At 42.3% G+C, this 288,358-nt stretch overlaps 5 protein-coding genes and 1 long non-coding RNA gene across 15 annotated transcripts in view; 2 read left to right on the forward strand and 4 right to left on the reverse strand.

Moving 5' to 3' along the window:
- Positions 1–42,540, reverse strand: part of atxn2 (ataxin 2) — a 115,555-nt gene extending 73,015 nt beyond the window's left edge. For 5 of the 6 annotated variants that reach the window (XM_070887868.1, XM_070887866.1, XM_070887864.1 and 2 more), the window contains exons 1-5: positions 42,165–42,540; positions 32,716–32,752; positions 27,100–27,159; positions 19,461–19,532; positions 17,536–17,695 (exon numbers count right to left, since the gene is read on the reverse strand). In XM_070887868.1, the coding sequence (XP_070743969.1) occupies positions 17,536–17,695; positions 19,461–19,532; positions 27,100–27,159; positions 32,716–32,752; positions 42,165–42,244 (409 nt within the window). In that variant the 5' untranslated portion in view covers positions 42,245–42,540. The remainder of the gene's footprint in view (positions 1–17,535; positions 17,696–19,460; positions 19,533–27,099; positions 27,160–32,715; positions 32,753–42,164) is intronic. The other variant, XM_070887867.1, reaches the window with a different exon arrangement.
- Positions 42,541–65,678: 23,138 nt separating this feature from the next.
- Positions 65,679–121,283, reverse strand: brap (BRCA1 associated protein). 3 transcript variants are annotated; one of them, XR_011594139.1, is made up of 13 exons: positions 120,986–121,283; positions 118,262–118,426; positions 114,347–114,578; positions 110,200–110,389; positions 109,963–110,076; positions 109,271–109,419; positions 106,741–106,816; positions 102,131–102,269; positions 95,771–95,880; positions 84,490–84,579; positions 82,637–82,740; positions 68,203–68,614; positions 65,679–66,751 (listed from the first exon to the last, which is right to left on the reverse strand). XR_011594139.1 is itself a non-coding variant. In XM_070887869.1 (12 exons), exons 1-12 carry the CDS (start codon positions 121,059–121,061, stop codon positions 68,263–68,265), a joined length of 1,797 nt encoding a protein of 598 aa, XP_070743970.1. In that variant the 5' UTR covers positions 121,062–121,283; the 3' UTR covers positions 65,679–68,262. The 3 variants fall into 3 exon arrangements, 2 of the variants coding, with proteins under 2 accessions (XP_070743970.1, XP_070743971.1); XM_070887869.1 differs by having other exon boundaries at positions 65,679–68,614; XM_070887870.1 differs by lacking the exon at positions 120,986–121,283 and adding an exon at positions 120,115–120,134 and having other exon boundaries at positions 65,679–68,614.
- Positions 121,284–121,338: 55 nt separating this feature from the next.
- LOC139268970 (uncharacterized) lies at positions 121,339–208,318 on the forward strand. Its single transcript, XR_011594140.1, has 3 exons — positions 121,339–121,598; positions 165,819–166,034; positions 208,191–208,318. It is a non-coding gene; the product is annotated as an uncharacterized lncRNA (long non-coding RNA).
- Positions 140,186–210,270, reverse strand: tbc1d10ab (TBC1 domain family, member 10Ab). The gene is made up of 9 exons (XM_070887871.1): positions 209,741–210,270; positions 188,379–188,478; positions 172,529–172,636; positions 166,476–166,582; positions 165,310–165,424; positions 157,791–157,856; positions 155,035–155,224; positions 152,591–152,745; positions 140,186–142,350 (listed from the first exon to the last, which is right to left on the reverse strand). The coding sequence occupies exons 1-9, from the start codon at positions 209,941–209,943 to the stop codon at positions 141,868–141,870; spliced, it is 1,527 nt and encodes a 508-aa protein (XP_070743972.1). The 5' UTR covers positions 209,944–210,270; the 3' UTR covers positions 140,186–141,867.
- Positions 210,271–223,118: 12,848 nt separating this feature from the next.
- On the reverse strand, positions 223,119–260,709 carry sf3a1 (splicing factor 3a, subunit 1). Its single transcript, XM_070887872.1, has 16 exons — positions 260,593–260,709; positions 258,655–258,767; positions 258,367–258,562; positions 256,931–257,188; positions 246,441–246,515; positions 244,359–244,509; positions 240,678–240,874; positions 236,368–236,485; positions 230,813–230,998; positions 229,850–229,971; positions 229,012–229,254; positions 227,767–227,974; positions 226,420–226,568; positions 224,697–224,798; positions 224,087–224,158; positions 223,119–223,649 (listed from the first exon to the last, which is right to left on the reverse strand). Exons 1-16 carry the CDS (start codon positions 260,644–260,646, stop codon positions 223,548–223,550), a joined length of 2,346 nt encoding a protein of 781 aa, XP_070743973.1. The 5' UTR covers positions 260,647–260,709; the 3' UTR covers positions 223,119–223,547.
- A 295-nt stretch (positions 260,710–261,004) lies between these two features.
- The window catches only part of ccdc157 (coiled-coil domain containing 157), a 57,624-nt gene continuing 30,270 nt past the window's right edge, over positions 261,005–288,358 (forward strand). For 2 of the 3 annotated variants that reach the window (XM_070887873.1, XM_070887874.1), the window contains exons 1-2: positions 261,005–261,055; positions 264,044–264,424. In XM_070887873.1, coding sequence (XP_070743974.1) covers positions 264,177–264,424 — 248 coding nt within the window. In that variant the 5' untranslated portion in view covers positions 261,005–261,055; positions 264,044–264,176. Of the gene's footprint in view, positions 261,056–264,043; positions 264,429–288,358 lie in introns of those variants that run through there. The other variant, XM_070887875.1, reaches the window with a different exon arrangement.

Below are 288,358 nucleotides of genomic sequence, written 5' to 3' on the forward strand. Positions count from 1 at the left end.
GAGACACACACACACACACAGAGAGACACAAAGACACACCTACCTCCCACGAGACACACACACCCCCCTACCCCCGAGACACACACACACATCCACCCCAAAAGAGACAGACATTCACCCAAAGACACATCCACCCCCCCCCCCCCCCACACACACATACGCAGAGAGAGAGAGGCGAGGCACGCAGAGAGAGAGGCACGCAGAGACACAGAGAGAGACACACACACACACACACACACACACACAGAGAGAGAGAGAGAGAGAGAGAGACAGACACACACAGAGAAAGAGACACACAAAGAGAGAGACACACAAAGAGAGAGACACACAAAGAGAGAGACACACAAAGAGAGAGACACACAAAGAGAGAGAGAGAGAGAGAGAGAGAGAGAGAAACACACACAAACCCACCCCCACGAGACACACAGACACAGCCCAACGAGACACAGACACCCACCCCCACGAGACATACACAGACACAGCCCCACGAGATACACACACACACACCCCAGCCCGAGACACACACACACACACACCCCCACAGCCCGAGACGCACACACACACCCCCAGCCCCACAAGACGCACACACATCAAGCCCCACGAGACGCACACACATCAAGCCCCACGAGATGCACACACACATCAAGCCGAGACCCCCCACACACCCCCACGAGACCCCCCACACACCCACACGATACCCCCCCACACGAGACCCCCCTCCCACGACACACATCCACCCCGAGACACACTCACCCACCCCCACCCCGAGACACACCCCCACGAGACACACACACACCCACCCACCCCCACGAGACACACACACCCGCCCACCTCCACACACCTCCACGAGACACACACACACCCGCCCACCTCCACGAGACACACACACACCCGCCCACCTCCACGAGACACACACCCCCACGAGACACACACACACCCACACCATCATCATCATAGGCAGTCCTTCGAAGCAAGGATGACTTGCTTCCACGCCAAAAAGGGATGAATTCACAGGTGTTTCAATGAAGGACCTAATATTCCAGATTCCGACCTACATCGTGAAGGGTGGAAGATGCCTGCGTGTGGATTTTTTTTAACGTGTGGTGGCCGTTGCGCACCAGCCACCAGACAGGCTCGACAGAGCTAGGTCTTGGTCCAGTGGCACTGATTATCCAAGACTAACTGAGATCAGCTCTGCTGCACAGATCGAGCGTGCACACATATCGCAGTGTGGGCTGGTCCATGCTGCCCCTGGGCCCTCGCCTCTCATGGGTCCCGATCACTTCCCTCTACGGACTCTTGCCGCTCCTTAGCCTCTCCTGCTGTGCCTGCCCGCACTGCAATCAGCGACCTGGCTTTGCAGCCGTTGCCCTCCTGCAGCAGCACGCGCTGCTCCCTGCAGTGGTATGCCGCCGTACACTGCTCCCTCCAATGGCCCCGGCCTGCTGATGGTCTTGCAGGCCGGGCCGCCGCACACACACACACACCCACCAGAGACACACACACACACACACCCCCAGAGAGACACACACCCACACAGACAGACCGCACTCCCCCCCCCCCCCCCCCCCCGAGACACACACAAAGCCACAGAGACACCGGCCCCCCCCCAGAGACACACATACAGCCAGCCAGCCCCCCCCCCCCCCCCAGAGACACACATAAAGATAGAGACACCACCCCCACCCCCCAAGAAACACACAAGAGAAAAACAAATACTATGTTTGGTGACTAAATGTTCCAACACTGCCTGTCTGCTGCTTATTTCTCTGCCAGAGGATCATGCAATAATTGCATGGATCAATCCAAAACTCAGCACTGTTGATCATTGGGTCTTTTTCATTCCTTGCATTTATCTGCAGTATGTCTTCTGCAGGACTGCTAAATTCCAATTAATAAACCAATAAGCTTTCTTCACATTACCATCTTAAAAAAAATCATGAGTTAAACAAGCAGAAAGGAATTATCACTATGAAAAATAGCTTCAAAACTCAGTCCAACCAGTTTCATGTTGCACATGCGGATTTGCACAATGTTAGGTGCTTCGCCCAAATATTATTTCCATTAAATTAATAGATATGTATTATTCTGTAAATTTTTCGGAACTATGACATTACTGTCGCACTACAGTGCTTAATGGAACACTACTGTTAACATAAACTGTAAAATCAAAGACGCAAAATAGGTTTTTTTTTTCAAGCCAGGGTGGGAGAGGTCGGGGGAAAAGATAACAATGCATCTTAAAATTGTTTCGCTGCAATATTCTGCACATGCCACAGTTCCAAACAAGTACTTTAAATATGCCCAGAATGCTTCTGCACTATATTTAGGATTCCATTTCTACCAACCATGCACAGTTAATATACTTGGAACATCGCTGCAGTGCCTCGGGGTAACTATTTTCAGCTGTTTCATTCATGACCCTTCCTCCATTAAGCAGTCTGTGCCGCATGCAGCAAGTCCAGAACATCAGCCAGGCTCGGGTGGACAAGTAGCATTCTTGCCACACAAGTGCCAGAAATTGACCATTTCCAATACGAGAATGTCTAACCACCTGTCCTTGACATTCAATGGATTTACCATTGTCAAATCCCCCATCATCATCATCATCCTGCAGGCTCACCATTGACCAGAAACTCTGGCATAAGCCAGAGGCATGATGGAATATTCTCCACTTGCCTGGATATGTGCAGCTGCAACACTCAAGTAACTTGACACCATCCAGGACTAAGCAGTCTGCTTGATAGGCACCTAATCCATTAGCTTAAACGTCCACTCCTTCCACCACTGGTGTACCATGACTTCAGCAGCACCTCCCAAACCTTCACCACCAGAAGGGCACGGCAGCAGGTGCATGGTCCCAAATTCCCTCCCCATCACACCATCCATTGTTGGATATATATCACCATTCCTTCATCGTAGCTAGGTCTAGATTCTGGATTTCCCTACTTAACAGCATTGTAGGAGTACCTTCACCACATGGACTGTAGCGGTTGAAAAGGCAGCCCATCACCAACTTCTCAATGACAACTAAGGTTGGGCAATAAATGCCAGTCCTGCCAGCAACATTCATACTCAGAAAATGATTTTTGTTTATTTAGACTAAAATGTTCAAAAATATGAAGTAGACCAGTCAAATGTTCAATATCAAATGAAGTTTGGCTTTTTAAAATACAATGGAGATTTTTAAAAGTGAATTAAAATATTCAGTCTGTAATTATTTTTTAAAGATCAGCCAATCCTCAAGTTCAAATGCATGTTGCAATCTTCAGAGTACTAAAAATACATTTTAAGAACTTGGAACATCCAACTGGTGACATTTACACATTTTTCTACAAAGAATCCCACATCTTTCAGCAGCAACAGCATGCTCTGATTCTGTGGGTGGCTATTTTTAAACTGGGGCTTGTTTATTTTCCATTTGTTGGAAAAGCAGGAATATCACAGCTGAAAAAATTCAGGAATCTAAGCCACACAATTAACTTGAATACAAATCACTATCATCAAATTTTCTATCCATTGACCATTAATGGGCAGAGACTCTGTCCCTGTGGACCAAAGCCATCCCAAGCCACTACTCTGCCAAGCCTCCAATATTACAAAACACTTGTATGGTCCTTTACAGTTATGAGTTTAATAGTTACTTTATATCCACTCTGCAATGAACTTTTAACAAAGGAAATAATTAATTGACTGAACTCGAATAATTTTACTTACTAATTATGGAACATAATATTTTAGATCTAGTATTGTGTAGTGAGACATAGTTAATTCATAACCTTGTAGTAAAGGAGTGATTTAGTTAAATCTTAAGTTGGCTACGGTAGATTGGAAAACTAGATTAAAAAAGAGAACGGTAGATATGCAATGGCAACTATTTAAATAAATAATTCATAATCCACACAAATATACATTCCCTTAAGGAATAAAAACTCCATGAGAAAAATGGTCAAACTGTGGCTAACAAGAGAAGTTAACATAGTATTAGGTTGAAGGAAGAGGTTTATAACGTTGCCAAAAAGTGTAGCAAGGCTGAGGATTGGGAGGATTTTAGAATTCAGCAAAGGATGACCAAGAAATTGATGAGAGGAAAAAATAGAATGAGAGTAAACTAGCAAGAGACAGATTGCAAAACCTTCTGTAGGTATCTAAAAGGAAGAGATAAGCAAAAGTAAACATGGGTCCCTTGCAAGCAGACAGGAGAAATAATAATGGGGAATAAGGAAATGGCAGAGACATTAAACAAATATTTTGCACCAGTCTTCACAAAAGACACAAAAAACATTCCGTAAATAGTGGTAGACCAAGCGTCTAATGAGAATGAGGAATTAAAGAAATTAGTATTAGTAAAGAAATAGTATTTGAAAAATTAATGGGACTAAAAGCTGACAAATTTCCTGGACCTGTTCCTAGGGCTTTAAAGGAGGTGCTCCAGAGATAGAAACATAGAAAATAGGTGCAGGAGTAGGCCATTCGGCCCTTCGAGCCTGCACCACCATTCAATAAGATCATGGCTGATCATTCACCTCAGTACCCCTTTCCTGCTTTCTCTCCATACCCCTTGATCCCTTTAGCCGTAAGGCCCATATCTAACTCCCTATATCCAACGAACTGGCATCAACAACTCTCTGCGGTACGGAATTCCACAGGTTAACCACTCTCTGAGTGAAGAAGTTTCTCCTCATCTCAGTCCTAAATGGCTTACCCCTTATCCTTAGACTATGTCCCCTAGTTCTGGACTTCCCCAACATTGAGAACATTATTCCTGCATCTTAACCTGTCCAGTCCTGTCAGAATTTTATATGTTTCTATGAGATCCCCTCTCATCTTTCTAAACTCCAGTGAATACAGGCCCAGTCGATCCAGTCTCTCCTCATATGTCAGTCCTGCCATCCCGGGAATCAGTCTGGTGAACCTTCGCTGCATTCCCTCAATAGCAAGAACGTCCTTCCTCAGATTAGGAGACCAAAACTGAACACAATATTCCAGGTGAGGCCTCACCAAGGCCCTGTACAACTGCAGTAAGACCTCCCTGCTCCTATACTCAAATCCCCTATCTCTGAAGGCCAACATACCATTTGCCTTCTTCACCACCTGCTGTACATGCATGCCAACTTTCAATGACTGATGTACTATGACACCCAGGTCTCGTTGCACCTCCCCTTTTCCTAATCGGCCATCATTCAGATAATATTCTGCCTTCGTGTTTTTGCCACCAAAGTGGATAACCTCACATTTATCCACATTATACTGCATCTGCCATGCGTTTGCCCACTCACCTAACCTGTCCAAATCACCCTGCAGCCTCTTATCGTCCTCCTCACAGCTCACACCGCCACCCAGCTTAGTGTTGTCTGCAAACTGGAGATATTACACTCAATTCCTTCATCCAAATCATTAATGTATATTGTAAATAGCTGGGCCCTGCGGCACCCCACGAGTCACTGCCTGCCATTCTGAAAAGGACCCATTTATCTCGACTCTCTGCTTCCTGTCTGCCAACCAATGTCCATGTCAGTACATTACCCCCAATACCATGTGCCTTAATTTTGCATACCAATCTCTGATGTGGGACCTTGTCAAAAGCCCCATATGGATGCATTGGTTTTGATGCTCCAAAATTTCCTAGATTTTAGAAATGTCCTGTGAATTGGAAGGTAGAAAATGTAGCACCGCTATTCAAGAGAGGAAGAGAAAACAGAGAACTTTCAGCCAGTTAGCCTGACATCAGTAGTAGGGTAAATGATAGAATCTATTAGGGATGTGGTAACAGGGCACTTAGAAAATCGTAATGGTCCTGATTTTACAGTGGATAATGATAGCAAACTGTCAGCTTTCGCCAGCATTACCCCTCTGAAACTGACCACAACTTCAGGATTTAGCGCATGCACATCCAAGCACAGAAATCCTGAAATTGCAGTCAGTTATTCACTGCTCGGTACAGTCTGGACCACCACAACCCATCCCCCTCACTGCTTCCATAGCCGACAATCAGTGGAACGAGCGAAAATCTGAGCACCTCCATGTTAATATCACTGTTAAATACCCCATTAATTGTTAAGCTTTGTTGGAATAGGTGTAACTAAGGTTTTAACAGCGTAACAACCGTTCTGGCCCTGAAAAATGATTTCTATATTTGTGGATCGTCAAATTTCTCCATTATGATAAAAAGCTTGTTCATGGTATTTAAGCTTCTACCAAACCCTAGTCCCAATCTTTATTTCGCTCTCTAACATTTTTTTAAAGTGAGGATTAAAAGCTGCTTTTCATTCCTGGTTTGCTGTCTGTGAGAGTTCTTCAATGTGATTTGCTACTTAGACAGCATGACTATAATAGCTGATCGCCAAAGGAATCCTCAATTCACAGCGCTACAATCAATTACACGTCGAGAAACCTCTGCTGCGATCTCTGTGGGCAGTTTTCTTTAAGGGCAGTGGTGATCGCCGACGCATCGCCGCTGACTGCAAATTACAGGCCATTATGATTGGGCAGTCAACACGGATTATGAAAAGAAAATCGTGTTCGACAAATCTGATGAGTTTTTTGAGGTTGTAACTAGCAGGGTAGATAATGGGGAACCAGTGGATGTAGTGTATTTGGATTTTCAAAAAGCATTTGATAATGTGCCACACAAGTAGGTTATCACAATAAATTAGAGTTCATGGGATTAGGAGTAAAATATTAGCATGGATCGAGGATTGGTTAACAAACAGAAATCAGTTGAAATAAATGGGTCATTTTCATTGGCAGGCTGTAACTAGTGGGCTACCGCAAGGATCAGTGCTTGGGCCTCACTGATTTATAATCTATCAATGACTTAGATGAGGGGACCAAGTGTAATGTATCTAAGTTTGCTGACAATACAAAGCTAGGTGGGAAATAAGTTCTGACGAGGCTACAAAGAAACTGCAAAGGGTTAAAAGTGTGTGGGCAAGAACATGGCAGATGGAATATAATGTGGAGAAATGTGAAGTTATCCACTTTGCTTGGAAAAATTGAAAAGCAGCTTTTTTTTTAAACTGCTGAGAGATTAGGAAATGTTTCAGGAGGGACCCAAGGGTCCTTGTACACAAATCACAAAGTTAACAAGCAGGTTCAGCAACCAAATGGAGGAAAGCAAATGGTATGTTAGCCTTTATTACAAAAGGATTGGAGTACAAGAGTAAAGTCTTACTTCAATTATATAGGGCCTTGGTGAAACCACTCCTGGAGTACTGTATATAATTTTAGTCTCCTTATCTAAGGAAGGATATACTTGGCCTTAGAGGGAGTGCAACAAAGTTTCACTAGACAGAGTCCTGGGATGGGGAGATTGTCCTATCAGGAGAGACTGAGTAGACTAGGTCTATATTCCCTCGGCGTTTAGAATGAGAGGTGATCTCATTGAAGTGTATAAAATTCTTAAGAGGCTTGACAGGGTAGATGCAGGGAGGATATTTTCCCTGGCTGGGGCGTCTAAAACTAGGGGTCAGAGTCTGAGAGTTAGGACTGAGATTAAGAGAAATTTCTTAAGGGTTGTGAATCTTTTGAATTCCCGACCCCAGAGGGCTGTGGATGCTCAGTTGTTGAGTATATCAAGACAAAGATCGATAGATATGGGTATAGTACAGGAAGGTGGAGTTGAGGTAGAAGGTCAGCTATGATCTTATTGAATGGCGGAGCAGGCACGAAGGGCCGACTCCTGATCAATGTTCCCTCTAATCTCTTTTTGTGCCGCATTTAAAAGCCAGAGAGCCAGCTGCACGGGAGCTCTACACAGCTGCGCAGTCACACACCTTAAAGGGAACATTTCATTACAGACTGCCAACAGGACACTGGCCATCTCAATTTCTCTGCTCCCTCATTCATTCCAACCTACCTCCCTTTGAACTCCGTTCGCTCAGATCCAACCCCAACTCATTAAACCTGCTGACAAGGGTGGCGCTGTTGTTGTTTGGCGAACCGACCTCTACCTTGTCATCATAGGCGGTCCCTCCTATTGAGGATGACTTGCTTCCATGCCAAAAAGGGATGAGTTCACAGGTGTTTCAATGAAGGACCTAATATTCCAGATCCCGAACTACATCTTGAACGGTGGAAGATGCCGGTGCGTGGATTTTTTTTAAACATGTGGTGGCCGTTGCAAACCAGCCACCACAAGGGCTTGACAGAACTAGGTCTTGGTCCAGTGGCAAAGGTTATCCAAGACTACTGGAGACGAGCTCTGCTGCCTTGTAGTGGCTCATCGGCAACTCTCTGACACTTCCTCCTATTTCCCCCTAGACCATGACCCCACCACTCAAAATCAAGCCATCATTTCCCAGACAGTTACTGATCTCATCTCCTCTGGAGATTTTCCCTCCACAGTCACCAACCTCATAGTTCTCCAACCCTGCACAGCTCGCTTCTATCTCCTTCCCAAGATCCACAAATAGGACTGCCCTGGTACAGTCATCGTTTCAGCCTGTTCTTACCCCACAGAACTTATTTCTTCCTATCTCGACTCACCAGCACCACTGGGACCCGCAACGTCGGAATCAAAACCATGGAAGGTGGAACCAGAACCTATGAAACTCTGATGCCCCTTAATGTGGGCTCATAAATATTAATTTGGAAGGTCTCTCCTGGCATGCAGGTACAGCAGGCGGTGAAGAAGGCAAATGGTATGTTGGCCTTCATAGCTAGGGGATTTGAGTATAGGAGCAGGGAGGTCTTACTGCAGTTGTACAGGGCCTTGGTGAGGCCTCACCTGGAACACTGTGTTCAGTTTTGGTCTCCTAATCTGAGGAAGGACGTTCTTGCTATTGAGAGAATGCAGCGAAGGTTCACCAGACTGATTCCCGGGATGGTGGGACTGACATATGAGGAGAGACTGGATCAACTGGGCCTTTATACACTGGAGTTTAGAAGGATGAGAGGAGATCGCATAGAAACTTACAAGATTCTGATGGGACTGCACAGGTTAGATGCGGGAAGAATGTTCCCGATGATAGGGAAGTCCAGAACCAGGGGACACAGTCTTAGGATAAGGGGTAAGCCATTTAGGACTGAGATGAGGGGAAACTTCTTCACTCAGAGAGTTGGTAACCTGTGGAATTCCCTACCGCAGAGAGTTGTTGATGCCAGTTCATTGGATATATTCAAGAGGGCGTTAGATATGGCCCTTACGGCTAAAGGGATCAAAGGGTATTGAGAGAAAGCAAGAAAGGGGTACTGAGGGGGAATGATCAGCCATGATCTTACTGAATGGTGGTACAGGCTCGAAGGGCCGAATGGCCTACTCCTGCACCTATTTTCTATGTTTCTATGACTCTTATTTTTTCTCCCCTTGTCCACTCTCTTCCCACCTACATCGCGACTCCTCCGACGCCCTCCATCACATTAACAGTTTCTAGGCCCCAACTGTCTCCTTTTCACCATAGATGTCCAATCCCTTTACCATCCCCCACTAGGATAGCCTGAAGGCGCTAACGCTTCTTTCTCAGCCAGTCCCCATCCACCTCCGCCTGGCTGAACTTGTTCTCATATTGAACAACTTCTCCTTTAACTCTACTCACTTTCTCTGAATTAAAGGTGTTACTATGGGAACCCGCATGGGCCCTAGCTATGCCTGCATTTTCATGGTATATGTGGAACATTCTTTGTTCCAGTACTACTCGAGACCCCTTCCTCACCTCTTTTTCCGGTACATTGATGACCATCGGTGCTCTCGCCCTGGAGTAGAAAATTTCATTCACTTTGCATCCAATTTCCACCCTTCCCTCACCTTCACATGGTCCATCTCCGACTCTTCCCTTTCCTTCCTCGACTTCAGTGTCTCCATTTCTGGGGATAGGCTATCGACCAGTATTCACTATAAACCCACTGACTCCCACAGCTACCTGGACTACTTCCTCCCACCCCACATCTGTAAGGACTCCATTCCAGTTTCTCCGTCTCCATCGTATCTACTCTGACGACGCCACCTTTCACACTAGTGCCTCCGACATGTCTTCTTTTTCCTCAACAGAGGATTCCTCTCCACCGTGGTTAACATGGCCCTCGACGGTGCTCGTTCTATTTCCCGCACCTCTGCTCTTACCCCTTCCCCTTCCTCTCAGAACCACTACAGGGTTCCCCTTGTCCTCACCTTTCACTCCACCAGCCTCCACGTTCAATGAATCATCCTCTGCCATTTCCGCCACCTCCAGCGTGATCCCACCACCAATCACATCTTCCCCTCCCCTCTTCTCTCAGCATTCCGAAGGGACTGCTCCCTCCACAACAGCTGGTCCATTCCGCAGTCACCGCCAGTACCCCTTCTCCTTCCCACGGCACCTTTCCATGCAAGCGCAAGAGATGCAACACCTGCCCTTTTACCTCCTCCCTTCCTGCTATCGAGGGCCTCAAATACTCGTTCCAGGTGAAACAGCGATTTACTTCTACTTCTTTCAATTTAGTGTACTGTAGTCGCTGCTCACGATGGGGTCTTCTCTACATTGGGGAAACCAAACGCAGATTGGGTGACTGCTTTATGGAGCACCTTCGTTCAGTCCGTAAGCGTGATCTTGAGCTTCCAGTCGCCAGTCACTTTAATTCGACCCCCACTCTGACCTCTCCCGTCCTCGGCCTACTACACTGTCCCACTGAAGCTCAACACGAGCTCGAGGAACAGCACCTCATCTTTCGTTTAGGCACTTTACAACCTTCGGGACTCAACATCGAGTTCAACAATTTCAGATAGCCTTGCCCATTTTTGGCTCCCTTCCCTTCCCTCCACACCGCCCCCCACCCCCCCCCCCCCCCCCCCACCGATCTTATGTTTTTTTCTCTTTGTCTTTAATGGCAGCTGATCATTATTCCACCATTCATACCCTATTCTAGACTTTTTTCTAACTTCCATCACCATTTCAATTCGGCCCATCATCCCTTTTATCTCTCTTGCCTTCCACCCTATCAAAGACCTTCCCTTTTGTTCTTTCTTCCCCTCCCCCTTTCAGTACTCCTTAAGAATCTGTTCTTTTCGAACATTCACCAGTTCTGACGAAGTGTCATCAACCTGAAACGTTAACTCTGTTTTTCTCTCCACAGATGCTACCTGACCCGCTGAGATTTCCAGCATTTTCTGTTTTTATTTCAGGTTCTAGCATCTGCAGTATTTTGCTTTTGTGTTAAAGGGAACATTGTTCCTGATCCTATTTCTTATGTTCTAATGTTCTTATCTAAACCTCAATGGGATTTTACCACAGCAGACGTAAATCATGCATAAGATTTAAGTTATGACCCATTTACATGACATTATGAAATTTGTTTGTACACATTTCTATTAAAACTGTTATAGACCTGCAAGAATTAAAATGTTACATCAGAGATATGATTATCGCCATAACAAACATCCAGCCCTTTTTAAAGCCCAAATACTTGTTGTACCTGAGTTTCACTATATTTTCACTAAAAATGTAAACAGACAATACACTATTACTGTACAATTGCCAGCACTATGTCAAAATAAACTTTCCTGTAAAGGTATTTTAATTACAATGCTTTTATGTTACCAATTTACAGATACTCAAGTGATTCATGTCATAATTTGGATAGCAAATGCTAAATCATCTATATAACTATTTCAAAAGTAGATGACTTGCAGGTGTTACTATGATTTCACTGTTCAGTAATAGTTCCACTTTTCTTCTGATCAGGCCCACATCACTGCTGAATCCTCTGCCATCCCCAATGACGAGCTCAATTAGCCCAACATATCCCTAATAGGCCTGCAATTCAGCTAATCGCCAAAACCTTTGCATCATCTCAAATCTTAAATGGCGTCTCCTCACCGCAGGCTCTTTGACCACTATTCCATGTCTTTTGTAACTACCTGCAATAATTTATACTATATACCAGTACCATACTTTACATCACTCTTGCTTCTGGACCAACTTTATTTCAGCTTAGAAAGTTGCTAATTCCAAGAAAGGTCGTCCCTCTTACCCTTCAAAGTATTTCCCTATACATCAGAACTACTTACAGTTCTTGCTTAATCCATTAGGGCTCTAGTAATCCCATGTTATGAATGCGCAGTCATTGAGTATATTCAAGACAGAGATCGATAGATATAGGGATAGTGCGGAAAGGTGGAGTTGAGGTAGAAGATCAGCCTTGGTCTTACTGAATGGCGGAGCAGCCTCAAAGGGCCTGCTCCTGATCACTGTTTCCTCTTTAAAAAAAATTATTGGGCCATGTGGCCCATTCTAAAAAACCACGTATGCGCGGTTTCTGCAATAAAAATCAAGTTGCATGTGAGCTTTAGACAGCTGCGGATCTCAAGGACTCTGTTCTTGAATCAGCTAACATTGTTTTGGATATACTGAAAATCTTGGGCTGGATCTAGCACCTTGCACTTCAGAACAATCATAAGAACTTCCACCAAAGCTATGTCCATGGCTATCTAGTTCTCTGTGTTGTAGTTGGTAATTCATCTGATCTCCCCCTCCCCCCCACCCCCCCACTTAACTGAGGGACTCCCTGGCATTCTGGCCTCTCCCATGCTCACTCTTCCTTCGTCACACCAGTGATCTACACTTATCATCCTTCACATCATGTACCTTCAATGCAAGACCGAATCACATTATCTTCTCCATACCACTCAAAGGAGCAATGAATATCTTGTATTTTAATCCTTCAAAAAGATTCTTATCTCTTGTAAGCTTAATGATCACCTTTTGGGATGTCAGTTGCAGCCATTAATCAACATTCTTGGTCTCACTATCTCCTCTGATATCAAATGCAACTTCCACAACTCCTCCATTGCTAAATCTGCCTCCAAGAAACTATGTAACTCATTTGACCCAAACTGCACTCCTCCTCTCAAGTTTTGACTCTTGATTAAGCCCTAGCCCAAGAATGGAATATGCTCCTCTATCTCAGGAGGCTTCAACGTCTCCCTCGCACTCCTGAAAAAGATAAGATAAGCAAATTATCTTTCACCTCTAGCCCTCCATTTTGTGTTTATACTAGCGTCCTTATCTGAATTTTACTGATATTCTTTCTATACACCAAATATGCTGTCTTACATCCTCATTGTGTTTAAATACTCATTGCAGAGTCTCCTAATGACCCAAAAATGTGAAACTTTTGATCTACCCCAGTCTTCCCTTCTTCCAATATTCAGGCTCTAAAAAAATGTAATTGTGGAATTACCTAATTACGACTTCAAAATTTAACAACTCTTCTCTTATGCTTCTCAATTTTTAGTTTGATAATCAATTAAATTGGTTTTTTTTTAAAAACACATACTTTTAGTAAAGCATCCAAAACATTGGGTCCTGCCTGTATGTTGAAACAACTTACATAAGGGGCCTTGTCATTTAAAGACATTTCAAGTAACTAATAACTTTTTCATTATTTTCTTCCTATTTAAATAATTTGTGATGTTCTCATTGCATGTCTGTTTGGGTGGGGGAGTGGGGGAGAAGAAAGAGAGAGACAATGAGGGAATGAGTTAATATACAGTTGAAATTGTATTACAGAACCGTATTGCTGACATTGGCCCAGAATTTCCTGCAACAGAGAGATTGTAAATTTTGCTGTGTAGCAGGTTTCTCTCGCTGTTGCGAATTTACTTCAGAATTTCCTGGATTTTTAATTTGAACAGACCACAGCAAGCATAGCAGTGAACCAGAAGCAGTGCAGCCAATGTATGCTAGTACCAGCCTTTAGTACTTGCAAGTGTTAACAGGACAGATATGTGTTCATTGATATTTTGAGTTTGCTTAGGAGCAGTGCGTCGCATGCTTCATCCTGTGATTTAACATGTCTGGCCATTGTGTGCTTGGAATATTGATTAGCCTATTTGAGAGGAACTTTTACTTTCCAAATTAAACAATTCTTTGATGTCAGGAAGAAACTAATTTTAGAACAGCATTCCAATAACACTTACAAGGAGCAGACCTTTTACAGCAAGTTGAGAGCATCCATATTATTTGGCTTGTACATGGAGCAATGTTCCTTATTTAAAACTACACAATAAAAGGTGGACAAACTTGACCTTTTTACCCCAGGACTGGATGTAAATTAATGCTGCAATGATTAGTACTTTTATTGTGCTGTTGATAATTGTTCACATTGTTGTTCTTCTGATAGCTCAAGTGAGACTCATCAGTCGGATCAATTTGAATTCGGCATATCGTTTATCATGTTTGTTTGCATGTCTTTTCATATGGATGAAATAAAGTTGTGACTAGAGGTGTGCGTGGGTGGGAGTGGGGGCATTTTAAGCCACAAAAGGAACATCTGATTTTAAATAGATAATTGTATTAAACTGTGGGCTTGCTCTCATAACATTAGATAAAGCAAACATTAATGTCCATAATTGCTCCTCTGAGCACACAATGAGCACTGTGTTCTATCTGCAGATGTAATGCTTCCGGCCCAAATGTTGTTGCTGAAGCCAATTATAAATAATTTATTTGGGCATTGGAAATATGTTTAAAGGAAACTGATCTTGGGAGGACATCACTATGGGCCCACCAGCACCATATTTTCAAGTCTAGGCAACAGCAGCGATAGAAGTTGTGTTAATTCAGGAAATTCACCATCGCCATTCATTTTAATGGGTGGGAGAGTGGAACTATAAGTAATTTATCACTGTTTTCAGTGAGGGTAATGGCGGAACGGGGCAAATTCCCAAGACATTATGGCGTGGTACAAGTCACTTATTCTATCACTTCCTCTTTCTTTTGCGCTGTACAATAGGCCTTACAATGTAGATGTGCCATTACAATGGCATAAGTTTCCAGGAAATTCTGGGCCATTAACTCAGCGCCCCATGAACACAATTGCACTGACTAAGAGTTCAATCTTACACTTGCATTTAATCCCAAAAATTGGTCCAAAGGACTAAATAGTTAAACAACTGGCTTTCAAGACAAGGATATGGCAAAATAAAGTGTGTATTATTGGACTTGCAGTTTAAACACCTTTAAACCCATTTCAGAGCAACGAACAAAATTAAAGCCAGTACCACTGGCAGATTTAATCACTGAATAACTTGCATTTTTTAAGAAGGTCGACCTGAAACGTTAACGGTTTCTCTCTCTCTCCACAGATGCTGCCTGACCTGCTGTGTATTTCCAGCATTTTCTGATTTTATTTCAGATTTCCAGCATCCACAGTATTTTGCTTTTGTATTAGAAATATTTTAAATGGATAAATAATTAAAATCTGATGTATTTTATCATTTGAAACAAGCTCAGCCATATCCAGTTTGGCATTGGCACAAGATTTCCCCGTGTGAACAACGGATATTAGCAAGACTGGGTTAGAAGAATAGTTGACCAAATTATATTCAAACAACCATGAAAAATATCTTCATAATCTCAATTTTAATTATGAAATAGCATACCAAAACTTGAGAAACTATTTTTGTTGAACTAAATTAGAAGTGGAAGTAAATGTAGACTTTTACAATTGGGCTGACCAAACTATGGTTTTGCAAGTTACATGCCATTCTTCTGTTCCTAAGCACAGCTCTTTCCCCTGTAGTCAATTACCTGGCATGTTGCTTTCCCTGTCGTAATAGTAATACATTGGAGAATTACTGTGGACAGCCCCAATTTATCTTCGAGTGGCTACCCAAGGACAACAAAGTGTGAAAATGATACATGCCCAAAAAGACAAGGAAACATGCAAATAAAATATCTTGCAAAAACAGGAACAAAGTTCAATTCCTGTCAACTGTCGCACTAAGTACCCATGCTCAGTGAAGTGCAGTCTTTCCAGGTACATAATATTTTTATATCCATATTGTCACTTAGAACCACAAACATTGGCAACATGAGAACATAACAAAATGCATCTTATCCCAGACTGAACTGACTGTGCATGCATATTGCAAGCATTTTCAGTGAGAGTACAAAGTATCAAGACTAAATAGCCTTATAAAGGGCTATTAGCCTTAGCCCACCTCTCAAACTGCTTAGTTACACAGGAATATAACAGGACGGATTGTAAAATTCCATGACTAAGATATAGTTATGGGATTTCAAGCAGATTGGCCGCACGACAAATAACTACTTCAGTCAGCAATCCATTACATGCTACAGTAAATTGGAATAATCACGTCCAGTATCAGAGTGGGGAAAGTTGGGGGGTGTCATCACTGGACCATGTACATATCACCCAACAGCCAGTTCAGAACAGCATGAACATAAGTATAGGAGAAGATTGACTGCCAGCTCCAGATGTGTGGCCAGTTTGGAGTCCAGAGTGGGAAACAATCCTGAGGGAGTCTTGCCACCTATAAAAATCATTGTGAACAATGTGGCCTGCAGTATTTCTTTATCTGAGGATTGAAGCAGCTTTTCTAAATCAGCTACAGTAAAGCTGAAACTTCCCATCCCAGAAAGCACTAGAAGTAGCTTCTTTTTAAAAAAAAAGTCAAAAAAGAGAGGGGGGGGGGGGAAAAGAGAAATTCTGTTTTAGGTGGGGGTTAAGGGATAAATATTGGCCGGACACTGGAGAACTTATAAGCTCTTTTTCCAAATAGTGCTGAGAGATCTTTTACCACCACCTCAGAGGACAGATGGTCCCTTGATTTAACATCTCATCCAAAAGAAATTACCTCCGGCAGTGCAGCACTCTCTCAATATTGCACTGAAATGCCAGCCTAGATTATGTGCTCAACTCTCTGGAGTGGGGCATGAACCCATGACATTCTGACTCAGAGGTGCGAGTGCTACCACTTAGCCAAGACTGACAATTATTGGGACAGCTGGAGGCAAATCCAATGAGGACAAATATCTCACCCAGATATGGCCCTGAGTTATTCTAGGAGCACAGAAATATCTGAAGAAACCATACCAAGATATGAACATAAAACCATTCAACCCATCCAACATGATCGTTCCACAGTCTACGCATGGCTACCTCAATCATTGATCAAGCCCTACCCAACACCCAAAGTCAAATTTATTAGCCATAAAACTTCTGTGGACAAAGGATAGTGTCCCGAGCAGTCGCACTATATGATAGTTCCATAGACAGGAGAAGCAGTGCATGAAGCTGTAACTGGTATTTGAGAGAGACTTAACATATAGAATATCAAGGTGCTGTTTTAGTAGTTTGAGATTTTGGTTGCAACATCTTAATCAATGCCTCGATCTCAAGGTATTAATTCTGTGAAAACAAAGCATGGTTTCAGATCAGCACCACTTGATTTAAAAAAATTAAATGCTCGGGATCTGGATGACATTGGCATGATCACATTTTATCATCCATCCCTAGTTGCCTTGAGAAAGTGACAGTGGGCCTCCTTGTTTCGCAGTGATATGTACTCCATGTGGTGAGTCCGTAATATACAACTGTATCATCTGTATTCATGAGCAGAATAATTCTGTATTTTGAGATATTTGTCAACATAGTTATCTTTTCCCCACAGCTCAAATGGAAGTTCGTGCTTAAATCAACATACTTCAGTTTTGATCTTTCCCAGCAACTTAACATTCTGTTAAACAAATCTTAATGATAAATATAAGTTGAACTTCAAATTATTTCTATGAAAAAAAGTTAAAAATTCAATACCTCTTCTTGCATAATTTAAGTCTACATCTTTAAAATGCAGCATTACGACATCTGCAGATTTAAAAATGATACTTTCAACAATATCTTCACGTTTTGGCCCCAGTTCCCGTGAGCTGGATTCAGTATTCTTTCGGTGAGCAGCATCAAGCACCAAGTCACACTGAAAAAAAATCAAACTATTAGGAATGTTGATAAGCAAGCAAAGCGCTTGACAAGCAACAGCACTGTATTGCTTTTTCCCTAAAGTATTACATTTATGGTGAAATTAAAACTTCAGAAAACAATAGTTATGCAGAATCGAGTGAATGATACAATGGGAAGTATGTATTGAGTCAGGTACAAATATGAAAATGTATTTTTAAAAATTAAAGCAAATTAATTTATGTAGCTATAATCGAAGTGCATTCATCCAGAGCAATCCCAACAACCCTCCAATGTAACATCCAATTGCTTCGTAAATGATTCCAGGATTTTTGCCTCCGCTGTTCTATATCTTGAAGTTTATTCCACATGTTGATGAATTCTTTGTGCTAAGAATTTCCTGATGCCAGTCTTAAAAGCACCTTCTCTAGTTTGAACCCGTGTTTCCTTCTGCTACTCCGACAGTTTAATTTAAAGTCATATTATGAGAGCATGGTAGGTGTGGGGATGAAACATACTTCCGACATTGTTTCAGGACCTATCTGGGTGCTACCGTCTTTACTTACGTTAGTCATCCTCGCACAATCACTAAATCTCTTCTGACACTGCATAGCTGTACGTGAAGTAGTGGAAGTGACACTGACTACAATTGCCACCTCCTTTCAGAATGCCTGCCCCACCTTCTCGTTAAGCTTTCTCTTCTCTGTCCCAAGGAGCTGATCCCTCCTCGTCATTATTTCCACCAACAGAATCTCCAGAGGCATCAGTGAAATTTGGGGTTGTTGCCACTGCTGCTGTACCAGAAGTGGCTCCTCCTTCCCAAAGGTTTGACTGCAGTTTAATCTGCTTTCTGGATTTCCACAAGTTGCCTACCCCTTTATGCAACAGAAGCAATTTATACATTGCACCCGCACAGATTTCTCTCCCTCTCAGTGGTAGTGATCTACTTAGGCGCAGGGATAGCCGCCCTGCTCATCATGTTGTCCCAACACCAGGAAAATCGGGCAGGGTTATCGCAGCAGGCAAAGTTTCTACCCTGCATACTTCTAGTGGGAAAAACACAACGCAGGAAATACAGTCTCCTACACAATTATTCTAAATTTGAAAAGTCTGCTGTAATGAATCAGCTGATAGACAAATAATGAATTCAACAATTTTGCTGACTTTTAGTGAATTTCTATATTTAAATGTCCCATTTCAGATCATTTTACTTTTCTTACTAAAAACTCATGTTATTTGTACCATAAACATCAATTTCACTGGTCACAAGATGTGAAATACTCCACTTCTGAAAGACACCAGAAACAACATTTGTAGTAGATAGATTTAAAACAACAGATGCTGAGATTTTAATCATCAACTATCTGTGATTGAGAATGTAATGATCCACTATTTGCAGAATTTCAAATTATAAATAGCACCCTCGCAAAACATTTAAAAGAAAAAAGTGCACTAAGATAGAACTAACGGTTTTGTTACAATTAACAGCTTGATGTACAAAGAATGAATTAAACAACAATTTAGTTTGTTGCTACAGAATCTGGCCATTTAGCATTCGGTGCATTATTAGAAATATACAAAAGTACTGTAGATAAACAAGGCAATACTGTTCGAATATCTGATTACTGACCACCTTAAAGCTACAATGAAAAAGTATCAAACTTATTGTAGACAAATGCTCAAAATGTCAGCATAATTTCTAATCATGAATTGGGCTACATTAAGCTATTTTGTCATATACTATATTTAATAATCTGAAAGATGGACAAACAACTCTTGCTTACCTTAGGGCTGTAGGTTTTAAAAACTCCTTCATATATTCCACCATTTTTCACTTTTAGTTCACATTTTGCACCCTGTAAGATTAAACGTTACATTATTTAACCACTGACAAGTCTAATTGAGTTATACCGTGGTAGTCAAAATTCTGCAGTTAGCCACAATTTTCTAAATTGCTGTTGAAATGGTTGTGAATACCATTAAAGTGATTATCAATGTCCAATTTCCGAGTACTATTCTTGAAGCAAGCTTTTTTTTAAACATAACCTGTTTTTTTAAAAAAAAACTTCCCCTCCCCAAAATCTTCAAATTGCTATGGCTGAAAGGACAAGAACAAAAAGGCCAGTGATAATTACAAAACAATTGAGGAGCTCAGATCATGACATATAAAATAGAAGAGGAAGATCATCCCAGGTTACAAGACTAGCAGAGTGAATAGAAATTTGTTTGTGCTACAGAATTAGTGGATAAGTACTAAGTTATACTTTGATTCGTTAGCGGTTAACACCATTAGTGGCTTTTTTCCCCGCGAGTGCTAACTGGAATGGTTTCATTGACAAGCTAACTGGGAAAGTACTGGTGGCTGGGTGCAATTTTTCGTTGTGTTTTGAAAGTGTTACCTGAGTTAGAATTGACTATTTCTTTCTGCCAACCATTGTTTGAGTAAATTTTAGACTGTACAAGCAAGGAGGTTATTGAGATGCCAGTGCAGAGCCGAGTGAGTAGAGGGAATTTGGCATAAGTTGCTGACTTGAAACCACTATCAGTTAATTGTGTTTCCAAGTCGACTGCGACCAATTATTATGGCAAGACAATGGAGTCTGGCATTGTGCAGAACTTGCATAATATTACATCTGTGGTTGACCTGGGCACGTGTCACCAAATGGATTTACTCAAGTTAGGCATTAGGACATCCAGGGTAGCAATCTCATTATTCCTGCTGCCACACTAGGCCAGTAATGGAGAAATACAGATGAATACATGGCCTGACCAAACAGTGAGAAAGGAAGAGGTTCTGATTTCTGGGGTATTGACACCAAGTTCTGGGACTACTGGAAGTTCTACAGATGAGACGAGCTTCACTTAAAGCAAACTGTGGGGGTGATTCAAACCAGTAACAGGTGGGCGGAGCCAATTATTAGAGCATATGGGAGGGGCCGAGAACAATACACAGGAAAAGTAGTGAAAAGTGAACTCGAGTCGGGGGATATGGAGAGATGTTCCTTCGAGCTAAAAGGAAAGAGATTAAGGAGAAAGATGAAGAAGGAAAAAAAAGAGAAACGGGTACAGAAGGTGTGAGGTTTGGAATATGTATTTCTAATGCTTTGAACATTTGCAAATAAAGTTGGCATTAATTAGAATGATGTTGCAGCCTTAATAAAATCTTTGCTTTAAGCAGGGCTAGACTGGGAACTAGATATGTATGGCTATATTTTTTTTAAACGAGACACAGAGATGACGGGGGATGCGTATGGTGGCCTTATTAAAAGGCACAATTACAGCCAGAGAAAGGCAACATATTAATGGTAGTGCAGAACATCTCCCAGGTAGAATCAATAAATAAGAAGGAATCTGTTGCAATTTTGGGAGTATATTATAATTAGGGATTATTAAAGTTTGTCTTTGAATCGAATTCCACTATAAATTCCCAGAGCTCTTCAGGTTGGTGGATTGATAAAGTCATTTCTTCCCCAAATTCTCCCTGGTCTTCAGGGTGAAAACCTGGCCTAAGGTTTGCATGAATCATATTACTGCCATCATCACGAATGTTGCACAATCGTAATTTGGTGCTGATGTCACTGGTATGATGCAGACACATTTTAGGGCCCAATCTTCAGTGCCAGATTCTTTCAAGGGAACCATGAGTGTAACACTTCAGTGCAGTACTGAGAGATTGATGTACAGTCGGGAGGTGCCGTCTTTCAGATGAGACGTTAAACCAAGGCCCTGTCTGCCCTATCAGGTGGACGTAATAGATCCCAGTCACTATTCAAAGAGCAGGGGAGTGCCCCCAGTGTCCTGGCCAATACTTATCCCTCGATCAATACAAAAAACAGTTGACCTGATCATTTATTTTGTTGACATTATGTGGAAATTGGTTGCTGCGTTTCCTACATTACAACTTCAAAAGTACTTCATTGGCTATAAAAAAGTGCTTTGGGACATCATGAAAGATGTTATATAAATACAAGATCTTTTATTCTATAAAACTTTCAAAAATTTTAACAAGAAATATCATCCTTGTGCAATTTCCCTCCTACCTACAAGGGAAATACATGCATTTGGCACAAAACCTGAACAAAAATAGTTGCCGTTTGTTATGCGAAAGCTTTCAAAAACTTATAGAACCGATAATTTTTAAGAGCATGCTTCTTCCCTTAAATGATGCATGATAAAATATAGACAATATAATACAGGAAAAAAAAACCTGAAAATATAAAAATAACCCAAAAATAGATTAGAAAGGCTAAGAGGGATTATGAAAGCAGACTGGCAAGAAGTCAACATAAAAGGAAATAACAAGGAATTTTTTCAACAGCAGTAAAAGACCAGTCAAAGAAGAGTTGAGGCACCGTTAAAAAGGCTAGCTTGTACTGGAGTGTGAGGGAATGGCCAATGCTAATTATGTCATAATATTCATTGAGAAGGTGATAAGGGAAGTGCAGTGGAAGTGGTGCCACCAACTTTCAGAAAGTCTTTGACAAGTTAGCATTTATCACAGTAGACTATTGAAGATGTTTACGGGTAGGGAATTAGAGAGGGTAGCAAATTGAATAAAATCGAATTCAATGTCAGTAATTGCGAGGTGGTACATTCTGGTCGAAAAAAAATAAATTTATTATACTGTAAATGGGGGAAACTTAGGTAATGTTGAAGAGCAGAGGGATTTGGGAGTTCCAGTCTACAAGACTTTAAAAGCAGCAGTTCAACTGGATACGGTCATTAAAAACAATACTGGGCTTTATTGCAAGGCGTATACAATATAAAAGTCGAGATGCAATGGTGAATCTATAAAACACCATGGCAAGACCTGCAGCTTTGGCCTCCACACTATAGGAATGATGTTGAGGCTTGCACAAGAGGGTGCAGCACAGAATCAACAGGATGCTACCTGATATGAGGAAATACAAATACTAAGAAAAACTGGGACTATTTTTTGTTAGAACAGAGGAGATTACCAGCTGATATATGAAAGGATGGGATAAAGTAGATAGTAACAGACGGTTTCTAATAATTGAGAGGTCTAAAACCAGGGAAAATAGATAGGTAATTAAGTGCAGAGATTTAGAACAAGGATCAGCAGAAACTTTTGATTTTACACAAAAGTGGTAAGGCAGTGCAATCCACTGCTGGAATTAGTGATTGAAGCAGAGACCGTGTCAACGTGCAAGAACAGATTACTGAAGAAAAGGTAAATAAAGAGATGGCGGGGGGGGGGAAAGAGAAGGAGGGAGGAGGAGATAGGGAGGGACAGGGCAGGCGCATGGAATTCGGAATACTGCTCATGTGGACGATAAACACCAACACAGGGCGTTTGGGTCAAAGGGGCTGTTTCTGGTTGTAAATTCTGTATAACTAGCAGAGACCTGCAAAACATTTGCAGTCAAATTAGTATCTTTATTGCAACAATACTTGTTTAGACTGTTATCATCTTCGTCTATAGAATCAACGTTTATGTCCTCCCCCTCTTGCTCTGTCATCCACCTTGTCCCGCCCTCCTCCACCACTTGCTTCTCTCGGCTCCGCAGCAACGCCCGGGGAAGCCCTGCCCCCCTTGGCCCCGTCACATCCACTGCCTCCTCCTCATTGGAGCAGACCCATTGCTCCCCACCCCGATTGGTTGCGAGGCTGGCCGGGCCCTGATCGCCCATTGGTCGGTGCAACTGTCACCAGCCCCGCCCCCACCCCAGGACAGACAAAAACTGATTATTATAGATTTTATCAATCTTTATAAAGGAAGGTGAAAGGAGTACCTGAAGAGGATGTGGAAAAGCCACTGTTGGAGATAAGTATTCAAAAGACAGTATTATAAAAAGATTATAGCTAAGTTACCAGGCCCAGATAATATGTGCCCAGAATGAAGAGGTGTTGGGAAAGGGACAGCAGAGGAGCCAGTATATTTTTGCAAAAGTCTGTGGAAACAGGAATTGTGCCAAGGTTCTGGAGAGTGACAAATGTTCCACCACTTTTCAAGAAAGGGGAATGGAATCAACTGAAAAGTTAATGGTCAGTTAATCTTACTTTTGTTGTGGATAAACTTCCATAAAATGGGATAAAATGATTTAAGACTTAGAAAAGCATGGGCTAATTAGAAACAATCAATATATATTTGTAACAGGCAGACCATGCTCAACTAACGTATCTGAATCTGTGAAAACCAAGGTATGAATAAAGGAAAGGAAATGCAATGGATGTTGTATATACAGATTTCAGAAGTTGTTTGATAAGTTGTTCATTATGCAAATTAAGGCATTATGGTATTAAAGGGACTGTAGATGACAAGGGAATAGAAAGCAAGGTAGAGTTAAATGGATAATTCAGTTTGGCGGGATGCAAGTAATGGCGTGCCTTAAAGATCTGTGCAGGAACCCCTCATCTATTTATGAAAATAATTTGGCCATAGGAACAAGGAGTGATATTGAAGTTTTCTGATTCTAAATTATGGGGCCTAGCAAACTGTGAGCAAAAATGAGCAGATAGGTGGCAGATGCAGTTCAGAGAAATGTAAAATGGCATATTTGGGAAGAAGAATAGAGAAAGGAAGCATACCCTAAATAGCAAGAATCAGATCTATAGTTGTAGATATGTAAATCTTTAAATGGTAGGAGTGAGTGCAAGTAGAACAGCCCTTAAAAAGGCAAATGGGATTCTGGGTTTATACATAGGGACATTGAATATAGAAGCAAGGAAATTATATTGAATTTATACAGCATATTGGTTTGATGGCAATTGGAGTACCTCATGCAATCTACATCGCTTTATAAAAAGGACACTAGAGCCACGAAAAGGATGCTGTATAAAAATTTACTAAAATTGTAACAGAATGAGAGGTTATAGCTATGAGGCGCAAATGTTTTTAAAATCAGAACAGAGAAGGATGGGTAGGGCTAATTTTAAAACTTCTGAAAGCTTTTGAGAGTGTAAAGGAAAATAACTTGCATATATATAGTGCTGTTTCATGTCCTCAAGATGACCCAAACAGAAAATGAATCAATGACCTGTTCATCTGTTTAATGGTGTTAGTTGAAGAAAGAATTTTGGCCAGACTCTCTGCTCTTCTTCGAATATTGCCATGGAATTGTTTACATCTACCAAAACTGGCGGACACAGTCTCAGTTTAACATCTCATCCAAACGAAAGCACTTCCACTAATGAAGCATTCAGTCAGTACTGCACTGATGTGATTACATGCTCAAGTCTGTAGTACGGCATAAATCCATAATATTCTCATTCAAGAGGAGAGTGCTACCAAGCTAACATATAATAGATAAATAGTACCACTGTTTGACAAATCAGTAACAAGGTTGCACTGATTAACTAGAACAATAAAGAGGAAGCTAAGAATCTGTTCACACCAAGTTACTGGAACATGGGAGGCTTTACAATATGCCAGAGGCTACGACAGTATTTGAATGAGAATTAATTTAAGTATTTGAAAAGAAAGAACATAACCGAATACAGAGAAAGGACAGGGAAATGGTATTAGAGTAGAAAGCTCCAGAGTTGGAACAAAACAGGCATGTGGGCCAAATGGCCTCTGCTGTGCTGCAGATTCTATGGTTTAGGGCAACATATTTTCAATGTAAAGTAATTGCTCCATGCGTATGGTATTATGGTAGTTATGTTACTGTGCTAGTAATCAGTGGCCTGGTCTAACAATCTAAAGAATGTTAATTAAAATCCCACCGTGGCAGCTTGAGAAATTGAATTATTTTTCAGAACGATACAGGGCCTTAGAGTGTTAAATTATGAGGACAAGTTGCATAAACTTGGTTTGTATTCCCTGGAGTATAGAAGATTGAGGGGTGATCTGAACGAGGTGTTTAAATGTTAAAAGGATTCAATAGGGTAGATATGGAGAAACTATTTCCTCTGGTGGGGGAGTCAAGAACAAGGGGACATGATCTTAAAATTAGAGCCATTCAGGAACAAAATCATGAAGCACATTTTCCACACAAAGGATAGTAGACATCTGGCATTATTTCCCCAAAAGGCTGGGACAATTGGAGCTTTCAAGACAGAGATCAATAGATTTTTGTACGGGAAGAGTATCAAGGGATATGAAGCTACAGCAGGTTAAATGTAGTTGAGGTGCAAATCAGTCATGATCTAATTGAATGGCGGAGCAGGCTCATGGGATTGAATGTTCCAATGTTCCCCATAAAGCTCAGCAGAAAAGCTCACCAAATGCATCTACTCAGAGACTACATAGTTACATTGATGTAAATCGAAAAGCAACTTTCTGCTTAACTGCAGAAACGTAGAATGAGCATTTTTCCAAATCTTGAAAGCCATGCCAGTCATTGAAATAAACCAAGGCTCAGGTACTATCTGGTCTTCAAGAACTGGCTGCGCATTTAGAACTATATAAATATCTGCTCTCAGGAAGAGATGTCTATCAGACAAACTATTTGAAGTGAAGGGAGAGGAAGAACATATATGATATGATGCCCCTCATATTCCCTTTAAATAATTTAGAACAGACATCTGAACCCAACTGAATTCCAACCGGGAAAGAACTTTCCAGTATTTACAAATCATGCAATTTCAATTTTATCTGCAAGTTTTTTGTGTTTTTTTTTGCAGTTACATAAAACTAACCATTGTCTATCAGTACTGCCAATGGAGCGCCATAGTTAGCACTAGATGACATCTATAGTGGAGGATTCATTGTGGTAATAGTTTTAAATATATTGATCATTATTCTTAAAAATTTACAAAGGAACCTAAATTACTTGGATTTCCATTATCCATATTCTTGATCTTGCAAATATTGCTGCAGATAATGAGAGACTGAGTTGGGCTGCCAGCAATTGTTTCTTCACTTGCCTCTCTTGTGCTGGAGCAATTAATCTATGAAGACTACTAGTCACCCCCACAAACGACTCAAACACCAGACCAGAGAGCAGCAGCCACAAATGTGACCCACACACGGTCATTAAGATCGGTTAGCAGGGGCCTCATGTTTGGGATTGGAGAGCATTTTTGGCCATCTTGTGTTTATGGCCGGTCTCGTGACTTGGGTTATATACAGCTGTAAAGGACAAACTGAGATGGGTGGAGGTAGAATGTTTAAAATTCACAAGGCAACAGTGTAATTTAGGGATATTGGTTTAGGGAGAGAATCCCTTTATTATGGCAAATTATTGAGGAACAATTGAGTCAGAAAGAAAAATTCTGATAGATTCCAAATGGTTTGTTTTACCAAAATAAAAACTTCAGCTTCTGTAATGTCCAATCGTACAACCTTCAACATCTTTGTAGTTTCATACAATTATTGAAATAGTTGCCACAATTACATAAAACTATTCCTGGGCTCACCCAGTAGTAATTAAGAAAATACTTTATATACAGTTTCTCGTGATCAATTATGTTGAGAATGTCAGAATGAAGTTTTTAAATTGTTCATGAATGTGTACTTACTACAACTGACGTAAGAATGTGGACCATACGCATGTTTGCATATATTCCATCATATGGAATCTGGGAAGAAAGAAAAATTAAGAAAAATTAGTTTACTACACTAATTGATAAAAGTAAATTATTTGTTTTGATCGAGCACAAGTGTACTTAAAAACTGTGTACAGTATTCACTAAACAAATCTTGTCTTTCTAACATACACCACTGCTATTTAACATAGCAAAAAGTAGGTCAAATAGACTAACAGCAGTGATCAGGCTGGTTAGAAGGCAAGGACGTGTACAGAAAACCCCACATGGTCCATATTCAGAGATGGGTGGAATAAAGAGAGAGCACAACCCACCACGTTTTACAGGCAAATTAGAGGCTTGTAATTATGAATCTGTACTAGTACGTTTGATCAAAAACGGGTCAAGATTGCCTGCCATGTGACCTTTTCGAAACAGAATCATCTTCAAATTTTAGCTAGTCTGTCAAATCCTTCCAATTCCCCTTCAAGTGCACATTTCAACGGTTACCACAAAACCAATACACTTTTCCCCATTCTAGTTGTAGGTGCACAACCCTGCAGGCAGGCAATAAGCCATGAAAGTTGAAAAAAATCCACAAAGACAGATTCTTTACCAACAGTTTCCATCTTTGTAGGATGCTCACGTTCTCATCTCAGAACAAACCATATGGGTGCAGTTTGATTTTTTTTTAAATCTCTAAAAAGGATTGCATATGAACCTAGATTTAATAATGATAGTCCAAATTAAAGAAGAACTGCAGTGGAGCTTTAATCCTTTTACCAGCAAAAATGTATCTTTGAACAAAACTTGCTCCAGTCAGTTAACTGTAGTCAACTCTCAAGCTTACTACAATCTCTAGTTATACCAAAAAATGTCTCTGGTCCCCGTGGAATCTATTATTCTCAATGGAGGAGTGCAAACGTTTAAAAGGGAAATGTACATAAGTGCTCGGCAGTGCCATGAGTTTTTTATAAGCTTTTATTTGTGCACATCACTTGAGAACAGAAAATGACTGCAACAGTAATCTGATTGGATGGTGAATTTGCTTATTCAGAGCTACATACCAATGGGACTATTATAGTTCTGCTTGCATCAGAACTTCTGTATTAAAACACTAATGTTCAGTGAACAAATGTAACTTCTATTCTGGTTCGCAAATGTTTCTTTGACTGGGGTGGGTGGAGTTTATTAATGGCTCAATTAGTCACATATATCCTCGGTAAACGCATCAGATAGATACATTAGGTTGGCATATTTTTTGCATGACAATTAAGGTCTCTCCCCACAAAATCACAATTGTGGTTCAAAAACAAATTGTGGCTACCTAATCAGCAATTTTAGACAGCAGCAGGGTACATAGGAAAGGAAGGCATCAGGGTCTGATCATGGCCTGATAAATGGGCAGGGATGAGGGATTAGGCTCACTGCCCTTGGGCTAAGGAGGAGAGAAAATAAGTTGCTACCTGCTCCTGATCACTATCCAACTATCAGGAGTCCTGATGGAAGAGAATGTATATGGATGTTGGGTGAGGAATGAGTTGGACTCGACGGTGATACTAATTCACAAACAACCTGCCAACACTCACGGTCTAGGCTCATAGATTAATAATGGTCACTTAGGAAATCCTGAGGGTAACTAGCACCTGTATCCCAACAAGAAGTCAACAGCATTAGGAGATGAGGGAGAAAATCACCCAGGAAAATAAAGCCAAATTGTGTTACTTGAAAAGCTTATGCACGTGTTGTAATAAAAATGCGTTGCATCTATACTTCTGATTTCACTCTGTACTTCATTTTAGAATATATCCACGTTTACAATTACTAGTTAAACCTCCTGTAACATTGCTCACAATGAGCCAGAAGATACATTGCTTTAGGCCTGCTAAGCTCAATCATCCCCACTATCAGCTGAGTCAGAGATTCCCCCCACTCCGGCAGGGTACCTTTATCTTGCTTGCTCCATTCCTACAATAGCAGGTTATTGTGAGTAATAATTCATCTGTCATTTGCACATATTCCACAAACATAACTGTTGTGGTTGGTAATGGCTCTCAACAATTGAGCCTTTGCAGTTTCAATCACTTCCATTGGTCTGTGCTACTTCAATAACTGCTCTACCTCTTCCTGTTACTTCACCTCTCTATGAAAATGCTATTAGATTGAACATCTATAATGATGCTGAATGCAGCTCCTACTGCAAAATTCTACAGCTCCACTGCCAAAAATTACACCACGTAATAAGGGCAGCAAAAGATTCACAACTCTGTCAATAATCAGCAGTCCTTCTTCAACGTGGGTTAAGATGCCACCACCTTCTCTAGGGAGACCAGTATGTACAGAGACAGTACCTGGCAGCGATAAACTGCAAACTATTTCAAAAGCACATCAACACAGTTGGTGTGGGGCACAGACTGCCTATGAGCCCAAGTGATCCCAACTTCCTTAATTTCTTCTTCACAAAGTGCAAGAGCAAGATACAAAATAATTTCTTAAAAATGGTTTTAAAAAAATCAAAAGATAAACCACTTTTTGTTGAACACTGGAGCCACACAACAACAGCTCAATAAATTGTACTCCCTCTCCTCCTCAGTAAGAAGCACTCTACAGCCTAGCTAAAATCAACAATTCTGCACTACAAGGCAGAAGGGATGCAAATCCATATCCCAGTGAAGCTTCAATTTGCGATGCTTCCCCTCACAATCAACTTGATCAACTTTTTTTCCTTCAGTTCTTAAAATTTCTAATTCACAAATTATGGCCAGTTTTCTTAAATTATTCCCTTTTCTCCCTCCTCCCACTACCTGCCAGTTCATCAGCTTTTGTAATCCAATTTAATGTAATCCTAAAGATTTCTCTGTTCCATATGCTTTCAATTTCCTCACATACTTGAAATTGAACACAAATAGTCCCCAGCAAACTGTCTTCTACATGTTCATCTATTATTAGCATCACTCCACGTGAAAGCTCATGGACTTAATAGAGGGCATACTGTAAAGTGCCACACAAAGCACATCACATTACTTGGATGGGAAAAGACAGTATATGATTCACCCATTTCAAATAAGACACCAAAAATTGCATAGCATGTCTTCTATTTAAACCTAGGATTGTTTTTGTTACTAGTTCTCTAACTCATGTAATAAATTCCGCAGAGCAACTTCAAAGCTAATGCAGCGTTGTGCAAATAATGAACCGTGGTCTCAATCCCAACATCCAGTACTTTTTATTCCAGCCCTCAAGATTTGCCTAGTGACAAATTCACGAGCTTCACTTCACACTTTACATTCATTTACTTACATGACTGTTTAATTACAAAGCTCAAACATTAGGAAACACAGTTAATTATTCTTAAAATGTCCTTCAAACACTGGTCCATGTACTGTACTGTATTTAAGGAGAGATTTAAATGCTGTGATGACACTATAATGGGAACAAAGTGAATTTTTTACTATATTGTGTCTGGACAACTTCCTCCAACCTAAAACTAATTTCAGTAAAATCTAAACTGGAAACAATATAATGAATATGTCCCATGACGGTCAGCAAAAACCTCTGCACCATTTCCCCAGTGGAATCTATGAGTAAAAATACTGCTTCATATTCTGATTTTGTCGAACCTTCTTACCGCAAAACTAAAGCTCATTAGTAATCAGTGGTTAATTGCGAGGTGCTAGAAAAATCTTCCATCAGATACTCCTCACTTCTACACATGATGTTGATACATTTTAAATCCCCAAATAATGGAGTCTGCTTTGACCTGCTGCATGGAGTCCCATATCCATTGCAGCACTTAGTCTAGGTTTCTACCTTGGTGTAATTTTATGATTGTCGGACAATCTATTTTTGATTAATTCCCCAAAGCATTCCTAAATAGTTTGTTTACAACCAAATTCATGACTTGACATTGGCTGATCATTCCTCCCAGAATTTTGACCAAATTGGCAATTTTGCACTGACAAATAAGTTTCTTAACAGCCACTTTAAATGTTGACAATAAGCATCCATCATAGAAAGAGAAAATTTACATAGCAACACACTAGACCTTCAATTTGAAGCAGTTCTTATTTTGTCCTGCATTAAATCCAGTCATGCAATCTTTTTCTGTACATGCCAGGTGCAATTTTATCCTTGGATAGTGTCCTTCTATATTACAAATGGTAGTGGCTTTCCCCCAGGGCTGCCAGCATAACAGTAAATATCTTAATTGCTGATTGTTCTAAATGAAATAGTAGAAGCTCCCTTTCCACTCACTATGGTGTTGCTAAGCATATACCACAGAGTTTTGTTTGCATTTTCCATTTGACCCCACATGCAATTATATTGTTTATGATGTACTGCTGATTCTGTACAAGCTTTGTTTGTATTCATCCGAAAAGCACTCACTGATTGCTTTACAGCATTGTATGGCAAAACCATTGCACATCATGAAACAGTACCCCATTCTTGGTTCACCTTGAACTCAAATATTTTTATTCTGTAGTTATGCTATGCTTTTTCTCAAATAACATCAACTGTCACTGCGCAGCCATTTGTCCATATTAGAAACAGGCTATTCAGCCTAACTGGTTTGTGTCGGTGCTAATGCTTCACACGAGCCTTCTCCCACCCCATCCAATCCTATCAGCATAGCTTTCTAGTCCTTTCTCCCTCATATGTTAATCTAGTTTCCCCATAAATGCATTTATTGTATTCACAACTACTCCTTGTGGTAGTGAGTTCCACATTCTAACCGCTCTCTGGGTAAAGAGATTTCTCCTGAATTCCCTACTGGAGTTATTAGTGACTTATCTTATATGTGTCCTCTAGTTGTGCTTCCCTTTTCTTCCCATAATAGTACTTCCAATAATATGAAACATCACATGGTACCCACTTTAATGTTCACTAGTATTTGCTTTATTATCTTACATAAAATTTCACTCTTTAATCATGTCAGCATCACTACTTGCGTATTCCAGTATGCCAAGTCTAAACTCTCACATAGGGTTGGCAAAAGGGTTGCCATCTTTTGCCAAGTCCAAAACTGAACAGGAGGCAAATTGGATAAGGGGCAGAGTGCAGCTGCTTGTATTGCGTTCTGATGTTTGCTTTGCTGATCAAAATTAATTGAAAGCTTTTAATACTTTGCATTACAAGCTACAAAGCAATGGAAAAAAATTATCAGTTTTAAAAATGATTTTTAGTTTGCTTTAAGCATTTCTCGGCTCCATTCTAAAGCTGGAAAGACAATTTTACTCACACGATGAACAACCTCTGCTGATTGTCATTGCACATACGCTTTGTATACTACTGGACACAATAAAATCTTGCTTCATAGTAAATTGATTTATCACGGCAAAAACCACACTTTTGATTCCAATTAGTTAGGTAACACACTTATTTTCTGGAAATATAATCTGAAGGGAATTAGCTCAGCATATCAAGCATGCTGCTGTGCAAATTACAATTGTGTAGATACAAGACTTCATAACAAATAGAATCAGTGAAAAATCAACTTAAATATTTTCTTTTAATCATGCACCTCATTAAAAATTTCCAATTATATTTAACGGCTAGCAAAAAATACAGTAAAATATACTAAAATGTTAGTATATAAAGCATTGTACTTACTGTAGACTGTGGAGGTCCTTTTCCACTGCTGCGTCCTCTGGAACAACATTATTACATTCACGTTAGCATCAAAAGCATTAGCAAGGCAGTATAATAATGATGATCTAAAATGTTTTCAAACCAGAACTGAATGAAAAGAAAACATTACCAAAGAAAATATCAGATCTTACTTTCACAACATGGAATATTTTACTCCAGGAAAAGGATTGTGCAAACACAATTTTAAATAATGCCACTGTATGCCCAGCTAATGACCAACACAAAGTCACTAGGTAGCAGTCTTATCTCAATCAGAAGGTTGTAAGTTCAAGTCCCACTCCAGGGACTGGAGCATAAAAATCTAGGCAGGCATGCCAGTGCAGTACTGAGGGAGTGCTGCACTGTCGGAGGTGCCATCTTTCCGATGAAACATTAAACCGCAGCTCCGTCTACTCTCTCGGGTGGACATAAAAGATCCTATGGCACTATTTTGAAGAAGAGTAGGGGAGTTATCCTCGGTGTCCTGGCCAATATTTATCCCTCAACCAACATCACTAAAACAGATTGTTTAGTCATTATCATATTGCTGTTTGTGGAAGCTTGCTGTGTGCAAATTGGCTGCCGCTTTTCCTACATTACAACTGTGAATACACTTCAAAAAAAAAGTACTTAATTGGCTGTAAAGTGCTTTTGGGTGTCAGGTGGTTGTGAAATGCCCCAGATAAACGCAAGTCTCTCTTTCTTTTTCATAAACCTGTAGTCACAAACAAGATGATATTCACAGCAGCAGCTGATTTCATTTACTTTTCTAGTTATTCGAGTTGAAGCCCGCTTGCTCTACCTTGCAAAATCCAGATAGAAAATAAACTGAACAATCTTCGTGCAACCACCTCTGAAATGCATTAGGTTACTTTTTAAAAATGATTTATTCACTGACTATCGGCATCGCTGGCAATATATTGCCCATTCGTAGTTGTTCTCGGGAAGGTGGTAGCGGACCTTCTTCTTGAACTGCTACCACGTGGTGATGGTACTCCCACAATGCTGTTAAGTACATAGTTCCAGGATTTTGACCCAGCGACGATGAAGGAACGGTAATTTGTCCAGATCGGGACGGTATTTTACTTGGAGGAGAACTTGGGAGGTGATGGTGCTCCCGTGAGTCTGCTGCCAATGTCCTTCTTGGTGGTGAAGGTTGCAGGTTTGGGAATGTGCTGCTGAAGAAGCCTTGGCGACTTGCTGCAGTGCATCTTGTATATTGTACACACTGCAGCCACGATACGCTGCTGATGGAGGGACCTGGTGGATAGCCTGCCAATCAAGCAGACTACTTTGTCCTGGATGGTATTTATCAAGTGTTGTTGCAGCTTTACTCATCCAGGCAACTGGAGAGTATTTCATCACTCTCCTGACTTGTACCTTGTAGATGTTGGAGAGGCTTTGTGTAGGCGGGTGGTGAGCAACTCACTTCAGTACACCCAGCCTCTAACCTGCTCTAGTGGCCATGGTATTTATGTGGTTGGTCCAATTGAGTTTACGGTTACTGGTGACCCCCAGGATGTTGGTGGGAGATTTGGCAATGGTAATGCCATTGAATGTCATGGGGAGGTTTTTAGGCTCTCTCTCTTGTTGGAGATGGTCATTTCTTGGCACTTGCGTGGTTCACTTAGCCACTTAGTCCACGTCTGGATGTCATCCAGGTCTTGCATGTGGACATAAGATTGCTTCATTATCTGAAGAATTGTGAATTTGACTGAACAGTGTGCAATCATCAGCAAACTGCCCCAGTCTGACCTTATGATGGAGGGCCTAAGATACTGCCATGAGGAACTCCTTCAGCAATGTCCTATGGCTGAGATGACTGGCCTCCAACAACCATAACTATCTTACTTTGTGCCAGGTATGACTCCATCCAGTGGAGAGTTTCCCTCCCCCCCCCCCCCCCCCCCCCGATCCCCATTAACCTCACTTTTACTTTGGCTCCAAATGACACACTCAGCTGAATGCTGCCTTAATGTCAAGGGCAGTCACTCTCCCCTCACCTCTGAAATTTAGCCTCTATCCATGCTTGGACGAAGGCTGTAATGAGATCACATCAGAGTGGTCCTGGCAGGACCCAAACTGATATTTCTATAAATACTGGTATTTACAGAATGATGCATTAAGCCAATGCAATAACAAAGAAATTATTGTACATTACTTGCTGAGAAATCTTCTAGAATTTTTTGAGGATGTAACTAGTAGAGTGGACAAGGGAGAACCAGTGGATGTGGTGTATTTGGACTTTCAAAAGGCTTTTGACAAGGTCCCACACAAGAGATTGGTGTGCAAAATTAAAGCACATGGTATTGGGCGTAATGCATTGACGTGACTGGAGAACTGGTTGGCAGACAGGTAGCAAAGAGTAGGAATAAACGGGTCCTTTTCAGAATGGCAGGCAGTGATTAGTGGGGTACCGCAAGGTTCAATTCTGGGACCCCAGCTATTTACAATATACATTAATAATTTAGACAAAGGAATTGAATGCAATATCTCCAAGTTTGCAGAGGACACTAAACTGGATGGCAGTGTGAGCTGTGAGGAGGATGCCAAGAGGCTGCAGGGTGACTTGGACAGGTGAGTGTGTGGGCAAATGCATGGCAGACACAGTATAATGTAGATAAATGTGATGTTATCCACTTTGGTGGCAAAAACAGGAAGGCAGAATATTATCTGAATGGTGACAGATTAGGAAAAGGGGAGGTGCAACGAGACCTGGGTGTCATGGTACATCAGTCATTGAAAGTTGGCATGCAGGTACAGCAGGCGGTGAAGGCGGCAAATGGCATGTTGGCCTTCATAGCGAGAGGATTTGAGTATAGGAGCAGGGAGGTCTTGCTGCAGTTGTGCAGGGCCTTGGTGAGGGCATACCTTGAATATTGTGTACATTTTTGGTCTCCTAATCTGAGGAAGGACATTCTTGCTATTGAGGGAGTGTAGCGAAGGTTCACCAGGCTGATTCCCAGGATGGCCCCACATTTATGCCCCCCTTCCCAAACATTGCTGTTTTCTACCCTCCCATATTTCCTGAATGAGAGAGGAAATCAAACTGCACCTCATGGAAATATGTTTCACTATATCGGTCATTTTAATGTTAAAATCTAACCGATTTGATGAATGATCCTGTGCAATAAACAGCTGCATAAGTTTAAATAAATTAAATGACATATGAAGAAAGATTGGATCAACGAGGCTTATATTCACTGGAATTTAGAAGAATGAGAGGGGACCTCATAGAAACACAAAATTCTGACGGGATTGGACAGGTTAGATGCAGGAAGAATGTTCCCGATGTTGGGGAAGTCCAGAACCAGGGGTCACAGTCTAAGGATAAGGGGTAAGCCATTTAGGACCGAGATGAGGAGAAACTTCTTCACTCAGAGAGTGGTGAACCTGTGGAATTCTCTACCACAGGAAGTTGTAGAGGCTACTTCATTAGATATATTCAAAAGGGAGTTAGATGTGGTCCTTACGGCTAAAGGGATCAAGATGTATGGAGAGAAAGCAGGAATGGGGTACTGAAGTTGCATGATCAGCCATGATCATATTGAATGGTGGTGCAGGCTCGAAGGGCCGAATGGCCTACTCCTGCACCTATTTTCTATGTTTCTATGTTACCCATAAGCAAATGATTTTTAAATCTGCTCAGGTGATTGTTCTGGTGCTATTTAAAATATATATAGTGTAACACAGGTATGATCCCCAAAAGTGCCAAGAATTCAGTATCAGCTACCCTGTAAAAAGAGTTACCAAGCAGAACTCAAGTATTTCCCCAAACGTAAAAGAAGTGTAGCGTGTCATCCACATGCTGTTCTTATGCAGACTTAACCAAGCAATTGATAATACTCTAACATTTCTATACAATAGTTCACAATTTCATATATGTGCATTATTTAAAAGCAGGGGTTATGGGCATGTTGAAAAAAACTTGTATGAATACACTTTGCTTTTAAAAACGCAACTTTTAAACAACTTTTTTCCAGCTTTTGTTGATAAATGCTCAAAATCCCCAAATGTGCTAAGTTTTACTTGCTTTTGAATGCCTGGAACTAAAATTCCGGTCAGAGGATTCCTTTGGATGAACACCTCCAACCCAAAATACTTCAATATTTAAAAGCATTTAATAAGATGCCTATTAGTGTCCTTATGCATTAAAAAAAATGCTTAATTTTAAGAGCCTCCTCGAAGGCCCGCAAACGGGTGCAATTAGCGGAAATTTGCCATGGTTATTAATTCAATCTGGTGGCGTGGCCAGTTCCAGTGCAATGTTTTTACAAACTTAATTTGCACTGGATGTAATTTGCGCTTGAAATTCCTCAATCTGTTGGGCTAGTTTGGTCCATTTCAGGCGAACTGCACTGAAAAAGCCAGCACACAACCTAGTGGAACCTCCAGGCCACACTCATTTCTAGATTCCTATTTAATTTTTTTTTTTTAAACTCAGACTGCCCAGAATAGCACCATCTGAAACAGCTGCTAGATTGTCTCATGTTGGGGTAGAAAGGGGAAGAATTACTTTGATTGATTTGCACTAACTCTGGTTTGACTGAGGTTTATCCTTTGAAAGTGAATATGCCGTTCCCTTGTAATTTTTTGTGTTGAAATCCCAAGTATTCTGAAACTAGTGCCACTGAACAGTTCGTAAATTTAGCAAATACTGGTTAGAGCTAAGCTCAATCAGAGGGAACAAATTCCCTACAAAATGTAAGACTTAATGGATATATTAAAGCTTTTTTAAAAAAGACTTGCATTTATATAGCGCCTTTCACAACCAGTGGACATCCCAAAGTACTTTACAGCGAATGAAATACTTTTGGAATGTATTCACTGTTGTAATGTGGGAAACGCGGCAGCCAAGTTGCACGCAGCAAGCTCCCACAAACAGCAATGTGATAATGACCATCCAAAGGAATCCTCCGACCGGAAGATCGGAGATGAGGAGAAATGTCTTCACTCAAAGGGTCGTGAATCTTTTGAATTCTCTACCCCAGAGGGCTGTGGATGCTCAGCATTGAGTCTATTCAAGACAAAGATCGATAGAATTTTGGATATTAAGGGAATCCAAGATTATGGTGAAGATGGAGTTGAGGTAGATCAGTCATGATCTTATTGAATAGCGGAGCAGGCTCAAAGGGCAGAATGGCCTATTCCTGCTCCTATTTTTATGTTCTGATGAAGGGTCATCGACCTGAAACGTAAACTCTTTCTCTCTCCACAGATGCTGCCTGACCTGCTGAGTATTTCCAGCATTTTCTGCACTTTACAACTAATTAAGTACTTTCGAAGTGTAGTCACTGCTGTGATGTAGGAAATTAATTAATTACCTCTACTCAGGAGGTTGCATACTATACAAATATTGTACAATACAGACAATTCATAGAATTGTTTATGTTCAAAAATTTGAAAAGGGAGTAAATAAAATAGAAGTGTACATTTTCCACACTTCTAAAGAAACATAACCCAAGCAGCAGCTCTACAATAGAAAAATGTTCACTGCACTGATTGAAAAACTAATTAAAGTGAAGCACTTCCACGTTCCTAATGTGTGGCCAGTAGTAAAAGGTCCCCAACTGCAGCACATATTCATAAAATAGCCCGCGTTTTGTTTGCTTACTATCAAATGCTGAATTAATCAAAAGCAAATTATTTGCTAAATGGAGAGAGATTACAAAGTGCTACGGTATAGAGGGATGTGGAGGTCCTTGTGCATGAAACTCAAAAAGCTAACATGCAGGTGCAGCAAGTAATCAGGAAGGCAAATGGAATGTTGGCCTTTATTGCAAGGGGGATGGAGTATAAAAGCAGGTAAGTCCTGCTACAACTGTACAGGGTATTGGTGAGACCATGCCTACAGTACTGCGTACAGTTTTGGTCTCCTTATTGAAAGAGGGATATACTTATCGGAGGCAGTTCAGAGAAGGTTCACGAGGTTGATTCCTGAGATGAAAGGGTTGTCTTAAAAAAGGTTGAGCCTACACTCAATGGAATTTAGAAGAATGAAAGGTGATCTTATTGAAACGTATGAGATTATGAGGGGAATTGACAGGGTAAATGCAGAAAGGATGTTTCCCCTCGTGGGGGAAGCTAGAACTAGGGGGCATAGTTTCAGAATATGCGGGTCGCCCATTTAAAACAGAGATGAGGAGGAATTTCTTCTCTCAGAGGGTTGTGAATCTTTGGAATTCTCTACCCCAGAGAGCTGTGAAGGCTGGGTCATTGAATATATTTAAGGTGAGAGAGACAGATTTTTGAATGAACAGGGAGCTATGGGGAGCAGGCAGGGAAGTGGAGTGGAAGCCAAGATCAGATAAGCCATGATCTTATTGAATGGCGGAGCAGGCTCGAGGGGCCAAATGGCCTACTCCTGCTCCTATTTCTTATGAATAACTAAGGGAATACGTTATTCTTGGATCAGGTATTCTATAAAACTACAGTAAATTAAACAGTTACTTGTGCACACCTAACTCAAACAAAAAATGTGCAAGGGACTGTACGGCAAAGTGGATTACTACACTGTCCTTTCACCCACGTTTCAGTTCAACTCAGGCAAATAGGTTAAAGCCTCCTCTTTGCCTGCTGTCTGAAAGGGCCAACATGAACTGAGCTTGCACATTCTCAACCCAATTTCTAATGAGCAGAGTCATCGGAATGAGGTTACAGCAATATGGAAAAAAAAATAATGTTTTTTTTAAGGGTACAAGAGGAAGAGGACTGCATGGAAATTAACAAAACATTGCTTTTCCTCTGGCTGTGCCATGTGTGACCCGAGAAACCAAAATGGAAAAATAAGTGTAGCAGTGTTGACTACAATGGTAACGCTCTCACTTCTCAGACAGTAGATCATGAGTTCAAGCCCGACTTCCTGGGTACGGTAGCACAATGGTTATGTTACTGGTGTAGTAATCCAGAGGCCTGGACTAATGATCTGGAGACGGGAGTTCAAATCCCACCACTGCAGCTGTGGAATTTAAATTCAGTTAATTAAATAAAATCTGGAATAAAAAAAGCTAGTAAAACTATCGGATTGTCGTAAAACCCCATCTGGTTCCCTAATGTCCTTGAGGGAAGGAAATCTGCCACCCATACCTGGTCTGGCCTATGTGACTCCAGATCCACAGCAATGTGATTGACTCTAAACTTCCCTCTGAAATGGTAGCTCACCAACAATCTCAAGGACAATTAGAGGTGGACAATAAATGCTGGCCCTGTCGGCGATGCCCACATCCCATGAACGAATATAACAAAATATGACCACAATTACTGAATGTGCTGAACTGTTGCATGTGCTTCTTTCATGGCATGTTAAACTGAAACACCTCTGTTCCCTCAGGTAGATCTAAAAGATCCCTTGACATTCTATGAAGAGGATGAACATGGAAGTTCTCCCAGTGTCCTGGACAATATTTATCTTTCAACCACCATCACAAACAGATTAATCTTGCTTTTGTGTGTGCACAAATTGGTTGCCATATTTGCTTACAATAATGACTACAATTCAAAAATATTGTATTTCTTTGGCTGTGAAGTACATTGGGACATCCTGAGATCCTGAAAAGCATTTTATAAATGCAAGTTCTTTCTTAATTCACTTGTTCCTGCTGATCACAAAAGTTCCAAAGCATAAAATTATATAAACACTTATTTACCAAGTGTTTATCGAGACAGCACTTCCAACTTAAATATGAGGTCAAGGGCTTAGTTTTCAATCTAAGCCATCGAGATGATCAGAGGCATACAAGATCAAGCAAATCACACACAGGAGACCTGCAGATGGAGCCAGAATTGTACACTAGTGTTAAATCAGGCACCCATTTATGCTGCCATGTAATCAATACTAAACTGTGTACATATAGAAGAAAAACTATTATACCACTAAGAGTCATTGCAAAGTTCACCTTGGTTAAGGGTCCCATTCAGGGTTAAATTCAGACTTTTGAAATTTTGTGAAAACAATACTAGAGATCTTCCAATAAAATTATTTAAAGCTGAACTATTTATATTATATCCTGAAAAGTCAGATGGTGTGTTTTTCAACAGCACAGATGAAAAGATTTTGGGTGAAAGTCTTACGAAGCAATCCTTACACTTGTTGTGACAGGTATAACTGAAAACCCATTCTCCCTGACATGGTCAGATCATGTTCATAAAAGCAATGAATGGACACAGTAGAATGCCAAGCACTAAAGACAGTGAAATGGTTTTAAAAACTCATATACATACACAAACTGATCAATATCTAAAAAGTAACTGCAAATCTAACCCAACACATTTGCAATCGTCTGTTTGGGGGAGGGGAGCGCACCATTCCAGACCACATGGGTAGAACACCATCACAGCTGTAATGAAATAAAATACTTGCAACTTTCACACCAAACATTTTTAAGCACTTAATACAATAACCATTTTTTGATGTGCAGTGACTTATTTAGGCCAATGTGCTATGTAATTGCAGACAAAACTTTGGCAAAGTTAATTTTAAACCAGTTTAAGCACTTACTAAAAAGGAAACCAAAACCAACTTAAACAGGATTTAAAGTGCCATGTCACTAACTCTATTGCAACATAAAGTCTGAAGCATATGCATGAAATTATTTTTCAGAACATTATAAAAGTTTATCTGTGGCAGATTTAATTTTACAATGTTCTGGAAAATGCTCATACTGTATACACTGTACAATGTCACAAAATGTACAGCACAAATCCATTGCAACCAGGAACAAAATAAAAAGTTTAATTTCCTTGTTTAGGCACAGCAGTTAAACTCACTGAAGTTAATAAACTAGAGACACTAGAATAGATTTAGATCTTTATGTAAAACAGTATTCAGATTGTTGCCTTGCATAATGTTATTCTGCTTTGCATGTCATGTTATAACTTCATTGTTGAAGCTTTACTGTAAACTACTTCGAAATTTCCAGTGGTATGATCTTGGTTTTAAGTAAAAACAGTACAATTATTCTTCAAAATGTTATCTTACATCATTTAAACCTAGAGCAATCGTGTATTGTTGTTATTTTTTGCGATTGAAGCAAATTAATTTAATAAAGGTTTTAGAAACTTTGAACAGAGCCTGCTGTATATCTCGTTATGGGTTTCTCTAAAGGAATGGATCCAAAACATCCTCGCGCTGTATTTAATCTACATCTCTTGAATATATATATATTTTTTAAACAGATATTTATTTGCCCTTTGGCATGCCGGGCCGAGTTCATGTACGCACGTAGACCACATCCCCATTAGGCATCGGCCCCCTGGAAGGTTAGGCCCGAGCGCTAGGCCTGAACAAAGTTTCTGCGTTGCTGGCGGACGCCGGCCCGGCATGTTGAAGGGTAAACCCGGGGCCCTGGTGGCCGGCGATGACAGGAAAGCCTGGGGATAAAGCTGGAGTGTTTAGAGAGCGAGGGGAGGGTGTGTGTGCGTGTGTTTATTACCTGCCGCCAGACTGTCTTCCTCCTCCTCCGGTAGCGCCGACGCCGCCGAGCTTTCGGCTGTTGGGCTGTTTCATGGACATGGTGGTGGTGGTGGTGATGATGCCGCCGCTCGAGTCACTTCAGATCGCCTAACAACACGGTCCACAGCCCGGCATCCACAGCACTGCTTAAACCCGGGGGTGGGGGAATTGGTTCGCAGACAGACGAGGAATGCGCTGCCTGGCTGCTTGCCCGCTGTGTGTGTGTATAGGCCGGTGGTGGGTTGTTGTTGTTGTTGTTGTTGCCGCCGCGGTGCCCGTTGCTATCGCAAAGCTTCGCTTCAGCCGCCACCACAACACGGCGAGAGAGAGAGATAGCGAGAGCGAGAGAGAAACAGGATCCGGTCCGCCTGCGCGCGCACCCGCCGCTCCACTGGCGCATTGACACACCGTGGCTGTGGGAGAGAGTCCCCCACCCCACACACACACCCCCCTTAAAAATACAGGATTGGCTTCCATGACGACCAGCAGTTCGCCCTCTCTACACCCCCCCATCACCCCGCTCCCCCGACGGTTCATGATTTACCGATGGGATTCCTGCTTTTTCATTCCGCCTCTAGGCCATTTTTTTCACCTTTGACCTCACGCCGGAGGGTGGGGGCGGAGGTTTATTTGGATTGTGAGGGAGTGCGGCAGTGGCACGTGAGGGAATGCGCTTTGCCCGGATTGCTGCACAGAGCCGCTGGAACCATGGCCAGCAAAAAAACCCTGAGCTTATCAGGGGCAAAGCAGCAGTGTGAACACACAACATTTCTGCCCAGTGCATAAATGGAGTCCTTTTGCACCAGTTAATAGTCTGTAGAACTCTGACCACTTTCATATTGTGAATAATATAACTTCCCAGCCCATTTCTTAAGAGTTGTTGCTATTTTCCATAGTCGTAACTGAGTGACCTCTAGATTGAGATTAGACTTTGCACGTAGGCTGAAATTTTTTGTTGTGGTTTTTTTAAGGCCTTTTGTGAATTGCCACAAGGAAAAGTATTCAAACAAGTGTCTAACATTTTTGTACATGTTCATGTCCACAATCAAGAAAAAAATAGCGCATATTTAAACGTTATAATTAAAGTCTGGCATCTAGAGCACCCCAGCTTTACTTGTGTATGCCACACCCAAGGGTGTCTAGCATTGAAGGATTTCTCACACTTTAATAATTGGCTTAAGTAACCATTATCTGTTTAGTTCATGGTGCTGATTGTTGCCATTAGAAAGGTTTTGAAATGGGCGACAGGGTGATGTCATCAAAACCCAGGTCGGCGTTTGGAGCGTGGGCAGGAACATCGGCAGGGCCCAGGTACAGCAGAGGAGTGGGAAAGTCAGGGCGGATGAGCGGTGAGAGATCATGGAGGTGCAGCGAATGTTTTTGTGGTGGAGAAGCAGCGAGAGATCGTGATGGAGGAACAGTGAGAGATTGTGGTGGAGTTGCGGTGAATGTTTGTGGCGGAGAAGCGGCGAGAGATCATGGCAGAGGAACAGTGAGAGATCGTGGCAGAGGTGCGTCAAATGAGCATACGGGGCCCAGAACAGCCGAGGGCCCAGGGGCAGCACAGGTCAGCCCACACTGCGATATGTGCGCACACTAGGTCTGTGCAGCAGAGCTGGTCTCCAGTCATCCTGGTTAACCCTTGCCACTGGATAAAGGCCTAGCTCTGTCGAGCCCGTGTGGTGGCTGATGTGCAACGCAACAGTCATCACATGTGAAAAAAATCCTCGCACAGGCATCTTCCATCCCTTCGATTGGAGTTCAGGACTGGAATATCGGGTCCTTCATTGAAACATCTGTGAACCCATGTGGAAGCAAGTCATCCTCGTCCGAGGGACTGCCTATGATGATTAGAAAGGTTACAATGAACTTAGTTCGCGCATAATCACCCAATCAAATTGGTCCATTTTAACTCCCAATTAAAAAAAATGTTCTCAGTACATTGATGATTCTGGCAAGGCTGCATTTATTGTCCATCCCTCGTCCCCTGAGAAGGCGGTGGCAGGCCTTCCATCCAACTGAATGGCTTGCAAGGCCACTTCAAGAAACATAGACATAGAAACATAGAAAATAGGTGCAGGAGTAGGCCATTCGGCCCTTCGAGCCTGCACCACCCTTCAATAAGATCATGACTGATGCTTCACCTCAGTACCCCTTTCCTGCTTTCTCTCCATACCCCTTGATTCCTTTAGCTGTAAGGGCCATATCTAACTCCCTCTTGAATATATCCAATGAACTGGCATCAACAACTCTCTGCGGTAGGGAATTCCACAGGTTACCAACTCTCTGAGTGAAGAAGTTTCTCCTCATCTCAGTCCTAAATGGCCTACCCCTTATCCTAAGACTGTGTCCCCTGGTTCTGGACTTCCCCAACATCAGAAACATTCTTTCTGCATCTAACCTGTCCAGTCCCATCAGAATTTTTATATGTTTCTATTAAATTTCCTCTCATGCTTCTAAACTCCAGTGAATAAAGGCCCAGTCGATCCAGTCTTTCCTCATATGTCAGTCCTGCCATCACGGGAATCATTCTGGTGAACCTTTGCTGCACTCCCTCAATAGCAAGAACGTCCTTCCTCAGATTAGGAGACCAAGCTGAACACAATATTCCAGGTGAGGCCTCACCAAGGCCCTGTATAACTGCAGTAAGACCTCCCTGCTCCTATACTCAAATCCCCTAGCTATGAAGGCCAACATACCATTTGGCTTCTTCACCGCCTGCTGTACCTGCATGTCAACTTTCAATGACTGATGTACCATGACACCCAGGTCTTGTTGCACCTCCCCTTTTCCTAATCTGCCGCCATTCAGATAATATTCTGCCTTCGTGTTTTTGCCCCCAAAGTGGATAACCTCACATTTATCCACATTATACTGCATCTGCCATGCTTTTGCCCACTCACCTAACCTGTCCAAGTCACACTGCAACCTCTTAGCGTCCTCCTCACAGCTCACACCGCCACCCAGTTTAGTGTCATCTGCAAACTGGAGATATTACACTCAATTCCGTCATCTAAATCATTAATGTATATTGTAAATAGCTGGGGTCCCAGCACTGAGCCCTGCGGCACCCCACTAGTCACTGCCTGCCATTCTGAAAAGGACCCGTTTGTCCCGACTCTCTGCTTCCTGTCTGCCAACTAGTTCTCTATCCACGTCAGTACATTACCCCCAATCCCATGTGCTTTAACTTTGCACACCAATCTCGTGTGGGACCTTGTCAAAAGCCTGTTGAAAGTCCAAATACAACACATCCGCTGGTTCTCCCTTGTCCACTCTACTAGTTACACCCTCAAAAATTTCCAGAAGATTTGTCAAGCATGATTTCCCTTTCATAAATCCATGCTGACTTGGACTGATCCTGTACTGCTTTCCAAATGCGCTTCTATTTCATCTTTAATAATTGATTCCAACATTTTCCCCGCTACTGATGTCAGGCTAACCAGTCTATAATTCCATGTTTTCTCTCTCCTTTTTTAAAAAGTGGTGTTACATTAGCTACCCACCAATCCACAGAGACTGATCCAGAGTCGATAGACTGTTGGAAAATGATCACCAATGCATCCACTATTTCTAGGGGCGTATCTTTAAGTACTCTGGGATGCAGACTATCAGGCCCCGGGGATTTATCGGCCGTCAATCCCATGAATTTCCCTAACACAATTTCCCGCCTAATAAGGATATCCTTCAGTTCCTCCTTCTCACTAGACCCTCGGTCCCCTTGTACTTACGGAAGGCTATTTGTGTCTTCCTTCGTGAAGACAGAACCAAAATATTTAGAAACATAGAAAATAGGTGCAGGAGTAGGCCATTCGGCCCTTCGAGCCTGCACCGCCATTCAATGAGTTCATGGCTGAACATGCAACTTCAGTACCCCATTCCTGCTTTCTCGCCATATCCCTTGATCCCTCTAATAGTAAGGACTACATCTAACTCCTTTTTGAATATATTTAGTGAATTGGCCTCAACAACTTCCTGTGGTAGAGAATTCCACAGGTTCACCACTCTCTGGGTGAAGAAGTTTCTCCTCATCTCGGTCCTAAATGGCTTGCCCCTTAGGCTGTGACCCCTGGTTCTGGACTTTCCCAACATTGGGAACATTTTTCCTGCATCTAACCTGTCTAAACCCATCAGAATTTTAAACGTTTCTATGAGATCCCCTCTCATTCTTCTGAGCTCCAGTGAATACAAGCCCAGTTGATCCAGTCTTTCTTGATATGTCAGTCCCGCCATCCCGGGAATCAGTCTGGTGAAACTTTGCTGCACTCCCTCAATAGCAAGAATGTCCTTCCTCAAGTTAGGAGACCAAAACTGTACACAATATTCCAGGTGTGGCCTCACCAAGGCCCTGTAGAACTGTAGTAACACCTCCCTGCCCCTGTACTCCAATCCCCTCGCTATGAAGGCCAACATGCCATTTGCTTTCTTAACCACCTGCTGTACCTGCATGCCAACCTTCAATGACTGATGTACCATGACACCCAGGTCTCGTTGCACCTCCCCTTTTCCTAATCTGTCACCATTCAGATAATAGTCTGTCTCTCTGTTTTTACCACCAAAGTGGATAACCTCACATTTATCCACATTATACTTCATCTGCCATGCATTTGCCCACTCACCTAACCTATCCAAGTCACTCTGCAGCCTCATAACATCCTCCTCGCAGCTCACACTGCCACCCAACTGAGTGTCATCCGCAAATTTGGAGATACTACATTTAATCCCCTCGTCTAAATCATTAATGTACAATGTAAACAGCTGGGGCCCCAGCACAGAACCTTGCGGTACCCCACTAGTCACTGCCTGCCATTCTGAAAAGTACCCATTTACTCCTACTCTTTGCTTCCTGTCTGCCAGCCAGTTCTCAATCCACATCAGCACACAACCCCTAATCCCATGTGCTTTAACTTTGCACATTAATCTCTTGTGTGGGACCTTGTCGAAGGCCTTCTGAAAGTCCAAATACACTGCATCAACTGATTCTTCCTTGTCCACTCTACTAGAAACATCCTCAAAAAATTCCAGAAGATTTGTCAAGCATGATTTCCCTTTCACAAATCCATGTTGACTTGGACCTATCATGTCACCTCTTTCCAAATGCTCGCACAGGCATCTTCCACCCCTTCGATTGGAGTTCAGGACTGGAATATCGGGTCCTTCATTGAAACATCTGTGAACCCATATGGAAGCAAGTCATCCTCTTTCGAGGGACCGCCTATGATGATTAGAAAGGTTATAATGAACTCAATTCACGCATAGTCACCCAATCAAATTGGTCCATTTTAACTCCCAATTAAAAAAAAATTTTCTCAGGACATTGATGATTCTGGCAAGGCTGCATTTATTGTCCATCCCTCGTCCCCTGCGAAGGCGGTGGCAGGCCTTCCATCCAACTGAATGGCTTGCAAGGCCACTTCAAGAAACATAGACATAGAAACATAGAAAATAGGTGCAGGAGTAGGCCATTCGGCCCTTCGAGCCTGTACCACCCTTCAATAAGATCATGACTGATGCTTCACCTCAGTACCCCTTTCCTGCTTTCTCTCCATACCCCTTGATTCCTTTAGCCATAAGGGATACTATATCTGCCATTTCTTTGTTCCCCATTATAAATTCACCTGATTCTGACTGCAAGGGACCTATGTTTGTCTTCATTAATCTTTTTCTCTTTACATATCTATAGAAACTTTTACAGTCAGTTTTTATGTTCCAATCAGCTTCCTCTCATACTCTTTTTTTCCCCCTCCTAATTAAACCCTTTGTCCTCCTCTGCTGAATTCTAAATTTTTCCGAGTCCTCAGGTTTGCTGCTTTTTCTGGCCAATTTATATGCCTCTTCCTTGGATTTAACACTATCCTTAATTTCCCTTGTTAGCCACAGTTGAGCCACCTTCCCCGTTTTATTTTTACTCCAAACAGGGATGTACAATTGTTGAAGCTCATCCATGCGATCCTTAAATGTTTGCCATTGCCTATGAGGGGACCTCATAGAAACATTTAAAATTCTGACGGGGTTAGACAGGTTAGATGCAGGAAGAATGTTCCCAATGTTGGGGAAGTCTAGAACCAGAGGTCACAGTCTAAGGATAAGGGGTAAGCCATTTAGGACCGAGATGCGGAGGAACTTCTTCACCCAGAGAGTGGTGAACCTGTGGAATTCTCTACCACAGAAAGTTGTTGAGGCCAATTCACTAAATATATTCAAAAAGGAGTTAGAGGAGGTCCTTATTACTAGGGGGATCAAGGGGTATGGCGAGAAAGCAGGAATGGGGTACTGAAGTTGAATGTTCAGCCATGAACTCATTGAATGGCGGTGCAGGCTAGAAGGGCCGAATGGCCTACTCCTGCACCTATTTTCTATGTTTCTATCCACCATCAACCATTTAAGTATCATTTGCCAGTCTATTCTAGCCAATTCACGTCTCATACCATCGAAGTTATCTTTCCATAAGTTCAGGACCCTAGTCTCTGAATTAACTGTGTCACTCTCCATCTTAATAAAGAATTTTACCATATTATGGTCACACTTCCCCAAGGGGCCTCGCAGACCAAGATTGCTAATTAGTCCTTTCTCAGTACACATCACCCAGTCTCGGATGGCCAGCCCTCTAGTTGGGTCCTCGACATATTGGTCTAGAAAACCATCCCTAATACACTCCAGGAAATCCTCCTCCACCGTATTGATACCAGTTTGGTTAGCCCAATCTATATGTAGATTAAAGTCGCCCATGATAACTGCTGTACCTTTATTGCACACCTCCCTAATTTCTTGTTTGATGCTGTCCCCAACCTCATTACTACTGTTTGGTGGTCTGTACACAACTCCCACCAGCGTTTTCTGCCTCTTGGTATTTCGCAGCTCCACCCATACAGATTCCACATCACCCAAGTTAATGTCCTTCCTTACTATTGTGTTAATTTTCTTTTTAACCAGCAATGCTACTCCACCTCCTTTTCGTTCCTGTTTATCCTTCCTGAATGCTGAATACCCCTGAATGTTGAGTTCCCAGCCTTGGTCACCCAGGAGCCATGTCTCCGTGATGCCAATTATATCATATTCATTAATTGCTGCCTGTGCAGTTAATTCATCCATCTTATTACGAATACTCCTCACATTGAGGCACAGAGCCTTAAGGCTTGTCTTTTTAACACACTTTGCTCTTTTAGAGTTTTGCTGTAATATGGACATAAAGAGTCCATTACATAGAAATGTACAGCACGAAAGGAGACCCATCGTGTCCATGCTGGCTGACAAAGAGCTATCCAGCCTAAACCCACTTTCCAGCACTTAGTCCGTAGCCTAAACATAGTTTTGGTTAAAGTCATGTGTAGGCCAGGTGGAGTAGATGATTGATGTCCTTCTGGGGAGGGAACCTATGAAACACCAGTTGTGTTGTTACTACAATCTAGCAGCTATCATAGCATTTTATCTTACTGCTAACCATAAATTACAGTTTAATTGAATTCAGTTTCACACTTGCCACTGTGGGTTTGAATTTATGATTTCTGGATTGCTGGTCCAGAGTTTTCAGTCTGGACCCAGCAACAACCACGGAATGAATTAATCAAATCACTTAAAGTTCTTTTCACAATTTCTTTTAGCAGCTATATTGTTTCCTCAACCAGCTAACTATAGACACTTAAAAATAAAATGTTTAACCAAATAATTACATAAAAACTGAAATAATTTACAACCAATAGAATTACAGAAACATTATAAATATTTGAACTTACCCAGAAAATTGCTGTTGCAAATCTGTACCATATGGCTTTGTCCAGTCATACTCCAGTCCCGCTCTGACCTTTTTTTATTACATTGATGACTGTCACTGCTACCTGTCCTCGCCCAAATCTAGAATATTTATTTAATTTTCTTTCAAATTTTCACCCCTCCCTTACCTTTATGTGGTCCAACTCTGGCTTTGCTCTTTCTTTCCTGGACTCCTCTCTCTCTCTGGGGATGGCCAACAATTATAAACTCATCAATTTCCAGAACTACCTGGATCATAGTTCCTCCCACTCCACTTGTATAAGCACTCCATTCCCTTCCTCCAGTTTCTCTGTCTCTATCGCATCTGCTCCAGTGATGCTACATTCTACATTCTACACCAGAGTTTCAGAAATGGCCACCTGTTTCCTCAGTTGAGGATTCCTTGCACTTCCACTCTTGTAGACAGGACGCTTGACCAGGATGTCCCATTTCCCATGCTTCTGCCCTCATCCCTTCCCCCACCACACAGAACCATGAAAGGGACACCTTTTCCTCATCTTCCACTACACCACCTTCTGCATTCACTAGATCATCTTCCACCATTTCCAGCACTTCCAACATAATCCCACCATCAAGCACATCTTCCCTTCTTCTATCCTCTTTCCGAATCGACCAATCCCTCTGTCATGTATTCAACTGTCATTGTATAAACTGACCTAAGTTGTACACTGTGAGAACACTGACCACTAGGTGGTGAACTTGTGGGAGACACTCCTAATCTGGACTTTCAGGTATAAAAGGGGAAGCTCCACCCATCTTCTCCACTTCAGTGCTGGCAAATAAAGGTTACTTGTCAGAGAGTGACCTTCTCTCTAGTATGGGCCTCATGTGCATTTGTACTGTATAGTAAGGACATATTATTGGCGACGAGAAACTGGGATTTAAACCACGCGAGCATGGCCACTAGCAGCACAGACGAGAGGCACTGTGTTGGTGATGATTGGGACGATTTTATTGAGAGACTACAGCAAAGTTTCGTCACTAAGGAATGGCTGGGACAGGATTTGGCCGACAAACGCAGGGCTCATCTCCTGACGGTTTGTGGATCCAGGATGTACTGCCTGATGAAGGACCTTCTAGCACCAGAGAAGCTGGTGGACAAGACGTTCGAAGAGCTCAGTAAGTTGATCGGGGAACACTTTAAACCGGCGAGCAGCATGCACATGGCGAGACTCTGATTTTACACGCACCGGTGGCGAGAAGGGCAAAGCGTTCCAGACTTCGTGGCAGACCTCCGGCGACTGGCGAGCCTATATAAGTTCCCAGATGCATGCAGAGCGGAGATGCTGTGAGACTTTTTCATTGAGGGCATCGGGCATGCTGGGGTTTCCAGGAACTGATTGAGACCAAAGACTTGACCCTGGAAACGGTGGCTTTGATGGCCCAGACATTTATCTCAGGGGAGGAAGAGACCAGAATAATGTTTGACAAAAATCTTGGTTTAAATGCAACAAATGGACAGGGAGTCAACATTGTTAACGCGGCACACAGTTCTCCAGGCAGACAGGGGCAATCGGACATGCTCGAGCATGTAGTCGAACCCATAGGGGGAATTCAACAGAGACAATGGCTAGCTGAACGGCAATTCATGCCATCGCAAGGGACAATGCGGCCAGTAATGGGGCCATCAACACCTGTCAATGGTGCGTTTAAGGACATATGTGGAGCACATATACAGTTCATACACCAGGACGCCACCGATAATGATGAAAGTGCTCCTCAATGGCATCCCAGTATCAATGGAGTTAGACACGGGGGACAGCCAGTTCCTGATGAGTATCAAACAGTTCGACAAGTTGTGGGCATCCAATGCCAGGAGGCCAAAATTATTGCCAATTGACGCACAGCTACGGACATATACAAAGGAGATCATTCTGGTGCTTGGCAGTGCCATGGTAGTCGTGACCTACAAAGGTTCGGAGAACAGGTTGCCACTCTGGATTATCCGGGGGACGGTCCCGCACTACTGGAGAGGAGTTGGCTTGCTGTCATGAACTGGAAATGGGGCGATGTCAATGCAATTTCTTCTGTGAAGCGAATATCATGCTCACAGGTCCTGGACAAGTTTGACTCACTATTTCAACCCGGCATCGGCACTTTCATGGGGGCCAAGGTAGTGATTCACATAAAACCAGACGCCAGGCCAGTACACCACAAGGCCAGAGCGGTGCCGTACATGATGCGGGAAAAGATAAAAGGCGAATTGGACCATCTGCTGAGGGAAGGCATCATCTCGCCATTGAATTCAGTGACTGGGCGAGCCCGATTGTGCCGGTGCTCAAGACGGATGGGTCGGTCAGGATATGTGGTGATTACAAGGCCACCATCAATCAGGTGTCACTCCAAGACCAGTACCCACTACCGAGAGCGGAGGACCTCTTTGCAACGCTATCCGGTGGCAAACTGTTTTCAAAATTGGACCTGACCTCAGCTTACATGACCCAGGAGCTGGTGAGTGAGTCGAAGAAGCTGACCACCATCACGACACACAAGGGGTTGTTTGAGTACAACAGATGTCCGTTCGGGATTCGCTCGGCCGCCGCGATCTTTCAACGAAACATGGAAAGTCTCCTCAAGTCGATTCCAAGGACGGTGGTTTTTCAAGACGACATCCTCATCACGGGTTGTGATACTGAAGAACACCTCCACAACGTGGAGGAGGTGCTGCGCAGACTGGACCGGGTAGGTCTGCGACGGAAGAAGGCGAAGTGCGTCTTCTTAGCTCCAGAAGTAGAATCCCTGGGGATGAGGGTAGCAGCAGACGGGATCAGACCTACCGCGTCCAAAACGGAAGCGATCCAGAGAGCACCCAGACCCCGTAACACGACAGAGCTGCGTTCGTTCCTGGGGCTCCTGAACTATTTTGGGAACTTTCTTCTCAAATTGAGCACGCTGTTAGAGCCGCTACACGTGCTCCTACGCAAAGGTCGCGAATGGGTCTGGGGGGACAGCCAGGAAAGGGTTTTTGATACAGCACGCAATTTGTTATGCTCCAACAATCTGTTAACGCTATATGACCCATGTAAGAAACTTGTTTTAACGTGCGATGCGTCGTCCTATGGGGTCGGGTGTGTGTTGCAGCATGTGAATGCCCATGGTCAGTTACAGCCGGTAGTTTATGCCTCCAGAAGTCAGTCCCAGGCAGAAAGGGGCTATGGGATGGTAGAAAAGGAAGTGCTTGCATGTGTACATGCAGTAAAAAAAATGCACCAGTACCCGTTTGGCAGGAAATTTGAGCTGGAGACAGATCACAAACCCCTAACGTCCCTTTTGGCCGACAACAAGGCCATAAATGCAAATGCGTCGGCCCGCATACAGAGGTGGGCACTCACATTAGCCGCCTATGACTATACAATTCGGCACAGGCACTGAAAACTGCGCCAATGCACTCAGCAGGCTCCCACTAGCCACCACCGAGGGGGCAACCGAGCATGCTGCCGAGATGGTCATGGCTGTTGAAGCTTTCAAAAATGAAGGCTCACCCGTGACAGTCCATCAGATCAAAGTCTGGACAAATAGAGATCCGCTACTGTCTTCAGTCAAGAAATGTGTCCTGAATGGGGACTGGGCAGCCACGTACGGGGCATGCCCTAAGGAATTTAAACCATTTCACAGGCGCAAGGATGAACTCTCGATTCAGGCCGATTGCCTACTAAGGGGAAACCGAGTAGTCATGCCCCAGATGGGCAGAGAGTCGTTCATCCGAGAACTCCACAATGAGCACCCGGGCATTGTCATGATGAAGGCAATTGCCAGGTCACACGTTTGGTGGCCAGTGATAAATGCAGACCTGGAACTTTGTGTTCGCAGGTGCAACACGTGTGCCCAGCTCGGAAGCCTCCCTTAGCCCCTGGTCCTGGCTCACCAAGCCATGGTGACTCATCCATGTGGACTACGCAGATCCTTTCATGGGTAAAATGTTTTTGGTTGTAGTAGACGCCTACTCCAAATGGATCGAGTGCGGCATTCTCAATTCAAGCACATCCTCTGCCACGATAGAAAGTCTATCGGCAATGTTCGCCACCCATCATCTACCTGACGTCTTGGTCAGCGACAATGGCTCGTGCTTTACAAGCATTGAATTCCAGGACTTCATGGCAGGAAATGGTATCAACCATGTCAGAACGGCACCGTTCAAGCCGATCTCAAACGGCCAGGCAGAACAAGCAGTGCAGATAATCAAACAGGGGATGCTCAGAATCCAAGGGGGTTCCCTACAAAGGCGCTTATCACGCCTCCTGTTGGCCAATAGATCCCGACCACACTCGCTCACAGGGGTTCCACCCGCAGAGCTGCTAATGAAAAGAACACTCAAAACCAGGTTAGCCCTTATACACCCCACCATGAAAGAAATTGTTGAGAGCAGGCGCCGGTCACAATGTGACTACCATGACGGGAATGAGAGGGCGCGATGTATTGATGTCAATGACCCTGTCTTTGTCCTCAACTACGCTGCAGGGCCCAAATGGCTCGCAGGCACTGTGATTGCAAAGAGGGGAATAGGATTCTGGTAGTTAAACTTACCAATGGACAAATCTGCCGCAAACACGTGGATCAAACAAAAAGGAGGTTCAGCAACCCCATAGAAGAAGCAGAGGAAGAACACATTGTAGAGTTCACTCCACCACAGGTGACCGAACACCGGAACTAAGTGGAGGAGAGCCCAGTCAATGTGGGCAGTCTGGACAGGCCTGAGGCACCACAAACAGCAGACACTCAGGCCAGCGCCCAACAACCGGAGCCCCAACTCAGGCACTCTACAAGAGAGCGTAAACCACCAGAGAGACTTAACCTGTGATCTCAATAAGACTTTGAGGGAGGAGGTAATGTCATGTATTCAACTGTCATTGTAATCCATGTATAAACTGACCTAAGTTGTACACCGTGAGAACACTGACCACTAGGTGGTGAACTTGTGGGAGACACTCCTAACCTGGGCTTGCAGGTATAAAAGGGGAAGCTCCACCCATCTTCTTGACTTCAGTGCTGGCAAATAAAGGTTACTAGTCACAGAGTGACCTTCTCTCTAGTATGGGCCTCGTGTGCATTTGTACTGTATAGTAAGGACATATTACCCTCCATAACACCCTGGTTCATTCTTCTAGCATCCTTAACAAATAGCGCTCAATCCCTGGAATTTTCCCATTCACTTCCTCTCGCACCACTCTCCAGTGCTCCTAACATTCCTTCCAGATGAGAAACAATTTATGTATACTTCGTCCAACCTAGAATGTATTGTTCTGGTACTGTTTCCTCTACACAGATTAGGTGACCAATTTACCGAACACATCCATTGTATGTGCAAATACAACTCTGAACTCCCTGTTGCTTGCCACTTTACTTCCCCTTCTCACTTCCATTCTGGCCTCTCTGTCTTTCCTTCAGTTGGGAAGCTCAACACAAGCTTAAGAAACAGCAATATATTTTTCTGCCAGGCATTTTGCTGTCCTCTACCCTTAATATTGATGTTAATAACTTCAAACCTTAACTATAGCTCTCACTTTTTCTTCAGCAGGAAATGCTGGCAATGTGGGATGGATATGCCAACAGTTCGGGTGATGGGTGAAAGAACGGATTGACGCTTGTGGAAGGAAACCTCCATCGGAACACAGTGCTGGCAAGGTGCCCTGTACTCCTAGTGTCAATTTGCTACTTTCTTCTAATAGACATCTCGGCTGTTAGAGCCTATGCAGTTTTGTCTTCTTCCATTTCTACCTGCCTCATCCCCTGTTTTTTCAGCTATTCACACATGTCCTATATCTCTTACTTCTTTGATTTCTCTCATCATTCCTCCTATTGTCTCGCACTGATGCAGTATCACTTCTCATATACGCCTCATCGGGAGAAGCAGCGAGTAAGCCAGAGGGGTAATTGGGCTCTGCTGCTTTCAGTGCCACTCAATCATTAGGATTTTTGGATCAGCAATTCAGGATCAGCGAGAAACCATCAGCGGCAGGTTTGGGCCATAAAAGGAGCGCCGAGCGGTGGCCCCTGGACAGCGTGGCGGCGTGCCGCTATAAGGTACAGCGCGAGCTGGTGTAGGAGGGCAACGGCAGCGAAGAGTGAAGTCAGCAAGGTCCAGGTCAGTGATTGGAGCGTGGGCAGATGCAGCAGGAACAGCGAGATCGGGGCGAAGGAGCTGTGAGGCATTGTAGCGGGATGTGATCGGGGCCCAGGGGAGGCGTGAGTTCGGGGCCAGAGGCCCAAGGGCAGCACGGGCCAGCCCCACCACAATATGTGTGTGCACTAGGTCCGTGCAGCAGAGCAGGTCTCCAGTTGTCTTGGGTAACCCTTGCCACTGGACCACGACCTAGCTCTGTCAAGCCCGTGTGGTGGCTGGTGTGCAACGGCCACCATACGTTAAAAAAAATCCACGCACAGGCATCTTCCACCCTTGAGGATGTAGTTCGGGTTCTTCATTCGAAACACCTGTGAACTCATTCTTTTTTTTGGCGTGGAAGCAAGTCATCCTCGTTTCGAGGGATTGCCTATGATAATGATGATCACTTCTGGCAATTAACCATCTTCTGTTTTCCACTTAAGTTATTTACAGATCTTTTTCTTTTTGTGTGTGTTGTATGGTTTTACCCTACCCTTTGCTCTATTGCTTTTTAAATGCTGATCACCTATAATTTCTTATAGTTTTGACAAAGGATCCATACTCAAATGTTAACACCTTCTCCAAATATGCTGCTGAGTGTTTCCAGTATTTTCTGTTTTTGTTTCAGATTTCTTGCTTTTTTGGTTTTCTTTTGGCAACCAGAGACGAGCAAGGATTTCCTCCTGTTAATTAAAACTATAATTCCAAAATAAATGTTAATAGTTATGCAGTGGTTGAGTGTCAATGTTTTTTTTATGATTATGGCCTGAAGATATTAAAATATTCAAAGTCTGAGACTTTTACATTTGCAATACCTGTGTTATACACATATTTTACAACATATATAAAAAATTCAGAAAACAAAATGAAAGAATGAAAGTGCTCCACACTGAGATAGAAAATGATTCAGGAGCACTGCAAGTAAAATAAAAATGAATAACCCACCTTTCTTAATTTTCTGCATTTACTTAGGAAGAGCTTGTGTATATCAAGTTGGGGTACAGGCTAGAGCAATTCTGCTCAACTGTATACTGACTGCTCTTTGCAGTTAAATCAAATTAAGATTTATGGCGTGCATCAGCCAAAACAAGTTGTTTTAAACTAGACCATATAATGGCTGCTGCTTATAGGAACAGGTCTTCATGCTAGTTGTAGTTTTAGGATCTATTTTATTTGCTGCTATGATAACCCATCAACCAATGACCCATCTTTTGCGATAGATTAACCTAACTGCATAATGATTCAAACAACTAGAAACATTTACATGTCTACATATTACAGTTCACTGGATGTCAGCCCTGCCTCAGTGGTAGCACGCCCGCCTCTGAATCAGAAGGTTGTGGGTTGAGCAGGGATTTGAGCACATAATGTAGGCTCACACTCCAGCACAGTACTGAGGGAGAGCTGCACTAGTGGAGATGCCATCTTTTGGATGATACATTAAGCTGAGGCCCCGTCTGCCTTCTCAGGTGGACATAAAAGATCCCATGACACTATTCTAAGATCAGGGGAGTTCTCCCTGGTATCCTGGCCAATACCAATTCCTCAACCAACATTATTAAAACAGATTCTCTGCTAATTATCCCATTGCTGTTTGTGGGATCTTGTGTGCAAATTGATTGTTGCATTTCCTGCATTCCAACAGCGACTACACTTTAAAAAGTAATTAATTGGCTGTAAAGCCCTTTGGGACATCCTGAGATCCTGAAAGGCTTTATATAAATGCAGTTCTTTCATTCTGTATGCAAATAATGGAACTAGTGATCTTTTTCAAATTTCTGTACATCCAAATAAAAGAAAGGCAATGGAATTTCTTGGGCGAATAGAATTCATGCAGCATCTCAAACAAATATTTTGGATGTGGTCTAAAAATTCTGCTGACCTTGCAATAGGAATGTTTGGGTCTGGCTCCATGGGTAAATGTTCCATTTGGCGTTGACTTGCACCATACAAACCAGAAAGATCCCACATTTAATTCAGAGCCTGGGTTGAGTTAATTCATCTGAGGAACAATGGTGGTGGGCATTATAATTAGCCTCGGCATCCCCAGGCTAGGGATGGGAAGCAAAAATAAAACTCAGTCTAGGTGTCTACTCCTGATTGGTATCTAATGATCATATGGAATTATATATGTGGATGTCAGGTAAGATTGGGCTGAGCTGTGATTTCCCAACAGTTGAATAGATAGCCAGCACTCAAACTTGCTGGGTTCAGAAATTAAGAATAGACACCATGGTGAGGTATTAGAAGGCTGCCAATGTCCTTGCAACCATACCCCACCCAGCTCAAGTGCCACCTTTAGGAAAAGAGAGAAAATCATGGTATAAAATAGTTGAGGAAACCAGCGTCTAAGGTAAATCAATTAATTCAGATTATTAACTAACATTGATGTCTGAAAATAAAGATTCTGATATTTTAATTGGGCTCATAGAGGTTAAAGGGTTTTATGTTCAGTTTGAACCCTAAAGCCATGAGTTTAAGATGTGGACTAGTCTTCCAAGATCACTTTTGACTTCAGGCACCAAGGCATATATCCTCCAGTAAGACCTATTCTTAAACCGGTATGAAAGCTTATATGACCATTGTATACATCCTGAAGGTTCAAAAAAAAAGTTTCTGGAAATGCCAAAGTGGTGTTTTACGTCCAGATGGCAAATATCTTCAACTCAGATCATTTGTTGTTGATTTTCCTTGAGTGCAAATTTTAAGCATTTCCTTTAATAATTAAGCCATAAATCTGAAGTTACTAGTTATGGTAGAAAAGTTCCTTCAGGTAAGAGTTAGATCACCAGGAGAACAAGCAGAATATCAAGAGAATTACTTGAAAAGTTATTTGGTTTTACCAACTTCAGTGGAAGTGTATATATTAAGAGCAAGTGGATAACTAAAGAAAGGGTAGGGGCTATTAGAGACTATGAGGGTAATCTGTGTGTGGAGGCGGAAGATGTGGCTATGGTTCTTAATGAATACTTTGCATCTGTTTTCACAAAAGAGAAGTGCGATGCAGACACTGCTATCAAGAAAGAGTGTGAAATATTAGATGAAATAAACATAGTGAGAGTGGAGGTATTAAGGGGTTTAGCAGTTTGAAAGTGGATAAGTCCCAAGGCCCAGATGAAATGTATCCCAGGCTGTTAATCAATGCAAAAGAGGAAATAACAGAGGCTTTGACCATCATTTTCCAATCCTCTCTGGCTTCAGGTGTGGTGCCAGAGGACTAGAGGACTGCCAATGTGGTGCCTTTGTTTAAGAAGGGAGAAAGATAGAGACCGAGTAATTACAGGCCAGTCAATATAACCTCAGTGGTGGGAAAATTATTGGAAAAAATCCTGAAGGACAGGATAAATCTTCATTTAGAAATACACGGATTAATCAAGGACAATCAGTACGGATTTCTTAAGGGAAGGTCGTGTCTGACTAACTTGATTGAATTTTTCAAGGAGGTAACCACGGCAGTACGTATGATGATGTAGTGCGTATTGATTTTAGCAAAGCATTCGATAAGGTCCCACATGGCAGACTGGTCATGAAAATAAAAGCCTATGGGATCCAGGGCAAAGTGGAAGGTTGAATCCAAAATTGGCTCAGAGGCAGGAAGCAAAGGTTAATCGTTGATGAGTGTTTTTGTGACTAGAAGGATGCTCCCAGTGGAGTTCCGCAGGGCTTAGTACTAGAGCCCTTGCTTTTTGCGATATATATCAATGATATGATCAAGAAGTTTGCAGATGATAGTAAAATCGGCTGTGTGATTGATAATGAAGAAGAAAGCTGTGGACTGCAGAAGGATATCAATCAACTGGTCAGGTGGGCAGAACAGTGGCAAATGGAATTTAATCCGGAGAAGTGTGAGGTAATGCATTTGGGGAGGGCGAACAAGGAAAGAGAATACATGTTAAATGGTAGGATACTGAGAAGTGTAGAAGAACAAAGGGACCTTGGAGTGCATGTCCACAGATCCCCGAAGGTAGCAAGCCAGTTGGATAAGGTGGTCAAGAAGGCAGATGGAATGCTTGCCTTTATGAGCCGAGGCATAAAATACAAGAGCAGAAGGGTTATGCTTGAAATGTATAAAACACTAGTTAGGCCACAGCTGGAGTACTGCTTGCAGTTCTGGTCAACGCATTACAGGAAGGATGTGATTGCACTGGAGAGGGTACAGAGGAGATTTACAAGGATGTTGCTGGGAGTGGAGAATCTTAGCTATGAGGACAGACTGGATAGGCTGGGTTTGTTTTCCTTGGAACAGATCAGGCTGAGGGGAGACCTCATTGAGGTGTATAAAATTATTCACATGCCTGACACGAGATTCCCAAAGCAAGTGCTCTACTCTGAACTCCTTCATGGAAAATGAACCAAGGTGGGCAGAGGAAATGTTTCAAGGACACCCTCAAAGCCTCCTTGATAAAGTGCAGCATCCCCACCAAGTTCCTGGCCAAAGACCGCCCTAAGTGGAGAAAGTAAGCCATTTAGGACCGAGATGAGGAGAAACTTCTTCACCCAGAGAGTGGTGAACCTGTGGAATTCTCTACCACAGAAAGTAGTTGAGGCCAATTCACTAAATATATTCAAAAGGGAGTTAGATGAAGTCCTTACTACTCGGGGGATCAAGGGTTATGGCGAGAAAGCAGGAAGGGGGTACTGAAGTTTCATGTTCAGCCATGAACTCATTGAATGGCGGTGCAGGCTAGAAGGGCTGAATGGCCTGCTCCTGCACCTATTTTCTATGTTTCTATGTTTCTATCCGAGAGGGCACTGAGCAGCTCGAGTCTCATCGCCGAGAGCATGCAGAAAGCAAGCGCAGGCAGCGGAAAGAGTGTGCAGCAAACCAGTCCCACCCACCCTTTCCCTCAACGACTGTCTGTCCCACCTGTGACAGGGACTGTAATTCTCATATTGGACTGCTCATTTTTAGAGTGGAAGCAAGTCTTCCTCAATTCCGAGGGACTGCCAATGATGATGTATAAAATTATGAGGGGCCTAGATATAGTGGATAGAAAGACCTATTTCCCTTAGCAGAGGGGGTCAACAACCGGGGGGCATAAATTTAAAGTAATTGGTAGCAGGTATAGAGGGGATTTGAGGGGAAATTTCTTCACGCAGAATGTTGTGGGGGTCTAGAACTCTCTGCCTGAAAGGGTGGTAGAGGCAGACACCCTCACATTTAAAAAGTACTTGGATGTGCACTTGAAGTGCCGTAACCTGGAAAGTGGGATTAGGCTAGATAGCCGCTTGTTGGCCGGCATGGACACGATGGGCTGAAATGGCCTCCTTCCGTGTGGTAAACCTCTATGATTCTGTGTGTTTCATAAAAATACTCCATTTGCCATATCCTAGTTTAAGAGTGTAACACAGAAGGGAGCTGTGGGTTGGTACACACATCCCAAAAATATGAAAGACACAGAATTGGGGCATAGCTGTAACCACAAACATTATCCATTAATCTCTTGCAGTGTTCCCAGATAAGCCTGATACATGATTTCTAATTTTCATTGTGGCTCCATTCTGATGTGGTGGAATTCCTGTTCATACTTCAAAGCAGCACTCCACTTTGGCCCAATTTAGATGCTGGAAATGCTCGAGTAATTTGGGGACTTTTAACCAGAAAAATGTGAGCTGCTCAAAGAAGAAAATAAATGCGACACTCCCTTCTCCCTTATATGTACATCTAGCTGCTTCTTAAATGGATCTAACCTATTCGCCTTAACTACTCCATGTGGTAGCGAGTTCCACCTTCTCACCACTCTCTGGGTAAAGAAGTTTCTTCTGAGTTCACTATTTGATTTCTTAATGACTATCTTATATTGATAGCCTCTAGTTATGCTCTTTCTCACACCTGAAAACACTCTGTCAAAAACTCATACTACTCTATCAAAAGCTCATAATTTTAAAGACCTATATTAGGTCACGCCTCAGCCTTCCAAGACCCAGCGTGTCCATCGTTTCCTGATAATTATAACCTCAGTTCTGATATCATCCTTGTAAATCTTTTTTGCAGCCTCTCCGGTGCCTCTATATCCTTTTTATAAGACGGTGACCAGACTGTCCACAGCACTCGAAGTGTGGTCGAATCCAGGTTCGATGCAAGTTTAGCATAACTTCTCTACTTTTCAACTCTATCCCTCTAGAAATAAACCCCAGTGCTTGGTTTGCTTTTTTAATGGCCTTATTAACCTACCTTGCTACTTTTAGCGATGTGTATTTTACTTCCAGATCCCTTTGCTCCTCTACCCCATTTAGATTCTTATTTTCCAAGCAATGTGACCTCCTTACTTTTCTTACCAAAATGAAATACTCCCATTTATTTATGTTGAAAGTTATTTGCCAATAATATGCCCATTCTGCAAGTTTATTAATGTCTTTTTGTAAGTTGTTGCAGTCCTCCTTAGTATCCGCCTAATTTGGTGTCATCTGCAAATTTAGCAATTGTGTTCTTGATTCCAAAGTTTAAATCATTAATATAAATTATGAAAAACAGTGGTCCCAGCAATAATCCTTGTGGGATCCCACTTTCCATCTCCTGCCACTCTGACTATCTACCCTTTACCCTACTCTCTGCTTTCTGTCTTGCAGCCAGCTAGCTATTCATTGTTATTTATCCCAACTCCACATGCTCTGACCTTATTCATTAGTCTATTATGTAGTACCTTATCAAAGGTCTTTTGGAAATCTAGATATATTACATCTACTGCATTACCCTTGTCTACTCTCTCTGTTACCTCTTCAAAGAATTCATTGAGGTTGGTCAAGCAAGACTTTCACTTTTGAAATCTATGCTGACTATTATATTTTTGGTTTCTCGATGTTTTTCTATTTTCTCCTTTAGTTGGGATTCCATTATCTTTCTTACCACTGATGTTAAGCTCTTCCCTTTATCTTTTTAAATCTTCAACTTTAGAAAATTGTCTCTCACTTCTATGAACTGTTTTTCTCCTGTACTTTTTAACATTTGCCATAACTTGTAGAATGTATTTGTTTTCATTCTTGAAATATTTTTTTCTTTTGTTTCACCAGTCAGACAGCACATCCAAGAATTGGTAAAACTCCTCGGTAAGGCCAGGATAATGAGATGCCAACTCACTATACTCTACTTATATTTACATAGGTACATTAACTTGTGAATGCTTTGGGGAAAGTATAAATCTTTTAAGTTGCTCTTTGGGAAATGTAATCCATATATGAATAAAAGTTACAACATTCTGCATTTAAAAAAAAAACAGCCATTTGATCTACTCGTATCGATGCCTGGTTGTTTTATAACTTGGGTTCTCGGTTACTGACCATGGGTTAGAAGCAAACAAAAATGTACTTTTGCAGTGGAGAATTCATAATCCATAGCAATTTAAATAAATATAAGTACTTTGATTTGGAGGAATGTGTGATACTAATGGAAGGACATAAAATATTTTCATCTGCTAGTTGAGTTTTATTTCATAATGGAAATTTCTTATTGCTGAACTGCCTCAAAGAATTAAATCAATGGATTAAGAATTTCTTTGAGGTCCCTTCTTGTTAAATTGAAACAAACCATTTAGCTCCATCTGCAATGAAATAAGTATTTTTTCAAAAATTAGTTAACACTGGAAAATTGAACAGATTTATGAAATGGGTCAGACTTTGTTAACTTGAAATAATATGCAAGCATATTCAACAACAACTTGCATTTCTATAGTGCCTTTAATGTGATAAAACATCCCAACGCGCTGCACAGGTGTGTTATCAAAAAAAGAATTGACATTGAGCCACAGAGAGATATCAGAATAGATAACCAAAAAGCTTGGTCAAAGAGGTAGGTTTTAAAGAGCGTCCTAAAGGAGGAGAAAGGTAGAGAGGCGGAGGTTTAGGGAGACAATTCCAGAGCTTAGATCCTAGGCAGCTGAAGACAATTGTGAGCAATTAAATCGGGGATGCACAAGAGGTCAGAATTGGAGAAGCGCAGAAATCGAGGGGTATAAGGCTGGAGGAGGTTAGAGATTGGGGGGGGGGGGAGAAGGAAGAGGCCTTGGAGGGATTTGAAAACAAGGATGAGAATTTAAAAATCGAGGCATTGTTTAATCGGGAGCCAAATGCAAGTCAGCAGTGATGGGCGAATGGGACGGTGAGAGTTAAGATATGGGCAGTAGAGTTTTGGATGAGTTCAAGTTTATGGAGGGTGGAAGATGGGAAGCTGGCCAGGAGAGCATTGGAATAGTCAAGTCTAGAAGTAATAAAGATATGGATGAGAATTTCAGCAGCAGATGAGTGGAGCAGGGGTGGAGTTGGGCAAAGTTACGTTTCCATTCAGCTTCTTGTGATTGTACATTCACTGGTTATTTCCCGGCGGAAGCCAAGTTTCCAACTGGTTGCATGCCCCATCATGGTGAGAATCTGACAGTCTGATTTATTTTGGACTTATTTATAACACTTGCCGGCCAAGTAGCTACATTATGAGGGAAGGAACAATAATGATTAAGATAAATTAAAAATTAAGATATGGAAATTTTCAAGGACCTGTGCTTATTTTCCCTCTAGAAATATTGACACATGCCAAACGCAATTTGCAGATTTTCCCTCCCTGACCAAGTTCGCTCCTTGTAAAACGATCCCAGTGGTTCTCATGGAAATTTCAAGGGCAAGACTGTTTTGGGTGGTAAATTTGATTTTTTTCGACAGCGTGTCGGGAATCTGCCATCAACCCGCTGCAAGGCACCTTTCCCAATGGTGTCTGTGATCTTGGATCGGACCCGACGAGGCGGGAGACCCATTTTAAGCAATTATTGGCTTGTTGACAGACCCTTAATAATGGCTTTAACTTTACCTTTTAACTTTAACTGTTCGCCCATAGATCTGTGCTGCTCATGAAACATGTCTGTTAACCCGAGGTGGAATTGAATTAGCCGATTAGTTGACAGCTTGAAATGTACTATAAAGGCTCCCACATCATAGCTGTTCAACTTTCCAAGCACAGAAGCTATTGCTTTCTGCATTTGGAACACGGCTTTATGCAGGCTGCAAATGTGCAACCAGGCTATCTTGGTCTCCTGGGACGATCTTTTCTGCCCATCGGAAGTGAAGAGGACCTCTCTGCATGCTCGGATAAGCATATGGAGGGAATCATGGGAGAACCTGGGTGCAGCTCTGCACCTCTGAGCAATGATTGTCAGCATTTGCTGTAGAACACTGACAACACAAACGTCAAAAGGTGGCCATGGTCCTTTTAAAGAAACCGGCTTAAAAGCATCATGAATGACGTCACCAGACCCGTTCTATCTAATTGGGCTGGGAAAACCGTTGGAAAAGCTTAACAAGCCCCATTGAGGCAAGTTCATTTTAGGCAGCAGGATGGAAGCAGCAGCGGAGTCACGACCCGACACTGGCCGTACCGGACCTGCCGAGGTGAGCAAAATCTCGGCTAATGAGACAGGATTGGATTTGGCTGAGATTCTGCCCTCAGTTGAATAGCTTGCTGGTACTCACCACGAAGACTACCTTATGAACAATGGCCATTTGGCTGAGGTACCAGAGGGAAGGTAATGCTTGTGGTACGGTATCTTAGCATGAGTTAGGTCCTTTCGGAAGGTGGAAAAAGGAATTTAGCTGAATGGAGTGGGACGAGGGTAGCACGGAAGACAACAGAACAAAGGTAAATGTTTTCTGTGGAACTATTTTTATTCTGTTAAAACAATCCTATGATATTTTTTCACAACTAGGGCTGCAACAAAGTCTTGAAACACAGAGCTCTGGTTTGTTCCATTCTGATTAGACAAAAGTCAAAAGTTATGTTTGTACTGCCCGAGTCACACTTATGACAGTGCTATTGCTCAGTCTATTGAAATTAGGTAGGACGGACCAAATTAGACACTATGTAAAATTAAAATACAGTGATCCAGCTTGAAGAGTTTCACGCCAAATGCATCATTTTGTACTTCAAGGTTCAACAGCCCTCAAAAGAGAGAGAGTGCATTAAATGCTATTTACAAAATGGTTATATTACTACCTCCATTAGAGGTAACATGGTTTGGCTGTAGATAATAATTTACACCAGTATGTTTTACTTCAGAAACATTTGTCACAAAACACCTACAAAAACTATTTTAATAAAATTGCCTTTTTGCGCGTGTGGTTAAACATGGGGAGTATTAGTGGTCCCCAAGGACAAGTAACAGACATTTTGTGCAGAAAAAAAGTATACTTCAATTAACCTGCTTGGCAATTCATTCAACATCTATCAATCTACAGCTGTCTAACATCAGCCATCATCCATAATATTTAACCACTATAATAAGATTTACCCAGGAAACAGGGAAAGTAAATTTGCATCTTTAGATTTCTTTATAACCTGCGAGATGCTAACAAGTAGTAAATTAAAGTTCATTCAAAAATGTACACGAATTCAAAAAGTTTCCTTTCTCTTTAAATTAAATTTCATAATATATTAATATCAGTTTTTTTTCTAAGTTTGATTGTTTACAGCAACCACAGAATCACATCTGTCTCTGGCATTAAGTGTTCTAAGCTTCTTGCTAAGTACTGCAACCATTGGATAATATATTTACTGCTGACTCGACCACAACTGAGAGAATTGGTAGAACCTTAAGTAGCTTAGGTGGTTTGATAATCGACCAAGTTCCTTTCCATTCTTAGTTACTTAGACGTAGCGATTGTTGCCATTCTGTATTTGCATAGGGTTCTGCTCAGAAAATCTGCCAAAAAAAAACTCCCTAAAAACAAAAATTACATGAAAAATACAGATGTTAGCTGCAAGTCAGTCAGAAAGAACAAAATCATGTGACTTAGAAATAAAATCGCTTACAAACCAAGGGCAGAATACTACGGGATAATTTTTTCCCCCACAGTATGGAAGAAATTGGAGTGCTATAGTTGCAATGGTCTTTGATATAAGTGAAGCAACACCTGGAGACACTAGTGAGATACTCCGTTTATTCTTTGGGTATGTGATTTATGATCAACCACAGCCCATTTTTATTTCTGGGATATTCCACACTGCTCATTTTTTACAAGTGAAGTATCAATCCTGCCAACAGTTTAATTTACCAGTCACATCAGTGGAAAAATGTGGTTTTACTGTCACAAAACCTGGCTGTAAAAGTCAGTGCATGTACAGAAATGGTTTTGTCAGATTTCTTTCAAGAATACCTTAATTTTTATATTCTAAAGTTAAAAGCTTAGAATAAGTTAATTTGATGGACCCCATCCTTTCAATTAACTGCAATTGTCAGTTCAGTAAACTTAATACACATTTACATTTTTTTTTTTATATAGACATCTATCTACTTTTTTTTGTTCTTTTCACAAGAATCTTAATTTTTTTCCTTAATGTCAACATTTATCACTTTCAGGTCAGGTGTGTCACTTTAAATGTAGGCCACAACACCACTATAACATTTCCATTATCCACATCACCCATCTTATGAATGAAATTCGCAATTAATGTTGAATTATGGACAATTTTCTCCTGTGGATTTGAATTTAAACTGCCCAGATTCATTTCAGTTAGGTATCCAACAGCTGAGAGAGATTAGCATGTCATTAGTCTGGCTATAATTATACTGAGATTCCAGATGAAAGCAGTGCTCTAACCCACTACATTACCTGGTCCACAAAAAAAATCTTCCAATAAACTTGTGCAGAAACACTTGATTAAAATGTTCTTTTAAATTCACACGGTGTCCTACAATGTTCCAGGTGTGCATACTGTGCAGGTTTGAATGACTGTAGTGTCAACTATATTGCTACTCCCATTTAAACCATGTAGCCTATAATCCAAATAGCGTGTGTAAGTGCTGGATTGCCAGTCTAATGAGTATGCTTGTGAATTTCAAGCAAGTTGAAAAATATGAAAATGGATAATTTTAATGTTAATGTGCATGAATAGATTACTGTGAATTATTCATCGTGTTAGAGTAGTTTTGAGATGTCCTGCACATTTGACAAATGTGTACGGCAAACCTTTTTCCAATTACTTGGAATCATACACTTAAGCTATAATACCAGCAAATACAAATCAATAATGTTGTATTAAATAATTTTTCTGCACAATGCAGAATATAGCCCAACTGCCCCCAAAAAACTGGCAATTCTTGAATATAGAATCAAAGATAACACAAGTATGGTAGTGGTCAGCACTGAAAATAAGCAAATATACACACACCTCCCAGGAGGTTTTTTGTTTTTGTTTTTTTTTTCCTCTTTCAAAAATGAAAAAGCTCAACTATTTGCTCCTTTTGCCTCTTCCCCTCCTCGAGGTCTGTTTGGTTATGGCTCCAGGTGACGGTGCAGCAGATGCAATATTTATCTGTCCCTCCTGAATCTCCTGCCGAGTGTCTGCTGGCATTTGATTGATTTTCTGCTGAGCCTCCAAGTAGAACATGACATCTCGCAACTGCTCCTGCACCTCTGTAATCTGCCGGTCCTTCTCATCGCACGTGTCCTTCAGCCTCTTCTCCTCTTCCTTCAGCTTGGCTTGCAGCTGGATCTGATTAGATCGCAGGCACTTGTTCATTTCTTGCTCCTCTTTCAGTTCAGTGCCTAGTTTCAAAACTCTGTTGTTCAATTGAGAACACCTAGCAGCAGGACATGAAGAGAGACATCTTTAAAAACAATACTGGGACATCCCAACTGAAATTCTACAAGAGCTGAATGCTCGTTTATTTGTAGGTTTTGGTTCTCAACTGTGCAATGCATCTCAATCCCCAGTCCCATCTGCATCTGGCATAGGAAAATGCATTAAAAAAAAATGAGGGTTTAATCATAGTGGCATTCTCTTTCGATCTTATACAATAGTAGTTTCCTATTGTAAATATTTCTTGTAATGGAAATGTACAACCAGAAAGAGAGTAAACATCTTTGAACAAGAAGTTTCTGCCCACAAAGATTATAACCGAGAATTTATGGTCAGATTAAATTATGTGGGACATGCAATATGGATGCACAATAAATTTAGACCTACCATGTCCAGCACCAGAAACATTATACAACTGAATAAAACTTAATACAGCCCTAATACAGCAAGCGATCAGGAAGGCCAATGGAATCTTGGCCTTTATTGCAAAGGGGATGGAGTGAAAAAGCAGGGAAGTCTTGCTACAGTTAAACAGGGTATTGGTGAGGCCACACCTGGAATACTGCGTGTAGTTTTGGTTTCCATATTTACGAAAGGATAAGAACATAAGAATTAGGAACAGGAGTAGGCCATCTAGCCCCTCAAGCCTGCTCTGCCATTCAATAAGATCATGGCTGATCTGGCCGTGGACTCAGCTCCACTTACCCGCCCTCTCCCCGTAACCCTTAATTCCCCTATTGGTTAAAAAGCTATCTATCTGTGACTTGAATACATTCAATGAGCTAGCCTCAACTGCTTCCTTGGGCAGAGAATTCCACAGATTCACAACCCTCTGGGAGAAGAAATTCCTTCTCATCTCGGTTTTAAATTGGCTCCCCCGTATTTTGAGGCTGTGCCCCCTAATTCTAGCCTCCCCTACCAGTGGAAACAACCTCTCTGCCTCTATCTTGTCTATCCCTTTCATGATTTTAAATGTTTCTATAAGATCACCCCTCATCCTTCTGAACTCCAACGGGTAAAGACCCAGTCTACTCAATCTATCATCATAAGGTAACCCCGTCATCTCCGGAATCAGCCTAGTGAATCGTCTCTGTACCCCCTCCAAAGCTAGTATATCCTTCCTTAAGTAAGGTGACCAAAACTGCACGCAGTACTCCAGGTGCAGCCTCACCAATACCTTATACAGTTGCAGCATGACCTCCCTGCTTTTGTACTCCATGCCTCTCGCAATGAAGGCCAACATTCCATTCGCTTTCCTGATTACCTGCTGCACCTGCAAACTAACTTTTTGGGATTCATGCACAAGAGTTTCATGCACAAGGACCCCCAGGTCCCTCTGCACCTCAGCATGTTGTAATTTCTCCCCATTCAAATAATATTCCCTTTTACTGTTTTTTTTTCCCCCCCGAGGTGGATGACCTCACACTTTCCGACATTGTATTCCATCTGTCAAACCTTCGCCTATTCACTTAACCTATCCAAATCTCTGAGCCTCTCTGTGTCCTCTACACAACCCGCTTTCCCACTAATCTTAGTGCCATCTGCAAATTTTGTTACACTACACTCTGTCCCCTTTTCCAGGTCATCTATGTATATTGTAAACAGTTGTGGTCCCAGAACCGATCCCTGTGGCACACCACTAACCACCGATTTCCAACCCGACTCTCTGCTTTCTGTTCGCCAGCCAATTCTCTATCCATGCTAATACATTTCCTCTGACTCCGCGTACCTCTATCTTCAGTAGTAACCTTTTGTGTGGCACCTTATCGAATGCCTTTTGGAAATCTAAATACACCACATCCATCGGTACACCTCTATCCACCATGCTCGTTATATCCTCAAAGAATTCTAGTAAATTAGTTAAACATGATTTCCCCTTCATGAATCCATGCTGCGTCTGCTTGATTGCACTATTCCTATCTAGATGTCCCGCTATTTCTTCCTTAATGCTAGTTTCAAGCATTTTCCCCACTACAGATGTTAAACTAACTGGCCTATAGTTACCTGCCTTTTGTCTGCCCCCTTTTTTTTTTTAAACAGAGGCGTTACATTAGCTGCTTTCCAATCCGCTGGTACCTCCCCAGAGTCCAGAGAATTTTGGTAGATTATAACGAATGCATCTGCTATAACTTCCGCCATCTCTTTTAATACCCTGGGATGCATTTCATCAGGACCAGGGGACTTGTCTACCTTGAGTCCCATTCGCCTGTCCAGCACTACCTCCCTAGTGATAGTGATTGTCTCAAAGTCCCCCCCTTCCCACATTCCCGTGACCAGCAATTTTTGGCAAGGTTTTTGTGTCTTCCACTGTGAAGACCGAAGCAAAATAATTGTTTACGGTCTCAGCCATTTCCACATTTCCTATTATTAAATCCCCCTTCTCATCTTCTAAGGGACCAACATTTACTTTAGTCACTCTTTTCCGTTTTATATATCTGTAAAAGCTTTTACTATCTGTTTTTATGTTTTGCGCAAGTTTACCTTCGAAATCTATCTTTCCTTTCTTTATTGCTTTTTTAGTCACTTGCTTTTATATACTTGCTTTGGAGGCCAGTTCAGAGAAGGTTCACAAGGTTGATTCCAGAGATGAGGGGTTTGACTTATGAGGAAAGTTTGAGTAGGTTGGACCTCTACTCATTGGAATTCAGAAGAATGAGAGGTGATCTTATCGAAATAGAAATATAGAAAAACATAGAAAATAGGTGCAGGAGTAGGCCATTCAGCCCTTCGAGCCTGCACCGCCATTCAATAGGTTCATGGCTGAACATGCAACTTCAGTACCCCATTTCTGCTTTCTCGCCATACCCCTTGATCCCCCTAGTAGTAAGGACTACATCCAACTCCTTTTTGAATATATTTAATGAATTGGCCTCAACAATTTTCTGTGGTAGAGAATTCCACAGGTTCACCACTCTCTGGGTGAAGAAGTTTCTCCTCATCTCGGTCCTAAATGGCTTACCCCTTATCCTTAGATTAAAACAAATTTGAAAAGAGTTGCATAAATGTGTAGTAGGAAGTTAGAGTTATTTCTAAATGGAATTAAAATGGTACATAATGAGATAGGGAAATGGAATAAGTACGTATCTGGCAATTGTCTGATCAGAGATAAATGGACCCTTTTCATTCCTAGATCCTTTGTTCTTGGAATACAGGATTGGATTAACTGAAATTATTCCAGCCTAAAGCTGAGAACAACAGGAAGAACTAGAATGGTCTCGTCACAATGATATCTCCATGAAAAAAAAAGCTTTTCCAAACTAGCTTTTACCCACTGGATCATCATCAAATTCTGCATTAACAAGTTACATGGTTTATCATTCGTATTCCTGATTACCCGTTTTCTATATGCAACATCTCTACCAAACAACTTCTTGTTAAATTACCATTGGTTTTATAACCTTTTTCAAGCTGCTCAACTTTTAAGTTTTTCACAAAACCTTCAACTCTTTGTCCTTTCTTCAACTACAGTCCTCAATTCTCTCGCACACCAACTACTGACCTTCAATTTCACATATCACTGGAAATAAATAGACTTGCCAAGTAGTCACAGCTCTGCAGGATTCTCAGATGTCATCTATATTTTTTGTCCTTTAAACTCCCCCACTCCTACCTCTGGTCACATGCATCCTCCTTCAGTCAGGAGGGTGGAACAGATTTCTCTGCAACTATCAATACCGGCTTCAAATTCCCAACACAATATGACGTTTTTGGAGGAGTGGGGGAAGGAGATTTGAGACCTAAAGCCCCACTGAGTACTCCATTTGGAGGCTTTGGCAAGAATTGCCAGAGCCACCATAAGAGGACAAGTTCAAATTTCAGTTTAGGCTGAAAGCTAAAACTTCAAGTCTAATGCACTCGTTGCTACTGTTTGCAACTATCAACTCTAGGTGAAAATCTTCACTCCTGTTAAAATTGGGAATCATTAGCGCAACAGTATTTTGTTATGAGACTAATACTTAATATGGTGGTTGCAAAGATTTTATAACTTCAGGAGTAACAGATTATTATTTTAATACTAGAGCTACTAGGTTATGCTGGTAAGGTTAGATGAAGAGGGGTGGGAGGAGGCTCTTGGAGTATAAACACCAGCATAGACCTATTGGGCCAAATGACCAGTTTCTGTGCTGTATATTCTATGTAATCCTCAAGGAGTCACTGCAGACTACAGGGCACCGCATATTTAAGGTTCAACGAGTCAAACATCCATGGGGGTTGAGACCAAGTGCACGCTTCAGGCGAAGCAATGTCAGAGGGCAGGGGATAATTGGATCAGGATGTAGACAGAATGTTGTCTTCAGTTTTAAGTTATATACTCTGTCATTAACTTTAAGTTTCCATTGCACGTTCAACTTAAAAATGACAACATAGCAATAACACACTGGAAGGAGTGAACAGTTTGGAGGATCAGGGAGCTGAAAATGCTTGGGATGCAATGCCAGGATTGCACCTGCCAATACTCTTGAGCTCCAACTCCATTGGAGTTTGCAGGGTCAGCAAAAGGTGCCTTAAGAGCATGTGCAACTAGGCACAGGCACCACTACAGGCACAACTTTGGCACCCGCCTGCCCCATTCAGCCACAAACTCTGGTGCTCGCCCAGCATCGGGCACCCCTCCCAACCCAGGCCACATTCTCTTTAGCTCCCTGTAGAAGTTTTTAATTATCTTACTTTTCTCAAGAGGTGCAGCCCCTTTCCCTGGGGGCCTATATTTTTCCATTTAGAGGCTGACATAGCTGAACTCACTCGATGTGCTGGGCTCCACAGAAAGACTGGGTCCTGACTTAGCAAACAGAACAGGAACTCCCAACCCAAGGAATCCCCATCTCCAATGACATTTTCCTCGTTAGGGGGCAGGCAGAGGTTCCATGCAAGCCAAAAACTTCCAGTGTCTCTTCCATTTTCCAGGGGAACCACCAGCCTTCTGCCTAAGTTGAGGTGAAGATCAGCAGAACTCCCCCAAAGAATTTCAGCCACCTGAAGTCTTGTTTCTAAAATTTGAACCTTTCCAACTTTTATATAAAGTTACAATAACTTGCATTTATATAGCACCTTTAACATATTAAAACATCACAAGGCGCTTCGCAGGAGGGCAATAAGACAAAATTTTACACGGATACAAAAATGGATACAGAAGGACAGGTGACTAAAAGCTTAGTCAAAGAGGTAGGTTTTGAGGAGCGTCTTAGAGGAAAGAAGTGGAAAGGTTTAGGGAGAGAATTCCAGAGTATAGGCATAGACGGCTGAAGGCATGGCTGACTATGGTAAGGCGAAGGAAGTGGGGAATGAAATGTATAAGATTGTGAGGGGGATTGACAAGGTGGATGCCGAGAGGATGTTTCAGCTGATAGGGGAGGCTAGAACTAGAGGGCATAATCTTAGAATAAGGGGCCGCCCATTTAAAACTGAGATGAAGAGAAATTTCTTCTCTCAGAGGGGGTTGTAAATCTGTGGAATTCGCTGCCTCAGAGAGCTGTGGAAGCTGGGACATTGAATAAATTTAAGACAGAAATAGACAGTTTCTTGAACGATAAGGGAATAAGGGGTAATGGGGAGTGGGCAGGGAAGTGGACCAGAGTCCATGATCGGATCAGCCATGATCGTATTAAATGGCGGCGCAGGGTCGAGGGGCCGTATGGCCTTCTCTTGCTCCTATTTCTTATGTGCTTATTAAACAACACAACAATTTTAGCCAAGGATTGTATTTGAGACTTAATCCTCTAAATTCGCTACTGTATTGTATTAATTCTACACTACTGTTACAAATGAATACTTAAGGACCCTGCCCCACTTGTGTGTGCATCTGGTAATATTTAAGAGGTTAAATACCATTTTAAACTGCTTGAACAGTTTGTGACTAGCACAATATTTCTGAAAAATAAGCACTGCCAAAACAACAGAACTTTGACTTGGATGATCAGTAGGTCGATAGGCTGCAGTTACACAACTCATTTTATACCAGTTGCAATGTCAATAAAAGTTGCTACTACTATGCGCAGTAGTGCCGAAATTTGTCAATCGGCCCAGCCTCTCTCTCTTCCCACAGACGCCGCGTTGACGCGCTCTCCTCCTCCCCCCACCGTTCATTTGCAGCCCAGCCCCTCTCTCTCCCCGTGGTATACAGATGCCAGTTGAATCCCAATGCCGATCGCTTCCACCCCTAGCCCAGGCCAAGTGGCGCCTCGGTGCGTGTTGTCGTGCCGCACCTAGCCCAGGCCGAGTGGCCTCCCGCACAGGTCACCGAGCCCAGCCTTTCCTCTCCCTCCCTCCCGATGCCGTGGAGCCCAGCCAACTCCTCTCTCTCCCTCCTTCCCTCCACCCCCCCACCCCACCAAACCATTCCTCTCCCTGCCTTTCCTCTCCCTCCCTCCACCGCTCCGATGCATCTTTGCCGACCGCCCCTATCCCACGCCGAATGGCCTTCCATACAGGCCGGCACGCTGCCTTCCCCTGCCCAAGGTAGGATTTACTCCAAATATTTAAATTGTTAATCAATTGTTTACCTGAGTTCTTTATTTTTATTTAGTTATTTTAACTTTTATTTGGAATGTTTGTTGCTTGGGTGCAGGTCCTTACTTACATGCGCCGATTTCTTAACTGCCGCAATGTTTTTCCGAGCTGGCCACATATGCGGACCTAAGTCGATTTGGTGAAAGTGTTAGCTGGCTAAAGTGGCATAAATGGCCAAAACTGATCTAAGTGTCTGGGAATGCCCCCCCTTTGGAAAAAAAAACTAAAAAAAAAAATTGTACCTAACTAAGTTACTCTGAAGCACGTTTATTGGGGGAAATGTTTTTTTTTTTTAAAAACTTACTCCAAAAAAATTGATGCAAGTCATGGCTAAAATTGGGCCCATAGAATGGTTACAACATGGAAGGCGGCCATTCGGCCCATCGAGCCCATTCCAACTCTCAGCTAGTCCCACTCCCCTGCCCTTTCCCTGTAGCCGTGCAATTTTTTTTTCTTCAGATACTTATCCAACTCCCTTTTGAAAGATAAAATTGAGTCTGCCTCCTCCATCCTTTCAGGCAGTGCATTCCAGATCTTAACCACTTGCGCAAAAAAGTTGGGTTCTTTTGCCAATCACCTTAAATCGGTGTCCTCTGGTTCTTGCCCCTTCTGCCAATGGGAACAATTTCTCTTATCTACCCTGTTCAGACCCTTCATGATTTTGAAAATCTCCATCAAATCTTCTCTGCTTCAAAAAGAACAACCCCAGCTTCTTCAGTCTATCAGTCCCTCATTCCTGGAATTGTTGTTGTAAATCTTTTCTGCACCTTCTCGAAGGCCTTCACATCCTTCCTAAAGTGTGGTGCCCAGAATTGGACACAATACTCCAATTGGGGCCGAACCTGTGTTTTATACAGGTTCATCATAATTTCCACACTTTTGTACTCTGTACCTCCATTTATGAAGCCCAGGATCCCATAAGCCTTTTTAACTGCTTTCTCAACCTGCCCTACCATCTTCAACGCTTTATGCACATATACCCTCTCTGTTCGTGCACTCCCTTTAGGATTGCACCTTTTAGTTTATATATCCTCTCCTCATTCTTCCTATCAAAATGCATCACTTCACACTTTTCTGCATTAAACTTCATCTGCCATGTGTTCGCCACCAGCCTGTCTATGTCTTCCTGAAGTCTATCTCTCGCCTCCTCACTGTTCAGTATACTTTCAAGTCTTGTGTCATCTGCAAACTCTGAAATTGTGCCCTGTACACCCACGTCCAAGTCATTAATATACATCCGAGAACCAACCCCTGAGGATCACCTCTGTATACCTTCCTCCAGTCTGAAAAACAACTGTTCACCACTACTCTCTGTTTCCTGTAACTTAGCCAATTTTGTATCCAGGCTGCCACTGTCCCTTTTATTCCATAAGCTTCAATTTTGCTGGCAAGCCTATTATGGGCACTTTGTCAAACGCCTTTTGGAAATCCATGTATACTACATCAACTGCATTAGCCTCATCGACCCTCTCTGTTACTGCATCATAAAACTCAAATCAAGTTGGTTAAACACGATTTATCTTTAATGATTCGTGCTGGCTTTCCTTAATTGATCCACACCTATCCAAGTGACTGTTAATTTTGTCAGTGATTACCATTTCTAAAAGTTTCCCCATTACTAAGGTCAAACTGACTGGCCTGCAGTGCTGGGTTTACCTTTACTTCTTTTTTTGAACAATGGTGTAATATTTGCAATTCTTCAGTCCTCTGGCACCACCTCCGTATCTATGAAGGATTGGAATATTATGGCCAGTGCCTGCGCAATTTCCACCCTCAATTCCCTCAGCATCTAAAGATGCATCCCATCCACTCCTGCTGATTTATCTACTTTAAGTACAGCCAACCTTTCTAATACCTCTTTATCAATTTGTATCCGATCAAGTGTCTCCACTACCTCCTCCTTCACTATGTCTATTGCAGCATCCTTTTCCTTGGTAAAGTACTCATTTAGTACCTCAGCCATACCCTCTGCCTCCATTCATCGGTCTCCTTTTTGGTCCTTAATCGGTCCCACCCCTTCTCTTACTACCCTTTTACTATTTATATGCCTGTAGACTACTTTGGGATTACCCTTTATGTTAGCTGCCATTCTATTCTCATACCCTCTCTTTGCCCCTCTTATTTTCATTTTCACTTCTCCTCTGACCTATATATATATATATATATATATATAAATACATAGATATATATATAAAAAATATATATGCAACCTGATATGTCATACATGCTCTTTTTCTGCTTCAACATATTTTCTATCTGTTTCATCAACCAGGGAGCTCTGACTTTAGTTGCCCTACCTTTCCCCATCGTGGGAATGTACGTCAACTGTACCGGAACTATTTCCTCTTTAAAGGCAGCCCATTGTTCCACAACAGTTTTGCCTGCCAATCTTTGATTTCTGTTTACCTGGGCCAGATCCATTCTCAGCCTAGTGAAATTGGCCTTCCCCCAGTTAAACATTTTTACTCTAGATTGCTCCATATTCTTTTTATTGCTAATCTAAATCTTATGATACGCTGATCACTTGACTTACCTCATTCCCCGGAACCAGATCCAGCAATGCCTCCTCCCATACTGATCAAGAAAGCTCTTCTGAACACACTTCAAAAATTCTTCCCCTTCTCTGCCCTTTGCACTATTATGGTCCCAGGATAGTTGAAGTCCCCCATTATTACTACTCAAGAGTTCTTGCACCTCTCTAATGTCTCTGCAAATATGCTCCTCCATATCTTTCCCACTATTTGGTAGTTAATAGAATAAACCTAGTAGTATAATGGCACCTCTATTATTTATCTCTACCCATATAGGGCCCAAGTTTCGGGACGTGCCTAGAACGGCGCAGCCCTGACCTGGACGCCCGTTTTTCGCGCACAAAGTGCGCCTAAAAAAAAACGTACAGATTCTCCGGCTCCCTGCTGGTCCTCTGGATCCGGGCGCGGCGCAGCACGAGCAGTAGGGGGACGAGCCAGGTCCCTGCGCTGAAAACAGTGCCGGGACCTCTGCACATGCGCGCTACAGTGGGTGCGCATCTGCAGTAGCTCCAGGCGCCCAAAACTGTGTGGGAGGGGCCCGAAGCACGCAGCCCCTAGCCCTGGCCGAATGGCCTCATTGGGGCTGTGTGCATAAGGCTGCCTCCCACGCCCAGTTCCTACTTCCTCCCGACCCGACTCGACTTCCGCTTCCCCCCCCCCAACTGGACAGGACCTGACCTCGACCCGACTCCCGCTTCCCCCTCCCCCCGACCCGACCCGCGCTCCCCTCGACCCAACCCGCGCTCCCGACCCCGACCCAACGCCACCTACCTGTAAATCTGCTGCTGGGGACGGGCCCTGCCTGAAGTCTTGGGCCCGGCCCGTTCAGCCTCCCTCCCCCTTCTCTCCCCCCCCCCCCTCTTCTCCTCCCCCCCCTTTTCCCCTTCTCCTCCTCCTCCCCTTCTCCTCCTCCTCCCCCCCTTCCCCTTCTCCTCCTCCCCCCTTCCCCTCCTCCTCCTCCCCCCCTTCCCCTCCTCCTCCTCCCCCCCTTCCCCTCCTCCTCCTCCCCCCCCTTCCCTTCCCCTTCTCCTCCCCCCCCTTCCCTTCCCCTTCTCCTCCCCCCCTTCCCCTTCTCCTCCTCCTCTCCCCCCCTTCCCCTTCTCCTCCTCCTCCTCCTCCTCCCCCCCTTCCCCTTCTCCTCCTCCTCCTCCTCCTCCCCCCTTCCCCTTCTCCTCCTCCTCCCCTCCTCCCCCCCTTCCCCTCCTCCTCCTCCTCCTCCCCCTCCACCCTTCCCCTTCCCCTCCTCCCCCCCCCACCTCCCTCCCCTCCCCCTGCCCCCCCCTCCCTCCCCTCCCCCTGCCCCCCCCTCCCTCCCCTCCCCCTGCCCCCCCTCTCCCCTCGCTGTCAGAAACACAGGCACTGACAGACAAGAGAGTGAGAGACACACACAGACAGACAGAGAGATAGAGACACTGACAGAGACACACTGAGGGGGGCATCCCAGCACGCTGTTGGAGGGCTCCCGGTGTTGGTCGGTAAGTAGAAAATGTTTTATTTATTGATTTAAAAAAAAATTATTTCTTATTAATTTTTTTGATTGATTTATTGGTTGATTTATTGATGTTTTTATCATTTATTATTGATGTTGGCTCTTTATTTGTAAAACTGAAGTATTTAATGTTTGTAAACTTCCTTTTAAACCCCCCCCCCCATTCCCTACGTCTGATTTGTAACCTACGCCTGATTTTCTAAAGTGTAGACAAGGTTTTTTCGAGCGTACAAAAATCTTCACTTACTCCATTCTAAGTTAGTTTGGAGTAAGTTTTCACTGCCGAAACTTTGAAAACAGGCGTAAGTGGCCGGACACGCCCCCTTTTGAAAAAAAAATTCTGTTCCAAAGTGAAACTGTTCTAATTGACTAGAACTGGAGCAAACTAAATGCCGAGAATTTGACTTTCTAAGATACTCCGTTCTACACCAGTTGCTCCAAAAAATCAGGAGCAACTGAGGCCGAAACTTGGGCCCATAGATTCTGTCCTTGACCCCTCCAGGACATCCTCCCTTTCCAGCATTGTAACATTCTCCTTAACCAACACTGCCACACCACCTCCTATCTTTCCTGAACACCTTATAACCAGGAATATTTAATACCCAATCCTGTCCTTTTTTGAGCCAGGTTTCAGTTAATGCCACATCATCATATTCCCATGTGGCTATTTGTGCCTGCAGCTCACTTACCTTGTTTACTACACTTCGAGCGTCCACATACATACACTGTAAACCCATCTTAGATCATCCTGTATTCTCTTAGTTGGACCCCACATAATACCTTACTATTTCTTACTTTAGTGCTCCCTGCCTCTCCCAATCCTTTGAGCACTTCATTTCCCCTTTCTAATGTTACATCATGGTGCCCATCCCCCCTGCCAAATGATTTTAAACTCTCCCCAACTGCACTAGAAAACCTCCCTGCAAGGATACTGGTTCTGGCCCTGTTGAGGTGCAACCCGTCTGGCCTGCACAGGTCGCACCTCCCCCAGAACCAGTCCCAATGCCCCAGGAATCTGAAGCCCTCCCTTCTGCACCATCTCTCCAGCCACACATCTGCTCTATCCCCCTATTTCTATACTCACTTGCGCAGCACTTGAGAGTAATCCAGAGATTACTACCTTTGAGGTCCTGCTTTTTCATTTTCTTAGCTCCCTAAAATCTGCCTGCAGGACCTTTTCCCACCTATGTCGTTGGTACCAATATGGACCACGACCTCTGGCTGTTCACCCTCCCCCTCTCAATGTTCTGCAGACGCTCAGTGACATCCTTGACCCTGGCACCAGGGGGGTAACATACCGTAGAAACGCCTGTCTGCTTCCCTAACTATCGAATCCCCTACCACTATTGCTCTTCCACTCTTCTTCCTCCCCCCATGCAGCTGAGCCACCCGTGGTGCCATGGACTTGGCTCTGGCTGTACTCCCCAGAGGAACCATCGGCCACACCAGTACTCAGAACAGAATACTGGTTGAAGAGAGAGAGATGTACTCATGCCACTCCTGCACTACCTGCTTGGTTCTCCTTTTCAGTCTGGCGATCACCCATTCCCTCTCGTACCGCACACTCCTTATCTGTGGGATGACCTCCTCCTGAAACGTGCTATCCACAAAGCTAGACAGCATTGCGGATGTACCGCAGTGATGCTAGCTGCTGATCGAGCTCCAAAACCTGGAGCTTGAGCTCCTCCAGCTGAAGACACTTTCTGCACACGTAGTTGTCCAGGACACGGGAAGTGTCCTGGATTTCCCAAACGGCACAGGATGTGCACTCCACTGGACCGAGCTGCCCTACCATGCCTTTATTTATCCAATTATTAATTAACTTTACAGAAACTTAAGCCTAGGATGTATCCAATTCAAGTTATTAATATAGTATAGTACGAGTTACTAATTTATCATAGTATTAACAGTTAATATAATTTAGTATTAACAGTTATTAATTTAATATAATATTAACAGTTACTAATCTCCAAGCTTCTGCTTTATTACTAGCCAGCTATTTAATCCTGGTTCCTAACTTGTATAACTACTGCATATTCAAATCTAAACTTAACCAGTTTTAAGAAAAAAAGTGTTTGTTTTATAGAATCATAAAACTAGCAAAGTGGAAACACAGCTTTCATTTGTAAAATCTGAAGAAAAAGTGTAGGAAGTTCTGGTAAAACCACTCAAACAGGCAAGTACTCAAAAGGCATGCAAACTAAAAGGACGCAATTTTAAAAAAATGTAGGGAAGGGCTAGTATAAATATTTTAGCATAAAATAAACATTCATATTTTAGGATTTGTATAGCACTTTAAAAGTTTTTATTGTACAAAATATTTTGCCATGTGCAAATTCTCATGTATGAGAACCTGTTAGTCGTGCATATAAAGTATCTTTTGATATGAAGGGACATACAAATCTCTTAGAAAGTTCTGAATCAAGTCTAACTTTACAAACACGAGTTGGAGTTTACAGTAATTTAAACAGAGTTTAGAAATCATGCCTCCAGAGCAAGTCAAAAGGAGAGACGGTTTCCACCCCCTTCCCCCCCACAACATACAGGCTAGAACAGCTCGTTACTAGCTGCAAGAAGGTGCATCTTCCCAAAGCCATACCACACAATACTTTATCAAATATTTTGTACAAATGAAAACTTTTAAAGTGCTATACCAGTCCTAAAATATGAATGTTTATTTTATGCTAAAATATTTGAACTAGCCCTGCCCTACATATCCTAAAACAATATGTGGGATTATATTCCCATCAAAATGAGTATGATCAAATTCCACTTAGAACTTCAATACCAAACAATTCCTTCCTCTCCTCAAACCACATCCCAGGAAGTGATTGCAGACTGGCAAGTGGTCCACCCACAGACCCACAAGGACAATCTTGCTTCTAATAAGCAGGATCACAGGAACCCTGCCCCCAGGAACCTCCCCCACCACATGGCTGAACTGCAATAATGATCATCTAAAATCCTGTAACAGGAGATTATTCTCAATTAAACTACTACAATGGATCATATTTTAAGAATAAATTGAATTGATGGGCTTGTGATGCCGTGTGTCAGCACTGCTAATTTCTGGGGAAAATCAAAAAGTAAATGTGAAAGAATTTATTTTTAAAAGCAAGATAATTGGCCTCAGTATCCTTACCGTGGGGATGGGAGAAGAAAAAATAAATTAATTATTTTTTCTCTTGATTGCTATCCAGTAACCCATGCAGGAAAGCAATGATGTGTGGATGTCAGATAAGGACAGGATCAGTTATAATATCCCTGTCACACTCACCAACTCGGTTCATAAATACTACAATAACCACTTGGGTGTCTGGATTCTTGGTTGAGACACCACCTTAAGGAGAACAGAGCATGCAAGGGAAGAAACTTGAGAAACGGGAAGTAGAAGCTACCACATCACCTTTAGAAAACACCGTAGCCCCACTTAAAATGCAGTTTACTTTTCTGTAATTTATGGGGCTGGCGGAACATTTGTTGCAAAATGGCTTACTTTCTCTCGAGAGCTTGTTTGTCTTTCATCAGTTCGCTTAGCTTCTGCTCCAGACTGTCACACTTTTCAATGGTTTCTTTGAATTTTGTTTTCATATTGTTAATCTGGAAAGATGAAATAGAGTAAGATCAAGTTTAGAAAACATCACTGAAAATAATTTACCAGTGCTGTAATTTAGATCATTTTTCATTCAGCTACACCTAGTCTCAGAGTTTACCACATTTTTAGCAGAAAGTACTTTTTTGGTTTGAATCATTCTGTGCTTCATTGAATTTTTAGTTGCACTACATTTGTTAGATGTCCTTAAAAATAATGATCTGAAGGTTGTAAAAAAAAACAGAATGCACTGGAAATACACTGCAGGTTTGTCCGCATTTGAAGACAGGATACCGTTTTAAAAAAATGTTGTACTGTACTTCCAACATTTTCCATTTCAAATTCAGATTTCCAGCATTTCAATGAGTCCCTACTGCCGATGTACAGCAGCTTTTTAGCACCAGACTATGTAAAGTTTTTGCCTGCATATAATGATATAAATACCTATGTACGAAAGCAAAATACCGCAGATGCTGGGAATCTGAAATAAAACAGTAAATGCTGAAAGTACTCAGCAGGTCAGGCATCAGCCGTGGAGAGAGAAACAGAGTTGACGTTTCAGATCGATGAACTGAAAATCTGATTCAGATGAAGCCTGTCCCATCTGTGCAACTTTCACTTGCCTGGGAACCTGTTTCTATGTTTCTTCACTTCCATATCTCTCTCGCTCTTCCCCTTCTATTGTCCCACGTCACTTCTTTCTCTCACATCCTTCATTTCTCCCTTTCTTGCTCTTCGGATTCGCCTCTCGCTCCCTTTAACTCTCATCAGACTCGGAAGGACTCTGGTTTGGCAGGCTAGGAAGGACTTAAGTTGGGTGGGTAAGTGAGCAGACAGGCTGAGAAAGACTTAGACTGGGCAGCAAACAGGTAGGTGAGCAGGAATCATTTGGGGTGGGCGGACCATGAAGCACTTGAGATGGTAGAAGGGGTGGGGTGTGGGCAAGTGACTGGGCTGGGAACCACTTGGGGCAGATGGATCACAAGCCACTTGGAGTGGGTGGGCAAACAACCATTAGCTTGTGAAATAACATCGACCTGAAACGTTAACTCTGTTACTCTCTCCACCGATGCTGCCTGATCTGCTGAGTATCCATACTTTGAAGAGACATTTAACCACATCTGCTTGTTCAGGTTGATGTTAAATATTCCATGATACTGTTCATATCAGCAGGGATTTCTCCTGATATCCTCATTCCTACCTCCAAAATCCACCAAGGAGAGATTAAATCAGCATTCCATTGGATGTTTATGGAACCTTAGCAGATGTAAGCTGGCCACTTCATTTGCCTATGTAACTGTCACTGTACTTCAGAAGTATTTCATTCTATTCAAAGTGCTTTGAGACATTTCTGAAGTTTGTATTGAAATAAAAGCTTCTCACATGATTTGCCTATTGCAAACTGTATGCCCCTTAACTTTTTCTTCCTATTACAATCTGCAAGCTTTTCAAATCTTGACTTACTTCATTTTTCTGCTACTGTTTTCAAACTTGGTGTCATGCATGATGGGCCTTCAGCCCATTTTCCTAGGGTTTTCAATTGTAAAAAGATCCATTCCAGTGTCAGAATCCCAGTAAGTGAAAAAAAGCTTGCCAGTTTAATGGGGGGGCGGGGAAGAGCGATAGGTGTGAACTAACCAGGCAGAGGTCGAGATTAATCAAACACATCTCCTGGTGTGATCAACTATGGAAAAGCACTCTATTGGGCAAGAATGGCAAGGGAGAAAAATAAAGAATCACCAACAAAAGCAACTTGCCTCTTCTGCTGCATCCTTCTCTAAGTGCACTATCTTGTTTTCCCAGTAGATGCGTTGAGATTCTAGCTGACTGGTCAGGAGGTATGAATACTGTTAAGAAAAAGTTTACAAAATCTATTAAATCATTTTAATAAAACTGGTTCACACAAAACATGAAACATGAAACATGCTTAAGCAAAGTGCAATGCTATATAAAGTTGAACATAGATTTCCATATAAAAAAAGTTCCTATCACTGAAAATCAAAATAATATTTAAGTTTGTTATTAAGTTTCTGCTTTAAGATATTGTCCTTTGCCCCACAATTAGATTGCCATGTGCTGTTTCTGAAGCAAGTTGAAAAGTAGCCATTATTGCTCTTGATCCAACTGCTGCATAGTGTCTCAGAGCAGGCTGGGATCTGTCTACTTTCTACAAGGCACTTCATCTTAGTGAGACCAGGAATGCAGACTCTTATCATTTCAGTCCTTGGTACAGCACTTTGGAGCTCCAATTTGGTACACCACTAAACTCCTGCCCACAACAATTTGTTTTTTGAACCATAATTTTACATTATAACAAAGAAAGATCCAATTTACTGTCCCTCCTTTGCATACTACAACATGTATAGGACATACATGGTTGCAAATTCACTATTAGATACTATATTTAAATCATAGAATCAAATACATTTATGGCACAGAAGGAAGCTATTTGGCCCATTGTGTCTGTGCCGGCTGAAAGAAAGCTATCCAGCTGAATACCACTTTCCAGCTCTTAGTCCATAGCCCTGTAGGTTACAGCACTTCAAGTGCATATCCAAGTACTTTTTAAATGCGATGAGGGATTTTGCCTCTACCTCCCTTTAAAGCAGGGAGTTCCAGACATCCCTCCACCCCTAAGCACCCTCTGGGTGAAAAAAAGAGATTTACATCCTCGTAAATCTCTTCTGTACCCTCTCCAATGTAATCACATCTTTCTTGTAATTTGGTGACCAGAACTGTACTCAGTACTCTAGCTGTGGCCTAACTAGTGTTTTATACAGTTCAAGCATAACCTCTCTGCTCCGATATTCTATGCCTCAGCTAATGAAGGAAAGTATCCCGTGTGCCTTCTTAACCACCTTACCTACCTGTCCTGCTACCTTCAGGGATCATTGGACATGCACTCCATGGTCTCTCACTTCTCAAATCCTACCAGTTATTGTGTATTCCCTTGCCTTGTTGACATTCCCCAATTGCATTACTTCACACTTATCCACAATGAATTCAATTTGCCACTTTTCTGCCCACCTGACCAGTCCATTCAAATCCCTCTGCAGTCTACTGCTTTATTCCTCACTATCAACCACACGGCCAATTTTCTTATCTCCAAACTTCTTAATTATGTCCACTACATTGAAGTCTAAATCATTGATATATTCCACAAAAACACCCATCGACCATTACCCTTTGCTTCCTGCCACTGAGGCAATTTTGGATCCAACTTGCCACTTTTCCATGCGCTTTTACTTTTCTGATCAGTCTGCTATGTGGGACCTTATCAACAGTCTGGCAAAAATCCATTTAAAATCAGTTCTCATGATGATGCAGTAGGTGTGTGATATAAAACTGTTAAAGTGGCAAGGTTCCAAATTTAATTGAAGACCTGTACAGAGGTAGCCAATCTGATCAGAAGTGGTACTTTGAGAGTCCTGTAATTGGCCTCAGTAACACGGAGAGGGGCTGGGGAAAGGGAAGTTTCCTGCCCCAGATCACGATGCAGTAACCTTTGTATGTGTATATAATCATAGGGCAAAAATAGGATTAGGCTCAACCGAGATGCTCCTCCCTCCAATAATAATTCACTAACATTCACTAATTCAGGTTCATGCATGAAGAGCATTAAAGCCAGGTTCCAAACTGCTACGGTTTTCTCTGGAACTACACTGGAGCAGGAGTTGTCAGTTTCAGAAGCGATGGGGTTAAAGGGAGGAAACAAACAAAAGTATCAATGTACTTCCAATTAGCCAAAATGTTTGCTATTATTTTTAAATGTTTAACGTGAAGATAGTACTTAGCTAAGCACTTAATCCCCAGAGAATTAACGCACTACCTAAACTGTCAATTAAACTGCTATCAAGACATTATATTTTATTTTATTTGTTTATAATTTTCCCTCTTCCTGTCTTCAAGGCAGACTGAATGCCAGCAACCTTTCCCAGGTGGCGATTCTTCATCTGTGAGTCTAGACAGTGAGTGTCAGCAGACTACTAAATCATGGGCAACATTACATCATCAGCTGAACCGAGTCCTGTCCTCGTGCCCACACATGGACACCTTTCCAGGATAAGTTGTTAGATAGTGATTGGAATGTGGACTTTGGCTGATTACATAGGGATAAACCAGGGATTGAACCTGGAATACTCCCAAGAGCTCAATACAATTCTAGGTAGTGCACTTACCCACTCAGCCATTGGGAGAGACCTGATAACAGACAATGCTTACACTACCAAAACCACAAAGCAAAACACCTTGTACTGCTGCAAGTACGATCACGCGAGTGCAACTGCTGCATAACAAGACTGAAGTAAATTATTAACATAAATCAGAGTGGAGTGAGTTCAAGGCTGTAACTCAATCTTTAGATTCAGAAAATATTTCCCCATAGTTGAGCACAGTGTCTAAGAAACCTGCCTCCAAATGCATCACAGCATAAAACTCAGTCCCCGGTGAGCTGCATTCAGTAAGTAATCTCACATCTGAAGCAGGAAAAAACATCTTTATTCTAAATACATTAGTACAGTAGATCACAAAACCAAAAGTAAGTAAGTTTTGCCATTTGAACAGCTCTACTATGTTGAGCAGTTTACAACAGAAACAAAGGCCACTTGGTTTGGGTTTTGGACAGGTGTCTAGATTAATTTAAATTAAAATAAATTGATTAACCCTTTTCCCAGGAGGTTTTTTTTTTAAAAACAGCTTTAACGATTTCCAGTGTCCACAGTATAGACACCAATTAATTTTAAACACCAAGGCAACCACTTTAACCCTTGGCATTAAGATTAGGCATTGATTGTTCACTATTTCACCAGAGATGTTCATTTCCAGACAACAGCCTTCTGGCTTGAAAGACAACTTGTACAACTTGCGCAGTTTAAAAAAAAACACATTTTTGTTCTGAAGCTTCCATCACGAGAGAAGCACCATATGTTAAAAGTTAATTCACCGGATGTGGGAATCGCTGGCAATGCCAGTATTTATTGCCAACCCTAATTGCCCTAGAGAAGGTGTTGGTAACCATGCCAGTTAATGTAAGAAAAACCATTGCACTAATAGTATGAGAGAGCAGGAGGATCTGCAACCGGCAGCCGATATCGTTGTTCCCCCCTGCCTTTACTTTCAATGCTGCCACTATTTACAATGACAGGGAAGGAACACTGTTCACTAGCATTGGCTTTTTCAAACTTGTAAAAAATGTAAATTGTCAAAAATGTGAAGTTCCAAAAACTCACAATAACAGCAAAACTGCACTGTTTATAATGGCAAATCAGATCCAAGTTATGAATTACTTGGATCCTGTTTGCTTCTATCAATGGGTTTTAAAATATACATTTATAGGAAACTACTATCTCTTGCTTTTCACCATCAACTTTCCTTCAGCTGGGAGAAGTGGGTGGGGAGAATCAAAGCCTACTCAGTGGAAAAACACCAATGCCACTGCTGCTTGCTAACAATTTGTCAGTTCCAAGTATTCACAAGCTGGTCCATTTAGTGGCTCAATTACTACTAGTCAATGCTCACTCAAACAGTGGTAAACAAGTCCCAGCAACAAATCTACAGGCAGCAGGTTATCAGCATGCGTCCTTTAAATAAATATTTTTGTGTTCAACACTTTCTTGCATTTAAACATATATGTGTTACACTGCAGTGTGGCCAGAATAATTTCACCATGTCACATTCCACTTTCCTGCAGGGAAGGCAGAGGAAACAAAGGCTAGAAAATAGACAAGGCAGTTTGGCAATGCAAAATGGTATATACTTCAGTGCAAGGAGACTAGGAAATAATGCGGATAAGCTAAGGGCACAGACAGACAGGTGGAATTTATGACATTATAGCCATTACTGAGACATGGTTGAAAGAAGGGCAGGAATGGCAGCTCAACATTCCTGGGTACAGGGTTTTCAGACGAGATTGAGAGGGGGTTAAAAGGAGGGGGGTCGCAGTATTGATTAAAGAAACAATTACAGCTGTGAGGAAGGATGATATGTTAGAAGGATCATCAAATGAGGCCATGTGGGTTGAACTAAAGAACAAAAAAATGGCAATCACACTGCTAGGAGTGTACTATAAACCTCCAAACAGTCAGAGGGAGATAGAAGAGCAAATTTGTCGGCAAATTTCTGACAAGTGCAAAAACAATAGGGCAGTAATAGAAACATAGAAAATAGGAGCAGTAGTAGGCCATTTGGTCCTTCGAGCCTGCACCACCATTCAATATGATTATGGCTGATCCTCTATCTCAACACCATATTCCCGTTTTCTCCCCATACCCCTTGATGCCTTGTGTCTAGAAATCTATCTATCTCCTTCTTAAATATATTCAGTGACTTGGCCTCCACAGCCTTCTGTGATAGAGAATTCCACAGGTTCACCACCCTCTGAGTGAAGACATTTCTTCTCATCTCAGTCCTAAATTTCCTACACTGTATCCTGAGACTGTGACCTCTTGTTCTAGACGTCTCAGCCGAGGGAAACATCCTCCCCGCATCCAGTCTGTCCAACCCCATCAGAATTTTATACATTTCAATGAGATCTCCTCTCATTCTTCTAAGCTCTAGTCAACCCAATCTATCCTCATACGACAATCCTGCCATCCCAGGAATCAGTCTGGTGAATCTTCGCTGCACTCCCTTCTATGGCAAGTATATCCTTTCTTAGGTAAGGAGACCAAAACTACACACAATACTCCAGGTGTGGTCTCACCAAGGCCCTGTATAACTGTAGTAAAACATCCTTGCTCCTGTACTCAAATCCTCTTGCAATGAAGGCCAACATACCATTTGCCTTCCTAACTGCTTGCTGCACCTGCATGTTTGCTTTCAATGACTGGTATACAAGGATACCCAGGTCCCTTTGTACATCGACATTTCCCAAACTATCACTATTTAAATAATACTTTTTCTTTATGTTTTTTCTACCAAAATGGATAACTTCACATTTATCCACGTTATACTGCATCAGCCATGTGTTTGCCCACTCACTCAACCTATCTAAATCGCCTTGCAGCGTCTTTGCATCCTCCTCACAACCCGACCTAGTTTTGTGTTGTCAGCAAACTTGGAAATATTACATTTGGTTCCCTCATCCAAATCATTTATATATATTGTGAATAGCTGGGGCCTAAGCACTGATCTCTGTGGGACCCCACCAGTCACCCCAAAAAAGACCCATTTATTCCTACTCTCTGTTCCCTGTCAGTTAACCAATTTTCAATCCATGCCAGTATATTACCCCCAATCCTATGTGCTTTAATTTTCCACACTAACCTCTTATGAGGGACTTTATCAAAGGCCTTCTGAAAATCCAAATATCCTGCATCCACTGGTTCTCCCTTATCTATTCGATCAGTTACATCCTCTAAAAACTCCTGTAGGTTTGTCAAACACAATTTTCCTTTCATAAATCCATGTTGACTTTGTCTAATCCCGTTGATATTATCTAAGTGTCCCGTTATCACATCCTTTATAATATACTCTAGCATTTTCCATAGTACTGATGTTAGGCTAACTGGTCTGTAGTTACCGGTTTTCTCTCTCCCTCCTTTTTTAAAAAATAGTAGGGTTGCATTTGCCACCCTCCAATCTGCAGGAACTATTCCATAATCTATAGAATTTTGGAAGATGACAACCAATGCATCCACTATTTCCATGGCTACCTCTTTTAGTACTCTGGGATGCAGATTATCAGGCCCTGGGGATTTAATTGGCTTTCAGTCCCATTAGTTTCTCCAGCACTATTTTCTTACTAATAATCATTTCCTTTAATTCCTCTTGCTCACTAGACCCTTGGTTCCCTAGCATTTCTGGGACGTTATTTGTGTCCTCTTCCGTGAAGACAGAACCGAAGTATTTATTTAATTATTCTGCCATTTCCTTGTTCCCCATTATAAATTCTCCCATTTCTGATTATAAAGGACCTACATTTGTTTTCACTAATCTTTTTCTTTTTACATACTTGTAGAAACTTTTGCAGTCGGTTTTTATGTTCCTTGCAAGTTTATTCTCATACTCTGTTTCCCCTCTTAATCAATCTCTTGGTCCTTTTTTGCTGAATTCTAAACTGCTCCCAATCCTCAGGCTTGCTACTTTTTCTGGCAACTTTGTAGTGGAGGATTTCAATTACCCTAATAATGGGCTCAATTTTCCCTAGTGGTGTGCGCCATTTTTTTTGGAGCAGGCTGCTATTTTTGGCCTAAGTTGAAAAACTAGAGTTTCCCCAATCAATTTACACTAGCGTAACTCAGTTCGTTATGTTTTTTTTTAGGTCAGTTTTTTTTTTCAGCCAAAGTGGGTGTAACCAGCCACCTGCACCAATTCTGGTCATTTATGGAAGTTTGGCTTGCTGTGTGTTACGCTGGCCTAAGCAGAACTGGAGTATGTGGCCTCTACAGAAAATCCTTGCGGAGAGTTAAATAAATTGGTGCAAGTAAGGAAATTGATGCAGCAGGTGCCCGGACACACAGTAAAAGAATTGAAAAACATATAGCAGCAACTTATCTCCAACCCCGCCTGAAGGCTGTCCGGTCCCATTATAGGTCCCCATTCTCCCGGTCCGGGGAGAGGGAGGGAGAGAGAGAGAGAGAGCGAGAGGGAGACACGGGAATTGCAGAATGGGACCGAAAATTGGACCGGATCGGGAGACTGGGGATCGAGAATGGGACTGGACCGGCAAACCCTTCGGGCGGGGTTGGAGGTAAGTTGGCGCTATGTGTTTTTCAATTATTTTTTTATGTTGGGAGCTGGCTGTATGCTTCACTTTGCAGCCTCAGTTCACATTGTGTCCCTGGTTACCATGGCAGTCCGATCTTTTTGGCGCAGATCAAGGTTCCACCCCCAAAACTAAAGGACAGGATAGGTCACGCCAAAATAAAGAAATCCAACGGGCAAACTTAGAACATTATATTTTGGCGTACTTGGGCCCCACCCCCCAAAAAAAAAAATCCAGTGTAACTCTTCAAGTACGCCAAAAAAAAACTTTGGGAAAAATTGAGCCCATATCAGTATAATAGGGTACATAGGGCACAGAATTCCTAAATTGCATTTTGGAGAACTTTTTTAGCCAATACGTAGCAAGCCCAACAAGAGGGGGGACAGTTCTGGATTTAGTGTTAAGGTATGAAGCTGGGCAGGTGGAAGGAGTATGAGTGGGAGAGCATTTTTGTGGTAGTGATCATAATTCAGTTAGTTTTAGCATAATTATGGATAAGGACAAAGAAAAAACAGGAGCAAGGGTTCTAAATTGGGGGATGGCCAATTTTACTAGTTTGAGAAGTGATTTAGCAAAAGTGGACTGGAATCAGTTACTTGAAGGTAAATCAGTGCCAGGGCAGTGAGAGCGTTGAAGAGGGAGGTAACATGGAATTCAGGGTAAACATGTTCCCACAAAGAAAAAGGATAGAACTGCCAAATTTAGAGCTCCCTGGATGACATGGTGCATACAGGGTAAGATAATGCAAAAAGGAAGCCTATATCTGATATTGTGAGCTCAATACTGCAGAAAGCCGAGAAGAATATAGAAAGTGCAGGGGTGAAATTAGGAAAGCAAAAAGAGGGCATGAAAAAATACTGGCAAGTAGAATGAAAGAAAACTAAAAGATGTTTTACAATTACATAAAGAGCAAGATAACTAAGGAAAGAGTAGGGCCTATTAGGGACCAAAATGGTGATTTGCGTGTGGAGGCGGAGAGTGTGGGTAAGGTACTAAATGAATACTTTGCGGCTGTCTTCCCAAAAGAGGGGGATGATGCTGAGGAGGAAGATAGTGAAATATTGGACTGGACAAACATAGTAAGAGAGGAAGTATTAAGGGGTTTAGCATCCTTGAAAGTAGATAAATCGCCAGGACTGGATGAAATATATCCGAGGCTATTAAAAGAAGCAAGGGGGGAAATTGCGGAGGCTCCGACCATCATTTTTCAATCCTCCCTGGCTACAGTTGTGCCAGAGGATTGGAGAACTCCTAGTGTTATACCATTGTTCAAAAAAGGGATAAACCGAGCAATTATAGGCCAGTTAGTTTAACCTCGGTGGTGGGCAAATTACTGGAATCAATTATGAGGGACAGTATAAGCCTTCATTTAGAAAGACACAGATTAATCAAGGACAGTCAGCATGGATTTGTTAAGGGAAGGTCGTGTCTGACTAATTTGTTTTAGAGTTCTTCGAGGAGGGAACAAGGAGGGCCGATGGGGGCAGTGCATTTGATGTAGTTAACATGGATTTTAGTAAGGCTTTTGACAAAGTCCCACATGGTAGGCTGATCAAAAATGTAAAATCCCATTTGATCCAAGGGAGTGTGGCAAATTGGATCCAAAATTGGCTCACTGGCAGGAAGCAAAGGTTAATGGTTGAGGGGAGTTTTTGTGACTAGAAGGCTGTTTCCAGTGTAGTTCCACAGGGCTCAGTACTCGGTCCCTTACTTTTTGTTGTATATATTAATGATTTAGATTTAAATGTAGGGGGAATAATAAAGACATTTGCAGATGATACAAAAATTGGCTGTGTGGTTCACAGTGAAGAGGAACGCTCTAGACGCAGGAAGATATCGATGAACTAGTCAGTTGGGCAGAAAAGTCGCAAATGGAATTCAATCAGGAAAATTTTGGGAGTGGCAACAAGGCAAGGGAATACACAATAAATGGAAGGATACTGAGAGATGTGGAGGAACAGAGGGACTTTAGAGTGTACATCCACAGATCCTTAAAGGTAGCAGGACAGGTTGATAAGGTGGTTAAAAAGGCATACGGAATGCTTTACTTTATTAGCCGAGGCAGAGAGTACAAGAGCAGGGGAGTTATGCTAGAATTGTATACATAGAAACATAGAAACATAGAAAATAGGTGCAGGAGCAGGCCATTCAGCCCTTCTAGCCTGCACCGCCATTCAATGAGTTCATGGCCGAACATGAAACTTCAGTACCCACTTCCTGCTTTCACGCCATACCCCTTGATCCACCGAGTAGTAAGGACTTCATCTAACTCCCTTTTGAATATATTTAGTGAATTGGCCTCAACTACTTCCTGTGGTAGAGAATTCCACAGGTTCACCACTCTCTGGGTGAAGAAGTTTCTCCTTATCTCGGTCCTAAATGGCTTACCCCTTATCCTTAGACTGTGACCCCTGGTTCTGGACTTCCCCAACATTGGGAACATTCTTCCTGCATCCAACCTGTCCAAACCCGTCAGAATTTTAAACGTTTCTATGAGGTCCCCTCTCACTCTTCTGAACTCCAGTGAATACAAGCCCAGTTGATCCAGTCTTTCTTGATAGGTCAGTCCCACCATCCCGGGAATCAGTCTGGTGAATCTTCGCTGCACTCCCTCAATAGCAAGAATGTCCTTCCTCAAGTTAGGAGACCAAAACTGTACACAATACTCCAGGTGTGGCCTCACCAAGGCCCTGTACAACTGTAGCAACACCTCCCTGCCCCTGTACTCAAATCCCCTTGCTATGAAGGCCAACATACCATTTGCTTTCTTAACCGCCTGCTGTACCTGCATGCCAACCTTCAATGACTGATGTACCATGACACCCAGGTCTCGTTGCACCTTCCCTTTTCCTAATCTGTCACCATTCAGATAATAGTCTGTCTCTCTGTTTTTACCACCAAAGTGGATAACCTCACATTTATCCACATTATACTTCATCTGCCACGCATTTGCCCACTCACCTAACCTATCCAAGTCACTCTGTAGCCTCATAGCATCCTCCTCGCAGCTCACACTGCCACCCAACTTAGTGTCATCCGCAAATTTGGAGATACTACATTTAATCCCCTCGTCTAAATCATTAATGTACAATGTAAACAGCTGGGGCCCCAGCACAGAACCCTGCGGTACCCCACTAGTCACTGCCTGCCATTCCGAAAAGTACCCATTTACTCCTACTCTTTGCTTCCTGTCTGACAACCAGTTCTCAATCCACGTCAGCACACTACCCCCAATCCCATGTGCTTTAACTTTGCACATTAATCTCCTGTGTGGGACCTTGTCGAAAGCCTTCTGAAAGTCCAAATATACCACATCAACTGGTACTCCTTTGTCCACTTTATTGGAAACATCCTCAAAAAATTCTAGAAGATTTGTCAAGCATGATCTCCCTTTCACAAATCCATGCTGACTTGGACCTATCATGTCACCATTTTCCAAATGCGCTGCTATGACATCCTTAATAATTGATTCCATCATTTTACCCACTACTGAGGTCAGGCTGACCGGTCTATAATTCCCTGCTTTCTCTCTCCCTCCTTTTTTAAACACTAGTTAGGCCACAGCTTGAGTACTGCATGCAGTTCTGGTCACCATATTACAGGAAGGATGTGATTACACTAGAAAGGATGCAAAGGAGATTTACGAAGATGTTGCCAGGACTGGAAAATTTTAGCTAAGAGGAAGGATTGGATAGGCAGGGATTGTTTTCTTTGGAACAGAGGAGGCTGAGGGGAGATTTAATTGAGGTGTATAAAATTATGAGGGGCCTAGATAGAGTGAATAGGAAGGACCTATTTCCCTTAGCAGAGGGGTCAATAACCAGGGGGCACAGATTTAAAGTAGTTGATAGAAGGATTAGAGGGGAGATGAGGAAACATTTCTTCACCCAGAGGGTGGTGGGAGTCTGGAATTCACGGCCTGAAAGGTGGTGGAGGCAGAAACCCTCATCACATTTAAAAGTCACTTGGATATGCACATAAAGAGCTGTAATCTACAGGGCTACGGACCTAGTGCTGGAAGGTGGGATTAGGCTAGGTGGCTCTTTTTCGACCGGCACGGACACAATGGGTCGAATGGTCCCCTTTCTGTGTCATTATTTTTCTATGATTCTAACAGCAGGAGCGGAATCTCTTACAAGTACATTTTCCACAGGACCAAAACAATGCCTATGGAAGTCTGCAGCCAGGACACTCCATTATCACAGTTGGAGGAAACAGCACAATAGTGGAAGGCAGTGGTAGACACGAGTGTTGGGGGTAGAAGAAGGTGTTGAGAAAATATCAGAAAACAAAAAGCTTATGAGCAAGTACCTGTACTTGAAAAGTCCACTCACCTCTAACTGAAGGGCATCAATTTTTTCATCCTGACAAGTGTCACCCTCACACTCATACTGGACAATCTTTCCATCTGTTTTACTGGCCACCAAGCGATGAACATAGTTATCTGGAAAAACCAAAACACATCAAAATAATGAAGAGCTTGAAGACTGAGTTGTTGTCCAACAAATATAAAATGCATTGCCAATTGTTAGTCTCTTGATATTTTATATTTGCATTCATTGACAACTAGTTTTGTTGTTCACCTAAACGTTGATTGTATCTACCAACATCCTAATCTAAAAGCAACTTACCATATTTAAAATATAAAAATGGAACATTTCCTGGATTAATCAAAATTAGTATTGCAGATGAAAAAGAAAAGACTTGGATTTATATAGCGCCTTTCATGACCACCGGACATCTCAAAGTGCTTTACAGCCAATGAAGTACTTTTGGAGTGTAGTCAGTTGCAATGCAGAGAAAGCGGCAGCAAACTCCCACAAACAACAATGTGATAATGACCAGATAATCTGTTTTTTTGTTGTGTTGATTGAGGGACAGATATGGCCAGGATACCAGGGATAATGCCCCCTGCTCTTCTTCGAAATAGTGCCTCTTTTACGTCCACTTGAGACCTCTTGAAATCTACATTATTTGCTTTATAAACCTTTGAAAATGTACATAGGGGCCTCAGTTTAACGTCTCATCCGAAAGACGGCACCTCCGACAGTGCAGCACTGACACAAAACTTGGCAGTATAGTGAACAGTGAGGAGGATAGTGATAGACTTCAAGAGGACATAGACAGGCTGGTGGAATGGGCAGATACGTGGCAGATGAAATTTAACACAGAAAAGTACAAAGTGATACATTTTGGTAGGAAGGAGCGGCAATATAAATATAAAAAGGTATAATTCTAAAGGGGGTGCAAGAAAAGAGACAGATCGTTGAAGGCGGTAGGGTAGGTTGAGAAAGTTGTTAAAATGCTTACGGGATCCTGGACTTCATAAATAGAAGCATATAGTACAAAAGAAATGAGGTTGTGATGAACCTTTATAAAACACTGGTCCGATCTCAACTGGAGTATCGTGTCCAATTCTGGGCACCGCACTTTAGGAAAGATGTAAAAGCCTTAGGGAGTGTGTAGAAAAGATTTACAAGAATAGTTCCAAGGATGAAGGACTTCAGTTACATGGATAGACTGGAGAAGCTGGGGTTGTTCTCCTTAGAGCAGAGAAGCTTGAGAGGAGATTTGATAGGATAGAGATGTTCAAAATCATGAGGGGTCTAGACGGAGTAGATGGAGAGAAACTGTTCCCAGTGGCGGAAGGATCAAGAAGCAGACAACACAGATTTAAGGTGGTTGGCAGAAGAACCAAAGGTGACATGAGCAAAATCATTTTTACGCAGCGAGTGGTTAGGATCTGGAATGCACTGCCTAAAAGGGTGATGGAGGCAGACTCAATCGTGGTTTTCAAAGGGGAATTGGATAAGTACCTGAAGGAAAATAATGGGGAAAGGGTGGGGGAGTGGGACTAGCCTAAGTGCTCTTGCAGAGCATGGGCTCGACAGACCAAATGGCCTCGTTCTGTGCTGTAACCATTCTATGATTCTATTTCGTCTGAAGCCCCTCCCACACCCCCCTCAAAAAGAATTTATCCTCATTAAGTAGAAATCTGTCACAGGAAATATTTTTGAAATATGAACTATTTTAACATTTTTTTTTAAAGTTCCTTCAGCTAATTTAACCAGCAAATTGAGAGGCAAAGCATTATTGTCCATCACATACTTAAATTGGTCTAGAAACAGACTATCAGATGTGTGAGATCTGACAACACGCGATGTTCAAAGGGAGCCTCGACGCACACTCTCCACAGGAATCTCAATGTACCGCCAAAGCACAACCAACGTATCAGGGATGACGTGACTGGCTCCATTTGAGCACTGCCTTGAGACTCCTGATTCTGGATGTTGATTATTATTCCCTTTGAGAATTGGGAGTCTTAGTAACTCAGATTTGGGGGAAGTAACAATGTAAATATCTCCTTAATAATACTTCAAAGGTATCAGGCTACTTTAACTTTGTATGTTAATTATCACAAATGATTCTTAAAAACATCTGGAATTTGATCAATTTCAAATTTTTGAGCCAGTGGCCTTGCACAAGATAAATATTAGTAAATGTTAAACTGCAAGCAACATATTCCAGTATTACATCAAGTACCAATAGCTAACTCCATTATTCCCTCCATAAAACAGGAAGATATTCAGTTTTTAACACCACCGCTGCCCTGATCAGAGCATGAAATATCTTGTAGCTAATTGCTTGGCTGGGAGTTAATGTAATTTAACACAATGACTATTGGTTTCAGATATCCACAGCTGCCTGATTTGAATCCACAGCCAAAAGCATGTAGTACTCTTACTACTCGGGTACAAAGCATTAATCATTGCCTCTTCATCATAAGAATATCATAGGCAGTCCCTCGGAATGAAGGAAGTCTTGCTCTCACTCCTAAAGCGAGTCCTTTGGTGGCTGAACAGTCCAATACGAGAACCACAGACCCTGTCACAGGTGGGACTGATTTGTCGCACACTCCTTCCGCTGCCTGCGCCTGACCTCTTCATGCTCCTGGCGTTGAGATTCGAAGAGCTCAACGCTCTCCCGGATGCATTTTCTCCACCTAGGGCTGTCTTCGGCCAGTCTCGTATCTGGCATGCAAACTATGTGGCCTGTCCAGTGAAGCTGATCGAGTGTGGTCAATGCTTCAATGCTGGGGATGTTAGCCTGGGCGAGGATACTGATGTTGGTGTGCCTGTCCTCCCAGGGGATTTGCAGGATCTTGCGGAGACATCGTTGGTGATATATCTCCAGCGACTTGAGGGGTCTTCTGTACATCGCCCATGCCTCTGATCCATACAGGAGGGCGGGTATTACTACAGCCCTATAGACCATAAGCTTGGTGGTAGATTTGAGGGCCTGGTCTTCGAACATTCGTTTCCTTAGGCGGCCAAAGGCTGCACTGGAGGCGATGTTGAATCTCTGCATCAATGTCTGCCTTTGTTGATAAGAGGCTCCTGAGCTTTGGGAAGTGGTTCACGTTGTCGAGGGCCGCGTCGTGAATCTTGATGACTGGGGGGGCAGTGCTGTACGGCGAGGGCAGGCTGGTGGAGGACTTTTGTCTTATGGATGTTAAGCATAAGGCCCATGCTTTCATGTGCCTCGGTGAATATAATCGACTATATCCTGGAGTTCAGCCTCTGAATGTGCAGCTCAACGACAGAGGTTAGGGTGATCTTGGACCTGGCCTGGAGGTGTCGTAGGTTAAACAGCTTCCCACTGGTTTTGTAGTTTAGTTCCACTCCAGCGGGGAGCTTGTTGATTGTGAGGTGGAGCATGGCAGCGAGGAAGATTGAGAAGAGTTGGAGCGATGACGCAGCCCTGGTTGACCCCGGTCCGGACGTGGATTGGGTTTGTAATGGAATCGCTGGTAAGGATCACGGCCTGCATGTCGTCGTGAAGCAGGCGAAGGATGTTGACAAATTTTGGGGGGGCATCCAAAAACGGAGGACGCCGGTCCATAACCCTCATGGTTGACAGTGTCAAAGGCCTTTGTAAGATCGAAAAAGGCCATGTATAAGAGCTGGCGCTGCTCCCTGCATTTTTCCTGCAGCTGTCGCGCTGCAAAGATCATGTCCGTTGTGCCCCGTAGGGGACGAAATCCGCACGGTGATTCCGGGAGGAACTCCTCGGCCACAGGGAGAAGACGGTTGAGGAGAACTCGAGCGACAACCTTCCCAGTGGCTGATAGCTGGGAGATTCCCCTGTAGTTGCTGCAGTTGGACTTGTCCCCCTTTTTAAAGATGGTCACGATCACTGCATCTCTGATATCTCCCAGCATGCTCTCCTCCCTCCAAATGAGAGATGAGGTCATGTATCCGTGCCAACAGCGCCTTTCGCCATACTTTAGCACCTCAGCAGGAATTCTTGAGCTGTTTTATGGTTTTGCCTACCTCGTGCAGCATTGGGGTTTCACAGAGGTGGTGGCGGGTCGCATGCTGCGGGATGGAGCTGAGAACACTCGAGTCAAAGGCAGAGTCTCGAATGAGGAAATCTTCAAAGTGCTCCTTCCAGCGGGCCCTGACAGCCTCTGTTCAGTGTTTTCTCGTTCATGGCCAGGAATGGGGTGGGGCCTTGGGAGTTTGGACCGTAGGTGGCCTTGACTGCAATGAAGAATCCTCGCATATCGTGACTGTCGGCCAGTTGTTGTATCTCCTGTACTTTCTCCATCCACCACCTGTTCTTTAGGTCCTGTTTTTTTTGTTGGACTTCAGCCTTGAGCCGTCTAATGTTGCTTTGCAGCTCCAGAGTTGAGTTGTTGCTTGAGGCTCAGAAATGTTCTGCGCTTACGATCTATTAATTCTTGAATCTCCTGATCATTTTCATCAAACCAGTCCTGGTGTTTTCTGGTTGAGTAACCAAGTGTCTCTTTGACAGGCACTGGTTATGGAGACCTGGAGGGCAGACCAAGCGCTGTGGGCATTCAGCATCTCGGGGTCATCAAAGCACTCCAGATTAGCTGTGAGGCGCTGGCTGTCTAGGGCTCTCTTAGCTGGGTCTTTAAATGCCCCGGCATTAACTTTTTTACGGCACTGCTTCTGCTGTCCCCTCTGCTTTGGGGCTATGTTTATATTGATGATGGATCGGATTAGGCGATGGTCTGTCCAGCAGTCAACAGCTCCTGTCATGGCGTACATGCTTACGATCCCTGACCCGGACAATGACATAGTCGAGCAGATGCCAGCGTTTGGAGCGAGGGTGTTGCCGCGATGCCTTGTATTTGTCCCTCTGGTGGAACAGGGTGTTGGTGATGAGTTTGTGTTCTAGACATTTTGTCAGGAGTAGGGTACCGTTGGAGTTGGCTTTCCCTACCCCCTCTCTGTCAATCACGCCTCCCCAGAGGGCTGTGTCTTTGCCGACCCTGGCATTAAAGTCACCTAGGAGGATCAATTTGTCGTCCGTGGGAACGCGGGACAGGGATGTCTCGAGGTTGAAATAAAAACCCTCTTTAGCCTCATCCATTGCATCGAGTATTGGAGTGTACGAACTGATGACTGTGGCGCATTGGTTCCGGAATAGGGTAAGGCGAAGAGTCATGAGGTGTTCGTTAACCCCGCAGGGGGAGTCTTTGAGGCGGTCGACCAGTTCATTTTTGATGGCGAAGCAGACTCCATGAAGGCGGCGTTCTTCCTCTGGTTTTCCTTTCTAGAAAAAGTTGTAACCTCTACTTTGTTCCTTGAGCTGGCTATCCCTTGCCCGCTGAGTCTCGCTTAGGGTGGCGATGTCAATGTCAAAACGTCCAAGTTCCCGGGCAACTACGGCAGTGCGGCGTTCCGGCCTGTTGCTATTGGAATTGTCCATGAGGGTCTTCCGACGTTCCAAGTCCCGAACTTCATATTAGCGAAATGGAAGATGCCTGTGCGCGAGTTCTTTTAACGTGGGGTGGCCACTGCACACCGACAACCACACGGGCTTAGCCGAGCAAGATCTTGGTCCAGTGGCAAGGGGGTTCAAGACGACTGGAGACCAGGCACTGCTGTATAAGACTAATTGCCTACGGCGAGATGTTAGCTGCAAGCTCGGTGCCGAGTAGCGCCATTGATGGTAGATGGCCCGAGGCTTGGTTGGAGGGCAGGCATTAGGAGGGTCAGCTGTCCGCTGGGGTTCCGAGGGAGGTTTTGGAAAGTTTCTTCCAAGGTTAAAAATTTCCCCAAAGGCTTCCAAGTTGTTTTAAAAGTTTAAGAGTTTAAAAGTATTTCTGAATTATTTTTTAAAAAGTTACAGGTTGACTGAAAGTTTAATAAATAGATAAAATTGATAAGTCTAAAATGTAAATCAAGTTGTTTAAAAAGTTAGAAAAAAAAATAAAGTTCTCCAAGTTGATTAAAAATGTAAAAGTTGTCCCGAATTGTTTAAGAAGTTTAAAAAAAAATTGAGTCCCTTCGGCCGGTTCGACGCCGGCCCCGGGCAGAATGTTTCACAGTCGTTGCAGGAGATCCAGCCAGGAGGCCCAAGTCGCGAGACTGCAGTACAGGGGCTGGAATCACCACCACACCTGCTCTCTCCCCCAGCCCCTGCTCCTGGGCGGGGTCCGTCCTCCTCAATAGAAGCGGGCCGGTGCGGGGTCCCTTCGGCCCGGGATGGGTATGGCCTTCTGTGACTAGCAGCCCCGCCCTCATAAGAATATAACTCATTAATCATAAAAGTACTGAAGTTATTTCCATTTCAAAAATACATAGCTAGATCAATAACAATGATATGGCCCAGTGATTCAAAGACTCTGTGAAAGATGAGAACATTATTAGCATAGTTACCTCCTGCATAGTCCCAGACTCTATGATTGGTGAGCTGCATGGCATACGTGTGTTGCGTTTCTTCAAAGTGTTTATATGCATGACGACTGACGTATCGGCCACATCCTATGTGTCCGCATATCAAACAAATCCACAAGTTCTGTTTTTTTTTGGGGGGGGGAGGGGCAGGGGCGGGGGGAAAGAAAGAAATTGAAATTTAAAAAAAGTTACACTGAAGATGAATATCCTTGAATTCTTTCCACACATTTTCTGCAGTCAGCAGCAACATAGATATTAATGTTCGAATGAGCGAAAGAATCTTTTATCCAGTCCGTGGTGAGATGTTCCATTATTATGACATATTTTTAAAGACATTATGTTGTGTGTTATCATCCATGTTTACTGGTTGACCTTCCATACCTTTGCTCACAAACAGAAGTAAAAAAAACTCTTGCAAGTATATCTTTGTTAATCTCCCAATCTATTTTTCCTGTCTTTCATTATTTCCCCTTTCGCTCATTTACTTTGTCCTCTTCATTTTGTATCTGTTTGCCTCAATTTATTACTTTTTTTCTTTCTCTCCCATTTGATTGTCTCTTGTGCAGAGTTTCTGCTCTTCTGTATGTATCCCGCTATTTCTCTGTATATCTCACACACACACACACACACAATGCTTATACAGGTGCAGCGTCGAGAATCTGGAGTTCCAGAATCCGGGACGATCAGTGGCAGGGTCATCCGGAATACATAAAATGTTCCGGAATCTGGACCCGACGACCTCGAGGCCCCACTGCTGCCCTTACCTCAGGGCCTCCTCGCCGGCCCTGCCGACGACCTCCTTGGAGGGGCCCTCCCGAACACCACCTCGGCGGGGCCCCGCCCAATGCCAACAGTTCCTCGGCGGGGCCAGCCCGCCTGACAACCTCCTCGGCGGGGCCAGCCCGCCTGACAACCTCCTCGGCGGGGGCCGCCAAAACACCTCCTCGGCGGGGGCTCGCCCGACGACAACCTCCTCGGCGGGGGCCGTCAAAACACCTCCTCGGCGGGGCCGGCCCAATGACATCCTCCTCGGCGGGGCCGGCCCAATGACATCCTCCTCGGCGGGGCCAGACGGGCCAAACAACTCCTCAGCAGGAATCCCCTCCCCCCCCCCCCCCCCCGCCCCGCCCACCTTCTGACATTCCGAAATACGGAAATATCCGAACCTGGGCTCGGGTGTTTCCGGATTCGTGACGTCAGAAAGCAAATCGAAAGTCTGGAAAATTCCGAAATCCGGAATGGCCTCGGTCCCGAATTTTAGGCGCTGCACCGGTATATAAATGAATAGTGTGTAAAAGTAAATTGGGATCTAAGATGACTTATAATACATCATCTGCACAGGGAGATTTGGATTACCTGGCCTGATAAGATACAGGATATCACCACTGGATCAGTTTCAGACCAAAGATTCAAAAGCCAAAATGAACAGCAAACTCAGCAATGAACATCTCTGCTGTGTATCTCTGAAGTACCGAGATAGAACAGATTTAACCACATTGGTGAATCCTGATAAGCAAGGGCAAACAACAATGTGACAAGTCTTCACAAATCCTTTGTCTCAAAGAAAGTTAAACAGCAGTGACTGAAAATGAACCAGTAGATGATAGCCTACTGAAAAGAAAGAGACTGCGGACCCTCTAATGAACAAATGCAGCTTTACAAACCTGAATATCTTAACACTAAATTCAGAGCTCTTGACATAGCGTCTCCAACAAGTGCATAGAATTACATAGCGTTTACAGCACAGAAACAGGCCATTTGGCCCATGTCGGTGTTTATGCTCCACACGAGCCTCCTCTCACCCCTCTTCATCACACCCCTTCAACGAATGCTTCTATTCCTTTCACCCTCATGTGCTTATCTAGCTTCCCTTTAAATGCATCTATGCTCTTCACCTCAATCACTCCCTTTGATAGCAAGTTCCACATTCTCACCATTCTTTGGATAAAGAAGTTTCTCCTGAATTCCCTTCTGAATTTATCAGTGAGTATCTTATATTGATGGTCCCTAGTTCTGGTCTCATCTGCAAGTGGAGACATCTACCCTATCGAACCCCTTTCATAATTTTAAGGACTTTTATTAGAGAGGGGGGGAGGGGGAGAGGGAGAAACAGAGAGGGGGGGTGGAGTTTCACATTATCACCACTCTCTTTCTAAAATGACACTATAGCGAAGAATGCATCATGACATCTCTGCAAATATATATATTTTTTTAAATGTGCACAATACACCTCAACAATGTATCCCCACAAAATAAGCAGATTTTAAGTTTGATCCCTGAACTGAAAGCTTCCAGAACACTACCAGCTGATCGGATCTGTCAATCACCTTACTCTGCACCGCCCATTGCCGATCCCATTGGCTGGTACATTCGAAATGGATTACTTTTATATAACACGTGTGGTCTTAGAAACAAAATAATCTTGTTATTCCATGTACATAAGAGGACAGAATAACTCTGAACTATGCAGCATTATTTTTATGAAGGTAAGGGGGAATTCTTGTACAGTAGCGTATCTGCTTCTCTCCTTTTCCAATCAGAATACTTCAATAGGACGGAGCAAAATGAGGCTTTGTGGGTTATCCCCACTCCGAATGCCATGTGTGGTGTTTTAACGGTCTTGTTGAAAGGGTCAATAACAAAGACTGAAACAATCAAATGAAAGTTAGAAAACACTACAAAATAGTTTATATATACAAGCAATACAGAAATGGTTCATGAAATCGATAAGGTGAGGAATACAGTCCTTTGATCTCTGAGGCAGGGCTTGAATCCACTCCAAACAATCCAGCACAGAAGACAAAATAAAATAGCCTTCGGGATGAAAGTTTGTTCTCCCTGATGTGTCATGTGAAAGGAGCTTGGCCAGTCTCAAACCAGTGCCCTCTGGCAGGTGTCCACCAAACAGAGCTGGCCATAGTTCAGCTCAAATGACCAATCACACTCAGAAGGCCACAGGATAACGAGCGAGAGGAATGGAAAATGTTACATTTATGCAACAGGGGGTGCTCTGCTCGGGATGTGGCTATGGCACACTGCTGAGGCACAACAGACAGAGTTTCTCCGCAGCTACTGTAAGTGACCCACAAAGGCTTGACGAGACACTGGTGTCAAAAGTAGAAATATATTCCACTCTATATTCCATACAACACTCACCATGGCAAGCAATCCCCTTTAAAAATATATAGGGCCAAAAGTTCCAGCCTCGCCAGGTCCGTACGAAGTGCCAGGGCGAGATGCGTCTACACCGAAAACCGGCTTTTCCGATCAGTCAAGATTTCGCTTGACAGATCCTCCGCATCCCCGGGAAAAGGACATGCACATGGGAGAGATTGGGCTATTTGCCCAACTCATGCCCAGTGAATGTCCTTCAAATTTTTAAGCCTGGTAAAAGCAGGCGCATAGCTTACCTTTGCCAGCGTAAGAATTTTAAAATATATAAACATTAAATTTAATTATTCATTTTTATGTTTAAAAATCCTGTCCATTAAGGCAAGTTTATTTTTAACCCTATTAAAACACATTAAAAAAAATTCAAAAAATACTTTTCTGAAAAATTTAATTTAAATTAATTTTAAATGGGAGGTGTTTTTGTTATTTATTATGCTGTGTTTCTTGTTTTAGGAGGGTTTTCTCATTGACAGTAATGGGAACTCGTAAAAACGAAGATCCCATTTTTATCAATGAGAATGCTACCTAGTGATTGATAGTCCAGGCCCATGTGACTCCAGCATTTCTGTATATACAGGGAAGTCATCTCCCTGTAGGCTGCGCATCGAATGAAGGCCTCTGACTGCAATCGAAGGTGCCTCTGCGACCACCAGATATTTTTGTAAAAGCATTTCGGTCGGAGGCGTTCATCCAAAGGAAGCCTCCAACTGCAATTTCCTCCCCCACCCCCCAAAATGAATTAGTACCTTAAGGGCTAGAATTTGCACTGGTTCACCGCCCGGTTTCTCAATGGTATTGTCGGTTTTGGGCGCGATCCGGGCCAGCGAAAAATTCCCCAGGTGAGGCACGGCGACTGTTTCGAAGTCCTGCCGGCATGCACCGTCCTCAGATCGCCCTGGCGCGATTTTTGGCTGAACGGGGACCCGTAGGCAAGAATGAAAAAGGATCAGTGGAGCTGGGCAGTAGGTAAGTAGGTCTGCAAGAAAAAGGTAAGTGATTTTTTTTTTACTATTTATTTTCAAAATCTGTTGGGGTGATTTAATTTTAAAGTGTGTTGGGAATGTGATTTTGATTTTTTAAGTTAAGTTTTTTGAAAAAACCTTTTTATTCTTTTTCTTGTGTTAGGCCCAACCCGCAGCCACGGGGTAAATTTTTAATAGATTTTTTAATTTATCGCCCATTTTCTTTAGGGACTGCCCAATCTAGCCAAAATTGCACCTTTTCACCCAGATTGGGGGTGCAAGGCCCATAATTTTTACTGGGCTGATTTAAAAAATTTTTTAGGGGAAGTTCTCACCGACGATAATCTTCCCAGCGGTTTTTTGGCCAGCAATCGGGTGCTGGCGGGTTTGGGGGAAATTCTAGCCCTCAGTGTTTTAATCCCATTACAAAAGTGTCCTTTATTGTTCTTACTTATTTACCTCCTGGACTCCACACTCAAAACATTTGTTTTCTTCGACTGGCTCCGGGGTCTGACAGTATCTGCAAACTGGGCACCTAAGACAAAATAAAGCCATTCTTAGGTTATTAATTAACCCAGTATGTGACGAGTATCATTAAGTAAGCAAACTGCTCACTATCTTTTTTTAAACACGCAAGTTGCAGGAATATAGGATTAAAGTTGCAGGAATAAAGGTGCAAATGAATACATTTTTCTAATTTATAAAATATTTACATAATGGCAAATAACCAAGTCTTAATAGTAAAAACTAATGCTTGGAAAAGAACTTTAAATCAAGATGCCAAGTCATGAGGTAAAATTTGTTTATCTTGAACAAACCTTAAAAGGTACAACAGAGGACTGTGTGGTACAGTGAGCGAAAACACCCAAGTTTCCCAAATTAGTCCAAATTCAATGTAGTCATCTGATTTAACCTGGTGTGCTCTCTGTACAGTGTTTTTGTTTGCATTTTTATAGCTGCAGCATTACCCTACTAAGAGCCAACTATTGTACTAAATCCAACACAGATTTGCCAACAGAGTCTGGACTAAGGCATCAAGGTTCGTAAGCTATAAAGGTGCTCAGAGTAAGCAGCCTCGTGCACTTAGAATCATGGGGCCCAAGTTTCCGATATCCACTAGAACTGCGCACCTCCGAGAGGCCCGCCTATTTTGTGGAGTGAAAAGCGCGCCAAAAACTTACCTCGCGATTCTCCAAGTGCAGCAGGCCTGTTCAGCAGTCAGCGCGACGCAGCACAACAGCGGGTGCACGGAGCTACAGCCCTGGGCCAAAAAGAGTGCTGGCAGCTGCGCACGTGCGCAGTGGAGTCTGCACGCGTGCGCAGTAGCTCCTGGCCCCCAGATTCTGTGAGCGCGTGCTGCTGGCTGTGTGAGAGGGGCCCGAAGCACGCAGCCCCTAGCCCTGGCTGAATGGGCTCCTAGAGCGGGCAGAGTGTCGATTTCTAGCCTGCAGCATGCAGCCCCGAGCATTGGCCAGGCTCCCGAACGGGTAGGTGAGGTAGGAACTTTTTATTTTTTTATTGATTTATTGAATGATTTTTTATTTATTGATTTATTTATCATTTATTATTGATGATGGTTCTTTATTTTTAAAAGTGAAGTGTTTAATGCTTTGGAAAATCCCCCAACTTCCCTTTCCCCCCTATCTCTGGCTTACCTGTGCCTAATTCTAAAGTGTAAGCAAGGTTTTTCTGAGCGTATAAAAGTTGACACTTACTCTGTTCTAAGTTAGTTTGAAGTAATTTTTCAGTGCCTAATCTTGCAAAACAGGCATAAGTGGCTGATAACGCCCCCTTTTGAAAAAAAAAACGGAACTAAAACGAAACTAAACTAATTCACTAGAACTGGAGCAAACTAAATGTCGAGAATTGCAATTTCTAAGATACTCCAAACTAAACTAGTTGCTCCAAAAAATTAGGAGCAACTCCACCTGAAACTTGGGCCCTAAAATGGTCACAGCACAGGAGGCCATTCGGCCCGTCGAGCCCATGCCAGCTCTCTGCAAGAGCATTTCAGCTAGTCCCACTCCCCGCCCTTTCTCTATAGCCCTACAAAAGTTTTTCCTTCAGGTACTTATCGAATTCCCTTTTGAAAGCCACGACCGAGTCTGCCTCCACCAGCCTTTCAGGCAGCACATTCCAGATCCTAACCACCAGCTGAGTAAAAAAGTTTTTCCTCATGTCGCCTTTGGTTCTTTTGCCTTAAATTTGTGTCCTCTAGTTTGCAACCCTTTCACCAATAGGAACAGTTTATATCTCCACCCGAAGACTATGTCGGCCCCCTCCCCATCGCCTCCCCCATTCCCCCACCATCTCTAAAGGACCTACCCTGAGGATGGCCCAAAATGTAAATGCTCTTCCCTGACGATCAGCCTGGGGAGGTCCAGCAGATGTCTACAACTCAGCAGTCTCATGTAAACAAGGCCCGAGTTGCGGTGGCAAGATAAATTAAACTGGGATTGGTCTAGCATTTTCCTAGACATAAAAAAATCATGATGCTTCCCTTAACAGTTTCATGCTGCACCAAATAATGTACTACTGTTTTTCCCTCCATACTTTTATAACTTGTTCCATACATCGCACAATTCAGTTTCTCACCCGCTGAAATACTTCTAGACTTCACATGTATTTTTTTTAAAGCATCAATATCTGAATTGAAGTATATGTCAGCACTTAAAGTTGAAATGGAAGAACTTGCTTCATGTATCTGACAGAGCTTTTCCTTCCACAGATGAAACATTAATTCTAAGATTTTAAAGGCTGTGACTACCAAGGTATTTTTTTTGTTATGTAGGATTTTTGCAACGAGCAGAGTAAAATCTGAATACATTTTCAACAATGAAACTTTTAAATAACATCTCCACTGCCCCCCACCCTGTACATCAAATAACATCACACAGCAGCTATGCAGACAATGGGAGCTTCTACATGGAGATATTTTTATTCTGATAACTGTCCTGCATTTCCTCAGTTTAAATTCTGTGTGACTTACGTTGTGTCCTCCCAGTGTTGCAAGCAATGACTATGAAAGCTGTGATTACAGAGTATTGTTAGAACCCCATTTACAGATTCGTCCATTCTTTCCAGGCACACAATGCACGGTGGTAGTTCAGTTACACCCATTACAGGAAGACTGGCTCCCTAAAAAGAGAAAATATAAAATCAACATTTCTAGGGAAAACAGAAAATCAGACACTTGCAATCACACTGGGAGAAACAGAATGTTCTTCAAACAGAAAGAGCCCTTTTAAGATCGTAACTAGAATTCAGCTAAAGAGTTGCTGTCAAGTAAGCTCCACGGCAACTAAGACAATTCTATTTTTTCCAGTACAAATATTCCTCTTTTAACGCTATTATCACTTGTCTAGCTTCCTTCTTTAGTCAGGGTAGGGAGGAAGAGGATAGTCAAAGTCACAGATATTCCCACAGTTGCTCCATCAGTTCACTTCGATGGGGAGGGGGTTGATCTCGATTATTTTCCATTCCTTCGTTCATTCCCCATCCCTTACAGTGGGACAGGATGCTGACATCTGACGAAGCCTATCCATTGAACATTATAATTCAAGCAGACCAAATGACAGAATAAACTTATATTCTTCTGGTTAGGCATCCACAGCTGCTATTTAGCCACAGTATTTGACTATTACAATGCTGTCAATTTAATAAATATGATAGAATACCTACATCCTCAGATTTGATGACCTCTGCTCTTTCCACGTATACCAGCTGACAAACATCATCCTCAATAGAATTAAATTGCCGACCATTACAGGCAGTATAAAAGCCGTCTGCTTCCGCCTAAAAATGGGCAAAGGGAAGTAATAAGATTGCACTGGTCAATGCAGTATTATGTTTAAAACTTCTACAATCCCAAATGCACAATTCTGACCAGAATGGAAAAAAATCTATTTTATTTCTTACCTGAGAACAGAATTTGACAAGAACCATATATTGGTTTGGGGTGGAATCTCTTATTATTTTCATGTGTTCAATCGAATCATCAAATGGAGCAACAAACCTCATAAGATCATGGCTGGTCATAGTGGCTGGGACGGTAAGGATGCACAACATGGCACTGCGCCTCACATCTTCTTTTAAAGACGTCATCTTGCTATGGAAGAAAAGAAAATGACAATACTTCTCAACTCTCCTAGAAATTGCAAGACGATAATAGTGAATATGCACGACAACTAACGACAGATCAGCATTTAGTACCAACAGTTACAGAAACAGGATGCCAGTATATTCAAGATCTGGCATTAGTGAAAGAATTAATACTTTTGGTGCAAACAACAAAAGGCAACATATCCATTACCTGGATGATATGAGGTAAGTTGTTGGATAGTCTCCAGAGGTACATTCATTTTAAGTGAAAACATTATTAATATTCTAATTTCCTTTAAAAACTCAAATTAAAACTAAATAAAATGTATTGCACTAAACTGTACCGCTCAATATTCATTGGCTTTCCAGTAGCCAAGCACTATTTTGCTAAGCAACAAATAAGTTGCACGTGCATGAATTGCTACTCATTACCGTTTTAATCTAAAGGACAGTTTTTGTCACCTAACATGGGTAGATTTATAAAAAATAAAACATTGATAAACACATCAATAGATTTTGGAGGATATCAGCAGCAATATTATGATTTGTCTTTAATAATAAAAAGGTGAAAATAATTACAGCAATTATCACATGCACCTGCACAGTAACTTTTACTTTTTGTCAACCTGTCCCAATGCAGCACAGTTGGTAGTAAGGAGAAAATCAAACACCAATTCTTTTCCCCTACTTAATAACTCTTCAAACTGCTCCATGTAAATAGGCCGTTTCCATGAAAAAGCAAGAACACAGATGCTAAATTCAATGACGAATTCATACAATGAGGCAAGAGAGATTCAAAATTCATAAGTATGTAAGTATGAGTTATAACAGCTTTGATGTGGTGGCATGGTAGGACATTCAGCCTAAAGATTAAAAGATTACTTGACCTTTAAGTTAATACAAAAATAGTGAGCAATGTAATTTTTGTTAAAACAAGTGTATGGTTTGTTTGCCACTCGATTACAGTTTACTGATATGAAAAATGTAAATTCATACATTGAGAGAATTGCTATCACATAATACATTGGGATTTTATATATAGATGAAAACATGCAGAATCCTGAATGAAAATGTATAAAGCAACCAAAACAACAATATAAAACAAGGCAGCAGTTTGCCCAGAAAACTTTCACTACTTTAAAATCTGAAAACTGGAGGATTGTCATGGTGACCATTGCCACCTGATAGATGTCACCAGCCAACAAGTGAAGTACTTGCTATGCTTTCTTTTTACTATTTTTGCTCCATTTCTCCTTTCATTCTCTTGTTTGTTCCCTTCTAAAGTAACAGAAAATGCTATAAACACTAAACATCTCAAAAGGGAAATGATAAGGGCGGCATATGCTCATCTCTTATTCAGACATCTCCACTCAAACTATTAGGTTATTTTTATCTCTTTACTGATGCCAATGGACAGTGTGTATCTCAGGCATTTTGTGTTTTATTTCAGATTTCTAGCATTTGCAGTCTTTTTAAATCTCTACTGTTGCATCCCTTGTATTTTTTTTTGTGTTACTTGCTTTGTTTCCCTAATTTGTCTCTTCCCCATGACGTACAAAAGTTGAAAGCATCAGTTTTATGTTTCAGAGGGGGGGCCGTCTAACCACTGTGAGCGGCAAGAATGAAACTGTTCTACAAACCTATAGTATATGATCACTACAAGTTATAATGTAGATTTTTACAATGGGGTTTGCATAGCCCAGGGGGTTCACAAGGGGATCCCGAGGGGCCATGAGACCATCAGATTTTGGTTCACCTCGGGCAGGGCAGATTGCGTACCGGGTGCAGACTCTTGAGAATTTTGTATTCCTATTTTATTTCTTTGTCTTTGTTGACTTACTAGCACAACATTTCAGTTGCTGTATACTATAGTTCCTGTAATAACACTGTTTTTCATTGAATACCCGTCACTTAGTTTCAGAAAATAGAACTTTCGGATCTAGGCAATATTTAGGATCTAGGCAATATAGCACCACAGTGCTGGACACTCAATTAGGAGACCAGGGTTCAAATGAGAGTAGACCGAAGGCTGCACCTGCTCCTTCCCTATAGAGAAGAGGTTTCACCAGCTCAGTGATTTTGGTATGGGTCTCTTCCCACACTATGCAGATGAGCCACCTGGCAACTTGATTAACACGCAGTATTGATGGTCTTGACAGAAACATGCATGAACTAGACTCACTCCAAGTTCCCAATGAAGGACATGACAAGTGATGGGGAGCGAAGGTGTACAAAGCTACACCAGAGCCTCAACAATAGGCGTTGTTAATGAAAAAAAATTAGAATCACACATGCCTTCAAGATAAACTCTCTGATCCCGATCCAAGACAAAAGGCATTATTTAAAATGCAGGCAGATTAATTTTCTCTCGTCAGCACTTTCTGCACTCGGAACAGTCAAGCATTCAAATCAAGTGCGAGTCCACAGGATATGCTTGCAATCAGATACAGTTGCATTACCAAGTCTGAGAAAAATGTTAGCGTGTTTAAAAAAAAAACCTGATATACATACAATTTCTGCTTACAGCAGCATTTCAAAGTTGGACAGAAATCAAATGGATATTGACCCCCTCTCCTTCAAGTACAGTGGAACCAATCAGAGTTTTTAAAAAAAGCATGCAGTACCACCCCTACTATAACTGAATGATTTGCATAATATGAAAAGCAGTGCATTTATTTCTCATCCTTCAGCTTACAAGGACTGAAACTCACTTCACCAATAATGCAAATTGGTGCCTCCAGTTATAAAATGCTTACTTCTGGGTGGATTCCATTATCAGCTGCAGGTAGCAGTCTCTCTCAGGATCACAATCTTTTCATGAATTATGCAAATCAGTTTCAGGACAAGATTTGATGCTGAAACTGACGATACAATTCATCAACAGATTAGCATCCAGAGACTGGCACCTACAGATGAGCATCAGTTTACTGGTTTCTCCCTTTATCACCGAGCTGCTGATGGAGGATGTAGGCAGAACATTTAAAATTGTATTAATTACTTTCGGGTGTCGCTCCCCCGCCCATATCCACTGGAGCACACATTTGTAGGGGTGCCCCAGAGGCAACTTCCCCTGGGAAATATTGAATTTTAATTAAAATTGTGCATTCTGTTCACTTTAAACACTTTTAACTTCACAATTCATAAATTCTTACCTAAAAAAAACTATAGGAACTATGGGCCCAAGTTTCCACATGATTTGCGCCTGATTTTTTAGGAGCAACTGGTGGAGAACGGACTATCTTAGAAATCGCAGTTCTCCACATTTTGTTTTCTGCAGTTCTAGTCAGGTAGAACAGTTCTACTTTGGAACAGAATTTTTTCTTCAAAAGGGGGCGTGTCCGGCCACTGACGCCTGATTTCAAAGTTTCCACAGTGAAAACGTACTCCAAACTAAGTTAGAATGGAGCAATTGAAGATTTTTGTAGAACTGAAAAAACCTGTTCTACACATTAAAAAAACAGGCGCAGGTTACAAATTAGGCGTCCAGAACGAGGTGGGGGGGAGGGAAGTCATTAAATTCTATAATAAATCCTTATTTATACTTATACAAATAAATCCAACTTGAATAAACATTTATAAGCAAAGAAAAGATTAAATAAACCATCTTACTACCTGTGTGAAAGTGCTCCAGCGACAATGAATGGTGATCATGTCCAAGTATTTCTAAGTATGGTAATGACAAGTGCCCCATTCTCAAAGGAAGCCAAAGTTGTAAGACAGGAATGTCACCCAAGATGAATAAAAATCTGATAAGGTTTCATTTACTATGGTGAAAAATGAATACCCACATGTGTGTTTTCCCCCACACATGCGCATACATGCACCCATGCAAGCGTGAGGCGGGGGGGGGGGGGGGGGGGGGGGAGGAAAGTAGATTTATATTCTACAAATCCTAAAGCAAATTTTAAAGATTGAATGATTCTTCAAATACTAAGGTGCAACATGTTAAAAAAAGTTTTCTCACTCAGTTTTGTAGAGATGCATGATTCCATGTACTACTTCAACTGACGAATTCCCACTAAAGAAAGAAATTTGGTCAGGCAACTGCTTAGACGGCGAGTCTGGTGCATTCCCACTCTGATCCTTGGACACTTTACTATTGTCGTTTGGATCAGCAGTACTTGCTTTCTCCACAAAGTCGGTGCCACATGTTGTCTTTTGTTCAGATTTCAGTGAACAATCCACGGTGTCTTTGTCTGTAAAGAGATGCATTTAATATTAGGGTGATCACAGAAAAGCAGACAACTCAAAAAAAATATTTGCGATTAATGGGACAAGTTCACAATGATTTGATGAACATGGTTCTCAGATGTTTAATGAACAATGAGGAGCAAGTCAGCAGTCAGGTCAAGGTTAGCTAACCTTATGAATTATTTACGGAGTGACTATTTGTACTAACACTTTCTGTGCTTGCGTCCTCCCGACTCCGCCCAAAACCGGAGCCGGAAGTGGGGCCCCAAACACGTTGATTCTGAACTGACCACGTTGTCCAACTGAGCCACAAGCCGCTGAACCGCAAGCCGACGAGCCCCGACCCGCTGAGCATCCGACCGACCGGTGGGGGAGGGGGGGAAAAAGAGCAGGCGGGCGGTGGGGAGAAGAGAGCCGCAGCAGGCGGCAGAAAGAGAAGCAGCGGGCAGTTGGGAGAGAGGGAGACATGGGGGTGGGGGGGGGGAGGGGAAGTGGGAGGGGGGATTGGAGGGAAGAGAGGGAACTCAGGGATGACAGATCCCGTTCTCCTAACCCCCTTTACACCCACACCCAATTTCTCGGAAAGCTCAGTGCATGTGTTACAAGAATGGATGAAATCCAGAAGTCACGACATGGTCACTATTCACTTCATACCCAATAAACCTGTTAACAATCCATGACACCCACACAATGCCCTATCTATGGTGGGGTGGGCCGGGGGTAAGGTCATGCACTTGCGCTGGGACAGGGGACTTTGGCTGGGGGAGGCAGCACTTGCACTGGGGTAGGGGACTTTGGCTGGGGGAGGCAGCACTTGCGCTGGGGTTCGGCTGGAACTTGGTGGCTTTTGCTGGGTTGTTCGAGATCTGTCCTCACTGGCTTCTGAAGTCAGAATGGATCAAATTACAATTTGCAAAGTCAGTCAGAACTTAGGCTGGGCGGTTCCATTTACACATTCCAGAGAAACTTCAGGGTGTGGCTTATCCTCCAAGGGGTCCAATCAGCAATAATTCATGTGATAATGGAAAGCTAAGCAGAGAAACAGCGGCCATTTTATTATTACAAATAGACACATCAAATTATTTAAGTTCTAGGTGATTCTTTTAGCTTTCAATGCAAACAGATTTTCTGTTGCATCTGCAATTTGGGGGGATTTTCCTTCCATTCCCACATTCTTAATCAATTATTTCAGAAAAAAACAATCTGTAAAGGGATATAGACAGGCTATAGGTGGGCAAAAATTTAGTAGATGGAGTATAATGTGGGAAAATGTGAGGTTATCCACTTTGGCAGAAAAAATAGAAAGTAAATTATAATTTAAATGGAGAAAAATTGCCAAGTGCTGCAGTAGAGGGACCTGGGGGTCCTTGTGCATTGAACATAAAAAGTTAGTATCCAGGTACAGCAAGTAATCAGGAAGGCAAATGGAATATTGGCCTTTATTGCAAGGGGGATAGAGTATAAAAGCAGAGAAGTCCTGCTACAACTGTAGAGGGTATTGGTGAGGCCACACCTCGGTCTCCGTATATAAGGAAGGATTTACTTGCATTGAAGGCTGTTCAGAGAAGGTTCACTAGGTTGATTCCGGAGATGGGGGGGGGTTGTCTTAAGAAGATGGGTTGATTAAGTTGGGCCTATACTCATTGGAGTTCAGAAGAATGAGAGGCGATCTTATCGAAACATGTAAAATAATGAGGGGCTTGACAAGGTGGATGTAGAGAGGATATTTCCACTCATAGGGGAAACTAAAACTAGGGAGCATAATCTTAGACTAAGGGGCCGCCCATTTAAAACTGAGATGAGGAGGAATTTCTTCTCTCAGAGGGTTGTAAATCTGTGGAATTCTCTGCCCCAGAGAGCTGTGGAGGCTGGGTCATTGAATATATTTTAAGGCGGAGATAAAAACAGATTTTTGAGCGATAAGGGAATAAAGGGTTATGGGGAGCAGGCAGGGAAGTGGAACTGAGTCCATGATCAGATCAGCCATGATCTTATTAAAATGTCAGAGCAGGCTCGATGAGCCAAGTGGCCTACTCCTATTTCTTACGTTATGTAAGTGGGAACGATCATTAAAACTACCTTTCATTGTCCAAAGCACTTTGATTCAGACACCCCATCTGGATCAAACTGACATCTCCCAGCGCTGCTGTCCTGTGAATTTAACCCTCTGAAATTTAAGTTTAGCTCAGCGGTAGCATTTTTAACATACATTACACCAAGGTCCCCCATGACGGCATGGTCAGAAATCCCAAAAATTTATATAATTCACTGTAAAATATTTTTAGAAGTTTGAGAGACAAGATGAAGTGATATATTAATGCAAGACACGGTCTCTTTCAATGCTTTTGGAAGAGGGGAAGGGGGAAATTGGCAAGAGAAAACAAATGCCTTAAACTGAACATAATAGTCAGTAACCAAATTGTAATTCAGAAATCATGACTGGAGGATTGTCATAGGTTCTGAGGAAGTTCTGGATTTATTTCAGAGCTTTTGGAGTAGTGGGTTGTTATTCTGCAAAATAAAATCAATGTACAGCAGCACTGAATTTTATTTTAAATTTCTCCCTCCGCTCCCAAAGGCCTTGATTCGTAGCTGATCTTCCCTTTCCTAATGCAAGGGCACCAAGGCCAATTGAAGCACCCCTACTGCCATTCTAGCCAAGATTAGCTAACTCAGTAGAGCAGGGATTAAACTCAAGAGCTTCCTGGTCTGCAGGACTCAGCTACATATTAGATATACACACTGACTGAGCCACTGAAGGCGATAGGGCCACTGAATTTTACCTGCAGCTTCCTATCAAATGTTTAAAACACAAACCATTTATAAATAATCAATTTCTGTAGCGTTATGTCCTTTTTTTATTTCTCTAGAAGAACATCAGGAACCAATCTGATCCCAGATCTCTCCAATTCTTCCACCACTGCAGGAGGGAAACAATAACAGCCTCGACACTAGAGAGGGTACAGAGGAGATTTACGAGGATGTTGCCAGGACTGGAGAATTTTAGCTTTGAGGAAAGATTGGATAGGCTGGGGTTGTTTTATTTGGAACAGAGGAGGCTGAGGGGAGACTTGATTGAGGTATATAAAATTATGAGGGATAGAGTGGAGGCGAAGGACCTATTTTCCTTAGCCGAGGGGTCAACAACCAGGGGCCATAGATTTAGAAGTAATTGGTAGAAGGATTAGAGGGGAGTTGAAGAGAATTTTTTCACCCAGAGGGCGGTGGGGGTCTGGAGCTCACTGCCTGAAAGAGTGGTAGAGGCAGAAACCCTCATCACATTTAAAAAGTACTTGGATGTGCACCTAAAGTGCCGTAACCTGCAAGGCTATGGACCAAGAGCTCGGAAGTGGGATTAGACTGAATAGCTCTTTTTCGACTGGCGTAGACACAATGGACCAAATAGCCTCCTTCTGTGCTGTAAATTTCTATGATACAACTGTCTCTTCCCTATGGAAGAGATCTGACCTATGATCAGCAAAACAGCTGAGGGTAGAAATCAAACTGCTGTGGAACCATGCATGGATGCCTGAACACTGCAGCTATTTTTAATAGGCAGTCATAAAACAGTTTGAATTCCTATTAGGTGAATACACTTGACAAAAGGTTACATTTTGTTACAAATACTAGTAATGTGCTTAGCATGACTCCTCTGTATTCACACACAGTACCCTGTTACTTACTGTACCTTTGTTGGACGTTATAGTTTCAATTACCATGTCTCTCATCTCTCTACGACCAATGTGTTGATGCAAGATAGTGGATTTTTCTCCAGTTGTTTTACCCTCCAACAAGAGCTTTGCTGAACTGAGCAATTTCTGCTCTTTACTCTCATCGTCCGCCATATCGACAGCTACACAGGCAAAAGACAAAACAACAAAGTAGGCTATTACAGCAGGCTGATAATTTGTGCCTGTACATTTCCCATTCTCTATTAAACCAATGCATACAATAGTTGAAACAAAACACAAAGCAAAGTGTGTTGCTTTATTCTGGGGGCTTGTGATGTGAACTTCCCCCTCACCTTTCTCTCACCCCCACACAATAGAAGTCGGTAAACATGACTAGGTAGAAGTTTCCAGTAAGTACATTAAACAAATAGAATATGTAAACCTGAAGAATCACATGGGGCAGACCTCCAGCAGTTAGAGGAGCTGCTCTGCCAAGATCAAATTATCTCCTACAAATTTGTAGTTACCCTGTATATAAATCCACTTCTCCTAGGAACCCTAAAGTTTATTTTCAACATTATTATAAACCATGAGATATTTTGTTACTTTGTTCCTTAATCACTCAAATCTAATAAGGCTTTGGAAGCAGCCTTGACACCAGGCTTATTTAGCATATCAGTACTAACACCCCACAGGAAAAATCATACTTAAGCAATATGCTTTTATGTTGCTTATTATGTGATACTCTTAATTCATCACCTGAAATCACTTCCATAACCTAGTGTTATACAATTCAAAGTGCTCTCTCCATATACAACTCACATTCAGAAAGGCAAAATCTTTAGTTGAACTGCTGGGTGTTTTTTATTATCCAAGTGGGTGTAGTATGAAAATTTCACACGCCCCATTATGCTTTTCTGAAACCCAAGTGACAACACTGGCGAGGTAACAGTTTGATAATACAGTATGTGCTGGTCATGCATTTCCTAGTCATCCACTACAAATTCTTTCTTAATGAATTTGCTGTAAGGTTGTCACATTTTAATGCTTTGGCATGGGCAACATTATGTACCAACAAAAAGATGTAAATTGATTTTTCAGCATCGACACAGACGGCAGTTTCCGGCACAAAGACTCTAAAATCACCCCTTCAATGTCACATTATGTTCTGAAGAAAAGCAAACCAGTAAATTGCTTGGGTATGATTTCAAAGCAACAAACTTATCTCAGGGCTCAGATTATATTTGATTGTAGGGTCATGCTCTAATTTTGTGGCTTTCCATTGCACTGCCTGTACCAGTCAAATCATAAGGTGACCTAAGCCCAGGACTACACCAATGCAGCAGCACAAGCACTGTCTGCAGTAACAGACTTGGCATTTGCCCAGCACTTCCACAAAAAGGGGCACTGCTGGAACGCAGCATGAGCAAAATCACAATCATAAATCTGCATTCCCCACTCTGTGGTACAGGCTGCTGGCGCGCAAATGTATTTCCCCATTATGCCATTTTCCAGAGATTACAAGAACACAATTTTCCATCCATTCACAGTTAAAAGGAATGGAAATTATTAGCCCATAAATTGCTCAATCTTAGCTATCAGTACTTAGCTCATCAGAATGTCTCAGCTAAATTAGTACATGTATTTGCACACAGTTATCATTCTCTTATAATTGGGGCCGCTAACACTGCATAACTCCACAATCAAGAGTTTAGCATGTAAATTCTTTCCCATCACAGAAATGGCAGAATTGGGTGCAGGAGACATACAGGAGATGATCAGCTTTGCCAGTAAGCTTCTTAGTTATTATGGAAGTCTAGCACTCTTGCTCCTAGCCTTTTGTATTAGTTGACTTAAGAACAAACTGTACCTCACACCTCTTCTGGTGATGATCCAACTGCTCTCATATTCTGGGTGGCCTGACCCACCCTTCTGCTGCCAAGTGAATGGCAGTGGATAGCTGTGGGCTAGCTGCTGCTCCAGCCTCCTCCCTCTGCTATTTTAGTCTTCTCATATCCACTCTTTGTTAGTTCAGTACGTTTAACATCCAAGTACCTCTCTCTTAACTTGTGCTTTTGGAAACAAAAATCTTTAAATTGCTGTAGCCCTTTTAAGATACACAAATATGATTTGTGTCACTTAATAATGTGCTGCAGAGTCTAGATACATCTGTCTCAATCTAAATGATCTTACGGCCTTCAGGTGCCGCAGACTTGTCACGACCCTAATTATTGACTTTAAGAAAGGGAGAGAAGGGAGTTAAATTAAAGCTTCTGAACGGTGATTTTAAAAATAGTACATTACTTCAATGCACTGGTCCTGAGGGTACCGATTAGAACAATTTTATTCGCTTTTTCCTCCCCACCCAAACAAAACAAAAATTCTTTGGCTCCTATGCATCCATTTGATTCAGGATCTACACCTGGACAATGTTTATTTTCATTTTTTGGGGAGGAGAGGGTTAGTGTCACAGAATTTGATCTAACACAACCTGCAGCACAAAGTTCCCGAGCCGATTCTTTTAATGTACGAACATTCCTTAACTTTACAGAGACCCAATGGAGCAACAGCTGAGCAGCGAGGCCTGCGCTTTAAAGCCCCTCCCCGAGATCCTGCTCCATCATCAGCACCAGGCCGGGAATTCCTCATTCTCCTCGGGGACAAGTGACAACTGAGCAGGGACACGGTGCCGCGAGGGGGAAGGCCCCAAGAGCACGGTGCCCCTCGCCCCGGGGACTCACCGCAATACTCGAAACCCTCCGGATGGTGCGAATGGTTCGCCAGCTCCAGACGTACGGCGACCAGTGATACGCTCATATGTTAAACCCCACAGATCTGCTGACCGGGTTAAAAATAAATGTAAATAAAGAAAACGAACGAAAAGTGAGGGGGGTGTGGTGGTGTATGGGGGGGATCGGAAATCGCGGCCCGAAAATGAAGGGAGGGGTGGGGGGGGGAATTATTACAAAAAACAAAGATGCGGAGCCATCGAGCAGAGCTTCGGCACCAAACCCGTCGACTTCCGCCCAGCTCACCCCTGGCCTCTGTCCCCTGACCCCGGTGACGCAGCGCCCGTTAGTGCCGCCCACGGCAGCAGTTGGGAGTTTGAATAAATCCATCGGTGGCGGCAGCAGCAACCGCCGGCTCCACGCGCCGGGGAGGCGGGTCTGCGACTGCTCGGGGGCGGGGACAATCGTCACGCTGCCACTGCGCCCGCCGGTGGCCTGCTGAGGTATTGACATTTGAGAATGCCACTGGCGTAAATCCGGCGCAAAGCATACGGAAACCGCGCTGCAGCCTTTTCAAGAGACAGTCGAACCTGCGCACTTTCGATAGCAACTGGGGGACAACCAGGTAAGGAAGAGATGCCAGCGTTGTTTTTATTTCTGATTTTCAGCATCCACAGTAATTTTGCTTTTGTACTAAAGAAAAAAGACTTGCATTTATATATTAGTATTGGGCAGTCCCTCGTGTAGAGGATGACCTGCTTCCACACCAAAAAGGGATGAGTTCACAGGTGTTTCAATGAGGGACCTGACATTCTAGGTCCTGAACTACATGCTGAAGGGTGGAAGATGCCTGTGCATGAATTCTTTTAACGTGGGATGGCCGTTGCACAACAGCCACCACACGGACTTGACAGAGCTAGGTCTTGATTCAGTGGCAAGGGTTAACCAAGACAACTGGAGACCAGCTCTGCTGCACGGACCTAGTGCGCAGGCATGCTCCGATTATCCATAGATCGCAGTTGTAATGTCTGTAAGCTTATAATGTTTGTAGCTCCACACTGTGGATGTGGACGTATTGTGTACTGCAAGTGCAGGGTTAATAATAAACAGAACTAGGCATTTTTCCGGAGACTTCTGAGAGAGCTGCATGCCATGTTAGGAAGCTGTGTGTGCTGTGCTCTGTGAAGATATCACATTTGGCGACAGAAGATGGGATTTTTCGGATGATTTAAAGCTAAAATTTTGTTGGTGAAGGATTCAGCCAGCCGACAGAGAAACTTTGGAAGTTTCTATCTTTGGAAAAAAGCTACAAAATCCGAGGTAAAATACAGCACATGGTGTGAACAGCTAGAGATTAAAATGGCAGGTGTATTGGGACATTTGGGTGAATATAGACACGACCGGGAACGTTTTAAAGCGTATGTGGATTGGCTAGAATTGTATTTCATTGCAAATAACATAATCGAAGTTCCAGACAATGCAGTCCAGAACCGGGCTGTGTTGGAACGTAAGAAAGCGATCTTTTTATCGGAGGCAGGTCGGGCATTATGTGACACTCTTGTAAATCTGCTTGTGCCTGACGAGCCAAAAGACATAACGTTTAAAGAGATTTTACCGAGGCTGGAGCAGCACTATAACCCCAAACCGTTAGAAATTGCTGAAAGCTATCGTTTCAGGATTCGGAATCAAAAGACTGATGAAAGTATCAGTGATTACATCGTAGCATTAAAAAAGCTATTGATGCACTGTAATTTTGGAAACTTTCAAAACCAAGCATTATGGGATCGTTTTGTTTGTGGGGTGAAAAATGATGCGATCAGAAGGAACTTATTGATGACGGATGACTTGACTTTTGAGATTGTTTGTCCGACAGCGAGGTCGATGAGCGTGGCCGAACAATATTCCCGAGAATTAAATAATAATTACGGTCGTCAGTCAACCGAGGTAAATCACCTGCAGGTTCAAAGTAAAAGACGGGCATGGCCTAAAGTCTCAGAAACTGGAAATTCTAACAGAGCGTCGAAGTTGTGCTATAGGTGCCTGGGACAACACATTGCTCAAAGTTGTCCATACGTGAAGGCAGAGTGTTTCTTCTGCAGGAAGACTGGGCATCTTGCGAAGGCATGCCAACTGAAGGGTAAACCAGTTTTTAAAGCTATGAGTCCAGCGTTCAAAGCTATGAGTAGAAATCCAAAGAGACTACATAGCATGGAAGAACAACAACAGGACAAGGAGATGTTAGAGTCACATGTCATCAGGAGCACGAGGTTAATGGACAGCGATTCGGGAAGCATCAAAATCCACATAGATGTTGCGGGATTCAAGATACCAATGGAAATTGACACGGGTGCATCCGTGAGTGTAGTACCGGAGTCACTGTACCTCGACAAATTGCGTGATTTCCAACTGGAGAAATCCAAGATAGAGCTGTGAGGCTACTCGGGAGAGAAAATTCGTGTGGTAGTTCGTATCACCGTACCGGTGAAATATAAAGATCAATTTCAGAACTTGCCTCTAATAGTAGTGAAAGGAGATAGTCTGCCTTACTAGGAAGAAATTGGTTGAGCTCACCGAAGCTGGATTGGAGTAAGATTTTCTGTGTGGAAGCGAGATTTTCATCAACGGATGAGGTTATCAAGAAGTATCCGAAGGTGTTCTGTAAAACGGGCATTCTGATCCAAGGCTTAAAGGCGAGTGTCAGGGTACAGAAGGACGCTAGATCGGTTTACTACAAGCCACGTTCCGTACCATATGCACTCAAGGAGAAAGTTGAGCAAGAACTCAAAAGACTAGAGACTATAGACTAGAGACTAAGATAGATCGATGTAATTGGGCTACACCCATTGTTGTTGTACCTAAGTCCGATGGTAAGGTAAGATTGTGTGTTGATTATAAGGTAACCGTAAACCAGGTTCTAGAGGGTAATGTCCCCAATACATTGCTGAATATAGAAGATTTGTTCACAACACTGACAGGGGGTCAGATCTTCTCAAAACTGGATCTTACGAATGCCTACTTATAGCTTGAACTAGGTGAGGAGTCCAAGTCATGTTTGACTATAAATACTCATCTAGGCCTATATCAATTTAATAGGCTACCGTTTGGAGTGTCTTCCACCCCTGCCATATTCCTAGGGGTGATGAACCAGATTTTGCAAGGTATTGAAGGGGTAGTATGTTATTTGGATGACATACTAATTTCAGCACCAAATAGGCAAATTCATAATAACATATTGAATGAAGTCCTCAAACGGCTAGAGAAGCATAGAGTACGAGTGTGCTCGTAAGTGTGAGTTATTTAAAAACTCAGTGGAGTACTTAGGGTACAGAGTAAACAAAGATGGTTTACATCCAACCATGGAAAAATTGGATGCGATCAAAAATGCACCCACTCCCAGGAATGTCACTGAACTTTGTTCATTCTTGGGTCTTTTGAACTATTATGGGAAGCTCCTACCAAATTTGGCTACAGTATTACATCCACTGAATGAACTTTTGAAAAAACATCTCCATTGGAAGTGGTCAAAAGAATGCGATACAGCATTCAAGGAGTGTAAAAGCAAATTGGTAGAGAGCACCATGTTAGTTCACTATGACATATCTAAGGGGATTAAGCTAGCATGTGATGCCTCTCCGTATGGAGTTGGGGGCAGTAATCTCTCATGTATTAAGTAGTGGGGAGGAGAGACCACTTGCTTTTGCTTCACACACTCCCAGTGCCAGTGAGAGTAATTATGCGCAAATTGAAAGAGAAGCTTTGGCATTAATTTTTGGGGTAAAGAAGTTTCACAAATACTTGTATGGTCGTAAGTTTACCTTCGTTACAGACCATAAGCCCCTAACAGCAATCCTCCATCCAAAGTCCCCAGTTGCAACATTAGCTGCAGCCCGAATGCAGAGATGGGCTTTGATTTTGTCAGCATATACATATATTGAATACAGATGATCAGCTGATCACAGTAATGCTGATGCAATGTCTAGATTGCCTTCCCCTTCACAAGTTGCACTCGATAGGGAAGTGTTTTATTTTTCATACATTGATGAACTGCCAGTCACAGCTGAAGAGATTGGTAGAGCAACCAAACGTGACCCAGTGATGTCAAAGGTGTATGAGTATATTGCAAATGGATGGCCAAACCAGGTAACAGACAGAGATACACATACATTCTTCATTCGTAGGAATGAATTATCAGTAGATAAAGGTTGTATCATGTGGGGTGCAAGAGTGGTTATACCAAATAAATTCAGGTCCAAATTATTAAGTGACCCCCATGATCAGCACCTGGGAATGTGCTTGACCAAGAGTTTTGAAGGTGGGAATGATTCAATTATTTCTGACTCACCAGATCGTTTTGATATACCAGTAGAAAATCCTAAATCCAATGTGCTGGAAACAAATCCAGGAGAGAATCAGAATGAAAGTCTGAGTCCGAGCCAGGAAAACAAAGAGTCTGAAGTTAGAGTGAGTGCAAATGAAAATCAAGGAAATTCTGTGGGGGAAAACGTTCCTCAGGATGAGCCTCGAATGAGTTTAGATTCAACACCATGTTTGGAAGATTCTGTTCGAGAGCGAAGGTATCCTCTTCGAAACAGAAAACAAGTGGTAAAGTTAAATTTGTAAATATGGAAAAAAAAAGTGTACATCCTGTGTTATGTATAAACATGAAGGTTATGTATGATGTTTGTTATGATGGCTTCTTAATTAAGGAGGGAGAAGTGTAATGTCTGTAAGCTTGTAATGTTTGTAGCTCCACACTGTGGATGTGGACGTATTGTGTACTGCAAGTGCAGGGTTAATAATAAACAGAACTAAGCATTTTTCCGGAGACTTCCGAGAGAGCTGCCTACCATGTTAGGAAACTGTGCGTGCTGTGCTCTGTGAAGATATCACAACAGTGTGGGCTGGCCCGTGTTGCCCCTGGGCCCTCAGCTCTCCTGGGCCCCGATCACGATGCTCATGGGCCCCGATCTCTCAGTGCTCCTCCGCCTTGATCACGCAGGTGAAGTGGCCCCAGATGTTGGGGGAACCTTCTGCTGGCTGTGAGCCTGGAGTGGACCCCTAAGCCACGGGCGCGACATCTAGCCTGACATCTTCTCTAGTGCAATCACATCTTTCCTGTAATGTGGTGACCAGAACTGCAGGCAGTACTCCAGTTGTGGCCTAACTCGTGTTTTATACAGTTCAAGCATAACCTCCCTGCTCTTGAATTCTTGGGCCATTGGATAGCGAGTAGGAGCTACCCTTTACCATTTCATCCGCATGTTCAGCCATGAACTCATTGAATGGCGGTGCAGGCTCGAATGGCCTACTCCTGCACCTATTTTCTATGTTTCTAAGAAGGGCATGGAGCTCATAGAGTGACACTCAGCTCTTGTGGTGGGGGATGGTGAGGTCAGCAGCACATTGCGGCAGGTTAATGACTGAACACTTACACTGTCGCCGTAGCCTTCCTGTGAAGCACCACACAACCACAACCTTCCACCCCCTCTCCTTAATCCCAAAAGGATAGTGCTCACCCATTCTTAGAATGTACCCTCCTGCAGATCCACCACAGCAACTTGGGGGCAGAGAAGGAGGAAGCTAATGATGAGGAGCAGCCAGCAAAGAGATTATGATGATGATGCGAACCAGGCCACTCAAAAATCTCAAGGAACTTCCTGGATGTCCAGTGGCTGGAAGCCACAATCTTCAGATTTACAGGAAAGAGTAATACAATTGAGCCAAGGCTGACACCTAATGAAAGAAATGCACATATAGGCAACCAGGAGAAGCACAGTGTTAAGAAACTGTAGGTTGATTGTGTGCATTTTGAAATTCACTTCAATAAAATAAGAATGTGGACTGACATGGAACTGTTATAGATGGAGGTTAGAGTTATCGAGGAAAGGGTGCACTTAACGGTGTTAACGTTTTCACTCAGATGATAATGATTGGCACACTTATGTAGGGGCAAAGAGAGCTGATGTGCTCGCATGTTGTAGGATGGATAGTGGATTGAGGGAACGTCTCTTTATTGGTAGGTGACGGAGGAGGTGGTAAAGCTGGCGTGTCAAAGGTAGATGGTATTCCACAGAAGAGAAGACTTCATTGATGAAACTCTGATGCCTTTTGCAGCAAATGCTGCCTCGGTCTCCTTTCCTCCATCCTGTGCTGCTGCCCCATCTCCATGATAATGGCATATGATTTTTATTTGTAGTCCATCACTGAAATACATTATTTGATGATACATGTCATTGTAATATCGTATCTTTGCCAGAAGAGGTCACTGTTGCAGTATTGCTGGCCATCTCAATAAACAGTTATTTAATATAATGGTAGTATTGAAACACTGCTTATTTTTCATCGGGAAATATATTTGATCAATTTTATGACAATTTTCATGAATTCTTACCTTTAACCAAACCTGACTGCCCACCTGGGATGTTTTTTTTTCTATTTTTTCAGTGAGTATTTCCTTCCTTTTCTTGTTTGACCAGGCTGGTAAATCTGTTGTGCAGGAGCTCCATGTTTGAAGTGATGATGTCATGTGGTTAAATATTACATTTACATAGTGACATCATAATGTGACAAAATTATTGCATTTTGATTGGCTAAAGTTTTAACCTTCATTAAAAACTACCAAAATTTATCAATGATTTTACTTGGATCTCAGGCTCTACTTTTGTTGTGATTAGTTGACTTGAACATGGCAAAAACGTATACTGGCTTTTAATCATGGAAAGATGATCTTAAACTGGGAGCTGATATAAGAGTTGATCTCAAAAAGGTAATCTTACTGTAAGAATTATACTTATAAATAATTCTACGATTATTTTAATCCTCACCATTTTGCTGACTTGAATTAATCTATTTTCTTGAAAACACTGTGTCATCTCCCACCTCGACTACATAAATATACAGAAAATGGAAGGGAAAACATCCCATCAAACCTGTCCTATCCTGTTACGGTGCAACTAGAAATAGTGGATGCTTGGGTGATCATTTTCCAACAGTCTATCGACTCTGGATCAGTTCCTATGGACTGGAGGATAGCTAATGTAACACCACTTTTTAAAAAGGGAGGGAGAGAGAAAGCGGGTAATTATAGACCGGTTAGCCTGACATCAGTAGTGGGGAAAATGTTGGAATCAATTATTAAGGATTAAATAGCAGCGCATTTGGAAAGCAGTGACAGGATCGGTCCAAGTCAGCATGGATTTATGAAGGGGAAATCATCTTGACAAATCTGGAATTTTTTGAGGAAGTAACTAGTAGAGTGGACAAGGAAGAACCAGTGGATGTGGTGTTTTTGGACTTTCAAGTGGCTTTTGACAAGGTCCCACACAAGAGATCGGTGTGCAAAATTAAAGCACATGGTATTGGGGGTAATATCCTGACGTGGATAGAGAACTGGTTGGCAGACAGGAAGCAGAGAGTCGGGATAAACGGGTCCTTTTCAAAATGGCAGGCAGTGACTAGTGGAGTGCCGCAGGGCTCAGTGCTGGGACTCCAGCTATTTACAATATACATTGGATGAAGGAATTGAGTGTAATATCTCCCAAGTTTGCAGATGACACTAAACTGGGTGGCGGTCCGGTGAGCTGTGAGGGGGATGCTAGGAGGCTGCTGGGTGACTTGGACAGGTTAGGTGAGTGGGCAAATGCATGGCAGATGCAGTATAATGTGGATAAATGTGAGGTTATCCACTTTTGGGGCAAAAACGCGAAAACAGAATATTATCTGAATGGCGGCAGATTAGGAAAAGGGGAGGTACTACGAGACCTGGGTGTCATGGTACATCAGTCATTGAAAGTTGGCATGCAGGTACAGCAGGCGGTGAAGAAGCCAAATGGTATGTTAGCCTTCATAGCTAGGGGATTTGAGTATAGGAGCGGGGAGGTCCTACTGCTGTTGTACAGGGCCTTGGTGAGGCCTCACTTGGAATATTGTGTTCAGTTTTGGTCTCCTAATCTGAGGAAGGACGTTCTTGCTATTGAGGGAGTGCAGCGAAGGTTCACCAGACTGATTCCCAGGATGGCAGGACTGACATATGAGGAGAGACTGGATCAACTGGGCCTTTATACATTGGAGTTTAGAAGGATGAGAGGGGATCTCATAGAAACATAAGATTCTGACGGGACGGTACTGGTTAGATGCGGGTAGAATGTTCCCGATGTTGGGGAAGTCCTGAACCAGGGGACAGAGTCTTAGATAAGGGGTAGGCCATTTAAGACTGAGATGAGGAGAAACTTCTTCACTCAGAGAGTTGTCAACCTGTGGAATTCCCTGGTGCAGAGAGTTGTTGATGCCAGTTCATTGGATATATTCAAGAGGGAGTTAGATATGGCCCTTACAGCTAAGGGGATCAAGGGGTATGGAGAGAAAGCAGGAAAGGGGTACTGAAGGAATGATCAGCCATGATCTTATTGAATGGTGGTGCAGGCTTCTGCACCTATTTTCTATGTAACTCTCCCCACCCACTATCCATGTAGTTTCCTGGGAAAGTGAAAATAAAGCCTGTGGCCATTTTAAGAAAATCTCTTGTGAAATCCCTCTCTGCCTCCCGAAGGCAATCAAGTAAGGCTCCAGGAGACCGTGAAAACCCATTACTGATCATCATTTGAGCTTATAAATATTTACCATTTATAACTGCAAATGTCCTCTTCTCCTGGAAGCTCCCTTTTTAAAAAAGCCATTAAATCGATACCCAGCTCCTATTCCAGAGGGTAATGGCTCTCCGCAAAAAGAAATGCTTCCTGGCTTTGAACGCAATACTTTTTATGAGCATGTGCTGCAGTCCTATAATCCTGAACTCTAATAATTGATACAACTGGACTGCATCTAATTCTTTCATCATTTTAAAAACCTTAATCATGTCCTCTGTAAACCTGTATAAATAGCCCCAATTCTTAACATAAACATAAGAAATAAGAGTAGGCCATTTGACCCCTCGAGCCTGCTCCATCATTAAATAAGATCATGGCCGATCTGATCATGGACTCAGCTCCAACTTCCCTGCCCGCTCCCCATAACCCTTTATTCCCTTATTGCTCAAAAATCTGTCTATCTCTGCCTTAAATATATTCAATGACTCCGCCTCCACAGCTCTCGGGCAGAGAATTCCACAGATTTACAACCCTCAGAAGAAATTCCTCCTCAGCTCAGTTTTAAATGGGCGGCCCCTTATTCTGAGACTATGTCCCCTAGTTTTAGTTTCCCCATGAGTGGAAATATCCTCTCTGCATTCACCTTGTCGAGCCCCCTCATTTTCTTATATGTTTTGATAAGATCACCTCTCATTCTTCTGAACTCCAATGAGTATAGGCCAACCTACTCAACCTATCTTCATAAGTCAACCCCCTCATCTCCGGAATCAACCTAGTGAATGAACCTTCTCTGAACTGCCTTCAATGCAAGTATATCCTTCCTTAAATACGGAGACCAATACTGCTTGCAGTACTCTAGGTGTGGCCTCACCAATACCCTGTACAGTTGTACCAGGACTTCTCTGCTTTTATACACCATCCCCCTTGCAATAAAGGCCAACATTCCATTTGCCTTCCTGATTACTTGCTGTACCTGCATACTAACTTTTTGTGTTTCATGCACAAGGACCCCAAGTCCCTCTGTACTGCAGCACTTTGCAATTTTTCTCCATTTAAATTATAAATTGCTTTTCTATTTTTGCTGCCAAAGTGAATAACCTCACATTTTCCCACATTATACTCCGCCAAATTTTTGCCCACTCACTTAGCCTGTCTATATCCCATTGCAGATTTCTTGTGTCCTCAAAATTTGCTCTCCCACCCTTCTTTGTATTATGAGGAAAACTTGGCTATCTTGCTCTCAGTCCCTTCATCCAAGTCATTAATATAGATTGTAAATAGTTGAGGTCTCAGCACCGATCCCTGCGGCACCCCACTAGTTACTGTTTGCCAACCGGAAAATTATCCATTTATCTCGACTCTGTTTTCTGTTAGTTAGCCTAATGTATTACCCCCAATCCCGTGAACTTTTATCTTTTGCAGTAACCTTTTATGTGGCACCTTATCGAATGCCTTATGGAAATCCAAATACACCACATCCACTGGTTCCCCCTTATCCACCCTGCTCATTACATCCTCAAAGAACTCCTGCAAATTTGTCAAACATGATTTCCCTTTCATAAAACCATGTTGATTCTGCTTGATTAAATCATGCTTTTCCAAATGTCCTGCTACTGCTTCCTTAATAATGGGCTCCAGCATTTTCCCCAATGACAGATGTTAGGCTAATTGGTCTATAGTTTCCTGCGTTCTGTCTGCCTCTTTTTTTAAATAGGTGTGTTACATTTGCGATTTTCAAATCTGCTCGGACCTCCCCAGAATCCATGGAATTTGGTAGATTATAACCAATGCATCCACTATCTCTGCAGCCACTTCTTTTAAGACCCTAGGATGTAAGCCATCGGGTCCAGGGAACTTGTCCGCCTTTAGTCCTATTATTTTACCGAGTACTACTTCTTTAGTGATAGTGATTGTAAGTTTCTCCCTCCCTATAGCCCCTTGATTATCCACTATTGGGATATTTTTAGTGTCTTCTTGGAGCCTATCCTGGTAACTAATAGCCCTAAGCCGAGCTATCATTTGTCACCCACCCTGTACCTTCTCCAGAACCTAAGTATCCTGCATCCTTCCCCAAGTACAATGCCCTTTGTTTATAGTCAATAGTCCTTGCAATGTATCCTAGAGCCCCATTTGTCTTCTCTACCACCTCATACTGCTTGTGCATTTTAACAGTTTGTCAACTATTAATCCAGTTCTCTCTCAATCTATAATCTTTAATGCATAGCCCTGGATAGCATAAACATGCCCGGAGTTTCCCTACCCCAAATACATGATGCTGCACTTGTTCACATTAAAGGACGTCTGTGACACTTTGGCTGAATCAAACTTACATAAGTCGGCCTGCAAACCTATTAATTTGGTATAAATTACTTATCCCATGGATATTTTTCTGTTTGCAAATTTACAAATGATTGCTGTAATGCCTTCATCCAAATCATTAATGAAAATGTTGGGGAGCCAATTTATATTGACGGAATTGTGACATTGTCAGAGGATAATATTGGGAGGAAGCATCAGCATGTCAGAAACGTGCAACACATCCACTGTTTAAAAAGTTTCCTAGTTTCCAGGGACTTCCCTGGCAGCTCATTTGGGCAATGACAATATGTAACTGAGCTATGCAAGCCAGAAGGTCCCAGGTTCAATTCTCACTTTATGGTGAGCACTATAATTGACTACACCTGGGGGAAATAATTATCGAGTGACTCCCCCTGGAAAGTGCATGTGTTTGGAAGTTAGGTGAGGTCAGAATCCAAATAGATTGTGGGATATCCTATTGTGGACTAGCCTGCCAACACTTAGCATAGCTTATACGTGAACAGTCACAGAAGAGTGGACTCACCCCACTGAGGGAGGAGGTAAAAACAAATCTGGTTCCACTGATGGCTTAATGTGCAAATACTGAGCCATAGAGACAAGCAGTGCGTAGTTATGACAAGTAGACTGCACTGAGTTAGCATAGGAACAGGAGTGGGCCATTCAGACCATTGAGTTTGTTACACCATTAACCTGTACCTTTTTTTTTATCCATTTATCCATCTTTGCTCAATATCCCTGGATACTCTTACCAACAAAAGTATTCACTGCCTGTTGGGGTATAGAGTTCCAGATTTCCATTACCTTGTGTGGAAAAAGTGCTTCCTAATTTCACTCCTAAATAGCTTAGCTCTAACTTTAAGATCATGCCCCCTTGTTCTGAGTTCTCCCACCAGAGCAAATCGTTTCTCTGTATCTACCTTATTGAATCCCTTTATCATTTTAACAATCACAATTAGATCACCTTTTAAGTGTGTCCTTCTCAGAGTAAACAGCTGGAATGCGACATATGACCTCTGCTCCAGATGGGGTATGGGTGGTCAGATACAGAGGAAGGAAATCAGATTGGGCTCCTGCTCCTTTCCCAGAAGCCCTTTTTGGATAATGAATTTCAAATGAAGCTATGATTGGCTCAACAGTGGTACCCCTTCCATGGGTGAAAACCCCACTGACACTTGGCACCTGGGCTCTCACGGGAAGAATGGCTGTTTGAGTAGGATACCGAAGGATTGCTGGTTGCAGTCAGCACCTACAGGAGAGAAATTTGGTCAGGATTGGGCTTGAGGTGAAAGAGCACTGCTAGATATTCACATCAGTTAATTGCTATTGAAGTTCAAACAGTAATTAGAGAATGTGACGGTAAAGGTTACGGAGGTAATGATTCAATCCAATTATATGACTGTGAAACGATCACAGATTGGTGTTGAATATTAAATGCCAAAACGGCTTAATAAAATACCTCCCTCCCCAAAAAAGCATCCTTGAATATTCTTTATTGTTTTCTAGTTGCTGTGACTCCCTCGTGTTGACTGTTCCTCCCAGTGGTTTCTTTTGATGACATCACAGATTTAACATGACTAATAGGCTGGGAGTGAAGGATGAACACCCTTTCCTGTGAAATGGTTGCAAAACACAAATTAAACTAAAGGTTCTGAAAACTGAATTAAAAAAAATCTGTTTTTGTACTTTGATACGATTTTTTTTTAAGCGCCGTCTTCCGCAGCTTATTTTTAGTGCTTATTTATTTCTGCAGCAAGAATTTCTTAAATCAACCTGCTTTGATAAGCAGTTACTCGCAATGTTTTTCTGCTACAATGTTACCAAGGACTGGAACAAACTGGCGATAATGGAAACAGGTTTAAGGAAACTGATAACCAGGAAAAGACTTAGGAATGGATCACAATCTTAATGCCTATGTATCCTTTCAGATTGCTGATAGGGTCCAAATATCAACTTATCTTAAATAAGTGACTTATTTGACCTTTACGTCCAGTATTTTGAATTCTTAAAGATTCCCTTACTATCACTGAGCGACACATGTTATGAGTCAGTTAGTACAAGGTCAAATAAAAACAGTAGTGAAAGTCCCAGTGTTTGAATACTCAGAAGCTTAGGATCAGATTATCTGGTTCCATCAGCCTGCAAGGATGTGTGTAGCTACTATCACATTTTCTTTGGGTGGGGTGCTTATTATTCAATCCTCATCCATAGATCAACCACAGAGACAACATTTATGGTATTAACAAATTCAAAATGCCTTTCTCTCTCCCTTCATCTTAAATTATGCCCCAAGTCAGATAGTGCACCAGGAAATATTAAATTACCTGCCTGATGCACATCTTGACATAATGACTCATATGTAAAAGCTCCACATCAGGTATGTATTATTATCCTCAGATTATTGAGCAAACACAAACTGGATAGATTAAGGTTTAGGGAAACCTGGTCTGGAACATAATCACAGGTGTGGTGTGAAGTGAAGTGCGTCACAGACCATTCCTGTGTTCTTGATTGGTTGGTAAGTATTGGAACACAAAACCCCATTTTGTCTCTGGAATGTTTTAAAATGTTGCCATGGCATTTTGTTTTTGGCGACATTCAGTCATTAGGTGGGTTGCTGAATAATTTTATGTTAAGCGTTTTCTATTTCTGAAGAAGTTTGTCATCATGTGTTGATTATATAGTTAATGTTTTTTTGGTGATCCACTCGTGTATTCTTTACCAACTGTTCTCTATATACCTGCCCATCTGCCTATTTCTCTGTTTATCTGTTACCATTACCTTTGCATACTTCTCTGCCCATTTGCTCATCCACCAGCTTGATTTCCCAATGTATTCTTTTCACCCAGTCAATAGCCTTGTCCACCTAATTAACACACATCTACTACTTTTATTTCCATGTCTATCTGCCCTCATATCACGGACGATCTGGTTAATCATCTGTCTGAAATATTCAGTAATCACAGTTCATGTATATTTGTGTATTCCATGGCTGACTTTTTCCAAGTGCATTTCTCGGTGTTTTTGAATTGCATGTGCACACTAGCTAGTCTTCACGATTATGTGTCAAATAAAATACAACCAGGTATACTGGAAACTTCTATTGTAATAAGGCAATTAGGTGACTGAATTATTAGTGACAGTGATACAGTGTGTATGATTTATATTATATAGCTCCAATATTTTTGCCTTTCATTTTACCAGGTAATTATTCCAAATATTTCAGAGTAAAGACATTTTCCTAAATTCTGTTCTAAATTAACTTTTCATTCATTTTCATAGCTTTTAAATAATCTGTCCCATGATATATTTAATATACCCTTAATGAGGTCTTCCCTTTAACTAGCTTTTTATGGGGTTTAAACTACTAATCTTTCGTCAGTTTATCCCCTTTATTCTTGCTGCTATTTTCTAATGCAAATATATATTTTGTCAGCTGGTAACAACTGAACAAGGCATTCTAAATTTTATCGAATCAGTACATTTTAAAGCCTTAATATAACTGCTGTAGAATTTAGTTCAATTGTTCTGGGTATATACCCAAGGCACCATTAGCTTTAATTGCTTTGTGACAGTGTTTGAACATTGAGAGTGACGTGATTACTATTACTCATAGGACACTAAGTCACTGTGTTAATTCATTTCCATTCATTGTGTAGACTATTAAGACTCGATGGTCTAGAGTATAGACTTAATTATTACATACTTCATTTAAGATTTTAAACTGAGTACAGTATTGTCACGAGAGTTTGAATTTTCTCCTAGTAATTTTCTGCAATGATATTGATGCTATCAGCACACTATCTACATGGTCAGGAAGGCTAGCTATCCTTCGGTCAGTTGCCATAATTCTTTAAACAATATTTTTTTGGAGTCCTCCGTACACCAATTATTTTTATATGCCTGCCTAAATTTAAGCCATTATCCCCTCTACCTTCTTTAATCCAGCTTGACCTGAATACAGCACTTGGCCTGGACTTCATGTACAATGCCACAGGAGATTTGAGTGGTTATGTATTAAATTCAGTATGTGGTGTGCGCAAATGAAAACTCAAGTACCTATAGATCTTTTCAATGATGGCTATCAGGTTCCTAAAAATTACTTAATGCTTGCTGAAATTTTTTTCATCGTTTTTTTTCAGTAAGTGAAATTTCTAATGTCAAAACAAGGGGGCAAATTACAAAAGCTTCACTGGGTTAAAATTTACATAGTCTTTGTTTAAGGTTATAAGCTCATCTTGCGTTGCATTAAGTTGATAGGATTGGGGAAGGAAGACACTGAGGCCAGATAAGGAGAAATGAAAGACAGATGTTATTAATTCAATTTTTAAAAGTTGAATTTTGAAGCAAACTAGTTATCCACTTGTGGTTTGTTGACAAAATGAATCAGTGCTCATCACATACACCTGTGACATAGATTCCAATTTTGTTAGATCTCTTAATTTCCAATGAAATACGAACTCCGATGGTAGTTTTAACTTTTTAATCTTTCCAGAGAGCAACAAACTGCTTGGCTTCAAGCCAGGTCTTTGTTCTTACTGAGACACATGGTCAAAATAGCAGTACTTTATACCTGGATCAATTTACAGAAATGAAATGAACTCGCCTTCTTTGACCTTATTGGCTCAATTGAAAGTCTTTTAACGTTTTATTGGCTCGCTACCCAAGGTCCGAAAATGTCAAGTTGATTGATGAGTTAATGCAACATGCTGAGCAGCATGTAGTAGCTTTGACTTGGGGGTCTGTGAATTTTCAAAGCCTGTCTAAATGAGCCTGTTTGAATACTCTATCAAATTTCTAACACCTATGGGAGAGGCAGATTAAAGAGAGAAGGGTAGACAGCAACTTTCCTCATTTTAATTTAATTTTTTTTTAAATGTTGAATTTTGAAAGCCATGGAAACCTACGAGGGAGACCTATGAAGGGAATTAAGTATAAATGGCAAGGGCCAGGGTCTTTTACCTTTCATCACCTGCCTTGGGGGTGGGGGGGGGGGAATAGGAGCGAATGGAGAGGGACAGCAGAGCAAGTGAGGATACAGTAGTTAAGCAGAAAGAAGGTAGGAATAGTGATGGGTGAGAGAGATGCTAGGAAGGGGAGTATGTGAAGGGGTAGGGAATGCAATGGGAGCAATGGGTTGGGGGGAACCATGCGTGATTGGGGGAGGAGATGGAAAAGGAGCAGTTGAGGGCCATTTTGTCCACAATCATGTTCCAAATGTATCCTACAGGCTTTGACTTCTCCTTTCCCTGCCTTACCACACCCCAAAAACAAAAGAAGTTAATGGGAGAAAGTGAAGAGAAGCAGAAAAAGGGAAACTGCAATGGGAAGACATTAGTGACAGGTTAGTAAGTGACCACATTCTGACGTACTGTGTGCAGTGTCACAGGAGATGTACTACTTTAGTATATAAATGGTACACATACTTTCTCTTCCCTAGACAGTGGGAAGCATACTGCTACAAATTATTATCCTAGAATCAAGAACTTTGTATTGATAGAACAGTAAATGATGGCCGCCTCTTGCGAAGAACCATCCTGCTCTCCATGACTGGGACGGACACAATGGTTCTTTAAACAAGTTCAGTCAACCAAGAGTTGAGCTTGACCAGCTCATCACAGAAAATTAGCATAATAGTTGATTGCATGCAGGTTTTACATGTAGGTGCTGCAACATCATTGCTTGGATCAAACGTATAGCAGAATATAGGGTAATTATGAATCATGTTCTTTGCAGCTAGACTGGCCTGCAAAATTGCAACGGCACAACAGTCAATGAAATTGTCCATTTTAGATGAACCAGTTGTATTTACATAGTTAAACTCAAACTCATTCAGTTTTACTGCAATATAAATTAGCTAATTATATGTGGCTGCGCTATTTTGTGGAAGATCAGATTTTTGAAATTTAAATTATCGCCTTTCAAAAATTGAGTATTGTAGCCACTTTGTCAGTTTTTGTTAGTGCTGTTACAACAACCTCCCATTGGCAGAAACTCTATTTAATCTAATGGAATCCAACCCCGGAAATGGTACACTTCACAAATAAATCAAGCATCAAGTCCCACAGCACAATTTGTCTCAAAATAAACTGCAATAAATCATTTTGACATGTGTCAGGAAATGCTTTTTATGCCACCAAAATTTACCGGATATGGTTCTAGCTCATGAGCATTAGAGTGAAACAGCAGATTTAAGTAGCTTAAATCTCAGTAATGAATTCCTGATAATTACAAATCTCCTCCTAGAGCAGTACTTATGAAGTTTGATTTCATTAGTATCGATCATTTATTATTTTTCCTTATGGAACTCAGCATCTCAGGAGGCCATCAAATGGATAGCCAAACTAGACATCGCATTATAAGCTTCGAGTCATATGAAAGTAGTAGTATGGAACAGTAGTCAGGAAGTTATGCTAACCCTTTATAAAACATTAGTTCGGCTCCAGTTGGAGTACTGTGTCCCATTCTGGACACCACACTTTATGAAGAGGTACATTTGAGATTTACTGGAATGGTTCCAGGATTACAGTTATGTGGCTAGACTGGAGAAGCTGGGATTGTTCTCCTTAGAGCAGAGAAGGCCAAGAGGAGATTTGATGGCAGTGTTTAAAATCATGAAGGATTTAGATAGAGTAAAGAAAGAAAAACTTTCCAATGGCTGAAGGGTCGATAAACAGAGGACACAGATTTAAGGTGATTGGCAAAAGAACCAGAGGAAAGTAAGGAAAAACTTTACGCATCGAGTGGTTAGGATTTGGCAAGCACTTCCCTGATGGGGTGTTGGATACAAATTCAATAGCTTTCAAATGGGAATTACATAAATACTTGAAGGAGAAAAAAAATTGCAGGGATATGATGAAAGAGCAGGGTAAATGGGACTAACTGGATTGCTCTTTGGAAGAGCCGGCACAGTCTCGATGGGCTGACTGTCCTCCTCCTGTGCTGTATTATTCTGATTAGTTTACAAGTTTGGCAGTTTCCCCCCCCTCTCTTTTTCCACTTTGAGTATTGTACAATTGGTCACTTCACTTCTCCCTTAAAATGTACATCTCTTCCCATTTCTTTAGATTCCCTATATCATTTCCCAGCTGTGGGGAACCTGGTCCTTCCAACAATTCTAGTATGACCCGAGTGAATGGATGGGAAAACACATGCAACAGCAGGGTAGAGTGATTTTCTCCTTCCCAGATTGTGAGGAGTCTCTCTCTAAAATCTGTCCTATGGCACAGAATCATAAAATAGTGCAGTACAGGAGGTCATTTGGCCCATCAAGTTTGCGCCGGCTCTTTCAATGAGTAATCCAGTTAGTCCCATTCCCTGGCTCTTTCCCCTGCCATTTTTCTGGCCAAGAGGAGATTTGATGGCGGTGTTTAAAATCATGAAGGATTTAGATAGAGTAAAGAAAGAGAAACTTTCCAATGGTTGAAGGGTCGATAAACAGAGGACACAGATTTAAGGTGATTGGCAAAAGAACCAGAGGAAAATGAGGAAAAACTTTACGCATCGAATGGTTAGGATTTGTCTTTGGTTCTTTTGCCAATCACCTTAAATCTGTGTCTTCTGTTTATTGACCCTTCAGCCATTGGAAAGTTTCTCTTTCTTTACTCTATCTAAATACTTATTCAGTTCCCTTTTGAAAGCTACTATTGAATCAGTTTCCACACGGCAAGAGATAGAAACTTACTACTGCATTCTCCTAGGACAGTGTTTTGATCACTAATACAGTAGTAAGGACAGAGACCAATGTGGTTACAGAAGTAGAAATAGGTGGTCTTGGTGATTAACTGAGCTTCAAACTCTATCCAGTCTAAGATCAAACAGGTTGGGTTCACCAAACAGCTAGGAACATGAGTGGTATTGAGGCTAAAATGCAACATTTCTGGCAGGAGACAAACAGGATGGCTTTGGTTTTCCCATTGCTGAGATGAAGAAGTTCTGACTCATCTGATTTGATTTCAGACAGAACAGTGGGTAGTGGCAGAGGGGTAAGGCTGGGTGTTTTTGCACCTTTGTCTTAAAACATTGTTGGCACTACATTTTTTTCCTAATCATGCAGATGCATTGTGTGTGAAAATAGCTGCAGGTTTGCTGGATGTGATTGCTATGGTAATGGCAATATATCATTTTTACACCATGAAAAAAACTACTTAAAACATTCTACATCTTAGATGCTGGGCATTACAACTATAAGTGGTGTGTGTTACTAATGAAAGAAAACAAACAACTACAGCAAGCTCACCTCCTTGTCCCCAAGTTCACTAATCTATTGAGGATAACAACCTGGAGAAAAAAGAAAACTGAACAAAATAAATGCTTTCCAGAATATTTTATTGATTTCATTATGAATTCATAGTATAAGGAAGGTAAAATAAAGCCGTGTAGCTTAGAGGAACTCATGAATGCATGTAGCAGTTTGTAGGGAAGCACAGAAACAAATTAAATTGCGTTATGCTTGTGGTGCTTATATTACATGGCCACATAGAATTAAACAATATTCAACAAGCTCCAAGTATTTTTATGGTAGATGGCATGTAACAAAACAAACTGACACAAATAGTTTATGATTCTTCAAATACAAAAAAGTATATTGACTTAAAGCCAGGCCAGACAGTTTAACCTTATATTTGCACATGACTATATTTGGCGGTTTTAAGTCTCAAGGAATGTAGAGCAATAAAACTCAAAATTAGGGAATATATAGTATTGTGTTCTTATATTCTACATATAGGAAAGGAGAAAAGATTTTTCTTGATCAAGTAGGTTTACAATAGCACTTAAATACCTTAACAATTGTTGCAAATCCATTGTGCATTGGTAATTATGTAGAAAAATAGCTGGATTATACAAGAGCAGCAAACACCCATACTCTGGTCCGTCATCAGTTTATCAAGAGGATTCATAAAAACCCTCTTGTAAACCAGCTTCTTAAATTTACATTCCTCAAAATTAAGGAAAAAAAGTGCTAGAAAGTTCAATTAGAAAGTACATAGTTTTTGTAAGGTGTCGTGGTTAATTATCCTGCTCACTACTGCATATATGGCATTCTCAACATTGTATGGAAAACATTTATTAAAGTGGCATGTTTATACCCAGTCACAATTTCTTCTGCTCGCCTATTTTTTCTGTACATAGTAGAAATGTTACAAATAAATGAATATACACGTATGTGCACAAAGTGTTTTAATCTCTCAAACTTACGGCAATACCACCTCCATCCCGAGCCAGAAACCTAGTTTGTCTGAATGAACAGAAAAGGGTATTCTCCTCCTCTGCCCCCCTCCCCCCACATGCGCGCACACATGCAGTGTTAAATTAATTCAAATAATTGTAATTAACATCTGTGCTGAAGCTAGTCTGAACAAAAGCTCAACAATAAGTCTCTTCCTTCTTACTGGAATTCATTGTTACTTCAAAATGGAAATGGGAGCCGAGCAGTATCTGACCAAAGAATAATCAAGGAAAAAAGTCCTATAAATATCATTCATCTTCACTTCGAACAAAAACCAAGAGGAAATCTTTATAATACTACAGAAACTCCATACAAGACATTGCTGACTGGAAAAAAATATTGTAAAAATATTTACATTTCCCCCCCAAAAAAAACATGTGCTCTGCTGATGACAGCTAACAATTCATTCAATTAGAGTTTTAAGAGTTAAACATAAAACCACTAAAGGTGAACATATAAAGCAGATTCTTCCTAAATAGTTTCACGAGCTGATAAATTATGTTCCTGGTTTTGGCCAGTTCTTAGAATTGTTTAACCACACAAATCAAATAGTAGAAACAAAACGTGATACTTCAAAGTTTTTACTAACGCCTCATATTTAAAGACACTATGTTAAGCCATGAAAGGGTCACTATACCTGGTCAACGACATCAAGTATAAACATACAATACTAATGGCTCCATTTTGCCATCCAAAAGTCAGTTCACTTAAGGAATGATTCAAATGTCAAATGTTGCTTTCTCCGGGTACTGGAATGATTCATTTCATAAGTAGGTGTCCTGTTCAGTTCCCTCTGAGCTGAGACTCTGTTCAGACTGCTGCAATTGAGAGTCCTTTTTCAGCAATGATTGATTCAGCTCTTCTGCAATATCTGCCGGTTGGATAACACGTTGTTCATCTTTTAAAATTCTTTTGGTCTCATCAGGGGCACATCCATTTGCTATTGGTTCTACTTTTACCGTCTTTTTCTTTTCTTTCTTTTGTTCTTTTGCATTTTTCTTACCCTTTTTCTTCTTTGAATTGCTGCTTGAATCAGAAGATGGGGAGACAGGTGGGGAGTGTACCACTATGGAGGGCATCTGTACCAAGGCTTTATGAGAATGAGGCTCAGCCTCATTGATAGCTTTAGCACTATGCAATCGAGGAGGAGGCTGGTACTGGAGGTCACCATGTGTGTCCTTCCACTTCTTCAACTGAATTAAATGTTCTTTTTCAACCTCCCTTTCTGTGATAGGAAGTTCGATTATCTGTTTAAAAAAATACAGTAAAGGTATTTTATTCATAGTTGTATACCCTTTTTTTAAAAATTGACGAGTACTGCGAACAGTTCTTGTCTCCTCAGTCTTTCGGATGAGATGTTAAACCGAGGCCCCGTCTGCCCCCTCAGGTGTACGTAAAAGATCCCATGGCACTATTTCAGGGAAGAGCAGGGGTGTTCTGGCTAATATTTATCCCTCAATCAACTTCACTAAAACAGATTATCTGGTCATCATCACATTGATGTTTGTGGGACCTTACTGTGCGCAAATTGTTTGCCACGTTTCCTATATTACAAGTGACTACACTGTAAAGGCACTTTGGGATGTGCTGAAAGGCGCTACATAAATGCAAGTCTTTTCAGATTATAAAAAGGATGTGAAGGTGCAAAAAGGATTTCTTAGAATTATACCAGAACTGAGGGCTTATAGCTATCAGAAAAGATTATATAGACTGGGACTTTTTTTTTTCTAGAAAAAAAGAGAGAAAAAATTGAGGCCGCTAAGATTATGAAAGGGTAGATGTAGAGATGTTTCCACTTGTGGGAGAAACCAGAACTAGGAGCCAAAAATAAGTCACTAATCAAATAGGGAATTCAAGAGAAACTTCTTTACCCAGAGTGTGGTTAGAATGTGGAACTTACTACCACAAGGGACAGTTGAGGCGAGTAGCATAGATGCATTTAAGGGACAGCTAGATAACTATACGAGGGTAAAAAGAATTGAAGGATATGTTGATGGGATGAGATGAAGAAAAGTGAGAGAAGGCTCGTGTGGAGCATAAATACCAGTATGGACTGGAGCTGAACGGCCAGTTTCTGTGCTGTAAATACAATGTAATACTATGCAATTGATTGTCCTTATTTCACTTAAAAAAATGTTGATGCACAATGCACTAAAAGCCACTAATTTTTTTGTATGCTTTTTGTGGGTCCTAACCTATTTTTGTTGAACAAAGTAGTTGAAAATTTAAAATAGATTTGTCAGAAAATATTGCATTTTCAGGGTTGAAACGTGCTGCACCATTTAGTATTATAATCCTAGTATTACTGCCCCATTTTAAGTCATTTCTATCTGTAGATCATACAGCAACAACTCAATGGTCTATATTACCCCAACTACCATGCAAGCAGAAGGAAGATGCAATGGCATGGAAGGAGAGAAAGCTGGGCTGGGAGGTTGGGGGGGGGGGGGAAAAGAGAGGGTTCTATAAATGTCCAACAGGGGACAGCACAAATGTGCAAATTCTGTTTATTGGGGTTTACCACCACTCCTCAATGCATTAAGGCAAAATATAATCCTCAAACCTTAAAAATGTTAAAATACAAATCATGTAAAGTAACAGAAACAAAAAGTGGAGACAAGCTACTAGCAAAAACTATGCTGTTTCATGAAGTATTCCATCTCCTACAGAGTTGATCACTTTTTTTCCCCAACCACATCTTAGATTTCCATTAAAAGCTCCAGATGGCTGTGGTATGTGCTGGGAAGTAGCCAATATTACAGTACAGGCTCCAGACATTTCCATATTGTTATACTGTGTACTGGATAAAGATTATACCATGTACTAGATAAAGATTATGAACAAAGTAAAACAACTATTCTAATAACGGCTATACAACCAGTAGGTAATATGGACAACATTCATGCTGAAGTAATATTAAACCTCCTAAACTACTTTTTGTGGCACAAAAGATGCTGGAGCAGACTAGAACAGATGTGGTGCAAATTCATGAGGATAAATCTTTTACTGTAGCTCTCTAATCTGATAAGCTTTCAAAAGCAACTTATGTTGTTACCTCAGTGTTGGAAAGATTTAGTGCAGACTCATCAAAATATTAGCACATCAGAGCTCATGAAGTATTGGGAGTAAATAGTTGAGGCCACAATGGATTCACCAGATATGAAAATAATCACTTGGCCCATGCCTCGTCAGATTTCTGGGCGCTAAATGAGTATTCGGAGGATGAATTTCAAGTAATATCCCGAGCCGAATCATCCCTGGAAGTGCACTGGCTGCCAAATTGGAAGCCGGCAACTTCCGAGTGTCCAGGTCTCCCATCTGAAACAGGCCTTCGGCTCCTTAAATGTTGATCAGGGCACTAACACCTGTTTTAGGACACCACTTCCGAATTTGGCAGAAACTGGGCGCAACATGCGAGGCATTTCGCCGCTTTTATAGAAATTTGGAGTAAGTCTTCGAGCACATGTTCTGGGCATGTCACCCACTTCTGACAAGAAACCAATTTCTCAGCCAAAGTTTCCACCAGCCTTGGGTAAGGATTCAAAATCGAAAACACAAGGGGAGGTTCTGACTGATTTTATTTCAGTTTGAAGGAAGTTCCCCGAGTTCAATCTGGGAATCTGTCAAGACTCCCCAGATGTGTTAACATGATGGGGAGCTGTATGTGCGCTTCAGGAGGTTCCAACAGTTCCTCAATATTCTGAATTATCCTGCATTGAAAATGTGTCTAATTTTAAACACAAGAAAGAGAGAGTCTGTAGGATAAACTATTTCATGAATGCACAAACAAGTTTTATTTTAGATAAAAGCCAACCAACTGAACACTTGTGCACAAACCTATCTTCAACATTCATTTACTTAAAGTGTTTCAGATAATGACACTGGGAGCAACTCTGGTAACATGTCTGCAAATTGACTTTTGAAGGTTAAAACGTCTGGCTCCTTAGTGTTTTTCTTTATTATTTGTTCACAGGGTGTGGATGGCACTGGCAAGGCCAGCATTTATAGCCCATCCCTAATTGCTCTAGAGATAGTGGTGGTGAGTAGCCACCTTGAATCACTGCAATCCATGTGGTGAAGGTACTCCCACAGAGCTGTTAGGGAAGGAGTTCCAGGATTTTGACCCAGCGATACATTTCCAAGTCAGAACAGTGTGTGACTTGGAGGGGAACTTGCAGGTGGGTGCTGTTCCCATGCACCTGCTGACCTTGTCCTTCTAAGTGGTAGAATTCACGGGTTTGGGAGGTGCTATCGAAGAAGCCTTGGCGAGTTGCTGCAGTGCATCTTGTAGATGGTACATACTGCAGCCACGGTGCGCTGGTCGTGGAGGGAGTGAATGTTTAAGGTGGTGGATGGGGTGCCAATCAAGTGAGCTGCTTTGTCCTGGATGGTGTCCAGCTTCTTGTGTGTCGTTAGAGCTGCACTCATCCAGGCAAGTGGAGAGTGTTCCATCACATTCCTGACTTGTGCCTTGTAGATGGTGGAAAGGCTTTGGAGTCAGAAGGTGAGACACTCGCCGCCGAAAACCAGCCTCTGTCCAGCTCTTGTAGGCACAGTGTGTGTGTGGCTGGTCCAGTTAAGTTTGTGTGTGAAAGTGTGAGCTTGCATGATTAGGTGGATATGCATAACATCCCTGCAGATGGAAGTGCAGTCAGACACAAACATTGTTAAAAATAATCTTATTAATCAAGCTCTTCTATCATGACATCGATGTGACCCTACAATGACTTAACAAGGGTTTGTGTTTGCTCACCTGCCAGCATATCAAATTTGCCCAAGGGTTCTCTTAAAATGCTCTTCAAATAACATTTGGACCCCTCGTTGAAGGAATACTGTCAGAATAACTTTTTGCATCCTGGTCTGAATAGAAGTATCTCCACCTAGTTATAATGGCACCAAAATAACACCGACTAATTCTGAAGAGCACATTGGTAAGTTTGGAACCAAATCTTCCCCAAATCCACAGAATTGCTCAAACTTTAGGTTCAACTTTCCTTTCACGATTTCCATGGCGGTTTGTTTCTCCCCGCACCCCCATCCAAAACGAAGCCTGCATCGGTGAGATGGAACCCTTGAATGACCGTCACCCTTATGTTAAAAGCGACTGAACAACTTCTGCCCTAGATGAAGTCATTCCTTTCTAGTTCATTGATGGCACAACCAAGATCAGGAAAGCACTGTAGGGAATTATAGACATGATCCGTACAACTATGTTGTACAAGTTTACATGCTATTGGGATATGGCTGTGCCAGAGTACAGTTAACTGCAGTTTGAGACATATGTAGTTACACAATTATATGCATCAGGGTGAGGGATACTTGATGACTGGGCTTGAGTAAGACGGTGATGAGGGCATTGGAGAAGAGTTAAATGTTACAATACATCACAACAGCCAAGTATCCTCGTTGACATTGTGGGAACTGACTCAGCAAATAGCCCTATTTGAAAGAGACTGGGATGGGTGGGAAGTTGGCTCTTACTGGCAGATGTTTCGGATGCTTAGGGCACTTTTCTTGGATTGCGCCACATCAGAGATTGTGAGGAAAAAAAGATCCGTGGCAGAACTAACTCTGCCAGCACTTATCTGCCTGGATTGGGTAGAATTTTCTAAGTTTGTGTAGGGTAAGGCATGAGTGGCGGAGGATTCTGAGTGGCCCATCTGATGAGGAAGGTCTACTCTACTCAGTCAAAGGCTTTTTCAGGGCTAGCAATTCTGCTCTTGCATTTGTGCACAATATTGAACAGTCGTCTGGTGCTGTTTTCCAAGAGGCATTATTGGATTGACCCGCTTTCATCTGGGTGCATTAGACCGGAGGCAATTTAGTCTAACCTAGATCCAGGATCTTTGCCAGTCCTGTGTGATCACAAATAACGAGAGTAATGCTGCACAGGCATTGGAGCCCTTGCCTTTTTTTATGCATTTGATGGTGACCAATTTGAATATTTCTGGAACATAAGAAATAGGAGCAGGAGTAGGCCATTTGGCTCCTCGAGCCTGCTCTACCATTTAATATCATGGCTGATCTGATCATGGACTCAGCTCCACTTCACTGCCTGCTCCCCATAACCCTTTATTCCCTTATCGCTCAAAAATCTGTCCATCTCCACCTTAAATATATTCAATGACCCAGCTTCCACAGCTCTCTGAGGCAGATTTACAACCCTCAGGAGAAGAAATTCCTCCTCATCTCAGTTTTAAATGGGTGGCCCCTTATTCTGAGAATATGCCCCCTAGTTTTAGTTTTCCCTATGAGTGGAAATATCCTCACTGCATCCACCTTGTCAAGCCCCAGTATTGGGTGAAATAATTTTGTATTGTCAGTATCAGGGTCCGGTCAGAGGAGAGCACTTTGTAGAACTCAGCAGAGAAATCATCCAGTCCTGGTGCTTTGCTGAACTGCAGGCATGGCACAGGATGCTGGATTCCATAAGCAGAAATCGGAGCATCTAATGCTTGTGAAATTTCATCTGAGGTGAGGAAACTGGACATCCGACTGCATCTGCTTTGTTTCTTGCCGAGTGGTCTGTACCTCAAGAGATGTAGAGGGAGACAGTGCCTAGCAAACTCTTGTTTATCTCAGGGGGTTCACTGGTGGTTTTAGGATTGACACGATGGTTCTATTCCAAATTTGTTTGCATAGGATATATATGCTAGAGGTTTTGTTGGCTTGTCCCCCTGCTCAAAACTATTTAGCTTTGGCAAAGCAGGGTGTCCACTCAGCACCCTCAGAATAGGTTAGTAGCACCCACTGGCCTGATGGAGGCCTCTTTCAGCTTTGGCCATGCAGAACCTTTTATGCTGGGTTTCCAGTTCACCCACTCTGTTCCAGATCCCTCCAAGTTTGAAGCCACGTGCAAATTCTGGCTCTAGATTGAGTGGCCCCCTCAGACTGCTTTTGCACTTTCTATTGTACTGTTAAGGTGATGTCGGAGCTCTCGGTCTTGGGAGATAAACTGGGTAAGTGAAGTACGAATGGTGACTGTAAATTCATGGGTCTCCAACGAGAGAGGAGCTGAGTCAACAATGTCGTGGATAAGGGAGTAAGCTTGTCTAACATTAGCTGAATAGTGATAGATGCCATGTCGGAGATGGCAACAGCATCAATGGTTCAACTCTGCACTCAAACCAGATGGGGTTGTTTCAAACGGTAATCAAGACTCCAGTTGAAATTGTGTAAGTTGGAGTAAAAGGTGAAATCCTTCTCAAATAAATGAAAGGCCTGCCATACATCTACAGTGCCTAGATCCTCATAACTCTCATTCCTATATTACAACAGTGACTGCACTCCAAAAGTACTACATTGGCCGTAAAGCATTTGAGATGTCTGGTGGTCGTGAAAGGCACTATATAAATCCAAGTCTGTCTTTCTCATGGACCATCATGGCTGCCTGTCGAGGGCATTCAGGATTGGGAGGGAGCCTATCAAAACACATATAGGGCACAGTTGTGGGAAATATGGACAAGTGTGAAAGCACTTCCGTACAGTCTGTTGCACAGCATATTGGACCCACTGTTTGATGGATGAGTTTTATGATAATTGCAATTAACTTCACTCACTAGCAGTGATAAGTTGGACACCACAGATTTAATGACCACCATTCATTCGGTAAGAACTAGTAACTGACTGATCAAATGACTTTTAAACTTTTCGATCAAAATGATCAAATAAAGTTATGTTGCTGCTGGGATATAGTTGGGGGGGGGGGGGCAGGGAGGAGGGGTAGCTGTGCCCCTCATTATTGACCTGTTCTCTTTTTGGAGTTGGTAGGCCTCCTGTACTTTGCCAGCATTTTTTAATTTTAGTTTCAAACCTGACTCCCAGGTTTTGTGTTTTCAGCTCTCTATTTTGTGTCTTTTCCTTATGCCTCCCACTGCCCAGCTAATTCACACATCCTTTGGTTTCTTTCATTTCTTTAAATGATTCTTTCCATCACTTAACTAAGATGACGTTACAGCATTCAATAATCATGTCTCAGTTTGCCTCTATTTTTTCCTTACACCTCCCTTTCTCTGCTCCTTTTAATTGTTCGTCCCTTATTTTTCAGTTCTAAAGTAAAGCATAAACAAAACATTGAGCATCTGTTCAGTCCACAGATACCGACCGACCAACCTGCTGCGAGTTTCTAGCTTTTGTGTTTGTTGTTTCACATTTCCAGCATTTGCAGTTTTTTGCTTTTAATTTTTTTGTGAGGTCTCGCAAATTTGCCGTTGCCTCAACCCACCCATTATTTTTAATTTGGGATGTGGCTTGGCAACACCCATACTTATTGTTTGGTAACTGGATTTTGTTTCCCCATTTGTAGATGCAAATACAAGTTTCATCTATTACCGTCTAGGCTCCCAACCCTGCTTTCTACCCCGTCACTACTAGGTGTGCCCATAACCAAGAGATTGCATAAATAGACGTTGCTTTTTGGAATGTTGTACTTCAACTTGTTTTACATGTTTACCATGTATTCCTGAAAAAAACTGACAAATGACATCAGTAAATCATACGTACTGCTTCCCTTTTTATAATGAACACAAAAGATTTTACAAAATCAAAATGCTTGGGAGTTTGTCATTTAATCTAAAATAACAGAAACTATAACAGAAAGTACTCTTCCTTGACTTTAATAGGTAAATCTGAGTATTCAACAATTTACCCTTCAAAAATATTAACTAGAACTTCACAGTCATCGACATTTGAACAAATTCATTGATGCATCACTGCTCTGGAACACTCATAGTAATTAACAGCTGGGAGGCACTTTATATTAAACTTATGAAGCCACAATGATTTTTGGGATGTGTTTCAACCACAACCAACCAATATATGTTGACTGCCATGCTATTAAAGGCCTTCTACTCAAGCAACTAAGCTATTGCATACTGTAATGTGCAAGCCCATGCAGGATGATGTGGCAAGAGTCAACCTTTTGAAGACTGAATGCAACAGGAGCTTTTAAGCTTTGGCATCAGTTGGACTATAGCTAGAGTTAAAATGTGCACACCACGACAACTACATAGCATTTATATAGTGCAGTTAACGTAGCAAGATGTCCCAAGGTTCTTCATGAACGTTATCAAACAAAATTCAACACCAAGCCACACAAGGAGATATTAGGACAGGCTTAGGGAGGGAAATCCAGAGCTTAGGGCCTAGGTAGCTGAAGGCAAGACTGCCAATAGTGAAATGGGTGAATTGGAGGAGCAGAGAGTTCTCGGAGGATTGCGGGCTGGAGGAAGTTACGGGGGGGGTGGGGGGGCGTGTGATGTTGCCGGACCGGAAGCCAATGTAAGTCAGCGAACACAGGGATGATGGGTGAATGGGGCTTGGTGAGAGTTAGGATACAGGCAACAGAGTTTTGGATGAGCTCAAGTTTACGGAGGGTGGGAAGCCGGCTAAGAGAGCATTGGAATAGTCGAGTATATAGGTAAATCAACAGATGAGCAGACGCAGGGGTGAAGACAGATGATGTTATGGAGGTGGAAGGAGATGATCTTGATGATGGAGGGTATGTAGTCAGAATGTCAGCTCGGGCTCAAATAGGACAGCAAGGTTGCAAACAGTCTGGTTCAGCCTCAGTGGCCAGGGAGTGTAATGGAGTCGGTGGCTAGGGAACAGAGTTTGAGGCAGGGACTGAAGACAATAGCGTTGATCTTCCAAATATTTATATGGAGGAAATTCCTGCTGATCCACTACTGGATGTCAGACAAGCAGCGTGACAAATCAGAGGCATTGGAGGGGTCGGGAGAGATGGTGCTAGCGTAGAGTTGGGTGCTGTTGTATTTCCGGATGAAGTTGTCGAGGGCAGCATGCAGATGAGAAATAGGAGCAGGCCAAGGATAGATCCTTAGGGACTCCCGAGGTAACTGTAGGAGCAGGAAGAGACACCACTGCAGGAAGTTTGCTGGCTACAACCGATAGGAATTGTTCCACCCAGTTGGACAATGGTGGAGGCGCTCAAAACAGCAGCAAGTAAAAATTCAACGATTAAAGTAGAAATGCATTTGTGGATTTAATCTCTGAGAATACCATCAATTTTGTAACCATATTTTGGAGGATTCTATTGTGATCCTCAAAAGTGTTTCAAATTCAGTTTAAACAGTTAACTTTTAAATCCACACAATCCTGGTTAAATCAAGTTACTGATTAATATTTAAATCTGATACTGTATATAGTTTATGGAATGAAAACAGTATAACCCCATTGAGTTATTTTGAATCATGCTGTGAGCAGCATTTGCACTATTATCCAACCTCCTTTGTTAAATATATATGTGCAATTGTGTTGAGCGGACAAATGCTATATTGTAATCGGTTTAGACATGACATCTGTGTTAAACAAATCCTTAACTTATGCAAGTTATCCAGCTATTTAATAATGCATTTTAACATAAATTTAGGTCAAATCAAATTCTGAATGGTCACAATTTCCAGTCATGATTTGCTACTTGTCCATCCTGTGGTTAACTGTCAACTAAACCCAAAATAACTATCTGTGGGTGAGCTGAAATCTGTGGTCAGTTTGTTTTTCAGTCAAAATACTACTTTTAGCATAGAAATGGCCAACAGCAGCACCCATCAACAGCTCTTTCTGAAAGATAGTAACACTGCAAGTACTTCCTTTACAGGATAAAGCTAACTAATAAACTAATTTCCTTTTCTGTGATTGCACAAGGAAAATTTATGAGCCACTGAAATATACGAGAAAATATTGTAATACTGTTCACTGCAGGAAGTCTTTGGCTATCAACCCTCAAAACAAATTGGCACAACAGCTTATAGCATCTTTAACATCGAATAAAACACCCAAAAGCCCTCAAGAGGCATAAAGAAAGCACAAAACCTCATTTTCAAAATCTTAATGCACTGTTAATTCTCCAGTATTAACAGCACGGCTGAAATATATAATAAACCACACAATTAGAATGAACACAATTACACCTGCATTACAGGTATGGTTCGACTATAGGACAGGAAATCAGATAGCCCAACTAAACCAGTGCACAGGCGACACGAATTACAGAACAATGGTCTTAAAATGGTTAAATGATTCGAGAGTGTGAAAACCCTGCAAATGGGAACCACATTGTTCAGAAGTAATGTGCAACAGAAAGTGCAGGCTCAATCTAAAAATTCCTTGGGAGAAGCACACAGCCCACCCATATCACTCATAACTAATCCTTGCCTGCATGAAAGTTCATTTTCCTTACAACTGCATCAGATTTACTTTGTAAACATAGATTTATTTTGATTTTTGTAATTAATCAAGAAAGTGAAAAAAAAGTTAGAACTTTTAATATACAGTAGTTCATGAAATATTAAAACATTAAAATTGTAGCAAAGAATTGAAGTTTCCCCGAAATATCCATTGCTCATCTATCCAGTCGCAGCTAGAGAATGTCTTTCAAGACAGTTCAGCATAGATTGCAATAGAATGTTACTTGTTCCACCATCTTGCATTCAGATGGAAAGGCAGTGATTTTGACTGGACCCTTACCTCTCGCACGAGAAAGCTTTCTTGCATATATCTAGGATCAATGCTGCGAAGTTTTTCCATGGTCTCATATTGACCCTGACATTTCTTCAGTTTGTCTGATGAACCAAGAGTATACTTCAGCAGAATGAGGCCAACACGAAAGATCACCTTTACACCTGGGTGGAACAAAAATGGAAAAACAAATAACAATTGGCCACACTAACAGCATCAAGAACAAAATGAATATTCAGCTTTGGGAACAAAATGAATATTCAGCTTTGTGAACAAGTTTGCAATGGTCAAACATAATTTGCATTGTGTTAGGGAACTGCTAAGCCAAATGAGGAACAGAATTGTTTTCAACCCTGGAACTACTGGCACTTAGTTTAATTTTTTCCATTAGTATTTTACAATTTTTTACACCAATGATTCAGTATTTGAAGCATATTTTAAAATAATGTTATCACATGGAGGATGCAGAAAAGAATGTAAAAGAACTAAAGTTTGTTTTTAGAATAATGTAAAAATAGTACTGCAGTCCCCAAATGGTGAAGGGAAGTATCTTTACAAACATTCATTCAGCTGACCAAGGGCTCAAATTAGAGCGTAAAAAGCACAGCAACAGAAAATGTGTCTTTCATCGTATTCCTAAAATAGACAGTGAACAAAAAAAAAAATGAATTGTTGAACGCCGACAAGGCAAACAATTCAAATCATCGTCACGATTTCAGAAATAACTTAATTATGTTCAAATTTTATGAATGATAAAAGGCACAAAACAGGTTATCAAAATGATGTCATACTGGTCATTTCCAGTTTTTTTCCCCCCAAATAACTTTTATGCTATAAGGTAGTATCTTGGAAAACAGAATAATAGCCCGGATTTTACGGTGGTAGTGACGGCATTACTGTCAGCGTTCAGTCATTACTCCATTGAAACTGACCGCACTTCGGGATTTAGCGCATGTGCAGATAAACAGGGAAATCCTGAAGTTGTGATCAGTCATTCACTGCTCCGCCACAGGCTGTGCTATAGAACTCCCCAGACCTGGCAATCACATACAAGGATGAAAACTTCCCGTTAGGATGGAATATCGCCGTTTTAAAAAAAAACTAAAACTTTAAGCCTCATTAAAAGAGATGTAATTGGGCTTTTAACAGTGTACTGACTGCTGAACAGCTGTTCTGGCCCTAAAAACTAATTTTATATTTGTGGAATGTCAAAAATTTCCATTAATTTGATTAAGAATTACCACAAATTTTTAATATATTTTTTAAGTTTGATATTTCAGCTTCTACCTTAATCATATGTGCATATGTCCCAATCTATATTTCGCTCTGTAAAATTTATAAAAAGTAAATTAGAATCTGTCCATTTTACTTCCTAGATTGCTGTGAGAGAATTCTTCAATGTGATTGGCTGCTTAGCCAGCTTGATGACATCACTGTTGCTGGACATTCAGGATTCGTATAATTTGGCACCAAATTCGAACAAAGGTGGAGAGAGCTGAAATTCATGCCACAGAGATCACTAGATCTTTGTGGACAACTTTCTTAGAGGTCAGCGGTGAGCACTGTTGCTTACTGCAAAATCCAGGCCATTATTGATTTCCCTTTATCCATGAGTTTATCCAGCTGGGTCTGCATTAATCTGTAAATATAAGTTTTGGGTAACAACCTCATGGAAAATGCTACTATTGTGTGGCTTCAGACTCACTTATGACAGTTATTTTTTTTTTAAATCTTATTTATTTTATTATAATCATGGTGCTCATCCAAGTGAACAATGCAAGAACTGGGAAATGAGACACTTCATGTTTTGTGCGATTAGTTTTATTATCTAGCGTTCTTAGCCAGTTATAGCATGGTTAATTACAGAACGCACTCTCCCAACAACACATCTTAGGCTCAGCCTCAGCAGAACACCCCTATTGCAATAATTATATTTTCTATTTCCCATTTCAGCTACCCACTGGACTCCAGTGAGACTGCGAATTTAGTGCCAATTAGGCCATGGCCAAAGATCTCTACAAACTGAGTTGAGACTACACAAACTCAGCTCACTTCTGCTAGTGACTTCAGCTGCACCTAAAATATCAGTGAGGCAACACACTATATGAGCACACGTGTATACAACTTTCAGACACCAGCAGCACTTGATGATCAACACCATGTTACAAGATAGGACATGGGAAATATTCAGGACTCCCTGGAGAGTTCCCAATCCTAGTTGTGCAATTGGAATGGTGCATAGCAAAAGCTGGATGCTTAATAAGGAAGGAGGAGAGCATTCTCAAGTCAGGTCAGCCAAGCTGCTTTTATGCACTTAGCAGCCAGGCCATTAAATGCACTTGAGAACTACTGGCTGTCTCCTGCTAGCTTGTATCTCCGCTTCAGCTCTGTATCAGATGGCTGATGCTGGTGTGAATATAGCCAACAATACAAAACAGTTTTTGAGTATGTACCTTCACAGAAGAACATGTCCCAAATTCTCAGCACGGACACCCATGGCAAGGTTCTTGAAAATGCACACATGAACCACTCAGTCATGTAGAGGATCGGGTCAATTTTGTACTTGTTAAGATGCTTATGTGCCACAGGTGAAACCTTACGCAACAAGGCAAAAAAGATCTCCCCATCCAACTGGATTGCTTCCTGAAGAACAAATCATATAGTTATGAAAATACGCTCGACATGGTCCATCTGGAAAAAGTTTAGCTTGACATGATTTTATACAGCATTTAAACAACGTAACCTTAGATGGGATTTCACAGATTTAATAATTGTGAAATGCAAAATCAATCTTCGGAATACAGTATAAATTCAGCACAAAACTAAGGTTTGAGTTGGTAATGTAGGAGTCACAGGTGCAGCTCAAGTTTATCCTGATCTAGATGTTTTAACTCAACATTTGTTAGATTCACAATAAACTTGGGAGTAGTAAGTAGTAGCACCATTAAAAACGTTAATATTTTAAAGTTATCCATAGAAAAAGTTTATTGGAAAGCCACCACCCGGTGTAGTGCTGAGCTGTTTACACCAGAAGGTGCTCGGCTCAATCCTTAACCCGTTCAATGTCAGCTGGAGTGCTACAATTGGCTTCAGTGCTCCAAGAACTCTTTTTGTGTCAGTGCTCCAAGATCAAGGAAAAGGAAATTCCAGCTGCACTGTGATAAGTTCAGGCTCATATATGACCCCATTTATAGTCAAACCACCTGACCACACTCACTGTCTAATTACACATATTAACAGCCACCTGGGTGGAGTACCAAAGGGCTGCCAACAACTATGAAATTCTACCCCACTCAGAGTCAAAGTCTTCAGGAGAGGTGCATAGAAAATGGGAGGAAACATAATTCAGGTGGAATCTTATGAAAAGTAGTGATGCTGGATGGAATAAAGCACATCAATCAAGATGTCCTGTATAAAACTTTTTGATGTAATGAGACCAGACATGTTTCAGTATGTTGTTCTAAAGTCAAAGAACGATAAAATATTGCTTTTATATTCCAGTAGACTATAGTTTGTAACCCTGTCATTAGTTACAGAAACACACGAGGTCATGTACACTGTCCTTCTGCAGAATTGGCAGCATGCTTAACATGCAAATCTGTCAGTCAATATTGATAGATAAATTCCAATAAACCATATCTTGCTAACGAGCAACAGCAGCAATTTGGCACATTTCTACAACCAGTAACTAGATACTGCAAATGTAAAATACTGTACGTATCTGTGGAATTTATATAAATAGCTCACTGAGGTACTCTTTGTATCCAGGCAGATTTCTTCACAACTAAATATGGCATTTCATTTACAGAGCTTTTGTTGCAATCCAGGCAGTGTATTAAGATTCACACGAGGGATTCCGACACAATGTCACTTCTGTATAAAACTTCATACACTTCAGCTGGAAGAAAACTTTTGGCAACAGGAGCTAGAATGGCACTGTCTGAGTGCAAAAGGAAATTAAGCTCCTTCACGGTGGAAAACAGCAAAACTGAGTAGCTGCCAAATTAGCAGATAAAGGCAACTGTGTTTAGCAACTAGACTTGGGAGACTAGGTCTAAACTGAACAGTAAAACCTTGTGTGAAGGGGTAAGAAGTGTACAATGTCCAAGTGTTTGTATAAGTGGAAGTTTAAAGGTTGAATTCTGTCCTCTGTAGCAGGTCTGTCTATAAGCTTGTAGTTTAGAAAGGTACGGAAGAGCCCAAGCTATACTCAACAGGCAAAATGCGTATAGATTGCAGTAATATCCTTGATTATATAACTTAAAAATGCAGCCCTGTGGACTTGAAAGTCAGTATGATGAAATGTATTTAACTGAACTATTTAATTGAGACATCATGCACTTATGTAGGTTTTATTAATAAAATTGATTTTTAGCCAAATAAAGCTACTTTAAGTTTTTTTACCTAATCATACAAATCTTTAATAAATCATAATCTTGTTAAATTAAGCCATGTGAATAAAAGCGGCACTTTTTCTTAGAGCCTGTATAGATTGATCAGTAATTCAGATGTCCCAGAAATGTCATAATCAGGTGACAGCAATAAACATTCAAATCTGAAGTTCATGTCTCTATCAATAATGCTTCATAGCAGGAATTTTATTAAAATTGGGGAGGGTAGTCTGCTGAACGTCTGGCGACAGTGGGGGAGAGGCCCTGAGGAAATTCTCGCCCCCTAGTCTATTTCTGTTCAATCAGAAAGTGACGGGGGGGAAGCGAGCATACAAACTGCACCATAAGCAGAATCGTGCTGCTCCAGTTTCTGATGTGAAGCAGAGAATTCAGTCAAGCAGCACATTTTTAATCAGTGAATTGAAACCAGAGGTGACTGGCAGGAAACAGGTCTTGTACTTGTAACTTATTGAGCATATAGTTACTAAATGTCATAAAATTCATGGTAGCATTGTTCCAGGAGGTAACATCGTTATTTTTCTTGATGTAATAAAAATATCCCTAGAGGCTAGCAAATATAATAATTGGGCCAAGTGAAGGGAGCATCTTCCGTCTATGTATGAATACATGAGAAATATAGTTACATAAAAATAGGTGTGCACTACTGTGCATAACTACAAAATTCTCACCAGTGTCTTCTTCTGCCACCCATTTCTCCTGCACACAACCAAAACGCTGTAATTTTGTGGTTGGCAGTCCTGATTTCTACTATTTCTAAAGGTTAATAGTTCCCATCAGTAGAAGGTTTAAAAACTCACCAATCCAGCGCTGTAATATCCTGGAAGATATTTCTCACAAATCTGAACCAGGCACCAAAAAGCTTGCTATGAAACATAAACAGAAAACAATTAGATCTATCCATGCCCGAGAATAGCAGCAATACCGAAATGCAAGATTAGAAAATGATGCAGTTTGTTAGCATTTTCTTTACATTTTGAAATTTATCAAATTAAGATTGCACTATACATTAGTGGAATAGTCTCCTGGATTGGACTTCCAGGTCAGCTTTCAGGATTCAGACAAGTGGGGTACAGTGATTTGGAATTGTGAACAAGACCCTAAATAGCAAATTTCCATAGCAGGTTAAATATGCAAATAAAAGTCAGGAAAAAAAAACATTCTACAGCTAAGTTTATGAACACAGCAACAGGAGTAGACCATTGAGCCCTTCGAGTCAGTTCCATAATTCAATGAGATCATGGCTGATCTGTAACCGAACTCCATTTCCCGTAGATTTGTGTTAAGCAACGGTATTATTCTCAGATTTAAAATTAACAATTAAACTAGCATGAAATGCTGTTTACAGAAGAGAGAGTTTCAAACTTCTACCACCCTGGATGTATGTAGAAGTACTTCCTAACTTCACTCCTGAATGGCCTGGCTCTAATTTTTAAGCTACGTCCCCTTGCCCTGGACACACAAATAGTTTCTCTCTATCTACCCTATCAGTTCCCATTATTATTTTGAAAATTTCAATCAAATCACCCCTTACAACCCTAATCTCTCCTCAAAATTTAACCTTTGGAGTCCAGGTAACATTCCAGTAAATCTACACTGCGCTCCCTCCAAGGCCAATATATCCTTTCTAACGTGCCCAGAACTGAACACAGTACTCCAGGTGTGGCCTAGACAGGGATACAGCTGTTCAATTAATTTTTTTAAAAATAAAATTACTCAGAAATCCTGATACTTTGCCAATTGCAGTGAAAGAATCATGTTGATGCATGCTGGACAATACTGCATATGGTCAGACTGGGGCAGTCAGCAAATTGCAAGTACAGGTGCAACGTCTCAAATCCGTAACTCCAAAAACCGGAATTGTCTAAAAAAGCAGACATTTGCACATAGCTGATGAAGTCTTCCGGAATCCGGAATTATTGTCCGAAAACCAGACATTTTTGAGGCAAAACCCGAAATCCAGCCGAGGATTCCGGATTTAAGACAAGAAAATCAAGTCTGAAAACCGGAATCCTTGACCGAATCCTTGCCGGATTTCGGACCTCGCCGCTCAAAACCCGGCACGGATTCCGGATTTCAGACTATTGATTTTCTTGTATGAAATCCAGAACGGATTCTGTCCCAAGGATTCCAGACGTTGAACCTGTATAGCAAACTGAACTGCAGATTCAAATTTTTGGGGAGCAGGAGAGACCTCCAAATAAAAGAACCTTAGTGAAGGCGATTACAAACACAAAAGAATGTTATAGGTAAGTTTCAATCACATTGTAAAAGATCTATTTTTTTGTAGGCTCATCAGAAATGTTAGAAACCTTTTGTCCCCATTGTCGTCAGGCCAAGAAAGGTAAAAATGGCCCTTGAAATAATTGTCCAAAAAAGTATTGAGAGTTTTGAATTGTTCTGGCATGATTTTTATTGGGTAGACCTTACAGACTAGACTGGCCACTTTTAATTTGTTTTCATGTAAAACGTTTAGTAATTCCTAACTAGTTAATTTCATTGAGATATCAATTTACTCATGAAGCTATTAAATTTTGATTTGCTACAGAAATTTGAGCAAATCAGGTGAAAGTGTGACATAGTAATTTGCATTAGACAATAGATATAAAGGTTACATTTGCGTGAATGTTCTGCCAGCACTGTGTGCAGCCTCATACACGAGGAAACAATGCCACTTGTATGTCGAGGAACCAACTAGGGGGGAGGCCATCTTAGACTGGGTGTTGTGTAATGAGAGAGGATTAATTAGCAATCTCGTTGTGCGAGGCCCCTTGGGGAAGAGTGACCATAATATGGTGGAATTCTGCATTAGGATGGAGAATGAAACAGTTAATTCAGAGACCATGGTCCAGAACTTAAAGAAGGGTAACTTTGAAGGTATGAGGCGTGAATTGGCTAGGAAAGATTGGCGAATGATACTGAAGGGGTTGACTGGATGGGCAATGGCAGACATTTAGAGACCGCATGGATGAACTACAACAATTGTACATTCCTGTCTGTCGTAAAAATAAAAAAGGGAAGGTGGCTCAACCGTGGCTATCAAGGGAAATCAGGGATAGCATTAAAGCCAAGGAAGTGGCATACAAATTGGCCAGAAATAGCAGAGAACCCGGGGACTGGGAGAAATTTAGAACTCGGCAGAGGAGGACAAAGGGTTTGATTAGGGCAGGGAAAATGGAGTACGAGAAGAAGCTTGCAGGGAACATTAAGACGGATTGCAAAAGTTTCTATAGATATGTAAAGAGAAAAAGGTTAGTAAAGACAAACGTAGGTCCCTTGCAGTCAGAATCAGGGGATGTCATAACGGGGAACAAAGAAATGGCGGACCAATTGAACAAGTACTTTGGTTCGGTATTCACTGAGGAGGACACAAACAACCTTCCGGATATAAAAGGGGTCGGAGGGTCTAGTAAGGAGGAGGAACTGAGGGAAATCCTTATTAGTCGGGAAATTGTGTTGGGGAAATTGATGGGATTGAAGGCCGATAAATCCCCAGGGCCTGATGGACTGCATCCCAGAGTACTTAAGGAGGTGGCCTTGGAAATAGTGGATGCATTGACAGTCATTTTCCAACATTCCATTGACTCTGGATCAGTTCCTATGGAGTGGAGGGTAGCCAATGTAACCCCACTTTTTAAAAAAGGAGGGAGAGAGAAAACAGGGAATTACAGACCGGTCAGCCTGACATCGGTAGTGGGTAAAATGATGGAATCAATTATTAAGGATGTCATCGCAGTGCATTTGGAAAGAGGTAATATGATAGGTCCAAGTCAGCATGGATTTGTGAAAGGGAAATCATGCTTGACAAATCTTCTGGAATTTTTTGAGGATGTTTCCAGTAGAGTGGACAAGGGAGAACCAGTTGATGTGGTATATTTGGACTTTCAGAAGGCTTTCGACAAGGTCCCACACAAGAGATTAATGTGCAAAGTTAAAGCACATGGGATTGGGGGTAGTGTGCTGACATGGATTGAGAACTGGTTGTCAGACAGGAAGCAAAGAGTAGGAGTAAATGGGGACTTTTCAGAATGGCAGGCAGTGACTAGTGGGGTACCGCAAGGTTCTGTGCTGGGGCCCCAGCTGTTTACACTGTACATTAATGATTTAGACGAGGGGATTAAATGTAGTATCTCCAAATTTGCGGATGACACTAAGTTGGGTGGCAGTGTGAGCTGCAAGGAGGATTCTATGAGGCTGCAGAGCGACTTGGATAGGTTAGGTGAGTGGGCAAATGCATGGCAGATGAAGTATAATGTGGATAAATGTGAGGTTATCCACTTTGGTGGTAAAAACAGAGAGACAGACTATTATCTGAATGGTGACAGATTAGGAAAAGGGCAGGCGCAAAGAGACCTGGGTGTCATGGTACATCAGTCATTGAAGGTTGGCATGCAGGTACAGCAGGCGGTTAAGAAAGCAAATGGCATGTTGGCCTTCATAGCGAGGGGATTTGAGTACAGGGGCAGGGAGGTGTTGCTACAATTGTACAGGGCCTTGGTGAGGCCACACCTGGAGTATTGTGTACAATTTTGGTCTCGTAACCTGAGGAAGGACATTCTTGCTATTGAGGGAGTGCAGCGAAGGTTCACCAGACTGATTCCCGGGATGGCGGGACTGACCTATCAAGAAAGACTGGATCAACTGGGCTTGTATTCACTGGAGTTCAGAAGAATGAGAGGGGACCTCATAGAAACGTTTAAAATTCTGACGGGGTTAGACAGGTTAGATGCAGGAAGAATGTTCCCAATGTTGGGGAAGTGCAGAACCAGGGGACACAGTCTAAGGATAAGGGGGAAGCCATTTAGGACCGAGATGAGGAGGAATTTCTTCACCCAGAGAGTGGTGAACCTGTGGAATTCTCTACCACAGAAAGTTGTTGAGGCCAATTCACTAAATATATTCAAAAAGGAGTTAGATGAAGTTCTTACTACTAGGGGAATCAAGGGGTATGGTGAGAAAGCAGGAATGGGGTACTGAAGTTGCATGTTCAGCCATGAACTCATTGAATGGCGGTGCAGGCTAGAAGGGCCGAATGGCCTACTCCTGCACCTATTTTCTATGTTTCTATGTTTCTAAGGCTGCCACCTGCAAAACTTCATATAAGTATGAATTACTATCTTCAGGAAAGAAAGGGGAATCAGGAAATTTTGTTTCAAACAAAAAAAACTCACTCCCCTCAACCCTTTAAAAGTTTACTTATTTTCCCCAGAGACGCAGCAGACACCATTCCCAGTTAATTAGGTCATGTGCTCAGAGGTTGATGTTTCTCTGCGAGCAGAGACCAAGGCACACGACAGTAGTGAAGTTTAACCGTATTGCTGATTTTCTCTTCCTCTTTCCCTCTCTGTGGGGAAGTGCAGGCCTCCACTTTGCAACACACACTGCTGTGGAGCCTCCCTATTCGACATACATTTTTAATGTCCAAATTGGTTTCAATGTTATGTAATGATGTGTGTATCGTCCCAGTACCTTAAATGTAATGCAAGTACTATGCCACACCACAGAGGGCGCTGCGGTGGGAAACCCTGGTAGTGCCTGTAACAAAGACGATATAAAGGGTGACCACCACACCTGGGAGGCACTCTGGAGCTGAACAATAAAGGACGAAGGTCACAGCAGTTAGACTTACACCAGACCGTGTGGAGTCAGTGATTTGTGTGCTACATACACCACATTGGCAACGAGGAAGCGGACGAGCTCCATGCAACCATGGCTACTCAGGGCTCGCTAAAGGATTTTACCGTGGGCAATGATTGGGAGGCCTTTACGGAAAGGCTCGAGTACTACTTCACAGCAAATGACCTGACGGAGGACACATACGCAATGAGAGAGAAGCGTACGGCGATATTGCTCTCCAGTTGTGGAGATGAGGTTTACTGTCTTGTCAGGGATTTGCTGGCACCTGGGAGCGCCAGGGACAAGTCATACGAGGAGCTGACTGAACTCATTCGTGACCAGTTGAAACCGAAGGAGAGCATCCTCACGGCCAGATACAAATTTTACCATCACTGCAGATCTGAGGGCCAGGATGTCATCAAATATGCTGCGGACCTCAGGAGATTCGCGGCGCCGTGTGATTTTGGGGCACACCTTGACGAGGCGTTGCGGGACGTTTGCGTTATGGGGATTGGCCACGAGGGCCTCCTTCACAAGCTGCTGGCCACGGAACCCACAGTCACTCTGACAAAGGCCATCACCATCAGCCGGGCATATATGACCTCGACTTGCAGCACCAAGCAAATGATCCACACAGTGTCAAACCCGGCAGGCACTGTCCACAGGATAGCGCCCACCACGGACAAAACTGTAGAACATGGCTCTGCCCGGGGCAGGGAGCACGGACCTCGGGATCCTGGAGCTCAGAGTCCGCCGAGGGGGGGCCAATCAAGCAGCACCATGCTGGCGCTGTGGAGGAAGCCATGGGGCTCACCGGTGCAGGTTTGCAGAATATACGTGTAATACCTGCCACGTTAAAGGCCACCTTCAGCGTATGTGTAAAATAAATCGGACTCACCGTGTGGCTAAGGAGATGGGGGATGATCCACTGTTCAGCGAGGAGCAGGTAGAAGAAGATGAGGTGCTTGGACTGTATACGTGCACCGACGATTCGCCCCCAGTGATAAGTGAAGTAAAAATCAGTGAGTATGGAAGTGGACACGGGCTCGGGTCCGTCGTTGATGAGTCGGAGAACTTTTGATAAACTGTGGATTAACCCAGCTGCACGACCCAAGCTGGTCCCGGTCACGGCGAAGCTGCGTGCCTACACCAGGGACCAGCCTGTTCTCGGCAGAGCGATGGTGCAGGTATCCCACCGGGACGAGACGCACGCTTTACCTTTGTGGGTCGTTGCAGGCGATGGGCCGACACTCCTCGGCCGGAGGTGGATGGGGAAGGTCCGTGGGAGCTGGGAAGACTTCATTCCTCCACAGGCTGCTGCTCCCCGGGGTGCTGCCGTGCCCCGGGTCCCCAGAGAGCAGCGCCGACCAAGCTGGAGCTGCAGCCTCAATCCACCCACAGGCAAGTCCCAGCCCCGGACCTCAGAGACCCTGCAGCCTTAATCCCCACAGGCAAGCCCCAGATCTTACAGAGATCCTGCAGCCTCAGCCCCCACAGGCAAGTCCCAGGCCCGGATCTCACACAGAGACCCTGCAGCCCCAGCCCCCACAGGCAAGCAGCCCTGCACAAAGGGGCCCAAGGGGGGCGCTGCGGGAGGTGTGCTGAGGGATCCAGGGGCCGGCGGTTCGGAAGGGCTCCGCAGAGGAGCTGGTAGCGTCGGTCGGCGGCCATGGCAGCCGCAGGGGAGGCCGCTACGGAGGCCGCGGCAAGTGCGGCCGCTCGAGAGGCGGCAAGTCAGGTGGCAGCGGAGGCTGCGACGGCGGAGGGCATTCGGAGCGGCGGAGAAAAAGATGGCGGTGCCCAAGGAGAAGCCTCGTGGAATCCTCCTGCATCAAAGATGGCGCCTTAAAGAGGAACTGCACCCGGGAGTCTTAAACGGGCCTTACAAAGAGGTGGTCCCCACAAAGGACTTCTGTTAGGCAGAGCGAGTCTAAAATGAGCAATGTTAATGTGAGATAGTGAATTTATAATAAGAATTACCTTTTTTATGCTGAATGGCCACTGTATTGATGAAGTACAATTAATGATAGCGGCTAACAAGGAAATCAACGTTCCACTACCAGTCAATAACCAGCTAATGTACCAGATAATATGTACCATACTAACGCACTGTCTATGCCCACCTGCCTTCCGTTGGACAGGTGTGATGTTATGTAATGACGTGTGTATCGTTGTCCTGCGTCCAAGTGTGGGGGGGGCGGGGGGGGAAGGTGATGTTATGTAATGATGTGTGTATCGTCCCAGTACCAAAAATTTAATGCAAGTACTATGCCACACCACAGAGGGCGCTGCTGTGGGAAACCCTGGTAGTGCCTGTAAGGGTGACCACCACACCTGGGAGGCACTCTGGAGCTGAACAATAAAGGACGAAGGTCACAGCAGTTAGACTTACACCAGACCGTGTGGAGTCAGTGATTTGTGTGCTACATACACCACAATTTTCCCAGAGACGCAGCAGACACCATTCCCAGTTAATTAGGTCATGTGCTCAGAGGTTGATGTTTCTCTGCGAGCAGAGACCAAGGCACACGACAGTAGTGAAGTTTAACCGTATTGCTGATTTTCTCTTCCTCCTTCCCTCTCTGTGGGGAAGTGCAGGCCTCCACTTTGCAACACACACTGCTGTGGAGCCTCCCTAATCGACATACATTTTTAATGTCCAAATTGGTTTCAAGCAACAAAAAAAATACGCAGTTCCGTTACCTCAGCAGGCATGTGCATTAGAAGGACAGCAGCAATTGGAGCCTGTGCCTGACAGTACCCCTCCTCTGGCCTGTAAATTGTATATGCTTTTAGAACTCTGTAAAGGTCTTGTTGCCTAAAATAAACAAAGAATCAACTGAGTTTTGAGGAGACAAAAAAAAACAAGAAAAAACAAACACCATTGCCTTGACATTCAGATCTAGTTTTGGACCTGAACAGGTTATTTTCATCTTCTACTACCTTCACTGTGAACATCAATAGATTCAGATTTTCTATCACATACATGAATGAAGGTGCCACAGCTACTTCCCCATTCCCTCAGGTGTCTCAATTTATATTCGTCTTTACCTGGTTCCACAAAGATTCCCCACATTCTGCTCTTGAACTACCCTCAAATTTAAGCATTACAATTACATTTCCTATTTTTAAATTAAGTTGGAGAGGGCAGTCACACATCAGTACCTTTTAAAAAGTTACAAGCTAATAAAATTCTACCTAATTTATTGCAGCGTTCACAGGTACCAATAACATTGAAAGAACTAGCTTGGACGAGTTGCTGAACCTTAAAGTGTGCGAGGAAGGTGAATTAATGGGACGTCCTGAGATCGTGAAAGGGGGCTATATAAATGCAATCTTTCTTTCTCGGCCCTGCACTGAAGTGTCTGCTGGGATTATGTGCTCAAATCTCTGGAGTTGGAATTGAATCCACAACCTTTTTGACTCGGGTGAGTACGATTACTGAGTAACGACTGACACTTAAAGCAGTAAGCTTTAAAGAAACAAACTATAAAAGGATACTTACAAAATGATTCAGAAATGTAATTATCTAGACACGAGAAAAGTACAATAAAAACATTTAAGGGATAAGGCACCACCGATACCCATAAAGCACCTCTCTTTGTTCTTTATTACAACAGTCTACTGTAAAGTTCTGTATCCTTCCCTTTGTTGCAGCTTCAAACAGAGCTGCCCCATCTCACTCCAGCATATCTGCTTACATGAAGTACCATTTCAGATGGATTCAGGGCTTCTAGGAGTCATGTAAATAGATAATGTTGATCATGGGACAGTTTAAAAAAAAAATCTCTAACAGGTAACAATAATCTTCCCTTTAACATTGCGCTTTACATTTTTAAAAGGACCGAATACCAGAAACATGCGCTTACCCGTGGCCTCCTCTAGCAATAAACATCTCATGAAAAGGAAATTGGCGATGCAGGTCCCTTTCTATTACATCAAGCCACGTTGGATCCCCAGCTGACCCATCCATCTCCTTAAGAAAGAAGCAACCATTATACCACCAAATTTCAACATTGTTACTTTGATTCAGCATAAAAATGTTTTGTAAGTTTTCTAACTGTACCAACTACAATTTAGCACCATAACAGGATATTGTATAATTAAAATACTTTAACATGTACAACTGCACTTAAGCAACAGACTACTTTACAAGGCTACGCAAAATCTAGGCCAAGCCTATTTTACCATTCCTTTGTTCTATACTGGGTTAAGACAACAGCAGCAGCAAGCAGTTATATAGTGCCTTTAACATAGTAAAATGTCCCAAGACACTTCACAGGAGCATTACTAAATAAAATTATCAAATTCAGATGGAAGGCGAGAAAGTTGGATATCAAACCAGCATTCTAAGCTTAAATAAAGGAGACTACAAAGGTATGAGAGCAGAGTTGGGTAAAGTGGACTGAGAAAATAGATTAAAGTGTAGGACGGTTGATGAACAGTGTGTACATTTAAGGAGATATTTCATAATTCTCCAGAAAAATATATTCCAGTGAGGAGGAAAGGGTGCAAAAGAAAAGATAGCCATCCGTGGCTATCTAAAGAAATAAAAGGATGGTATCCAATTAAAAACAAGGCATACAAAGTAGCCAAAACTAGTGGGAGGACAGAAGATTGGGAAACTTTTAAAAGCCAGCAAAGAATGACAAAAAATGATTAAGAAAGGGAAGATAGACTAAGTTAACTAGCACAAAATATAAAAACAGATAGCAAGAGTTTCTACGGGTATATAAAAAGGGAAAAAAAAGTGGTTAAAGTAAATGTTGGTCCCTTAGAGGACGAGACCATGGAATGTGTGATGGGAAACACGGAGATGGCAGAAACTCTGAACAAATATTTTGCATCAGTCTTTACAGTCACTCAAAATATCCCAACAGTGGATAGGCCCGGGGCTATGGGGGGGGGGGGGGGGGGGGGAGGAATTTAACACAATCACTAAGGAGGTGGTACCCAGTAAGATAATGGAACTAAAGGCAGATAAATCCCCTGGACCTGATGGCTTGCATCCTAGGATCTTGAGAAGTAGCGGCAGGGATAGCGGATGCATTGGTGATAATGGGTGTCTCTGCACACGAATCACTGAAAGTTAACATGCAGGTACAGCAAGCAATTAAGAAAGCAAATGGTATGTTGGCCTTTATTACAAGAGGATTTGAGTATGAGTAAAGATGTCTCACTGTAATTATATAGGGCCCTGGTGAGACCACAACTGGAGTATTGTATACAGATTTGGTCTCGTTACCCAAGGAATGAAATACTTGCCCAAGGGAGTGCAACAAAGGTGCACCAGATTGATTCCTGGGATGGCGGTTGGAGGGAAGGGGAAGGGAATTGCCTTATAGAAACATCGAAAATAGGTGCAGGAGTAGGCCATTCGGCCCTTCGAGCCTGCACTACCATTCGATAAGATCATGGCTGATCATTCCTTCAGTACCCCTTTCCTGCTTTTTCTCCATACCCCTTGATCCCCTTAGCTGTATGGGCCATATCTAACTCCCTCTTAACTATATCCAATAAACTGGCGTCAACAACTCTCTGCGGCAGGGAATTCCACAGATTAACAACTCTGCGTGAAGAAGTTTCTCCTCATCTCAGTTCTAAATGGCCTACCCCTTATCCTCAGGCTAGGCCCCCGGTTCTGGACTTCCCCAGCATCGGAAACATTCTTCCCGCATCTAACCTGTCCAGTCCCGTCAGAATCTTATACGTTGCTATGAGATCCCCTCTCATCCTTCTAAACTCCAGTGAATAAAGGCCCAGTTGATCCAGTCTCTCCTCGTATGACAGTCCAGCCATCCCTGCAATCAGTCTGGTGAACCTTCGCTGCACTCCCTCAATAGCAAGAACGTCCTTCCTCAGATTATGAGACCAAAACTGAACACAATATTCCAGGTGAGGCCTCACTAAGGCCCTGTACAACTGCAGTAACACCTCCCTGCTCCTATACGCAAATCTCCTAGCTATGAAAGCCAACATACCATTTGCCTTCTTTACCGCCTGCTGTACCTGCATGCCCACTTTGTGACTGATGAACCATGACACCCAATCTCATTGCACTTCCCCTTTTCCTAATCTGCCGCCATTCAGATAATATTCTGCCTTCGTGTTTTTGCCCCCAAAATGGATAACCTCACATTTATCCACATTATACTGCATCTGCCATGCATTTGCCCACTCACCTAACCTGTCCAAGTCACCCTGCAGCTTCTTAGCATCCTCCTCACAGCTCACACCACCACCCAGTTTAGTGTCATCTGCAAACTTGGAGCTATTACACAATTCCTTCATCTAGATCGTTAATGTATATTGTAAAGAGCTGAGGCCCCAGCACTGAGCCCTGCAGCACTCCACTAGTCACTGCCTGCCATTCTGAAAAGGACCTGTTTATTCCTGTCTGCCAACCAGTTTTCTATCCACGTTAGTACATTACCCCCAATACCATGCGCTTTGATTTTGCACACCAATCTCTTGTGTGGGACCTTGTCAAAAGCCTTTTGAAAGTCCACATCCACTGGTTCTCCCTTGTCCACTCTGCTAGTTACATCCTCAAAAAATTCCAGAAATTTCGTCAAGCATGATTTCCCTTTCATAAATCCACGCTGACTTGGTCCAATCCTGTCACCGCTTTCCAAATGCGCTGCTATTTCATCCTTAATGATTGATTCCAACATTTTCCCCACTACTGATGTCAGGCTAACCGGTCTATAATTACCCGTTTTCTCTCTCCCTCCTTTTTTGAAAAGTGGTGTTACATTAGCTATCCTCCAGTCCATAGGAACTGATCCAGAGTCGATAGACTGTTGGAAAATGATCACCAATGCATCTACTATTTCTAGGGCCACTTCCTTAAGTACTCTGGGATGCAGACTATCAAGCCCCGGGGATTTATCGGCCTTCAATCCCATTAATTTCCCCAACACAATTTCCCACCCAATAAGGATATCCTTCAGTTCCTCCTCCTCACTAGACCCAGTGTCCCTAGTACATCCAGAAGGTTATTTGTGTCTTTCTTCGTGAAGAGAGAACCGAAGCATTGGTTCAATTGGTCTGCCATTTCTTTGTTCCCCATTATAAATTCACCTGAATCCGACAGCAGGGGACCTACATTTGTCTTCACGAATCTTTTTCTCTTGACATATTTATGAAGGCTTTTGCAGTCAGTTTTTATGTTCCCTGCTAGCTTCCTCTAATACTCTATTTCCCCCCTCTTAATTAAACTCTTTGTCCTCCTCTGTTGAATTCAACATTCTCCGAGTCCTCACATTTGTTGCTTTTTATGAGGAGAGATTGAGTAGACTAGGCCGATATTCTCTAGAGTTTAGAAGAATGAGAGGTGATCTCTTGAAACGTACAAAGTTTTTTACATGGCTTGACAGGGTAGATGCAGGGAGGATGTTTCCACTGGCTGGGGAGTCTAGAACCAGAGGTCACAGTCTCAGAATAAGGGGTCGGCCATTTAGGACTGGGATGAGGAGAAATTTCTTCACTCAGGAGGGTAGTGAATCTTTGGAATTCTCTACCCCAGAGAGCTGTGGAGGCTCAGTCGTTGAGTATATTCAAGAGATCGATAGATTTTTGGATATTATTGGGATAGTGCAGGAAAGTGGAGTTGAACTAGATGATCAGCCATGATCTTATTGAATGGCAGAACAGACTCGATGGGCCGAATGGCCTACTCCTGCTCCTATTTCTTATGTTCTTATGAGCTGAGGAGAGGTGAAAGTAGAGAGTCTTGGTAATGGAGAAGACATGGGGTCAGAAGCTCAGTTCAGGGTAAAGTAGGCTGCCAAGTTTGCAATCAGTCTGGTTCAGACTCAGACAATGACCAGGGAGAGGGATGGAGTCAGTGGCTAGAAAACGGAGACAAAGGTCTTCTCAATATTTAATTGGAGGAAATGTCTGCTGATCCAAAACTAGATGTTAAGATGAGCAGCATAACAAATCAGAGGCAGTCAAGGGGTTGCGAGAGGTGGTGCTAAGCTAGAGCTGGGTGGAACCAGACGATGTGTTTTCGGCTGATATCGCCAAGGGGCAGCATGCAGATAGAATCATAGAAACCTGCAGGACAGGAGGCCATTTGGCCCGTTCGTGCCTGTGCTGAAAGAGCCGTCATGCTTAGTCCCACGTCCCTGCTTTTTGTCCGTAACCCTGCAAGTTCCTCAAGTACCTGTCCAACTCCCTTTTAAAATTATTTAAGGAATCAGCTTCCACCATCTTTTTAGGCAGAGCGTTCCAGATCCCGACAACTCTGAATGAAAGCATTTTTCGTCTCATCTCCCCCAAAATCTTTTGCCAATGATTTTGAATCCATCACCTCTGGTTATTGATCCACTCCCCAGAGGGAATTGTTTTTCTCTATCTACACCATCAAAACCTCTGATCATCTTGAAAACTTCTATTAGGTCACCACTTAACCTTTTCTGTTTCAAGGAGAACAGTCCTAACTTTTCCAACCTCTCCTCATAACTGGAGACCTTCATCCCTGGTTAACATTCTGGCAAACCTCCTCAGTACCCTTTTTAAGGCCTTTACATCTTTCCTTAAGTGTAGTGCCCAGAATTGTCCTCAATACTCCAGCTGAGGCCTAACCAGTGACATAAAATTCTAGCATGATCTCTTTGCTTTTTATATTCTATGCCTCTATTTGCAAACCCAAGTAACTCATGTTTTTTTTTTAAACCACCTTATCAACTTGCCCTGCCACCTTTAAGGATGTGTGTATATGGACACCAAGGTCCTTCTGCTCATCTACACTTCTCAGAATCATGCTATTTATAGTATATGGTCTTTCTATATTAGTTTCCCAAACTGCATCACTTCCCCCTTCTCCTTATTGAACTCCATCTGCCATGCTTCTGCTCATTTCACCATCCTGTCTATGTCATCCTGACATCTACAACTATCCTCATCACTATTTACCAGGTTGCCAAAGTTTTGTATTATCTGCAAACTTTAACATTGCTCCCTACACCAGAGTCTAGGTTGTTTATAAAAGTTGAGGGGATGAGAAATAGGAGGGACCATGGACAGATCCTGGGGGGGAGGGGGAGGGGGGGGGGGGGGGGAAGAGAGAAAGAGAAGAGACTCCAGAGGTAACAGCGTGGTAGCAGGAAGAGAAACCATAGCAGGTGATTTCTCTAGCTACGCTTAGATATCTTGGAACGGAACCAGGCGAGGGCAGTCCCACCTAGCTGGACATCGGAGGAGAGGTCGAGATGGGATCGTTTACCGTGATGATAGTCACACAAGATGTCATTTGAGACTTTGGCAAGGGCTGTTTCAGTGCTGTGGCAGGGACAGAAACCTGATTGGAGGGGTTCAAACGTGGCGTTATGGTAAAGATGGGCATGAATTTGAGGGGCGACAACACGTTCAGGGACTTGAGGGGAAAGCGATGATGGAGATGGAGTGGAAGTTTGCAAGGATAGAGGGGTCAAAAGTGGGTTAATTTGAGGAAGGAGGTTGATGACTCTAGATTTGGTGGGAAGGCTATTAAAAAAAGACATCTCATCTATACAAGATTATTCTGTTTCCAATCTGAGCTATACCGAGTTAGTTGACCTCAGCCAGGGCACGATAGGGGCAGTACAATTGGTTTAGAGAAGGGGGAAGAAAACTAACACAGGCTCCCATACAGAGCGACCCTCATAGGAAATGCATGTGAAATGCTTCACTGGTCGATAGTTTGCCAGCACTCACTGCCAAGGATCAAATATGAACAGCAGCCACATGGACAAGTTACTAGAGGACAAGGTAACCATGGAACTTTAGTCCAGTGAAGATATCAAAGACTTCAGGAGGAAAAGGGTGGGTAAAAAGTACTGTAAAACACAGTGGTGTAAAGTCATCCATTAAGATTTAATAAGAGTGAATATTTTAACAATAGCCGATGCAAATATTTTTTTTTGTTAATACTCACATCAAACTTCCCATGGTTCTGTTCCATTTTTACTTTACTTCCTGACAAATACTGCCAAGCTCGTCCTCGCAGCGAGGGCGGAATTCCTTTCTGACATCGTAATTTTACCTGTGCCATAGAAACAGGACATGTCAGTACACAAACATTATGCAACCTCAATTTTCTTCAATGGGTTTAATTTTTTTTTAAGTCAAGGATGAGGTTCATCTCTCTAGTACTTTAGCTCAACCAGACTAGCTTTTAAATGTAATGTGAATGTGCTCAACATCTTTAACTATCTAATCTGGTATGCAAGTTCTGTTTTAAGTTTACTTTCCAATTTTATATCTGGTAGTCCTACTAGCTTGACTTACATTGAAGTACATTTTTACATTCATCACATCTACTGGTACCATTTAATACTTTACCAAGATCCCCTTTAATCTTCTCTTTAGACTGAAGTGCTTAAAGGCCCCAAATTCCTGAGACTACCAGCCCAAATCCCAGGGTCATATTATTTGCTTATGGGAGGAAAAGGGGACTCACCTTTTGTAGCATTACTGCAGGGGGAAGGAAAGAGGGGAATTGATCTGTAGTACTCGCCACAGCATCAGGGGCCCATGACAGGCAAAGGTGACCAGAAACTGCTCAGATTGTTAAAAATTCTGAAGTTGCCACTTTTCCAAATGATTGTTCTGGCATTTGAAACAATTGTGGGTCCCAATTTCACCAGAATCTTATCCTGCCACATTAGTATACATTAATCATGTCCTCAAAACAAAGCACAACTGCATCATACAGGCAGGCGCACCTAGCGTTGAGGACAATTAATATGGCATGTGTTTGTGTTGGACAGTCATCCTGTGCTGCCCGCATAGACGTCCCCACTGCAGGTGGCAATTAGCAGCATGAACAAAGGAGCAGATTCCCAGTGTGACCAGGTCTTGCCCATCATTTCAACCCGCTCACGAACATTGTGCTGCTGGTGTGCCTTACACCCACCCACCCCCCACCACTCCCAGCTTAGGAATTTTGAGCCCTAAACCTCATTATCTCACCCCTTACTCTTGGGCATCATTCTTGTTATTCTTCTCTGTACACTCTCCAATGCATGCATCTCTCTTTTGAAGCAGAAACACCAAACTTGTACACAGTACCACAAATATGGTCTGACCTGTGCAATATAAAGCCTCAGTATAACCTCCATACTGTTTCGGCTATGTATACAAAGACTCCATTTTCTTTTTAAACTTACTTTTTCATATCATCTCAAATTTGAAAGTCACAAATCCACAAGTCTATTGTTACCCTCATGTCCCAAATATGTCTGAGCTAAATCTACATTGTATACTTATACTGCTCTTTTATATGAATGGATAGTGTTACATTTCATTTTTCTGCTTAACTGATCCAACTCCCCCTGCAAGCTGTTTCCCAATGTTTTCCCCATTTTAGTATTGCCTGCAAATTTAACAAGCTTGCATGCAAGAAAGATGTAAATTAATTTAAGTGCATAAAAGACTATTCATGGCTTACAGGAGAATTAATACACTGTTGCTGTTATACAGCATCTTACAAGATGTGAAAAAATACTTTTGTAGCAAATTAAGGTCTTGAATCCAAGCAAGGGAAATAACTGCCCGTTGCTATTTACTTCATATGCAGAGGTTTATAAAAAATCTGTTTTCAATTACTTTCTAAATTATGAAGTCACAGGTTAGGAAGAGTCCAGTAAAACCATGATTTGGGGATGCAACAGCTAAGGAATAGATTAATTCAGCTGTTTTTCATTAAGCACAAGAAAAATAAAAGTCTGATGACAAAGCAACTTTTCAGTGATGATTATCTATGGAAAATTGTCAATATGAAGAAAAAGGATCAAGGATTATATTTAGTATTCTCCAGTGGCATACGATAGCCAAATAAATGAGACAGACCAAGTACTTGAATTACCGCAAGTACCTGAAAGTGTTATTTTTAAAACCCCCAAAACCCCAGGGAAGTGCCAGTGGCTTGTATTTGCAATTGAAGTTTTATAATACACAGCTTAGGATAAACAATAAGAGAAACTTCATCAGTTTCGATGTCTCCTTAATGAATCTTACAATGAACATGTAAAGTGATATTTGTATCACAGTATTAAGTTTGACTTCCAATATTGTACGAGGCAAGTTTTCTGGCATGAGTAAGAGAAGTGGAGTTGGATTTTGCATTTCTTCAAGCTGAGGTGAATACATTTAACTCGCCTCACATTCACCAAGAAATACTGCACTAAGCCAAATTAAAAGGTTACTTGGAACATAAATTCAGCTAATAGAGAAAAGATACTGCACCCTAACCAACAATAAATAGTAAACAACATTTATTTGAATCTTTGACTGATCGGAAAACCACCCATCAGACAACCTGCCACATTTTTTGACACACTCCCTACAGCCAATTACGTAGAATAGAATAATTGAATCTTACAGGACAGAAGGCGGCCATTTGTGCTTGTGCTGGCTCTTTGAAAGAGCTGTCCAATTTAGTCTCACACCCCCAGATTTGTCCCCACAAACCTGCAGGTTAATCCTCTTCAAGTACATGTCCCATTGTCTTTTGAAAGTTCCAATGGAGTCTGCTTCCATCAGCCTTCCAAATCTTAACAATCCTCAGTGTGAAAACATTTTCATTTCCCCTCTACTGCTTTTGCCAATTAGTTTAAATCTCTGGTTACTGACTCACCTGTCAGAGAAAAAAGTTTCTCCCTACTTGCTCTATCAAAATCCGTCATAATTTTGACTTCTTTGATTAGGTCTCCCCTTAACGTTCTCTGCTCCAAGGAGAACAATCCCAACTTCTCCAATCTCTCCACATAACTGAAGTCCCTCATCCTGGTTATCATCCTGGTCAACTTTGTCTGTACCCTCTCTAGAGTCTTGACATCCTTCCTAAAGAGTGGTATCCAGAATTGTACACAATGAGGAGAAATTTCTTCATTGAGGGCTGTAAATCTGTGGAATTCGCTGCCTCAGAGAGCTGTGGAAACTGGGACATTGAATAAATTTAAGACAGAAAGATAGAGTTTCTTAAATGATAAGGGGTTATGGGGAGCAGGCGGGGAGGTGGAGCTAAGTCCATGATTGGATCAGCCATGATTTTATTGAATGGCGGAGCAGGCTCGAGGGGCCGCATGTTTCTATTTCTTATGTTCTTATTAATACTCCAGCCGAGGCCTAACCTGTGATTTATAAAGGCATGGCATGGCTTCTTTGTCTTTGTATTCAATGCTTTTATTTACAAAGTCAAATATCCTATACACTTTCTTAACAACGTGCCTTGCCACCTTCAAAGATTTGTGAATATGCACCTCTAGGTCCTTCTGCTCTTGCAGCCCCCTTAAAATACCATTTAGATTATATTGCCTCTCCATGTTGTTGTTACGAAAGTGCATCACTTCACTTATTCGAATTAAATTGCATCTGCCATGTGTCTGCCCATTTCACCAGTCTATGTCCCCTTGAAGTCTGCTACTATCCTGCTCACTTACTACGTTGCCAAGTTTTGCGTCATCGGCAAATTTCTTGTACTCCACACCAAAGTCCAGGTCATTTATATGCAACAATAAAAACAATGGTGTCAATACTAATTCCTGGGGAACTTAACTGCATACTTCTCTCCAGTCAGATAAACATCCGTTCACCACTACTTTATGCCTTCTTAAAGTGGCAGATGGAATTCAATGTCAGGTGAGGCGTTGCATTTTGGTAAAAAGAACAAAAGTAACTAAACTGTGAATGAGGGTGAGCTGGGTGATAGGAAAGAGCAGAGGGATTTGAAGTTCAGGTTCACAAGGACCTGAAGACAACTCTATTAAATAAGGCCATAAAAAGCTAATTATAGCCAGAAGTATATAATATGAAAGTCGAGATGTAATGGTGAATCTTTCGAAGACCATATTTGTAGTGGTGAGCGCAGTTTTGGGCTCCACACTATAGGAAGGATGCTGAGGCAACAGGGGGTACAGCACAGATTCACCAGGATGCTGCCTGGTGTGATAAAAAAAGAAAAAAAAAATTGTATTTCTATAACACTTTCATGACCTCGAAGTCCCAAAGCACCACAATATTTTGAGGTTTTCCCACTGTCGGCCAACAGTCGACCAGTCATGCTACCTTTAATTTTGCACCTTGGATACTTGGCCTCCTAATCCCTACCCTAGCCACTCATTACTTCTATGTTCCTACTCCCCTGCAACCATCCCACGCTTGAGTTCCCCTTGAATAAGCCCACACCTACCCTCCATTCCTCTCTCGGCATTTTCTGAAAAGCCCTTTGCTGCTTCCTTACAAGCTGCAGCCCCAAGTGCCCCAACCCCCTCTCGCCAACTTCACCCAGTGCGCTCACTCGGGGCTAACCTGGCCAATCTCCTTCCTAGCCTGATCACTCCAACTACCAGTACCCCATTAGACTATGCCAGCAATCAATCACTGCCCCTCTTCACATTTCACCAGAATATCCTTTCACTTGTGAACAAGGCTCTTGCCATTCACAACTTTATTGTAGATGACTGCAATAATATTCTGGCTTTCACTGAATTTTTGACTTACAGGTGATGACATCTTGCCCCTTCCTGAAGCCTCCCTGCCTGCTTATGCTTTCCATCACTTGCCCTGCCCAAGCTGCCGCAGTGGTAGTAAGGTCTTTATCACCAAATCACACTAGTCTCTTCCCCCCTACTGATCTGGCACCTTCTCATTTGGGCACCTCACCTTTCCTTTAAAATTCCTGTTAGCTACCCACCTCCATCCCAAGTTTCTAGTCACATGAAAGTGTTAAGTATTTATTGACTAATATCATCAACAGTAACATCTAGGCTATAGTGTACAAGTCAGTCTTTCTGAAAAACAAATTGATGGCAAGAAATTTACAACAGTTCAACCTGTAAAATAATTTCAAGATTATTCTCTGAACTGATTCTGCATGGAATCCAATCATAGTTTAAGGCGGCTCTTTGTGTTTAACCATGACTGAACAATTACTCAGGAAGGAAAAGTATTAAGAAAGTATGTCCTGAAAGTTTTTGAACTATGCTGTAGCAGACTGCATATTTCCCAAATGCTCACGGGCAATTTACCCAGAGATTCCCATCTTTCCCAAAGTAATGAGCAGAACACTGCTTCCATGTCTGGACTAGCTGAAGTGTGAAATCCCAACAATAAAAAGGCAACACCCACTATTGGACAACTCTCAAGAAACACGGTCAGAAGTTTCGGACTTGGAAAATAGTAATTAGTACTCAAGAAATAGGAGCAGGAATAGGTCATTTGGCCCCTCGAGCCTGCTCTGCCACTCAATGAGATCATGGCTGATCTTCTACCTCAACTCTAACTGCCTGCACTATCCCCACATCCCTTGATTCCGATAATATCCAAAAATCTATCTATCTCTGTTTTGAATATACTCAACAACTGAGCTTCCACCGCCCTCTGGGGTAGAGAATTCCAAAGATTCACAACCCTCTGAGTGAAGAAATTTCAGTAAGACGTAATTAATCTTGTACTCAAATCCTCTTGGAATAAAGGCCGACATACCATTTGCTTTCTTAATTGCTTGCTGTACCTGCATGTTCTTAGGACTTGGAAAATAGTAATTAGAACATAAATAATTCTTGTATGCAGCAGTAAATCAGAGCAAGAGTGGGCGTGATAACTGTACTTGCTTTCAGTGAGCCAATGCTGCCATAATGGACTTTTGAACAATTTCAATCTGACTACATTTGAAACAGTTCAAAAATAGCTCGTGGAAATAGCAGACTCACATGGCCATGGCCGTTAAACATTTCCTGTTTTATACCCATTAATCTGAGCTTTGCACAAGAGAAATTAACCCTTTTAATTCGGAGACATTTCAAAATCTGTACTGTTCTTGTATTCAAGAGCTGCAGATTCATTACCTAAATTTTTCATGTTGAATGAACTTGGAAACTTAACAAGCTAGGAGACTTTTAAAATCACTGATTTTGTTCCCCCTCAAAAATTGATTTTATTTCTCGTACCAAAATACTACATAATCCATTGAGCTGAATACCACACACTTCCTAACTTATTGGTTTAGATTATATTACAATTTTTTTTCCCAAAAATATGCGTCATTTCTGATACATTTCATACTTGCAATGAAGTTTGTGTCCCATGTATTTTTGAAACTTGTAAACAGATTACAGATCTTTGCAACTACGTGCAGTTTGTCAAACATGCAACCTAATGTAGGTGTGGCCCACCTGTTTCCAAGTTCTACTTTTACAACATTCAACATTAGAAATTTAGATAATTATTCTGTACAGTTAGAAGAATGGGTAGAGGTTTTGAAAGGTGCGGTGTTGCTGAATTTCTGATGCGAATGCCACAAATGAATGTATGTAAATTGGGCAGCAACCACATGAGCCAGTCCAAGGGGTGAAACATTTGGAGATGCTGGCAGTCCAAGGACAAAAAAAAAATGAAACTTTGATTTACAAAAAAATATTGTACCTGTATTGAACTGTTCAATTTATTTACCCATTGGTTTTATGCTTTGGGTTACACCACTCTTTTGTTAGTTTCTTCTGCAAAAAAATGCTTTTACAGCAATAACTTTGTTGCCCAACAGGCAGAACCAGAACAGAAACGACTCACAATGAAAAGTCAATTAACTGGTCAAACAGCCAATCAATTTGGACACAATAGTGATCTAGGGATGTTAATGAGATATTTAAAAAGCTTGATAAGGGAGAATGTTTTCTACAGTACAGAATTAAAGACCAGGGGGAAAAAATGAATGCAGATGATGGTTAGATTGCAGAATTTTGTGTCACAACGAGTTGTTTGAAGAAGAGGTCTATTAAAAAGCATGGGCAGTGAGCAGGAGAGCAAGTTTTGATTAGGTTGCTCAAGTGGAGAAAAACACCAGCACAAACATGATGGGTTGAACAATTGATTTCAACAACAATCACCTGTATTTATAATCGCACCTTTAACATAGTGAAACATCCCAAGGCGCTTCACAGGAGTAATGAGATAAAAATTTGACACCGAGCAGCACAAGTAGAAATTAGCATAGATGTGTTTGGTCAAAGAGGTATGTTATAAGGAGCGTCCTGAAACAGGAAAGAGAGGCGGAGAGGTTTCGGCAGAGAGTTCCAGAGCTTGGGGCCTAGCCAACACAAGGCACGGCGACCAATAGTTGAGCGATTATAATCAGGGATGCTCAAGATGGCAGAATTAGAGGAACGCAGACATCTCGGGGGGTTGTGGGGATGGAAGAGATTAGAGATAGAGAGGGACATGGCCATGGAGGGATTTGAAAAAAAGGATGAGAATTTTGAAAATCAAGGCGTTGCTTAATCGGAAGCCAATGTAGATCAGCGAGCACGGGAGTGATGCGTGAACGGGACTTGGTGCAAGTTAGGACATGGGCAGCCGAGTTTTGGATCACCTCTAGTTTACGTAGATGCTACATTTTTACATTTCAGTGGTGCACTACTTTATAATTCTATAAACCATAGCGTGGTAGGATGTGAATTTACGTGTAAGTGCAGGCGGTCGAATGAGAGAATAAAAAGGAAATCCGATGGGTGGGTGAAGCTGTCGTCACACACCACCTAATTACAGATGGATTATCAGTGGCCTGGTTGTTGGTACCTTCCTGTGTGTTAGTTTGGCTCAGTTGGTAGCGTTCTTGCTACAATATCAGAAGGCTATGGATTAAAGCCTCACTCCAGGATTTGAGCACATAATCCAAGGAGAAACTCCAGTACAGTACTCAGGAACTGCTGCAATGCCAGAGCTGTTGTCCTTCGGAAGAGATGTTAAATCAAAATGTCAGAGATGTTAAAATAAAGAGTCAATCTGCCTGCTCAAGTGGATTGCAAGAAGAATGATGCATTCTTCTGCATCCTGACCATCATTTTTCCCTCAACCCACACCAGAAATAGATAAACTGGTCACTTCCTTTCATTGCTGTTTGTAGGAGCTTGTGTGGAAAATGGCTGTTGTGTTTGCCTACATAAAAAGGTCACAGCACTTCAAAGAAATTCATTTGATGTGAAGTGCTTCGTTTTGAAAGGCAATAGTGTTAAATAAGTGCAAGTCTTTATTTTTACAGACTCACTGCTGCCAACGACCAGAAGCTGAAAGCTGATAGATGATGTTTCTGCTCTCCACCCCCGCACCAGAGCCCGCTCCGTTAACGACTTTTTTTCTACAGTCCCGAAGACCCGCTCCCCTCTTGGCTTTTTCCCCACAATCCCGAAGACCCAGTCCCTTCCCAACTTTTCCCCCCCCAGAACCAGTGATTCAGTTAAAAAAACCACACGCACATCTAATTCAACTGCGCATGCACATCTCATTCAACTTTGTTGGCAGCAGTCGCTGCCTTTTTTCTTGGCTATTTAATTGTTTTTGTGGTAGGGTGGGGTGGTCATGAATGATAAATCCACTTACAAGTGTGCTGTTTAAGTTACGAGCACAATGAACACAAACTCAATATAGCCAGCAAGACCAATTGCACTAGAATTATAAACCACATGTGCAAACATATTCCCCTTTGTGGTCGACAATACACCTCATCTTATAGGTATTAAAAGAGTGTAGGTCAATATACTGTATATAAACACACAATATATTGACCCAAACTCTTAATACCTATAAGATGAGGTGTGCACATCAGCTTAATTACTGAAATACTCAGTGCAACTACAGCCCAACAAGAGATGGTCAATGGAGGCTCAAATATGGCAATCGTAGCTTAATCCATAAATGAGGATATGCTTGCAGTGAACATAAAAACTGACTGCAAAAGCTTCTACAGATACGTGAAGGAAAAAAGATGTGTGAAGACTAATGTAGATCCCTTACGGTCAGAATCAGGTGAATTTATAATGGGGAACAAAGAAATGGCAAACCAACTGAACAAATACTTTGGTTCTCTCTTCACTGAGGAAGACACAAATAACCTTCCAGAAATACTAGGGGACCGAGGGTCTAGCAAGAAGGAGGAACTAAAGGAAATCCTCATTAGTCAACAAATTGTGTTAGGAAAATTGATGGGATTGAAGGCCGATAAATCCCCAGGGCCTGATAGTCTGCAGACTATCAGGCTTAAGGAAGTGGCCCTAGAAATAGTGGATGCATTGGTGGTCATTTTCCAACATTCTATGGACTCCGGATCAGTTCCTATGGACTGGAGGGTAGCTAATGTAACACCACTTTTTAAAAATGGAGGGAGAGAGAAATCAGGGAATTATAGACCGGTCAGCCTGACATCGGTAGTGGGGAAAATGTTGGAATCAATTATTAAAGATGTAATAGCAGCGCATTTGGAAAACAGTGACAGGATCAATCCAAGTCAGCATGGATTTATAAAAAGAAAATCATGCTTGACAAATCTTCTAGAATTTTTTGAGTATGTAATTAGGGGGAGCCAGTGGATGTGGTATATTTAGACTTTCAAAAGGCTTTTGACAAGGACCCACACAAAAGATTAGTGTGCAAAATTAAAGCAGATGATATTGACATGGATAGAGTTGGCAGACAGGAAGCAAAGAGTAGGAATAAACGGGTCCCTTTCAGAATGGCAGGCAGTGACTAGTGGGGTACCGCAAGGTTCAGTGCTGGGACCCCAGCTATTTGCAATATACATTAATGATTTAGACAAAGGAATTGAATGTAATATCTCCAAGTTTACAGATGACACTAAGCCGTGTGTCAGTGTGAGCTGTGAGGAGGATGCCAAGAGGCTACAGGGTGACTTGGACAGGTTAGGTGAGTGGGCAAATACATGGCAGATGTGGTATAATGTAGATAAATGTGAGGTTATCCACTTTGGTGGTCAAAACAGGAAGGCAGATTATCTGAATGGTGACAGATTAGTAAAAGGGGAGGTGCAACAAGACCTGGATGTCATGGTACATCAGGCATTGAAAGTTGGCACACATGTACAGCAGGCGGTGAAGGTGGCAAATGGCATTTTGGCCTTCGTAGCTAAAGGATTTGAGTATAGGAGCAGGGAGGTCTTACTACAGTTGTACAGGGCCTTGGGGAGGCCACATCTTGAATATTGTGTACAGTTTTATCTCCTAATCTGAGGAAGGACATTCTTGCTATTGAGGGAGTGCAGCGAAGGTTCACTACACTGATTCCCGGGATGACAGGACTGACATATGAAGAAAGACTGGATCGAGTAGGCTTATATTCAATGGAATTTAGAAGAATGAGAGGGGATCTCATGGAAACATAAAATTCTGATGGGATTGGACAGGTTAGATGCAGGAAGAATGTTCCCGATGTTGGAGGAAGTCCAGAACCAGGGGTCACAGTCTAAGGATAAGGGGTAAGCCATGATGAGGAGAAACTTCTTCATCCAGAGAGTTGAGCATGTGGAATTTTCTACCACAGAAAGTTGTTAAGGCCAGTTCGTTTGATATAGTGAAAAGGGAGTTAGATGTGGCCCTTACAGCTAAAGGGATCAAGGGGTATGGAGAGAAAGCAGGAGTGGGGTACTGAAGTGCATGATCCGCCATGATCATATTGAATGGTGGTGCAGGCTCGAAGGGCCGAATGGCCTTCTCCTGCACCTATTTTCTATGTTTCTATTGCAAAGAATATCAATTCTAGCAAACAGCACAAGGGTCACTGAAATATGAAAAACATTTAAAAATAGAATTTTGGATGGAGGCTTGATTACTGAAACATGAAGCTCCAGGATTCTCTCAATATACAAGAGATTTAGCAATCAAACATCACAACCTCCTGCACCAAAACTTAGTAAATTGCTGAAAAAAAATTTGCTCAATTCTTTCAGGTCATTTACAAAAGCAGTTCCCTCGTGGAAGCTCTAAACTACCGTATGAAATTTAGTTCTAGTTTCGATAAATATTTTGTACTCTGTCTTCCACCAGAGGCCAATACATTTCTAGACGGGAGAGGAGAGAGGAAAATGTAGCTAGCAAAGACTACTCAGCTTAGGACCTGCATCCAGATGACATCATAAAACTAGGAGTCTACAAATCTGCCATTGGGATTAGGCAGCCGGTTTTAGTAATATAAATATACGGAGCTGGCCAGCGTGTTTGCTTTTTATGGTATTCTATTTAAAAATAGAACGCAGGGCACGTAGGAGACAGACTCTCCAGTTTGAATGTAAAAGGAGAATGGTTAACGGACAGTGCTCTCCTAACACAAGATGATATTACACACAAATATTTAAAAAAGAGTCTATAGACATGGAGGCAAAGTCTGAAGGAGGGTGAAAAAGAATCCTATGAACACACAACAAAAGGGAGCACTTTGCATGATTTTCAAAACACGAAATCCAAAGAACACCCTGTGTTACGGACAAATATCCACAAGAAAGTATGTGCTGTTATTTCCCAATTTTAATAGTATTTAAAACATTTTATTAGGTTCAACTAGGCAAGAGACAGATTGCACCACTTCATTACACCATATCTAGACAGTTTCAAGGAAAGATTGCTCAATTTGAGGCTGTTTGGACATTTTTAAACTTGTCCCCACCCTCCTCCTTTGGGAAACACAGTAACGTGTTTAACTCCCTCCTTACCCTGATCAAAGAGAACATCCTTTTAATCAAAAGTGCTTTGACTTTTTCACAATAGATCCCCAACACCTGTAATCAATGGCACTCTGAAGAAATGCAACTCAAGAATTGTTAATGCTTCCCTTTCTCAGATGGAAATCCTTGTTCACAAACCAAATGATCAAGACAAAAAATCCAAGACAAGTGAAAAATTATCATATTTTGATTTAGAAACTTTTCCATGGATACTTATATTGCCTATAAATGTAGGGAAGCTACTAGTAGACTTAAAGGGCTTTTAAACAAGTGGTGATAATAAAATAGATAGAGAGGAGAGCAATGTCCATTAGCTGGTGGTCTGCTTTTACATTCAAACTGGAGAGCTCGTCTCCATCAGTGCCATGGTATCTGCTGTTAATAGGAACACCACAGAAAAGCAAAGACACAGGCCAACTCCACTTATCTGCCTTATCTCTCGACCTGCATTTTTATGCATTTATTTTCTGAAGATGGTAGTTCATGCAGGTGTACGATTCTAAGAGTCAGCTTGCCCTGTGTGTTAGTTCACCTGTTATTCACGTGAACCTACAGAGTTAAGTGCCAGTGAACTATCTAAACATGAATGCAGTCACTAGCAAGTCTGACCTTGAGTTCACTCAACACCCACACCTGCCAATTTATAAAAGTAGCTGCACAGCAGGTACTTTAGATGATTTTTTCCCAATCACTAACCTGGAGACACTAAGGCTAGCCCTGTGTCTCACCATCCCAGCTGAGATTCACTAATGCATCAGAGACCAAATACTGAACCTCAGGCCTGCAAGAAATACACAAGTGTCAACTCAGTCTTGTATGATTTTTTTTTTAAAAAGCTGTTGTAAATCTTTTGTGACTTTTAAGTGGAGGATCAGACTCTTGTCAAACTCCAAGATTATCGGAAGAGTACTTTTGCTCTAAAATTTAAGGTAAATGTTTCCAAGTTTGTGTGTCAAGCTATGTAGCTAGATAGGCGCAAGGACTATTGGTAAAACAGCTTATCTCACTTTGTTCAGTGGTTCATAATGTTTATTTTAACCCAACTATTAGAAATTCATACATATTCTTGGCTTCTGAATTGTCAGCAGTGCTGTCTGTTGTATTTTTAATGTAGATACAGCTCTTTAGTTTAGATGTTAAATTACTCGACTTCAAACTAGCTGAGCAAACGAAGCCCCATTATTAACTGCATTTTATAAAGTTTTTTTTTTAGATCAAGTTTGGCTTCATCTTCAAAAGCAAAATATGTTTTATAAAGAGTTTTTTTTTTCTGGAGACATCTTTCCTTTGGATCCTGGAAAAAGACCACCTACTATCCTAACATTGTACATCAGATGTGGGAACCCAATGAATTTAAGCATACTAAATGGAGGACAATAAACTAATGGCAGATGAAGAGTCCAACAGTGACTCAATTTATCAGGTTGGGGGGGGAGGGGGGGGGGGGGGGAGTAGGAGGGGAAGAGAAAGAGAGGGGCAAGGGAAATGTGACATACAGAAAGCCCCTTCCTCAGGAGGCTCCAGAGCACGTCCTTCTGATTGAGATTTAGGCTATGCAATCCAGGTACATTTTGAAACAATAAGGATTCTAGTTTCATGTCTTCATCAAAGACCATTCCAGTTTATTGAAGTACTTTTTAGAGCTGAAGGGAAATTTTCTCTACAATTTAGATGTAAATACTGTATTACTTTAACCTGCATAAATCTAATCTGTACTGTGATATTCTTCACACTGGAGTAATTGATAAAGTTGGACGGTACAGAAAAGCGAGTATGCAGCTTACTGTGACAGTGGCTAATCAGCAGATCCATGCTATATTTACAAGGAGATGAGCACCATTCAGGGAAGTGGTATGAAATGGTTAAGAGAAATTACTGTGAAGAGTCTGAACCATAAAACGGTTCTTCCCAGTCACCATGGCTCAGTGCCACACTTTGTGCAACACTGACCCATCGGGGAGAAGGTTATATTTGAAACAGATTCTTGCATTTAATGTAACAAATAGTATGAGATGGATTAGCTGTATAATACTAACATGAAACATACTGCAAGATGACAGTACTCTGAACTTCTCTCAATGAAAGAAACGTGGCCAAGTGATTACTGCAGCCGATACTGACCATTAAAAAGCAAACTCCAACAAAGTAAGTAGATGAACCAAGAAATGGTAGATAGCAATGTGAAAAATAGAAAGCTAATACACTTTGGAACAGTTACTTATGATATAACTGACCACTGAAAGTAGTAAAATAGAAAAATTTGGGTGCGCTCAAATAGTCACTGAAAGTGTTCAAGCAATGCAAAGATTATCAGTGGAAATCAGGCCATATGATGCACCGAAGGCATTCAAGTAGTCAATTTTCCATTCTGCTTTATGGTGCCTTGCTCAATGTTGAAGACAAAAACTTCAGAATTACATACATTAATCTACCATCCTACCACTTCTCTGCACATTAGAATAACGCTTCTCTACAACACTGGGCCATCTGAAGAAAAAGTGTTTTCTTATAGACAGACAAGTGTCTAGAACAGGTCAAGCTTTAATGCCATATTAAGCCCTCTAAAATGGAGTTACTTAATATAATTCAATTACAAAATGGTTCAAAAATCTTTTTAAAAAAAAAAGAAAAATAGATTAAGAATGTTGAGCGATACAACTGGGGATTGTTCCGTTCTTTTAGTACTGCTGAGTAACCATGGCTACAAATGGCTGAACTCTGGCCAAGTTACACATCTGGTTTAAATAAGATTACTTTCAATCAATATTTAACTATTGCTAGGTGACAATTCTGGTGGTTCTTCTCCCCTCCCCATGTATATTTTGGCTTCCAGATGAAGGTTATTAGACTTGTAACATATGCAGTAAGTTATAGTAGTGCTTTGAAGCACAATTCTGAATACTCCACGAGTTGCATGTTACTGTATAATATTTCTTTACGTTGCAAATGTTGAAAATGTGTCTTGGACAACAACTGCGTAAGCTACACACCAGAAACAAATGAACTATGAGCACCTAAAGCTCAGGTAGTAAATAGAGTTCACACTTGCCACGAGTACAGCATTGTACAAATACGTGAGGAGAGAGTCAAGAGTGCTGCATTAATGAGTTGCGATGAAGTGCAACCCAAAATTTCCCAGTCAAATCCCAATTGCAGCCATGCTGTCTGGGGAGGCGCTGGAACCCAACTGCCAGATAGCCCCCAAAAGCTGAGCAGCGTGGAATTAATTTAGACTAGTAATGCAGTACTGTGTACGCTGATTCTGCATTTCTCACCCAAAATGTCACGGCATTCTTGAGCTTGATGCACAAGGATGGAAGAGAAACAGCCACAATTACCACTCCTAATTCACATCCAGGGACTCCTGCTGGAAAGTCCATTAATCTTTCATGAACAGATGAGAAAGTACATACAAGATAACATCTGAAGTGATAGTATACTCAGGTCCTATGAATGCTCTTCAACTCTTAAAATTATGTTACAGCGTTATAACTTTACCCTAATTTTAGATATTTTTAAATATCTATTCCACAAAAATTTAACCCCTAGAACTCAATGCGGTAAAAGGTGGGGGGCTTAACAGGAGCTTTGTATATGAAAATTAAATTTTCCAGAGTTTTTTCCCCCCCATACATTGGCTTATGGTTTTTGTCCCTCCACCAGGAGACTGAGTGGGGGGGGGGGGGGAAGAGATAAAGTGTAAATGATGGTACATGTATAGGACAGGCTCAATGGACAAGCTTGTTTTTTTTGGTCCTATTTGTAGGTTTGTATAGATTTCTGGACTAATTTGATATGTTCCAACTGTGCATGGTTGAAGCTGGATAGAGTGGGGAACCCCAGCAGATTTTCTTTGAACCAGGGAGTTATTTTAACACACATACCCAAAAACCTTAGTGTGCAGCTGAATCAAGACTGCCTTAACAGAGCTGAATTGATCAAATTTGGTCCTTTGTAAAAAGAAAATGTTATAGGGAATTGGATAAGTACCTGAAGGAAAAAAAAATGCAGGGATATGGGGAAAGGGCGGGGGAGTGGGACTACCAAAATGGCTCTTGCAGACAGCTGGCATGGGTTCAACGGGCCAAATGGCCTCCTTCTGTGCAGTAACCATTCTATGATTCTAGCTACTAGTATTTTTTTTTAAAGTATCGATTATAAATTTAAACAGTGAATTTAAATACAAATACATATGTACTAGAAATAATTATTTTTTTTACTTTATTAACCTACTGCTTTCTCAGTCAACAATTGTCCAGTTTTTTCACATCATTCTCACCTTCTTGTGCTTTTTTGCCATCCATTTGTCCCAGCTGTTCAACATGTCCAGCCATTTGGATTCCCGCTGTCTCAATACCTCAGGTGGTACTTCGTGTTGCCTAGAAACAATGATTTGCAGATTACTTTAAGACTGAACATTCACTTACAAGATTAAAAACACTGCTAGTTGAACAGACATATTTTTTGAAGATTGTCACTAATTAGCTAAATAGCCAATAGCAAATATTCTAAACAACCGGACACAGAATAAACACAAGTGAAGCGAGTTGCTTATACACCCAAAATATAAAAATGAGTGATACTATAAAAATAAAATGCTCTATTTAATACAAGTGTTGATTTGAAAGTTTGAAACTGTAAAATAATATTGACTCACAAGCATTACTGTAGGGAAAGAGACTGCCCTGCTTAGTTACTATCAATTTGTAGATCACTATAAATTGTGGCAGTGTGTTCAAAAGAACTTGCATTATGCAGGGGTTTATCACATCTCAAATGTTTCGAAGCACTTCACATATAAATGAGGTAGCACTGTGAAGTGCAGCGCCTTATGTAGACAAATATTGCAGCCATTTTACACACAGCCACATCCCACAAGTAGTAATGAGATGAAATGCCCAGTTAAACTGATTTTGATGGCTTTGGTTGAGGGGAAATGTTGGGACAGCAGCTCATCTTGAATCGTGTCATAGATATTTTAATGGTTGCCTGAACAGGCAGATGAAGCCTGTTTTCTCACATTTCCTCCGAAGAACAGCAGCTCCAACAAAACGGTCCTCCCTCAGGAAAGAAACATTTCTTAAAAACACATAAGCACCCATTAATGTGTTTGGAGAAGTAAACATACAGCATCACTATTTAAAAAATCAATCTACATGCCAGTGAAAGCAGTTTAGCTCCAACTGCCTAGACATCTGTTCACATCAGACTTCCCCTTTCTCGAGTGACTCCATGCTACCTCATCTATTAGTTTGGGCCAAGTTCCAGGTCTGTTGAAATGTCATAGAATTTACTGCACTGGAGACCGCTATTCAGTCCATCATGCCTGTACTTGATCTTCAACTTAAGCTGTCTACTCTTAATGCATTTCTCTACACTGTCACAATATCCTTTACAAGCCAATTCTCGGAATAGAATTTGCCTCAATAGTCACTTAAAGCAGGTCATGTTTCAATAACCCTATGTAGGAAAGATTTTATTTCAATTTCCTCCATCACTCTTTGTGATAACCCAGAGTTCATGTGCCCTTGTTACCAATTCACCAACTAGTGGAAATGATCCTGCATTTCTATGAAGCATCTTGGGACGCTTTTCTAATTTAACACTGCTATGTAAATGAAAGTAGTTGTTGTTAATTACCATCTGAAAGCCGTTTGTAATTTTGGAAACCTCTTAGATCCATTCTTAATTTTTTCTTTTTCAGTGAAAAAAGGTCATAGTTTAAACCTTCCTTCATAACCTGGCATCACTGTAGTAAATCTTCACTATACCCCTTCCATTGCTTTAATATCCTTCCCATAAAGGACTGCCCAGAACTCATACAATACCCCAATCGTGACCTAACCAACATCTTGTACAAATTCAACATAACATGTCATTTTTACCCCCAAGACATCCCTGTCAGTGATGGACCAGGCTTCCCAAGTTTAGAGTGAAAAGAATCTATGACACCAATCTCCATTACCTCAAACTCTCAGATCCTCTCTGGAGATAATATTGCTTTGAGGAAGGAATTTTTTTTTAAAACACAAACAACATTTTCTGAGTAATGTCCAAATTCGAGAGAGAAGCTGGTTGGCCATTTGCAATTCTGAAGGAGTTTCTTGTTTTCTATTCGAATGGATGGAAAGTAAGATCTCAATTTTGCTCCAACCCCTCACAGGTGGTCAGTTTAAAATTTGGTGTAGGATTATATAACTAAGAATGTCAATTGTTGGTACCCCCTTGTCCCAACATGTTGGGAGGATTTGCAACACTCTCCACAATTTGTGGAGCAGCCGATGGGCCCAATTCTACTTAATGATTGTTGAGAGGTTAATTGTATTACTAGAATATTGACAGCTCTTGATACCCTTCAATGATTGTAAATATATTTGGTGACTCCCTACCTTGTACTGTTTATCATAACAACCCAGTTATGTGGCACTGGACTGCCTTGTTCCAAGTGACCTAGGAAATGGTCTGTCTGAAAAGATTAGGCTTCAATGTGCTATTTGAAATTCGTTCCTTTTCTCAACTCAAAATACAAAAGCAAAATACTGTGGGTGCTGGAATCTGAAATAACAGAAAATGCTGGAAATACTCAGGTCGTCAGGCAGCATCTGTGGAGAGAGGAACATTAACATTTCAGGTCAATGACGAAGGGTCATCGACCTTAACCGTTACCTCTGTTTCTCTCTCCACAGATGCTGAGTATTTCCAGCATTTTATGTTTTTATTCCTTTTCTCAACCGTTGCTTGTAGCGCCTTGGTCTAGACATTTTAGAATGAACAAATAAACAAAATGATAATTTATCTGTAAGAGGGGAGGGAGAAAAAGTAGTGCTGCTGGCGTTTGGTGAGTGCAGACCCTGAATTGGTCAAGTGTCTTCTGCTGACCATTCAGAACTCAGCATCACTTGAGGTTTGGTTCTTGGCTGTATTGTTGGATTTTATGTTCTTCTCACACAACCAGATGTATTTTGACTTGGTCCAGCACATTCCTTTCTTTGTATACTCTTGGTATACACAGAGGGTCTAGAAGTTTATCTCATTTTGGAATTCCACTCCTCTTTATAGTGAATGTTAGCATCATTATTACTGGATGGGTTTGATATTTGGAAATAGTGGTTGAAGTGGCATTTAAAAAAATTTACTATCCTGGTTAGTCAAATTTTCATTTTTTTTTTTTTAAACTTGAAGATTTTCTAAGCCAGTCAAAACAAAATGTTTTGAATTTCATACTATGCAGCATAAAGGAATGTTATTGCTGGTGCCATTTCACATTAAGCTACTGATCACATTTATTTGCTATACAAGACTTAGTGGAAGCAATTATATTTGAGGAATGGTGGTTTACATCAAATTGTGCCAGTCAGTTCTTTCACTCTGTACTTTTAGCTGCAAACAAGGATGTGCTGCTATAAAACAGGATGCCATGTCAATTGTTGGTCCACAGAAACAAAACTAGCCATTTCCTTTGAAGCATTATATACAATGTTTTACCATAAACTGAACTTTAAACTCAGCAAGTGGGTTAGAATCCATTATGTTTTATTGAGATGCTGTTTTCTGGTTAAATATTTATAGGTGGGATTATAAACAGTAATTCACTCACTTTGTTGAAAATCTGTTTCAAATTGACAGTATTCTGCACTCCCCGCTACCAAAATACTGAAAACTGCAGAGACTTAAGTCAATGCAGTGCCTTCACTTTTAAGGTAAGCCTAGCAATGGAACAGGGTTGATGTTCTGTGGCAGCCTCATGCAGGTAGGTTAGCAGTACTCCAAGACACTGTTAATTGACCAACATGCCCGGCTCATTGATAGGGTGTGGATGGATACACACACTCGGGCTGTGATTCTTCCCAGTTGGCACCAGCTAAGTCTGCAAGCCAGTATCCCAATGGGTCTTGGCCAACGGTAGCTCTTTGCCCATTGAGAATCCCAATTTGCCAACCTTGCTATAGGTTTGTTCAGTTTAGGTTAAGTGGAGTCTGCCCCTGCAGGGAGAGTGAATGTGTACTTCATATCAGGTAAAATGAAACAACATACATGGATTTCTCAGTAGCTCCATTTTGAGGCTCTTAATAATGGTGATGTATTTCCAAGAGTGTCAAACGGAGCTAAAAATATATCTTCAATAGGTGCATCAGAGCAACAAAGGCTTCTTTAAGTCATCATTACACTTATTTTAAAAGAGCACAGAATATATTCAACTGTAATCCCATGTTCAGTAATAAAAAAATGATTCCAAATCTCGACCTCTTTTCTGATATTCAAATACTTTTTCCCAGTTTACGTTAACACAAAACACTTAACAGTTCCGACCAAAAAAAGTTTACTTTGATTTTCTTTGCTAAACAGCTATTGCCAAAGATCCTAAAAATATTATTGTACTAGTTCTTAGACAGACATTAATTGAAAATTTCATTTTTGATTTATACAAAACGTGTAATGTACTAAGATTAAAAATGGCACCACTTCAACTAGTGCCTTTGTTACTGGAATTGGAAATACGCTAGTTTAAAACTAGATTGAGGTCCCATGTGACGTTCTATTGCTTCTCGAGGCCTGGAAATATACCTTGCGAAGGCATAAGAATACTTGCAGTAGCTTAAAAATATTGGACAGAGCAAACTTTGCTGATTGCTGTCCTGAGCACATTACAGAACACTTCGCTTAAATAGTAAGGCTACTGAAGTCAGTCCCAAAGGCAGAGGGAGAAATCGAAGATATGGGAACTAAAATAAAAAAATCTAGAGCAAAGACACAAAAACATAATGAAACAAGGGCAACACACATCCAAACTACCTTGGGTTTACGGTTTGGTTCATTCAAATGTTCTCAATAGGGGAGAACACGGGAAAAATCCAACAGCACAGTTTCACAAGGCTAAATCATGGAAAGAGGAAAAAGAGAATTTGTATTAAGAATAGTTTGTAAAGGTCTACAAGCTATAGATGGCTGCCCGAATAAAGGGAATTCAGCATATATCTGGCACCAATGGAACCTGCTGCAATTTACACAATTCTGAATTGTTGATTTCAGATATTATTGCCACACCATTCTGAACAAAGTCTTCAATGTTTCTATAAATAAAACCATCACTTTATTGAGTGATGCACAGATATTATTGACAACACCCTTTAGGGAAATCTTAACATCCACAAACAATTTAAAAGACATTCCATGTTCAAATTAAAAATAGGTGCACACTGCCATAAAAGGGATGCTTTACTGTAAAGAATCAGTGTGCAGAGACCTTAGATTAAGTGACCCTCAAGGGCATCAACTCCTTGTGAGGGTGCAGTTCCACAGGTGGCTGGTACCTTCTGATATCTCATCCATTCTTCATTTGTAAGCATAGACCGTGTCAGTAAGCTATTCAACTTATCCAAATGACCACATTCCCATTCAACAGGAGTCAGCAACACTTACAACAGATTAGTTGACTAATCTTTCCATCCTTGGCCAGGGGTCAAGGCTATTATAGCTTCTCTCTAGCCGACACGACCCAACACAGCAGAAGGATCCAACTTGTGAGGGAGCCTTCCTGGTCTGTGATGCTGAACTACTCACTGGATAAATGCTTTGAGCCATTTGGAACGCACCTCATATTTACAACTCATGTTAACATTTTCTATTCTTTTAGCCCCAGATACTGTTTCCAGCCAAGAGACTAGGCTGGCAACTTCCACCTAAATTTCCACTTTTGCTGCTTTTGAGTTAGCTTTAAGGATGTGCATAGCAAAAATTCAGAATGACTCTCGTCAAATTTCCATCCTGGTGCAGCATGCCTGGCTTTCGTGAGGAAGTCACTGCCATCAGGTACAACGCTTCATTTAATATCTGTCATTTTCTGTTCCTACCAGGCAGAAACAGGTTTTACAAGTTGGCATCAAACCCATTTTTTATCAAGTAAATAATGCATAAAGGAAATAGTTCAAGAAAGAACAGTTATCTGGGCTTAACATTCAAATGGTTTCAGTCCATTAATAAAGATCAGACTAAATCTTGCACAACCAATTGAAAGCAAGTGGAAAAGTCTGCATACTGTTTCAGTAAATACCATAACCTTACTGCAAGGACACATTAAAATGGTACCAAGCCTAATTAATTGACCTGACTGATGTGTGCACCCAAAAAAGGCAACATTTATAAAGGAGAATGTTAATATTGTAGGTTCACAGAGCAATTAATGTACAGTGCACACAGTAGAATTAAAATTTCTTACAATTTCTAACTTTTTATACCAATTGTCCGATAAAGCATTTTCTGGTCTCAAACTGGCCAAAAATAAGCTGCAAATCAACTCGTCATTGCTTCTTCCCGAGGTGAAATACTTTGTTTCCTCTGGCATTCTACTGCGAAACCAGGTTATGAACTGCTACGACAAGTTAGTTTTAGTTACAATTAGCTCTCACAATAAAACACATGACCTATTTAGGAATTAAGCATTAATCCATCTGAACTGTCAGGCTGCAAATCAGTAAGCAGGTAAGGCCCAGTTCGCCATTTGGAGCGTGGGCAGGAACATCGGCGAGGCCCAGGCACAGCGGAGGAGAGGGGAAGTCGGGGCAGATGATGGCGAAGGAGCAGTGAGAGATCGTGGCGGAGGTGCGGCGGAAGAGGAGAGGGTACAAGGCTCAGAAGGGGAGGGGGCCCAGGGGCAGCACGGGCCAGCCCACACCACGACGTGTGCACGCACTGGGTCCATGCAGCAGAGCTGGTCTCCAGTCGTCCTGATTAACCCTTGCCACTGGACCAAGACCTCACTCCGTCAAGCCCGTGTGGTGGCTGATGTGCAACGGTCACCACACGTTAAAAAATCCACGCACAGACATCTTCCACCCCTGGAGTTCAGGACTGCAATATCGGGTGCTCCATTGAAACATCAGTGAACTCATCCCTTTTGGTGTGGAAGCAAGTCATCCTCATTCGAGGGACCGCCTATGATGATGAATTATCACAGAGACTTAAAACCTACTACAATGACAAATAAAAACAGACAGAAATGCATCTATTTATACACTGCAACCTAAATAAATCACCTCAGAGACGATGTACTCAAACTAATCTTACTGCCCATTTTAGTGAACTCTAAAATTTCGGAGGTGACAAAGGCATGGAGGAGGGTTTCAGCGACAGATGGCAGAGGTGGAGGCAGGCAACATTATAGAGGTGGAAGTATTTGTGAAGAAGACTATTTGGGGTCAGAAGCTCAATTCTGGGTCAAATAGGATGCCGAGATTGAATAGTCTGGTTCAGCCAGAGATAATGGATGGGGAGAGGGTGAAATCGGTGACACGGGTACAGAGTTTGTGGCAGGGGCCACAGGAAATTGCTTCAGTCTTTCCAATGCAGGACACTGCAGCTTATCCACAACTGGATATCGGAACCATGAACGTTCATCTCCTCAGGCTGCTCTCATATCTCCCAAGAATGTTACTGATCCAAGACCACTGTGCTCACAGCCAGGAAATGGTGTGGCATGTGGAGACAAATGCCAATGGTCTCGGGAGAGACAGCAGAAACAATGAAATCAAGTGCCTCTGGTCCCAATTTCAAAAGCACGCAGATGTTTAATTTCTAGTTCAATGAGAGTGAACAACTTCCTCAAGCAAGTTGGCAAGTATCTTTATCTCCCCAATTAGTTTCCTACTGGCAATTTGAATTGCAAAGAAAATGAACAGAAATGTGCACAATAACGGAGGGATAGAAACAATGTTTGAAACATGCTTGACAATCACTTATCAATCATAACAGATTACATGCCCTATACATACTACATTTTTATTTTAAAAGTATACTAATTACTAAATGTTTGTAGGAAAAATACAAGTTTCAGAAGTTAACATTCCAAAACGTATTGACAGTCACCTCAGGGAAACAACAAAGAAAATGATTTAAGGAACACAACTTGCTTCCAAACCATTTCACTAAGTGGTGTAAAGAACAGAAATTTCCCGATCTAACATTAAATTCCCAGGGACATCACAAAGAACCACAATTGGTCTACAAGACTGTAATGGATCTTAAATAACATTCACATAACAAAGTTAACTAACCTTAGCCCAGAGCTTCAGCTGTTTTATCCAATGGTGCATTCACAGTTTAGTATCGACACAAAGCAGCTTTGCACCAATACTAAATTTGTCGTGTTCAAGCCCAAACTCACCAAGTAAAACGGGAGTAAGACCATCTCCTCCAACACACCTAGAATCATAGAATCTTACAGCCACTCGGCCAGTCATGCCTGTGCCAGCTCTTTGAAATTTAGTCTCGCACCCCAGCTTTTCCCGCATAACCCCGAAAATTAGTCCTCTTCTATATCCAATTGCCTTTTAAAAATTCCTAGAGAACCTGATTCCACCACCCTTTCAGGTAATGCATTCCAGATCTTAACAACCCTCTGTGTAAGACAGTTTTCCTCCGGTTCTTTTGATAATTATTTTAAATTTATGACCTCTGATTATCGACCCACTTGCCAGAGGAAACAGTTTCTACCTATTTGCTTTATCAAAACCCCTCATAATTTTGAATACCTCAATTAGGTCTCCCTTTAACTGTCTCTGCTCCAAGTAGAACAATCCCAGCTTCTCCATTCTCTCCACATAACTGAAACCCCTCATCCCTGGTAAACCTCATCTGTACCCACTCCAGGGCCTTGTCATCCTTCCTAAAATGTAGTGCCCAGAGTTGGACACAATACTCCAGCTGAGAGAGGCCTAACCAAAGATTTGGCACGACTTCCTTGTTTTTGTATTCAATGCTCCTATTTACACAGCCAAGTATCCCTTTCTTAACCGTCGCATCAACTTTGCTTGCCACCTTCAAATATTTGTGAATATGCACCCCCGGGTCCCCCTGTTCTTGCACCACCCGCAAAATAGTACCATTTGGATTATACTGCCTCTCCATCTTTCACCCAAAGTGCATCACTTCACACTTATCCACATTAAATTGCATTTGCCACGTGTCCATTTCACCAGTCTGTCTATGTCCTCCTGAAGTGTACTATGATCATGCTCATTATTTACTGCTTCACACCAGTATCAAATCGAATCCGGACTCTGGATTCAGGCTATATTTACATTTCAACTACAGCATTGGTGCAAAATAAAACTACTCCACACCAACACCGTAGTTGTACAGTGAAGAAACCCAAATGAGCACGCTCCACCTAAACAACAAATGTTATTTCCTTGTTTATGCAGAATGGTCAGACAAGGCATACATGATATGGGGAAAAAATTCCCTAATATTCAAACTTACTTATGATATAATTCTTACTTTTGCACTCATCAACCCAATATTAAGATTATTTTGAACAATACAGCCAAATCTTTTGACTTCTTCACATACATATTATAACAAACAGCCACCTGCTTTGCGAATTGATAGGAATAATTTAATTTAGATTTATTCTGTTTTCATGAGACGTTTGACCGTTCTGCCCATTTCCCACCACAGGAAAAAAAAAAGGTCCCGAGGGAAGTAAGTTGTCCTTGAATTTTCTTCTCTTTGTGCTCTAAGTCATTGAAAAAAATGTTGTTGGTTTACCTCACTCCCTATAATAACTGGAAAAAGTTCAAACATCATTCAAGATGCTCGAGCAGTGCTCAGATACACCAATCTTATCTTTCAGTGTATGTGTGCAACTTTTTTTAATATCCCTGACTATCACTCCCCATTTAAAGGACTACATCTCACCAGTAAGGTGTGGCTCACACTTTAAAAACCCAGGCTAGACATTACACCCTGTCTCTCTAGAGCAAACAGACATAGAATTTCACACCCGAGTGTAGGCGTGTGCTGAATCTCACATCTGACAGCAACATGAAAGGATGAAAAAACATGAATTGATTAAACTTCAAAGACAGCAGCCAAGTCAAAAACAACTTGTATTTATATAACACCTTTGAGGTAGTAAAACATCCCAGCCTTTGACGTAGGAAAACGTCCCAAGGTGCATCATTGGAATATTACAAGACAAAAAAGATCAGACAGTGAGCCATATAAGAGAAATTAGGGCAATTGATCAAAAGCTTCATCAGAGGTAGGTTTTAAGGAACGTCTTAAAAGAGGAAAGAGAGGAGGAGAGGTTTATGCAGGGAATTCCAAAGCTTAGGGCCTAGGCAACACAAGGCACAGCCACAGATGTGAAATTCCGCACATGCCTACACTCGGGTGTGAAATTCCATGTCTGTTTACTGTAAAGAGGCAGAGGGTGTAATGTCTAGCCTGGGTTCTTAAAGTGTGAGCCACGCCTTACTGGTGAGGTGTGGGCCTGTAAATGGGGAGTGACGGGCAGGGATATTTAAAAATTGCATACACTGAAGGAAAAGATTGGTGTATCTGAGCGATGCTTGAGCGTCTTGAATGATGTTCGAACTTTTTCCAGTTATTATAGGGGGTGAGGTAAACCAACAACATTTTTTTTCAATGACTTAGAGCACAACTTTCAATGAGTTAATTAGAGACGTCTACAAAGAGAAGAAAATTCAAGGACTACTTACTTTCCTCAGGACCATTTTGTGGTGGGAAATGAGCAGATCGGTCAAATTTCCCATGAAAACAGAATAAACCTAAAGTAAATTATTCCTATCAATTCATAAAGCAGGTGGCTGTTTCTATTATATGTATGTGAGCGATTATAATCAGGGATGCTCATGTGGGCAGAATTAGAGGAGCGCAGATATCTCAGGGAGGGGGTTGTGGGGCTGGAGGAGATTACAGCTAGGGAGGGATGAGGCCATGGAGAGACTTGAAAACAAGGCTGAGAATTTTGAAATCGAGGCATTACTTAACCGGGAGTCGATGTAGTTCAGTGAGCACATGGGTGAACGGAACTTGGTGCAAGTTTGGATGACCTCAAGTTTAAGCAGGGCAGAACGTGGAAGGCCAGCCAGGAGTGCCTTAGAATAGTCAAGTCTAGAGGTAACAAAGGAATGGATGAAGGTGGATGAGCTAAAGCAAGGGCAGAGACAGGCGATGTTACGGAGGTGGAAATAGGTGATCTTAGTTATGCCGCATGTGGTCGGAAGCTCATTTCAGGGTCAACTGCATATAAACAATTATACAAAGTTTAGTCATCTGGCTGTTTTATTTTTTCTCGGAACGCTTGCACTTAAATTGGGCTCAACTAAAAACAGGCAAAAATCACACATCAATATTGGGTAGGATCAGGACCCACAGTGGGAAGAGGGACTGGCTTAAATTTAAATTGAGGCCCAATACACACCTGACAATTGAATGAACCAAATCTCTTAAATCGATCACGTACAACTACAAGAATCTGCAAAGTACGGATAATTTCAGGTTTGGCTTATAACTCAAAGCAGCAGAGACAGCACATAATACATTCTATGGGTTATCTTATAACACCATTTTTAAAGTACTCCTTTCTGCCCCACCCATTAGCTTTTCCGGTTGTGCCATGGCAGATAGCACTGAAGAAAGGCAGATTCAATGTTCATGTACAGGATGTTCAACATTAGGCAAATATATTTTGGTAAATGTGCTACAGTGATCATGGGCCCAAGTTTCCACATGATTTGCGCCTGATTTTTAGGAGCAACTGGTGGAGAACGGACTATCTTAGAAATCGCAATTCTCCACATTTTTTTTTCTGCAGTTCTAGTCAGGTAGAACAGTTCTACTTTGGAACAGAATTTTTTCTTCAAAAGGGAGCGTGTCCGGCCACTGACGCCTGATTTGAAAGTTTCCACAGTGAAAACGTACTCCAAACTAAGTTAGAATGGAGCAAGTGAAGATTTTTGTAGAACTGAAAAAACCTGTTCTACACATTACAAATTAGGCGTCCAGAACGAGGTGGGGGGGGGGGGGGGGGGGAAGGGAAGTCATTAAATTCGACAATAAATCCTTATTTATACTTCTACAAATATTATACAAATAAATCCAACCTGAATAAATATTTATAAGCAAAGAAAAGATTAAATAAACCATGTTCCTACCTGTGTGAAAGTGCTTCAGGCACGGAGAATGTTGCAGTCAGCCTGAGGCGCCCGTTCTTCCCGCCGGGGGGGGGGGGAAAAGAGGGGAAGAGAGAGGAGGCGCCCGTTTTTCCCGCGGGGGGCGGGGGACAGTGAGAAGGCTGCAAGTGCTGATGGCAATGTGCTTTTATTAAAAAAAATTTCAAAAATTAAACAACTACAAAGAACTACAAAAATGGCCGAGTGCCAATGTTTTTTTCACACTGTGCGTGCGCGAACTCTCCAACACACAGCGTTGCCGGCAGGAAAAAAACTAATTTAAATAGTACCCGCCCCCTCCCACTTACAAAATCGGCGCGAGTGTAGGCTCCGCCCTCCTGGGCGCTGCGCCAGGCAGACAAGGAGCTGCAGAACACTCCAGAATCGGGAGGGTTTTTTTAGGCGCCGTTTTAGGCGCGAAAAACGGGCGCCCAGCTCGGAGGGGCGCCCGTTTTTTATCGTGTGGAAACTTGTGCCCCATGTGTGTATTGATGAACATGCAGCTTCACAGGAGCCACAGAAACAAATAGAAACCTGAACACAAACTTAACAGAAATTAAACCAACTCTTAATACTGACAATTTCCCTATCAAGATGCCCTGGGAATAACAGTAGTAATATTACTTCATAAAATCATTCCCAACAATCCAAGTTAGCAACTTTTACTAAGTAAATAGGGGAGGGGGTTGGGACTTAGGGGCAGTAAACATCGATCACTGAAATGTTTATTAATTTTAGCCAAATACACAAAAGTGTAAAGGAAATTCAACTGCATGCTAATTTTGTTGACTGCAGCAGCTGGCTAGAAGGTGGGGAATTCACATCTGTCTGACACGGTTAGTTTTGTGAGGCAACATAATGGAATTCAAGATGATGAGCTGGAAATAACTCTGATGCAGGACATCAGAGAAGCCGAAAAACTACGGTTTTAAAAGTCTTGCCATCAGTTTTAACATTTGTCTCATGTTGAATTCCCACACTCCTGAGCAGCATTAATGATGAGAAGAAAAGCTATATTTCGAAGGGGAGGAGAGCGGGGAAATTGATATATCCAGAGTAGCCTTTGGTTCTAGGAATTTCAGGAAGGTAAGGTTCCACTTTTGAATTCACATCACTACAATCGGATTTAAATGCAAACAACTACTGAAAACAAAATCCGAGCCGTCAATGTGTTGGCACTTCCTCTTTCAAGTACACTTTTATGAAAAATGGTCTGTTCCAGAGTGTGAAGGCAAGATGATCGAATACATTCACCGCTGATAGGCTGTGGAATAATTCGGCACAAAAGTGAAAGTTCAGAGCTTCTCAGCACAAACTACTCACTATAAACTCTTTCATGTTCAAACACCTTTACCACTACCTACACAAGCTGCCAAGCAAAGATTATGCAAAATGTATTTTTCACAGAAGTACAATATAAAGAGGAAGTACCAACATGAACAGGTTCAGACTCAGTTCTGTTATTAATCTCTAATTTGCTGAAGTATGAACAATGTTTCAATTACAACAGTGACTACACTTCAGAAGTGCTTCATTGGCTGTAAAGCACTTTGGGACGTCGTGAAAGGCTATATAAATGCAAGTTTTTCTTCATCTGGATTAAAAGCTAATCTTCAAGATACCTGTACTCGGTTTTTAAACTTATATTAATTATATTAGTGGCCTGGAGATCCTAATCTAAGAACACTTTGGAAGTACTCTCATACTTTTAGCTTTATTTTAAACTTAACTCCCAAGAGCTTTCTCAATTAAAAACTTAAATTAAAATGTTCTTGACTGTTAAATTACATGCTCGTCAGTCACAATGTCACCCTACTAACAATCTAAGATTAAAGCTACTTCAATGGTGGTGTATTCAGCATTTCAAAATATTCATCCTTGGTTTCAAACCCCTCCCCATCTCTAATCTCCTCCAGCCCCACAACCCCCAGAGATCTCTGCCCTCCTCTAACTCTGCCCTCCTCAGCATCCCTGATTATAATCGCTCAATCATTGGTGGCCATGCCTTCTGTTGCCTAGGCCCCAAGCTCTTGAAGTCCCTGCCTAAACCTCTCCGCCTCTCTTTCTTCCTTTAAGACACTCCTTAAAACCTACCTCTTTGACCAAGCTTTTGGTTATCTGCCCTAATTTCTCCTTGTGGCTCGGTGCCAATTTGTGTGTCTTACAACACTCCTGTGAAGCACCTTGGGATGTTTTACTACACGCTATATAAAATACAAGTTGTTGTCATTGTTGTTATCCATTATAAATCTCGTGCCATGTCAATGAGCAAGAATTGAGAGAGCTGGATTTAACCTGTAATGAGAAATACATTAGCCTGTAAAAAGGATGATGTGTACTGAATGTCCTGGCTGACATCTCTTGTTCCAAATCCCTGGACAACTGAATGCCTTATATTGGAAATGAATGGTACCAAGAAACATTAATACAATTTATAAAAGACACCTTTAACATACAAAACATTCCAAAGCTCAATTGAGGTTCAGATCAGCACAACAATAGTGAAATTAAGGGGTGGTGGCCAAATATAGTATTAAACAGCAAGTTCGAAGGGTTTATGAAGAAAGTTTCAGAGTATGAAGGCAAGATGATTGAAGGCTTTGCCAGTGATGTTAGGACTGAGGGAAAATGCACAGCAGACCAGAGTTGGAAAAGTGCAACATCTAGCAGGAATACAAGGCTGGAGGAAATAGTGTAGATAGGGAAGAGATTTGTACCCTCGAGCTTTGAACTTGATACATATGGGATGGATGCCAATGGAGACCAGCAATGGCATGGGTGGTAAGTGAGCAGGACTTTGTGCAGGATAGAATATGGATGGTTCTCGAGGAATTGGTATTTATGGAGGGCAAAGCTTGGGAGGCTGGTAAGAGTCGTGGGAAATGTTGAGTCTGGAGATGACAGAAGGTATGGATGATGGCGTAAACAACAGCAAGGACAATGGAACCTCGGGTCAACAGCATCATGGAGGAAGGGCAGCGGAGAATGTCAGTCAAACAGAGGGGTCTTTCACCAGGGTGGTCTGAGTATTGTGGGTAGGATGGAAACCAAAGGAATTTGAACAGAGGTGGCACAGAATTGAGTGGTAGGATGGTAGGGGAGAGGAATAGCAGTTGGAGAAGGGGTGGGTGAGGGCAGGCTTTTAATTAGTAGGTAAAACAAGGTTAACTGTAAAATAATGAAAGTGCGCATCTGTTGCTAGTTAGTTAAAAGTTTTCACTCTGCTTAACACCATCCTTTGACATTTACTTATCGACTTCCAACTTGTTCCAATCGAAAGAGACTACCAGTCTTGCTGTTGACCAACCAGTATCAACTACTACAACATACGGTGATTTAACATTTACCATAAGTTCCTGGTATTTCTATTAACGCCCAGAAAAAATCCTATGGGGTTACAAATAAGAACTAAACCACATCATTTTTGTCAAGCCACATTTTAGGCCACTACATCTTCTAATGCAATTTCATTTTAATATAGTTGAACTGACCTATTCAGTACATCTGGTTCAGTCTTTTGTCCATCAAATCAGAGATGCGATGTAGTTACTTTACCAATGACAAGAAAAAGTGCACAATGACATTACAGGCTTCCTATACAAGAACATAAGAAATAGGAGCAGGAGTGGCCCATACGGCTGATCCGATTATGGACTCAGGTCCACTTCCCTGCCCACTCCCCATAATCCCTTATCGGTTAAGAAACTGTCTATCTATGTCTTAAATTTAATTCAATGTCCCAGCTTCCACAGCTCTGAGGCAACGAATTTGTGGTACAACCCTCTGAGTGAAGAAATTCTTCATCTCAGTTTTAAATGGGTGACCCCTTATTCTAAGATTATGCCCCCTAGTTCTAGTCTCTCCTATCAGTGGAAATATCCTCTCTGCATCCACCTTGTCAAGCCCCTCATAATTATACGTTTCGATAAGATCACCTCTCAATCTTCTGAATTCCAATGAGTAGAGGCCCAACCTTTCCTCATAAGGTCTCCGGAATCAACCTAGTGAACCTTCTCTGAATTGCCTCAAAAGCAATATATCCTTTCGTAAATATGGAAACCAAAACTGAATGCAGTATTCCAGATATGGTCTCACCAATACCCTGTATAACTGTAGCAAGACTTCCCTGCTTTTATATTCCATCCCCTTTGCAATAAAGGCCAAGATTCCATTGGTCTTCCTGATCACTTATTAATGTAGCTGTGGCTCACGTCCTCTATTTGTATATTACATAGTTGGCAACCACATCAAATGGCCACTTATCCAAAGAACACAAAAGCTCTTTTGGCCAAAGTTACAATATTTAAACAAGAGGCTGGTGATTGGAGAGTTAAAATATTATGTTCACATACAACAGGATTGTCCAATAGAAACTACTGATTAGCTACAGGTGTGGCTGTGGCGACACATACTTCACATGTATGTATTTACTTAACATCTACCACTATTCAGTAACCAAGGAAGTAAAGAACTCAACAAATCAAAAAACACTTGCATACGGTTTTTCGTCTTACTACTTTACGAAAAAAACACGAAAAGGTTAAAGTAACATACTTACGCCGTACGAAGAGAGTATTGAGGTCATGTGCCCAATGATAGTCACTCAAGCCACTGATTCATAAGGCTATGGGTTCAAGTTCCAGTCTAGGACCTGAGCACAAACTAGACTGACATCTCAGTGGAGTATGAGGCAGTGTTGTATTGTCAGAGGCGCACTACTTCAGATGAGGTGCTCTCTGATGACTGTTCATGGGGATATTGAAGCTCTTGGGGTACTATTTGAAGAAGAGAAGGGAGATCTCCCCCTGTACGTGCCAACATTATCCCCTCAATTCGCAACTCAAAAAAAATTAACTGCGGCCTTTCATGCGATTGCTGCTCGAGACCTTGGTGTGCGCAAAATGGCTGCCAGATTCAGCAACACAGCAAAACTGATTGCACTTCAAAGTAATTCACTCTATGAGAAGCACTTGGGATAGCTGCAGAAACTTAAGTCGCTATGTAAATGCAAGATCTTTCTTATTACTTGCAAAAGCTTCATCATCTGACTATAATCATTTCATTTAGTAGGTTTTGACAATGAATTAAATGTGAAGCATCATGTCAGCACTCAGAGTGTACTGCTCTAGTCTCCTTCCCCAAAAATCACAAATAGTAATTTTTCAGATCCAGGCAAAAAATGCCAAGGTGAGGCATCAAGAAGGTTGAGGAAAACGAAGTGAGTGAGGACGAGTTACAAGAATAATTGACCAGTTATGTCCTGTCCATAAAAAGCAGGACAAATCCAATCCGGCCAATTACCACCCCATCAGCTTAATCTCAATCATCAGCAAAGTAATGGAAGGTGTCATCGAAAGGGATATTGAGCGGCACTTATTCACCAATAACCTGCTCACCGATGCTCAGTTTGGGTTCCACCAGGACCACTCGGTTCCAGACCTCATTACAGCCTTGGTGCAAACACGGACAAAAGAGCTGAATTCCAGAGGTCATCATCATCATCACAGGCAGTCCCTTGAAGTGAGGATGACTTGCTTCCACAACAAAAGGAGGACGAGTTCACAGGTGTTTCAATGAAGTACCTAATATTCCAGGTCCTGAACTGCATCCTGAAGGGTGGAAAATGCCTGTGCGTGGATTTTTTTTTAACATGGGGTGACAGTTGCACACCAGCCACCACACGGGCTTGCCAGAGCTAGGTCTTGGTCCAGTGGCAAGGATTATCCAAGACGACTGGAGACCTGCTCTGCTGCACTGACTTAATGTGCACACATATTGCAGTGTGAGCTGGCTCATGTTGCCCCTGGGCCCAGAACTCACACCTCCCCTAGGCTCCGATCCTGTCCCTCTACAAATCACTCGCCGTTCCTTCGCCCCGACCTCGCCGCTCCTGCTGTTCCCTGAAGTGGTATGCCTCCACACTCCAGAGTTAAGGTGCGAGTGACAGCCCTTGACATCAAGGCAGCATTTGACCAAGTGTGGCACCAAGCCCTAGTAAAACTGAAGCTAACGCGGATCGGGGGAAAACTCTCCACAGGCTGGAGTCATACCTAGCACAAAGGAAGATGGTTGTGATTGTTGGAGGCCAATCATCTCAGCCCTAGGAAATTGCTGCAGGAATCCCTCAGGGCAATATCCTAGGCCCAACCATCATCAGCTGCTTCATCAATGATCTTCCCTCTATCGTAAGGGCAACATGTTCACTGCAGTGTTCAGTTCCATTCACAATTCCTCAGAAAACTAAACAGTCCATGCCCGCATGCAGCAAGACATACGCACTTGGGCTGATAAGTGGCACACAACATTTGCACACACAATTGCCAGGCAATGACCATCTCTAACAAGAAAGTCTAACCATCTCCACTTTCGATGGCATTACCATCGTCAAATCCCCCACTATCAATATTCTGAGGTCACCATTTACGAGAAACTTAACTGGACCAGCCTCATAAATACTGCAGCTAGAAGAGTTCAGAGGCTGGGTATTTGATGGCGATTGACTCGCCTCCTGACTCCCGAAAGCAACTCACCAAGCCTTCTTCAACAGCACCTCCCAAACCCGTGATCTCTACCAACTAGAAAGGGCAGCTGGCACCTCCAAGTCACATAACATCCAGACTTGGACATATATTGCTGTTTATTCATCATCGCTGGGCCAATATCCTGGAATGCGATACCCAACAGCTCTGTGGGAGTATTTCATCACATGAATTGCAGCAGTTCAAGGCGGCGGCTAACCACCATCTTCTCAAGGGCAACTAGAGATGGGCAATAAATGCTGGTGTTTCCAGCAACACCCACATCCCATGAATTAATTTTTTTTTGTGGCAGAGTGAAAAATAACCAGATCTGCCCACTTAGAAAGATAGGGTAAATATGAATGGAATGAGCAAGAAATATTTTGTTTTGAAATATTATATTTTTAGCATTAGTTTCCTGCACTATAGGCTGATTGTTAGTTCTTTGAGCACTGATTATCTTTTCCAAATTTCAAAATGTGCATTAATTTTTCTCCAATTCAGTATCCTCAGAAATAAATCTGCAGTGATATATACTATAGAATGAAAGATTTCCAAAACCAGACAGCATTTCTTAATTCAGTTTTAAACATGTTGATCACAATAACAGGGTTGTCTTTAATGGGGCTCAGCACTGTACAACAGCATTTCTGTCAATCCTTTGAGAATTCCTATTCTCATTGATGGAACTAGGGCAGACAATTCTGTTCTCTTTCCTTCCTGCTGCTTCTAAATTCACTATGAAAACAAGCCAACATGTATTCTAGGTGACCTGGTGCAACAGCAGCATGGCGTAGACACAAATCTGTTCTCTGACCGCACGGGTTTCAGGTGGCAGGTATGGCTCCAGTGGTTTGTCCAGAACAAAGGGTAAACAGACCACAAGGTCACTCAGAAAATGTAATTTTCAAGCACTTTTATTTACAACCTCAACAGCAGCACGGGCAACAGCCCACTGATATATCTAAGCTCCTCCAATTCTGGCCTCTTGCACATCCCCATTTTTAATCACTTCTCCATTGGCGACTGGGCCTTCAGCTGCCGAGGCCCTAAGCGCTGGAGTTACTCTCCCTAAATCTCTCCTCCTTTAAGACACTCCTTAAATCCTACCTCTTTGACCAAGCTTTTGCCATCTTCCATTTTCTCCTTTCGTGGCTTGCTGTTAAATTTTGTTTGACAACACTCCTGTGAAGCATCTTGGAACATTTTACTACATTAAAGGCATTATATAAATGCAAGCTGTTGTTGTTGTACCTGCTAACCTTCCAAACCAAGAGAGCTTGAAAAGACAGGAGAGGGAAAAAAAAAAATTCATTCAAATCTGGAGCAAACATCTGAAAAAAACTTATTTTACTAATATTTCATTAACTCTCCTGATAGCTCAGCTGTTAAAAGGTCCTGGTTCAATTCCAGGTGCGTACAATGTTGAGATCACTTAACCAAGGTGACATTAAGAGTGTCATAATAAGCTATAATATCCCTACATTAGAGAAAGCTCTTGCATCTGATTAATATTTAGTAACCCCTGCTGAATTGCACGTGTGGGGTGTGGATTTACGCAGTAATCTCTTTTACTCTTCTTTCCCCCTCAAAAAGGAGCAAGTAGCCAATTAGCACATTACCTTGGCTCACATGAAGAATGGCCACTTGGACAAAGACTGGAAAACAACTAGCGCCAGTGAAATTGTAGCCTAACAGAAGTCAACGCTTATCCTTGGAGTGGAAGGAGGTAAGAGAGAGGGAGAAAAGGGAACCAAACCAGAAACAATGTTTTGTTAAACAAGTTCTTAATCTGCTTTAGTAACTGACAAATTGGCTCAGAATAAATCGCGTTGATTATCCCAAGTAATCTGCTTATTTTCTAACAGTAATTATGATTGGTTAAATTGGCTGTATCAAAAAGATATTTACAGACACTGATGCAATAATTAGCTTTTTGAATGTTTGCACCATAACAAACAAAATTCCAATGAAATGAACTATAATTTCTGGACACTAGCAGGTTATGCCTCAAATCAAATTACAATAATTTTACAAGACTAGAATGTCAAAAAGGATTAAGATTTCAATCATGTTGGCAGATTTTAGAATTTTCCAAAATAGAGGCATCAAGGTCAGGTTAAAAAAAATTAAATTTTCCTGATTTTTAAAAAAAACTGGGATAGCAATTTCTTAATAATAAACTAGTTCGTACTACCTATATACCACTTCCCAATTCACATTTCCTACTTTTCATCCTTGTTGCTATGGCCCTTCACCTAGGTGTCAAAACAAGTTCATAAACCTTAGGCCAATCCTTTCACATTCCTTCTCAGAAAGGTCCTTTTACAAACTAAACCAGTCAATTATTTTAAATTTCCCAATAAAAGCACATTCACCCACAGACTTTCAGGCAGGTACCCATCACTATATGCCTCCGTGGCTTTCTAGCATCATAAGCTAAAACGGGGCTCGGAACATGCATTTTCCAGACCTTTTGGAGCAAAGCTATAATTATCCCACGTCATCACTAAAACAGAGAAACATTGCTGGATTTTCACTCCCGTTCAAAAGCTTCAGATTTCCCAGTATTTTGCCTATGGTACCTTTTGCTTGGGTTTTTCCAAGTGGCTCAGAGTTGGGCTTTTTGTGAAAAGCCCCTGTTTTATTCCTACCTGACGTCAATTATAACTTCATGTACATAACCGATGGTTTAACGGATATACTTAATGTTTATCCCAAGTTCATGGCGGGGGTAGGGGGGGGGGGGGTTGATTCTTTACCATCCAATCAGTTGTCAAACTTGTGGGCCCTGTTATATGTACTCTGCATTTACTTCGGGAAAATAATGTGTCACTTCAACAACTAAAGAAAAAGACACCATTCCCTCAGGAAGTACTCCAGCCTGAGGAGGAGGGAGAAAATATAGAACAGATTGGCAAAAAAAACAGCAGGGAAAAAAAACTTGAAATTTGCATTTTTAACATTGGACCACACACGAGAGGGAGTGAATTGGAGGAAAGTTATGTAAAAATTTCACGGCTGCAGTTTTGCATCAGTACCACCGCTGTGATTTGTTTGGAAAAGCAGAGGCTGAGAGTTGATGGGGCTCGGCCCGAATGGTGAGGGAGGGAAGGAGAGAGGAGAGAGGGAGTCCTTGTACTTACAGCTCACCCGTGTACTGCGCCCCGCCGACGAAGCCGTACTTGTCGATCTTCTGGTCGCCGTCGACGAAGCCGTTGATCTCGGAATCGGAGCCCAGCGAGCTGATGTCGCCCCGGAGGCCGAGATCCGCCAGGCTCTCGGTGGTGCCGCGTGGACACGCCGCCTCAGGCGCCGCGGTCACATCGTCCTCCCGGCTCTTCTTCATGGCTGCTGGGCCAGTGCGGAACTAATCTCTCGTTTTCCGCCGCCCCGCACCCCGGGAACTTTCTGTCCTCCTTCCTCTCTCTCTCTCTCTCTCTCCCTCTCTCTCTCTCTCTCCCCCCCGGGCCGGACTTGCTGCGCCGCCCGTCCGCCGTCGCCTTTTCCCGGGTCCTTCCGCCTCACATCGCTCGCGTTAAAAAGGCCAACCGAACAGCCACCACCACCTCGACGATGACACTGGCCCGCAGCCGATTTTGAGGTGGTTCCACTTCACCAGTCGCTGCCCCTCCGCGCGTTCGCGGCCACCGATTGACTTACAATCCCGAAAAAAAACCTCCTGGAAGCGTGAGCAGATGCGCATGCGTGCCCCGGCTGGTAGCCCCTCCCACCCCCCAAACCTCTGAGCAAAAGGGAGAAGTGCTCCAGGGCATTATTACTGAAATAACAATCGACAGATAAGATTATCTCCACTTTACCAACACACATACAAACAACAATCCACAGGATCTGAAGTGGAAAATTGCATCCATGCTAACGGGTGAAAATTAAATAGACAACAATTTTTTGCTTCCTGTAAATAAAAAACTTTAATTCTGCAAAAGATTCCTGATTGATTTTTTTTGTAGCTTCTTAAACAATCTTTTACATTTCCAATTGCGTTTAACAGTTCGCCAGTTATTTTGTATAAAGCATGACGTGTTGCTCATAGTTCCAGCTTAACCTCGTCTCAAACAAAATAGATTGAATCATAAAATCTTACAGCACAGAAGGAGGCCACTCTGCCCATCGTGCCTGTGCTGGCTTTTTGAAAGAGCTATCCAATGAGTCCACTCCCCTGCTCTTTCGCCACAACAATGCCATGTTTTCCTTTTTAAGTATTTATCCGATTCCTATTGAACCTGCTTCCACTACCCTTACAGGTTGTGCATTCCAGATCATAACAACTCGTTGCAAAAACATTCTCCTCATCTCCCCTCTGGCTCTTTTGCGAATTACCTTCAATCTGTGTCCTCTGGTTACTGTGGAAACAGCTTCTCCCGATGTACTTTATCAAAACCCTCATAATTATAAATCTCCCCTTTACCTTCTCTGCTCGAAAGAGAACAATCCCAGCTTTTCTAGTCCCTCCACATAACTGAAGGCCATCATCTCTGGTACCTGGATGAGGGACAATGTGGGCAGTTTTCTCATATCTTGAAAAAAAATCTTAAAAGAAATTTAAAAGTCTTGTCCTTATGTTTAATCCTTCAATGGCCTCATGCTCTCTATTTCTGTAACCTGTTCCAGTGCTAAAACCCCTTCTGGTTCTATTCATTCATCTGACCCCAGCCTGTTTGTCCCATCATTGGTGGGACCACCTAGGACTTGCTCTCAAGAATTTTCTCCCTAAACACCTCTGCCTCTCGCCCTTTAGGACCCTTCTTATAAGACATCTCTTTGACTAAGCTATTGCTCCCCCCTCCTAATCTCCTTTTTATCTTGGCCTTCATTTTCCTTATGCCTCTGTGAACCACCGCAGGACATTTTTCTATGTTAAAGGCACTATATAAATATAAGATGTAATTGTACAAAATCGCAGCATATTATTTTGTATAGAAATAATTTTAAGGCTGTAACAGGGAGTTAGCGACCCAAAAGGGTGTGGTATGGCTTACTATCCTGTTCCCACCAACAGTGTGACTGACACTATCCTCCCAAGGGCCTGCTGCTGGGCGGCCAGAGTGCTCACCTCAATCAGGCCGCAGGTCCTTTTATTATCCAAATCAGGGTCCTATGACATACATAGGATCTCTATTTCCATTTTGGAACTCAACTGGGTGGAGTGTGCATGTGTACACTGCACACTGATTTTACCTTCGGGCCGGGAGGTGCAGGGACCCTCTTCCAGGATCCAGAAAAAGAAACCTGGAACGCTGCCATACAGAGAATGGACTCCAAACCTCCTGCTCTACCGCCAACCTTCCCCTTTTCAGGCCCAGAGACTGGCTGGGCTACCTGCTTTTGGCAGGCTACCTCAGGACACTCATCTGCTGACCACAGACCATATGTTGACGAGGCCCAGCTCACAAAATGAACTGGGCCTCCTACCAGCACTATCGCCACTGGCTGGCCACTGCACGGAAAGAAAATCTACCACTGTGTTTCAAGTCTCAATTTTAGCACACACCAGTAATTATTGGGATTGGGCAAAGACAAAAGGCACCCAATTAAAAAGGACATCACCAACAAAAAAATTACTTTTGTCAGTAGGGATGGCACCGACACACCAAATATTCTTCAAACATTCTCCTGGGAGGAAGCCACTAAGAAATACTGTGCATCCTATCTAAACTAAAATAATTATTTTCAAGTCTAAACAGTGTCTTCCTTATTTGGTCCATTATACAAATGATGCCCAGTGCTGCCCGCCAATTACGGAAGGCTTCTTTTAATTGGTGGCCACTAGATTGAGTGTACTGCAGGTCACCTGACCATATAGCAAAGCTACATGTGAGCTGCGTCAGTATAGAGCATCCGCGAGTATTCAAATTGTATACGTGTACCATTTCTGTGCAGTATTCTTCAGCTGTGGCTCAGTAGCAGCAACTTTGACTCTGAGTCTGAAGATTATGTAGTTCAAGCCCCACTCCAGAGACAAGCACATAAACTAGGTTGACACTCCAGAGGTGCTGTCTTTCAGATGAGAGTTTAAACCAAGGCTCCGTCTGCCCTGTCAGGTAGATGTAAAAGATCACATAGCATTATTTGAAGAAGAGCAGGAGAGTTCTCCTGGTGCCTTGACCAACATTTGTCCCTCAATCAATATCATTAAAACAAATTGTCTGATCATTTGTCTTATTGTTATATGTAGGACCTGCTATGTGCAAACTGCTGTGTTCCCCTACATTACAACAGTGACTGCACTTCAAAAATATTTTGTTCGCCATGAAGCAGTTTGGGACATCCTGAGAATTTAAAAGGCGCTATATAAATACGAGTTCTTCTTTTACTTCAAGGAGTACTTTATCAACTTCTTTGTAATTTATTGCATTTTTAAGATTCATATTTACATGTATATTTAATGAAACCATTGTAATGCACTGAAGAGGCTTGCACCATGGACTAGCACAATGCAAAGGGAAAACATAGGGCTACGGCAAATCAGCACAAAACAAATGCAGGACCAAAGATCCCAGTTTTGTATCTACACCACCGAAGTATATCCTTTAGTCCCTGTTATTGATTTTTCTTTAAATGATTTATAACACATGCATAAACATAAAATCTATGAAAGCATTTTTAAAAATCATACGTACAATATAAGGATTATTGCACAAATTATAACCACAATAATGGATCTCTGGATTCAGTTGGCATTCAGCCATTACAAGATGTAAACGAAACAACTGCTTTGGAATCACCTTCCCCACATAACCATTTTAAAAATAATATACTATGGGGCAGATGGAGGCAGTTTTATTTATTTTAATCTGGCTAATTTCCTGTGGGTTGGTGTCAATGGTAGAAATCAAAAGCCAGGCATCTGCAAGCAGTTGATGAACCATGACACCAGCATTGAAGAGTTGACAATTAATTCAATATGTTTATCAAGTAATGTAGAATTGATTACCAGCAATAACTCAGTTATTATACATTCCTTTTATGGGCAACACTAGCAAGGTTGCATTTATTGCCCATCCCTAGTTACTCTGATAAGATGGTGTTGAGCAATGTTCCCTGTATTTTTTTTTAGTGCGCAGAATCTTTAACTGGTGGCGCAGCCCATTCAAGTTCTTGTGCATGAGCGATTATTTGCATTGAAAAAAACGGTGAGCAGCCTGTGGGAGGGAACCTCCAGACCAAGTGGAAACATTGGTGTTGAGCTTATTTCTTGAACTATGCAATCCTTGTGATGATGGTGCTCCCATGATGATGTTGGGATTTTGAGGATATTGTCCTAGTGACGATGAAGGAACGATGCTGTGTGACTTGGAGGGAAACCCGTATAGTGTTTCCATGACACTGCAGCCTTGTCCTTCTCGGTGGTAGAGGTTGTAATGGAGAGTGGTGCTGTCAAAGTAACCTTGGTGAATTGCTGCAGTGTATCCTGTTTTGTTTGTGAAGCAAAATAATCTTTCTATGGGCTGCCTTGTTTAGCTCATGAGATAATGCTTATCGTTGCAACAATTTACAGCACTATTTTCAAACCATGTGTGGCATGCAAATTGCTCTAGCAATTTGAACTTTAACAGCTATTTAAAAGCACTCACAATCTGCAGAAAATTGCATGCCTCTGACAAAATGTTCTGCACAAGTGTTATAAATTATGGTCTCAATAACAAAAAATTGTTAATGGTAGTTGAAAGTAGTGCTGGAATCATGACAACAACAATTGCATTTATGTAGCACCTTTAATGTAAAAATGTTGCAAAGTGTTTCAAGAATGCATATGGAAAACAAGCACTGAGCCAGGAAAGGACAGATTAGATGGGGTGACCAAAAGCTTGATTGAAAAAATGTGTTTTGAGTAGGTTTTTAAAAGTAGATGGAGAGGCAGAGGAGCTTAAGGAAAATATTTCAGTGATAAGAACTCAGGCAGCTGAAAGGTTTACCGTATTGGTGGGATGAAGGTGGATGCACAAGAGGCCAGAGTCAGAAGAATGGGTGTCTCAGGAAGCTTAGTTGTGATGGAAGAAAGTTTAGTGATTGGATGGAGTAAGATCATAGAGGGAGTTAAAAATGAGAATGAAGATTTAAAATGTGTGGCTTTGGGCTCAGGGAGCTAATGTAGATAAGTGAGTACAAGGATAGTGGACCAGTGGGACTTAATTTAGGACAGGCTACATCCAGCAAAACTTTGGACAAGTTTTTGCAGGTTGAAGAATGGGAGGCCAGCAAGGAGAGTGTTAAAGTAGTTGAGGGTAGCTGATTTATGCAGGATTACATCACTCAATGATTACTTCCAAACAACAGAAATAATTGCCTTACTGTGCCTGTCTGTAAATTATGACAATCACTGCAGAATAATACTGCTACATGATTGATAACACAATTAGACTGTAGTATATTATGTAGAGAATATCTACAGTGTGTTGGTAGTGTATACTTTTGCTGTCACTCAATGATAAATTTTCCATACACCATTGCTAATTAGTCTGTTTGCTTTTGATGTAACATGCCATATTTTTATGATATGGCTTTAAAAGTGTGGTTACTGTTTTCAACAAAAATGCCAATTACTTTGTGTCATATTTTAAAGTCATATTAACAGTTTCTATTTAATCATATACATTTAAATCTAAATTGTTTCTAAATAAGTTTTGTATTATGTAAAGCATACAGTAAATAATAAAGTATCACACAATGTGTAAAATAGATCTACACTACTGTTTCTGTTTTGTAATTTTCCCTATTTTATTTCCCTACGTTAAATTATATGTCCACGTTGTCTTCTGCACCTGGGAGGCTGGACTGTTCTGTTTGTTGATATCCGCAATGGACACTATCAGTCTTGCTTCTTGTTTCATTGAAGGAATAATTGAGCAGTGCAGGAGATAATTCCACCATTAGTTTTCCTTTCCTCCCTGAAACTGGCAAAGCGATGGAGAAAGGCCAGAACTGTTTTATTTGCAGCAATTAATCCTTAAAAAGAAGTTAGTCAAGTTCTAATATTTATTAACAACCTATTATTAAGTTAAAGTCACTGAAAATATTGCATTTTGACAGAATTATTTTAACTATATGGTAGGGATAAAATCGAGCTCATCACATGTGCACTTATGAAAAGGCATTGTTCCAGCAGACGAGACAAGGATAATCAGCTGCAAAATTATTGACCTATGAAAATTCTAAGGCATCTAAATCTGTTCTTTTGAAATAATGGAAGAAATCAAGGGGGAACCAAAGGAGAGTTAATTGTGGGGTATCTGGTTTGGTCTAGGCTGTGTAGCCTGCTGCTATTCACTGGTATAGACTCACATGTGAGAAATTGCCACTTGGGTATGGCACTGGAGGGCTGCTGGCACCCATGGGTCCACACCTCAGCACAAATCACTGCCTTAAGGAGAAGAGAAAATAAGTTTGAAAAAAAATAGTTAAAATACCATTGAGATAGCTAAAGGCTCTGCCACTTACAGGGGATTAGGGTACACATGTCAGCACAAATCACTGCCTTAAGGAGAAAAGAAGTTTGAAAATAAATAGTTAAAATACCATTGAGATAGCTAAAGGTTTGGCCACTGACAGGGGATCAGGGTATACACAGAACACCAAAATCATAGGACTAGTGAGCAAAGGAAGCAAGGTAGTACTGGAGCAGATTGCAGAGGTAGATTAGGGCAAAGCGAGGAAGGGATTTGTAGATGAGCATGAGGATTTTAACTTCAACATAGATCAGTGAGGATGGGGGTAATGGGCAAGCGTGACTTCGTGTGAGACAGGTTGTTGTGTCCTTAGATGCTTTAATAATAACTCCACGAGGCAGTGTGTTGTACTTGAACTGTAGTGATCTTAGTCCTTTATTAGTTAACTCCAGAGTGAGGATCACATCTGGTGGCCTGCCTTTTATACTAGGCCAGGCACACCTGTACAGGTAACCTACAAGTCTCCCACTGCTGTGCCCTCTGGTGGCACACCTTGTGATAGTACCAACAGTAGCCATGTAGGATACATGACACAGGTTATGGGTGGTAAAGTTTTGGACAAGTTGTGAGTTTGTGGAAGGTTGGAATGCTGGTGAGTAGGGCATTGGAGAATTGAGTCTAAAGATGACAAAAGCATGAATGAGGGTTGACATAATAGTGGGCTGAGGAAAGGGTGCAGGTGGGCAATGTTGAAAAGGTGGAGTAAATGATTTTGTTCAGATGAACAAGTAGCTAGGGAAGGGAATGGAATCAATGACAGCAGAGTAGTTTTTTGTGGGGCCTGGTAACAATAGCTTCAAATGTCCCAATATTTAATTGGAGGAAATTCTGGCTCATTCATGACCTAATGTCAGACAGGCAGTGCGACCGCATTGAGTTGGTTGTTGGATTAGGGAAGTGGTGGAGAGGTAGAACCAGGTTCATCAGCAAACGTATTGGAGCTGATCCTATACTCAGTGATGATGCCATTGAGGGGCAGCATGTAGATGAAGAGAAGGCCGAGGGTGGAGCCTAAATAAAGCGGAATTAGATTAATCTATGTAACTTCTATAAATAAATACTTATAATTACGTGGATTATTTTCATCAATAATAAGTTATTGATTGGGATAATAAATGATGAGACTTTTTTTCAGAATATTTCTGAAATAATTAGTAGTTTGGCAACTTATTTTTTAATTTTTCGTTTAGACTTTTGGCTCCTCCTACAGGATGTTCCAATAGCAACAGCCACAAAGATATATTTAACATTGTAAAAATGCAGTCTATTTCAGGAAAGGAAAGAAAAGTATAATTGGCACCAGAGTCCTCTGTCTGCTTCCTTATCCATTGCTAACTATGCATACGAGCCCTATTCTTGCCAAAACGATCAGGGAAAACAATAGGAACATTGTTTCTTTCCTTCTGTTCTTTTCTTCATAATGCCAGAGGACAGCAGGATCTGTCTAATGTTTTTAATAATCTCACTATAATATGTTCAGGAGTGTTATACAGCTGTGTTTCCTCAATGAAACCAATTCTTCTCATCAGCAGTTCCTATTATATGCCTAGTCTAGTGTCGCTGTTCTAAAAGGCTCTCTCTTAAATTGTATAATGTAAAGCTTGGCAACCATAATGGAAAATATGAACTGTACTCATAAAACTCCAGCATGAAAACTTCAAAAAAGTATTACATATAAAACTATAACAGAAGATTTGGGACTATATTCAAAGCACATGCAGTCTCGTAGTGTTCAGATGCCTTTTGTAAACTTTACTCTTGTAGTATATATCATCCAAACTTTTGTGTGGATTACTTGTTTCTAAGGCATTCATAGGTCTTGTTTATTCGGTATTTGATGCATAAAAAACTTGTTAATCAAAATGTAACATGCAATTGTCAGAACTAGTAAACATATTGACTTGGTTTTACACAGGATGTGCCATTTCATATAATTGCAGTCTTTAACACATATACTCTATCAGCCAGTCACTAAGTGAGCAAGATAAGGGAGAATAAAATGGGATTCCCCATTTTATATTCACAGTGACTTTTTCTCTCACATGATAGACCAGAAGAAAATATAGCTCCAGGAAATTATTTCACATTGCCACAAAACTAGGACTGTTTTTCCAATTGGCCTTCACTTCAAAGAAGGTCACCTGCTCATCTTTGCTGCCTGGAAAATACTGAAAGGGTGTGAATTATTTTTTTTAAATAAAGTTGAAAGAAAACTATCACCAGCTTCTACTTCAATGAGTTGCTGTTTAATTTTTCAATAATAAACAACATAATTGAAGTTGGAAGACTTTATCATAACAGGAATTGATTCAGCTTCTCAGTCATACATCTCCTTGAAGACCACTCTGTATATAATGGAAAGTTTGTATGCACGCAATAAACTTTCACCACACCACTAAGTTGAGACAGAAAATAGTGCATTATTTTGAAGCGGTATAACATCCCATTTTCTTTTAGTAATTTCTCTGCCCTCTGATCTATGCTCCTGATGGTGCTGAGTCTTGCCGGAGTATAGCTGTAAGGGAGCCCACTGGTTCTTCACCTAAGTGACCATTCTTCATGCATGGACCTAGACAGTGAGTGTTGGCAATTATTCTCCAATTTTCTTTCACTCCTGTTTCTCTCTCGTTCTGTATGTTTCTTTACAGATTTATTCAATGTGTTATTTTCACATTTTTAAAAGACACATGATGTGCAGCAAGATGGATGCCAACATTATCAGGTCAGAACTGGATTCTGGGCCAGACAGGAAGAGGGTGATGCTGAGGGCAGGTGGGTAGATACTGTCCAGGAGATACTGCAACATACATGACTGAGACAAACTATGGGGTGCCCTTTTGTGGCAGGAAGCATGGGGCTCAAGGTTGAGCGAAGGAGTTATGGAACAAGGCCTGCAAATGGAAGGTAGCAGACACAGACTCTTTAATTTTATGACACAGAAGGAAGCTGTGATATCTTTAGGCACTACTACACAAGCACACACATTACAAGATGGCTCTGAACAGAACTGTGATCACATGACCTTGCAATATGACCTTTTGTTATTACATCAGTAGTTGTTACTACATCAGTAGTCCACTAGGTGGAGCTCTATTACACTTCTCCCTCCTTATTGAAGTTGATCATAAAATAATTATACATAACTTGCATGGTATACACAACAAAAGATATGAACTTATTTTTCCATATTTACAAATCAAACTTAACCACTGTTTTCCTATTTTGAAGAGGATACCTTCATTCTTGAACAGAGCTTTCTAATCTTGTTGTAGAACTTAGACTCATTCTAGGCTGAGCCTGAGGAGAGTTTTCCTCCAAGGGCTGACAAAATCAAAGCCCATCTCCATATTTGGGCTGCAGCTAAGGTTAGAACTGGGGTCTTTGGATGGAGGATTGCTGTCAGGGGCTTAAGGTCAGTAATTATGGTAAAGTTATGACCAAACAAGTATTTATGAAGCTTCTTAACCCCAAAAATCAATGCCAAAGCTTCCCTTTCAATCTGCGCATAATTCCGCTCACTGGCACGGAGTGCATGAAGCAAAAACAATTGGCCTCTCCTCCCCATTATCTAGTACATGAGAGATCACTGCCCCAACTCCGTATGCATCATATGCTAGCTTGATCTCCTTAGATACATCATACTGAACTAACATGGTACTCTCTATTAACTGGCTTTTACATTCTTTGAATGATGTGTCGCATTCTTCTGCCCACTTGCAAAGGATGTGTTTTTTCCAACAGCTCATTCAGTGGATGTAATATTGTGACCAGATTTGGTAGGAACTTCCCACAATAATTGAAAAGTCCCCAAAATGATCGAAGTTCAGGGACATTCTTGGGAGTGGGTGCATTTTTGATTGCGTCCAGTTTTCCCTTGGTTGGATGTAAATCATATTTGTCTACTCTGTACCCTAAGTCCTCCACTGGATTTTGAAATATCTCACACTTGTGAGCAGTCACTCATACTCTGCTTTTCTAGCCATTTGAGCACTTCATTCAACACTATGGATTTGGGTCTTTGGTGCTGAAATGAGTATGTCATCTAAATAACACACCAACCCTTCAATCCTTTGCAAAATCTGGTTCATCGCTCCTTGGAATATGGTGGGGGCGGAAGACACTCCAAATGGTAGCCTATTAAACTGATATAGGCCTAGATGAGTATTTATAGTCAAGCATGATTTGGACTCTTCATCTAACAAGCTAAAGGTAGGCGTTTGTTAGATCTAACTCTGAAAAGATCTGGCCATCTGTCAGCGTTGTGAACAAATCTACATTTGGCAACGTATTGGGTAGATTACACTCTCGAATCTGATTTATGGTTACTTTATAATCACCACACAACCTTACCTTACCATCTGACTTAGGTACAACAACAATGGGTGTAGCCCAATTACTTGTACCGGAGGTAATGTTCTCCGTTTCTAATCTTTTGAGTTATTGCTCAACTTTCTCCTCGAGTATGTATAGTTTGGGACGTGGCTTGCAGTAAACTGGTCTTGCATCCTTCTGCACTCTGACACTCACCTTGAAGTCTTGGATCGGACTGCCTGTTTCACGGAACACCTTCGGAACTGCTTGATGACATCATCTTTCGATGCAAATTTCGTTTCCACACGAAAAATCTCATTCCAATGCAGCTTCAGTGATCCCAACCAATTTCTACTTTTCCAGGCAGGCTTGTCTCCTGCCACTACGAGGCGCAAGCTCTGAAATGGTTCCTTGTATTTCACTGGTGTGGTGATACTTTCTACAACAGGGATTTGCTCTCCTGAGTAGCCTCGCAGCTTTATCTTTGATTTTTCCAGTCGAAAATCCCACAACTTGTCGAGATAGTGATTCCGGTACTATGCTCATGGATGCACCAGTGTCTATTTTCATGGGTATCCTGGTTCCTGCAACTTCTACTTAGATGATGATACATCACGAATCGTTGTTAGATATCTTTGCGCTCTTTATGATGTGCATCTCCAGAACCTCCTTGTCCTGTTGCTCCTCTTCAATGCTACGTAGTGTCTGGCGATTTCTACTTCTAGCATTGAAAGTCGGTTTACTTTTCAGTTGGCATGCCTTCACAAGATGCCCAGTTTTCTTGCAGCAGAAACACTCTGCCTTCATATATGGACAGCTTTGAGCGAGGTGTTGTCCCAGACACCGATAGCACGACTTCAAAGCACTCTTACCGTGACCAGTTGCTGAGAGCTTGGGGCCCAACTGCCTTTTACTTTTCGCCTGCAGCCAATTCACTTCTGTTGTCGGACGACTGGAAATGGTGCGAAATTCTCAGGAGTATTGGTCGGCCATATCATCAACATAGCTGTCTGACAAGCTAAATCAAAAGTCAAGTTAGGGGTTGTCGACAGTTTCCTTCAGATTCCTTCATTTTTCAACCTACAAAGTGGTCACGCAATGCTCGATCCTGAATACATCCGAAATAAGTGAATGGATAGCTTTTTTAAAGCTACAATGTACTCACTGATACCCTCGTCATTTAATTGATTTTGTGTTCCAAAACGATAACTTACAGCAATTTCCAGGGGCTCAGGACTGTAATGCTGAGAATCTCTGTCCTTTGGCTTGTCGGGAACAAGCACATTTTTCAAGGTTTCATACACGTTGGGGCCTGCTCCAGTCACGAAAATAGCCCGTTTTCTTTCTAAAACCATCCGATTATGGTTTACATCATCTGGGACTTCAGACGATAGTATTCATGGTGAAAAACATTTCTAAAGCTCCACATATGCTCCAAAAGTCTCTTGGTCATGATGGAACTCACTTAAGTGCCCTATTATTCCCATAGGCGCGGCCATCTGGACTCTGGTAACATCGACAGTTCAGCCAAGTGTGCTTGAAATTTACCTTGGATTTTTAGCTGTTCTGCAAAACAAAGAACCGCTCAAAATCTCTCGGTCAATTGGCAGGATTATCCATCAACAAAAATATTACCTAGGGAATCCAAAAATTGCATCGTCACCAATCTGTGATTACTTTTAGACACCACTACACAAGCACACACACAAGTTGGCTCCGTACAGAACTATGATCACATGACTGTTTGTTATTGCATCAATAGTCCACTAGGCGGAGCTCTATTACAGAAGCCACTCGATCTATTGACTTTAAAGAGTTATTTACTTCATCCCATTCCTCTAATTTAAATTTAATTTCTTTAAATATTTACCAACCTCCCCTAATTTTGTATTGATCCAATAAAACTTTTTTAAAAAAAAAAGAGCTATTGTAGTGTGGGAAAGGAAGCTTGCAATGTACACCTAAATCTATTTTAAGGTGTTTGCATATAGTTGAAGACTAAAGCTATGTATTTTTTTTAAAAAGCTGTTTGCCAACTATGGGAGGCAGTCAGAAAGTGGACACTTCAGGCATTTTCTATCAAGTAATATGTTTAATGCGAGATCAGGTCAACCTCTGCTACAGTGCCTTGGTTCTATTTGTGTGTCTGTGGTTTTAACATCTGTCTGTATGTTACAAAGTGAGATGTCGATTGAATACAGTCATATAAAAAAAATATCGTCTTTTACAACGTCGCTAAGTACTGAACTGCACGAAATAGCTAGCACGTTTACTACATTTTAAGCAGCATCTTTGTAATTGACACCGATGGCGATGGCAAAGGGTTAACACTATTTGCCTAATATAGACAGCTGTCTGTGATAAGCAAGGATGGCGTAAGTGGTGAGGATTGTATACAAGATTGTTACGGGTATAGAAAAAGTTAATCCAGAATATTACGTTAAATTAAACTGCAGGGGAATAACTAGGGGGCACAGGTTCATGCTAGTAAAATGTAATTTTAGGACTGATATCAGGAAATTCTTATTCCTACAGAGTGATCAGTGTGGAATGAAGTTCCAGATAGAGTAGTGGAGGCAAAATCTCTGGAATAATTTAACAATTGGATTCTACTTTGGGAGGACATTAGGATCTCTTTGAATGGATAAACAAAGATGTACCCCAAGCACACACTCCTGCCCTTCAGTGTAGCAAAATACATTAAAAAAAATGTAGTCTTCACAAATTATAAACACAAGAATTGATATAATTTTATTAAAAATATTTAATAGAAAGCTAAACACAATGCGATAATCTCATACAGGAGCAGGGAAGATAATTTAACCAAATGTGGGCTTTGTGAATGCAGATTCACCAGAAGTCAAACCCAAAATTTAGTTTACTCTCTACATCTGTGCAGACCTTTTGATAGCAGTCTATCATACTGAGGGAACTACGTTCAAGAAAAGATGGAAAGTACTGAACTTTAAAAATTAACGTTTTTTATAAAACTTTTAATTTGTATACAGAATTATTTTCATGTATGCTACAGTTTCGTTCCTCTAAAATAAAGATGCTGCAAGTCTGAATTGTCTGTTAAGTGAGTTAACAATTTTAATGTTTTGATTCTTTAGAATGTATAGTTTGATTCACATTCCCATGTGTATCGAAAGACAATGCCAATTGCAGCAACGTGCTACTTCTTTCGACCTCCTCGTTCTTTGAAGGCAAGGTGGATAACTGAGCCACTGGTCACGTTGTAGTAGGCTAGAGAGTTTGAATCTTTAATAAAGATGCCCTAAAACAAAAACAAAAACAAAAACATTGTAGTCAGACTGCAAATAGAGTTCAACTAGAATTTAGTTTCTCTCTCAATTGGACAGAAGAGTTATTTAATCTTCAGCTGAACCGCCTTAACAGCAGCAATAATTCCAGAAAAACTGCAAGACCACTAGCAATTCAAGTGGGAATAACATTTCAAACTACTAATCACCTTAATGTGTAGAATCACACAAAATCCTTAATATTATGCACTGAAATCCAAATTAAGGTTGTGCAACATTATGTACTAACTCAATTACTTGAAGACCAACAGTTATTAAATTTTAAAGTTAATATACAAAGCTAAAGACTCTCCAAAAGTATTAGTAACAATAGAAACATGTATATAAATGTACCTAGAACCATTTTGTCAATTACAGCTAGATATTGTACATTGCATTATGCAATATATACCTCATATTGAAGCTTCTGTTTACCGGCAGGCATTCCTGTAGCCTCATGGATTTTCACCTTGACAACAGACACCTGGAAAAAAACAAACAAATGGATATGCATGTCAACGACACATGATTACAAGTCAAAACAAGATATTGGAACCTCATGTAAATGACTGATGAAGCCAATTTTGGAATAGTGTGCGCAATCCAGTAAGGAATTCAGGAAAAACTCCTTTACCCAGAGAGTATTTAGAATGTGGAACTTGCTAGCACATGGAGTAGTTGAGGTGAACAGCATAGATGCCTTTAAGGGGAAGCTAGATAAGTACATGAGGGAGAAAGGAAGAGAAGGATATGTAAATGAGTTAGGGGAGGAGGCTCGTGTGGAGCATAAACGGCAGCATGGACTTTGGGCCAAATGGCCTGTTTCTGTACTGGAAATACTATGTAAATAAACTGGATAACATATTCGACAGGGCAAATGACATGTGAAAGTGATAGCCTTGAAAGGTCAAATGTTTGTTCCATTTTCCATGCATTTTTAATGTATTATTTTGTTACATGAAATCAATTAGAACCCATATTGCCATTCTTGCATATCTCACATTTTCATAGCATATCCATACCTGATCTGTTAGAGGGAGGGTGAAAACGAGGACCTGGCCATTCAGCTTCCATTCCGACTTATCCTGCATGTTAGGTACCTGTATCTTGACTGTGACTGGACCCTTAAAGAAAAGCAATTGAGCACAGTTGGGAGTTGCAAATTTACTTTTTGAATAAAAATATAATCTTGTATATATTCTATTATAAATGCAGTTACTTCCTGATATGCATACAACAGTGTTACACAATTACAACTTTTCAACTAATTCAAAAAAAGTAATCACACCAAAGCATAAATGTAATATGCTCTTCAAATTACTTGAAGAACTGAGAATGCCAAGTGCTAATTTTGAAGTACAATGCAGGATATTTGAAAGCAAGCACCAAAATGAAATTCAACTGTTGGTCGGAAGCACAGTAAATCAAAGCCATGAAAAGTGTAGATATGTAAATGTTGGAATAGACTAAAAATAGAAAAGTCTGCATTAAAAAAATATTTAGTCTGTGCAAATATAAGCAATTTGGCCATTTTCATTTGGTGCATATTTAGCATCATTGTGAAATCACTAATGCACAAACAGAAACTTATTTTTGGGAGGAAAAACAAGGAATAGGAGTATACATCCAACACAAAAGACACAGGATGTGGATGAAGAGACACCTCGGAGTTCAAATACATAAATCCCTGAAGAAGAAAATGCAGGTAGATAAATCCATCAAAAAGACCAACAGCATTCTAAATAGATGTTTAGAGTACTAAAGTAAATAAAAATGAAAATTTGTACAAAACTCTGGTTAGGTCACAGTTGAGTAATGTGTGCAGTTTCTCATTATAGAAAGGATATTAAATCCATAGAAAGTGTAGTGTAGATTGACCAGAATGAGGGTAGGGATGAGAAACTACAGTTATGAGGAGGGATTTGAGATACTAGAGATTATTTCCACTGGTACAGAAAATGGATTTAATAGAGGTTTTTAAAATTATGAAGGGTTTTGATAGAGTGAATCGGGAAAGACTACTTCAGTTAGGAGGGCCATCAATTTAACATATTTGCTAAGTTAAAGGAAGAGTTTTGGAGAAATATAGTTATGCAAAGCGTTGTTGGAGCATGGAATGCTTTGTCACAGAGAGTGGCTGAAGCAGAGATCATTACATATTTTTACAGAAAACTGGATGGATACCTGAAGCAACAAGATTGGGAGGGGGGGGGGGGGGGCGAAGGGGAAGAATTAGTTTTAGATTGCTCTAGCAAAGTTTGATTAAAAATGTCAAAAGTCTAATTTATTAAAGCAAGAAATTATTATTTATGGGTTCATAAATGTATTCAGGTACTGCACATTCCTCCCCTAACATAAGAATCCATGTGTGTGGTGAGGAAAAAGCCTAAACGTGACAAAAATTCAATTTCATGTTTTGTTATTGACTAGTGACAACTTAAATGAAGAAAAACATTTGCTAGCCAACTCATTTTAATAAAAAACCCTCAGAAATAAGTTTGGCTTAAAAGTCCAAAAATATGCTTTCAGATTATGATACAACAGATAGAATTATAAATACCTGTACTACCTTTTCAAAGGAACCCAGCATTTAATACAGGTTGATCACAGGAGATTCAATTAAATACTAGTGACTGTGCAACGGACTGAGGTTAGAGAAGCAAGTTCATGGACACTGCCCGAGCACGTCTTTAAATTTGAATTGAACATTATTTGGCTTGATTTTAAGCAGTTGGCATAATATACCTTGCTTCTTCGTAGAAACTCTTCCTCTGGGATAAGATTATCCTCACTTTTCATCTTTTTGGTTGCTGGCTCATCATCTAGTGGTGGAGGAGGACGAGGAAGTGAAGATGGAATCGGGGCAGGAAGCACTGGAGGTGCAGGTACAAATGCTGTACGTAAAAGTGGGAGAAAGGAATTACTTTAGAACATCAAAGTGCTTCTTTTGAAACATAATATACTGTCTAATATTAAAAGTAAAATATATAAATAAACCATGTATGTGGCTCACATTTTGTGCAATACACTTTAAGGCGTCAGACATTTCCACGCCAATTTTGTGCCATATTTGTTAAAATTAATGGATCACAAAACCCAATCACCTACAATCCAAGTCTCAGAATGAGTCTCGTCTCTAACGGACCACAGTAATTACATTGATTGACCCAAGCATCAATTTCAAAAATGCAGAGCAATTACATCTCATTACCTTAAAAGGTATAGAACATGATATTTTAGCACCAACATTTGTTGGCAAAATGTCCTTGACCTCAAAAAACAATGCATTCTGTAATTTAGTGTAAGCAACATTAGAAGGAAAAGAATGTGCATCTGTATAGCACCTTTCAGAACCTCAAGATGTCCTAAAGCGCTTCAGTCAATGAAGTACTTTTGAAATGCAGTCACTGTTGTAATGTAGGAAACTCGGCAGCCAATTTTTGCACAGCAAACTCCCGCAAAAAGCAGTTACATAAATGAACAGATAATCAGTCTCTGGCAGTGTTGGTTGAGAGATAAAATGTTGTCCAGAACACCAGGTGAACTCCCCTGCTGTTCTTTTGAAAAGTACCATGGAATCTGTTACATCCACCTGAGAGGGCAGACGAGGCCACAGTTTATCGTATCATCCAAAAGACAGCATCTCCGACAGTGCAGCACTCTCCCTCAGTACTGCACTCAAGTGTCAGGCTGGATAATGTGGCCAAGCCTCTGCAGTGGGGCTTCTAACCTTCTAAATCGAGAAGGCTGACACCTTACAGCAAATTGCTAGTTTTGCTTTAAAAAAAAAATCCCAATCTTTATTAGTTAATTTTCCTTGCTGCTGTTTAAGGGCAAAATATCTTTCTTCCTGTCTGCTTCTGTCCAATTCCATAAATCTCAACAGATATGCAAGGAGGACCATTTTACCATTTCCCATGTCAGACAAACATACTGCTGATGTGGACGATGATGTTCCTTACATAGACATGTTGTGCAAATGCTAGATGGAAACTTCTGTCAAGTATCAAACAACAAAAGATTCGGGTTCATGTTCACAAACTCCCAAATGGATTTAGAATGTATAATTGTAAAGCCTTTAAATAACTTTACCTGCTGGTACCACCATTGGTGGTGGGCGTGGAGCTAAAACTGGCTGTGCCGATGGAGGCATTGGTACTACGTTGATTCGAGGTCCAGGGATCATTGGTGGCATGGGAGCTGTTAAAACAGGCCCAGGGGCTAAACGGATAACAGGAGACATTGGTGGCCTGGGGAGAATAGGCATTGATGACATAATATTCCGCACAGGTGGAGGCATCTGAATAATAAAAGAAAGCAGAGCAACATTACATTCTCAATTTCTATACCTGCAATTATAATAATGCCGATGCAAACTTGTCAGGTTGTAATCACATCCTGCCTGTAATGGCGCTGTAGTGCTTCTAAGTTTTGCTATTTAACTACAAATAACATAAAATCAAAATGTTATATTAAAAGTAAGCATTAAAGAACATCTTTAGAACAGGGTTGGAATTTAATCTGGGCGCCCTGGTCGATTCACCCTTCGGGGGCAATTTGATCAGGGTGCCCAGATGTAACCCCACCTCAACTCTATCTCGACTTCCTCATGTGTAATGTCACGCAAGGTCATCTATAAAATATAAAGTGTTGTAAGACTAGCTTTTAGTGTGTTATTGAAACATTACAGTCAAAATATGCAACTGACACACTTTGTTGTATATTTAGGAGGGTAAGCAGGGTAGAGGATTTTCAACAACCATTGTTAAACATTTTCTGCTCGTGCGATAGGGCTTTAAATAATTTATTATAAAAGATAGAAAATCCACGTGAAATCAGGTAGCTTTCTTAATGACTTCTTCTCATTGGCTTTCTCTGCAAATGCTGGTAGAGGGAATCAATAAATCTTTAGTTACATTGTATCATTTACTAGGTATGTACACCAATAGAAACTTGGTTCAGAAACAGCCCGATATTTGAAAATTCAACAATACATGGTGGAACGTGGAATAAAAACAGAAAATGCTGGAAATCTCAGCGGGTCAGGCAGCATCTGTGGAGAGAAAAAGAGCTAACGTTTCGGGTCAATGACCCTTGGTACTGATCCATTTATTTAATACTGCAAAACTAAACAGCTAATAATTAAATAGGAGGCCTATGGCCAATTTGGTTTAAGTGTAGACTCTTGACTATGGCACAAGAGTTATAAGGTAATAAGGTTTATACGGTTATAAAGTTTTTGTGTACATTATTATTGCACATTATCCTGAGCAAATCAATATAACAACTGTAAATAGAAATCGTTGTAACCACTCTCAAAATATTTGCTAAACTTACCGAAGGTGGTCGGGGCATTGATGCCATTGGTGGAACATTCATTGAAGAATTTGATCCAGATGGAGGTGGTGGGGGTTGTGGTAAATCAGCAGGTTTGCTGGGTCCGATTTTCTCTTTGGTGTCATCCTCTGGAACCAATCCCTTGGCCTTGTGGATGGCTTCAATCTGCTCCTGCAGAGTGATGTTGGCTTGTGCAGCTTGTTGTGTGCGTGCCATACTGCCAGAATGACCATCCCAAGTAACCTTTGCCATAAGAGAACAATGAATATAATCATAGCTCATTGGCTCATTTATGTATTTTACAGTTACAACCAATAAACAGCATGTCTGCAATACTGAATAATCACTTCAAAGCAAAATAGTTTTATATCAAGTTACTGTTTGTTTTTGAATTAATCTAGAAAAAATAATATTCCCACCTACTTTAACTGAGGCAAGACAATTACTGTTTCATTTTTAAATGTGTTCCCAGATTGAACAAGCAAATCACATCCATTATTGGTGCTCTGCACTGTCACAGCACTTTCCATAGTTTAATTTCCTTTACACTGCACTTTGAAAACAGTTTGACATCCCTATAATTTGGAAAAGACGTTCAATTACAGCGTAATTACTCATTCCCATATATTCATTACTGTTTCAGTGGGAGAGAACAGTTGCCAGGTGAATTTATATTTGTGTAGACTGCCAGGTGTTTGTGTGCAGTTTATGCAAGGGAAAGATTATGGTTACTGTTGTGAAATTGCAGTACCAAGAAGCAACAGGAAATCTGCTCCAAAACACCATTTAAGCAATGAGTAAAGTTACCCGCGACTCGCACAGTAATGGGTGTTCATACCTTCTCTTCTGGTTTCTGAATTTCTTCCTCACCAATCTTCTTACCGATGGCTGTTTCTTCCACACCAAAGATATCAGTACGTCGTTCAGCCAGCTGCTTCAAACTACTTTCAATATCCAGACCTGATGGAGAAAACACCTCAAATCAAAAGATGGGTGGGTATTCTATCCTAAAAATTGATGTAAATAAGATACTCACACAAAACTTTCAGTTTTTCTCACTAAAAATTAATGTTGTTGGGACTGACAGAAAGTTTTGCTCCAGTGACATCAGGGCGGGCAGCATCCCCATTAATAAATCAATGGAGCAAAACTTAACGACGTGACATCAGCCTGCACAAAACTTTTGTTCTTACCCTGCCATTAATTGGCCGTTTTAAAGCACAGAAGAGAGTAACATGGGGCAACAGACGGCTAGAGTGCAGAAATATTTAGGATTATTCGGTAGGACCTAATATCTTTAGGAGGATCAACTGAAAGATCAAAGTGTGCAATCTGCCAGAGTTCCTGATCTCACCGTCGACGTTGTGAGGAGGTTCTCCACAGGAAAGTACAGAAAACATTACGAAGATGCTCTTGTGTACCTTATACTGACTGGTTACAAAGTAGCACTGGCAGAGATGTGGGGTAGTTTTCGTACATGTACTCTCAACCAGGTGTGATATGGGAAGACCAAGAGGAAAAACTAAATTTGTACCCACAAAAAGCTTTGCGAAATATATATAAGTGAACAGAAAATAATTTTGTATTTTAAAACAGTATATATATTATAGTATCAGCTGGCAATAAATAGACTTAACCATAAGTGTGCATGAGGGGAAGGATTTACCTGAAAACGATAATTAGTCACAACCAAGAACCAAAACATACAACTTTTTATGTTGCTGAATAAATCAGAACTATTAATGGAAATAAAGTTCCCATTTTGGGCAGTGCTTCCTACAGCATTACTAATGATACTTACCTGGAGCATACACTTCATCTTCACTCTGTTTCTCTCTAATGGAGCGTTCACGCTGCTCCAACCAACGTGGATCCAACAGCCCAATACGCATGTGCTCTTGCATTTTGCTGGCAGGAATCTTTTCCCCAGTGATTGGAGAGATGAGATACTCGTCCGGTGCGGGTGTACCAGCCACTGGTTTTGAAGCTAAAAGAATACAAGGTAAACATGTATGTTTATTCTTACTTTAAACTATTCAACAATTGAGTAAAAGATATAGAAATGGGTACACATGTTAAAAGTACAAATTCACAAGACATTAAGTGGATTTGTTTCTATACATTACAAAAGGGAAAATACAGAAACTGCGAGCTGCCAGCTCAAGCATGGGTCAGAAAAAGGACTGCAATATTGTAGTCCTGATTTTGCACTGCACAATTCTTATACTGTCATCTTATTTGTCTTTGCATCTGTAAAGTACTGGTGATGCCTCAAGCATTAAAGATACATTAAGCAACAGATGCCTCTAGGTTAAAAATGATTAATTATTGAAGTAACTTCATGATTGTGCAGCTGCTTTATTCAGCATATGAAATAGTGAAATACGTATGCATGTATAACGTTACAAAAACAGATCTGGTACAGAAATCCTGAATTTGGGAGATTTACACTTTAAGAAGCAACAGTGAAAATGTTGGAGTGTCCTTGCACACAAAGCACTTTCTAAATAACCTAAATGAGAACCTGTCAACTGGTGAACACTAGATCTGCACTAGTGAAATAAATATTTTTAACTATACAAGTGCCTTATTTCGTCTCTCAATCATCTTACACTTTCAGAATACACGTAATTACTCTGAAGAGCAGTTACTGCTGTTGTAGATGTAGATGTTATGCGGATTATCGTAAAAGTCTAACTGGCTCACTAATGTCCTTCAAGAAGCTGCCATTCCCCTACATGGTCTGGCCTGCATCCGACTTCAGTCCCACTCTACATGGTTGACTCAATGCCCTTCGAGCAACTAGGAATGGGCACAATACATGCAGCTTTGCCAGCGTCACCCAAATCCCAAGAACAAATATATATATTTTTTTAAAGATGGTAGATCCCACAAACAGCAATGAGATGAATGGTTTGGTTTTCTGCTGCGGTTACTTTCAGAAAATATTGGTTAGAACACATCGAGAGGTCACTCCTCTTCTCCCAATCGTCATCATCATCATAGGCAGTCCCTCGAAATCGAGGAAGATTTGCTTCCACTCTAAAAGTGAATTTTCAGGTACAGTTCAATACGGGAATTACAGTCTCTGTCACAGGTGGGACTGACAATGGTTGAAGGAAAGGATGGGTAGGGAGTCTGATTTGCCGCACGCTCCTTCCGCTGTCTGTGCTTGATTTTTGCGTGCTTTTGGCGACAAGACTGTGTGCTCAACGCCTTCCCGGATGCTCTTCCTTCACTTAGCAGTCTTGGGCCAGGGATTCCCAGGTGCCGGTGGGGATGTTGCACTTTATCAAGGAGGCTTTGAGGGTGTCCTTGTAACGTTTCCTCTGCTCACCTGGGGCACGCTTGCCATGTAGGAGTTCCGAGTAGAGAACTTGCTTTGGGAGTCTCGTGTCAGGCATGCGGACGATGTGGCCCGCCCAACGGAGCTGGTCGAATGTGGTCAGTGCTTCGATGCTGGGGATGTTAACCTGAGTGAGAATACTGATGTTGGTGCGTTTATCCTCCCAGTGGATTTACAGGATCTTGCGGAGGGAGCGCTGGTGGTACTTCTCCAGTGCTTTGAGGTGTCTACTGTATACGGTCCACGTCTCTGAGCCATATAGAAGAGCGGATATCACTACTGCCCTGTAGACCATAAGCTTGGTGCCAGGATTGAGGTCCTGGTCTTCAATCACGCTCTTCCTCAGGCAACCGAAGGCTGCACTGGCATCCTGGAGGTGGTGTTGGACCTTGTCATTGATGTCTGCCCTTGCTGTTAGTAGGCTCCCAAGGTATGAAAAATGGTCCACGTTGTCCAAGGCCATGCTGTGGATTTTGATGACTGGGTTGCAGCACTGTGTGACAAGGTCAGGCTGGTGGAGGACCTTTGCCTTATGGATGTTTAGTATAAGGCCCATGCTTTTGTACGCCTCGGTGAAGATGTTGACGATGGCTTGGAGTTTGATCTTTGAATGTGCGCAGACGCAAGCGTCATCTACGCACTGTAGTTCGATGAAAGAGGATGGGACAACCTTGGATCTAACCTGGAGGCGACGAAGCTTGAAGGTTGGACAGGTTCCCATTGGTTCAATAGTTTAGTTCCGCTCCAATGGGGAGCTTGTCGAGAGAGAGATGGAGCATTGCAGCAAGGAAGATCGAGAACAGCGTTGGCGTGACAACGCAGCCCTGCTTGACCAGAGTCCGGGCGTGGATTGGGTCTATGGTGGATCCGTTGGTCAGGATCACGGCTTGCATGTCGTCATGGAGCAGGCGGAGGATGGTGACAAACTTCTGAGGGCAGCCGAAACGGAGGAGGACGCTCCATAGTCCCTCACGGTTGACAATGTCAACGGTCTTTGTGAGGTCAAAGAAGGCCATGTACAAGGGTTGCCGCTATTCCCTGCATTTTTCTTGCAGTTGTTGCGCGGTGAAGATTATGTCCGTTGTACCCCTTAGTGGACGGAATCCACATTGTCTCACTGCGAGGAGCTCTTCAGCCACAGGGAGAAGATGGTTGAGAAGGATTCTTACGATGACGTTCCCAGTGGCCGACAGCAAGGAGATTCCTCTGTAGTTGCCGCAGTCGGACTTGTCCCCTTTTTTAAAGATGGTCACGATTACGGCATCGCTGAGATCTCCCGGCATGCCCCCCTCCTTCCAGATAAGAGAGATGAGGTCATGCATTCGTGCTAATAGTGCTTCTCCGCCATACTTTAGTGCCTCAGCGGGGATTCCATCTGCTCCTGATGCCTTGTTGTTCTTGAGCTGACGGATGGCCTTTTCTACCTCATGTCGGGCTGGGGTTTTGATGAGATGGTGGCGGGTAGCATGCTGCGGGATGGAGTCGAGTACACTCGTGTCGAAGGCAGAGTCTCGGTTAAGGAGATCTTTGAAGTGCTCCTTCCAGCGGACCCCGACTGCCTCGGTGTCCTTAATGAGTGCCTCTCCGTTCTTGGCCAGCAGTGGGGTGGGGCCTTGGGTGCTTGGGCCGTAGATGGACTTAACTGCAATGAAGAATTCTCGCATGTCATGGCTGTTGGCCAGATGCTGGATCCCCTGTCCTTTCTCCACCCACCATTTATTCTTTAGGTCACGGGCTTTTTGTTGGACCTCGGCCTTCAGCCGCCTATAGAGCTGCTTTGCTGCGCCCGAATTGGGTTGCTGCTTTAAGTTCAGAAATGCCTTGAGCTTGCGGCTTATTAGCTCCTGGATCTCCTGGTCGTTCTCGTCAAACCAGTCTTGGTATTTCCTGGTTGAGTGACCGAGCGTCTCTTCACAAGCGCTGATTATGGTGGCCTTGAGGGCAGACCAGGCGCTGTGGACACTTTGCGTCTTGGGGTCATCGGGGGTCACCAGGTTGGCACTGAGGGGCTGGCTGTATAGGGCTTTCTTAATTGGGTCTTTGAGTGCCCCGACGTTGATTTTTCTACAGCATTGTTTCTGTTGCCGTCGCTGCTTTGGGGTTATATTGATGTTGATGAGGAGCGGAATAGGCGATGGCCCATCCAGCAGTCATCGGCTCCTGTCATGGCGCGGGTGATGCGCATGTCCTTGCGGTCCCTCGCTCGGATGATGACTTAGTCGAGCAGGTGCCAGTGCTTGGAGTGAGGGTGTTGCCACGATGTCTTGTACTTGTCCCTCTGACAGAACAAGGTGTTTATAATGACAAGGTCGTGTTCTAGTTATTTTGTCAGGAGCAAGGTACCGTTGGAGTGGGTTTTCCCTCCCCCCTCTCTGCCGATCACACCTCCCCAGAGGTCTGTGTCCTTACCGACTGGCGTTGAAGTCGCCGAGGAGAATCAGTTTGTCGTTCGTAGGGACTCGGGACAGGGATTGTTCGAAGTTGGAGTAGAATTCCTCTTTGGGCTCATCTGCTCCGTCGAGTGTTGGGGCGTACGCGCTAATAACTGGTTCGTGCTAGGGACATGAGACATTCACTTAGTCCACAGGGGGAGTCTCTGAGGCGGCCTACCAGCTCATTCTTGATGGCGAAGCCAACTCCATGGAGGCGGCGTTCTTCAGGTTTGCCTTTCCAGTGTCGGGTCTCACTTAGGGAAGCGATTTTGACGTCGAAGCATCCGAGTTCCTGGGCAACGATGGCGGTGCGACATTCTGGTCTGTTGCTGTTGGGGTTGTCCAAGCTGGGATCTGTACCAAGAGGGGATGGTGCCTCAAGCCATACCGAGGGCAAGAGTTGCAGCATACAATTGGGCGGGGACGGGGGGGTGGGGCCAGGGGAAAGTAAAAATAACAATGCCAGACTGAAATTGGAGAGGATGCCAGCCTAAATTGTGGAAACTAGGATTTGTTACGTGATGTTGCACGGTGACAAATCATTTGCTCCAAGATTGGGAGAACTTCAGAACCAAACGTCTGGCAAGACATCATTCTCATGAATGGATTTGCACAGATCCTTTGATCTCTGCCACAGAGAATGTGTGCTTACGGATCAGTCGATTACAAAAAAACAAACCAGTGTGGTATCAGCTTTATAACTCACAAGCATGAAAGGCCCGTGAGTTTTATTGCCCACAACAATAGTGGCTTATTCTCCACAAACTAATGGTTTTTGATGTTTGCATTATTTATACAGACCAAATTTGTTTAGAAAATGCCAGTTTTATTCATTTCTCTCCTCACCAACTTGGCCAAGTTTACCACTGCGAATTTTGCAAGTGGCTGCAGTGACCTATGCTGACATCAAGGAAGATGGCCCAGAATTGATGACCGGGGGAGAAAATTGACATTTAAAAGAAAAGAATACAATAAAGATATTAAAATAAACATGATACATTTCATCGTAAGTAACTAGCATAAAAAAATCAAATCACTCTTGCTCAAGACAGGTTTTTTTTTGCTTCAGAGGTGTTCTGGTTGTAGCTTATTGCCACTTGCATTGTATAAAATAAATAAAATAAAATACTCGGTAAGACATTGTTTTTGATTTTTCAGTTTCCACTGTGTATGCTGGTAAATCTCAATGATCACTGATTTCTCAATTTCTGTTTAATTTTATGCGAGACAGATTAATCGAATAGGGAAAAGAAGGTATGATATTAGATAGTCAAGGGGAAAAATTGATGTTTAATGAGTAGTTGTAATATCAAGGTAGCACTAGATTCAAGAGAAAGAGAGTGAGTGAGTAATTTAATGATAGTTTTACATTAGAAACTAGACTATACTGCAAACTAATTCAGGCAAATTATCAGTTTTGAAGGACAAATAAATGTTGTCATATGATCCATTCCATTAACTTCTTCCAGGCCAACAATGCACCCTAATGAACATAACTGCATCAGACAAATCACTGGCTTTCAAACTAACCATGACCATACAGACAATTTAAACTGCCCCTAGTTTTTGTAGACTCACCTTTGGGATCATAGTCCTTTCTAATGATAACCTGGTCTGGAGTAGGAGGAAGTGGAGGAGGCATTGGATTATCAGGAGGAGGAGGCACTTTCTGACCTTCGTCTTCATCATCTGATCCCTAAGAGAAACAATTATACAATGTAAAAATATTAATTTAATTGAAAATAAGTTAAACTAGAAAGTCCGCATTGTTTTTCTGTTTTGTTCCTACTTTGGAGAAAGACTTACAGCTCCCAAAAAATGTAGCAATACCATTCCTGATCTGGTCATTGGGATATGGATGACCCACACTAATATTTTTCCCCACTGATGCTGGGGAAGCATTTTGTACCTTTGTCCAAAGGCACTGCTAAACCATATGGCAATCCACATGCACAAAAAATGATGTGTCACCTTGTTTATTTTAAATTGTGTGTGATTGTATCGCATGCAATGTTCAAACAAGAAATTGAAGTTATCCTCAGGAACTTTAGGTCTGAGCTCTCCCTGAAGCAAACTAGTATCTAATCACAGAGGGCACCAATTCACTAATGCTATTCACTCTGCTAGCTGTATCATTCTTTGGATGTGGTTCTAGGTATATGGCTGCTTGGTGGTACCTCCAGAGACGGTATGGAGTCAAACATCCAGAGAAAAGTTTTAACCCTACAATGAATCCAGTCACTTAAAAAAAAAATACGAAACAGAATTCATGAACAAATACCTAAACCAAAAACAAACATATCTTTGTTCTACATTTGGATCAGCTTTTTCCAAACTTACATAGCATAATACAAGTGTATCAGGTAGATCAAGTTTGCTTAGAAACATTGAGCTATTTAATTAAAATCTTAAAACTTTGAATGATGATTTGATATAAACATTTACTTGGTATAATGGGCGGGTACTCTAATTGTCAGGATGAGACTAGTGCTATCCCGTAGGGATCTGTGTTAAGGCCTCAACGATTCACAGTATTTATTAACGACTTAGATGATGGCATAGAAAGTCATGTATCCAAATTTGTCAATGTCACAAAGATAGGCGACATTGTAGGCAGTGTAGTTGAAAGCATAAAATTACAAAGGGATATTGATGGATTAAGTGAATGGGCAAAACTGTGGCAAATGGATTTCAATGTAAGTAAATGTGAGGTCATCCACTTTGGACCTAAAAAGGATCGAACAAGGTACTTTCTAAATGGTGAAAAACTAAAAACAGTGGAGGTCCAGAGACTTGGAGGGTCCAAGTACATAGATCATTAAAATCTCATGAACAGCTGCAGAAAATAATCAAAAAGGCTAATGGGATGCTGGCCTTTATATCCAGAGGACTAGAATACAAGGGAATAGGAGTTATGCTGCAGCTATACAAAACCTTGGTTAGACCACACCTGGAGTATTGTGAGCAGTTCTGGGCACCACCTCAGGAAGGGTATATTGCCCTTGGAGGGAGTGCAGCGTAGGTTTACCAGAATGATACCTGGACTCCAAGGGTTAAATTACAAGGAGAGATTACACAAATCAGGGTTGTATTCCCTCGAATTTTGAAGGTTAAGGAGCGATTTGATTGAAGTTTTCCAGATATTAAAGGGAACGGATAGGGTAGCTAGAGAGAAACTATTTCCGATAGTTGGTGAGTCTAGGACTAGGAGGCACAGTCTAAAAATTAGAGCCAAACCTTCCAGGAGTGGAATTAGGAAACATTTCTACACACAAAGGATGGTAGAAGTTTGGAACTCTCTTCCGCAAATGGCAATTGATACTAGATCAATTGTTAATTTAAAATCTGAGATTGCTAGATTTTTTGTTAACCAATGGTGTTAAGGAATAAGGGATAAGGGAAAAAGGTTAGTAAAGACAAACATAGGTCCCCTGCAGTCAGAATCAGGGGAAGTCATAAGTGGGAACAAAGAAATGGCAGACCAATTGAACAAGTACTTTGTTTCGGTATTCACTAAGGAGGACACAAACAACCTTCCGGATATAAAAGGGGTCAGAGGGTCGAGTAAGGAGGAGGAACTGAGGGAAATCCTTATTAGTCGGGAAATTGTGTTGGGGAAATTGATAAATCCCCAGGGCCTGATGATCTGCATTCCAGAGTACTTAAGGAGATGGCCTTGGAAATAGCGGATGCGTTGACGGTCATTTTCCAACATTCCATTGACTCTGGATCAGTTCCTATGGAGTGGAGGGTAGCCAATGTAACCCCACTTTTTAAAAAAAGGAGAGAGAAAACAGGGAATTATAGACTGGTCAGCCTGACATCGGTAGTGGGTAAAATGATGGAATCAATTATTAAGGATGTCATAGCAGCGCATTTGGAAAGAGGTGACATGATAGGTCCAAGTCAGCATGGATTTGTGAAAGGAAAATCATGCTTGACAAATCTTTTGGAATTTTTTGAGGATGTTTCCAGTAGAGTGGACAAGGGAGAACCAGTTGATGTGGTGTATTTTTACTTTCAGAAGGCTTTTGACAAGGTCCCACACAAGAGATTAATGTGCAAAGTTAAAGCACATGGGATTGGGGGTAGTGTGCTGACGTGGATTGAGAACTGGTTGGCAGACAGGAAGCAAAGAGTAGGAGTAAATGGGTACTTTTCAGAATGGCAGGCAGTGACTAGTGGGGTACCGCAAGGTTCTGTGCTGGGGCCCCAGCTGTTTACATTGTACATTAATGATTTAGACGAGGGGATTAAATGTAGTATCTCCAAATTTGCAGATGATACTAAGTTGGGTGGCAGTGTGAGCTGCGAGGAGGATGCTATGAGGCTGCAGAGTGACTTGGATAGGTTAGGTGAGTGGGAAAATGCATGGCAGGTGAAGTATAATGTGGATAAATGTGAGGTTATCCACTTTGGTGGTAAAAACAGAGAGACAGACTATTATCTGAATGGTGACAGATTAGGAAAAGGGGAGGTGCAAAGAGACCTGGGTGTCATGGTACATCAGTCATTGAAGGTTGGCATGCAGGTGCAGCAGGCGGTTAAGAAAGCAAATGGCATGTTGGCCTTCATAGCGAGAGGATTTGAGTACAGGGGCAGGAAGGTGTTACTACAGTTATACAGGACCTTGGTGAATCCACACCTGGAGTATTGTGTACAGTTTTGGTCTCCTAACTTGAGGAAGGACATTCTTGCTATTGAGGGAGTGCAGTGAAGGTTCACCAGACTGATTCCCGGGATGGCGGGACTGACATATCAAGAAAGACTGGATCAACTGGGCTTGTATTCACTGGAGTTCAGATGAATGAGAGGGGCTCTCATAGAAACGTTTAAAATTCTGACGGTTTAGACAGGGTAGATGCAGGAAGAATGTTCCCAATGTTGGGAAAGTCCAGAACCAGGGGTCACAGCCTAAGGGGTAAGCCATTTAGGACCGAGATGAGGAGAAACTTCTTCACCCAGAGAGTGGTGAACCTGTGGAATTCTCTACCACAGAAAGTTGTTGAGGCCAATTCACTAAATATATTCAAGAAGGAGTTAGATGTAGTTCTTACTACTAGGGGGAATCAAGGGGTATGGCGAGAAAGCAGGAATGGGGTACTGAAGTTGCATGTTCAGCCATGAACTCATTGAATGGCGGTGCAGGCTCGAAGGGCCGAACGGCCTACTTCTGCACCTATTTTCTATGTTTCTATGTGTCAAAAGCAAGCTATATTTTGAAGCATGAAAATCAAGTCAGTCCTTTTGAAACACTAAAAATCGAGTTAGTCCTTTTGGTTTATATTATGAGATACTTTTTAAAAGCCAACAGGACTTCATCATGACATCACAAAGATCAAAAAATTTGACGGGTTTTCCAAGTTTATTACAAGTAAAATTCAGCATTAAGTCAATGCCAGGCTTTCATATGGACTTATTTATTTCAAATATATAATATTCATCCTGTTAACAGACTAGCTCCTTGAGTTGGTTGGCTCACTTTCATGATTTGAATGAGAGAGATATACCACTCTTATGTATTATGACCTGCTAATAACTTGAACGAACACCAGAGTTGAACACTGTCATTACTTGTGTCACTATTCACAAGGCATTTTTTTTAAAAACCAGACTGAACTGAACTTGGCATCATAGTAGCTACTACTTTTCTTCTTTTTCCAACTTTACCAATGGACAACACCAATACCGTAGCATGCTACTCAATGATTCCCATTTTATAATCTGTTATCAATTAGATTTTCAACAGTTCGAACAGTTATTCTGGAAGGGGATCGCAAAATTGGTAGCCAACTTCCTAGTATCCCCTTCTTGGGTAATCAAACTAGAAAATACTCAATCGTAAAGTATCGTTACATCAAGCAGCAGAATCATTTTTAGTATCATACCTCGTCCATATCTTGTACTTGTGTATCTTGATCCAACTGTGATGGAGCCTCTTCTGGTTTATCCTCTGATTCTTCAACCTCATCATCAGATTCCACCTCCATTTCAACCTCCTCACTCTCCCCAAACTTCTCATATCTCTCCTGCATCAAAATACGAGCTCCAAGCTCTTCTGGGGTAGTTGGTGGAGGGAAATGCCCTGTAATTAGAAAGATGAACTTAATTACATATCTAGTTTTTCCTACCTCTCCGATCCACCTCTTCCCCAACAAAAAGAGAGCCTGACTCTTATTACAGTACTTTCTTCTTCAACCAGAAGAAGTTGTTCTGTTCCATTAATGGCCAGGAGCGTGCTTCTGGAGATCAGAACTCAGCCATTCAAATTTACCTGCGAAAAGCATCACACGCAATAAATTACTTTGAAATGTAGTAACTATTGTTATGTAGACAAATTTCGCAGCTTACTTTGTGCATGGCAAGATCCCTGGTTGAGAGAATATACACTAGAACTCCTACTAGCCTTTGGATAGTGCTATGGGATCTTCAACAACCACCTGAACAACAGGCAGATAGGGCCTCAGTTTAACATCTCATTTGAAGAACAATAGCACTCACTTAATACTACACGTGATGTCAATGTAGATTATGCACACAAGTCTTGGAGGAAGGCTTGAACCTACAACCTTCTGACTCATAGGTTAGCAACTAAGCCAAATGTGACAGATGACAGCAGCTCCAATAAAAGATAGTTTTATTGCCAGAACTATACTGATAGATGCAATATATTCTATGGTTTGTATGGACTACAACAATTACTTGTATGTATATAACACAATGTAGAACATCCCAAGTGTAATCAGAGGCGCAAGGAAAAAATGGATCTAGTCAAAGAAGAGTGACCAAAAATGTGTTTAAGAGATGGGTTTTAAGGAGGGTCTTAGGAGGAGGAAAGTGTAGGTGCTGAGAGGGAGTTGCATAGCAGAGTCTAGGTTGAAGACATGGCCAAAATTAGTGGGTTGAAGGATTGGAGTACACAAGAGGCTAGAATCAGAGAAAGAGAGTTCGGGGAAGCCGGGGGGGGGGGGGGGGGGGGAAGTTTGCATGGTTGGAGGAGGTTACAGAGATAGCAAAGCGTGAGTGAGTGACATGATTTAAACACAATGATGAGTATTTTACATTTCTGGTGTTGGGAGCAACATAAATTGGTGAGGAAAGGAGTGATGGGTGAACAGATCTTGTTGCAGGATAGGTCGTGGGCAGTACAGGTTTGGATGGGCTGAAGTTTAGAGGGTGCAGATGGGAGGCCAGGTAGAAGAGCATTGAAGATACAATCATAAATGATAGTTTCACTGGTAGATGGGCTGAGGTAGGGGGCGATGACAAGTGACGTTATGGAAATGAAAGTAGGCAGACAGTTTTTGTGATGGGAGAGGAATGGGGTTAATAGTTCAGCACGGGGTTGACCCGGACCCTGAGGGTGTGAATAATCTAGCCGTAGAAAATAGGCACGGAGGGATACAGTTTGTGCCAGGTTCGAAGATGATGTTTTGGGTCTTCCCAATGTTTAGCTGGAGCAAAACACTGCTCATCCAAGACAGGATGTTGGAAAAGCATTCTGATAGCATAGAAGCAGCAGAGGGGACAAGAGAGTCATAAAGCTCGGTGTCATTAGTGTACACGTGTAAGATGATTCCGTGTCTGGGATGATATCAGCAAGGACAACATGTAGATGAGAAGCCAAGGATGGATCTTTGATGGATTTCTGAGGTGACAGTGCAAGGGTGCAAAGAGAAGCCATTGCTAGAGATTGTCTGGCTACAACTGGATAGGTAGGCGTGGAACCAAGCAAGGGTAGTTGCATCAAATTGGACACGAGGAAGATGAGGTCATTGACTGCATTGAAGGCTGCAGGCAGGTAAAGCATCACAATCACATAGAATACCTGTACATGACTTTGATCACGACTGTTTTTGTACTATAGGAGGGGTGGACATCTGATTGGGAGATATTCAAACAGGAAGTTCTGGAGAAATGAGCACAGATCTGGGAGAAAAAATGTGTCCAAGGATCTTGGGAGAGGAAATGGAGGTGGCAGATGGGTAGTAGTTAATAAGGACATACACTTGAAGGATGAGTTTTTCTGAGCAGTGGGGTTGGTGACAGCAGTGAAAAGGAGGATAAACAGTGCCTGTGGAGGGGGAACCCTTTATTATGTCAACTAGCATGGGGGCCAGGAGTTCAGTGGGATGGGTCGACTGAGGAGTGGGTCAGTCTCATGGATGAGTGTAGCTTGGAGAGGGCATGGAAACTATGGGGAGAAACTAGAGAGATGGGGGTGGGGTGGGAAGGGGGTCATGGCGAGGATAGATGAGGAACTGAGGAAAGGTTTGGCTAAGTCGGGAAGGGGGAAAAGCAGCAAAAATAACAGAACGGATAGTTTCCATCTTCCCATGAGCTTCTCATACTGTTGGGAGGCGAGGTTGGGGAGAGAGATCCAAGAAGGTGATTGGTAGCACATAAAAGGAACCTGGTCCAGCTAAGCCCGCCAAGGTAATCCTAGAGTCATGGACGGTTTTGGCAGAGGACAGCGAAGCCCAGTACAGTAGAGCTTCATGTGATTGAGACAGATCTGACAATAGATGGTTAAGTAATTTGTGTGTCAGATACGCTCATTTTGCATCCTTGAACTAGAGGGAATGAAGATAGAGGTTATATTGGAGAACGACTGGGATGAGAGATGGTGAACGTTTTGCTGGCGATAAGGGCATTGAAGGTGGAAGAGAGTAACTGGATTAAAACATCAACAGTTGCAGAGGTATGCAAATAGAGGAGCACAGGTAAGGCTGGTTAAATACTTTCATCATAAATATAATACAATCAACTACATATGAAACAATAGTTTCCAACTATAAATACTTATATGCAGATATTCAATTAATGCAGGTTTGACTATATTTTGTTAATGCGTTAAGATTGCTTGCCAACTAAAAATACTGTTTATTTTAAGAAGAACGACTACCCTATCAGTTTTCTTGAGGCCATTGGCTATTTCCTTGTTCAATGTCATGTTCTCTTTTTACATTTCTTAGCCAGTCCCAGCTTTGTAGTTAGTTCACTTTTCTTTCCTCTCACTAAACTCTTCATCTGTATATGCAGTACAAGTTACCCAAATTGTGTAGTAATTTGGATTGCATACAACACTATAAACAGGTAATCTGTTATGTGATGGTACTGTCATTGACTTGCATGAAATTCAAATTGGGACATTTAAAAATGCTTGTTGTAAACAGAGATTCATTATAACCATATAAATTATACACTGGGTCCACTGCATATTAGTAATTTTTGATGCATCTCATACATTTTAAAAGTTAAATAAATATTGCCATATACTGGTTTTAAAAGGTTCTCCTTATTTGAACCATCTTCCCTGGCAACAACAATAACTTATATGTAAAAGTTTAAATGAGCAACCTCAAAGCTATAGGGACTCAAACTGTTATTTTTCATTAACATTTCAAAAAATGTACTGTAATTACAATGCAAGTTTAAACAAAAATATTCAAAGCAAAGGATGCTGGCAATATTGTGATTGTACAGTGGAAAATGGTTAATTTTAGAATGATGGATGTTTATCAGTGTTTAAATCCAAATTACATCCTCTAGTATGGTAATTAAATTACCTTGTTCATTAGGCTGGAAGTCAACAGTTTCCACCACCACAAAGTCATGCCAGTCAATCTGTGCATAGGCTACTCTCTCCCTTTCCCGCTCTTCCTCTTCTTTCCTCCTCTCACGTTCCTGAAATTTGGCCCATTCAACTCGATATCTAACCTATGTCATACAAACCAAAATTATTTGCATGCATATATATTGATCCACATTCTGTTTGTGCATAAGTGACAGACTTCCTAGTCTTCTACACTCCTGAAAATGAAAACTTTTATAATCACGGGGGAAAAAGATCACCATCAAATAACACAGAGGCAGCAAAGGGGTTAAGAGAGGTGGTGGAGTGGTATAGCTGGGTGTACATGTGGAAACCGATCACATGAAGGAATAGAGAACCATATATCCAAGTTTGCAAATAGAGAGTCGCATTTCCATGTTTTCAGATGACAAAAATTAGGTAGCACAGTAAATAGTGTGGATGGGTGTAGAAAGCTGCAAAGAGATACTGATAGATTAAGTGAGTGGGCAAAACTGTGGCAGATGGGAGTTCAATGTGGGGAAGTGTGAGATCATTCACTTTGGACCTAAAAGATAGATCAGAATATTTACTAAACGGCGAGAAGCTAGGAACTGTGGAGGAGTAGAATGATTTAGGGATCCAAGTACAGAAATCACTAAAAGCTAGTCGACAGGTACAAATCATTTTCTTTTTTTAAAAAGACAGTCTAATGGAATGCTGTCCTTTATCTCAGGAGGACTGGAAGTTGTGTTACAGTTATAAGAAGCTCTGGTTAGACCCCTTTTAGAGTACTGCGTTCAGTTCTGGACACCGCACCTCAGCAAAGATATATTGATTTTGGAGGGGTGCAGTGCAGATTCACCAAAATGAGACTGGGGTTAAAAGGGTTAAATTATGAGGAGAGATTGTATAGACTAAGCTTGTATTCCCTTGAGTATAGAAGATAAAGGGGTGATCAAATTGAGGTGTTGAAGATGATTAAAGGAGTTGATAGGTTGGGGGGAGGTAGAAGAGAGAGAGAGAGAGAGAGAGAGAGAGAGAGAGACAATTTCCTCTGATGGGAGAGTCCAGAACAAGGGGGCATAATTGTAAAATTAGAACTAGGCCTTTCAGGGGTGACTTCAGGAAGCACTTCTTCATACAAAGGGTAGTGGAAATGCTGAACTTTCTCCCTCAAAAAATTGTTGCGGCTAGGTCAATTGAGGGTAGAGTGATACGGAACCAATGTGGGTAAAAAGACATTGTGCCTTTCACGACCAACGGATGTCTCAAAGCGCTTTACAACCAATGAAGTATTTTTTGAAGTGTAGTCACTGTTGTAATGTGGGAAATGCAGCAGCCAATTTGTGCACAGCAAGCTCCCACAAACAGCAATATGATAATGACCAGATAAAACTGTTTTTGTTATGTTGATTGAGGGATAAATATTGGCCAGGACACCCGGGATAACTCTCCTTCAAAATATTGCAATGGGATCTTTAACATCCACCTGAGAGATGGACGGGGCCACGGTTTAACATCTCATCTGAAAAACGGCATTTCCAACAGTGCAGCACTCCCTCAGCACTGCACTGGAGTATCAGCCTAGATTTATGTGCTCAAGTCCCTGGAGTGGGATTTAAACCCGCCACCTTCTGACTCAGAGGCAAGTGTGCTACCCACTGAGCCACAGCTGACACTGTTAATGTGGGTACAGATCAGCCATGATCTAATTGAATAGTGGAATAGGTTTGAGGAGCTGAATAGCCTACTACTAGTCTTATGTTCCACGCCTGGAATGATATCACCAAGGACAGCAGGTAGAAGAGGAAGAGACCAAGGATGGATCTTTGGGGACTCTCCCAAGGTATGAGGGCGCTGGATAAAAAACAAATTATTTAGGAACATTTTTCAACATAACAACATTCCAGAATCTAAAAGGGCATTGATTGGCCAAATTTGTGATTTATAAGTTGTTATTGCCTTGTAATATGCCATTATACATACTGTATATAAATTACAGACATTTCAATTATTTAAGCAATTAATGCTGCTCATTAACTTTTGTTTACTATGGTAATATTTATTTTCTCACCTGATCTAAAACTTCTTTAGGATTTTCTGCCTCTTTTTTCAATTTCAGAAGCAATCCCTTTGGAGGTATTAAGATCTGAAAAAAATAAAAATGTTAAGCTTTTCCCCTTATGAAAGGTTCACGGTTAAAATCAGTATACATCTGATTTTAATACCTCAGCGTTGGCATTTCTGGCAAGGGCAGAAGAGTTTCCCATCAGTCGTGTATTGTATTCTCCAGTACATTAACAAGTCCTCCTCAAATCAAATTCCAGTACCGGCCCTACATCTTCCCAATTAAAAACCACAAAAATACTACCAAAAATTTAAAATTTAAGGTGAATTAAACTTTGCTGCATCAACTTTGCTTTTATGTGGTGAATCACATACCTTGAAATTACTTCAGTATAAACTACAAATTCAACTAAATGTTAAATTATTCAGCTATCTACTTACAATTCTTTAATAGTGCATCGCTGTCTCTGTGGCACTGGTGTTTTATCAAGAGTTTTATTTTTTTTTTACTATCTGAGGTTTGCTAAAACCATGTACTCCCGACTACTTTTTCTAGAACACATGCTCATTGACCTCAACGGAGGACAAAAGTAAATGACCATGATAATTGGAAAAAATATGAAAGCTAGATACTTAAATAGCTATGTCTGCAATGGTGGCAAATGTAATTAAAAAAATACCAGTGTTATGTTTTTAAGCTTCAACCAGATATTTCTCGTGTGTCTTTATATGTACAAAATCTGCCTTGTGGCACTGCCCACAGGTCAAATCAATAACTCGTTACTGCAATAGCTTACAGGAATTGACAAGCACTTTTGTGTTCTCCTAGTTTTCAGATTGCAGAAGAATAAATGTTCTACTGAACCGTATGATTGTATTACAAATCAGGATTATCAAATGTGAAGGTTAAACAGTGGCTTGAAGACAATATAACAGATTTGATCTGGTTAAAAGAATTTCAAAACTTATACATTATATTTAATACGGTCAAAATGTTGGTAATTCTCTTAGTAAATACTACCATTAGTCATCTTGCCACTGGACCAAGACCTAGCTCTGTCAAGCCCGTGTGGTGGCTGGTGTGCAACGGCCACCACACATTAAAAAAATCCACGCACAGGCATCTTCCACCCCTTCAAGATTTAGTTCGGGACCTGGAATTTTAGGTCCTTCATTGAAACACCTGTGAACTTTTTGACGTGGAAGCAAGTCATCCTCGATTCGAGGGACTGCCTATGATGATGATGATGATGATGATGATGATGATCTGTATCAAATGTATACTTGAAGTGTTGTCTAACAACTATAGAGCTGTGGTATTGTGACACAAGAACTCAAGAGCTGGGACATACTGCCTGAGATATACCTCATATATCCCACCTGAAGTTCAAAACTGGGATTATATAGTTACGACGTCTCAAATCCGGCTGTCCGAAAACCGGACATTTTTGAGAAAATCCCATTTGATATTCAGTAGTCCGGAATCCGGAATTATTGTCCAAAAACCAATTATCGGCTTCGGGATGCGGAGGATCCTCTTTGGAGAAATCTTGACAGATTGGAAAAAACAGTTTTCGGCGCGTGCACATCGCGCCCTGAAAACCGGCTTTTGCGAGGCCTCGCCGTGTCCATATGCACTTCGTGGAAATTTCGGTCCATAGATTTTCTTGTCTTAAATCCGGAAAAATCCAAAAACCGGCACGGTCTCGGTCCCGAGGTTGCCGGATTTGAGACATTGTACCAGTATAGTCAAAAGGTGTCTGCCATAATTGAAAAAGGTTAGCAAATTAGTGATGGCTCCTGGAACTCCACACAAATGCTAGACCCAAGTCCATTTGCATGCGTTAGCAAGTCCTTCACCGTAAACTGAAAACAAAAGTCTCTCGCAATTTCAACATATTTTTCAGTAAAAATGTACATTTATGCCAGTGATGTGTATTCACTCCAACATGTAGAAAACAAATCAACAGAAAAACACTGAAGCTGGGAGATTTTTTTTTTCAGCATGCAGTAAGCAAATTTGAAGTAGCCAGTCAAATCTTTCCATTCACCTTCCCGTCAATGAGTTACACCGACATTGCATGAGATTGTCATTCGCATACGGCAGGAGGAGTAAAAGGAGTGGAATTGAGCTGAAACAATTGGGGCCCCGAGAAAAGTGCCACAAGTGCTGAGGCATCAAACCGTTGTTTATGCACAGCATACAATTTTGAGAGTCCCGGGCCGAAGGGACCCTGCGCCGGCCCGCTTCTGTCCTGGGCCGAAGGGACCCCGCGCCAGCCCGCTTCTGTCCTGGGCCGAAGGGACCCCGAGCCAGCCCGCTTCTGTCCTGGGCCGAAGGGACCCCGCGCCGGCCCGCTTCTGTCCTGGGCCGAAGGGACCCCGCGCCGGCCCGCTTCTGTCCTGGGCCGAAGGGACCCCGCGCCGGCCCGCTTCTGTCCTGGGCCGAAGGGACCCCGCGCCGGCCCGCTTCTGTCCTGGGCCGAAGGGACCCCGCGCCGGCCCGCTTCTGTCCTGGGCCGAAGGGACCCCGCGCCGGCCCGCTTCTGTCCTGGGCCGAAGGGACCCCGCGCCGGCCCGCTTCTGTCCTGGGCCGAAGGGACCCCGCGCCGGCCCGCTTCTGTCCTGGGCCGAAGGGACCCTGCGCCGGCCCGCTTCTGTCCTGGGCCGAAGGGACCCCGCGCCGGCCCGCTTCTGTCCTGGGCCGAAGGGACCATGCGCCGGCCCGCTTCTGTCCCGGGCCGAAGGGACTCCGTGCCGGCTCGCCTCCGTCCCGGGCGCTTCTGACCCAGGCCAAAGGGACTCTGAACCGGGCTTCGGGCCAAAAAGACTCTGTACCGGCGGAGCCCATCCCGGGCCGAAAGAACTCCACACCTGCCCCTGTGGTCGCACACCAGGCGTTCACCATGCTGACAGATTCGGGGGGCGTCGAACCGGCCGAAGGCACTCCGGGGATGTCGAATCGGCCGAAGGGACTCCGAGGCCGGCGTTCAACCTGCCGAAGGGACTCCTGGCCAGCGCTGAACCGGCCGAAGGGACCTAGGCGGCAGCGTTCAACCCAACGTCTTATACTCCCAACCAACTTTTAATTAATTTTTAAACTTTTAATCAACTTTTAAACTTATTAAACAATTTGGGAGAACTTTTAAAACTTATATTTCAGACTCTTAATCGAAATACTTTAAAATATTTATTATTAATCTACATCTTTGACTTTTTAACAACTTTTAGAAACTTTTTAAATTGGGGAAACTTTTATAATCTATTATTGATTTACATCTTAGCCTTTTTAACAACTCTTAGAAACTTTTTAAACAAATTGAGAATCTTTATCAACTTTTAACTTTTAAAATAACTTTGGAAGTCACCTTCCTAATGCCTGCCCCCCAACCAAGCCTCAGGCCATCTACCATCAATGGCGTTATTCGGCACCGAGCTTGCGGCCAACACTTCACCGTAAACAATTAGGCTCATAGAGCTGTGCCTGGTCTCCAGTTGTCTTGGATGCCCTTGCCACTGGACCAAGACCTTGTTCAGCTAAGCCCGTGTGGTTGCCGGTGTGCAATGGCCAACCCACGTTAAAAGCACTCACGCACAGGCATCTTCCACTTCATCAGTATGATGTTCGGGACCTGGAACGTCAGGACCCTCATGGACAATCCCAACAGCAACAGGCTGGAACCCCGCACCGTGATAGTTGCCCGGGAACTCAGACGTTTTGACATTGACATTGACATCGCTGCCCGAAGCGAGACCCAGTGGGCAGGGGAAGGCCAATAGAAGAAACATGGTGGAGGTTGCACCTTCTTCTGGAAAAGGAAACCAGAGGCAGAACGCCGCCTTCATGGAGTCGGCTTTGCCGTCAAGAATGAGCTGGTCGACCACCTCAAAGACTCCCCTCTGTGGGGTTAACAAACGCCTCATGACTCTTCGTATTACTCTATCCCGGAACCAATGCGCCACAGTCATCAGTGCGTACACCCCTACACTCGATGCAACGAGTGAGGCTAAAGAGGGCTTTTATTCCAACCGAGACATCCTTGTCCCACGTCCCCACGGGTGACAAATTGATCCTCCTGGGTGATTTTAATGCCAGGGTCGGCAAAGACACAGCCCTCTGGGGAGGCATGATTGGCAGAGAATGGGTAGGGAAAGCCAACTCCAGTGGTCCCTACTCCTGACAAAATGTCTAGAACATCAACTCCTCATCACCAACACCCTGTTCTGCCAGAGGGACAAATGCAAGGCATTGTGGCAACACCCTCGCTCCAAACACTGGCACCTACTTGACTATGCCATCATCCGAGTCAGGGATCACAAGGATGTGCGCATCACCCGTGGCATGACAGGAGCTGACGACTGCTGGACGGACCACCGCCTAATCATATCCATCATCAACATTAACATTGCCCCAAAGCATAGGGGACAGCAGAAGCAGTTCCTCAAAAAAGTTAATGTCGAGGCACTTAGAGACCCAGCTACGAGAGCCCTATACAGCTGGCGCCTCACGGCCAATCTGGCGTGCCTTGATAACCCTGAGATGCCCACAGCGCTTGGTCTGCCCTCCAGGCCTTTATAACCAGTGCCTGTGAAGAGACACTTGGTCACTCAACCAGAAAACACCAGGACTGGTTTGATGAAAATGATCAGGAAATCAAAGAACTAATAGAGCGCAAGCGCAAAGCACTTCTAAGCCTCAAGCAACAACCCAATTCGGAAGCTGCAAAACAACATTACAGATGGCTCAAGGCTCAGGTCCAACAAAAATCCCGGGACCTAAAGAACAGGTGGTGGATGGAGAAAGCACAGAAGATACAACAACTGGTGACAGCCACGATATGCGAGGATTCTTCACTGCAGTCAAGGCCACCTACGGTCCAAACTCCCAAAGCCCCACCACACTCCTGGCCAAGAACGGGGAAACACTCATCAAGGACACCGAGGCTGTCAGGGCCCGATAGAAGGAGCACTTTCAAGATCTCCTCAATCGAGACTCTGCCTTTGACTTGAGTGCTCTTGACTCCATCCCGCAGCATGTGACCCGCCACCAACTCAGTGAAACTCCAACATTGCACGAGGTAGGCAAAGCTATAAAACAGCTCAAGAATAACAAGGCTACAGGTGCGGATGGAATCCCTGCTGAGGCGCTAAAGTATGGCGGAGAGGCGCTGTTGACGCGGATACATTACCTCGTCTCTCTCATCTGGAGGGAGGAGAGCATGCCGGGAGATCTCAGAGACGCAGTGATTGCAACCATTTTTTAAAAAGAGGCGCAAGTCCGACTGCGGCAACTACAGGGGAATCTTCCTGCTATCAGCCACTGGGAAAGTTGTCGCTAGAGTTCTCCTCAATCGACTTCTCCCTGTGGCCGAGGAGCTCCGCCTGGAATCACAATGCAGATTTTGTTCTCTACGGGGTACAACAGACATGATCTTTGCAGCGCGACAGCTGCAAGAATAATGCAGGGAACAGCGCCAGCCCTTTTACACGGCCTTTTTCGATCTTACAAAGACCTTTGACAGTGTCAACCGTGAGGGTCTATGGAGCATCCTCCTCAGTTTCAGATGCCCCCAAAAATTTGTCAACATCCTTCGCCTGTTTCACGGTGACATGCAGGCCATGATCCTTACCAACGGATCCATTACAGACCCAATCCACGTCCGGACCAGGGTCAAACAGGGCTGTGTCATCGCCCCAACCCTCTTCTCAATCTTCCTCGCCGCCATGCTCCACCTCACAATCAACAAGCTCCCCGCTGGAGTGGAACTAAACTACAGAACCAGTGGGAAGCTGTTTAACCTATGCTGCCCCCAGGCCAGGTCCAAGATCACCCCAACCTCTGTCGTTGAGCTGCAGTATGCGGACGCCGCCTGCGCACATTCAGAGGCTGAACTCCAGGATATAGTCAATGTATTCACTGAGGCATATGAAAGCATGGGCCTTGCGCTTAACATCCGTAAGACAAAGGTCCTCCACCAGCCTGTCACCGCCGCACAGCACTGCCCTCCAATCATCAAGACACACGGTGCGGCCCTTGACAACGTGGACCATTTCCTATAACTCGGGAGCCTCTTATCAACAAAGGTAGACATTGATGCGGAGATTCAACATCGCCTCCAGTGTGCCAGTGCAGCCTTCGGCTGTCTGAGGAAGAGTGTTTGAAGACCAGGCTCTCAAATCTACCACCAAGCTCATTATCTACAGGGCTGTAGTAATACCTGCCCTCCTGTATGACCATAATATGGTGGAATTCTGCATTAGGATGGAGAATGAAACAGTTAATTCAGAGACCATGGTACAGAACTTAAAGAAGGGTAACTTTGAAGGTATGAGGCGTGAATTGGCTAGGATAGATTGGCGAATGATACTGAAGGGGTTGACTGTGGATGGGCAATGGCAGACATTTAGAGACCGCATGGATGAACTACAACAATTGTACATTCCTGTTTGTCGTAAAAATAAAAAAGGGAAGGTGGCTCAACCGTGGCTATCAAGGGAAATCAGGGATAGTATTAAAGCCAAGGAAGTGGCATACAAATTGGCCAGAAATAGCAGCGAACCCAGGGACTGGGAGAAATTTAGAACTCAGCAGAGGAGTACAAAGGGTTTGATTAGGGCAGGGAAAATGGAGTACGAGAAGAAGCTTGCAGGGAACATTAAGACGGATTGCAAAAGTTTCTATAGATATGTAAAGAGAAAAAGGTTAGTAAAGACAAACGTAGGTCCCCTGCAGTCAGAATCAGGGGAAGTCATCACTGGGAACAAAGAAATGGCGGACCAATTGAACAAGTACTTTGGTTCGGTATTCACTGAGGAGGACACAAACAACCTTCCGGATATAAAAGGGGTCGGAGGGTCTAGTAAGGAGGAGGAACTGAGGGAAGTCCTTATTAGTCGGGAAATTGTATTGGGGAAACTGATGGGATTGAAGGCCGATAAATCCCCAGGGCCTGATGGACTGCATCCCAGAGTACTTAAGGAAGTGGCCTTGGAAATAGTGGATGCATTGACAGTCATTTTCCAACATTCCATTGACTCTGGATCAGTTCTTATGGAGTGGAGGGTAGCCAATGTAACCCCACTTTTTAAAAAAAGGAGGGAGAGAAAACAGGGAATTATAGACCGGTCAGCCTGACATCGGTAGTGGGTAAAATGATGGAATCAATTATTAAGGATGTCATAGCAGTGCATTTGGAAAGAGGTGATATGATAGGTCCAAGTCAGCATGGATTTGTGAAAGGGAAATCATGCTCGACAAATCTTCTGGAATTTTTTGAGGATGTTTCCAGTAGAGTGGACAAGGGAGAACCAGTTGATGTGGTATATTTGGACTTTCCGAAGGCTTTCGACAAGGTCCCACACAAGAGATTAATATGCAAAGTTAAAGCACATGGGATTGGGGGTAGTGTGCTGACATGGATTGAGAACTGGTTGTCAGACAGGAAGCAAAGAGTAGGAGCAAATGGGGACTTTTCAGAATGGCAGGCAGTGACTAGTGGGGTACCGCAAGGTTCTGTGCTGGGGCCCCAGCTGTTTACACTGTACATTAATGATTTAGATGAGGGGATTAAATGTAGTATCTCCAAATTTGCTGATGACACTAAGTTGGGTGGCAGTGTGAGCTGTGAGGAGGATGCTATGAGGCTGCAGAGCGGCTTGGATAGGTTAGGTGAGTGGGCAAATGCATGGCAGATGAAGTATAATGTGGATAAATGTGAGGTTATCCACTTTGGTGGTAAAAACAGAGAAACAGACTATTATCTGAATGGTGACAGATTAGGAAAAGGGGAGGTGCAAAGAGACCTGGGTGTCATGCCAACCTCCAACCAGTCATTGAAGGTTGGCATGCAGGTACAGCAGGCGGTTAAGAAAGCAAATGGCATGTTGGCCTTCATAGCGAGGGGATTTGAGTACAGGGGCAGGGAGGTGTTGCTACAGTTGTACAGGGCCTTGGTGAGGCCACACCTGGAGTATTGTGTACAGTTTTGGTCTCCTAACCTGAGGAAGGACATTCTTGCTATTGAGGGAGTGCAGCGAAGGTTCACCAGACTGATTCCCGGGATGACGGGACTGACCTATCAAGAAAGACTGGATCAACTGGGCTTGTATTCACTGGAGTTCAGAAGAATGAGATGGGGTTAGACAGGTTAGATGCAGGAAGAATGTTCCCAATGTTGGGGAAGTCCAGAACCAGGGGACACAGTCTAAGGATAAGGGGTAAGCCATTTAGGACCGAGATGAGGAGGAATTTCTTCACCCAGAGAGTGGTGAACCTGTGGAATTCTCTCCCACAGAAAGTTGTTGAGGCCAGTTCACTGAATATATTCAAAAAGGAGTTAGATGAAGTCCTTACTACTAGGGGAATCAAGGGGTATGGTGAGAAAGCAGGAATGGGGTACTGAAGTTGCATGTTCAGCCATGAACTCATTGAATGGCGGTGCAGGCTAGAAGGGCCGAATGGCCTACTCCTGCACCTATTTTCTATGTTTCTATGATCTGAGGCATGGACAATGTATAGAAGTCACCGCAAGTTGCTGGAGATACATCACCAACGGTGACTCCGCAAGATCCTGCAAATCCCCAGAAAGAACAGGCGCACCAACATCAGTGTCCTCGACCAGGCTAACATCCCTAGTATTGAAGCACTGATTTCACTCAATTAGCTTCGCTGGGCAGACCACATAGTTTGCATGCCAGGTACGAGACTCCCTAAGCAAATGCTTTGTGCAAAGCTCCTTCGTGGTAAACGAGCCAAAGGAGGACAGCGAAAACGTTATAAGTGCACCCTCAAATTTCCCTGGTAAAGTGCGACATCACCACTGACACCTGGGAGACCCTGGCCAAAGACCGCCCATTTATCCATATTATACTGCATCTGCCACAAGTTTGCCCACTCACCTAACTTGTCCAAAGCCACCCTGCAGCCTTTTAGCGTCCTCCTCACAGCTCACACCACCACCCAGCTTAGTGTCATCTGCAAACTTGGAGATATTACACTCAATTTCCTCATCCAAATCATTAATGTATATTGTAAAGAGCTGGGATCCCAGCACTGAGCCCTGCAGCACCCCAATAGTCACTGCCTGCCATTCTGAAAGGATCCGCTTATCCCGACTCCCTGCTTCCTGTCTGCTAACCAGTTCTCTATCCATGTCAGTACATTACCCCCAATACCACTTGCTTCAATTTTGCATACCAATCTCTTACGTGGAACCTTGTCAAAATCCTTTTGAAAGTCCAAATACACCACATCCACTGGTTCTCCCTTGTCCACTCTACTAGTTACATCCTCAAAAAATTCCAGAAGATTTGTCAAGCATGATTTCCCTTTCATAAATCCATGCTGACTTGGACCGATCCCATCACTGCTTTCAAAATGTGCTGCGATTTCATCTTTAATAATTAATTCCAACATTTTCCCCACTACTGATGTCAATCTAACCGGTCTATAATTACCTGTTTTCTCTCTCCCTCCTTTCTTAAAAAGTGGTGTTACATTAACTACCCTCCAGTCCATAGGAACCGATCCAGAGTCGATAGACTGTTGGAAAATGATCACCAATGCATCCACAATTTCTAGAGCTACATCCTTAAGTACTCTGGGATGCAGACGATCAGGCCCCGGGGATTTATCGACCTTCAATCCCATCAATTTCCCTAACACAAGTTCCTATCTAATAAGGATTTCCTTCAGTTCCTCCTTCTCACTAGACCCTCGGTCCCCTAGTATTTCCAGAAGGTGATTTGTGTCTTCCTTCGTGAAGACAGAACCAAAGTACTTGTTTAACTGGCCTGCCATTTCTTTGTTCCCCATTATAAATTCACCTGAATCTGACTGCAAGGGACCTACGTTTGTTTTCACTAATATTTTTCTGTTCACATATCTATAGAAGCTTTTGCAGGCAGTTTTTATGTTCCCAGCAAGCTTCCTCTCATACTCTATTTTCCCCCTCCTAATTAAACCTTTTGTCCTCCTCTGCTGTATTACAAAATTCTCCCTGTCCTCAGGTTTGCTGCTTTTTCTGGCCAATTTATATGCCTCTTACTTGGATTTAACACTATCCTTAATTTCCCTCGTTAGCCACGGTTGAGCCACCTTCCCCGTTTTATTTTTACTCCAGACAGGGATGTACAATTGTTGAAGTGATTATATAAATATATATGAAGAGTACATGGACTTTCTTATTCTTTGAGATGTAATAGATCTCCCTGTTCATCACAAACATTTACAACGATAAGAGGAGAAAGTTTTGTATTACAGATCACGTTATATACATTAAACTTGATTTCTAACATTCTGTATCTATCCTCAAAATGTTTTTCCCTTATTAAGCACAGCTGCACAAATGTACACATTGATCTAGCGCCTTCAATCTATAACCACTGAATTTCAAATGTTAATCCTATCATGTGCAAGTACATTACTTTGGCTTGATCCACAGTACTTAACAATTACACATTTACACGCAATAGATTGTAATTGTAACTTTTAGATACCTTTGTGTACTGCTCCACTAGTTTGGTGAAATAGTTAAACAGACTGTGCTGTGGTCGGAGAAAGTCAAACTGATAGTTACGTTGTTCTTTCTGCATCAGCTGAGTCAAAAACTGTCGACCGTTTCTTGCAACGAATTGAGCAGTGAGCTTCACAACATCCAGATCAAAGGCGGAGATGGATGGGGGATCAGCAATGAATTCAAATTCAGGTGGGGGCTCTTTTGGGACAATTGTTTCCTGAATCACCTGTGCTTGTACCTGTTTAATGTATATGGGAGAGAAAAAACATCATAATTTATACATTCTCAAACACAATTTAATGGGAGAATAAATTGCTTACTTGAAATTACTACAAAAATATGATTTATTGAATGATAATTTATAAACAATCCAAAAAGGAAACAGAGGACATTTCATCTTTAAATGTTTGTGTAGTAACACATCATAATAAACGTCCATGAACAGCATTTGTCTGCATTAAATTAATATAGATAGTTGCGCATTTTCTGCTCTCCGCCCCTCCACTGTCTCTAAATTGTCAGACTGCTTGCTTGACATACAGTACTGGATGAGCAGAAAATTATTCCAACTAAATATTGAGAAGGCCAAAGCCATTGTCTTCGGTACCCACCACAAATTCCGTTCCCTAGCCGCCGACTCCATTCCACCGACTGACAACTGAGGCAGAAGCAGGCCGTTCGCAACTTTGGTGCCGTATTTGGCCCCGAGAAGAGCTTCCAAACACATATCCCCGCCATCACCAAGGCCGCCTACTACCAACGCTGTAACATCCAAATTCCTCACCTCATCTGCTGCTGAAATCCTCGTTCATGCATTTGTTACCTCTAGACTTAACCATTCCAAAGCTCCCCTGCCTGGCCTCCCATCTGCTACACTCCGGAAACTTGAGCTCATCCAAAACTCTGCAGCTTGTATCTTAACTCGCACCAAGTCCCAGTCACCCATCACTCCTGTGCTCACTGACCTCCATTAGCTCCCGGTCCGGCAACACGTCAATTTAAAAATGATTATCCTTGTTTTCAAATCCTTCCATGGCCTCGCCCCTCCCTATCTGCAACTCCTCCAGCTCTCCCCGCCGCCCCCCCCCAACCCCCACCCCACCCCCTCTGTGATCTCTGCGCTCCTCCAATTCTGCTCTCTTGCGCATCACCTATTTTAATCACTTTACCACTGGCTGCCATGCTTTCAGGTGCCTAGGGCATAAACTCTGGATTGCCCTCCCTAAACCTCTCCTCCTCCTTTAAGACTCTCCTTAAAACATATCTCTTTGACCAAACGTTTGGCCTCCTGACCCAATATCGCCTTATCTGGCTCAGTGCCAAATTTTATTTGATATCGCTCCTGTGAAGTGCCTTGGGATGTTTTAAGGTACGATATAAATGTAAGTTATTGTTACTATCCGCAAGATTACTTACTTTCTGTGGCAGCAGCTGCTGTTGCTGCTGCATAACCTTCGGTATAGCAGCTGAAGGTTCTTGTCCTTTCCCCTCCTTGAACTCATTAACTTTGTGCCGGTAATATGCATGGTAAGGATCATTCGGATTCAAGAAGTTAAACTTGGAGTTGTTTATTTCATTCTGCCGGATACGGGCTTCAAATTCTGGACCATTTCTAAACACCACAAAATAATGTTCACATTTAAACTCAGATGATCATGCAGTACGGCAAATACAGGCACACATTTGTCTGAATGAAGTACTCACCTGGCTACAAAACTAGCAGTCTTGTCAACAATGTTCCTGACCTCAGGTGGAGGGTAGATAATACCAACGATGGGTTTGGTAGTTGGGGGTTCTTCTTTTGTTTCTTCTGGCAACTTTAAAACAAAAAGAAAGAATTGTCAAAAATCTCTTCAAGCACCTTAAAATGTATTTCAATTAGAAGTAGACCTTACTCAAAGTTTATGCCTGCTGATGAACAAAGAGTTCATGACTTGTGCCTATGTCACCCTGTAACCAAGCACTCGAGTGGCCCAGTAACTCCTGATGATTTCTTCTCAGTGTGAAGCACCTGGCCTCCACTCACCATTTTCTTTTGACAGAGAATCAGAACACACCATGTGGAAAATTGTATTTTTGGTGTACTGTATCACTAAATGAACATCTGCAGCACATTAACCTTTAAGAAGGAGTGCCTATGCTATGGTAGGATAGTAACAATATTCACATTTTATATTGACTTATGCTAATCACTAAGCTATTTGGGGAAAAAAAAAATATTGGTAGCTGCTATCCACCCGAGAGCTCAAACCTATGATTGTCTGTTGTCGAATCATGTCTGAGGGCAGGATTGGGGTACGCAGATTCATTTGGCATCAAGATTACACACCTGGCAATGGGAGATTGAAACCTAGTTGACGCTCTGTGGGAGTCTAAGTGATCCAGTATCTGCGCCAGGTCTACAGAACTCCAGAGAACTTATTGATAATTGACCTGCCAACTTGTCATATTGATGTCACTGAGGTATGGAATTCTTCCTATCAACTGCAAAAAATCGTACAAGCCAAGGATCTCATTTGTAGTATGACCTAGTTGGACAAGTAGTGGAAAGTATATCAGTGCTTTGTGGTGGTAGGCTGTGTGATTTTAGACAATTAAAATTCAGCAGGAGCCCTATACACAATAGAGGGTCTTACTTTTGGGGGTTTAGAATAAGTGTGTTCTTTAGGGAGTGTATACGTATCCCATATTGGAAAAATGGGAACTCTTATTTACGTGGGATTCCTGGTAGTTTGGTTAAGAGACTCTTAAGCAGTGATGGATTTTCATACATTAAACACCCAGGTTGATTAAAAGTAAATTACTTTGTGAAATGTGTAGAGCACATGTACACTCCGTAATATACAATTCCACTACAATTTAGTTGCCTTGTGATATATTTTCTTCAGCTCCGTCTTCCCCAGCCAAGATAACATACAACAGTATTTCTATCAATTCTATTCTCAATATGATTGGCACCAAGTGCAGGACAACATGCCAGGTTGATGCCCTCATTTTCCAATTTTCCTTCCTCTCTCATTGAAAGGTAGCTAGCCTTATTTTGTTCGCATCTATTCTGTTGACAATGTCATAATACTGTACTAGCAATCGCCATAGAGGCTACACTATAATCTTCTGATCTCAATTATTACTATACAATATTCTGCAACTCCTGTTTAATTTTACCCCATTACTTTTAATAATACATCTCCCATATCATTCCTCACAGATTTACATAGACTGGGTCTAGGAGCAAGATATAAATAAATGTAGCCTTGCTCATTGCAGTCTGACAATGGGGCTTATTTTAATGCACCTCGCTCTGCAAAATAAACACAGCTCCTTGTGACTCAAGACTGTGATAAATCATACTGACATCCCTCCCGGTGCGTGCATGTTACTTTAACAATCCGTCCATCGGATTGTTCCTGGGCTCAGCTGGCATAACCAGCGGGAACGGCAGAGTAGGAAACGCTGGCTCCCATTCAGGGGGCTGAGAGCCTGTGGTTCGGGGTTGAGTGCGTGTCACAGCCGCCTGAGGCCTGGCGACTGCGCTTGGAGGCCTCGGACTCGCGGTAGGCCGGAGACTCCACGTTACACTTGCAACGAATGGCGATGGTCGCGAAGTTTGTTTGTGAGTTTTTCCCCCCGTTTTAAATTCACCTGATTTTCAACCTGGGGCGGTGGCGGCAACTCCTGTACCGGTCCGGCCGGCATCGCTGCTGCGCCGGGGGAGACTCCAAGCGCCGCAATTCCGTCAGAAAACTCGGTGTAAACAAGATGGCGACGGCAGACTGCACCATCTGCATAGGGGAGGGTAGGAGAGAGAGTGCTTCCATCATCAAGTCCGTGCCTCCAATCACGCTTTCAGGATTAATATGTCTGAGCATTCGATTTGTTGTTTTCTTTTGATAATATAACTTTTGGTATGAATTCAAGTTTCAATGCTCTGCCCCCTTTTTTTGTTATGAATCCAGGTTTGAATGGTCTACCCCTTTTTCTGTGAGGAATCCAGCTTTGAATGGCACAGCCCTTACGTCATTGTGACGATTTTACGCTACGTACGTGTGTGCGCCCATGACAGCACGTTATAAACATTGAGAAGGCAGCCAACGGTCCGCCATAGGTAAAGAAAGACTTGCATTATATAGCGCCTTTTACGAACACCGGACGTATCAACGCGCTTTTCAGCCAAGAGTACTTTTGGCGTGTAGTCACTGTTGTAATCAGCCATGATCATATTGACTGGTGATGCAGGCTCGAAGGGCCGAATGACCTGCTCCTGCACCTATTTTCTATGTTTCTATATAATGTAGGAAAGTGGCAGCCAATTTGCGCACAGCAAGCTCCCACAAACAGCCTTCTTAGGCGATCCTCCTATCGAGGATGACTTGCTTCCAGGCCAAAAAGGGATGAGTTCACAGATGGTTCAGTGAAGGACCTAATATTCCAGGTCCCGAACTACACCTTGAAGGATGGAAGATGCCTGTGCGTGAATTTTTTAATGTGTGGTGGCCGTTGCACACCAGCCACCACACGGGCTTGACAGAGCTAGGTCTTGGTCCAGTGGCAAGGATTAACCAAGACGACTGGAGACCAGCTCTGCTGCACGGACCTAGTGCACACACATATCGCAGTGTGGGCTGGCCCGTGCTGCCCCTGGGCCCTCGCCTCTTCCGGGCCCTGAACGCACGCGTCTCCTGGGCCCCGATCATGTTGCTCTACAATCTCTCGCCACTCCTTCATCCCAACCTCGCCGCTCCCACAAACAGCAATGTGATAATGACCTCTGAGGAGGGGTCACAGACCTGAAACATTAACTATGTTTCGCTCCACAGCGTTGCCTGACCTGCTGAGATGTCCAGCATTTTCTGTTTTTATTTCAGATTCCAGCATCCACAGTATTTTGCTTTTGAATGTTTTTTTTTGTTATGTTGATTGAGGGATAAATATTGGCCAAGACATCGGGGATAACTCATCATCTGTGTCGTAATTTTCTATGATTCTATGGAGGCCATTCAGCTCATCGTGTCGGCACCAGTCGAAAAGAGTTGCCTCGCCTACATTACAGGAAGGATGTGATTGCACTAGAAAAAGTGCAGAGGAGATTTACAAGGATGTTGCCAGAACTGGAAAACTTTAGCTATGATAGGATTGGATAGGCTGGGGTTGTTGTCCTTGGAACAGAGGAGGCTAAGGGGAAATTTAATGGATGTGTATAAAATGATGAGGGGCCCAGATCAAGTGGATAGGAAGGACCTATTTCCCTTAGCAGGGGTGATCAATAACAGGGGCATAGATTTAAAGTAGTTGGTAGAAGAATTAAAGGGGAGATGAGGAAGAATTTCTTCACCCAAAGGGTGGTGAGAGTCTGGAACTCACTGCCTGAAAGGATGGTAGAGGCAGAAACTATCACATTTAAAAAGTATTTGGATGACGCAATGACTATTCAATGGTTCATTCCTTCTCTTACTTGGAGGAAAACGCATTGTAATAGTGGTCTACTGCGGGAACAGTGACTAGAGGCTTCTCCTGTGTAATATAGAGCTCCCCCTAGTGGACTACTGCTCCACCTAGTGGACTACTGTGGTAATGCAACTGCTGATGTAAATACAATAAAAGTCACATGATGTATTGGAGCCATTTTGTAAAGTCTGTGTGTTGGTGATATCGTAAAGAATATATCACATCCTGAAGATCAGAAGAGTCAGTGTAACTATGCTTCAGGTGGCAGTAAATAAGCCAGCAGCTTATTTAATCATGGGGGGCACTGTGGCTAAATGCAGCCCTGTCCTCACTGACATCCACACACAACAACTTTAAATCAGGGGGTTAAAGGATAGCAAACTAATTCTCTTTATCGCCATTCCTTCCTGCCAAATTTGTCCAGAAAAATGTAAAGAGGGGTCTTTTTAAGTACACGATATAGAAATGACCAAGCTACTTTTTTTTGTTTTGTTTTCAAGGAAGAATGCAGAGCTGTGTGTATCCTGTTACAACATTCTGCGAAAAAGTTATTTACAGAAAGCAGTTATTATGGTTGGAATTTCTTTATATAAACCATGATTTAAGTTATTTATATATCCAACCTTAGTGTCCTCGATCAGGCCAACATCCCCAGCATTGAAGCACTGACCGCACTCGACCAGCTACGTTGGGCGGGCCACATTGTTCACATGCCTGACACAAGACTCCCAAAGCAAGCGCTCAACTTGGAATTCCTACACGGCAAACGAGCCCCAGGTGTGCAGAGGAAATGTTTCTCAAAGGCTCCTTGATAAAATGCAACATCCCCACCTACACCTCGGAGTCCCTGGGCAAAGACCACCCTAAGTTGAGGAAGAGCATCCGGGAGGGTGCTGAGCACCTCGAGTCTTGTCGCCAAGAGCATGCAGAAGGCAAGCGCAGGCAGCGGAAGGAGCGTGTGGCAAACCAGACTCCCCCCTCACCCTTTCTTTCAACGACTGTCTGTCCCATCTGTGACAGAGACTGTAATTCCTGTATTGGATTGTTCAGTCACCGAAGAACTCACTTTTAGAGTGGAAGCAAGTCTTCCTCGATTTCGAGGCACTGCCTATGATGATGATCCATGCATCCATTAGGTTTATTTAGTTATGTTCTGTTGTTAAAACTTATCTAGTAACATTGGGCAATCATTAAAAAGTAATGTGTAAATATCCTAAAAACAAATCCTGTACATGATTTTCCTATTTCTGAAATAGAAATGTTAATGCTAATGTATACTGTGAGGATATTCATACTGTCACACATGGTACTGGTGTGAACTATGAACCTACTCACACTGTCACTATGCTTTAGACAAAATTCTGTCAGAAAATTCTTGGAAGCAACTGTCAACACATCAAATATCGTTATACTGTGTATGTGGACTGATGCCCAGAAAGAGAATCAGTAGATTATTTTGTTCATTTAATACTGTAAAAAACATTTTTAATACTGTAAAAAACATTCTTAGTCTGGTTGCGGATATTTTAGAAGTGTAGGACATGTTAAGCAAAATGCCATTCACATTCAATTAGGATTTAAAGGTGGTAATTTGTTTATAAACTGTTGTAACAGCATCCTTAATCTAATCATTTTCTATTTCTTACAGATTAATTGTGCTTGTGGAGCTATTAAATTATTGCGATGGCAATTACTTTATGATGAAACAGCAGTTTCAAATTACAATGAAAAAAAGTTTGTAAGAAGACACACATAGTGCCTCAATTTCAGGACTTTAAAAAATGACACTTCTTCTAGGAAATCAAAACTGTTTGGATGGTTTGCGCAAGGATGTCACAGATGTACAAGGGATAATCATAGATGTGTTTTCACGAGTTGGTGCAGTTCGCTATCCATCGTGGAAGTTTCCAGATAAAACATCGTGCGATTTGGATCTTGTTACTTTATTGGAACGTTTTGATTATGTGGAAGACGACCCAGAATACACACAGCATTCTCATATTATGTTGTTTGAATTGGTGATTGACAGGTAAGATACATGTTGTTCTTTGGCTGTTCTCTCCAGAAAGCACTGACCCATGCTGGTTAGAATTCAATGGGAAAGAACCATGATCCACCCAGTGGCCATTCTTCATGAACATAGAGTGTCAGCAGATATTTACATCCTTCTAACCAGTTCATGCCCATTATTCTTGTGCCTCAGTTTTGCACTCATAATAGTGACGTGTTTTTCATTAATTGAAGCAACACTCAATAAAGATACACCAAAGACCTATGCCTATTTGCATTACTCTGCTGATATTTCTAGTAATAGTTTATTTTTTCAGATATTGATTTGATTTTTTTCCTCTTAAGAGTAATGTTTTTAAAAGGTACTCAAGCTATTTTGGAAGTGCTAAGATTGTCACTGAAATCTTTATTTTAAAATCGTAGCACCTCTGTTCACAGGCCCTTGTTAACCCATATCACATTAAGACAAATACTTGTGAGATTTTCTAAATTCCTAAGATTATTTTGTGATATTGATTAAAAGTTATTGGATGTTATTTAATAATCCAAAAATCTTTGAATAATGAAGTAACTATTTTCAAGAAAGTGCTAAAACAAACTAGGCAAATCCAGACTTATTCATCTTACCTTAATAGCATTTCAGAAGAGATCCTGCCTCCTTAACCTTTTTGTGACATCCCAAGTGGATATTGGAAAGACCTGTGATATAGAATACCTAAGCTTCCAGAAGGCAAAGTCTACAATAACGTCAGACATGAAATACATCAGCTTGAGGGAATAGGTATTCTAGGGAAAACTTAGAAGTGGAGAAGGAATTGATGGAAAGAAAGGAAGTGGGCCATTGATGCCAGGATGGGGCGATATACTGAATGAAGTGTTTCAGGGTTTGGTATTGGGCCTCCTGCTGTTCCTAATCTACAGTGACACAATGCTGTCAAATTCTCAAATGATCCTTAAAATGGGAGGATGGAAATGAGCAGTCGAGTCTGATGAAGAACGTCGACAATATTTGAAAGTGGGTACTTCTGTGGTAGATTGTGGAATGTTTTCCCACCTCATTTAAAAGGAAATTGGATAAGTATTTGAAAAGATACAATATAAGAGAAAGAAAGGCAAGGGAATGAGATTATATAACTCCAGTTGAAGAGCTAGCATTGGACAGATGCATGAGATTGATTGGACTCTTTCTGTGCTATAATTTCTTTAAAATGGGGTAATACTTAAGATAGCTAGGAGAAAGACACAACATTTACCGTATCCAATCACTTGCCGAGCAGCAATCAAAAAGGCAAACAAAAGACTGAGCAACACTGCCAAATTAAGTGTGTAAATCTAAAGCATGATGCGGCATCATCATCATATCATAGGCAGTCCCTTGAAATCGAGAAAGACTTGCTTCCACACTGAGTTCTCAGGTGGCTATACAGTCCAATGCGGGAATTACAGGTGGGGCAGACAGTGGTTTAAGGAAAGGGTGGGTGGGGAGTCTGGTTTGCCGCACCCTCCTTCTGCTGTCTGCGCTTGGTTTCTGCATGTTCTTGGCAACGAGACTCAAGGTGCTCAGCACCCTCCCGGATGCTCTTCCTCCACTTTGGGCGGTCTTGGGCCAAGGATTCCCAGGTGTTGGTGAGGATGTTACACTTTATCAAGGAGGCTTTGAGGGTGTCCTTGAAACGTTTCCTCTGCCCACCTGGGACTCGCTTGCTGTGTAGGAGTTCCGAGTAGAGCACTTGCTTAAGGAGTCTCGTGTCGGGTATGCAGATGATGTGTTCTGCCCAACGGAGCTGGTCGAGTGTGGTCAGTGCTTCGATGCTGGGGATGTTGGCCTGATCGAGAACACTGACGTTGGTGCATCTATCCTTCCAGTGGATTTGCTGGATCTTGCGGAGGGGGCGCTTTTAGTACTTTCCCAGGGCTTTAAGGTGTCTGCTGTGTATAGGCCATGTCTCTGAGCCATTTAGGAGGGGAGGTATCATCATCACCATAGGCAGTCCCTCGGAATCGAGGAAGACTTGCTTCCACTCTTAACATGAGTTCTTAGGTGGCTGTACAGTCCAATATGAGAACCACACTACAGCCCTGTAGACGATAAGCTTGGTGCCAGATTTGAGGTCCTGGTCTTCAAAAACACTCTTCCTCAGGCGACCGGAGACTGCGCTGGCACACTGGAGGCGGTGTTGGACCCCGTCATCGATGTCTGCCCTTGCTGATAGTAGACTCCCGAGGTATGGAAAATTGTGCACGTTGTCCAAGGCCGAGCCATGGATTTTGATGACCGGGGGGGCAGTGCTGTGTGGCGGGGTCAGGTTGGTGGAGGACATTTGTCTTACGGATGGTTAACATAAGGCTTATGCTTTCGTATGCCTTGGTGAAGGTGTTAACGATGGCTTGGAGTTCGGCCTCTGAGTGTGCGCTGACGCAAGCGATGGCAGAGGATGGGATGACCTCAGATCTAGCCTGGAGGCGACATAGGTTGAACAGGTTCACATTGGTTCTATAGTTTAGTTCCACTCCAGTAGGGAGCTTGTTGATAGTGAGATGGAGCATTGCAGCAAGGAAGATCGAGAATAGCGTTGTTGCGATCACGCAGCCCTGCTTGACCTTGGTTCGGATGTCGATTGTGTCATGTATTCAACCAGCATTGTAACCCATGTATAATCTGACCTAAGTTGTACACTGTGAGAACAATGACCACTAGGTGGGAGACACTCCTAATCTGGACCTTCAGGTATAAAAGGGGAAGCTCCACCACCTTCATCACTTGAGTGCTAAGAAATAAAGGACAGATCACAGACTGACCTTCTCTCAAGCATGGGCCTCGTGTGCATTTATACTGTATAGTAAGGATGTATCAATGGCGACGATAAACTGGGATTTAAACCACGCGAGCATGGCCACTAGCAGAACAGACGAGAGGTACTGTGTTAAGGAATGGTTGGGACAGAGATTCAACATTGTTAAAGCAGCACACAGTTCTCCAGGCAGACAAGGGCAGTCGGGCATGCCCCAACATGTAGTCGAACCCAGAGGGGGAGTTCGACAGAGACAATGGCAAGTTGAATGGCGATTCACGCCATTGTAAGGGACAATGCGGCCAGTAATGGGGCCATCAACACCTGTTAATGGCGCACTCAAGGACAGTCACAGGGGCAGTCAGGGACGATCGACTGGAAAGGGACCTTTTGTTTCCAACAGCAGCTCATGTTGGAGGCGTGGAGGCACACACTCAGCCGGAGTTTGCAGAGATGAGCAAAATACCTGCAGAAATGAACGCTGGGGGAAATCGCTGGAAGCTGAAGTTCAGCGACTTCATGTGGAGCACGTATACAGTTCATACACCAGGACGCCACCGATAATGATGAAAGTGCTCCTCAATGGCATCCCAGTATCAATGGAGCTAGACACGGGGGCCAGCCAGTCCCTGATGGGTATCAAACAGTTCGAAACGTTGTGGGCGTCCAAGGCCAGGAGGCCAAAATTATCGCCGATTGACGCACAGCTACGGACTTACACAAAGCAGATCATTCCGGTGCTAGGCAGCGCCACGGTAGTCGTGACCCACAAAGATTCGGAGAACAGGTTGCCACTCTGGATTGTCCCAGGGGACCGTCCCACACTACTGGGGAGGAGTTGGCTTGCTGTCATGAACTGGAAATGGGGCGATGTCAATGCAATTTCCTCTGTGGAGCGAGTATCATGCTCACAGGTCCTGGACAAATTTGGCTCATTATCTCAACCCGGCATCGGCACTTTCATGGGGGCCAAGGTAGTGATTCACATAAACCCGGATGCCAGGCCAGTACACCACAAGGCCAGAGCGGTGCCGTACATGTTGCGGGAAAAGATATAAGGCGAATTGGACCGCCTGCTGAGGGAAGGCATCATCTCGTCAGTCGAATTCAGTGACTGGGCGAGCCCGATCGTGCCGGTGCTCAAGGTGGATGGGTTGATCAGGATATGTGGTGATTACAAGGCCACCATCAATCGGGTGTCATTCCAAGACCAGTACCCGCTACCGAGAGCGGAGGATCTCTTTGCGACGCTATCCGGTGGCAAACCTTTTTCAAAATTGGACCTGACCTCAGTTTACATGACCCAGGAGCTGGCGAGTGAGTTGAAGAAGCTGACCACCATCACAACACACAAGGGGTTGTTTGAGTACAACAGATGTCCGTTCGGGATTCGCTCGGCCGCCGCGATCTTCCAACGAAATATGGAAAGCCTCCTCAAGTCGATTCCAGGGACGGTGGTTTTTCAGGACGACATCCTCATCACGGGTTATGATACTGAAGAACACCTCCACAACCTGGAGGAGGTGCTACGCAAACTGGACCGGGTAGGACTGCGACTGAAAAAGGTGAAGTGCGTCTTCCTAGCTCCAGAGGTAGAATTCCTGGGGATGAGGACAGCAGCAAACGGGATCAGCCCTACTGCGTCCAAGACGGAAGCGATCCAGAGAGCACCCAGACCCCGTAACACGACAGAGCTGCGTTCGTTCCTGGGGCTCCTGAACTATTTTGGTAACTTTCTTCCCAAATTGAGCACGCTGCTAGAGCCGCTACACGTGCTCCTACGCAAAGGTCGTGAATGGGTCTGGGGGGACAGCCAGGGAAGGGCTTTTAATAGGGCACGCAATTTGTTATGTTCCAACACTCTGTTAACACTATACGACCCATGTAAGAAACTTGTGTTAACGTGCGATGCGTCGTCCTATGGTGACGGGTGTGTGTTGCAGCATGTCAATGTCAAGGGTCAGTTACAGCTGGTAGCTTATGCCTCCAGGAGTCTGTCCCAGGCAGAAAGGGGTTACGGGATGGTAGAAAAGGAGGCGCTCGCATGTGTATATGCGGTAAAGAAAATGCACCAGTACCTGTTTGGCAGGAAATTTGAGCTGGAGACAGATCACAAACCCCTAACGTCCCTTTTGGCCGACAACAAGGCCATAAATGAAAACGCATCGGCCCGCATGCAGAGGTGGGCACTCACGTTAGCTACCTATGACTATACAATTCAGCACAGACCGGGCACTGAAAACTGCGCCGATGCACTCAGCAGGCTCCCACTAGCCACCACTGAGGGGGTTACCGAGCATGCTGCTGAGATGGTCATGGCTGTTGAAGCTTTCAGAAGCGAAGGCTCACCCGTGACAGCCCGTCAGATTAAAGTCAGGACAAATAGAGACCCGCTATTGTCTCTGGTCAAGAAATGTGTCCTGAATGGGGACTGGGCAGCCACGTACAGGGCATGCCCTGAGGAATTTAAACCATTTCACAGGCGCAGTGATGAACTCTCGATTCAGGCCGATTGCCTACTGTGGGGAAACCGCATAGTCATGCCCCAGATGGGCAGAGAGGTGTTCATCAGCGAACTCCACAATGAGCACCCGGGCATTGTCATGATGAAGGCAATTGCCAGGTCACACGTTTGGTGGCCAGGGATAGACGCAGATCTGGAACTTTGTGTTCGCAGGTGCAACATGTGTGCCCAGCTGGGCAATGCGCCCAGGGAAGCCCCCCCTTAGCCCCTGGCCCGCCAAGCCTTGGTCACGCATCCATGTGGACTACGCAGGTCCTTTCATGGGAAAAATGTTTTTGGTTGTAGTAGACGCCTACTCCAAATGGATCGAGTGTGACATTTTAAATTCAAGCACATCTTCTGCCATGGTAGAAAGTCTATGGGCAATGTTTGCCGCCCATGGTCTACCGGACATCTTGGTCAGCGACAATGGCCCGTGCTTCACAAGCACTGAATTCCAGGACTTCATGGCAGGCAATGGAATTAACCATGTCAGAACGGCACCGTTCAAGCCGGCCTCAAACGGCCAGGCAGAACGAGCAGTGCAGATAATCAAACAGGGGATGCTCAGAATCCAAGGGGATTCCCTACAAAGGCGCTTATTACGCCTCCTGTTGGCCTATAGATCCCGACTACACTCGCTCACAGGGGTTCCACCCGCAGAGCTACTAATGAAAAGGACGCTCAAAACCCGGCTATCCCTTATACACCCCACTATGAAAGAAATTGTCGAGAGCAGGCGCCAGCCACAATATGACTACCATGACAGGAATGCAAGGGCGCGATGTATTGATGTAAATTGATCCTGTTTTTGTCCTCAACTACGCTGCAGGGCCCAAATGGCTCGCAGGCACTGTGATTGCCAAAGAGGGAAATAGGATTCTGGTAGTTAAACTTACCAATGGACAAATCTGCCGCAAACACGTGGATCAAACAAAAAGGAGGTTCAGCAACCCCATAGAAGAAGCAGAGGAAGAACACGATGTAGAGTTCACTCCAGCACAGGTGACCGCACAACGGAACCAAAGGGAGGAGAGCCCAATCACTGTGGGCAGTCTGGATAGGCCTGAGGCACCACAAACAGCAGACACTCAGGCCAGCGCCCAACAACCGGAGCCCCAACTCAGGCGCTCTACAAAAGAGCGTAAACCACCAGAGAGACTCAACCTGTGATCCCAATAAGACTTTGGGGGAGTGGTGATGTCATGTATTCAACCAGCATTGTAACCCATGTATAATCTGACCTAAAGTTGTACACTGTGAGAACAATGACCACTAGGTGGAAGACACTCCTAACCTGAACCTTCAGGTTAAAAGGGGAAGCTCCACCACCTTCATCACTTGAGTGCTAAGAAAGAAAGGACAGGTCACAGACTGACCTTCTCTCAAGCATGGGCCTCGTGTGTATTTATACTCTATAGTAAGGACGTATCAGATTGGGTCTGTGAGGGATCCATTGGTCAGGATCATGGCTTGCATGTCGTCATGGAGCAGGCGGAGGATGGAGACAAACTTTTGGAGGCAGCTGAAACGGAGTAGGACGTTTCATAGTCCCTCACAGTTGACAGTGTCAAAGGTCTTTGTGAGGTCAAAGGGTTGGTGCTGTTCCCTACATTTCTCTTGTAGTTGTCGAGTGGTGAAGATCATGTCCGTCGTACCCCTTAGTGGACGGAATCCGCATTGTGACTCTGGGAGGAGCTCTTCAACCACAGGGAGATGATTGAGGAGGACTCCTGCGATTACTTTCCCAGTGGCTGACAGCAGGGAGATTCCTCTGTAATCAGACGTCCCCTTTTGAAGATGGTCATGATTACGGCATCTCTGAGATCTCCTGGCATGCTCTCGTCCTTCCAGATAAGAGAGATGAGGTCATGTATTCGTGCCAATACTTCCCCGCCATACTTTAATGCCTCAGCGTGGATTCCATCTGTTCCTGATGCCTTGTTGTTCTTGAGCTGACGGATGGCCTTTCCTACCTCGTGCAGCGCTGGGGTTTTGCTGAGATGGTGGCGGGTAGCATCCTGAGGGATGGAATCGAGTACACTCGTGTCGAAGGCACATTGAAAGGCCACAGCGTCAATATGGCGCTGGGGACAGCAGCTCCCTAGGGAGCTCCACTGAGCATCTTCACCCGTGGCCATCCGAGACCGTCTCTCCCCCCAATCTCCTCCCGCACCACCTACACCAGTGCCTGTGAAGCCTACCAGCCAGATCCCCGGGTCAGGATGTCAGGAAGAAGCTATGGCTGCTCACTGATGCGGCATAACACTCTGGTCAAGCCATACGTCAAAAACTGTGTATCAGCTCTGATCACTGAGGCAAAAGAGAAACAGCCAGGCAGAGAAGGGCCACAAGGCTGATCCTTCATGTCAAAGAAAAGTTTCGAATTTTTTTTTTGATTAACCAGCTTGACACAACATTACAGGTACAGATCAAGAAAGCCATTCAGCTGATATTAGTTCATCCATCTCGAAGGACCCTACACTTCTCCCATTGCAGAAACTATTTTTTTCTTAAATTATTCCAGGGCTTTAGCCTCCATTACTCACTGGAAGTTCAATCCATGTATTGATAACTCTTTGAAGAACTGACATCAGTCCTAAATTTGTCTTTTACTAGTCTGAACCCATGTCCCCTTATCCTGCTCTTGCAATTTGTTTGAAGTAATTTTCCAGATTTACTTTATCCAGGCGGTTACTGTCTTGTACACGTCAATAAGATTGCTTCTCCATTTCCTCCCTTCACAGTTGAAAAGCCCAACCTTCTCCTGTCTTTTCTCATAACTTGACCACTAACGAGGGATTAACTTTGTGGCAATTCTCATAATTGCCTCCAGCACTCAAATGTCTTCTTTGTGTCTTGGTGACCAGAAACAGACACAATACACAAGGTGTGGTCTGACTGGTTTAGGACTTACTCTTATTTATACATTACTGTTTTGCCCACATAGTTTAGCATTCTATGTACTTTGTAGATTTTTCTGCAGTGGTTGCACACGGAAATCCATCACCATGAGGTTTAAGAGTCTTCAAACCAAGCTACAGAGTTGGTTTCAGCCTTGGCTCAATAGTAACCTCTCTGTCATGTCGTGAGATGAAATCCCACTCAGAGACTTGAGTCCGTTGTCTAGGCTGCAGTACTGAGAGAGTGCTGTACTGTCAGAGGTACTATCTTTCAGATGAGATTTTAAACTAAGGCATCATTTGCTCTCTCAGGTGGACATAAAAGATCCTATGGCATTATTCAAAGAGGAGTACGGGGAGTTCTCCCGGCTAACATTCATCCCTATTTGCGTAGTGGTGCTGCAAGACTTTAGCCAGCTTACCAGTATAGAAGGCCAGTGCTGCATCATTCTCAGTCCCAGTTACTGATTCTGAAGAACTGATTTTTAAAAAAACAACTTTTTGATAAACCCTGCTCAATAGAGGAGTTGGTCACTTTGTAGTTTGACAAGGCACAAGTATGTGGATAACCACAAAATGAACAGTGACAAAGTCATAGGATTACATAGGATATATGGCACAGAAACAGACCATTCATTGCAAGAGGAATTGAGTACAGGAGCAAGGATGTCTTACTACAGTTATACAGGGCCTTGGTGAGACCACACCTGGAGTATTGTGTGCAGTTTTGGTCTCCTTGCCTAAGAAAGGATGTACTTGCCATAGAGGGAGTGCAGCGAAGGTTCACCAGACTGATTCCTGGGATGACAGGACTGTCGAATGGAGAGATTGAGTCGACTAGGCCTGTATTCACTAGAGTTTAGAAGAATGAGAGGGGATCCCATTGAAATGTATAAAATTCTAACTGGTTTGGATATACTGGATGCGGGGGGGGATGTTTTCCCCTGGCTGGGAAGCCTAGAACATGGGGTCACAGTTTCAGGATACAGTAGGAAATTTAGGACCAAGATGAGGAGAAATATTTTCACTCAGAGGGTAGTGAACCTGTGGAGGTTCAAAAGGCTGTGGAACAAAAGGCTGTGGAGGCCAAGTCACTGAATATATTTAAGAGGGAGATAGATTTCTAGGAACAAAAGGCATCAAAGGGCATGGGGAAACCCAACCAGTCCATGCCGGCGTTGATGCTCCACTTGAGCCTCCTCCCGTCTTTCCTCATCTAAATCTATCAGCATATCCCTTTATTCCCTTCTCCCTCATATGCTTGTCTAGCCTCCCCTTAAATGCATCTATACTATTCGCTTCAACCACTTCCTGTGGTAGCAAGTTCCATATTCTCACCACTCTTTGGGTAAAGAAGTTTCTTCTGAATTCCCTATTGGATTTCTTGGTGATTATCTTATATTGGTGGTTTCTAGTTACGCTCTTCGACTAAAAAAATAATTAAGAGAGAGAAGATAGCTTATGAGAGTAAGAGCTTCTACATGTATATAAAAAGGAAGCGAGTAACTAAAGTAAACATTGGTTCCTTAGAGGATGAGACTGGGGAATTAATAATGGGAAACAGAGAAATGGTGGAGACTTTGAACAAATATTTTGTATTGGTCTTCACAGCAGAAGACACTAAAATCATCCCAATAATTGATAATCAAGGAGCTATTGTGGGGGATTGGGGGGTGGGGAACTTAATTCAATGACTATCAATAGAGAAAAAGTACTAGGCAAACTAATGGGATTAAAGGTGGACAAGTCCCCTGGACCTGATGGCCTGATCCTAGGGTCTTAAAAGAAGTGGATGCATTGGTTGTAATCTACCAAAAGTCCCTGGATTCTGGAGAAGTCCCAGTGGACTGGAAAACTGCAAATGTAACACCCCTATTTAAGAAAGGAGGGCGATGGAAAGCAGGAAACTATAGACCAGTTAGCCTAACATCTGTCACTGGAAAAATGCTGGAGTCCATCATTAAGGAAGTATTAGCAGAACATTTAGAAAATCATAATGCAGTCAAGCTCAGTCAGCATAGTTTTATGAAAGGGAAATCTTGTTTGACAAATTTGCTCGAGTTTGAGGATGTAACGAGCAGGGTAGATAAAGGGGAACCAGCCGTGTATTTGGATTTCCAGAAAGCATTCGATAAGGTGCCACATAAAAGGTTACTGCATAATATAAGAGTTCATGGAGTTGGGGGTAATATATTAGCGTGGATAGAGGATTGGCTAACTAACAGAAAGCAGAGAGTCAGGACAAATGGGTCATTTTCAAGTTGGTAAACTGTAGCTAGTGGAGTGCTACAGGGATCCATGCTGGGGCCTCAACTATTTACAATCTATATTAATGACTTGGATGAAAGGACCGAATGTAATCTTGCCAAATTTGCTGATGATACAAAGATAGGTGGAAAAGCAAGTTGTGAGGAGGACGCAAAGAATCTACATAGAGATATAGATAAGCTAAGCGAGTGGCAAAAATTTGCAGATGGAGTATATTGTGGGAAAATGTGAGGTTATCCATTTTGGTAGGATAAATAAAAAAGCAAATTATTATTTAACTGGAGAGAGATTACAAAATGCAGTGCTACATAAGGACCTGAGAGTCCTTGTACATGAAACACAAAAAGTTGGCATGCAGTTACAGCAAGTAATCAGGAAGGCAAATGGAATGTTGGCCTTTATTGCAAGGGGGATGGAGTATAAAAATAGGGAAGTTCTGCTACAACTGTACAGGGTGTTGGTAAGACCATACCTAGAGTACTGCATTCAGTTTTGGTCTCCTTATTTAAGGAAGGATATACTTGCAGTGGAGGCAGTTCAGAGAAGGTTCACGAACTTGATTCCTGAGATGAAGGGGTTGTCATATGAAGAAAGGTTGAGCAGGTTGGGCCTGTACTCATTGGAGTTTAGAAAACTTAGAGGTGATCTTATTGAAAATATAAGATTCTGAGGGGGCTTGACATGGTAGATGCAGAGGGGATGTTTCCCCTAGTGGGGAAATCTAGAACTAGGGGGCATTGTTTCAGAATAAGGGGTCACCCATTTAAAGCAAAAATGAGGAGGAATTTCTTCTCTTAGAGGGTCGTGAATCTTTGGAATTCTCTACCATAGAGAGCTGTGGAGGCTGGGATATTGAATGGACTTAAAATGGAGATTAACAGATTTTTGAATGATGACGAGGGTTATGGAGAGCGGGCGGGGAAGTGGAGTTAGGGCCAGGATCAGATCAGCAATGATCTTATTGAATGGCGGAATAGGCTCAAGGGGCCAAATGGCTTACTCTTGTTCCTATTTCCTATGTTCTTATGTATGTTCTTCCCCACAAGTGGAAACATTCTCTCTGTATCCACTCTATCAGAATTTTAAAGACCTCTATTAGGTCACCCCTCAGCCTTCTCTTTTCAAGAGAAAAGAGACCCAGCCTGTTCATCCTTTCCTGATATGTATACCCTTGCATTTCTGGTATCATCCTTGTAGATCTTCTCTGCACCCTCTCCAGTGCCTCTATATCCTTTTTATAATATGGCGACTAAAACTGCATGCAGTACCCTCAGTGTAGTCTAATCAAGGTTCGATACAGGTTTAGCATACCATTCCTACTTTTCAATTCTATGGGCTAAATTTTCCACTTTGGTACTTATCGCCCAAAAATGGGCATTATTTTCGGCGTGGGCGGTAAAAAAGGGTTTTCAGATCGCCAGCTTCTCGCCCATTATCAAAGCACCTAGTCTCCATTTTAAAAAATTGGGCATTACCGCGAGCGATATGAAATGGGCGGTAGCGTTAAATCTCACTGACCTTCTGCCGTAAAGTGTCGCCATCCTTAGCAACGGCATGGCATTGCTCGATTCCCGCGATTCAGGAGGTCAAGGGTCATCGTGACATGCGCAGAAGGGGAGGCAAAGAGGGAGCTTAGAGGGACTGAAGGCTTGTGCGGCTGTGGTGTGTGCTTGTTTAACTGTTGTGGGAGGCACGAGGGAGATTCACCAGCAGCAAAAAGCCGACTAAGCACCAAGAACATAGTTAGCAGCGAGTTTTTGTCCAACAAATAAGATATAACATGGAAGGGATGGTGGAGGACCTGGAGCTGGTAGCCAGGAACACTGGTGGCAGAGGGCTCCCAGTGGTCCCGGAGCGCGGCATTGCACCCCAAGGTGCCGCATCCCCAATGCCAACCACACATGAGAGCCAGCAGCAGCATCATGCTTCTGGCTCGGAGCACGTTCCCACCTCGGGACCTTCCTCTCCTGTATCCGTACTCCAAGCAGCGATTCGGCCGTCATCCCCACCCACACAATGAAGCATCACCTGAGGAGCTCCTCAGCCAGGCAGCTTGGAGTCAGGAGGGGAAGGGGTAGAGGTGGGGAGGAGAAGCTGGGGGTGAGAGTTTTTTTTTACATAAATACTACTGATTTCAGACAAATGTTCAGTTTAAATGTTTTTTATTTAACAAAACCTTGTTGCGCATTGGCTCAGATAGCTGCACTGTTACACGCTGGTGATTCCTTAACATCAAAGGGTATAATGACACTTAACTTCAATCAACTTAAACTTTAAAACTGTCACCAAGGTGATGCCCTGCACACCCAGCAGTGTGTCAGCCTTGTAAATAACACCAACGTTCTTTCAGGCAAAGCGATCATTGATGAGCTCCTGACGTAAGACTCTTGCAGCTATCAAGACACCACGGGCCCTTTCATGCGGTCTACAGTAGGGCGGGGGCATGGCTTCAGCGTAAGCCTGATTGTCTGGGCCGATGTCAGCGTCCGCCTCCTCGTCTTCCTCTTCCTCTCTCTGGTGAGGTGGACTGTCAGACTCATCAGGCAATCCTTGTCCCCTCCTGATAGCCAAGTTGTGCAGCATGGAGCACATCACCACAAATTGAGCTACCTGCTCAGGGTGGTATTGGAGCTCGCCTCCTGAATGGTCCAGGCATCTAAAGCGCTGCTTCAGCACTCCAATGGTTTCCTCCACAATATTGCAAGTTGTTCTGTGGCTCTCGTTGTATCGCCTCTCGGCTTCGGTGTGGTTGTCACACAGCAGGGGGTCATCAGCCAGGTGGCGAGGCCATATCCTTTGTCACCAAGCATCCAGCATTGATCTTGTGGCTGATTGTTAAACAAGTCAGATACAGTAGTCTCACGCAGGATGTGAGCATCATGGATGCTGCCTGGAAATTGAGCATTCACAGCCAGATAACCAGCTGGACATTCAGGGAGTGGAATCCCTTATGGTTTCTGAAAACCTCAGCATCCTGAAAAGGTGCCCGCATCGCGATGTGCTTACAGTCTATTGCTCCCTGTACCTTGGGGAAGTTTGCAATTCTGGAGAATCCTAGAGCCCTCTCATTATGTGCCTCCCTGGTCGTAGGGAAGCTGATCAAGTCCCTTCTGTGTGCGTACAGGGCTTCAGTGACCTGTCTAATGCAGCAATGTGTGGCATGCTGAGAAACTCCGCAAATGTTGCCAGCTATGGCCTGAAAAGAACCCGAGGCGTAGAACTACAGTGCCGCGGTGACTTTGACCTCGACGGACAGTGCAGTGCTGATGGTGCTGGCAAGCTACAGATCTCCCCTTATCAGCTGGCATACCTCAGTGATAACCTCTTTGTGGAAGCGCAGTCTCTGAAGGCAGGTAGTGTCGGGCAAGTCGAGGTAAGAATGCTTCTCCTTGTACTTGCGGGGTTGTAACATCTGGTCCTCCTCATCTGTCTGGCACGTCTTACATTGGGCACATAATGCTGTGGAGCGTACTTCGGCGATCTTGAGTCTACTGTATGTAATTGGTCACCAAGAGAGGGTGAGAAAGAACAGACCCCATTACAGTAGCTCTCTGTTTTCCACCGATTGGTCACAAACAAGGAATGTCCCGATGAATGTCCACTTTGGTGGTAAAAACAGAGAGACAGACTATTATCTGAATAGTGACAGATTAGGAAAAGGGGAGGTGCAACGAGACCTGGATGTCATGGTACATCAGGTACAGCAGGCGGTTAAGAAAGCAAATGGCATGTTGGCCTTCATAGCGAGGGGATTTGAGTACAGGGGCAGGGAGGTGTTGCTACAGTTGTACAGGGCCTTGGTGAGGCCACACCTGGAGTATTGTGTACAGTTTTGGTCTCCTAACCTGAGGAAGGACATTCTTGCTATTGAGGGAGTGCAGCGAAGGTTCACCAGACTGATTCCCGGGATGGCGGGACTGACCTATCAAGAAAGACTGGATCAACTGGGCTTGTATTCACTGGAGTTCAGAAGAGTGAGAGGGGACCTCATAGAAACGTTTAAAATTCTGACGGGGTTAGACAGGTTAGATGCAGGAAGAATGTTCCCAATGTTGGGGAAGTCCAGAACCAGGGGACACAGTCTAAGGATAAGGGGTAAGCCATTTAGGACTGAGATGAGGAGAAACTTCTTCACCCAGAGAGTGGTGAACCTGTGGAATTCTCTACCATAGAAAGTTGTTGAGGCCAATTCACTAAATATATTCAAAAAGGAGTTAGATGAAGTCCTTACTATTAGGGGGATCAAGGGGTATGGTGAGAAAGCAGGAATGGGGTACTGAAGTTGCATGTTCAGCCATGAACTCATTGAATGGCGGTGCAGGCTAGAAGGGCCGAATGGCCTACTCCTGCACCTATTTTCTTTGTTTCTATGTTTCTATGAAGACACCTATTAAATTCCAATCGGCCACAGTATGGTCAAGATGTTCACATCAACTCCAAAGACCTCCAGAGTGCATTCTAACTCCCCCGAGGTTGAAGCTCAGCAGCCTTTTAAAGGATGCGACATGTGATGTGGAACATGGCGTCCATAACGCTGTGATTAGTTCCGGTTAGTTCCACTTTTTCTGGGCGAGCGATATTGTGGGCGATATGTGTGCGAGGTGGTGAAAGTGACGCTGGGCGATCCCATGGCCGCTAGTTTCGGTAAATATGCTCTTTACGACAAAAAAAAGTGGGCGGTCGGTATTATTGAATCTCGGCATTAAATCCGCGTGGAAATTAACGCTGGGCGATATGGGCGTTGATTTCGCCCATTCTGATGATTCCGCCCAAAAAAAGTGGGCGGGCGGTATTATTTTTTCCCGGCGTTAAGCAAATGGGGAAAGTAACGCTTGCCGATAAGTTTCCGAGAAATGCCCGTCAGCTTCCATTTTGTGGCTAAATGGGCAATATCTGGGCTTTATACGTCATTTCAGCAGTAAAATGGGCGTTAAGTGGGCATTAAGCATGCAAAAAAGTGGAGGTTCGAGCCCATAACCTCTAGAAATAAATCCTAGTGCTTGGTTTGCATGTTTTAATGGCCTTGCGAACCTGTGTCGCAACCTTTAGCGATTTGTGTATTTGTACCTCTTTGTTCCTCTACCCAACCGAGACTCGCACCCTCCAAGTAATGTGACCTCCCTATTTTTCCTACCAAAATGTAATATCTCACATTTATCTGTGTTGAACTTCATTTGACAATTATATGCCCATTCTGTAAGTTTATTAATGTCCTCCTGTAATTTATTGCAGTCCTCTTCAGTAATGACTATCCACCCCCCCCCGCCCCCCCCCAATTTGGTGTTATCCGCAAATTTAGAAATTGTGTTTTTGATTTCAAAGTCTAAGTCATTAATATGAATTGTGTACAGCAGTGGTCCCAGCACTGATCTTGTGTAACACCACTACTCACCTTCTGCCACTGTGAATAGCTACCCTTTTCCCCTACTCTCTGCTTTCTACTTTGAAGCCAGCTAGCAATCCATTCTGTTACTTGCCCCCTGACTCCACATTCTCTGACCTTGTTCATCAGTCTATTATCGGGTACCTTATCGAAGGCCTTTTGAAAATCTAGTAAATTACATCTGCTGCATTACTATTGTCTTCTCTCTGTTATCTCTTCAAAAAATTCAATAAGTTTGGTCAAGCAAGACTTTCCTTTTTGAAATCCATGCTGACTATTCATTATTATATTTTTTGGTTCTAGATGTTCTTCTATTCTCTCCTTTAGTAGGGATTCCATTATTTTTCCTATCATCGACTGGTCTATAATTCCTTGGACATGTTCAATCCCCTTCTTAAATATAGGTATTACGTTAGCTATCTGCCAGTCCTCTGGCAATACATCTTTTTCTAATGAATTATTAAATATGTGTAGTAATGCCTCTGCTATCTCTTCCCTAGATTCTTTTAAAATGCATGGATGCAATCCATCCGGGCCAGTGGTTTTATCCTCTTTGAGTTTGATTAGTTTATTTAATATATCCCCTTTTTTATTTTAAATGCACTTATCTCATTACTAGTCTCATCATCCAGTGTCATGTCCACCTGTTCTATCTCCCTGGCAAATACCGAAGCAAAATAATGATGTAATATTTCTGCCATCTCCCTATCCCTATCGTTGCCTGTGGTATTATCCTGTCGATCCCTTAATGGCCCTATTCCCATCCCAATCTTCCTTTATTTATTGATGTGCCGATAAAACATTTTACTATGGGTCATGAATTAACCTAGTCAGGAATGTAAGTGGAATTAAATGGCACCAAATTATAGATCACAAATATCATTGTATATATAAAATTATAGCAAGCAGGAGGCCATTCGACCCATTGTGTCTGTGCCGGCAAAATGTGGTCCTAAAAACAAATTCAAAGTGCTGATCCCATTCAACCATGCACAGTATTTTCTCAAATGATTGTTTCTCAGTTATTCTTTAGCTAAGAAATATGTACATTCTTTTTTTAAGTTTTATTTTTAAAAATGCCCTCAATGGGTGTTTTATTACTCTATATTCAGGGGTGACCATTTTCTTTGTGTGATGTGGGTAATGAAATAGTAAAGAGGGGTTATTATTTCATTACACATAATTCACAGATGAACTCTCTCCACCTGTGGGTTTATTGCTGTGCATTTTTTTTGAAGTTTCCTTTGCAGAAGGTTTTAAATTTGTGTTGGGGTCCATTACCTGGTCCTGCTGAGCTCCAGTATTGAGTCAGCTTATGATGGAATTGAGGCAATGGTTAGATTGCTTTTTGATTTTAGCAGAACACGAACATGTGTGGTCCAGCTGTGTCATTCTCAAACCCGTGTGAAATAAATTATGTCACATTGCATTTGTTAACATTAGTGATGACAAAGCTTCTGTTAATACACTGTGTAAAGAGCTGGTAGTGAAATATGATCAACATTACCAGTTAAACTATTTATCAGATTTGATCGGTAATGATGAGAAATGTTATCTATATCATATGTTAAAATGTCTTTATGATTTTCCACATCTTTGCGCTTGTAAAATACAGTCCCAGATTACATGTACAACAATATAAATAATTTTAGTCACGACTTATCTCTTTCAACATGGTATGATTAAAAAGTATTCTGAAAGTCAAGAGTACACTTTCATATTTTGATTAAGTAGATTTCCATTGGGAATGCTTCTTGACGGATTCCCAGTGTAATTAGTTGTGTTATAATAAATCTCCCAGCTGTAAATATTTATAAGGATGTGTACATGGCAGTTGACTCCTGACACATTTGTTCAAATGTTATTATTTTAAAATGTTATTGAGTATATCCCTAGCAGCGGCTCCCTGGATGGTTCAGCTGTTAAGACAATCAGTAGATAGTAGATGAGCCATGCGGAGCAGGAAGGTCCCAGTTTTGATCCCTGTTCTGTGCTCAGCTGGGGACAGTTCATTGCAATAGGTCTCAGTGGTTCTAGTAAGGGAGCGGAAAACTGGCTGGAGTTGCTGTTCCTGTTTGCTAATTAGCAACCCCTGCCAGAACTACGGTAAAGATTTAGATATTTCTCGGTTAATTTTTTTTAACATATTTAGGAATTAGTACGTAAAGAACCTGAAAAATATTTTCACTGTTAACCTGTAACATACTTATAACAATATCTTGAAGGCTGGCTGTACTTTAATTGCAACTTTGTGCAAAGCAACATTCATTTTTGTCCATTTATTACTAGTTCTACCACTTTGGTCAAATTATATCCATTGTGACTGTGACTGTCCTCCTTGGCTCTCGATAGCATTCAGCATAATCGACCATTCCATTCTCTTCCATCAGCTCTCCCCTATGATACCACCCTGTGTTCTTACACTCCTACTTGTACCACACAGCCAGCATATTTCAAACAATGGCTTCTCCTCTTGCTCCTGCATGTCCCACCTTTGCACTCTCCTTTTCCTTATTTACATGTCATCCCCAATCTGTTGGCACGTATATGCTGATGACGCCCAGTTCTAATCCTTCATCACCACTCTTAACTGTACAATCACTTGAGCATTGCTTCTCTGACATGGATGAGCCAATACCTCTTCCAATTGACCATTGGAAAGACTGAAACTATATTATTCAGCACCTGCCACAAACTATGTACCCTTAAAAAGAAAAATAAAGACTTGCATTTATATAGCGCCTTTCATGACCACCAGATATCCCAAAGCGCTTTACAGCCAATTAAGTACTTTTGAAGTGTAGTCTGCCTCCACTACCCTTTCAGGAAGTGCATTCCAGATCTTAACCACTCGCTACGTAAAAAAGTTTTTTCTTATGTCGTCTTTGGTTCTTTTGCCAATCACCTTAAATCTGTGTCCCCTGGTTCTCGACCCTTCTGCCAATGGGAACAGTTTGTCTTATCTACCCGGTCCAGACTCCTCATGATTTTGAACACCTCTATCAAATCTCCTCTCAATCATTCACTGCTCCAAGGAGAACAACCCCAGCTTTTCCATTCTATCAACGTAACTGAAATCCCTCATCCCTGGAATCTTCTGTAAGGGCTTCACATCTTTCCTAAAGTGTGGTGCTCAGAATTAGACACAGTACTCCAGTTGGGGCTGAGCCAGTGTTTTATACAGGTTCATCATAATTTCCACACTTTTGTACTCCATACCTCTATTTAAGAAGCTTAGGATCCCACAAGCCTTTTTAACTGCTTTCTCAACCTGCACTGCCACCTTCAACGATTTATGCACACATACCCCAGGTCTCTCTTCAAAATAATGCCACGTGATCTTTTATGTCTACCTGAGAGAGCAGCTCTGTTTAACGTCTCATCCTAAAGATGGAAACCCCGACTGTAGAGCACTCCCTCAGTACTGCACTGGAGTGTCAGCCTAGATTTTTGTGCTCAAGTCTCTTACTCCATCACCATTTCTGGTCGCTTGTTTAGACTAAACCAGATGGTTTACAACCTAGGTGTTCTATTCAACCCAAGCTGAGGTTCAAATCATATGTTCTATCCAGCATCGACTGCTTACTTTCACCTCTGCAGTATCGCCCACCTCTCTCATATCTTCTTTCCACCACCGCTGAGTTCCTTATCTGCACTTTTGTTACTTCTAGAATCACTTTCTCCAATGCACCTCTTGCCCTCTTCCCAAATTCCTTCCTACATAAACTCTTAACTCATTCAAAACTCCATTGCCTGCATTGTACCCCACATGACGTCCTGCTCACCTATCACGCCTGCCCTCACTGGATTCCTTTGCTATATACCCTACATCATATCAAATTCAAAATTCTCAGTTACAAATTCCTCATGGTCACCACCCCCCACCCCCTGCTCCACCCTATCTTTGCAATCTCCTCCAGCCCTATATTCCAGCTTGTGTCCCTTGATCCTCTAACTCTGGCCATCTGTGCAGTACTCCCTCCCACCTCTGCATCATAGATGACCAAGATAACTTGGCCTTACTCTCTGGAACTCCCTCTACATTGCCACTTCTCTGCCCATTTGAATAGATTCCGTGAAACCTATTTTTTTTTTTATCCCGCTTTCAATCATCTTTCCGAACTCTTCGAGTGCTTTCTGTATATTTCACCTCTGTGAAACGCTTAGGGACATTTTCTACATTTAAAATGCTATAGAAATGCAAGTTGTTTTTACCATGCAGTGCTACACTATCGGAGGTGCCATCTTTCGGATAAGACGTTAAACCGAGGTCTCATCTGCCCTCTCAGGTGGATGTAAAAGATCCCATGGCACTAACTTGAAGAAGAGCAGGGGAGTTATCCCCGGTGTCCTGGCCAATATTTATTCCTCAATCAACATAACAAAAACAGATTATCTAGTCATTATCACATTGCTGTTTGTGGGAGTTTGCTGTGTGCAAATTGGCTGCTGCGTTTCCCATTACAACAGTGACTACACTCCAAAAATACTTAATTGACTGTAAAGTCCAGTGGTTGTGAAAGCAGCTATATAAATGCAAGTCTTTCTTTCATATTACTGAGATACTTTTTACTGTAATAATATTTTAACACAATGCTGATTTTTGCCCAGCAGATGGCACTGTTGCATTTTGAAAATCACTTTTTCGAGCGGCTGAGTAAGCGGTGGGCCAGCGCTACAGGAAAAACAGCAGTATCCAGATGAAACAAAACAAAAAGTCACATTACTTGCTGGGTTAACAATAGCATGATTCTGAAAAATGAATTATAAACAGAAAATGCTGGAAATACTCAGCAGGTCAGGCAATATCCGTGGAGAGAAACAGAGTGAACGTTTCAAGTTGGTCTTCTGCCCTCTCTGCACTTCTGCCCACACTCCTTCCTCTCCCACGATAGGGTTCCTCTCGTGCTCACCTTTCACCCCCTCAGCCTCCACATTCAGCGGATCATTCTCCGCCATTTACACAGACTCCAGCACGATGCCAACACCAAACACACCATCCCCTCTCCTTTCGGCATTCCGAAGGGACTGTTCCCTATTCGACACCCTCGTCCACTCTTCCATCACTCCCAACAACCACTCCCCTTCCCACGGAACCTTCCCATGCAAATGCAGGACATGCAACACCTACCCTTTCACCTCCTCCCTTACCACTGTCCAGGGCCCTAAACACACCATTCAGGTGAAACAGTGGTTTACTTGTACTTCTTTCAATTTAGTATACTGTATTCACTGCTCACGATGCGGACTCTTCTATATTGGGGAGACCAAATGCAGATTGGGTGATTGCTTTTCTGAACACCTCCATTCAGTCTGCATGTGTGATCCTGAGCTTCCGGTCGCTTGCCATTTTAATTCTCTACTCCACTCCCACTCTGATCTCAGTCATCGGCCTCTACACTGTTCCAATGAAGCTCAACTGAAGTTCGGGGAACAGCGTCTCATCTTTCGATTAGGCACTTTACAACCTACCGGACTCAACATCGAGCTCAACAATTTCAGATCATAAACACCGCTCCCCATTTTTTCGGACAACAGGCCCTGGTCATGATTCAGCTATTCCATTTACACCTCCTCTAGACCCATCCTTTGTTTCTTTACTTGTCCCATTACCATCTCCTTTCGCCTTGCACCATCATACCTTCGGTCATTTAATCTCTCCTGCCTTCCATCCTATCACAGTCCTTCCCTTTTGTTTTATCATCCCCCCCCCCGCCCCCCACTTTCCCTGCCTCTGTACTTGCTTAAAACCTGTTACATCTGTAACATTTTCCAGTTCTGACAAAAGGACACTGAACTGAAACATTCTGTTTCTCTCTCCACGGTTGTTGTCTGACCTGCTGAGTTTTTCCAGCATTTTCTGTTTATATTTCAGATTTCCAGTATCTGCAGTATGTTGCCTTTGAATGTGAAAAATTAATATTTGAAACGAATTTGAATTGAGAGAAAAAAAATCCACAGAAGCAAAAAAAATCTTAATGAAAATAGCCTTTTTAAAATGAGCCTGATGTGTGACACACATGGAAACCTTTTTTTTTATTCGTTCATGGGATGTGGGCATCGCTAGCCCATCTCTACTTGCTCTTGAGAAGGGGGTGGTAAGCCGCCTTCTTGAATAGCTGCAATCCGTGAAGGTACTCCTACAGTAGCGATTTGGTACAACTGAGTGCCTTGCTAGGCCACTTTAGAGGGTAGTTAAGAGTCAACCACATTACTGTGGGTCTGGAGTCACATATAGGCCAAACCAGGTAAGGACGCCAGATTTCCTTCCTTAAACAATAACTTGTATTTATATAGCGCCTTTAATGCAGTAAAACGTCCCAAGGCGCTCACAGGACTGTTATAAGACACAAATTTGACACCAAGCCGCATAAGAAGAAATTACAGCAGATAACCAAAAGCTTGATCAAAGAGATAGGTTTTAAGGAGTATCTTAAAGGAGAAAAGAGAGGTAGAGAGATGAAGAGGTTTAAGAACATAAGAAATAGGAACAGGAGTAGGCCATACGGCCCCTCGAGCCTGCTCTGCCATTTACTACGATCATGGCTGATCCGATCATGGACTCAGGTCCACTTCCCTGCCCGCTCCCCATAACCCCTTATTTCCTTATCGGTTAAGAAACTGTCTATCTCTGTCTTAAATGTATTCAATGACCCAGCTTTCACAGCTCTTTGAGACAGTGAATTCCACAGATTTACAACCTTCTGAGAAGAAATTCCTCCTCATCTCAGTTTTAAATGGGTGGCCCCTTATTGTAAGATTATGCCCCCTAGATCTAGTCTCCCCTATCAGTGGAAACATCCCCTCTGCATCCACCTTGTCAAGCCCCCTCATAATCTTATACGTTTCGATAAGATCACCTCTTATTAGGGAGAGAGTTCGAGAGCTTAGGGCCTAGGCAGCTGAAGGCACGGTCATCGATGGTTGAGCAATTATAATCAGGGGTGCTCAAGAGGGCAGAATTTGAGGAGTGCTGATATCTCGTGGGCGGGGTGTGGGGGGGGGGGGGGCGGCTGTGAGGCTGAAGGAGATTACAGAGATAGGGAGGGGCGAGGCCATGGAGGGATTTGAAAAAAAGATGAGAATTTTGAAATCGAAGTGTTACTTAACCGGGAGTCAATGTAGATCAGCGAGCACAGGGTGATGGGTTAGCGGAACTTGGTGCGAGTTAGAACACAGGCTGCCGAGACAGGGCATTAGTGTACCAGATGGGGTTTTATGACAGTCCTGTAGTTTCATGGCCATGTTCAAGAGTCTCCAAATCAAGCTACTGACCAATCCACACAGGTAGTTTTTGCCTGAGGGATTGCTCTCCCTCCTTCTCTCTCTCGGGATGTAGCCCACTTATAATTTCAGAGAACACCGGCACAGGTTAACAAGAGTTGAGGCTGAGGGATTACCAGGTGAGTGCAAGGGTAGCATTTAACCATCTAAAACTGTTGCACTGCCTCCCAGGTTACTTTGGTTATACCAGTTATGAGCAGCATCTCCATGTATTGCAGAGTACCCCCATTAAACAGTGGGGGAAGTGTGACTTTAAACCGAGCCTGAGGGTCACTCCAGAGGCATCTAACCCATTGAAAACCATGCTTCAAGGTGGAGTTGCAGACCTTCTGACTTGCAGCATGGTTTCCTGGGGTAGCCTAGCCTCTCAGCAGCTTTCAGGCCAATTTGAACTCGTGCCTTTTCTGCCCCATTTACAATGGAGCCACTTCCAATGGATGGTCCCCATTCCTGACATCTCCAGAGAGGCCTAACCATGGAATCTCTACTCCATGTCAGCAAGAAAACTGATGATTTAAGAAAACAAAATTTACAGTGAGTTTATTGTTTTCTTCAATACATAAATGGAGTTTACTTGTAATGAAAAGTACTTCCCCTAGAATTCCCTCCCCTGTTGAGGTCTTTATATACAGTTTTGTATCGACACAATCCATGTGCCCTAAATAGCTTTCTTATCACCCTGTAAATGCTGTCTCCTATAAATCACATCAAATGATTCTGACAACTAATCTGCCTGCTGTAGTAGGAATGTTTAATCACAGATAACAACAGATGCGGAAACCCCACCAACTATAATATCAGCAGAAAACTGACAAATCAT

This window comes from Pristiophorus japonicus, chromosome 8 (genome assembly GCF_044704955.1).
Source record: "Pristiophorus japonicus isolate sPriJap1 chromosome 8, sPriJap1.hap1, whole genome shotgun sequence".
Classification (NCBI taxonomy): Eukaryota; Metazoa; Chordata; class Chondrichthyes; family Pristiophoridae; genus Pristiophorus; species Pristiophorus japonicus.

Coding starts and splice junctions, on each gene's coding strand:
- brap (XM_070887869.1), bottom strand. CDS start 121,061: ATGAGCGTATCACTGGTCGCCGTACGTCTGGAGCTGGCGAACCATTCG. Junction 95,881..102,130: donor AGTCTGGGACTATGCAGGAG/GTAACTATGCTA, acceptor TGGTTTTTCCAG/ATAACTATGTTCATCGCTTG. Junction 84,580..95,770: donor TTGATGCCCTTCAGTTAGAG/GTGAGTGGACTT, acceptor TTTTCTTAACAG/TATTCATACCTCCTGACCAG.
- tbc1d10ab (XM_070887871.1), bottom strand. CDS start 209,943: ATGAAGAAGAGCCGGGAGGACGATGTGACCGCGGCGCCTGAGGCGGCG. Junction 188,479..209,740: donor GCGCAGTACACGGGTGAGCT/GTAAGTACAAGG, acceptor CATTGTTTCTAG/GCAACACGAAGTACCACCTG. Junction 152,746..155,034: donor GGACATGTTCTTCTGTGAAG/GTACATACTCAA, acceptor TGTTCCACCCAG/GTGTAAAGGTGATCTTTCGT.
- sf3a1 (XM_070887872.1), bottom strand. CDS start 260,646: ATGCCGGCCGGACCGGTACAGGAGTTGCCGCCACCGCCCCAGGTTGAA. Junction 229,972..230,812: donor AGATGAAGTGTATGCTCCAG/GTAAGTATCATT, acceptor TTTCTCCATCAG/GTCTGGATATTGAAAGTAGT. Junction 227,975..229,011: donor CAATGCCCCGACCACCTTCG/GTAAGTTTAGCA, acceptor TTTATTATTCAG/ATGCCTCCACCTGTGCGGAA.